The following is a 287496-nucleotide window of genomic DNA, read 5'->3' as shown; positions in this document are numbered from 1 at the left end:
AAAAGACAAACACTGACTTACAAATCACCAACTTAAGAGATTTGTCAGAGTTTGCAAATGCAGCCTGAATTTAAGGTCATCTTCAAAATATTAATGTTGAAGAGCTGTTTTCCATCTGAATAAAATGCGAAGAGTCTAAAGAGATGTTCTGGACACACTTTTATCTTCAGATAGAGCACAAATGAGGCATGAAATGATACCCACCATTTACCTAATTGTTCAGCACAGGCTCATCCCCAGCCTTCCCTGCCCAATGAGTCCGAAGTTCTCTGGATTCATCAACTTTTCTTTCTTACTGTGTTTATGAAAAACAGAGTAAACACAAAAGAATATGTATACTATCTGTTTTGAAAAATCATTACAAAATATATTCCTGTGCTTGCATTGCGGAATTAACTCAAGAAAATGAACATTATTGTTATTTTGTTCCCCTCGTGCCCCACCCCACCCCACCCCACCCCACTGCCTTTCTAAAGGTCTCTCAACCTCAGCACTACTGCTGTTCGGGACTGGATAATTGTTGGCTGTGGGAGGCTGCCCTGTGCATGGCAGAATATCATTATCCCTGGCTTCCACCCACCAGAACGCCAATAGCACCTCCCAGACAAGAAAACGGAAAATGTATCCAGATGCTGCCAACTGTCCCATGGAAGCCAAAAATCACCCCTGGTTGAGAGCCAGGGGTTTATCACCTTTTCTTGCCGTTTTATCACTTACTAGAGGCCCAGTGCACGAATTCGGGCACTGGTGGTTTCTGGCTGGCTGGGAGGAGGGGCTGCAGGAGGTTGGCCCCCCCAGGCCTGCCCCCGATTGGGGGGGGGTGATTGGGAGTGGGGCCGGCTGGAGGAAGGGGCCACGGGAATTTGGCCGGCTAGCCCCACCCTCACGGTGCCGGTTGGCTGGCGGCAGTGTGCATCATAGCCAACAGTCGTTCCAGTTGTTCCGGCCGCTTGGCTTTTATATATAGAGATACTTGCAATGTTATTTCACCTTGCTGCGAAATATTTAAATTTTGCTAAATATTTAAGAATTTAAAAATTCTTATAAATCTAATTGTTAAAAATATATACAAAACTTACAATTCAGGCAAAAGGATGCATTGAATCTATTCATCAATTGGTAGACAACTGATAACTCTGTAAGAGTGAGTTTTGTGGCAGTTTACAATATGTCCCCAAACTCCTTGACGTTCCCTTCAAAAGACAGAAGCTGTTTCTCCTCCCACTGAACATGGGATTGACGTGGTGACTTGTTTCCAGTAAACAGAAAAAAGCAGAAGTGGCAGCAATGACAGCATGATTTCATAGACTCTCTCTGACCTCTCACTGGTGGCTGGCCAACCTTCGGGCTTTCTTCTTTATAAAACATTAGGGAAGCTTTGTTCTATTTCTTGTTTACCAAGATTTTTATAATAAATACTGAATTTTGTTAAAAAGCCTTTTATGCATCTATTGACATGATTATATGATATTTCTCTTCAACCTCTTGATTAATAACATTAGTTGATTTTTCTCTTATTAAAAATATTACATTTCTGAAGTCAACATTTATTTCTAAACGAATTGTCTCAATTTTGGAAGCAGAAATAAGGGTTCAAGCCTTAATTCTCCCCCAAGGCGCTTAACTTATCTAATACGATTGCAACCTTAGCAAGCAGAGAAATGTAACTGATTTTTTGTTTTATATGTACTCATAAAACAATTGTATTTATTTATTTATTTTTAAATATATATTTTATTGATTTTTTACAGAGAGGAAGGAAGAGGGATAGAGAGTTAGAAACATCGATGAGAGAGAAACATCGATTAGCTGCCTCCTGCACACCTCCTACTGGGGATGTGCCCGCAACCAAGTTACGTGCCCTTGACCGGAATCGAACCTGGGACCTTTCAGTCCGCAGGCCGATGCTCTATCCACTGAGCAAACCGGTTTTGGCAAAACAATTGTATTTATTATTGGTGATCCTGAGCGACTTCAAAAGGGAATCTGCTACAAGTATAAGACATTCTGGAAAAGGCAAAACTGTGGAGCAAGCAAAAAGATCAGTGGTTTCGCCCAGCTGGCGTGGCTCAGGGGTTGAGCATCGACCTATGAACCAGGAGGTCACGGTTCGATTCCCGGTCAGGGCACATGCCCGGGTTTCGGGCTCAATCCCCAGTGGGGGCCGTGCAGGAGGCAGCCGATCCATGATTCCCTCTCATCATTGATGTTTCTATCTCCCTCCCCCTTCCTCTCTGAAATCAATAACAAATATATTTTTTAAAAAGACCAGTGGTTTCCGTTGGAGAGAGGGATGAGTAGATGGAGCACAGAGCATTTTTACGGCAGTGAAACTAATCTGTATGTTATTGTAAAGGTGAATACATGTCATTATATGTTTGTCAAAACCATAGGATGTGCAATACCAAGAGTGACCCCCAATGTAAACTATGGACTTCGGGTGATAATGATGTGTCAATATAGATTCATCACTTGTAACCACTCTGGTGGGAGATACGGACATCGGGGGAGGCTGTGCACATTGTGGGAGAAGGCAGTGTATGGGAAATCTCTACACTTACCACTCAATTTTGCGGCAAATCTAAAACTGCTCTAAAAATAATCTATTTTTAAAGAGGTGATTTGTGTGTTTTTTTTTTCATGTTGGAACTGTCTATTGGGGTGGTTAATAGGCTCTGGGTTGAGTCCTAGAATTGATACACACTGAAACATGCTTAAAACATGCTTTTATAGTTTTTCATTTTGCAAAGGATGGAATCGGGGAGAGGGGAAGTGGAGGGAAAGAGAGAGATATAAACAGTTTTGAATATTACATTCCCATGATTTGAGACTTTAACACTACATTATTATTGGAAAATATTTATGTTCGCAAAAGCCTGCTGTGGGTGAGGATTGTTTTGATTTGTATTGCTTTGGTTTTCTAGAAAACAGAAGCAAGTATAAATAACAACCCACTCAGTGTCACAGATGAATTAATGTTACCAGATTTTGTGATACTGTGTACTTGAAATTATATCTTGAGATTACAATCATAATTAGGTCTTTCTGATGTATATATTTGTTATTTACTTTTTCTCTATTCTGCTTCGTGCTCTTAGTGAAAGTGAGATACCTGAACCCACAATTCCCTGCATTCTACTTGTTCATCTGTTGTGCGAGTAATACATGTAAGGCACCATACATAAATGCTATGGTTTGGCCCTTCCAGAAGGAACTAGAAGACCTCCTCAGAGGGTTAACAAGCTATGTTGCCATCTGAACAGTTTCACTCATGTCTCAAGTCAAAAGGGTAGGAGGATGATTCTTGCTAAAGGCAGGCCAAAGACTTACCAGGGGTGGGCAAACTTTTTGACTCAAGGGCCACCATGGGTTCTTAAACTGGACCGGGGGGCCGGAACAAAAGCATGGATGGAGTGTTTGTGTGAACTAATATAAATTCAAAGTAAAGGAGCTGAGGGGAGAGCAAGAGAACCGGATAGAACAGCCGGGTCCGGCCCGCGGGCCGTAGTTTGCCCAAGGCTGACTTAGACATTAAAAGGAGGGCATGAGGAACTTGATTAGATATCAAAGGTGATTGGATATCAAGTCTGGAAAGGATGGGATGGACACAGAAGGCCAAGGCGAGGCCTAGTCAAGAAGAGGTCTCAGAGGAGCCTAGATAAACTCTGGTCAAAGAGAGAACCTTTGTCACCCTCTGCATATCAGTCAAGACTTCTAGCCCCCTGTTCTGGCAACCTCAAGGGCAAACAGTGATCTTTCCTAAGACCTCTGCTTAAAAATGACTGCTTGGTCTGGTATGGCTCCCATGTATATTTTTGAGCCAACCACCATGTCTAGTGTAATGTATCATGATTGACCAAGCCTGGTTTATGATCCCCCCTGTGAATGACAAAGAGCCCACTCGAGGACCATACAGAAGAGAGGAGACAATTCTCAAAAAGAGCAGAAAGAAAGATGGACAAACACGCCAGGCACCCAAAATTGTGACTGCCAGTCCTTTACATTCATAGCATACATTTTCTACAAGACTTTGAATTCCCAATAACCAAAGTAAACAGTGATAATGGGAAGTATCTTAGATGTGGTTCACCCACCCAGAACCCTTGACAGGATATGCTTTGAATTGCCACCTTTATTTTTCTTACCTCCCAGAATACCCCAGTGAAAACCAAGTCTCTCTGCTTGCTTCCCCAGCCAGGTAACTCTTCCAGCCATCTTATCTACAGCTCCAATCACGAAAGCCCCGCCCACCCTCCATGGCCTCAATAAATGCCCTCTCCCCCATTTGCTTTTCGAATTGGCATGGTGCATGGCTCATCGTGCACAAGCCAGCAACCCCTTTAGATTGTGAATTCTTTTGGAACTGTGTCTCCTACAATGTGGCATACACCTTAAACAGATTCAACGTAGTTCTACGATTGAATTTGGAATTCAAATAAAATTTGCTTAATGTGCCCTGATCGGTTTGGCTCAGTGGATAGAGCATCGGCCTGCGGACTGAAGAGTCCCAGGTTTGATTCCGGTCAAGGGCATGTACCTGGGTTGCAGGCACATCCCCAGTGGGAGGTGTGCAGGAGGCAGCTGATCGATGTTTCTCTCTCATCGATGTTTCTAACTATCTATCCTCTCCCTTTCCTCTCTGTAAGAAATCAATAAAATATATTTTTAAAAAATTTGCTTAATGAACTAATATATTGATTCTCATTTCTTAGGAATGGATTCTGAGTGTATAAACTCTTAATTCTTGTCTTTTTCCAAAGCTTTACCTTAAACTGAATGATTATTTATTTAGGGGCTCACTTATATGGCCATCTGCAAACATACTAAGAAGATAGTTTAAAGCACTCTTCGTTAATCCTTTGGAACTCTGTTTTATCACAGAGCAAGCATTCAAATGGGAACCAGAAGACCTGGCTTCCAGAACCAGCACTGTCACCTATGAAGTATTAGACCTGGTCAAATTATTTACTCAATCTTCTTATCTGTAACTTGGGGGATACCTCTAAGGTTCTTTATGGCCCGAAAACAATTCTCTGGTTTCTTATTGTTCCCTATGTACTTGTGGTCATTTGTCATCTTAGGGACTCTCTTTATACCAATTGCTTTTAATGCTGTAGGTCCCCCAAACTGCCCAATTCTTTCCTGACGTAACAATAAATACTTATATCTGTATTGCATTAGATACTTTATCAAGAGCCTTCACAACAATTGCATTTGCTTTTCATAAGAATGCTTCCTGGTAGATATTATTTTCCCCATTGTAATGATGAGAACACTGAGTTTCAGAGAGGTCCCATGACTAATAAGTACAATGTCAAGTGTTGGACCCACATCTTTCAACTCCAAGGCCTGTGCTCTTTTCACTACTCTACAATGTCAGAAAAAGACCTAGGAGGACATGCTTTGTGTTTTTGTACAAGACGAACAAGAATACACCGTAAATTAGTATTTGAGCAGTCATTGTAAGACTGGCCTGATCTTCAGAGATAGGCAAGTGGGACTCAGGTCACGTGGCCTCGGTTCTCATGAACTGGACTAAGAGCTGGTGTCTGACAGTGGAGAGGAGATGATGCATGGACTCTCTTAGCCCACATTTGGTTATATTTTAAATAAAATTAGAGATAAAGTGCAAATATGCAGAAGGTCAAACAAAAGTGCACTTGAAGGAACCCCCAGGCAGGAGGACACTGATGCACAGACACACAAGCCTGTTTATGATAACCTTGGAATGCAGATCCAAAACCTAAGAGCCTTTTCCTTTGAAGGGGAACCCCTGTGTCACCTCTCCTCCTTCCATCTCAAGCCTTTTCCCCTCCTCCCAGGCAGCCTAACTAAACAGAAGGCTGACCATTTTTTTCAGAATGGCTCTCCACGGGCACTCCCCTAGGGATTATCAATTAATTTTCCTGGGTCTTGAAAAGCCACTCAGCCTACAGGACTCTGCCCCTTTTTCCTGCCTATTTTTAAGGCTATTTTATCCTTATCATTATTATCCATGATCCCTGAAATTTTAGTTTAATAAGACCTAAGACCACAAACCCACCCCTGATGCTAACCAGCAGAGCCCCCACACACCACTATTGACTGTCACTCAGCTGATGTCACCTTCAAGCTATTTCTTTCAAATCAATATGTTTAATATGGGCCAGTGGCATGATGTTCACAGAGTGAGAGAGCTGTTCTCAGTAGATTGAAAAGGAAAAGGCAATGAGGGGAGGTTACCACCATCTGTGAGGAAATAAATTTAATAGCAAATTTACACAACAGTAATGGCCATAAAGCAAGCCATTTCAGCTACAAGAACTGAGCCAACTTGAAAACGAATGAAATGAAATGAGAATAAAGAAAGGAGTAATGGCCCTAACCGGTTTGGCTCAGTGAATAGAGCGTCGGCCTGTGGACTGAAAGGTCCCAGGTTCGATTCCGGTCAAGGGCACGTACCTTGGTTGCGGGCACATCCCTAGTAGGGGGTGTGCAGAAGGCAGCTGATCGATGTTTCTCTCTCATCGATGTTTCTAACTCTCTATCCCTCTCCCTTCCTCTCTGTAAAAAATCAATAAAATATATTTTTTAAAAAAAGAAGGGAGTAATGAAGATGAACTATGTTTCAAGTATCTAATGTTCACATGCTTCATATTTTCAAAATTCAACTGGTTAACTCTTTTTCCAATCAATCTTGCACATGCCTCTAAAAAGTGATGGAACTCAAATTTCCCAAACATCTACAAATGTGTCAACCAAATGAAAACACAGAGGAATGTGTGTGTGTGTGTGTGTGTGTGTGTGTGTGTGTGTGTGTGTGTTGGGAATGGGGGGTTCCTCACATTCTCCCCTTGGAAAGAACAGTAAGTACCTCTCTTAAGATTGCAACTAACTAGCTTTTTTGGCCTGTGCAAGTTACTAATTCTTTCTGATCTTCAGTGCCCCACAAGCAAAATCAGTGTAGTTATACTGGTTTCAGAAAGCTCTGGTAATAAATGAGATCTGTGTGGAAAACACCCAGTCCAGTTCCAAGCAGAATGGATGATCAATTATAGAAAGCTGTTGTATTTTTATTGGTGTTATTAAGAATTCTGCATGTCAATATCTAGATATATGTCAATATCTAAAATCAAGTCTAATTCTGTATGGCAATATTTGAATATCTGTATGGAAATATGTAGATATCTACCACCATTTTTCCTTCCAGGCATGTGAACTGAGAAGGATTTCTTAGCTAATAAACGGCAGGTCAAGAAATTAGGAAAGCAGCCGAAACCGGTTTGGCTCAGTGGATAGAGCGTCGGCCTGTGGACTGAAGGGTCCTGGGTTCGATTCCGGTCAAGGGCATGTACCTTGGTTGCGGGCACATCCCCAGTGGGAGGTGTGCAGGAGGCGGCTGATCGATGTTTCTCTCTCATCGATGTTTCTAGCTCTCTATCCCTCTCCCTTCCTCTCTGTAAAATATCAATAAAATATATTTTTTAAAAAAAAGAAATTAGGAAAGCATAGTATATTATAACTTTGTTTTCTGGACTACATGTTATTTGCCTTTCAGCTGGAGAACCAAGGCCCAAATGATATTAAAATCGCTATAATAAGTGCTAAATAAGAGAACATATTTTTGCATCAAATACATGGAATATATATATATATATATATATGGTTTTAATTGGTAAATATGTTCATATACCTTACATTTTAACATGCTTCTCTTACATAAAGACTACATGTGGTAGGCTGAATAATGACCCCAAAGATGTCCACATTATAATTCCTTGAACCTCTATCTTACCTGACCTGGCAAAAGGACTTTGGCAATGTGATGAAGTTAAGAATATTGGCATGGCGATATTATCCCAGATTACTCTAGTGGGCTCAATATAATCACAAGGGTCCTTAGAAGAGGGAGAGGGAGAGGGAGAGAGGGAAGAAGATTGAGGGATAGAGAGAAGGAGGGAGGGAGGGAGGGAGGGAGAATCTATATACGAATGGAAGTAGAGTTCAGAGAGAGGAGAAGATGCTACACTGCCGGTTTAGAAGGTGGAGGAAGGGGCCATGAGCCAAGGAAAATGAGCAGCTTCTAGAAGCTGGAAGAAGTAAAGAAACAGATTCTTCCATACAGCCTTCAGAAGGAATGTAGCCCTGTGGACATGTTTTAGATTTCTGACCTCGAAATCTGTAAGATAATAAATCTGTACTGTACTGAGCCTCTGCGTTTTGGTATTTTGTTGTAGCAGCCATAGGAAACTCATACACTGCAGAAATATGATATGACTCAGCAACTCTCATTGAGAGCCCTAGAGATGTAAATTGCCATGCCTTGCACTTCTCTTTTTGGACAAGGGTAGGAAGTTTATTACCCATTTGTACCTTGACAATTTGGAAGCTGTGATGATGTACTGGAGACATGTCTAGCAAACACCACCACTGTACTATTCCATTGTTACTTTTACCGTAATGTATGCAGATAAAGACATCCTGAAGCAAATGTTCCATGTAAATATGACCTGGAGTTTTAGATGCCTCCTATCATCTGCCAAATCTCTTCTCTGTAACCATTTGATAGAGCAGATTACATCACAATTTTTAAGAAACACAGAGATAATTGGGGTCAGTAGTGATCTATTGCTCCTGGTCCCCAAGGCAATATTGACAACAACAACAACAAATGGACTATTTTCTTTCTCGTGATAGTAGCTTTGTTTTTTGTTTTTTGAACCTCCAGTATTTATAGCCATCAGTTCCCTGTTACTCCCAGTCACTCCGAGTGTTTCCCTCTGCTGAGCTACTTTTCAAGAACTTCATCCACGTCCTTTCCCATTTTCTCTTCATATTAGGTGTTATTTGACAAAAGAATAATCTTCTAGCAAATTAGGGGTCTAGACAAGTGAAGAAAAAAGCTGTGGTACATACATACAATGGAGTATTATTCAGCGTTAAAAAAGAATCAAATCTTACCATTTGTGACAGCTTGGATGGACCTAGAGGGTATTACGTTAAGTGAAATAAGTCTGTCAGAGGGAGACAAATACCATATGATTTCACTGATATGTGGGATATAAAGAACAAAAGAAGTAAACAAAATTGAAACAGACCTATAGATACAGAGAACAGACTGCCAGCTGCCAGAGGGGAGGGGGTATGGGGGCTGGGTGAGAGAGGGGAAGGGATTAAGAAGTACAGATTGGTGGTTACAAAATAGTCATGGGGATGTAAAGTACAGCATAGGGAATAGAGTCAATAATATTGTAATAACTATGTGCGGTGCCAGGGGGATCACTGTGGAAAGTATACGATTGTCTAACCGCTATGCTGAACACCTGAAACCAATACAAAATCATATTGAATGTAAGCTGTATTGAAAAAATAGATAGCATGAATAGCTGTGTAGTCAAAATAATAATAATAATAATAATAAATAAAGTGGTTGGTTAGACAAAAAATTGGGACTCTAGAGGAAATCCCGCCTGGCGCTGTGGATAACACCTTGCTGAGTTCTTTGGGGTAAATGTGATCCTGAAAGAAAATTTCCCAGGCTTTTCTGAAACATTTTCTGGCACTAAGAGAAAACTTATGGATTCCAGGCGTGTGGCACCTTTGATCTAGGACTGTGGCAGAAAGGGCATTCTCTACGCATTCTCCGTTTCCCAACCTGCTGTCCCCTGCTCTGTTGCCTCAAATCCTCAATCAACAAAAACTTTCCTTGGCTCTGCTGATTCACTCTCCTGTCAGCTCCCTCCCTCCGTTCCTTTTTCTCTCCTCTCTCTTTTTCTCTCTTTCATGTTCTCTCTTTTCTGTCTTTCTCCCTTTCTCTCTCCCTCTCTGCTTTGACCCAGGCCATGGAAACCAGGTTTTCCTACCCCTCCGATGCAGGGGGCTTGTTATAAGACCTCACTGGAGCAAGTCCATTTTCCAAGGGCACATAGTTGACCATGAGTGCTGGGAGCTTCGGAAGGCCCTGGGGAATTTCTAACAGACTTTCTGCTTAGAATTAGCCATTTCCATGTTAATGTCAGAATGCAGTAGGGAGACCCGCAGATGGTAATTCAAAGGGATTTACACCCCTATTAACTTCATAGATTAGACTTGAGGGAAGGAAATGCCCTTGTGCACAAGAGAAAATAAATTACTAAATAACATGGCATCAGATGGCTAGGCTAGTTCTTCTGTAATCTTACGTTTATAAGGTCACGTCCTACAAACATACGCAAAAATCAGAAATTGCCGCTGGGCCAGCAGGGGAGTGTGTGGTTACTGACGTGGGTCTGCCTTCTCAGGGCCTGAGTCGAATTCTTGTCTTGCCACTGACAAGCCTTATGACTTGGAACAAGTTAATTCAACTCTCTGAGCCTTAGTGTCCTCGTCTAAAATTATCTGCATAGCATTGCATTGCCTCATCATGCTGTTCTGAGAATTCAATGAGAAAGGGCAATGGAAAACGTGTAACACGGTGTCTGCCCCATAATAAAAGCCCATAATTCATTATTAGCTATTATTAGTTTATCATTGGGAGCTGCTGTAACAAAGTACCACTGACTGGGCGGCTTATAAGCAGCAGAAATGTCTTTCTCACTGTTCTGGAGGCTGGAAGCCTGAGATCAAAGCACCAGAACCATGAGGCTGTGAAGGCCTCTTCCGGGCGAAGGCAGCTGTCTTTTCTCTGCGTCCTCACATGGTGGAAGGAGTGGGGGAGCTCTCTGGGGTCTCTCATAAGAACATTAATCCCATTCATGAGGTCTCTACCTTCATGCCCTAATCACCTCCCAAAGGCCCCGCTTCCTAATGCCATCACATTGGGGGTTAGGATTTCAGCACACGAATGGAGTGAGGTACACAAACATTCAGTCCATAGCAGGGAAGGTAAAGGAATTTTTAGCAGCTCCATTCTTATACGGTGTAAGCTAATACCCATAACAACTCCGCCCAGTACATCATGTTAAGTCAGAAATCCTGCAGAATCGGAGACCTTACCCTGCTTGATCTGGCTGGAGGCACGAGGCTTTCTGGATTAGCGATCAGACCATTTATCACTCAAGGCAAAGCAGCATCTTAGCACCAGTTCCCCCAGCCCTAACCCCATGAGGCGATGGAACGGAGGCCAGATGTTACCTCCACATGCAGCCGAGTTGCCCCCTCTAAGAGGAACCCCCAAATCAGGAGGCCTGAAGCTTCTATAGCCTGCCACACATCTGCCCATCCTCCCCCCACCAAAGAAAGACGGCTCCTGAAGCAAACCTCACCCATCTGGGGAGAGGGCAGGGCTTGGACTTTATTACACTAAATGAAACCAAAGAGCTCTGAACTAGTCCCTAAATCTCTCTGACTTCAGGGAAACGCTATCTCTAGCTTCCAAGGCCTTTGCTCAGAAAACCTGAACCCCACGGAAACATGAAAATAGTCACGGAGAACTGTCTCCCTGCTGGTATCATCCACGCTAGAGAGACACAGCAGCTGTCCCCCTGGGGATCAGGAACAGGAGACACTGAGGCTGGGTCATCATGCCAAGTCCGCTTCTTTAATTTGCCCCCACAACCCCTAAATAATATTATGTGTTGTGTCTGTAAGAGCCAGCTCTTAAAGTACTTAATTCAGCTAGCCTATTTGGGTGTGCTACAGAAAGCAAAAGAGACTACAAATGACTGAAATCAGCCCATGGACTTTTTTCCTGCAACATAGCCCTCTCATTTGGACTTACTACTTCCTTCTCCAACGTTAAAAGTGAACTTTCAGCGGTTCTATTTTTAGGGAGGTATTTTAAAGTAATATGAACAATTTACTTTGAATGTTGGTGGAATCTTCCAAAGAACTTGTATTTCACGTGGAACACTGTTAATAAATATCCCAAACTTGCAAGTCCTGATAAAAGGGAGATATTTTAGTGGGAGGGTAGGTCTCACACAAAACACATCTCCAGTGAACAGCTTCAGGCATATTTATGTACATTGTTTTATTCAATCCATTAAAACGCCCAGGGAAGAGGCGCTTCAGAGGAGGAAATCGAGAGCGCAAGGTGAAATGTGTCTTAGAGGTGAAGTAGAGGTGAGCGGCAACACGGATCCAAGTCTCCACCTGCATATTCCAAACTAGCGATTCTCAACCACAGTGGGTATGTGTTGGGGGGCAGTTCTTTAGGAGGGTCAGTATGTCAGATTTACCTGGATGGGGGTTCAAACCATGACCCCCTTCAGAGCGTTTGCTGTCCTCCTTGAGTGAAAGCCACACTGGTTTGGGGACCCTTGCTACTGATAGGATGGTGACCTAGCCCCGGGGATGTTCAGAGAGAAAAGTCCCTGAGAACTACTGATACAATGTTATAGTTAATCAGCATACTTACAAATGGTTAATAGAAATACTTTCATGTAGCCAAAACCGGTTTGGCTCAGTGGATAGAGCGTCAGCCTGTGGACTGAGAGGTCCCCGGTTCGATTCCGGTCAAGGGCATGTACCTTGGTTGTGGGCACATCCCCAGTGGGAGGTGTGCAGGAGGCAGCTGATTGATGTTTCTCTCTCATCGATGTTTCTAACTCTCTATCCCTCTCCTTTCCTCTCTGTAAAAAATTAATAAAATATATTTAAAAAAAAAAAAAGAAATACTTTCATGTAGTCATAGAGATCTGGTTATAAAATTAATTCAGAAATTTTAGTGCATTCTATTCTGGAACCAATGGTTTCTGCAGCATGCACACAAATACTCATATTACTACCTTTGCATAAATATTTTTCGGTCTTGGTTTTCTTTCACTTAACCAGTAGGATAATAGCTTTACTTCTGTTTATCTTTTTACAATGACAGCTAAAGGTTACATCTCAGAATGTGGACGTCTGACTTAAGTGTGGTACTTAAATTCTAATAATAATGAAAAGTAACTCATCGGTGAGAACCCTTTGGAAAAGAGCACTCAAGGAGAAAATTGTTCTTGACAGTGTTCCGAGCGCTGCTCCGCTCCACCAACAGGCAATCACGGAGCAAAAGAGAAAATCGGCATTAGCATCAGATACCATTCTCCCAGATGCCATCAAAATTCCTCTCGTCCTCCACAAGCACAATACTCTGGTCCTCGCCACCTGTTTCGTTTCAATTAGCTGCCAGAGAGAGGAGAGGGATGGTGTACATTTCACTGCACCGCAATTTCCCGGAAGCCAGACTTTATCATGTGAAATATTTGCGTTTTGTGTATTTCTTGAAGTGGAAACATCAAAGGAAACCCAAGACAAACAACAGCCCTGGGTTGAATTGGCCTTCTGCTGAATTTGAAGGGCAGGCAGGCCTCTGCTATGGAGCGCAAGACTATGAAACTGACGGCGCACGCGCGGAAGAAATGATGGCATGTGAATTACACAATTTATGTCAAAGTATTAAAAACTCTCCTACTGTCAGTACAGGGAAACAAAACATAGCAAAACGAATATTTATTAAGTACACTGTAATTTAAAACATTGGAAACAGTAAGAATCGAAGTGTTTTATTGGTTTGTAAAATACTAAATAACTTACAATGGAGTATCTTTTCCATGCCTTGGGAAATTGTCATACTGCTTTCTAAATGTGCTCACATTTTACCCTTTTTTTAAATATATATCTTCATTGATTACAGAGAGGAAGGGAGAGGGAGAGAGATAGAAACATCAATGATGAGGGAATCATTGACTGGCTGCCTCTTGCACACCCCACACTGGGGATCGAGCCCACAACCGGGGCATGTGCCCTTGACCGGAATCAAACCTGGGAGCCGTCAGTCCGCAGGCTGATGCTCTACCCACTGAGCCACACCGGCTGGGATAAACATTTTACCCTTTGTACCTCCAATATCACCACCTGTCTCTGAGAGTCCTTCAGGGTGAAGATTTTTGCCAGTTTCCCCTGGGACAGCTTCGCTTTCTCTGTCACAGCCACTCTCCTCGTTTATGTTTATTTGGTGGGTCCCCTGCACTAAGTTTCCCTGGCTGCGGTCTCTCAAATGGCAGGAACATCAGTATTTCCCCAGTCAGCTTTGTCTCCTGGAGTCCCATGTTTGATGTGAATTTCACTTCCAATGTTAGCCCCTTTGCTTTCTTTGCTGCTCTTTCGTTTTTGTTGGCCAAATCCCTCTCTCAATTGTCCATTTTGTATAATAGCATGTGAGTTTCTCACTGGGGGACAAGGAGGCAACACCGCCACATGCTCTGCGGTCTGTGTGTGACACGTGACAGATGTACTCATCAATAAAGTTTGGACAACGTGATGGCACCTTATCTAAGTGCCCAATACACCAAATGACCAATTTGCTTAAAGCTAATTAATTGAAGGATCACTTTTCAAAATGATTAATTCACCAAATGACCAACTGATTGAGTTTGCCAAAATTACTCATTGATTAAAAACCTTCCTTTAATGGGTAGTCTTCTAGAATATATTCAATAAAATAAATATTTTATTCTTAGGATCATATTCTTCCTAACTATCCTATATAATAAAGAGGTAATATGCAAATTGACCATCACTCCAACACACAAGATGGCCGCCCCCATGTGGACACAAGATGGCCACCACAAGATGGCCAGCAGGGGAGGGCAGTTGGGAGGGACCAGGCTGGCAGGGGAGGGCAGTGGGGAGGGACAAGGCCTGCAGGGAAGGGCAGTTAGGGAAAAACAGGCTGGCAGGGGAGCAGTTAGGCATCAATCAGGCTGGCAGGGGAGTGGTTAGGGGGTGATCAGGCTGGCTGGCAGGCAGAAGCGGTTAGGGGCAATCAGTCAGGCAAGCAAGCGAGTGGTTGGGATCCAGCAGTCCTGGATTGTGAGAGGGGTGTCTGACTGCCTGTTTAGGCCCGATCCCACTGGGGTCCCAGATTGGAGAGGGTGCAGGCTGGGCTGAGGGACACACACCTCCACCCCCCATGCATGAATTTTGTGCACTGGGCCTCTAGTATTAAATAAAATATTAAATCATTAGGTTTTAGAATATAGTCAAGAATATATTCCACATATTTATAATATTAAAATCTTCATAATTATTAATATATTCAATAAATAAGTCATTAACATAGTTTTCCACAAATATGGACATTAGTGGAAAATACATTCATGAAGTCAAAACTAACCTAAAACCCAGAAGTTTTGACAAGTTAATGTGTCTAGGAAAAATACATTAATTGACTAGACCAGGGGTCCTCAAACTTTTTAAACAGGGGGCCAGTTCACTGTCCCTCAGACCGTTGGAGGGCCGGACTATAGTTTAAAAAAAAAAACTATGAACACATTCCTATGCGCACTGCGGGCCCGGGACGAGTCGGCTGCTAAGCAGGACAGGCAGCGGCACCCGGTGGGCCGGATAAATGTCCTCGGCGGGCCCCATGTGGCCCGCGGGCCGTAGTTTGAGGACGCCTGGACTAGACATAAGAAGAATGTTCTTAAAATAAATGTTTGGGAAACTTTGATGACTCAACCATTGGGCATTAGGTGTTTTGGCCATTAGGAAATTAGGTCTCAGCTCTTGGCCAACTGGTGTTCAGCAAAATGTTGCCCAGCCCACCTCTCTGTCCCCTGCACCATCCCTCCTCTGGGCTGGTTTCGGTGACCCTGCCCCATGCCACCGATGTCCGGTACTCCTCTCTCATGGTTATCGCTGGGCTGCTTTTTAATATTCTGGTATATATATTTGTATTGATTCCAGAGAGGAAGGGAGAGGGACAGAGAGAGAGAAACATCAATGATGCGAGAGAATCATGGGTCGGCTGCCTCCTGCACGCCCCCCCCTGGGGATCGAGCCCACAACCTGGGCCTGTGCCCTTGATTGGAATCGAACCCGGGCTTTTCAGTCCACAGGCCCACACTCTATCCACTGAGCCACACCAGCCGGGGCCATCACTGTGCTGTTTTTGACCTTGCTTAAATGTCTGCCTTCCCCTCTCCACTGCATGCTCCACCGGGCCAGAGACCAAGACTGACATGTTTATCTATATCCTAGCACCGAGCACAAAATAAATACCATTCCTATGGGAAACATATTGACTTCTTCCTCCAAGCAAGGCACCACATTGGTGCTTGGCATGCATCATCTCATTTATCCTTCTTGCAATCCTACGAGGTGGGTGTAATTATTGTTACCATCTTACAAATGAAGAAACAGAGGCTGAAGTTACAGAGTGCATACGAGATAAAATAAATGTCAGAACCTGCTAAGCAACTTCTCGGGATTGGGCGTTTCATGGACATATGTTGAATTAAACACTTACTAGTGCTCACCCAGAGAGCAGCAGCTGGGGAGACACTGTGCGCCAGGAACGTCTGTCTGCATTGTGGCCACAGAGCACAGGCAGGCCTGTGAGAGCGGCTTTGAGCTGAGCCGCCAGAACTCTCTCCGAAATCCCCTGCAGAACCAGCTCCGTGTGAGTGTTGCTACCTCTCTCTTAATCGAGAAGGTGGAGGCCAGGAAGCCGCCTCTGGCGTGGTGGGTCTGCGCCAAAAAGAAAAGAAAACCAGGACGGATGCCCTGCCTGTCAACCTGCACACCGGCGCCTTTGGTACTGCGGCAACAGAACACACTTGACGTACGTGTCCACAGCGGCCTTTGCCAACATCAAGAGCAAAAGCCAGCCCCATCTCGCTCCTGCCTTCTAAGTTTCTATGAGTGCATCTGATTGGAACCCGGGGCACACGGGAACCTGTAAGGTTTAATCAGAGATGTAAGACTTAACCCGACCGAAGCCAATAAGTTGACCAAGACAAGCAGGGTAAAAGCGAAAAATCGCGTTTATTGAAAGCTCTCGGGTGAGATCCCGCAGTCCGAGAGCACAGGCCGGGGGAGTCACCCTTTATTCACCGGTGGGCTTCACTGGTGGGCTTAGAGAAAATGAATTCAAATTCTAAGCAAGGCTACAAGCAGAACTTCCCTTTTTATTAAAGAGCCAGCCCTATGTGCACTTAGTGGTTATCTCGCCGCTGGCCTTGAAAACAACACAGTTCTATCCAATTAAAAAATGCACCTGGCATGGCATTGAAATTATGGGCATATCTAGTCTCTGGCCTACAAGGTCAGACAGCTTAAGTTTATTTTCCTCATTATTCAAGCAGGCTAAAGCAGGCTAGAAAGCAAAGTTTGTAAAGTTCCTGCTTTCCCAGCCCCAGACCTTACAGAACCCTCTGCTGCAAGGGAGGCTGGGAATTGTTCCGACCTAGATGGAGACGAGGATAGACGGTACGTGCCAATTTACTGCCTTTACCATCCACAGTGAATGAATCCTGACGTTGTCACAATGCCACACCTTAGAATGATGCTAGCAGATCTGCACGTCTGATTTCTTTGTGCCGGAGGTGGAAAGAATTGTCCTTGATTCATGTACACTCTCACCCCTGACCTGATGGTTATCGCAAAACGCGTAACTGACGTTGGGAACGCCCAAGTTTGCGAAACAAAATAGAGCAGAGCAATCTGGCTGATTTGGGTCCTAAGCCCACAGTCCTAGCTTTGTCAGTTCGTTGCCCCCATGAGCCAGCCTGGCCCCCAACAGACAGGAACAGCCATTAGGACAGCCATCACGTAACCACGTGCCATTCCAAAAGAAGGCGTGCTCCCAGCCCCGTCCTCAGAGAGACCTCAGAAAGATGACCCGTGGAGCGAAGGGCAACCCTAACAGACAGAGGAGCCCATTTGCCCTGAGGCTGCGAACAGCTTCCCCGGAACCAGATGTGTAAATAGCTCCAGGAAAAGGGGATAAAAGTCATCTACATGGAGTTGTTCAAGGGGTAAGGGGACAGGCTCACGAAAAGCAAGATTTCCTAGAAGACTATGCTGGGGATGCATAAAGAAGGAGATCATCCTGGGATTAGCGCCATGTATGCACAGACAAAGACCCTGTCTGTGTGGCCCAGCACAGCCTCTTCTGCTGTGACCACCAGGACCAGTCAGACCCAGGCGGACCCCCATGAGCCCCATGAGCCCAAGAGAGGTGCGGAGCCTTCTGGCTGTAAACTGGAGGATGTGATACGTGTACCAAACTTTCCCCGGATGTGGCCATCCTGTGAGCTTTTTAAATTTAGATTTTATAAGGTCTAAAATTTTGTATTGCAGGCCATATTCCTATTGATATTCCCCACTAAATTTTCACTCACTTGGGAACAAGTCAAGATGTACATGTACCTGACACCGGAATGTGTTTCTTTAATATCTTTATTGTAAAGGCCAAATGGAATGTCCCTGATATTCTTCTAGCATTTTCATAACATTTCTAGGAGGGCCCAGGAGGCGTGGCTCAGTGGTTGAGCATTGACCTATGATGCAGGAGGTCATGATTCAATTCCCGGTCAGGTCAGGGCACATGCCCGGGTTGTGGGCCCGGTCCCCAGTAGGGGGTGTGCAGGAGGCAGCTGATCAATGATTCTCTCTCATTACTGATGTTTCTGTCTCTCTCCCTCTCTCCCGTCCTCTCTCTGAAATCATTTTTTTTTTAATTTCTAGGAGGCAAATGTGACAATGAAAAGCTACTCTCTAACATAAAGATCAGTAAACATGTATTGCATGCTTCCTCCTTTGCAGGCGTGGAGCAACTGTCGTGCATGGACTGACTCATTTAACACATCAACACTCTGAAGAAGCTCTGTCCTCACCCCCGTTCTCCAGCTGTGGAAGCTGAGACACAGACAAGTAACACACCCAAGGTCACACAGGTAGGGGGCACTGGAACCCGGCAACTGCCCTCTGATTCTGCTCTCCAGACTTAATCACTAACAGTTATTTCATCATTTTATTTCTTCAACAGACATCTACGGAGCCTCTTCTGAGGGAGACCCTATGCTAGGAGGTGAGGGTCCAAAGCTAAGACCCAGCTGCTGGTTTCACAACACATGCCCTCCAGTTGGGGGCTGAGACATAGCAGGCCACCTGGCCCAGGTCTTCACTCTTTTTTTTTTTTTTAAATATATTTTATTGATTTTTTACAGAGAGGAAGGGAGAGGGATAGAGAGCTAGAAACATCGATGAGAGAGAAACATCGATCAGCTGCCTCCTGCACACCTCCCAATGGGGATGTGCCCGCAACCAAGGTACATGCCTTTGACCAGAATCGAACCCGGGACCCTTCAGTCCACAGGCCAACGCTCTATCCACTGAGCCAAACCGGTTTCGGCCAGGTCTTCACTCTTGACTACTCCATACCCGTCCACAAAGCCAACTCATTTGTTTTCATTGCTTTGGCTACTTCCGAGTTGTACTTTTCCATAGGAATGAGTGCTATTTCAAGTTTATTTCTGAAACTTGTTAGCTTGTCTTCCCCTACTGGAAAATGGGTTCCCAGGAAGACTCCAAGTGTTTCAAAGGCATAATCCAGGGGTCCTCACACTTTTTAAACAGGGGGCCAGTTCCCTGTCCCTCAGACCGTGGGAGGGCCGGACTATCGTTTAAAAAAAAAACTATGAACAAATTCCTATGCGCACTGCGGGCCCGGGACGAGTCGGCTGCTAAGCAGGACAGGCAGCGGCACCCGGCGGGCCGGATCAATGTCCTCGACGGGCCGCATGTGGCCCGCGGGCCGTAGTTTGAGGACGCCTGGTACACAGAGCCTAAGGGTGCACAGCAGCTGGTGGCCCAGGGTTCCTTTCGCTTTGCTCTGCGAATGATGAAAGGGACCAAGCAGGCATTTGGAAACAGCTAAAATCCAGGGAAATAAAAATGTATTCACACTAAAACAAATATTTACTAGGGTGGCTTTAAAATCTTACAAATGTTGAAATATCAGAGAAGGAACATGAATTATGGTGACAGAGTATATTTGCTAATCGTCTTTGGTTGCATTTGGCAAAAATCAGCTTGAGCTGGTTTGGGCAGAAAGGGGATTTATTGTAAGTCTGTGGGGTGCCTCATAGAACCAAGGGAAGGGTGAAGTTAGGCCTCAGGGAGGAAATGTAAACAAGAATCAGAAAAGAGCCCCCCCCCCACTAAAAAAGGCTGAGGTGTGTCTGTGTATACATGTACAGACATGCATACTGTTGATTGGCTTGTTCTGCTTCTCTATTTTTGTGGCAGAATATAGCTAACCTAACACACCCTCAAGTTCAATGAGGCCACCCCAAGAACACTGAGTTCAGCTGCCTTTTCGTACCAATTTGAATTCCCTATTGAGTCAGGCGTACAATCCTGATCTGATCAATTTCAGCCAGAGTGGACATGGCCGTCTGTACATCCAGGCTTCCGACAAATATATATTAAGTGCCTACTGGGGAAATCGCAGTGGCCACATGGGTATTTTCATTCCTGTGCATAGTTCTTAAAGGGAGAGGATAGCTTATGACTTCTCCAAACTCCCCCAAAGATTTCTACCATGCAGTCTGTAATTTTTTTAAAAAATGGTTTTAAATCATGAAAACTTACTATATCATGGGGTTTCCCTAGGATCCTAACCTTGATCTTTAGCCTTTATGCGTTTATTCCTTTCTTTCGATGACATTTATTGAGTCGCTTCTGTGTTTTAGATGCCAAGGAGACTAGGGTGCCCTAGTCTTTTTATTTTTTATTAAGGTATTATATGTGTACATATCTTACCATTGCCCCCCCACCCCACTCCCATTCATGCCCTCACCCCCCAATGTTTTGCATCCGTTGGTTACTCTTATATGCATGCATATAAGTCCTTTGGTTGATCTCTTATTTCCCCCACCTCTCCCTAACCTTCCCGCTGTAATTTGACAGTCTGTTTGATGCTTTACTGCCTCTGTATCTATCTTTTTGTTCATCAGTTTATACTGTTTTTCATTATCCCCAAATGAGTGAGATCATGTGGTATTTTTCTTTCATTGACTGGCTTATTTCACTTAGCATAATGTTCTCCAATTCCATCCAGGTTGCTACAAATGGTAAGAATTCCTTCTTTTTTATGGAATGCCCTAGTCTTGAAGGGCTTAAGTCCCTTATGAGGGATTCAGACTTTTGAACAAAATTCAGCAAGACTTTATTAAGGTGCAGTTACAGACATATACATAAGAAATATTGGGGAGCCATGGGGCAATGAGGTGCATTCAACCCAGGGGCCAGGAAGGGATAGAAAGCTGATTTTGTGTTGCTCTACCTTTATAATATTTAGTTATTATACATTACCTAATAGTATTTCATTATTCATGGAGGAATCTTAAGTGCATATTCTCAAGTGAAAGAAGCCAGTATGAAAAGGCTACCTAGTGTATGATTCCAACTCTGTGACGTTCTGGAAAAGAAAGAACTACCGAGACAGTAAGAAGACCAGTGGTTGCCAGAGGTAACAGGGGCGGAGGAGGGAGGTCAACAGGCAGACCTGGGACTCACGGCTGCAGGATGGGGAATTTCCCAGGGACCAGCACGGGAGCAGTGTACAGTTCAGTGGAATAAAATACATTCACATAACCATCACCACCATCCACCTCCAGACCTCTTTTTCAAAAATATACTTTTATTGATTTCAGAGAGGAAGGGAGAGGGAGAGAGAGAGAAAGAGAAACATCAATGATGAGAGAGAATCGTGGATCGGCTGCCTCCTGCCCACCCCCTACTGGGGATCGAGCCCGCAACCCAGGCATGTGCCCTGACGGGGAATCGAACCCTGACCTCCTGGTTCATAGGTTGACGCTCAACCACTGAGCCATGCAGGCCAGGCTGTAGACCCCTTTTCATCTTCTCAAACTGAAACTCTGTATCCATTAAACAACCCACTCTTCCCTTCCCTGGCCCCTGGAACCTACAATTCTACTTTCTGTCTCTATGAATTTGCTAAAGTTTCCTGAAGTGTAAAAGTGGATGAATGCAAACCAATTGAGACTTTAAACGAGCGTGAAGACATACACCCATAAACGACGCGCAGGGGAATAGGAAAGATAATGGATGAGAATGGGACTCATCAAAATTAGTAACACGTGCTGGTGTAAATTTCCTAATAAGTGATGTTGTTACTGAGGAATCTGTCCTGACACCCTATCACCTTCTTCCCACGCTTCACGTCTCATTTCTCACCAGATCCTGAATGATCTTTGCGGCATTCATCCCCTTAGACTAAGAATGCTAATGATCGGGTAAGAGCAGGGAAAAAGCAAAATACTATAATGCCCATTTTCTTCTTTTTCTTTTTTTCTCCTCATCTTGGAAAGCTGATGTTACTGAAGGGTCTGAGCAGAATCATGTCATCAGCATTAGGTGTAGAAAAAAACCCTCCAACAGGGCGAAGCTGGGTGATGGTGCTAGCCAGGTTGGGAGGTCACAGCACAGGAGTGAGCCAGCATTCCTCTGGATGTAGAGTTCAAAGGAAACTCTAGTAAATTCGAGCTTCAGTAAATCCCCAGGCCAAAGGTAGACTTTTCAGTAAATTAATAATCTCTGATTGACATTTGATGAGTTCTTTCAAAGACATTTCCCTTCACACTGCCCTGACCCCTGACCTTACAAAATGAATGGAGTGACTTTTTTATTATGCCTTGGTCTATCTATCTAGCTCCAGAAACCTTGAGAATGCCAGCTCATCAATTTATACTTAGGCCTTTCTGCAAAAGCTCAATGTTTGGTACCTTTGCTTTAACAAAAATTCAAAAAGTAAAAGTTCTGGTGAGAAGGAAAATAATGTTTCATGAATGCATTGGGTATTTACCCGAATAAGCAGCTCTCAAATTATGTTTATAATGCTGTCATTTTTGCCCCTAATAACGTAGAAGATTAATATTGTACAGTCAAAAGTGAAAAACTATGGGTAACTATAAATGCAGACCTCAAAGCTTAGTTCAGGGGTTAAGGTGTGTGTTGCACTGCAATCAAAGAGGAAATCCGAAGCTGGCATTAAGGGAAAGAGAACTGACATTTACTGAGTTCTCCATGAGCCAGGAACTCTGCTAGGCCTTGTGCTTGACCTTCGTACACTGCAAAAGCTACTACTCTGCAGATGAATCATTTGTTTAAGGCCACATAGTTGATAAGTGGCCAAATCATTTCTTCATTGAAATTAGTTCCTGGGCACCGAAGAAGGGCCAAATGTGGAGGGTCCAACATTAATTTTCATGGAAGTCCTAATATGTACCAAGCACCCCTTTACATGAATTATCAAGAGTCCTCACACCTATACCTGAAACTGATACAAAATAACATTGAATGTAAACTATAACTGAAAAAAAAAATTAAAAAGAAGAGTCCTCATATCAATCCCAGCCATCAGATGATATTACTATCTTTGTATTGACTATGGAAGCTAAAGAAGACGAATACTTTTCCCAAGTCACATGGAGAGTAAGTGATGAAGCTAAGTTTTGAATCTAGATCCATCTGATTTAAAACAGCAATCCTTTTATTATTGTGTTTTGATTAACCTTTCTGAGCCTGTTTCTAGCCTATGAAATGGGACTCACAACAGCTCTATTCATAATAGCTGAAAGATGGAAACGATCCGAGTGCCCACCAGGTGGTGAATTCATAAACCAAGTGCGGTCCCTCCATACAGTGGACTATCGCTGAGCCATAAGAAGGAATGAAGTACTAACATACCCTCCGCATGGATGAACCTTAAGAACACTATGCTAAGGGAAAGAAGCTAAGACCACATCTTGTGTAATTTAATTTCCAGGAATGTTTAGAATCATAGAGACAGAGTAGATGAGTGTTAGCCAAGGGCTGGGGATAGGGGGCAACGGGGAGTGACGGCTAACGGGTACCAAGTTCCTTTCAGGGTGATGGAAATATTCTGGAATTAGATAGTGGTGATGGTTTGACAACCTTCGTAAATATACTACAAACACTGAATTTTATACTTCACAATGGTGAATTTTATAGAATATGAATTACCACCTCAAAAAGGAATAACTAACTAAGGTTAACGTGCAGACCTCAAATGCCAGAATCTGGCACGCTAATCACTCAGATTGTTGTGAAGACTGAGTGAAGCAATTCCAGGCGAGTGCTGGGCACTGTGCAGGGCTTGTCAGGCCTGGAAAAGCCCTCACCAACTTGCAACGTTAAAACGCTGTGCGGGGCCCTGACCGGTTTGGCTCAGTGGATAGAGCATCGGCCTGCGGACTGAAGGGTCCCAGGTTCGATTCTGGTCAAGGGCATGTACCTTGGTTGCGGGCACATCCCCAATAGGGGGTGTGCAGGAGGCAGCTGATTGATGTTTCTCTCTCATCAATGTTTCTAACTCTCTATCCCTCTCCCTTCTTCTCTGTAAAAAATTAATAAAATATATTTAAAAAAAAACAAAACGCTGTGCGGGGAATTCTGCTTTGGCCACTTATCAACTATGTGACCTTAAACCAGTTATTCATCCACAAGACTGCGGGCAGCCGCTGTCGCAGTGACAGTGAGGTCCAGCGAGGGGAAGGGCTGGGCAGTGTGGGCGGTCACAGCCCTGCAGTGGGCAGCTTACTCCCTGCCCCTTTCCTTCCTCGGGGACAGCCCTTGGTCTATCCGTCTGTCTGCCCCCGGGACCAGGATCTCCACCCGCCACCAGGTCTCCACAGTCTCTGCCCTCCCTACTGCTTCTCTGCCAGCCCAGTGAGAGGAAAGCAGGAGCAGCGCCAGGACGGTCCTTGTTCAGGAACGTGGCTTCCTGGCCATGGCCTCATATCATGCCAACTGGATGTAAGAACTCAAAGTCTATGCCCAACCAGCGTGGCTCAGGGGTTGAGCATCAACCTAAAAACGAGGAGGTCACGGTTCGATTCCCAGGCAGGGCACATGCCTTGGGTGTGGGCTCGATCCCCAGGAGGTGGCATGCAGGAGGCAGCCGATCCATGATTCTCTCACATCATTGATGTTTCTCTCTCTCTCCCCTCCTTCCTCTCTGATAGCAATAAAAAATCTATTTAAAAAGAACTCCGAGCCTGAAGTAAGAACTCACAGGAAGGGGGTAGTTAGGAAATGCCAGGACATGAGCAGTTCTTAACCAATGAGGAGAGGCAAGGAGAAAGGGAAGAGCTTTCTCTCCAACATCTTCCTTTACGTGTGAAAGAATGGGAATGTGCAAGCTATACTGGAGGAGCAGCGAGGAGGTCGCACGCAGCCAGCTCGAACATCCCCATGAGCGTGAGGGGTCTCCTAGGCCCTGCTATGATGCTTGAACTTCATCCCAAGCATCCTGGGACTCTACTGAAGGGTTGGATGGAAGGAACGCTGTAATCACATTTATATTTTAGAAAAGGCGTTCTTGCAGCATGGAACAAGCAACAAGGCCATCAGCAAAACAGGAAGTTCCAGGGGAGAGAGGGTGCACAATGCTGAGCCCAGTTTGGGCCGTTTTTAGTTGAATATGCCTATGGAAAGTAGACATGGAACTTTCTGGAAGGGGTTGGGTGGTGAGTTTGGAGTATCAGAGGGAGTCCTAGGAGAGAGAATGCGAAGAGCGCCGTGTAGTAGAAGAAGCATGAGTATCCCCAAAGGGAGAGGGACAGAGAGAGACAAAGGGGGCTGCGGAGGGGACCCCAGCAAGTGCTGCCATTGGGCATGGTGAGAAGAGAGCAAGGCCATGGGTCCGGAGCCTGTGGGAAGATAAGAAACATGGCCAGGCCCGGCCTGAACCAGGTCACAGTTCATTTCCTGGTCAGGGCACAGGCCTGGGTTGCGGGCTTCATCCCCAGTAGGGGGCGTGCTGGAGGCAGCCAATCAATGATGTTTCTCTCTCATCGATGCTTCTATCTCTTTATCCCTCTCCCTTCCTCTCTGAAATCAATTGGAATTTACATATATATATATATATATATATATATATATATATATATATATTTTTTTTTTTTTTTTTTTTTTTTTTTTTTTTTAAAGAAACGTTGCCAGAATCTGGCATCCAAATCCTAGCTCTTCTACTTCCCCACCATTTTTCTGGAAAAGTTGTGTTTTCTTTTCACATCTGTATTTCACCCTCAGAGTACTGAGAGCATCACCAATTTTAAAAAGACCACTGCACAAACGTATTTTGTTATTATATGTTTATTTCTAGTCTGCAGAGGCAAGATTTTTTAAAGGAAAGAAAAGGGGGGAAAAATAGATACAGAGGCAAAGAAGCATTGAACAGACTGTCAAACTACAGCGGGAAGGCAGGGGAGGTTGGGGGGGGGGGGCTGTAAGAGATCAACCGAAGGACTTGTACGCATACATATAAGCATAACCAATGGATACAAGACCCCAGGGGGTGGGGGGGCAGGTAAAGGCATGTACTGGGGGGAAGGGGAGGCCGGGGGGAGGTCAATGGGGAAAAAAGAAAAAAAAAGGAGACATATGTACTACTATTGGTAATACTTCAAACAATTAAAAAAATAAATAATAAAAAAATAAAAATAAATTAAAAAAGAAGTAGGGCAAAAGTTGAACAAAATAAAATAAAATAAAATAAAAAGACCACTGCACAATTTTCAACAGGAACAGATGTGGTGGGCAGGTCGGCACAGAGCCAGCACCCACAGGTCACCTGGCTACGGCGTACGCACCATTTGGCTTATCATTTTGCAATGGTGATGGTTTTTACCCTGCTGCAAGGCAAATAAGATAATAACATAGAGTGGCCAGTTTGTATGGCCAACTGCTCATCCTGGTGACTGTCCCCTCGCACTTTAAGGGCAAAGCGTTTTCCCTCATGAAGTGGAGGCAGACAGGGCCCCTTCGGCTGCACGGAGGAGGCTGTCAAGTCACTTGCCTCCCTACTTCCTTCTCACCAGCTCAGCCCGCTCTTTATTTCTATTATTTTTTAAAATATATTTTTTATTGATTTCAGGGAGGAAAGGAGAGGGGGGGTAGAGAGAGAAACATCAGTGATGAGAGAGAACCATGGATCAGCTGCCTCCTGCACGCCCCACACTGGGGATCGAGCCTGTAACCCGGGCCTGTGCCCTGACGGGAAATCCAACTGTGACCTCCTGGTTCATAAGTTGATGCTCAACCACTGAGCCACCGCCGGCCAGGCGCCACTCTTTATTTTTAATTTATCTTAATTGTTGAAAGTATTACAGAACCCCCCCCCCCTATTTCCCCCCACTGACTCCCTCCACCCTGCTCCCGCCCCCTCCCCAGGCCTTCCCTGCACTAATTAGCCCACTCTTTCTTATTGAGCAACATGGCTCTCTGGCAGCCTCGGTAATAAGGGAACAAGAGTTGAAAATTGGCCTTATTTTCAACTGTCTTTCCCAAAGAGTATTTGCTTTTTCTGAAACGTATATATTTCCAAAAGGAAAAGGAGTTTAAAATATTGCTAGTCTCAACATATTCAAATGGAGGCCACGTCAAGGAAGATGTTAAGTCCCATTTTAAAGGCTATTCCCATTCCAGACCCAATGGGACGTGATGGAGCACTTACACTCGTTACGGTAAATGCGAGCCCTCCTTAAACACCACCGATTATCACCTCCGTGGCCTGTCAGTTTCAGCAGCACCAAATAGAGTCCCAGATTCCTTCTTCCTCTCGGCCGGAGAATCCTGCTCTGGGAAACGCGGAGCCATCTGGTTCCCCTTTGGAATTGCCTTGTATTATAACATACACTCACATGTGATAAAAGAAAACGCGGGGAACATATGGTGCGAGGGGCTGAAGGCATTTGAATGATTGCACCGAGGGCCACTTTTAGCTCATTTTGTACATGGCCAACATTTTTTTAAAAACCTTTTTTTTTTTTTTTTTTTTTTTGCAAAGTCATTTGCAACAGCGTATTTGTTTGCCCAGCGTGATTGCATCCTTAATCTGCTCTTTTGATGTTAAATCAGAAAGTGACAGTGAAGTGGAGGGACCATAAATCAACAGATTACGACGGGGTCTCTCTGGCTCAGAATGTCACGTCAGCCAGCACATATTGAGGCAATTCTAGAAATTGGGTTATCTTGAGAAGGGGAAAAGTCAGCGAGAGAAGAAAAGGGATGGGGGGGAAAGAGCACAGCAAGCTCAAAGCGGCTTGGAATTCCTGATTGGAATCAGGATGCTCAGCTTACGTGATGGGCTGAACCCACAGCTTCATCTGCCTGGAGACCACGTGTCTGCGGCCTTTTCGGAAGCTGTCTCCAGTTCAGTGGCCACAGTAACAGCCTGGTAGGACTGCCTTGCCTTGATCACAGGAGAAAATAATGTCTTCTCCCAGTAAAATCTCTTTCTTTCCAACGCAGAATCTTTATTTGCTCTCTCAGCCCAAGACTACTAAACATTATCTTATTTTTTATTTAACCATTACTTAGGGCGACTGGGTGGAAAAGGGGAAGGGACTGAGAAGTACAGATCGGTAGTTACCGAACAGTCTCAGAGATGTAAAGAACAGCAGAGGAAATACAGTCAATAGTGTTGTAATATCTATGCATGGTGCCGGGTGGGTACTCGAAACATTAGAGGGACCGTTTTGTGCAAGTGTGATTGTCTAACCCAGCCGTGGGCAAACTACGACCCGCGGGCCGGATCCGGCTGTTCTATCCGGTTCTCTTGCTCTCCCCTCCGCTCCTTTACTTTGAATTTGTATTAGTTCACACAAACACTCCATCCATGCTTTTGTTCCGGCCCTCCGGTCCAGTTTAAGAACCCATGGTGGCCCTCGAGTCAAAAAGTTTGCCCACCCCTGGCACTCTAACCACTGTGCTGTACATCTGAAACTAATACAAAATACTGAATGTCAACTGTAATTGAAAAAACACTAAATAAAAATGTAAGAAAATAAGAAATGCTAAAAAACAATTACTTACACAGAACTTATTACATGACAGGCATTGTTCCACGGGCTTGCAAGTATATTAACTCTCATGATATAAATATTGTAACACTCAAAGCAGTCCCATGACATGGGCGTCATGTTTTTAATTATTACTTTTAAAAATGTATTTGTATTAATTTCAGACAGAAAGGGAGAGAGACAGGAACATCAGTGATGAGAGAGAATTGTTCATGGGCTGCCTCCTGCACGCCCCGCACCCGGGATGGAGCCCGCACCCCGGCCATGAGTCCTGACTGGGAATCGAACTGTGACCTCCCGGTTCCCAGGCTGACGCTCCAGCACTCAGCCACGCCAGCCAGGCTCCTAATTATTATTCTTATTTGCTGATGGCAAAACTGAGGCCCAGCAGTAACTTGCCCAGGGACACAGAACCAGTAGGGGGCAGTTCTTGGACTCAACCCCATTTCTTGAATCATCTATTGGAAATAAAGGAAAGAGACACCTGCTTATCTCAGGTAAAAGGGGGTCTCATAACGCACGTGGCCTCTTGGAAGAAACCATGGAGCTGAAAGCCTCCAGTCAGCATGAGGGACGAGAACTCTCCCTGCCTCTCCCAGTCACGGTCGTGTCTGCCAGAACCTCCCCTTCTCTCTGCGTGTCTCCGCGCCTCCAGCTTGCCTGTGGTCTCTCACGGTTCCTACTGTTCCTCGCAGATCCTTGCGCTTTAAGCTGCAGCGTATCCCTGCTCCCTCTCTCTGCTTTCCCCTCCAGCGTCTCCAAAAAGTGGCTGGTGACTCTGTTAGGCCAAACCTCAGCACAGTTCCCCGGACAGCCTAGCAATGCCTTCCCTTGAGTCAAGACCACTCCTGCCACTGGACTAATTCCATGAGGGTGACAGTCTCCAGAGGGGCTCCCCAGAGTTCTCTCACCCCCACAGGTACGTGCTGTAAGAAAGGAGTCTGTTTCCCTGCCCTGGAGCCTGGCCTGGCCTGTGGTTTGCTTTGGTCAGTGGTTTGTGGTGGAAGGGGCTGTCTGGCGGGTCTGAGACCAGGTCTTAATGTTACTGACAGCCCCTGTCTCCTTCCTCCTGGAATCGGCCACCATGTCAGGAGTCTGACCACCCTGGTTAGAAAGAAGCCCAAGTCCTTACACCATGTGAGAGGAAGTGAGAAAGAGAAAGAGAGAGAGACACACAGACAGACAGACAGACAGGCCAACTGGCCTGGTGGATAGCATGGAGGTCCCAGACATATAAGCACAATTTCCTTGGATGTTCTGGCCCAGCCTGGCTGTCAGGGGACACCATCAAAGGAATGGTGTTAGCCGACACACGTGGACCAAAGGGATCATCCACCTGAGCCCTGCCCAGACTCCTGACCCACCACATCGCCACGAATAATAAGTCATCGTTGCAAGATCCTAAGTTTGGGACTGCTTTGTTAAACAGCAAGAGATCATGAGATAGCGGGCTAGTTTGTTTTGTTAATCCTCACCGGAGGACATTTTCCCATTGATTTTTAGAGAGGGCAGAAGGGAGAGGGAGAGACAGAGAGAGAAACATCGATGTGAGAAAGACACATTGATTGGTTGCCTCCTGCATGCGCCCCAACCAGGGCCAGGGATGGAGCCTGCAACTGAGGTGCATGCCCTCGACTGAAATCGAACCCCAGGAATCTTCAGCCCACAGACCAGTGCTCTATCCACTGAGCCAAAGCAGCTAGGGCGGGCTAGTTTGCTTGTAATAACATATTTCCTAAGATGGAATAGGGAAAAGGTAACAGGCAGAGAGCCCAGTGGATGTCTAGGAGATGCCTGCCCATGGGGCCAGGGAGAAGCAGCGACCACTGGCTACAACAGGACCTACCTTCCCCGCCTTCCGCCATCCTGGCCTCACGCCAGCCCTGTGAGCCAGTCTTTTGGGGGAAAGAGTGTTGCTGTAACTTCCACAAGGTCACTTATCTGAGATTTCAACCTGGCTTCCACACTCCTGCCCTTTTCTCTGTATGGTGCTTCCCCCCTTTCACTGATAGGACCATAGTCCCAAAGCCACATGACCCAGCTCCCTAGCCCCCGGTGGCCTGCCTGGATGCATGGGCAGAGCTGACGGCAATCCCGTGTCCCTCACTGCCAGGCCATAGCCTCGCCGGGAGCTGCTTCATGGGGACCAAAACCCGAACCCACTCTGATGGCCCCCGAGAGGAGGAAACCGCCTTCCAGGGTTTGCCTGCTGTCTCTATCCCCAACATCCGCTTCAGACACTCACTGACCGCCAGCAAGCTGTGGGGCCTGTGCTAGCGGCCCAGGTACAAAGATGGCAACTCCACGCTTGGCATCGAGGAGGCTGGTGGAGGAGGCAGACGGACACAAACACCAGCAGTGGTAGATGGCAGGCCACGAAGAAGCCCAAAGAACTGCTTGGAGAAACACCAGTCCCAGAACTGGGATAAGACATGGGGGTGAGCGCAGAGACCCTCTTGGAGGGAGAAGAATGGACTAGACTAGGAGCAAGACTCGGATTTGTCTGGTGAGAAGAGGGGGCTTCAGAACCCCAAGGACAAATCTGGTAAAAAATACATATATTTAAATTATTTGAAGCTACTCAAAATGAAAACCGATTTAGGTTTAGATGGATTGAATTGCATGGATAAAATCCCTCCAAATAATCGGAAACTCTCAAAGTTAGCTGCAGGAAGAGCTTAATAAGCAGAATAGTCCATTAACCGTGGCAGGAAGAAGACAGTCAGAGAGAAGGAGAAAATCAGCGCCCCGCACACAGCAAAGGAGTTGCCAGCAGATGGCAAGAGCTGCTGCAGCCCGAGGTGGTCTGGACACGTCTCCTCAGTCCCTTGGTCCCCATCCCGCCTGACTTTGGGTCGTGGTGGTGGCCAGCTGGCGGGCACACCGCTGGCCACCCCATCGCACACCGCGCTGTGTCTCTGCCCTCGGTGTGCTGAGGGAGGGGCGGTTCCCTACAGAGGCCAAGCTCGCTAAACCCACTTGTGCAGGTAGCACCCGAAAGTCCAGGGGTTAATGTGCTTGCGACAACCCTCAGCTAAGGAGAGATGGTGCCCAGCTGGCCAGTGTGGCTCAGTGGTTGAGCATCAACCTAGGAACCAGGAGGTCACGGTTGGATTCCCGGTCACTATGGGCTCCATCCCCAGTCAGGGGCGTGCAGGAGGCAGCCGATCAGTGATTCTCATCATTGATGTTTCTGTCTCTCTCTCGCTCTCCCTTCCTCTCTGGATCAATAATTACTTTTTGAATGAGAGATGGCAGTGAGTGGATAAATGCCTCCACCTCCCCATGCTTCAGTGGCGAGTCTTAGGCACGTGCATGGTTACCAGTACAGGGCTCCCTGGTGGGACTGAGCCCATTGTCCACAGCTGTGACCCACTCATTAACTCACCCTTTATTAGCTTCCCCCCTCCTCCCCCCCTCCCTCCTCCCTCACTCACCCCTGCTTCCTGTGACCACCTCTCAAATTCAAAACCTGCATCTAAGTCAGCCGTGGGCAAACTACGGCCCGCGGGCCGGATCTGGCTGTTCTATCCGGTTCTCTTGCTCTCCCCTCCGCTCCTTTACTTTGAATTTATATTAGTTCACACAAACACTCCATCCATGCTTTTGTTCCGGCCCTCCGGTCCAGTTTAAGAACCCATTGTGGCCCTCAAGTCAAAAAGTGTGCCCACCCCTGATCTAAGTCCTTATCACAGGCGCTCATCTCAGGGACTGAGACCCAGAGACAGCTGGAAGCGAGGGGAAGAAAAGATGAGGTGCCACGGACGATTGCACACTTTGGGTGAAAGGCCAGAGGCTGATTGAAGCCAGAAAGGTCTTCAGAAAGGCAGACCTCCTGCATCCCAGATTGCCCCGTGGCTGACCTGGCCCAAAGACCGCCTCCCGTTCTATCCGGAAGAACTGAGCAACCGTTGGCTGAAATCTGAACAGGGCACGCTTCGGGAAAGCCTCTTTGTAATAAAGGATGCACGAAGTCACGAACTAGTGATACGCCCCACGTGGATGGATCTCCGGGGTATGCTGAGTGATAAAAACAAGTGACAAACGTAGGGTGAGGGCAAACAGATCAGCAGTTGCCAGGAGCTGGGGATGGAGAAAGAGTAGGACTATTAAGGTGTAACATGAGGGGTTTTTTGTGCTGATGGAACAATTCCGCATCCTGATTGTGATGGTTACTTGAATCTACACATGTGCTCAAAGTTCATAGAAATACATACACCAGAATGCTTTAATAGTATTGTATCAGTGTTAATTTCCTGGTCTTGACAACTGCTCTCTTTATGTAAGATATTATCATTGGGGGAAGGTGAGTGAAAGATACACAGGAAATCTACTATTTTTCCAATTTCTCAGTTTTAAACTATATCAGAATAAAAAGTTATCAAACTGGAAAACATTTTTAAAAATCGAATTCCAAAAGCTGGAGAGAGAGAGAGAGAGAGAGAGAGAGAGAGAGAGAGAGAGAGAGAGAGAGAGAGAAAATGTTTCGTCCATATTACAGGCATCCAGGGATGAATTAATGAGGTAATCCATGTCAGGGACCTGCTCCAGTCTGCTCAGAACAAACACTATCAGTTATTATTATTGACAAAGAGTACAAATCGTTATTCCAGCCACCTAATCAGCAACGGGCTAAGCATTTAGTGAAGGCATTCATTGCACTGCTTACGATAAGGCACTGAAGTATCATCTGAACATTTTCTTTATCCTGATTCCCCTTGGCCCCAACTGCTAAAGAGAATTTCAACTTGGCTGAACGTGATTCAAAGTGAAGTTGGGAAATGGGTGGGGGGGCTGATATCAGTGACCAGGAAAGCAGTCTTTGATCGGGGCATCATCCAGTGAACTTTATGCAGCAATGGCATTGAACCTGATCCTGATGAAAAGATCTGCCTGCCATATGTACGGCTTCCACACAGAAGGCTCTGGGTCTGAAACGTAGGTGCACGCATGCGTGTCGGAGAGTCCCGGGGCATAAGCAACCATTTGACTCAAAGCCATATGATGGGATGGAGAGCTGGGGGCAGGTGGTGAGGAAAAGGCTGCAGCCACATGAAGGGAGAATCAGTCACTGGAGCAGATGTTAGAAACCAAAAGTAGGCTATTGGAAGGAAAGCAGAATTCCTAGAGAGCTTGCAACGTTTAAATCATTTCATGCAAGCAATTAAGCAGACCATCAATGGGGAATGTTTAACAATATTTTAAAAATTATTTTAGGGTCCTAAGTGTTAAAGAAACCTTGAATGTTAAAGCTGTCAATTTTTAACTTTAAAAAGCCTCAAAGGTATACATTCCATGGCCAGCTCCCTCAGGCCATTTATCTTTTAACAGATGAACGGCTGAAAGTTCACAAGTCAAGAGAACAGGGAAGAGAGAGAATGGGAACATGAACAGAGGGCAGGAATAATGTTTGCCTGGCTTCAAAATGGAAACCTTTCAACCCAGCTGACAATAGCACCAGTAGGAATTTACTATGAACAGAGAGCTTTCCAAGACAGAAAATCAAGGCCATGCCAAGAGGTATCTAACTACTTCCCCCCACCCAATCAGACCTTACAGCAGAGTTTCCCCACCCAGATTAAGCTCTAGACCTGCCTCGGCATCCTAACTTCTCTAGGCTGAGACCACTATTTCGAAGGGAAGGTTCAAGGGCAGAAGAGTGGTAGCTTTGGAGATGGCAAAAATATGCCAGGCTGGCCCAGGAACCAGAGGATGGAACAAACGGATTGTGCGGGTAAATAGTGGTTTGTGAAGAGACACGTCAGAAGGGGATTCCATTTTCAGAGCTAAGGCTACAGAACAGCTGAGAACCGTGTAACAAGGAGGACCAGCCCAATTTCTGCCACACAGTAGGTGCTCAATGAGTATTGGATGGATGGATGGATGGATGCATGGATGGATGCATGGATGGATGGATGGATGCATGGATGGATGCATGGATGGATGGATGGATAGATGGATGGATGCATGGATGGATGGATGCATGCATGGATGGATGCATGGATGGATGGATGCATGGATGCATGGATGGATGCATGGATGGATGGATGCATGCATGCATGCATGGATGCATGGATGGATGCATGGATGGATGGATGCATGCATGGATGGATGCATGGATGGATGCATGCATGCATGCATGCATGCGTGGATGGATGCATGGATGGATGGATGGATGCATGGATGCATGGATGGATGGATGGATGGATGGATGGATGGATGGATGCATGGATGGATGGATGGATGGATGCATGGATGGATGGATGGATGGATGGATGCATGGATGGATGCATGGATGCATGGATGCATGCATGGATGGATGGATGGATGCATGCATGCATGCATGGATGCATGGATGGATGGATGGATGGATGCATGGATGGATGGATGCATGGATGCATGGATGGATGGATAAACAGATGGAGGAACATAGTAAAGGTAGGAACACTGTGTTTCTGATTTTTGTAGCACTAAAGAATGACCCTAGTGGTGCTCCTCAATTTTTTTTAAAGATCAAATGCTTTTTGTTTCGTTAAAATCAGAAAAAGTGAAATCTCTTCTTCCAGAAACACATGAGAAAGGACAAGGAAGCCCATGTGTCATTTCTCACACCAAAGCATGTCACATACCACCGGATTCTCTGACAGCGGTCATTCCTGCCAAGTCTGAGGCTCCTGGGGGTGGAAATGTCCAGGGGACAGGGTCCTAAGGTTGGGAGTCCAGCCCTCAGGAGAAAGACCTGGGTATGAAGCAACGTTTTCAAGAAGATTTGTAGCTGACAACACAGGAGTGACTGGCTGGCACTTAGTGGGTTAGGTGAAGTGAGAAGAAAACCGAAGGCAGAGCCACGGGGAACGCCGGTGTTCAGGGGATGGTGAGAAACCAAGGGTTGTTGCCAAGGGGATGGAGGAGAACAAAATAAACAGGAGGAACATGCAAGACGGTAGAGAAGCACGTTTCAAGATGGAGGGAATATGCTGAACCAAGAACATTTTTGAGTTTTCTGTAGGCTACAGAAAAGGCATCATGTGGAATGTAGGATGATTAAGAAGAAAAATATTCAACTTACCAACATTATTGATGACTGAAATCTTTAGAAAATCAATGTATTATAGCATCATGTCCTATAAACAGCTGAGATATTTTACATAATTTCGTATGTGGGTACATAATGTACATATAGATCTTTCTCTGCAGGTGGGAAAGACTTTAAAAACAGGGACAGTAAACTTTTCCTATCAAGGGCCAGATAGTAAATACTTCCAGCTCTGCAAGCCAGATAGTCTCTGCCACAACTACTCAACTCTGCCGCTGTAACCCCAACAGCCACAAACGACATGTACTTGTATGAGCAGGGCTGTGTTCCAATAAAACTTTATTTACAAAAATGGGAGATGAGCCAGATTTGGCCTAAGGACCCCATTTTGATGACTCCTCGTCTACTAGTAATATCTTTACAGATCTCCTCCCTGTTCGCAATCAGATGCCAAAAGGAGAAAAGTGAGTAAACCACATTCAGAACACACCTTTCCCTCATAAGTACAGGCTGATGCTGCAAACATGTGGACCTTCAACCATCACAGACACTGGCAGCCATTCACGGCAGCGGAGAGGTGCTTGCTTAGGGCAGGAAGTTCTTCTCTCTGTTAGTGTACTAGTGCTGTGTCTACTTAAAGCACTCAGGATTTTTACTCCAGGCTCCATCTATATGAAAATGCCATTGTTTTGTTTCTTTCAACTACTCGTGTTATAAGTCACTTTTAATAGTCTGTAAAACTAAAAGAATTTTAATGAGATATACACACGTATGTTTTAGTTTTTTCCAAACATGATTTGCATACATAATGTTGAGGAAAAGGGAAGGTGTTGGGAGTCTTAAGAGAGACATTTCTCAGCAAATTCTTAAGTGCATGCAATACAATGCAAGATTGCAACCCGCTTCAAATCTTAGAAACGCTGTATTCCCTTCAGGGGAAAAAAAGTCAGTATTTTGTAAGTGTGTGTGTCTACTTACGGCAGTGAGTCATTCGAGTGTTGACCACTCTGCAATGCATACAGTGGGTTTTGTGAGTGTTGCACATCAAGTATTCCTAGCAAACAGGAGAACTGTACTGTGTGCCTCCCTTAAAGGCACAGCCATCTGATTTGCATTGGCCAATAGAACATGAGCCAATGAGGGTGGCACAGGCAGAAGCTTAAGAGCCATAGATGGCTCTGTGCCTTGGCCACAGTGACCAGCAAATGGCAGTTGGTCCGTGTTCTTTTGGCCGGGGTCCTTGTTTCTAGCATTCAATTCTCCTCCGCCAGGCCCTGGGTTTTCCTGAGCAGACCCTGGCTAGGGTAGACACTGGATTAATTGAATAGCTTTGTCCAATTAATTGGACGGCGGCTCTGCTAAAGCCGGGGTTAGACTGTAGTCCTCACTTAACATCAGCAGTAGGTTCTTGGAAGCTGCGACCTAAAGCTCAACAGCTGATGAAATCAAGTAGATCATAGACCAGGGGTGGGCAAACTTTTTGACTCGAGGGCCACAATGGGTTCTTAAACTGGACCAGAGGGCCGGAACAAAAGCATGGATGGAGTGTTTGTGTGAACTAATATAAATTCAAAGTAAACATCATTACATAAAAGGGTACGGTCTTTTTTTTTTATTTCAATAGTTTTATTCATTTCAAACATTTTAACAAGAAGAATGGAAACACTAATTATTATAATTTGAAACTTCAAAAAATGGAGGAATCATAGCACAATAACATACCTTCTATTGAAGATGCCAAAGGCAAAATAAAATTGCCTAACAAAGGAAAGGTACAAAAGCCTTTCAAATTAAACTTAAATATAATAAAATAATTTAAAACTAAAACAAATAGAGAAGAACAAAATGTGTAAACAGTAAATTAAACATTTTCTTTAGTGCAACTTCCAAATAATGCCCGGGACGTCGATGTAGATGGCAATGTAGACTGGGTTGAAAGGTTTTTGGTCTTTAAAACATCCACTTCAGTGGGAACAGTGTTGTTGGTCTCCTTTTTAGCTAATGCTCTGATCCTGTGCTCTCCAGGGGCGTGTCTCCCTCCATCACCACGATAACGTGTCTCCGCATTCCCAGGGTGATGTCGGGGGCCGCGTCCGCGGGCATTACAAGGAGCCTCTGGAAGATGGAGAGGTTGTTCCCTCTACTGAATGGGGGATATAAATCCACCCACTCAGAAGAAGGAGCTGCGGCCGTGTTTCCCGACGTTGCCATGTTAACACTGCTGCTGGGGAAGGAGCGGAGGGGAGAGCAAGAGAACCCTCTGCTCTTTTGGCTCCGCGGGCCGGATAGAACAGGCGAACGGGCCGGATCCGGCCCGCGGGCCGTAGTTTGCCCACGGCTGTCATAGACTGATACCAACAAGAGGTAAGTTCCTACAGCAGCTCTGGTCACAAAACACCCCCAAACTTCTAAATAAAGACCCCAAACACTCCTAACATCAAACAATGAAGTAAATGTGAGCTACACATACATCTGAGAAAGATGAATTAAACACAAGCAAGTGGATGATTTTCCAACCTGCTGATTCCAGTTCAAGGTTAAGGTGGCTGGAGCCCATCCCAGCAGCTCAGGGGGCCAGCGGGACCCACCTGGACAGGTCACCCCTCCATCCCAGGGCCACTCACACCCTCACCTGCACCCACAAAGACTGGGACAGTGTAGACAAGACCGGTCACCTCACAGGCACATCTTGGGGATGTGGGAGGAAACCGGAGTCCCCGGAGAAAACCCAGGCAGACATGGGGAGACTGCAAACTACACACAGTGGCCCCTGCCTGCGAATTAACTTTTATTCTCACCAACATTATAACAAGGTGATGTTATCCAGGGACCTGCTATACGTATTTTCAGCTTTGCGGGCATCTGCTCTCTGTCACAACCACGCAACTCCACCACTGCAGTGGGGAACAGCGGGGAAGTAGCCACAGGCAATCCGCGAATGAATGGGTGTGGCTGTGTGCCAATAAAACTTTATTTACAAAAACAGGCAGCAGGCAGATTTGACCTGCACACCGTAGTTTTCCAAGGACTCTAGTGTAACTTTGTCTTACAATCTCTGTGTATCTCCTCCTGGTCGGGGAAGGGCTCCTAGCCCAGGGGTGGGCAAACTTTTTGACTCGAGGGCCACCATGGGTTCTTACACTGGACCGGAGGGCCGGAACAAAAGCATGGATGGAGTGTTTGTGTGAACTAATATAAATTCAAAGTAAAGGAGCGGAGGGGAGAGCAAGAGAACCCTCCACTCTTTCGGCTCCGCGGGCCGGATAGAACAGCCGAACGGGCCGGATCCGGCCCGCGGGCCGTAGTTTGCCCACGGCTGGCCTAGACACTCTGAGAAAGGAGATAACCAGAGTTCAGGGGAGAAACCTATTCAAACTTTGTCTCCCAACTACCTGCCTGAAATAAAGGACCAGAAAAACCACCTGGCTCCAAATTTAGCAGAGGCAGAAGGGCAGGAACTGCTATGGAAATAAATGGTTTGGGTAAAAGGAAATTGGTTATACACTTATGTATACTTTGGTATTCATTTAGAATTCCCCATCATAAAATATGAAGGAGGAGGAAAAAATCTCTAATATTTCATGGGAGATTCTTGAAAGATGGTTTCTTGGAATTAGCATAATTCAGGGCTTCATATTTGGCAAAATTCACATAAAAGTACATTATAGCTGGAATCACAGCCAGTATTTTATCTCGGAATAGCATATGCATTTTGTTTTAATGATTTCTCTAGTCCCTGAGAAACTATAAGGGCGCAGCTGGCCCCTTAATCTACATGACATTTTTATGACAATTAAAATATCACCCCAAGGCGAGTCTTTCATTCTATTGTCAGACTTTATTGGGCTAGCACAGTGGTCGGCAAACTCCTTAGTCACCAGAGCCAAATATCAACAGGACAACGATGGAAATTTCTTTGGAGAGCCACATTTTTTAAACTTAAACTTCTTCTAATGCCACTTCTTCAAAATAGACTCGCCCAGGCCGTGGTATTTTGTGCAAGAGCCACACTCAAGGGGCCAAAGAGCCGCATGTGGCTCGCGAGCCGCAGTTTGCCGACCATGGGGCTAGCATAAACTAACAATGCAAAACAAAATTATATAGCTAATATTATATTTAAAACATCAACTTCTTACATTTAAGGCTATCCCCAGAAAATACACTGGCCTTTGGTGTCAACCAAACAAAATGAATCACGCAGATGATTAATGTCTGATTATAATTTCTCCCTCAGAGTTACGTTTCTTTGTCTGGATCACAGTTAACAAGATTCACCCTTCCAAACATAATGAGAATTTTAACAGCAACTAAACGTCACTTTATGGCCTTTTGTCAGTCCCTTACAGTCGTCCCCCTTTATCCTTGTAGGCTACGTTCTGAGACCCCCAGTGTATGCCTAAAACCTCAAACAGTGCCGAACCCCACCTGTACTGTATTTTTTCTAATCATACACACCTTTCCATTAAAGGAAACGCTTTACGGCTTCTCTGTGGCTTATTTGAATTGCCAGCATCACTACTCTTGCACTTTGGGGCCATTTGAACACAAGCACTCCAGCACCACAACAGCCGGTCTGATACCTGAGACAGCTACAGAGTGACTGACAGGTGGGGAGTGTCTGCAGTGTGAGATGCTGGACAAAGGGATGAGGCCCGGCCGGGGCAGGATGGAGCAGGACAGTATATTATTGTTATTCCTAACAAATATTGGAGAATTGCTAGCTTTTTTTCTTTCTCCGGAACCACTGCCTTTTTCCCCAAAATCCACTACCCCCTTGACCTAGAACTAGAAGATCACGTGTCCTTGTGTGGTCTAGTGTTAAATTTAGCTGAGCTGTCCAATCAAGAGGCGAGCTTTCAAAATAAAACTTCCCGGACCTAATGAGTTGCAAGCGCCAAGGACAGTGCTCAGAAATCTACCCTTTTAAGAAGCTCCCCACCCATGCAGCTCTGGGGGCATCCATCCAGCTAGTTTGTGGTCACCACATAACGCTTATAATCAATGTCAACATCCGTTTCCTCAGTCATAATACCTAGGTGTTTCTCAGGCCTCTATACGATGTCCAAACGTCACCTTTTCAGAAGACAAACCCAAGCAATACAAGAAAAAAACACAAGAAATGCACCAAAAAAAGGTTTTGTAATGAACTGCTTCTACGTTATAGTCTTCAAGCTGACGTCACACGTTCTTGGCATCTGTGTTTTCAGATGGAGGGCAGACTTCAGAGTCTATATCAGGGGTGGGCAAACTTTTTGACTCGAGGGCCACAATGGGTTCTTAAACTGGACCGGAGGGCCGGAACAAAAGCATGGATGGAGTGTTTGTGTGAACTAATATAAATTCAAAGTAAAGGAGCGGAGGGGAGAGCAAGAGAACCCTCCGCTCTTTCGGCTCCGCGGGCCGGATAGAACAGCCGAACGGGCTGGATCTGGCCCACGGGCCATAGTTTGCCCACGGCTGGTCTATATAAACTGGAAGGAACAAAGAGCCAAACAGCAGAGCGTCCCAGAATGACCCTGAGGTCAAGGACGGCGGCCGCTGACGTTACAAGGTTCACATTGGATTATTCCTCTTCGACACCAACCTTCTTCTAGCTATTCCTTCGGAGTAAATGCCATCTCTGGGTCCTGATTTTTCAAGCAATGTCAGTTTTCATTTGGCGTTTCATAGAGCCATATGTTCCCAAGCAGACAGACTGGCAATAGAAATCATATCCCCAACGTGAATCAGACAGGCGCATCGCTGAAAGCCTGTGCGCGTGGCCACCAGCAGATGCCGAGCAAACACCAGCAGGCGCCCACAAACACCAGGCCAGCTAGGTACCGTTGGGGGTCAGTTATAATGATAAAATCAAGCCACAGTCCTCTTTGTAGCTCGCCTCTCCCCTAATAGAGTAGTTTTCCCTCTTCGCTCTGTCCTCGCAATGGTTAAGGGTGGTCTTGATTAGAGTTGACCTTAGCCCAGCCGGGGGCAAACTACGGCCCGCGGGCCGGATCCAGCTGTTCTATCCGGTTCTCTTGCTCTCCCCTCCGCTCCTTTACTTTGAATTTATATTAGTTCACACAAACACTCCATCCATGCTTTTGTTCCGGCCCTCCGGTCCAGTGTAAGAACCCATGGTGGCCCTCGAGTCAAAAAGTTTGCCCACCCCTGCCTTAGCCAAACAACAGCAGCCGCTGCAACACCCTTTCGGAAGAATTTCCCTTTTTCCCTGAACTAATTTTTACAACAACCCTAAAAAAGTAATCATTGTATTGTCCCCTTTTAACCAGAAAGGAAAGTGAGGTTAGTAAAAAGCTAAGTGGCTTGTCCAAGGGCAGGGAGCTATGGGTGAGGGGCCAGTACGCCCCCAGGATGTAGAGCTCTCGGCACAGCCCACCTCCTTCCACTTGGCCAGGGGTCAGCAAACTCATTAGTCACCAGAGCCAAAAATCAACAGGACATCGATTGAAATTTCTTTGGAGAGCCACATTTTTTAAACTTACACTACTTCTAATGCTACTTCTTCAAAATAGACTCGCCCAGGCCGTGGTATTTTGTGGAAGAGCCACACTCAAGGGGCCAAAGAGCCGCATGTGGCTCGCGAGCCTCAGTTTGCCGGCCACGGCACTTGGCCATGTTGTAAAAGGGTGAAGTTGGCAACCTTGACTTTGCCTTCCTCTCCACTGGCCCGGTTTCAAAAGTTAACCATTCTAAAATATTTGTACTAAATTGGAGTCAGGGGGTGGTTCTTGGAGACCATAAAATTTAAGGACCCCATTGAATTTTAATGAGAAAGGGGGGAAAAGGGGGTGGGAGAAAGGAGGAGAGAAGGAGGAAAGAAAAGAATCTGTTGCTGATGGTGACAGACCAACCAGAGATAACTCTTGCAGTCGAGCCACCCACATCGGAGCACTCCTGATTTTAAATGGTCACCTCCAACTTGAAGAAATTTGCTCTGATGACTTCAACCAAAGCCAAGCTTATATGCCAAGTTCAGAACCCCTATTTCACTCCCAGCCCACTAACGATCGTCAGGGTTTCTTCTTGTTAAAACAGTGTTTCATAAAGAAAAAATTATGTGTGTGAATATACATAGAGTTTGGTGCCTTGAGCAAGTAAATAACTTACATACATTTTGCTCGTAAGGAATTAATATGGTTGACTCACGCTATCATAATTTTCTTTTTCACGTTGTTAAACCCTGATAATTTTTGGATAGTCAATTCCCTGTTTCCACTGATGGCTAGCACAGTGGAGTTCTCTTCTCATCAAAGAGAGGTGTGTGACGTGGGTGTTTATTGGACTGGGAGGAAGGAGGTTCAATCCTGGTTCCAACTCAGCCGCAAACCTTGGGTAACTCACCCGCGCTCCCTGGGCCCCCATCCACTCTTCTGTGAAATGGGTTGGGAGATCCTCACTCCTTGAACCAACAGCATCAGCATCACCTGGAAACATTCTGGAAATGCAGAACCTCAGGCCCCACCTCAGACCTGCTGACTTCGTATCTGATTTTAACAAGACCCCTGTGACTTGAATGCACAACCAAGTTGGTGAGGCCCTCGGGTAGATGGCTTCTGTGAGCATAAGGATACCTCACCTGAGGCTCTCGGCACGGCCTGGATTCTTGGCACGGGCTGAACATTAGAGTCCTCTGGGGAGCTTTTAAAATTCTGATGCCCAGACCAGTTAGATTCAAATCTCTGGCAGGGCCAACCAAGCCAGAGCGCTGTGCAAACCTCCCCAGGCGATCCCAATAGGCAAGCCTGTTTGAAAGCCGTGGCCTATCTATTTCTCCTCTTCTTGAGCGCCCTGGAGCTCATGTGTTATTTACTGTGCATGCTTTTTCCAGTCTCCAGCAGTGAAACAGAACTTGATCCCTCCTGTCCTGTCCTGTTTGGCACAATTGCAGGGAGATGACAATGAAAGCTGTCAGCCACCAAGCCCAGGAATTTGGCATCCACTTTGGGTATCTGGGATTTTGGTTAGGGCAGTGGTCGGCAAACTCATTAGTCAACAGAGCCAAATATCAACAGTACAACGATTGAAATTTCTTTTGAGAGCCAAGTTTTTTAAACTTAAACTTCTTCTAACGCCACTTCTTCAAAATAGACTCGCCCAGGCCGTGGTATTTTGTGGAAGAGCCACACTCAAGGGGCCAAAGAGCCACATGTAGCTCGCGAGCCGCAGTTTGCCAACCACGGGGTTAGGGGAAGCCAACCAATTTTGCCACAAAACCACTAAGAATGAAACCAGCGCCAATAACAACACCTATTTATTAAACGCCTCTGGGTTGTGAGCACTATAGAATGCCAATAAATGAAATGATCGTGCATCCCTACTTATTTCTACACACACACACTCTTTCTTGAGCACTCAGAAGATCAGAAGTGGAAGAGGGGAGGGAGGGAAGATAGGAGGAGAGGGAGGGAGAGAGGGGGGGAAGAGAAAGAAAATCCAAATATGAACACATTGAAAGCCATTCATGCAGTTGCTTGGTGAAGATCATTGATGAACAGGTGAGATGGGCAACAGGACCTCCCAGAGTAGTTTTTATAGTTGAATCTGTCTGTGCACCACACATGCTTCTTTCATGTTCCTGAGGTCCTGGGTTAATGGACTCCATCATGGATTGCTATGTGCAGACCAGGGTGTGGAAAGCAAAGCAATGGCCCCCAAAGATGTCCATATCCTAATCCCTAAAACCTGAGATGGTGTTACCTTACATGGCAAAAAAGACTTTGCAGATGTGATCTAGTTAAGGGTCTTGAGATGAGACGATTATCCAGGATTATATGGACCCAATGTAATCACAAGGGTCCTTACAACAGGAAAGCAGGAGAGTCTGAGTCAGAGAGAGAGAGAGAGAGAGAGATGTGATGCAGGGAAGAGAGTTCAGAGTGATGCCATCGCTGTCTGGAAGGGAGCCAATGAGCCGAGAAAGTAAGGGATTCTCCTCTGAGCTCCCAGAAGGAACCAACACTGCTAACCTTGATTTTCGTCCCATTTAGACCCATTTTCAGACTTCTAGCCTCCAGAACTATAAGATTGTGTATTTATGTTGTTTCATGCCACTAAGTTTGTGACTATTTGTTACAGCAGCCGTAGGAAACTAATACAGCAAGAATAAGAGCAGCAGCCTTCCTATCATAGCCAAGATTCCCCAGCCCTCAAGGAGCAAAACCAGGTTCCTGGCCACTGTGACAGAGTCCTGTGTTAGGAACATGTTACTCGCTGGGATGTGCTGCAGGTGACACTCAGTCTACTGTACCTGGAGAGGCTCTTCCTAAGAGAACCCTCACCACCAACCACTTCTCCTATTTCTATAAGTAACAACTGCCACTGTCAAAAGAAGTCAGGTTTCCCAATTTGTCTGAACGTTTTCAATATTTTAAAAAAAAGGGGGGGTATCATTTTGACACAGAATGCTCTCTGATAGATTTACATAATCCATACCACCAGGGAAACCTTCCATTTTAATCAGTTGTTGCAACAATTAGTTCATCTGTACAATTAGAAGAATTCATGTTGCCTTCTATGTGAGTACAATTACATAGCTATTCCATCATATGTAACATCCAATGTAACATCATATGGATGCTCCATCAAGATCATTTTAAGCATCCCAATGATCCTGTCAACTACTATGTCGTTTTCCCAACACCAAGCAGCTCTCCCATTCTCCACATTAACTGGGTGGCCTGCAATTTAATTCAGGTGCGACACTAACTCCCCAGAGTTAGCAAAGACCCCACAGGTTAAGGCTCAGTCCCACAAGACTGCTCTTACTTCAGATGCCAGCCCCAAATGGGGTGCCCAGGCTGCCGACACTTCTACCTGGCCAGCTACAAATTTGGGGGTTCCCACAACCCGTCCCTCTCAGGTTGAATAATTCACTAGAATGGCTCACAGAACTCAAGAAAGCACTATACTTACAATTATACTTTACTTGTAGCCCATCGCGTGATATCGTGCAGTAGGCCGCCCGCGCCCACGGGAGCTGGGAGGGACCCGCGCCGATTCCACGGAAGGCGGGCCCGCCATCTCCTCTCCAGGTCTGTGCTTGGCTGCAGAGGCTGCAGGCCAGCCCCCCTGTCCCCCAGAGGCCCCCGGCCGCTCTGCACCCACTGCCCAGAGGCCCTCTGCGGGCTGGGGCGGAACAGTTGCCTCGTCACCACGGCAACAAAGCAAGTATTCTGCCAGGCCGTTCATGCTGCCCACTCTCAGTGGCCGCCCCCCTCCCCCCGGGACTGGCGGACTCCAGTGGGGCTAAGGGGACTGGGCACCGCCATCTTGTGGCTATGGGTGCTGCCATCTTTGTGATGGAGTGATGGTTCATTTGCATATTAGCCTTTTATTAGATAGGATTACAAAATGCAAATGGACAGCCAGATGAAGAAGTATGTAGGGTAAGGTCCGGAAGGATCCTGAGCACAGGACCTCTGTCCCCATGGAGCTGGGGTGTGCCACCCTCCTGGTACATTGATAAGTCCACCAACCAGGAAGCTCCCCCAAACCTCATCATGGAGGGTTTGGGGAGCTGGGAGCCAGGAACCATGGATGAAGACCAAATCTATATTTTTCTTATAAATCACGATATCACAACATCCTACAGAGAGAACGAAGAGAGAATTTCCGACGGTGACTGGCTATGGCCAGCTCAGCTTTGGGAGAGCCCGGCTGGCTGACCTTTTCTATTTTGAGGACTAGCCACCTGTGTCAGGCCACCTACAGCTTATCGTGAGTAAAGGGCGCCCAATACAGAATATATGCCCAGTCCGTGCCTGAGGAAGACATCGGCCTCCACAGCGTTTGGCAGAAGGTGTTACTATTCCTTTCATTGTAGAGGCAGCATCCGAACGGACCGAACACATTCATCAGACGTGGTCAGAGACCAACAGATGCCGACACGTGTAATTTGGCAGCTGTGCATACCGGGAACTAGACCAGGGGTGGGCAAACTTTTTGACTCGAGGGCCACAATGGGTTCTTAAACTGGACCGGAGGGCCGGAACAAAAGCATGGATGGAGTGTTTGTGTGAACTAATATAAATTCAAAGTAAAGGAGCGGAGGGGAGAGCAAGAGAACCGGATAGAACAGCCGGATCCGGCCCGCGGGCCGTAGTTTGCCCAAGGCTGAACTAGAAGGTGCTATTTCCCATAAGCAAAATAATGGGCCTTTAGTCCCTGACAGGTGAAAACCTATTACTCAGAATTTATGAATTGATAATTCTATGTATCACAAGGGTACGATGACTCATTATTTTCCCTCCTGGAAAGAAAGCAAGTTGTCCCTTTCTTGTGGTTTCCACTGAACATGCTTTTGATTGCAAGGTCCGCTGAAGAAGAACTATTGCCCTTTTTATCATCTGCAGGTGTGTCTCACTTTATTCAATAGGTAGGGCCCAGGAAAACCATGACTGCGTTCAATTTCTGAATGAGTCACTTGAAACCCACAGTGAGGACTAACAACTCGAATGAAACTTGTAGTGAACAGATTGTCTGCTTCATTGCTGCGTGCCTGTTCTTTCACACGGGTCGTAATGATGCTCTAGAGACAGTGCCCATTTCTCGCAGGCTGCCTCAAACTCTTCTGTGAGGCAGAAGAACGGGAATGGAATAAGCGCATTCATTCATTCATTTTTGATCTTACACAGAAATGAAGACTCTCTAGCACAAGAACATCTGACAAGTGACAACCTCGCTTTTAGTTTTGCAAGCTTTTGAAATTCGATTTTCTATGGCAAACACCGGGAAAGTAAAAGGGCAAAGGTTGGCAAAGCCTTCCAATTAACTGGGCATTAAAATTCCCTGTGTATACCCCGCAGAACTACGCCTGTCTCCAGAGGACTTCGGGGCCTGGGACAAGTCACCGGGGAAAACTGGGTCCTTAGTACTGAAATATATTTCCTCAGGCACAATCGGGGTGAAATGAACTTCAAAGCCCCCTCGGGTCAGGAGAAACCAGAGCATAAATGTCAGGCTCCACAGAATACGGTGCTGTGATTCAAATGAAAGAAGTCCTCACAAGAGGAAAAGTCACAAAGGGCAGCCTTCAGCCATTTGATTGCAAACGATCACTGTGCCTCCCCTCCCTGAGCGAGGTTGTGCTTCCAGAAGGAAACAGACGCTGCGGCAGATTTCAAAACACTCACAAAATAGCAACGGAAATGCATGCGCATGTGCTATGAGAACAAGTCTCTAATTGGGTGCTAAAAAGCCTGGAGGGCCATAAAGGGCTTCACAGCCGAGAGCATCCAAATCTTTTTTAAAAATATTCATATCCTTAAAAAAAAGCTAAAATAATAAGGTCCGTGTGCATGTTTGTAGATGGACATACACACCCCTGAAGCTGGGAGTTACAAAATCCTTGGAGATACTTGACTTCAGACCTGTTATTCTGCAGCCCAGTTCGGTCATATGCCTTGAATCATGTATTAGCAGCTCCTCTTAAAAATACAATGTACCCACTTTTCCGTCCGTGCTTACACCCCTTCCGGTTCTAAGTGCTGGTGGAGAAAACCAAGCTGAAGGGAACCGTGAGGTTCACAGACATGTCATTAAAACATGGTATTCATAACGTGGTAGGGAAGGATAGCTTTCTCTCTTAAAGGTGCCCACCTTTAACTTGCTAATGAAGTGAAGCTTTCCCTTTTAAAGGCGCCTACCTTTTTAACTTGCTAATGAAGTGTAGCTTTCTCTTTTAAAGGTGCCTACCTTTTTAACTGGGACTGGAGATAGGATGTTAAGCGAGTAGCTTCTTCCAGCTGCATAAGCAGACAATTTCTCTTTTCCTGAAGTAGAATCCTGTGGGTAAGAGAACAGTCCATGGGTGGATTTCAAAGACCGCGAGTGTATTTTCCTAACGAGAAATTCAACTATAAATTCCCCACCGTGATTTCAGTTCGAATGGCTCAATTCTTTACACACGTCTAAGTCACAGATGCCCAAGTACAGAGACTGCTCCTGTCTTGCTAGAAATGTACCACCGGCGCCCTGACCAGTGTCTGATGCTCAATAGATGGTGGGTAGGAGGGGGAGTGGGTAGGGTGCTACCCTGAGTATAACACCCTGGGTTTTCTGGTCAAACAAAGTAAAGGTTCTAATCGGCTCCTTAAATAGTCGTACCTGGAAGTTATAACACAATCTTATAGCATGTTCTTTGGAGTTTGTGGTAAATATGTATTTAACTTAAATTAAAATGGATACAGTTCTCTTCCCATAGCATGGTCCATGTAGTCTCAGCGAATCCTTTTATTATCGTCACAAAGTCCCAGGTTAAGGAATGTCTCCGGCTATGTTATAAATTGATATATGAGTTGAAATCAGGATAACTAGACCCAGAGTGGGAGCAAAACAGGTAAGCAACAGCCCTGGCATACTGTTGTCTCCACCAGGTGTGTTTCTATCCAGATGTGCTCCATTTCACATCAGCTTTGCTAGTGTCAGGCCGTCTCTGCTATTATCTGTTCCTGGAGGTCATCACGCTGTCTATAGTGAGTGTTAAGTCATTTCTCCACAAAGGACACTCTGAGCAAGAAGAGTGCTTCAAATGCAACTTGATTGATCTCTATCCTCAGAGAGTGGTTTCTGGCCTAATAATAAGGAATTTCTTTCTCTTCCCATTGAGTGGCAACTGAATTCCCTTTTGCAACACACAGTGATGTTTTCATTGATTTACTGCAATGTCGAGATGCATCGAAGCTTTCTTCATTTAGCCACATCCTTTGACCTTTGGGTGAAATATTAGGAGTAAGGCTCTTCCTTGTTCTCTCAAAGGATGAGGTTCGCTCTACACCCAGCATTAACTTAGTCAATAAGCCTTTAAAGCCTTCGTGGTACTGAGGATTGTTCTCTGCCCAGGCAGTGTTTGATCACTCCCCTGAAGAGAGCTCATAGCCTAAGATAGGGAACAGGGAGTTAAGTGAATAATTACTTTCATTCAACAAACTTCTGTTACAGAAATATTTGCCAAGGCTCAAGTACAAGCATGGGAAAGCGGCCACAGCAAGCTCCTGAGAACAACAGCTTTTCCCAAATCTCTTTGCAAACCAGGTTTCTACCTTTGTGACTTAGAACACAGCAATGAACAATCCCAAGGGAAGCTGCAAATGGAGCCCAGTGCTTAAAGAGCTAGTGTCAAAAGACAGTTGGTGGGGACGCAGACTGGCGCGGCCACCATGGAAAACAGTATGCAGGTTCCTCAAAAACTTAAAAATAGAACTGCCTTATGACCCAGTAAGCCCACTTCTGGGAATATGTCTGAAGAAAGCCAAAACACTAATTTGAAAGAATGAATGCACCCCTATGCTCACTGCAGTGTTATTTACAGCAGCCAAGCTATGGAAGCAACACAAGTGCCCATCAATAGGTTAATGGGTAAAGAAGAGGTGGTGTGTATATACAACGGTATATTACTTAGCCATCGCAAGAATTCAATTTTAACCATTTGTGACAGCATGGATGGACCTAGAGGGTGCTATGCTAAGTGGAATAAGCCAGTCAGAGAAAGACAAATACCACAGGATTTCACTTACATGTGGAATCTAAAGAACAAAATTAACAAAGTAGAAACAGACTCATAGACTGATGGTTGCCAGAGAGGAGGGGGGTTGGGGGTTTGGCTGGGTGAAAAAGGTGAAGGGATTAAGAAGTGCAAATGGTAGTTACAGAATAGTCACAGAGATGTAAATACAGCGTGGGGCATATAGTCAATAATATTGTAATAATTATGTATGATACCAGGTGGGTACTGGAAATATAGAGAGGAACACTATGTAAAGTATATAATTGTCTAACCACTGTGCTGTATACCTGAAACTAATACAAAGTAATATTGAATGTAAACTATAATTGAAAGATAAAATTTTAAAAATAATAAAATGAAAACATACATGCCGGGAACCAATTCCAGCATGTAATAATTACAAGAGTTCCACCAAAAGGTTGATGGGACTTGGGGGGCTCAACAAGGGTGAGCCACATATGTAAATTGCCTGTTGGAAACGGCTAAGGCACTTCCCCCAAACCTGAATAGGATTGTTAACTGCCAGACAGCTCAGGGCATTTTATTGCCTCCTGTTGGCCAAACATCTGAACAGCTGTAGGCTATTCCCGAAACTGACAATCTCTGTAAACCCTTTGAAACCGTACCCTTTGAAGTGTATATCTCCACCTTGCCTTGGGACAAATTGTGTTGAATAAAAGCACGGGGTCCTGAGACAAGGAAAGAGTCTTTAGCTCCTTTAGCTGAAGCTCCTCTCACCCCCAATGCCTTTCAAAACTATCTTTCGTCCATGGACTCCTTCTTGAATCTACACGCAGCCCCTTCCTCCAGAATGCTGAACCCTTTGTAAGGTTGGGAAAAGAACCCCGGCACATACAAAAAGAAAAAAAACCTGATATTACACCCTTAAGAATGTCAGGTACTAGAATTCATAAATATAGGCTCTAAGTTAGCTATACCCACTCAAAGCTTAGGAGTCTCTCCTCCCTCTCTTTATCTTTGAAGGTCTCTTATCCCCTGAGTGAACATCCGTTACTTCTTCCTCTGCCTGTGTGCCAGCTGAGTCCTCCAGGAAGCAGGCACTGAGATGGAGAATAGCCCCTGAGGAAGCAGGACTGGGCAGAGGAAGCTGCCAGACTTTGATGTTGACCTGACAATCTCTCCATCAACCCACAAGATTGCCCTGAGAGGGTCCTGCATTGGGAAAACTGGGGCCTTTGTAGCATTGCCTTGTTCAGTCCTTGGCCACAGACTTCCCTGTGAAAAGCATGATCTTGACTGTAAAACTGAAGCAGTTGGCCAAACACAGTCCTCGCAACTCAGCGGCAAGCTCTTACTTGAAGGTTGAAAGAGGATCTGAGTGGCACATAGCCAGTCACTTCTCCATTGGGAAAGAGTCCCAACTCCATGTAGTTCTAGCAGGGCAAGGAGTCAAAGCGTTGCTTTCCTGGTCACAGGGCTGAGCACATGCCTCAAGGAGGGGCCATCAGAACCCTTTTGGAGCATCATTGCATAAGGTGCTGAGGGTCTCTTTCTCTGCAGTGATGATCTCTAAGGACCATATAAGCTTGTTGCTTCTTGGGAGCATCTTGTCACCATGGGGATAAGCCTGTCTGAGGATCAGGCAGATGCAAACACAGTCAAGAGATGGAGCAAGAGCGAGGGAGATAGGGACATGCTGATAGTAAGACACCTTTATGAGCCACTTGGAATCCTCTTGGCCTCTCTTCTCACTCCATCCACTGCAACTGAGATCAGCTTCACGCAGGCTTTGACCAGCCTCACGCAGAGGCAACCCGACAGTGTTTGCCACCCTGGAACATCTCTGAGCCTGCAATGAGTTCACGTTCTACCCTGAGGCTTCTCTCTTGTGGGACAGCCATGGGACCTTCCAACACGCATTGTGTAACTCAGAAGTATGGGAAGAGTCAACACCGCGGGGGCCATACTTGATGAATGGGGGACAGAGCCTATGAGTCAATGCTTCCCTTTGCGCGGGGGCCATGCCTGATGAATGGGGGACAGAGCCTATGAGTCAATACTTCCCTTTGCGCAGGGGCCATGCCTGATGAATGGGGGACAGAGCCTATGAGTCAATGCTTCCCTTTGCGTGGGGGCCATGCCTGATGAATGGGGGACAGAGCCTATGAGTCAATGCTTCCCTTTTTGTCTCAGGAAGGACAGTCCTGAGATGCACTCCGTAAGGCTCTCCTGAAGAGCCCGCAGCACCGAGCTCCAGTTCCCATGGTGCAGGCAGCTTGTGCGTGCAGCTTTCACTTACTTCTCCCACGTTCCCTTTTAACGCTGCACCAACTCAACCGCCAGCACACAAGCCTTTGTCTCGGGTTCTTTTACCCAGTCTAAGACAGATAACACTATTTGAACACCTGGATCCACCTGTTCCTAAAGATACTCCCTTGGACTCTCTGGTTTTTTGAGCCAATAAAGTTATAAGATTCTTTTTCTTGGTTGTATGTATGTGTGTTTAAGCTAGTTTGAGTCTTTATGACTTGCAATCAAAACTGAACTCACCTTCACAACCCCATTTTCCTCATTCCTCACCCCATCACACCACCACAACTTCCACCTTCCCAACCCTCTCTACCGGCTCAGTCAGCTCCAGTAAGGTGAGGCATCATTGATGGTTCCTCCCCATCCATTTCCTCCCACCTGCAACCAGTTGCCAAATCTTGTAACCTATCAGAGTTGTGAATGTTGCAACCTATCGGAGTTGTGGATCTAAAGCAGGGGTGGGCAAACTTTTTGACTCGAGGGCCACAATGGGTTCTTAAACTGGACCAGAGGGCCGGAACAAAAGCATGGATGGAGTGTTTGTGTGAACTAATATAAATTCAAAGTAAAGGAGCGGAGGGGAGAGCAAGAGAACCCTCCGCTCTTTCGGCTCTGCGGGCTGGATAGAACAGCCGAACGGGCCGGATCCGGCCCGCGGGCCGTAGTTTGCCCACAGCTGATGAAGTGTCTCCTTTAGACAGCACATTGAATTTGAGATGCCTCGGGCACCTCCAGTTGTATCTGAACAGGAAGTTAGAAAAGCCCACCTGGATTCCCACAGATAGGTCAAGGCCAGGATGGGGGAGAGATGGTCAAAACTGAGAGCCTGGACGAGCTTACACAGACAAGAAGGCCAAGGCTGGAGGCCTGCGAGCCCCATATTTATGGATTGGAGGGGGACAGTGTTCATTTTTGCGTGTCAAACAGGCCTAGGAGAAAGAGCAGCAGCAAAATTTCAGGTGCTTCAGAAGGTGAAGAATCCAGGAGGTCACAGAACCCTTGCTGAGTGCCCTTTTCCTCATGTTGGGGCTCCATCTGTCCGGCCATCAGCAAAGGTCTGAGTGACGGGTGGCAGTGAGCCCCTTGAGCATCTGTAGCCACGTCTCTGAGTATCAAGTCTCCTGCTGGGATATTTCTCCTGTCAGTGCCAATCAGATGACTAAAGACTATTGCCCTGGCCAGTTTGGCTCAATGGATAGAGCGTCGACCCACAGACTGAAGGGTCTCGGGTTTGATTCCCATCAAGGGCACATACCTCAGTTGCAGGTTCAATCCCCACTCCTGATTGGGGCACATGCAGGAGGCAACTAATCCATGTGTCTCTCTCACATCCGTGTTTCCTTCTGTCTCTTCCCCTCCCTCTACTCTCTGAAAATCAATGGAAAAATATCCGTGGGTGAGGGTTAGCAAAACAAAAAAGACTATTGACGGAGGCAGGAGCATGCTTTGGAAGGTCTGAGCCCAAATTTCTGCCCTCTTTCCTAGGCTAAAGTCTCTCGTTTGCGATCTTCCATTTCCCATTTTTCCATTAAAAACCTCTCTGCTTTCCGATGGCTGTTGCCCACCTCCATGGCAGAGCAGCAGGCCTGCAATTTATTTCATTCGGAATGTGTGCACAGTTAGGGACTCAGGAAAGGTCCCCAGGCTTTGCAATCATGTTTGAACTTCACCAGGAGGGATGTGGAAGGCGACGGGGAAGAGCTACCGCCCCACAAATCTGATGGAACTGGGCTCAGAGAGGAGTGGGAAGCACGTCAGAAGCAGGATACAGTGTGAGGTCAGCTGAGTAAAATGGGAGGTGACAGCTGATTTTTGAGAAGGCATTTTAATGACGTTTCTAAGCGAGGAAAGAATAGCTGCTGACAGCGGTCGCTACTGTGATAGAAAACAATTTTCCAGGGCTTTGACTAGGAAGGCATTTTGTCTTAACCAGCGCGTCCACATTGCAAATGCCAGACAGTCAGCGTGCGGCACGCACTTTGTGACATTTGAAACGTCGGATGCTGGCCTTCTCTGCTCTTTTCTTTCCAAACCTACTGCTCCTAATATTAGTCTTAGAGGATTATATCTTAAAAGACAAGATAAATTCATTGCTCACCATTCCCAAAACATTGGTGTGCCCAAACTGAATTATAGATCACAAGAATACGGCGCATCTGAGCCCTAATGCTTGCATGTTTGCAGGATATGTACTCCAATAAGAGGGTTGGGCCCAGCCGGCGTGGCTCAGTGGTTGAGCATTGACCTATGAACCAGGAGGTCACGGTTCGATTCCTGGTCAGGGGCACATGCCCAGGTTGTGGGCTCGATCCCCAGTGCAGGGCGTGCAGGAGGCAGCCGATCCATGATTTTCTCTTATCACTGATGTTTCTATCTCTCTCTCCCTCTCTCTTGCTCTCTGAAATCAATTAAAAATATTTTTTAAGCTCTAACCGGTTTGGCTCAGTGGATGGAGCGTCGGCCTGCGGACTCAAGGGTCCCACGTTCGATTCCGATCAAGGGCATGTACCTTAGTTGCGGGCACATCCCCAGTGGGGGGTGTGCAGGAGGCAGCTGATGGATGTTTCTCTCTCATTGATGTTTCTAACTCTCTATCCCTCTCCCTTCCTCTCTGTAAAAAATCAATAAAATACATATTTAAAAAAAAAATATATATATATATATATATATATATATATATTTTTTTTTTTTTTAAAGAAAAGATGGTTGGGGATGCAGAAGGAGGGGAGAAGCTGAACTTCAAACTGCCAAAGGGGAGAGCATTCCGTTCACCTCCCTGATTCTGGGTGGCTCCTTGGCCCACACACTCACTGGCAAAGAGAAGCTTTACAGCACCCATTTTTCTCAGCCTTGATGGTGTGCTCAGTGGTTAGAGCATCGGCCCAAGCACTGGAGAGTCTTGGGTTGGATTCCTGGTCAAGGGCACATATCTGGGTTGCAGGTGTGTCCCTGGGCCCAGTCGGGATGCATGTGGGAGGCAACCAATCGATGTGTTTCTCTCCTCTCCTCTCCTCTCTCTCTCTCTCTCCCCCCGCCTCTCCCTCCCTTCCTCCCTCCCACTTTTTCTAAAACTCAATGGGAATCAATGGGAAAACACCCTCTGGTGAGGATTAACAACAGAAAACCCACGAGCTAGCGTAGCATGCAATGTCAGAGGGTTCTTACTATGTTTAACACCATCATTTTGCCAATGAGGCGTATGGCTGGTCAAGCCGAAAAGGACTGAGTATCTGCCGTAAGGTCAAGCCAGAGAACGGCAAACCACGGCCCACGGGCCGAATGCAACCCACCGCCTAGCTGTGTGCCCACCGACAAGCTGACACTGGACCCAGGAGGCCGACCAGGGCATCAGCCTCCCCTTTCTTCCTCCTCTGCTCCCAGAAATGGGAGCTGCTTGGGGTCCGTACTGGTTGCCACCTACACATCAGGGCCTCTGCTGTTGGCCGCTGCTGAGCCGTGAGCAGCCGGGAGCCTCCGCCAGCTTCCCGCGATGAGGCCGTTTGGCTCCTCAGGAGGAGGGAGGAGTGGCTGGGACCTGGGGGTCCCTGAGGCAGAGAGCGAAACTGGTCAAGGCCGCGTGCCCCCTTCAAGCCGCCCCACACCCCTGCTCCACTCGCGCCAGCACCAACCCTTGGGCTGCTCACTCTTCCCCTGAAGTCTCCAGCAGATGGCACTGGCCCAAAGCTGCCCACCACTCAAGACCAGCCGCCTAGGCCCGTGGTCGGCAAACTGCGGCTCTGCTGACTATGAGTTTGCCCACCACTGGGCTAGGGGCTTAACCACAAGGAACAACAGCAGGCTGTAATGATTGGAATCGAGAGTCTAGGTCAGAGGTCGGCAAACTCAGTCAACAGAGCGACAAACCGCGGCTCGCGAGCCACAGTTTGCCGACCACTGGGCTAGGGGCTTAACCACAAGGAACAACAGCAGCCTGTAATGATTGGAATCGAGAGTCTAGGTCAGTGGTCGGCAAACTCATTAGTCAACAGAGCGGCAAACCGCGGCTCGCGAGCCACAGTTTGCCGACCACTGGGCTACGGGCTTAATCACAAGGAACAGCAGCAGCCTGTAATGATTGGAATCGAGAGTCTAAGTCAGTGGTCGGCAAACTCAGTCAACAGAGCGACAAACCGTGGCTCGCGAGCCGCAGTTTGCCGACCACTGACCTAGGCAAATGGGGCAGGGCAGGGTTTGTGGTGGAAGGGGCTGTTCAGAGTAAATTTTAATTATTGATCAGCCTCCATTTGCCTCGTAGTTTTCAAAGTCAGGACTGTTTTCTACTAGCCCTTCACGGACAAGGCGTGAGACTTGGTACAAACTTTTCCAAATGTTTTCTCCAAACATTAATCCTGAAGGTGAGGGGGAGCTGAGGAGGGGAAGCCTCGGGAGCCTATGCCGGGCCATCAGGAGCGCTTAAGCATTGGGAAAGGACACGCAGCTGTACATGCTCTAGCCCAGAGGTCGGCAAACTCCTTAGTCACCAGAGCCAAATACCAACCGTACAACGATGGAAATTTCTTTGGAGAGCCACATTTTTTAAACGTAAACTTCTTCTAACGCCACTTCTTCAAAATAGACTCGCCCAGGCCGTGGTATTTTGTGGAAGAGCCACACTCAAGGGGCCAAAGAGCCGCAGTTTGCCGACCACGGCTCTAGCAGAATACACGCACTTCTCAAAGCTGCATTCATTCTTCACCTCCTGCGTCATTTGCACGCCAGCCCCGGTTATACTGGGTATTTGAATGCCACCTACTGGGCACCAATGGCCCCTGCTCATTGGAAAGGATCATTTGGACTTTGTGGGGTTCTTTTAAAATATTTTTATTGATTTCAGAGAGGAAGGGTGAGGGACAGAGAGATAGAAATATGAGTGATGAGAGACAATCATGGATCGGCTGCCTCCTGCACGCCCCCCACTGGGGATCGAGCCTGCAACCCGGGCATGTGCCCCTGGTGGGAATCGAACCCAGGACCCTGCAGTCCACAGGCCGACGCTCTGTCGACTAAGCCACACCAGCCAGGGCTACTTGTACTCTAGAGCAGGGCAGCGACAGCTGGCAGCGGCTGCATTGCTTGTGCTGTGGCACACTGCTTGTGACAGCGGGCTGAGGGTCGTGCAGCCACCGCGGGCATTCTCTGCCACAGCCAGACTTCTCAGTCACGGCCACGCAGGCTTTCCCCGCCTCTCTGTGGAGGGGCTGTCCTGTGCCGTGCAGGGTGGTTCTCGGCATCCCTGGCTTCTACCCACTTAGTGGGTTCAATTGTGCCCCCTTCAAAAAGCATGTCCAAGTCCTAACGCCCAGGACCTGGGAACATGACCTTACTGGGAAACAGAGCCTTTGCAGATGGAATTAAGTGAAGGGACTTGAGATGAGATCACCCTGGATTGAGGGTGGGCCTTGAGTCCAATGGCAGGTGTCCTTCTAAGACAGTGGTCTGCAAACTCTTTAGTCAATGAGCGGCAAAGCAGGGCTCGCGAGCCGCAGTTTGCCGACCACTGTTCTAAGAGAAAGGGAAGGGAGGTTGGAGGCACAGAGACATAGGAGGAAAGGCCACGAAGGTGAAGGCAGAGAGTGGAGCGATGCAGCCCTGAGCCACGGATTCCGTGTCCCCCACCCCATGAGACAATTCCTCTGTCTCCAGAAGGGACCAACTCTGCCCCCATCTTTTGGACTTCTGGGCTCCGGAAATGTGAGAATAACTTCTGCTATTGAAGCCACCCCGGTGTAGTAGCTTGTGACAGCAGCGTCAGGGAACTGATACAACCGCTAGATGCCAGGAGCTCTCCCTCCCCCTGTTGTGAGGAGCAACGATGTCTCCAGATATTGCCAAGGGTCCCCTGAGGAGCAAACCCCCCCCCCACCGTCTGAGAACCGCTGTGTTAGCCATACACGCTCTAAAACCTAACGGGAAGAAATCTTCCCATCTAACAGGATGGTAAATGCTAGCCAGCCATCGCCAACTGAACCCGGGTTAAGACCTTCCACCGGGCCAGGCTGGCGTGGCTCAGCGGCTGAGCGTCGACCCATGAACCAGGAGGTCACGGTTTGATTCCCGGTCAGGGCACTTGCCCAGGTTTAGGGCTCCATCCCCGGTGTGGGGTGTGCAGGGGGCAGCCAATTAATGTCTCTCGTCGTTGATGTTTCTCTCTCTGCCTCTCCCTTCCTCTCTGAAATCAATAAAAATATATTTTTTTAAAAAGACCTTCCACCTGCTAGGCAGACAGAAAAGGCAACTGCATTGAGAGAGTTGAAATGCAGAAACAACCAGAACCTTTCTCTTTGTTCATTAGACATTCCCTCTGAACCACCACCGGACCGGGGCAGGAACCCTTTTTAACACATTTTGATCACTGAACGTTAAGAGCAGGGGTCCTCAAACTTTTAAACAGGGGGCCAGTTCACTGTCCCTCAGACCGTTGGAGGGCCGGACTATAGTTTAAAAAAAAAACTATGAACAAATTCCTATGTGCACTGCGGGCCCGGGACGAGTCGGCTGCTAAGCAGGACAGGCAGCGGCACCCGGCGGGCTGGATCAATGTCCTCGGCAGCCACATGTGGCCCGCGGGCCGTAGTTTGAGGACGCCTGATTAAGAGAATAGTCATCTTGACTCATTTGCGAGGGGGGAGGTCAAGTGCAGCATCCTGGGGCTCGGCACCCATCCCACAGCCAGGGAGTCTCTCCTTCACTAGGCGTGTTTCCAGGAGAAGTGCACGAAGGGGCCACTTCGCATCCCGACTCTGGGCCTCTTCCACTACCAGTTAAATCGAGATGTTCGCTTCAGCTCAGTTTCTGGGGAAATAGTAGGCCATTTCCAAAAAGGTTGGCAGGGTCATTGCTGATTGGAAGTGCGCTTGAGAATCTGGAGCTCTGCTGTGAGCCCCCAAACCTCCCAATCCCACAGTCCTCATATGTACCATGGGGGAGCCGTGGCCTACTGGGTTCAGAATGCGCATTCAAAACCACGATGAATGGAAAAAGTGCTCAGCCTGACCCCGGCTGGTGTGGCTCAGTTGGTTGAGCGTCATCTTATGCACCAAAAGGTTGCTGGTTCGATTCCCAATCAGGGCACATGCCAGGGTTACAGGCTTGATCCCTAGTAGGGGGCGAACAGGAGGCAGCTGATCAATGATTCTCATCATGGATGCTTCTATCTCTCCATCCCTCTCCCTTCCTCTCTGAAACCAATAAAAATATATATTTCTAAAAGTTACTGTGCTTTGAAGGCACGCATAGTGGCATGGAGCTACAAAACCATTTGGCCTTGCCCTAACCGGTTTGGCTCAGTGGATAGAGCGTCGGCCTGCGGACTGAAAGGTCCCAGGTTCGATTCCGGTCAAGGGCATGTACCTTGGTTGCGGGCACATCCCCAGTAGGAGGTGTGCAGGAGGCAGCTGATCGATGTTTCTCTCTCATCGATGTTTCTGACTCTCTATCCCTCTCCCTTCCTCTCTGTAAAAAAGCAATAAAATATATATTTTTTTAAAAAAACCATTTGGCCTCAGCCTCCTTGAGTCAAGTTGCAAACAGTGCCCTGGGATTTGCGCACCAAGCCAGAGTCGCCCTGTGTGAGTTCTGAGCTGGTGAACTCGGCTATCTTGGATGTCACAGCTCTAAAGACTGCCATGCTCGTTCTATCTATGGCTACTTTTATTCCCCTACACCAGGGGTCGGCAAACTGCGGCTCGCGAGCCACATGCGGCTCTTTGGCCCCTTGAGTGTGGCTCTTCCACAAAATACCACGGCCCGGGCGAGTCTATTTTGAAGAAGTGGCGTTAGAAGAAGTTTAAGTGTAAAAAATGTGGCTCTCCAAAGAAATTTCAATCATTGGACTGTTGATATTTGGCTCTGGTGACTAATGAGTTTGCCGACCCCTGCCCTACACCAAGCATGTCAAACTCACGGCCCACAATGATATTTTTGCAACCCAGCCAATATAACGGTATGTAAGAAATGTTTTAATAAAAATTTCCTAACTTAATTTTTACAATATCCTGTTATACATAATTATTAATAACAAACTACAACATTTGCTAATGACTGATGACTATCATCGTGTTGCATTCATTTCCCTTATGCGCCTTACACACAGACCCACCATTTCTCCCCACTAATACCAGCAGCGAATATTCTAGCAGCCGATGGCCACGTCATTAGTCTTGCACTGACTTGTTTGGTCTGAGCAACAGGAAATATTTCGCTTTTGGAGAACAAGAAAAATAGGTTTATTTGCATTACGCTTATTAATTTGTGCAGTTATTCAATGTCTGGTAAGTTAATGTTCAAGAAAAAATATTAACTTTTAGTAAAATGTTCTATTATTTTATGATAATGATGACTCATTTATTTCAGCCCTTTGCATTCAGCAGGTCTCTATGGAAATAAACCTACGTTTCTATGAAAATTGAAGCTTTTGGTTTTTTGCGGCCACATCCACTTCAACCTTGTTTATTTGGCCCGTGTCAGCCTTTGAGTTTGACATGCTTGCCCTACACACTTGGCTATTAGATGCACCTGTTAGATACTCTTCTACTAAATAAACAGAATCACTTTCTTATATTTAAAAGAGGAAATCTATTAACCAAATCCAGAAATACTGAAATTTCATGGCGTTTCCATGCTCTCTCAACACTGACCACGCAAAGCATTTTCCAGTCAGTGGGGCATTCACCCCCTGCGATGTGACATGTTTAGCAAAGTCACGGGCATGGACCTCCTGAGCCGCCAGGCTCTCGGCACGAAGACCTGTCACACTTCTCTGCGGGTTCCGTTTGATCAAAGCGACACCCCGGCTCGGAGAGTCATCTTTCACAGCCTGTCCTCGGACATTCACGATCTCTCAGCTGAGTGGCCCTTCTCAGGCCACGGGACACCAAGCCCTTCACCATTTCCTTTCGGCCTGGGCTGTTTTCCGGGACATTTGACACCGCGGCGGATCTGTCTCTTGTGAGGAAACGCTCTATGTCTCCAGAACTCTGCCAGGATTATTTTCTTGACTTATTCTAAAAAATCACAACGATAGCACAGGTTTCCGGCCCTTATCCATTCTGCAAAAATGCATAATGATGACCATCAATATGCAAAATACTAGAACTGACACCGAAGGAAGACCTCGAGACATAGGCTCCTTGACCTTGAGAAACTCACAGATTTGACCGCCCAATCCCACTTCCCCCTCCGCAATTCCCACTTTAGGAATCAATACTCGCTATTAGCTCTGATCTGAAGACGGACACTAGAACCCCAACTAATCACTTCGCCTCCGGAGACTGGGCTTTGAACTCAGGGTGAGGCTCCCATGTAAAGCGAGGCCTGCTCTTGGGAACGCGGAGGGCCAGGCCTGAACGTCCAAGCGCCGACCTTGAACCCATCCTGAGCTCGCGTGGCCCCACCCACCCTGGAAACAGCATGTGCTTGGCCGTGAGCGTCTGGAGGCCCAGTGATCGCACAAACAGGCCCGGGTCGGATGGCGTTTACATCCTCCACAACAGCCCTTTCCGGGAGTCCGCAGCACTGTTTATCCTTTCCCACGTCAGCCTGCGGGGGGCCCCTCTGCTGTTCTCCCCTCGGCAGCTGGTGCTGTGTACGTTTGCTTGAAACAAACATTCGTTCCCGAAGCGCGCACGGCTGTCCCCTCGCTCTGGGCGATCAGTGCGTGGCCACCCTGAATCAGGCATGTGTTGGTGCGGTTTTCACGCTGGCAATGGCCATGCCTTGGAGGGGAGGCTCGGAGAGGGACGGAGGACGAGGCTGGGTTCTCTCGGCCCCGTGCCACGCCCTGTCCCCTCCCCTTGACGGGCCTTGACGGATGATGCCTCTCCGTGCTCCATCTCGGAGCTCACATTACAGTACGGCTTCTGGGGCCTTTGAAGTTCCAGCTGCAGGGCCTGTAGTGATTAGGGGCCCCGGCGGCGCTGGGAAGGGGATGGCTGCGCAGTGGACTACGAAATGCAATTAAAAGGAGCACCTGGGCTGAGACCGAAGCAAAGAATGGGGCTTTGGCTCCAAGCAGAAGAGGGCTCGTTTAATCACGCAACAATGTTCCTCTCTACAAAGTGTTTCATTCAGAAAAGCCCGAAGCTTTAAAAGACAAAAAGTGAAATGCAACCGGGGGACCCCCGCCCACTTGCCAGCACAGAGAGGGATGCGGGGGGGTCCTTGCTGCCACGTGGGTGCCTGCGGGCGGCGCAAGCAGGTCAGCAGAGGCTCGCCGGCGCTGGGGAGATCTCTTCTTGTGGCCGCTCTGGTGTCTCCCTACCTTGCCAGCCGGCCACGGGCCTTCCCCTTCCCCTTCCCCTTCCCCTTTCCCTTTCCCATCCCCTCCCACTCCTTCTGGCCCTCCCCGCCCAGGGCTCATTTCCCAGGCGCAAGGCCTGTTCCAGGTGTGTTACTCTCGAACGTGAGCTGCATCCCAATCAGCTGTGAACGCTCAGGAGCCGGGGCTCTGGCCCCGGACTTTCCGGCTTCTAGGTCCAGGGTGCGGCAGAAACTGTGCATTTCTAACCAACTGCCCGCTGACCCGATGGTCCAGGGGCCGCCCTTGGAGAACCACGGGGTTAGGCCAGCCAGCTGGACTCAGAGTCTAGTCTGAGCTCAGGTGAGATGCCATGTTGTAGGAAGAAGTCCCTGGACTTAAAGGCACCAAGTGAGTCCCGGAGCCAAGGGTTCTCACAGCTGAGCACGCTTTCTTTATTTAATGTTTTTTAAATTGATTTGAGAGAGAGAGGAAGGGGGGGGGGAGAGATAGAAACATCCATGATGAGAGGAATCATTGACCGGCTGCCTCCTGCACACCCCGCCCCCCACCCCCCCCCCCCCCCCCGCTACTGGGGATTCAACCTGCAACCCAGGCATGTGCCCTGACCGGGAATCAGACCGTGACCCCCTGGTTTCTGGTGGACGCCCAACCACTGAGCCGCACGGCCCAGGCAAGGCTGGGCACACTTCAGAAGCACCTGGCAGGCCTTTGGAAGGTGAGGCCGGAGCCCACGCAGCTGAGTCTGCCCTGCTTCCACCTGCCTGAGCCTCCGCTTCTTCTCTGGGCGGTGGGATTGTTAGCTTCACAGCACCACCGAGAGGAATAAACACAAACAAACAGGAAAACCCCCTTCAGAAAAGACAAAGCGCCGGTCAAAGGCGAGGGATTACTTTCCCTCGCAGAAAACACACTGACATGTTAGCAGAGGTCGCCGATACGTCTGTGACATCGAAGTCAGGACAGAGCTTTCTGGGCCAGGTTCAGCTGTCGGAGAACCTTGGAAGACGGAAAAGCATTTGAACGTGTTCATGCTGTTCCAACCACACACACACCTTTCCTTGCTTCTGTTTGAAAAGCTCCTCCGATTTCCCATCCGGTCTTAGAAAGGAAGTTGAATGACCCCCAGGGGCCAGCCAGTGGCTCGGAGGTCCTGATCCACTCTAAGCCAGGAGTGGCAAACTGGTTCTGTAAAACGCCCAACAGTCTATATCCCAGGCTCTGCGGGCTACGCAGCCTCTGTTGCAACTACGGACGTCTGCCGTCGAATGCAGCTCCGAAGCAGCCAAAGACCATTCGGGAACAAAGGGGCGTGGCCACGTGCCAACACAACTTCATTTACAAAGGCAGGTGGCAGGATGGGTTTGGCCCTCGTGCTCGACTTTGCCAACCACGGCTTCAAACTTGCAATAAAGACACGAAAATATTCAAAGTTGACCCAAGAAGCACCCGGTAATCTTCCCCATGAGATGTCACAAGCCAAGGTCGCTGAGGAAGAAGGCAGGGCAGACCACAGCAGCTGACCCCGAGGGCACTCACTCCCAGTTCCCCAGTTGGTGGGAAACGCGTGCCACAGCAAATGGGCCCCCTCTTCCCTAAATGGTTGCCTTCTGCTTACAGGAGGGGGGCACTTCCCCAGCCACCCACACACACTGAAACCTGTCCCCGGGCCATGGCCTGGCACTCCGTCTTTGGCCAACACCACAGACTTTCAGCAGCTTTCCGAAAACTCACCAAAGCTCCAAGACCCTCACACTCCTGGCCCCATGGCAATGCGACAGAACGTACCAGTCCAGGTAGCCGCACAACCCACTCTTTTCCTGGGGCACCTGGCAGCGTCCTGCAGAAACACTGCCTCCCGGAAGCACTCTGAGCGTGCACCCCACCACGTGCAGACCTGCTGGCCCTCCCCGCCCTTTACTACCCAGCTGAGACCCCTGCCCATGGGGCAGCTGGGCGCTGGGCAATGCACTAAGAAAGTTCCTTGGTGATGTGGGAACCACCCACAGCCATTCCTGGAAGGCTCAGTCTAGCCTTTCTGGGCCGGGCGGAAGTTAGATGCTTGCAAAGGAACCCTGCTGGGGGCGGGGGGGAAGCTGGTGCCCATTTCCGCTTGTTAGGGCGCGGGGAACAGGTGGAAGCGCCGAGCGTGGGTGTGAGTGTGAAACTAACACGGAGCCCGCAGCAGGCAGGGGCGCCCTCCCCCCGCAGCGCCCTCTGCACGCAGCCTGCCAGGCACTCCGCACGCCGGGAAGTGAGGGATGTGCTTTCCCGGCTCGGACCCGATCTGTTTGGATGGCGGGCGGCTGTTTAATCTCTGACATATGTGCTCCACAGCAAACGCCGGAATCACAGAGAAACTGCTCCCTTCGTTCCGGGAGCCAAGGCCTGAGTTTGGGGGGTTTGGAAATCCCCACAAGGTGCTCCTTGCTATTGCTCATTCGGAAAGAAAAACACTGTTTCTTTGATGAAGTGCAATTGTTAAGAAACTGCCAAAAAATTGCTGCTCCCTATCTGCCTTCACAGATGGTAGCTGCGTCCCAGCCAGCTAACTAGCAGTGAACTGGGAGAGCTGGGACAACAGGCCCACCAGGCCCCTGTACTTGGCCGACTGTGTCATCTGGTCCCATCTCAACTCACACAAGAAGCACACCTGATGAGCTGTCACCTTTCGGACAAACCCTGTTGGTTTCTTCTCCCCTTCTCGTTTTTTAAAAATATATTTGTATTGATTTCAGAGAGGGAGAGGGAGAGGGAGAGAGAGAAACATCAATGATGAGAATCATTGATGGGCTGCCTCCTGCACGCCCCCTGCTGGGGATGGAGCCCATAATCCAGGCATCGAACCCTGACCTCCTGGTTCATAGGTCGATGCTCAACCACCGGCCTCCACCAGCCAGGCCTCCCTTTCGGGTTTTAACTACATCGAGTTGAAGGGAGACATCCAAGGCCCACAAAAGGCTCCTGAGTGTTACTAATGCAGCCGTGGGCAAACTACGGCCCGCGGGCCGGATCCGGCCCGTTCGGCTGTTCTATCCGGCCCGCGGAGCCGAAAGAGCGGAGGGTTCTCTTGCTCTCCCCTCCGCTCCTTTACTTTGAATTTATATTAGTTCACACAAACACTCCATCCATGCTTTTGTTCCGGCCCTCCGGTCCAGTTTAAGAACCCATTGTGGCCCTCGAGTCAAAAAGGTTGCCCACCCCTGTTAACTAATGAGACAGTTCTAACCCAGCATGCTGCCGGCGAGCTTTTTCTGTCTGGAAGTGTAATGGGTACTGGGTTGCTGAAAATAAGCAAGTTATACGCAGTCTTGTGTTTCATGAACGGTTGCTCCAAATTTTAAGCGAATCAAGAGTTCAGCATTTACACCTGTTTATGCCTTTCTGTCCTCCAAGCTAGTACAAAGCTACCGAGGAATGGAATTTCCTATCCAGTGGTTTCTTTTCTAATCATTTCCCATTAATTTGCAGTCAGAGAGAAGTTTTGTTTGTGTGTGTGTTTGTTTTTTCACATCCCTTAAGAGATGTGAGTTTGCTTATTTCATTTTGATTTTTTCAAAAATTGCCTCCGAAAGAATTGGAAACAAAAGCAATTGGTCAGTCCAATCTGAGTCTAGTCTCGGGTCTTACAATTACACTAAAGTGTAATGTGTCCTTTAAGAACATAAAATTCACCCTGGCTGGTGTGGCTCAGTGGATAGAGCGTCGGCCTGCGGACTGAAGGGTCCCAGGTTCGATTCCAGTCAGGGCACATGCCCGGGTTGTGGGCTTCATCCCCAGTAGGGGGTGTGCAAGAGGCAACCGATCCATGATTCTCTCTCATCGTTGATGTTTCTCTCTCTCTCCCTCTCCCTTCCTCTCTGAAATCAATAAAAATATTTTTTAAGTAGAACATAAAATTCATTAATTTCCAATGAAAGCTACTGGCAGGGCTTCATAACGTGAGAAGATGATAACATCCACCATGTGCGTGGTCTATTCCAAGCCAAGTGCTTTACAATGATCGCGTCACTTAAGCCTCACAGCCGTGCCCCTGGTCCAGAGCAGTAGCTCAGACAGAGATGGGGAAACGCAGGCTCGAGGAGATTTAGTCCGTTTGACTGACACACCCAAGAGGCAAAGGAGCTGGGATTCAGGTGCAGTCGTCTCGGTCAGTGTCACTCGTCTCCGTCAGTGTCACTCGTCTCGGTCAGTGTCACTCGTCTCCGTCAGTGTCACTCGTCTCGGTCAGTGTCACTCGTCTCGGTCAGTGTCACTCGTCTCGGTCAGTGTCACTCCCTGAAAACGCACTGTTGAGATTCTGTTAAGAGCGTTGGCTCTGCTTGCGCTTGTACGCACAGAAGTCTCCGGGCGTGGCTCTCATCCCACTGATGTGCAACGGCTTGATTTATGTCTCCAGCCCCAGCGATTCCCCTGAAGCATGGACGTGAGTGTCCAATGGATCCCTCCAATGTAGCTCTTCCAAAACGCAGCTGCTCAGCTAGTCTAGCCCCGTGGTCGGCAAACTGCGGCTGGCGAGCCACATGCAGCTCTTTGGCCCCTGGAGTGTGGCTCTTCCACAAAATACCACGGCCTGGGAGAGTCTATGTTGAAGAAGTGGCATTAGAAGAAGTTTAAGTTTGAAAAATGTGGCTCTCCAAAGAAATTTCCATTGTTGTCCTGTTGATATTTGGCTCTGGTGATGAATGAGTTTGCGGACCACTGCCCTAGCCCATCCCAGTACATGGCAACTTAGTTGGACCATTTTATATCCGCTCCACCAACAGATCTGTTGGCTCCATCTTGGAAATATGTCTGGGATCCAGGAACTCTGGGACAAGCCTCCATCATAACTCACCTCTTGGCAATAGCCTCCCAGTGTCTAATCTTGTCATATGACGGCCGGATGGTTCGCGTACAACGCAAATCCAATCAGTCTTTCCTCTGAGTCCTTACCTCGCCCTACGGGGCCTGGAAGCATCTGCTTGTGTCTACCCTTCCCGGTGAGGAAAAAAAAGCGTTTCTTCCCACCGCCTCCTTCCCAAGGACCACACATCCCGCAGCCACTCACCCTTGGCAGCCCCCCCCCGCCCCCCCCCCCCGCCCCAGCAGGCTGGCCTGTTCCCGCCTCAGGCCCTCTGCGCTTGCTGTCCCTCTGCTGAGGATGATCCCCCCCAAGCTGTGCCTAGGGCTGGCTCCCCCCCCTCATTGGAGGGGACTCCTCTCTCTGCCTCCTCTAGGTCAGATGTATGCGGGCATTCTTTGTGCTGTTTTCTTCTTTCAAATTTTCTGTGAAGTCAAAAGTTTTAAATTAAGAAATGAAACTGGTGGGAAAGGACATAATTCAAACCCTATGGTCCCCGAAGGAGTAAGTAATTGTTTTTCTGTTGAAAGAATGAATGTTAGACCATCCAGGCTGTGCTCCCCGGGTTCCGTGCACGGGGCAGGCACAGGCGGCCTGGGACAGGGGTCCCCCCATCCTTGGAAGTGGATAGCCCCCGTCTGAATGTGTACTTGGCCACCACCCGCAGGCTAGGGACACGGGACTTTAAAGCTGACCGAGCTAGTGTCACAATCCTGCGTGACAATGTGAAGACCAGGTCTTTCACTTGGCCAGATACTTCAGCCTGACGTCACCAGGATCGGCTTTCGGGGTCACCAGACGTTCCCGTGGGCGGGAACGCTGGGACATCAGTATCTCCTTCATGTTCATGCTTCTTGGGGACTCGGTGCTTGTTAGATTTTTGTAGAGTTCAAATACTTAATTGTTAATAAGGTGCCAGCGTTTACACAGAGCGCTACAATAAAAACAATGGCTTGGTGGTAGTTCCAGCACCGAACGCGAGTAGACCTCGTAAAAGTCGCACGTAGGCTCATTCCCAGCACACCCAGGGCAGCGCGAACATCGAACATCGCCAGGGCCACACCGGTGAAGCAGAGCCAACTCATGCTCCCCCTCCCGCACATCACCCGCAGGCTCCCCCTCCCGCACATCACCCGCAGGCTCCCCCCCTCCCGCACATCACCCTCAGGCTCCTCCTCCCGCACATCACCCGCAGGCTCCCCCCCTCCCGCACATCACCCGCAGGCTCCCCCCCTCCCGCACATCACCCGCAGGCTCCCCCCCTCCCGCACATCACCCACAGGCTCCCCCCCTCCCGCACATCACCCGCAGGCTCCCCCCCTCCCGCACATCACCCGCAGGCTCCCCCTCCCGCACATCACCCGCAGGCTCCCCTCCCGCACATCACCCGCAGGCTCCCCCCCTCCCGCACATCACCCGCAGGCTCCCCCCCTCCCGCACATCACCCGCAGGCTCCCCCCCTCCCGCACATCACCCGCAGGCTCCCCTCCCGCACATCACCCGCAGGCTCCCCCCCTCCCGCACATCACCCGCAGGCTCCCCCCCTCCCGCACATCACCCGCAGGCTCCCCCCCTCCCGCACATCACCCGCAGGCTCCCCCCCTCCCGCACATCACCCACAGGCTCCCCCCCTCCCGCACATCACCCACAGGCTCCCCCCCTCCCGCACATCACCCGCAGGCTCCCCCCCTCCCGCACATCACCCGCAGGCTCCCCCCCTCCCGCACATCACCCACAGGCTCCCCCCCTCCCGCACATCACCCACAGGCTCCCCCCCTCCCGCACATCACCCGCAGGCTCCCCCCCTCCCGCACATCACCCGCAGGCTCCCCTCCCGCACATCACCCACAGGCTCCCCCTCCCGCACATCACCCGCAGGCTCCCCCTCCCGCACATCACCGCACGGCGGGAGAGGCCCATAAAGGAAGGGCAGGCGTGTCCTGTGACAACGCGGACTCGGTTCTGCATCTCCGTCCTCCTCGCCCAGCTCAGCGCCTGCTGATGAGCGGAGCAGCATTTGCACGTGCTGCTCATGTCGAGGAGCCAGCTCACCTGAGTGGACGAAACTGCTCAACGCTTTTCCGTTCCTGTGGCTCCTCAGGGCCAAACACGTGGCCGGTGACCTGTCTTCTCCGTAAGGTCTTTGGGCAGGACCCGGTGGAGAAATTTGAGATTGCCTGCTATTTTTTTAAATTTCTTTATTGATTAAGGTGTTACATATGTGTCCCCCATTACCCCCCCATCCCCCCCCACTCATGCCCTCACCCCCCTGGTGTCTGTGTCCATTGGTTAGGCTTATATGCATGCATACAAGTCCTTTGGTTGATCTCTCCCCTCCACCCCCACCCTCCCCTGCCTTCCCTCTGAGGTTTGATGGTCTGAGCGATGTTTCTCTCTCTGGATCTGTTTTTGTTCATCAGTTTATGTCGTTCATTATATTCCATAAATGAGTGAGATTGCCTGCTTCTATTTTTTTAATATATTTTTATTGATTTCAGAGAGGAAGGGAGAGGGAGAGTGATAGAAACATCAATGATGAGAGAGAATCGTTTATCGGCTGCCTCCTGCATGCCCCCTACTGGGAATCAAGTCTGCAACGTGGGCATGTGCCCTCAACCAGAATCGAACCCAGGACCCTTCAGTCCGCAGGTCGACGCTCTATCCACTGAGCCAAACCGGCTAGGGCAGTGGTCGGCAAACCGCGGCTCGCGAGCCACATGCGGCTCGTTGGCCCCTTGAGTGTTCTAATGCCACTTCTTCAAAATAGACTCGCCCAGGCCGAAAACCGACTTCTGCGCATGGGCCACGAAGTTCAATCGCACTGTACGTGGGCACCCGCACGTGGCATTTTGTGGAAGAGCCACACTCAAGGGGCCAAAGAGCCGCATGTGGCTCGCGAGCCGCAGTTTGCCGACCACTGGGCTAGCGCTCCCTCCTTCAAAGTAACAGCAAACACCAAACGCTGCTCTGCTTCAGGCACGTCCCCTTTCTCTACGGGCCATGCGCACACCTGCATTCCCGGGGACGCGCTGAATAAACAAGGGCTCCGCGTGTCACTTTGGGGACACTTTATTCGGTGTCTGCCTTCTAGGGCACAGGTCCTTAGTAGCAGAGGGAGAGCAACAGACAGGCCGACATGCCTGGTCAGAGAACACCTGTTCCACTGGGTGTTTAGGGTTATTTACATAAAAACCTGATTCTGAACGAATCCAGTAAGTTGTATAAATGTCTAAAGCCTTTGGTTCTGGGAAAAAAGACACAAAAGCATTCCTCTGGAAAGTGCTGATTCACCTCCACAGCCCAGTCTGCGCACCTTGCTCATCAGATCACCTGGGCCAGTGACGAAGTTCTGCATTTGGTTACAGTAATCGTCTTCCCAATCCCCACACCCGTGCTTTGTCAACCAGGAGTGGCCGGCTCGCTCGGCAGCTTGCTCCCCATGGAGGTTGGCTGGTGGACAGAGTTCAGGCTCCGGGGCAGGAAGGCAACTGGCTCTGGTGGTCCCCACGGCAAACTCCCCCATCCCTGGCCTGCACCTGCCTGTCTGCCCCTGGCCTGTAGTTGAGGACAGCCTGCACTCCACAACTCATTGGACGTTCAACTTTTGAAAGGAAACAAGGTTAGGCTATTGAGGTCAAGAACAAGTCCCAACTGTTCCCCGTGAATCCATAGACATCCCTCCGCTGAGCACTGGGGAGAAAGACACAACTCCCCTTGGTGGCCTTGGCCCAGAGCCAACTAGCCCCTCATCCCAGGGCCTCGGATGGAAGAGGAGGAAATTCTTTGGTGTCACTGGCCTTTGGCTGTCTTCCACTGTCCCGTGGTCCCTGTTGAAGCTCCTTATTTCAGCTAAAAGGGCATCCTGGATTATCTACATCCCGGCTATGACTAATGCTCTGTGGGCAGGCCACGTGGGACTAAAAGGGGAATTATGTGAAGCAATCCTAGAATTTAAAGTCCAGGAAAATCCAGCTTCGCTTGCCTTTGTTCCATGGAAACACAATAATAACACTAATATTTGGCTCTGTTGCTCAATACTTACGTGCTGCGGATGAGACAATAAAGTTCATTCTATTATAAGAAGGAACACTGAATTCTCTACCACAGATGGTATATTTCCACACTGAAGTGGCTATCTGATATTATTTTGGAGGGGCCATTACAGAAACAAATTTTCCATAGTTTGGCAGCATGGTCTGACAAACTTTTTAAACACATCACCTAGAAGTTTTCATAGAAACCCACTTTTAGCTAGGTTTTTATGCGAGATGACCATTTTTATTGGGGCTAAGAAATGATGGATTCTGGTTGGGAATTCTCTGGCACATCTGAGAGAAGAGTGGGAACTCTAAGGTTAGAAGAGAGTCTTCAAAGAGGCTCAGCAAGCCAGGGTACAGGACGGGGAGGACAATGCCAGGGACACAATGATGGCATCCAACACAGCAGACAACACTTCCCTCCCAAGAACCAACCCCCCTTCCTCATTTAGAGAATTTAAATATTGTTTACGCCTTGCTAAACACTGTCCTTCCCAGACTCCCGTGCAGCTGTGGGGGCCACGTGACAGAATTCTAGCCAATGGATGAAAGCTGGGCATCTCTGGGAGAGCTTTGCTTTCTTGATATTAGCATTGCACCTGGTACTGGCCTCTTCCTGCTTAAGAAGCAGGCATGGTACCTGGCAGTTCAGTAACCATCTTGTGACTCTGAGGCAATAAACCAAAGGACCAAGGACGTTAGAAAACATACCAAAGAGTGTAGACCAGCCGTGGGCAAACTTTTTGACTCGAGGGCCACAATGGGTTCTTAAACTGGACCGGAGGGCCGGAACAAAAGCATGGATGCAGTGTTTGTGTGAACTAATATAAATTCAGAGTAAAGGAGCGGAGGGGAGAGCAAGAGAACCGGATAGAACAGCCGGATCCGGCCCGCGGGCCATAGTTTGCCCACGGCTGGTGTAGACCCTCGATGATATGACCAGAGTCCTGAGTGCCCCACCCCAGGTTTCCTATTCAGCTCGTCGCTGTTCATTGGGTTTCCTATGATTTGCAGCCTGGTACCTCAATATCCAATGATGAGATTGAGAAGGGTGAGGAGGGCTCCGTGAAAAGGGAAGAGCAAAGGCTAGAGAGAAAGAGCAAGCAGGGTAACTCGTACTCACACTGATCACAGTGGACCTAAAACACAACGGCTTCATTCCTGCGCCCAGAAAGGACAGGGGTCCTGCCTGAAGGAATCACTGCCTCATTACGAAGATGCCCCGTGCTCAAATTGGCTGTCTAGGGTTTAACTCTGTCCTTCTGCGCTTTGATTGCTGGTATGAACGTGCATGCTTAGACATTAAAGCTGGGCGGTTTGCATCCTACAGAGAAGAGAATGGAACACATTTAGAATCAATTGAGTATTTCTCTTGCAATCCATTTGGAGGAGTTCCCACTGAGAAGTCATATGCCTCCCCCTCTCTGCAGCCGTATTTAATAAGATCGGAGAAGAAAAACAGTCGCACTGGGTAGCCCGTTCTGACTCCTGTCTAGGCTATTTGGAAATTAAAGCACACGTGTGCCAAGCTGGCAGCATGTAGGATGTGTCCCATAGAAACTGCTGGACTGATCAATATTTAAGAATGCACAGGCAACAGCAAGAAAGAAATGAAGCAAATGCACTGGGGATGCCCATCCGTGATCGGGTGAGTACATTCTCACAACAAGGATGAACCCCTTTGCCTGGGAGGGAATACAGTGCAGCACTAAACGTTCCCATGGTCCGTCGGGCTGGCCCAAGGTGCTGGTCTTGCATAGAGAAATGATTTCTTCATACTCATCGTAACAGGTGATCCTGATGGTGGTTCAGAAACTGATGGCTAAGCAAACTAGACTGAGAACAGGAGCCAGAAATGGGATATTCATGCGTGACCCCATACCTGCAGCTTTCACTACATTCAAATTTAATTTCTTTTCCTTTTCCAACAAAGTAAGTGCAAATATATTTAGTCCAATTCAGTAACATAGCAGCAAAACTTCAGGAACCAATGAATAAGGACACTGGCACCCCAATACCCTTCTGCCTTTTGGGCTCAAAGCTTCAGAAACACCAGCCTTGAACAGAAGGGCAAACATTTCTTGATTCGGCATTTGTGTTCCATCATTCACACCCACCCACATGCCCCCACAGCAGTTAGTAAATTCATTAACAAACACGATTTGAAACTCATAAGGAGCTAAAGCTATAAAATGCCTACTCATTGATGTATTTTTTTAACAAAGGTTTCCTCCTCCTTCCCTTCCTTTCAAACAAAGCTTCTGGATCATTCCTTAGGATAATAACACATCACTTGTTTACTTCTTTTAAAATGCCACAGTTGTGTTTTTCTCAAAATAACTGCCATCTTGTTTCTAATTAAACATGATGGATTCAGGGTCCTGGTTTGCCATCTGAGCCATATGTCTCAGAACATCCTTCTTTGTGATGATGCCAAGAAGTCTCCTGGAGAAGAAACAAAATAGAGAAAAGGGGTCAGCCTTGCAATCCTGACTCGTGCCTTTCCCTGACCACCAGTGCCTTTATCACCTGGGCACACAGAGAGACAACATTACCCAGCTTCCCTTGCGGGTGGGCGTGGCCAGCTGAGTGAGCCCTGGCCAATGGAGTAAGGGTAGACATGAGAGGTGCCCCTCCCGGGTTGCCCACACATGTCCTCACACCCTCTCTCCTCAGCCAATCAGAGGCCGAGAAGCCAGTGAAGGACTCTGAGGTCACAAGGGATTGACAAGGAGCCACCAGATTCAAAGACCTGCATCTTGAATGACTGTTGCTGAGCCCACACCCGCTGCAGCTGACACTGGCTATGACTCGGGAGAAAAAATAACCCTGACACATCAGGCCACTGAGATTGCAAACTTGTTTATTACATCAGTAAACCTACGATGCCTGGCACACACTCCTAAATTTTAAGACTATCATCAATAAAATAAAAGGCTTAGGAGAGCCATTGTCAAAACTGGCCCACGCCATGGAAATTCCAACTATAAGGTTTTGGGTTTTTTTAGAGAGAGAGTGAAGGGAGGGGAAGAGAGAGATAAAGAGAGAGAAACATCCATGTATCACCTGTTTGCCTCCCACACGTGCTCGGACTGGGGCCGGGGATCAAACCTGAAACCCAGGTATGTACCCTTGACCTGGAATTGAACTCGAGACCCTTTGGTATTCAGGCCAACACTCTAACAACTTAGCACACTGACCAGGGCCCAAGTATGAGGTATTTTAAGTAGAACAACTGATTCTATTTTAAATCTCTCTTACTAGAAGGGGAAAGTTTGACATTCATCTCTGACCATATATGTAAATGACCTCCTCTTCCAAAATTCCATTGCTTTCAACTTACAAAAACAATACCACCTCCCAGCGTTGCTTGTATGGGGCCACCTAGACAATATATCGCACACTGCAGGGAGCACTGCTCACAAACACTGCAATGCACTAGTGCCCCTAGACCAGGGGTCCTCAAACTACGGCCCGCGGGCCACATGCGGCCCGCCGAGGACATTTATCCGGCCCGCCAGGTGCCGCTGCCTGTCCTGCTTAGCAGCCAACTCGTCCCGGGCCCGCAGTGCGCATAGGAATTTGTTCATAGTTTTTTTTTTAACTATAGTCCGGCCCTCCAACGGTCTGAGGGACAGTGAACTGGCCCCCTGTTTAAAAAGTTTGAGGACCCCTGATCTAAGTAAAGCCAAATTAGTCAAACTCATCTGTTACTAATAGAAAGTAAATATTCAAAGGGAATTCAAGTATGCAGAGCAGTGGCCAAGTCAGTGACAGCTGGTGAGATGCACACTGGTTGGTGAAACTGTCAAGCCAGAATTCTGACTTCTTTGGCCCTGATCACACTGGACCTTAGAAAAGTGACTGATTTATTATGTTAGCTTTCCTTCTATCGCGCTGGGGGAGACAGCAGATACTACCTCTTCCCCTCCCTCTCATAGGAACATCTTCCGGAGAGAGGAAGACAGCAAAAAGGGCCTTTGAAAGCATGCTAAGCAAAAATAATAATGACCGCATGGATGACAAAACACGGAAAGACAGCGTCATGGCTATCATGATAACCAAAAAATGCAGAACAATGCAGAAAGCAGAAGAGAGTCCGAAAACCAGCATTTTGCACCCCCAATGTAATAATGAGTTCAGCCAATAATTATCAACGAATTCCAAAACCGCTGGGGAAGTGGTTGCTGGAAACCAGAAAATTCACATGGTCTCAAAGGATCCGGCCACCGATGACGTACAAAGAGAAAAATGTCCCTTTCCAAGCGAGGTTCCGGCTATCAGCACCCCATCCGAGTGATGGAGCTTATCACCAACAAAGTCGGAAAGGCTGCCATCATGACATCATCGACTTTGAAATGTTGCCAAAAACCACTTAAACCAAATCTAACCATGAGGAAGCAATCAAACAAATTCAAAACGTGAGACTACTGGTCTGGACTCTTAAAAAAAAATATGTGTCACAAATAACAAACAAAAAAAGAGGCAGGGAAGTATTTTAAACAAACGTCCCCAATCGAATATCGTTCGGGCTGCAAAGACATGAGCTATCGAGCCAGGTGAAGCCATAGAAGAACCTCAAAGGCCTCTGAAGAGAAAGAAGCCAATCGGAGACGGCTGTGTGGCTCCAGTGCTGTGACATTCTGGAAAAGACAGAACTAGGCAGACTGAAGGACCCGTATGTGATACCTTAATCAATAAAGAAAGAACAGACACAAGAAGAAGAAAAGAATAAGGAAAAGAAAAAGCTAGGGATACCGTAAAAGATCAGCGGTCGCCAGGGGAAGTGGGAACGGGGGAGGGTTTAGGGCAGTGAAACCCCTCTGGGTGATACCATAATGGTATGCACGTGTCATCCTCCATTTGTCAAAACCCGCAGAATGTACAATACCGAGAGTGAACCCTAATGCAAACTGTGAACCTTAGTTAATAATACCGGATCGATATATCAATGGCAACAAATATAACCCACCAATGGAGATGTTCACAAGAAGGGAACTGAAGGAACAGAGAGGCAGTATGGGAACTCTACACTGTCTGTTCAACTTTTCTGTAACCCTCAAACCACTCTAAAAAATAAAGCCTATTAATTAAAGAAAACGAAACCCTTGGAGGGGGAGGGATTGCCTGAGAGGAGGGGTTAGTGAAGAAGGATAAAGCCAGAAATTGTCGTGGGGTTTTTTGTTGTTGTTTTTTAATATATTTTTATTGATTTCACAGAGGAAGGGAGAGGGAGAGAGAGAGAGAGAGAAACATCAATGATGAGAGAAAATCATGGATCAGCTGCCTCCTGCACACCCCACACTGGGGACTGAACCTGTAATCCAGGCATATGCTCCAACCAGGAATTGAACCTTGACCTCCTGGTTCATAGGTCAACACTCAACCACTAAGCCACGCCAGCTGGGCAATGTTGCTTTTCATTCTAGCTGTTTAGAGCTACTTGACTTTCAACATGTTCATATGGTACTTGAAATGCATTTCTGAAATTTATCAAAATGCAGTGCAACGGATGGTGCCCCAGAAAGCAAGATGCTATTATCCTGACTCTGCCAAGCTGAGTCCGGGTCCTGGCTGAGCTTACTCAAGGCTGCCATGGCAAAGCACCACACTCCGGTAGCTTAGCAACAAAACCTAGTGTCTCTTCTTCTTCTAAGGGCACCAGTCCGATCAGATGAGGGCCCCACTCTTATGACCTCATTTAACCTTAATCACCCCCTGAAAGACCCCATCTCCAAATACAGTCACATTGGGGGCTAGGGCTTCAGCATAAGAATTTGGGGGGTGGGGGAGGACACAATTCAGCATGTTCCTTAGTAGACAATGAGCTTTATTTGTTAAACATGTTTGAGCTTTCTCCAGTTCCCAGTCAAATACATGCTCAGGAAGGTGATTAAAACAATGCTGCTTGGAAAAAAAATGGCTTGTTAGTGTTTGCAAAGAGCTGAGAGCTCTACTACAACACACACCACACACGCACGCACGCACGCACGCACCTCCCACGTCCCTCCCACGTCCCTCCCACGTCTGTAAAGCCTGGGTTGTATTCCCTTATCTCCACCCTGGAGACAGCATCAAAGATCAGGCATCTGCCTAAAGCAGCCCTGACAGCCTCCCCTTCAAGCTCTGGGGCTCCGAGGTCTGAGGGTCACGCCAGGTACGATGGTTCTGGGGAAACACACATGCAGCAGGGTGCCTGGGGTGCCTGGGGGGCCTGGGGTGCAGGCATCAACGGGGCCCGGGCCCGCGACAGTAATGATCGCAGAAGGACACCGCACACCCACCAGGAAGGAGGCGACATCAGGGCTCACCAATGTGGGGAAATGTCCTATTTTGTTTACATCAAGAGTTTATGCCTCGCCCTAACCGGTGTGGCTCAGTGGATAGAGCATCGGCCTGCAGACTGAAGGGTCCCAGGTTCGATTCCGGTCAAGGGCATGTACCTTGGTTGCGGGCACATCCCCAGTAGGGTGTGTGCAGGAGGCAGCTGATCGATGTTTCTCTCTCATCGATGTTTCTAACTCTCTATCCCTCTCCCTTCCTCTCTGTAAAAAATCCATAAAATATATTTTTTTTTAAAAAAAAGAGTTTACGCCTCCAGCCCCTTTGGGTAGCAGTCCAAGTGAATCCGGTGACTGATCAACCACCGATCTATCCGCTTAAGGCACTGAGCTCTTCCGAGGAGGCCACCCAGCGGGCCCTGGGGCAGCTGACTCCACCTCCCGGGCTGAGGGTCCTTCCTAGGTCCCGGGAACGGAACATCCCACCCAGAGTCACTCTGCCCCTGGAGGCTGCCTAGACCCCGCGTTCAGGGGACAAAGACTTCTCCGCTTCCCGGGCTGGCTTCACGAACACCTTGGACCCGGGCCTGGGAAATCCCGCGGATGCTGCTGGTCAATGGGATGAGCTGGGCTCTCTCTCAGCCCCGAGCAAGGAAGCCCACGGCGACAGGATCCTCAGCACCGCGCTGGCGTAAGCCGGCCTGCCCTGGCCGGAGCCGCAGATGAATGCCCCGCACACCAGGCCCCCTTGCCAGCCCTAACGCATCAGCATCTGTGTTTGTTTAAAATATGTAGAGCGAGCGGGGGGCGGGGGAGGGGAGAGAAAGTGCGATTTTGTTTTCTTGCAGGACATTCGGAGCCAATTCCAGCGCCCAGATCTTCACAGGGAAGCCTCGGGGGCTCGGCGAGGTGCGGGCGGGCGTGCGGAGCAGAATCCCCACCCGCGCTGGAAATTCCAAGGATAACTGACTTTGGGTTATTCTTTTAAAGGGAGAGAAACTGCTCTCCACTTGAGACAACACGAGTGATCACGGTGGTATTTACACCGAGCGCTGGAGATTCAAATACATACACGGGCTTCGGTGTTTTGCAAAGTGGGGTCCCGCAACCAGCGGCAGCCTGCGGGGCTGGTGGGAAATAGACGTTCTCCACCCCCCAGGCCTGCGCTGGGGCCTGGCCTCCAGCGGGAGGCTCAGTCCTCGGGGATTCGTGTGCACACTCAGGTCTGAAGACCACTGAGCTCCTTAAAAAGTCACAGCTGAGCCCTAGCTGGTGTGGTCCAGTGGATAGAGCATCAGCCTGTGGACTGAAGGGTCCCAGGTTCGATTCTGGTCAAGGGCACATGCCCGGGGTTGTGGGCTCCATCCCCAGTAGGGGGCGTGGAGGAGGCAGCCGACCAATGACTCTCTCTCATCATGGATGTGTCTAGCTCTCTCTCTCTCTCCCTTCCTCTCTGAAATCAATAAAAATATTTTTAAAAAGTCACAGCTAGCCCTAACTGGTTTGGCTTAGTGGATAGAGCGTCGGCCTGCGGACTGAAAGGTCCCGGGTTCGATTCCGGTCAAGGGCATGTGCCTTGGTGGCAGGCACATCCCCAGTAGGAGGCGTGCAGCAGGCAGCTGATGGATGATTCTCTCTCATCGATGTTTCTAACTCTATCCTTCTCCCTTCCTCTCTGTAAAAAATCAATAAAATATATTTTTTAAAAAGTCACAGCTAAAAGAATCTCCAGCCTCCAACATTTATTCATTTTTTCCCTACTGATTGCCCCTCCCACGTGCAAGACGCCCCGTGGCCGCTGTCAGAGCCGGGAGGACGCTTGAACTGTCGCTAGGAGCTCTCGGGGGCTGGGAGCAAATGCAGCCCCTCGCGGAGCAGGAGTGGGGAGAAAGCCGCATGAGCAAGGCCAGCTCACTCGGCTGTTCTCTGGCGCCCCGTGCAGGGGCACCCAGTTGGAACACTGGTGACATCTCGGGCCGCATGACTCTTTGCTGCTGAGTGGACTGCCCCGGGCATTGTAGGGTGTTGAGCAGCATCCCTGGCCTCCGCCCAGCAGATGCCAGCAGCACCCCCTCCTCCCCGTTGTGACACCCAATCTCTCGGGGGGGGGGGCAGCATCACCTGGGGTGAGAAGTGCTGAATTCAACTTCCAAAGTGTGGCCCGGGAAACGTAAACTACCATAGAGAGTGCAGCCTCTGGAGCAGGCGTCCTCAAACCACGGCCCGCGGGCCACAGGCGGCCCGCCGAGGACATGGATCCGGCCCGCCGGGGGCCGCTGCCTGTCCTGCTTAGCGGCCAACTCGTCCCGGGCCCGCAGTGCACATAGGAATTTGTTCATAGTTTTTTTTTTAAACTATAGTCCGGTCCTCCAACGGCCTGAGGGACAGTGACCTGGCCCCCTGTTTAAAAAGTTTGAGGACCCCTGCTCTGGAGTCTATAGGGGCCTGAGCTATATTCAGGGAACCAACATCTCCACAACCCATACCCCACCCCCACAGCCCCAGCCCATAAAGCAGGGGTGGGGAACCTTTTGCTGCCAAGGGCCATGGGGAGATTTGTAACATCATTCGGGGGCCCTACAAAACGATCACCTTCAACATGAGCCTGCTCCGGTTGGTCAGACATTGAATGAGCTCACCCCGAATGCCTTGGAGGGCCAGGCCCAATGATTTCGCGGGCCTTGTATGGCCCGAGGGCCGGACGTTCCCTACTGCTGCCCATAAAGGAATGAGCTGGGCAGACGACCCTAGGTTCCAGGCAACCCTGACTGAGCTGACCTCTTCCTCCTACCAAGCTTCTGAGGCTGTGGAATTTGGGGTGCGCCTCTGAGCCCAAAGATTGGCCCTCAGGGCATGGCACCTCCCACACCATCATGACCCTCCGATCTTCTCAGCACCGCCTGCCCAGCTGGCATAACGGAAAGCGGAGGAATTTGCTGGCAGAGACAATGCCACGGGCCACCACATCTCAGCTCTCCGATCACGCTGGTGGTGAAAGCATGAACTTGCGGGAACACGCTGACAAATTAGGGAACAGGCTGAGCATAATGCGAACTTCCCATGTGCTTCTGGGGATTTCATCCACGAGAGGGTACAGGTGAGAGCTGCATGCTGCACCCGCTGGGCCCGGGCACGGGGGTACCCAGATGCCCGTGAGCCATGGCCGTTGAGATGCCCACGTCCACGAGCCAACCTCAGGCATTCTCAAGGCCAAGTGACATATTTATTGTCAACTGACACTAGAGGCCCGGTACACGAAATTTGTGCACAGGGGGAGGGTGTCTCTCAGCCCAGCCTGCACCCTCTCCAATCTGGGACCCCTCGAGGGATGTCCGACTGCCCGTGTAGGCCCAATGGATCGGGCCTACACGGGCAGTCAGACATCCCTCTCACAATCCAGGACTGCTGGCTCCCAACTGCTCGCCTGCCTGCCTTCCTGATTGCCCCTAACCCAGCCGTTGGCAAACTACGGCCTGCGGGCCGGATCCGGCCCGTTCGGCTGTTCTATCCGGCCCGCGGAGCCGGAAGAGCAGAGGGTTCTCTTGCTCTCCCCTCCGCTCCTTTACTTTGAATTTATATTAGTTCACACAAACACTCCATCCATGCTTTTGTTCCGGCCCTCCGGTCCAGTTTAAGAACCCATTGTGGCCCTCGAGTCAAAAAGTTTGCCCACCCCTGCCCTAACCGCTTCTGACTGCCAGCCTGATCACCCCCTAACCACTCCCCTGCCAGCCCGAGTGATGCCTAACTGCTCCCCTGCCAGCCTGTTTGCCCCTAACTGCCCTCCCCTACAGGCCTGGTCACCCCCAACTGCCCTCCCCTGCAGGCCCGGTCGCCCCCAACTGCCCTCCCTTGCAGGCTTGATCACCCCCAACTGCCCTCCCTTGCAGGCCTGGTCCCTCACAACTGCCCTCCCTGATGGCCATCTTGTGGTGGCCATCTTGTGTCCACATGGGGGCAGCCATCTTTGACCACATGGGGGCAGCCATCTGGTGTGTCGGAGTGACAGTCAATTTGCATATTACTCTTTTATTAGATAGGATGTTTCTTAACCACTTACTGTGTCTAAAATGGTACTACCGTCTTCACTACCTTCCATCTCTTTTTCTTTAACGTGTCACTGACAAAGCTTTTAGTGTTGTGCCCCTAACCCAGGGGTGGGCAAACTTTCTGACTCGAGGGCCACAACGGGTTCTTAAACTGGACTGGAGGGCCGGAACAAAAGCATGGATGGAGTGTTTGTGTGAACTAATATAAATTCAAATTAAAGGAGCGGAGGGGAGAGCAAGAGAACCCTCCACTCTTCCGGCTCCGCGGGCCGGATAGAACAGCCGAACGGGCCGGATCCGGCCCGCGGGCCGTAGTTTGCCCACAGCTGCCCTAACCCTACCTTTCCCACGAGCCCTGTGGTTGTCGCTCTCACTGTGGCATATGATCAGCACCATGACTCTGAGGAATGCATATGTCACATGACAGCAGGACAGGCTGCACCTTCTCCCTGAGCAGAGTGTCAACGGGGCGGGAGAAAAGCAACCCCAATGGCCAGTGTGGGGCATCGGCCCAGGAACCAGGAGGTCAGGGTTCGATTCCCGGTCAGGGCACAGGCCCGGGCTGCGGGCTCGATCCCCAGTGGGGGGCGGGCAGGAGGCCGCCGGTCCATGATTCTCTCTCCTCATTGATGTCTCTCTCTCTCTCTCCCTTTCTCTCTCTCTCCCTTTCTCTCTCTGAAACCAATAAAAACATATTTTTTTAAAAAAGAAAGAGAAAAGTAGCGCCAAGCCCCCTTCTTTGGCCCCTCCCCTTTGTGGCTCAGCCTGCAGCCTCAGGCCAGACAGCAGCCCCCCTGGAAGCGTTTCCCACATTCGGCCGCTCAGCATTCTCGCCAGGACTTCTGCCTCCTCTACCACGAGTCCCCTGAGGCCTGAGACCGTGTCCCCTTCACCTTGTTCTCCCCAGTCGGGGCACAGCCGCAGAACGCATCCCCGGGCACCAGCCCGGCCACTCACCCGCTCCGCGTCACCAGGCACTGGCGGAGCCCCAGCTTGCGGAAGATGTCCACCACCGTCTCCATGGGGGTGTGGTCCGTGACCGTGAACGGGCTGAGGTTCAGGACCCGGCGCAGCTTCAGGGGTTGCGGGCTGTTGGCCGGCAGCTCGGGGGGGTCCTCCGTGAAGTACATGATGGAGTTGCTCACGATGCCCTCCTGCCTCTGCCTGGCATTCTCTGGAATGGGCGACAGGAGCAGAAATCACAGCCAAATCCCTCGCTTAGCAACCGGCCCCACCGCAGACCTGCAGGTACACATCTTCCCTCCTCCCGCACCCTAGAATCCCACAGAAAAGGGGCTCAGGGGGCCAAGTCCACATTCTTAATGGGGGGCTTCAGCCAAACATCTGTGAAATCGGGTCCTGCTGGGCAAGGGTCCCCCTGCTGTGGCCCGCCTGTTCACTGCCAAGGTCTTGAAAGACAGGCCTGAGCGGATGCTCCTTTGTGGAGATGCATTGCTTCCCCTGGACTCCAGGCACCCAGAAGGCCCAGCGCCCTCCGCCCTCCGCCCTCCACCCTCGCCTTCCTAACACTTGTTTTTTTTAAATATATTTTATTGATTTTTTACAGAGAGGAAGGGAGAGGGATAGAGAGTTAGAAACATCGATAAGAGAGAAACATCGATCAGCTGCCTCCTGCACACTCCCCACTGGGGATGTGCCCGCAACCAAGGTACATGCCCTTGACCGGAATCGAACCTGGGACCCTTCAGTCCGCAGGCCGATGACGCTCTATCCACTGAGCCACACCGGTTAGGGCCCTAACACTTCCTTACCTCATCATGGGTGAAGTCTGACATAACAAAAAAACCACACTTGCCCGGCTGGTGTGGCTCAGTGGTTGAGCATCAACCTATGAACCAGGAGGTCAAGGGTTCGATTCCTAGTCAGGGCACATGCCCGGGTTGCAGGCTCCATCCCCAGGAGGGGGTGTGCAGGAGGGAGCCGATCCATGATTCTCTCTCCTCACTGATGTTCCTATCTCTCTCTCCTTCTCCCTTCCTCTCTGAAATCAATACAAGTGTATTTTTGAAAAGGAAAAAGAAACCACACTTAGCTGCCTCGTGACCTTTATACATTGTTTTTTTACAAACTACAGTTGGCCCAAATGGCATTGTGAGTCCTGAAGGAACAGAAATGTAATAGGACCATCCCAGGCTCACAGCCCAGAAATTGAGCTCAATCCCAAATATGACCCTTGGGACCAAGGAAATACCCTTGGAAAAGTCGCATCGCCCACCCCTTGGACCTCCTCTCTTTAAAATGGGCCGTTCTGAAGATACCACGAAGAAAGCCAGTAAAACTGTTATGGTAACAATTAGCCTATTTCTATCTATAGGCAAGGCCGTGTGACAGGGCTGAAGCAGGGGACAGGAACTCATTAGAATACAGCTCCATGCCGCCTGAGAAACCCGGGCTATTTTAAGTCACACGTGAAACAAACCCCTCGGTCTGAAGATATTGCTCCGAGGCCATTTTCCTTCTGTCGGAATTGTAATCTTTCTTTTGGTTCATGGAAAAGTGTATGGCGGGACTTGCCTTCAAATGAATCCCAGTCTCTGTGATACAGTTCTCCTTTCTCAAAGACCGCAACTCACCAGTATTGTTCTCTGAGAAATAAAACCCCAGCCGCCCGCTCCAAGGCCATTTACTGCAGCAGAGCGCTCGGTCAGGCCATTTGGAAAAGGGCCTCTGTTTAAAAGGGGAGCACCGGGCCCGCTGGGCAGGTGCCTGCCCATTATGTGGGTCAGGCTGAATCTAGCTGCATCAATGGGGTATGCTGCAACCGCAGATGCAGGGTGACATGGAGGCGCGACACGTTTGCAAATGGAGATGCTATGCGACGCGCACCGCGCACTTCTCCCCTAAGTCAAGGCGGTTCTGTCCTGCAGCTCTGAGGTGGAGGCAACAGTCAACACATACGTATTTGCTCACGTTCATGCACCAGCTGATTTTCTAGAAGTCCCACGCAGCAGGACAGGAATCCCATCTCTTTTTTTTTTTTAATATTTTATTGATTTTTTACAGAGAGGAAGGGAGAGGGAGAGAGAGTTAGAAACATCGATAAGAGAGAAACATCAACCAGCTGCCTCCTGCACACCCCCCACTGGGGATGTGCCCGCAACCAAGGTACATGCCCTTGACCGGAATCGAACCTGGGACCCTTCAGTCCGCAGGCTGACGCTCTATCCACTGAGCCAAACCGGTCAGGGCGAATCCCATCTCTTTCAATTACCAATTTGAACATTGGGAATGGATCAAGCCACACACCTCAATTAAGAACTGATCACATGACCTGGCTGGTGGGGCTCAGTTGACCTATGAACCAAGAGGTCAAGGTTCAATTCCCGGTCAGGGCACATGCCTGGGTTGCAGGCTCGATCCCCAGTGTGGGGTGTGCAGGAGGCAGCCGATCCATGATTCCCTCTCATCATTGATGTTTCTCTCTCTCTCTCTCTCCCTCTCCCTTCCTCTCTGAAATCAATAAAAATTTTTTTAAAGCTTCCATAAAAATAGATGTAATTTACAAGAAGGTTAATGTGTAAAATTGGGAGATCTGACACTTACCTTCAATATGTTTTTATTGATTTCAGAGAGGAAGGGAGAGAGAAAGAGAGAGAGAGAGAGAGAGAGAGAGAGAGAGAGAGAGAACCATCAATGATGAGAGAGAATCATAGATCAGCTGCCTCCTGCACGCCCCACACTAGGGATTAAGCCCGCAACCCGGGCATGGAATCAACCATGACCTCCCGGTTCATAGGTCTACCCTCAACCACTGAGCCACACCAGCCGGGCTAACACTTACCTTCTTCTTAGGCCCTGGACGTCAGTCCCTTTCTGCAAGTAAGCATCTCCCACATCCTGGAGAATCATCATTACATCATCCACCAGACAAGAAAAATTCGAGCTCCCTTAACTCTTGCCCGAAACTCTGACTTTCCATCCCTTTAATCATCGCTGCGGCTTCCCACTGAGCCCTCTCAGCCGTCCCTGCTTAATTGCGGAACTCAAGCCTGCAAGAGCCTGAAGCCCTGCGGAGCGCAGAAAAGCCTCGGCTTGCAAATGGCACCAGGAGGCACAGCCCCCTTTACCGGGAGGCTGAACGGGGGTCACAGACGGCCCCGCGCTATGTGGGTGCAGAGCAGCCGTGGGCAAACTACGGCCCGCGGGCCGGATCCGGCCCGTTCGGCTGTTCTATCCGGCCCTCGGAGCCAAAAGAGCAGAGGGTTCTCTTGCTCTCCCCTCCGCTCCTTTCCTTTGAAGTTATATTAGTTCACACAAACACTCCATCCATGCTTTTGTTCCGGCCCTCCGGTCCAGTTTAAGAACCCATTGTGGCCCTCGAGTCAAAAAGTTTGCCCACCCCTGCTGCAGAGGCCGCGCCTCCCAGGCGGCGCCAAGCACTTGCTCTCTAACGAAGAGACAGCCGTGGTCTGCGGCCCAGGGAGGGACCACGTCACAGCTCACTGTCAGAGTCACGTGAGCAGCTGCGACAACTGTTAACATGACCCCAGTCCATTCTTTTCTCATCCAAACTATCTCGGATCTAGCAGGCGTCCTGAAACTCCGGCCCGCGGGCCACATGCGGCCCACCGAGGACATGGATCCGGCCCGCCGGGTGCCGCTGCCTGTCCTGCTTAGCAGCCGACGCGTCCCGGGCCCGCAGTACGCATAGGAATTTGTTCATAGTTTTTTTTTTAAACTATAGTCCGACCCTCCAACGGTCTGAGGGACAGGGAACTGGCCCCCTGTTTAGAAAGTGTGAGGACCCCTGATTTACAGTCTTTGCGCCTCGTTCCCCTGCGAGTGGGCTCGGCCTGCGGTCATTGCCAGCTAAGCGCTGACGCCCCGTGTCCATAGCCACCGAAGGGCACGTTCATTCTGCAAACGCAGCCCGCGACTTTGTCCCCCGCAAGACAGGGAGCCTTGGGTTTCCGAGGCCCGGGACACAGCTCCCCTGATTACTCAGAGCGAAGCGGCCCCTGCCTGGCCACACGCCCTGCAAACAGCAGCTTCTCTGCGGGGCCCGGCCGGCTGGAAGCAGATAGGGGTGATTTCCACCGCGTGTTGCCTCTTCAGACATTTCAAACAGCTTCCCGGGGGCGCTGGGCCGCAAGCTCCGCTTCTGCAGCCGCGGGGACAACTGCTGTGTCCCCCTTGATTACGGTAACGGGGGCAGCAGGATCCGCAACCTGTCTCCTGGCTGCTGCACAACAGGTAATGGATCCTGTGACATTTCTTACCCCAGGTTTTTAATTTCAGCCTTTGCTTAAAAGGTTTTCGTGATTGCATACATTGCTTAAAGGCTGCTAATCACATTACTTTAAAACAAACCCAGCCCTACTTACACAGCGTGGTTTGTTTGTTTGTTGGTTTGTTTTTTTTAAGCCTCACCCAAGGATACTTTTTCCATTGATCTTTAGAGGAAGAGTGGAAGGGAGGAGGCGGGGAGAGACGGAGAGGGAAGCAGAGGGAGAGAGAGAGACATCCACTGGTTGTCTCCCACAAGCCCCCGGACCCAGGCCAGGGACCGACCCTGCAACTGAGGTACAGGCTGCGTTCTCTAAAAGTCCGCAGCCTCTTGCCTCCTAGCAGCACAAGGAATCGAACCAGTGATCCTTCGGTCTGCGGGCTGACACTCTAACCCAGGGGCCCTCAAACCTTTTACACAGGGGGCCAGTTCCCTGTCCCTCAGACCGCTGGAGGGCCGGACTATAGTTTAAAGAAAAAACTATGAACAAATTCCTATGCGCACTGCGGGCCCGGGACGCGTCGGCTGCTGAGCAGGACAGGCAGCGGCACCCAGCGGGCTGGATCCATGTCCTCGGCGGGCCGCATGTGGCCCGCGGGCTGTAGTTTGAGGACGCCTGCTCTAACCACTGAAGCAAACCGGCCTGGGCTTATACAGCTTTTCTAAACAACCCCATTTTCTAGAAGGCAATATTGATGTCTAAAGGCTAAGTGACAGGGCCTACAAGAAAGAGAAGTATCACTGAGCACTTAGCACAAATGCGCTATCGTGTCCAAACTATAAAGTCAGCTGTTGCTTTGGGAGGTAAACCTGTTTGAGCAACAAACATTAGAGGATAGAGCTTATCCAAGGTTATTTGTATAAAGCCTTTGATGGGGATACTTGAAAGATATTCTCAGAGCTGTTTAACATGTGAAGAGATCTGGGACTTCAAAGGGAGAGCTGAGAGACTGTTAACAAAGGGCAGGGCGAGGCAAAGGGTTGCCAGGTGAAGGTGCATTGGCATCAGGGCGTTCTGCCACCACACCCAGGCGAGTCCCACTGGCAAACTTCACAAATGCTCTGGCAGATGAGCTCTTTAGTAAAGTCCTCAATGCACATCTGAGCCCCATCATGGGCCCAGCCTGCAGTGAGGCGCTGGGAGGGTGTGCAGATCACGGGCAGGCATGTGAGCGGAATTGCATTCGTGTCTGCCGGGCACCACAGATGCACTCCCTGCTCCCTGCCCCGCTGCACTGGAGGTCTGCTGGGACTCCACCCCGCCCCCTCCCCAGGGAGCTCCCCGCAGGCTTTGCTCTTTGGATCCTCCTCCTCTCGCTCCCCTTCCAATGCAGCCTCAGCGGCTAGGCCGATGGGCCCACAGGCCTGCTTTTCTGAGCCGCTTCTCTTCGGGACACCTCACCTGGGCATCGTCCCCTCTCCTCCCCCAACTCAACAGCCTGGCCCTCGGCCCAGCTGATTTCTGTTCGCACACGAGGAGGAAAAGCATCGCACAGAACTGACGTGACTTCTGCTCCTTAACCCACGTGGCCCTCGAACAAGCGGGATGGGACATCATGTCACAACGGGAAGCGAAAGGCTTGGGTGGAGCCGAGAGGCATTTGCGGCAAAGAACTCCCCGTCTCAGTAGTTCGCCTGCCTGAGAGTCTGTCTCTGAGAGCAGCTCGGCCCGGGCCAGCTCAGGCTCTCCCATCCCTTCCTCCTCGGCCTGGAGTTCTCTAGAAGGCTGCAGCCACATGCCTCCTGGCAGGCCTGGAGCCCAGGCAGCTGCTTGCAAAGGGGGCGCTCATCTTCCACCAAGAACGGCCTGCTCCTCACAGGACGTGGGCCCAGCAGCATCACCTTAGCAGGGAGCTTGGGAGAAATGCAGCACCGGGGGCTGCACCCCAGACCAGCGGAACCCAAATCTGACCTTCAACCAGACCCCCATGGGACACAAGTGTACATTCCCATGTGGGATCCGCCCGGCCCGCATGGCTCCGGGGTTGCACATCGACCTAGGAGCCAGGAGGTCACGGTTCAATTCCCGGTCAGGGCACAGGCCCGGGTTGTGGGCTCGATCCCCAGTGGAGGGCGTGCAGGAGGCATGGATGTTTCTATCTCGCTCTCCCTCTCCCTTCCTCTCTATTAAAAAAAAAAAAAAAAAAAAAAAAAAAAGCCCTGGCTAGAGCATTGGCCTGGGGACTGAAGGGTCCCAGGTTCAATTCCAGCCAAGGGCACATGCCCAGGTTGCGGGCTCCATCCCCAGTAGTGGGCGTGCAGGAGGCAGCTGATCCATGATTCTCCCTCATCATTCCTGTTTCTCTCTCTCTCTCTCCCTCTCCTTTCCTCTCTGAAATCAATAAAAATATTTTTAAAAAAAAAAAAAAAAAACCTTGCGATCCCCTGGCTTAAAGCCTTCTGACTGTGTAGGCTCTCTGTACCCCTTGGAGAATGTGGGGGGTACAAAGGCTGCCATTCACCTTAGTAGCCCACGAGCGCCCCCCCCTCTACTCACTTATTGCAAGAATCAGTTCCCTCCTCTGGGCGAATCCAATGAGGCGCTCGGAGTCCCTGGACACCACGACGGGGAAGCCATTGTAGTCGGTCTCCTTGATGAGCGTCTCCACGTCCTCCACCGTCATGCTGTCCTGGGTGAGCACCGACAGAGGCGGCTCTCCCCGCCGCGGCCGCATGACGTCGGTGGCCAGGGTGCGGTGCGTGAACTCGTCCTTCACGTCCAGGAACGGGTACCCGTTCAGGTGGATGTGGGCCTCGTAGATGCCTTCCTTCCCAAAGGCGTCGGCCACCCACTTGCTGGTCACGGCTGCCGCCATCAAGGGGACAATGTACTCCAGACCCCCCGTTAACTCAAACATGATGACCACCAATGACACCGTCATCCTGGTCACTCCACCTGCGAGTCAAGAGAGGGGAATTCCCAACTCAACCCCGACCCTCGGGGGGCATGGGTTGTGGGAACTGACAAGCCAGCTGTAAACTCTCCGAGCTGACAGGAGTTTCTAAGGAGACAGTCCCACACGCTGCCCGTGCTCAGACGGCTGGGGCTGAGGCCACGCTCTGTCACCTGCATCAGGGAGCCGTGAGCCACCTCTGCCTGGGGGCTCTTCTGCACCGAGGGACAACTCGGATGTCCATTCACCTAGGACAGCCGTGGGCAAACTACGGCCCGCGGGCCGGATCTGGCCCGTTCGGCTGTTCTATCCGGCCCGCGGAGCCGAAAGAGTGGAGGGTTCTCTTGCTCTCCCCTCCGCTCCTTCACCAGCAGCAGTGTTAACATGGCAACGTCGGGAAACACGGCCGCAGCTCCTTCTTCTGAGTGGGCGGATTTATATCCCCATTCAGTAGAAGGAACAACCTCTCCATCTTCCAGAGGCTCCTTGGAATGCCCGCGGACCGTCCCCCAACATCACCCCGGGAATGCGGAGACACGGTATCGTGGTGAGGTAGGGAGACACGCCCCTGGAGAGCATAGGATCTGAGCATTAGCTCAAAAGGAGACCAACAACACTGTTCCCACTGAAGTTGATGTTTTAAAGACCAAAAACCTTTCAACCCTGTCTACATGGCCATCTACATCGACGTCCCGGGCATAATTTGGAAGTTGCACTAAAGAAAATGTTTAATTTACTGTTTACACATTTTGTTCTTTTCTATTTGTTTTAGTTTTAAATTATTTTATTATATTTAAGTTTAATTGGAAAGGCTTTTGTACCTTTCCTTTGTTAGGCAATTTTATTTTGCCTTTGCCATCTTCACTATAAGGTATGTTATTGTGCTACGATTCCTCCATTTTTTGAAGTTTCAAATTATAATAATTAGTGTTTACATTCTTCTTGTTAAAATGTTTGAAATGAATAAAACTACTGAAATAAAAAAAAAGACCGTACCCTTTTATGTAATGATGTTTACTTTGAATTTATATTAGTTCACACAAACACTCCATCCATGCTTTTGTTCCGGCCCTCTGGTCCAGTGTAAGAACCCATGGTGGCCCTCGAGTCAAAAAGTTTGCCCACCCCTGACCTAGGACCACACGCCTTGCTTTCTGGTGAGTGGGTCCTATACGGGCTATGGTTTCTCACTCAGCAAGCGGGGCTCCCTTCCAGAACCCCATAAGCTGGAAAACTGCAGAGACTCTTGGGGGCTAGAGACAGGAGAGGACCCCCCCCCCCTTGTGTGGCATTCAACAGGAGAAACCATACCAACTCCTAATCTTCCAATGAGCTTGAATGGGGTTCCTTGATCTCAGCATTAGGAACATTTGGGATGGGTAATCCCTTGCTTGGGGCCGTCCTGTGCACGGTAGGATGTTTAGCAGCATCCACGGCCCCCACCCTGTAGGTGCTACTAGCACCGCCACCCCCGGGTGTGGCAGCCAAACATGTCTCCCCTCTTGTCTACTGTCCCTGAGAGACACAATCGCCCCCAGTTCAAAACCACTATCCTGGAAGGCACAGCTGCGAGATGGTAGAGACTCCATCAGCCTGGGTCCCTGAATGACCATGTGGAGAGAACCTTCCGCTAACTCCACACACACACACACACACACACACACACACACACACACACACACAAGTGGATTCTCATTATGCACAGTAGTTATGATCGACAAAGTCACCCAAACGCCTAATTAGCAAATTCTTAATCACTGCCCTAGGGGAGACCTAGATTAGGTTTCTGTGAGCCTGTAGTCACAAGATTTTTGTCAAAATCCATTTTATGTGTGTTTCTGGTCAGAGACACCTTATTTAATAGATGTAGTTGACTCAGTCACGTTGAACTCAGCCTGAAGGGAGCTTCTGAATGTGTGTTTTCTCCCTGAGGCACATCCCAGGCTCCTCACATAAGAAACTCCAGACAGCCCTGGCTGGTTTGGCTCAGTGGATAGAGCGTCGGCCTGCGGACTGAAGGGTCCCAGGTTCGATTCCGGTCAAGGGCATGTACCTTGGTTGCGGGCACATCCCCAGTATGAGGTGTGCAGCGGGCAGCTGATCGATGTCTCTCTCTCATTGATGTTTCTAACTCTCTATCCCTCTCCCTTCCTCTGTATAAAAAATCAATAAAATATATTTTTAAAAAAGAAACTCCAGACAGCACCTCAGCACTACGCCTGAGGGCCATTTTAAACCGCAAAATCATTCGCAAAAAGCACAAAAATGCAAATCACGTGGCACTAGATAGACCACGAGAAGGACATCTGTGTCCCGTGTGAGAGCCGAACCAAGAAGGCAGACCTTCGCCTTGGTCAGTCCAGCTGGGAACATAAACGTGTGGCAGATCACTCCAGCGTCCACCGCTCTGTGAGGGCCTGCAGAAGCCCTACAAGCATTGCTTTAGAGCAGGGGTCCTCAAACTTTTTAAACAGGGGCCAGTTCCCTGTCCCTCAGACCGTGGGAGGGCCAGACTATAGTTTAAAAAAAAAAACTATGAACACATTCCTATGCGCACTGCGGGCCCGGGACGAGTCGGCTGCTAAGCAGGACAGGCAGCGGCACCCGGCGGGCCGGATAAATGTCCTCAGCGGGCCGCATGTGGCCCACGGGCCATAGTTTGAGGACACCTGCTTTAGAGGTTACAAACCCATGTTAGCAAGTAGCCACATGTCCAGTTATGGAATCCACGGATTATGAGGATCGACCGCCATCAGGGGCCAGAGAGAAGCCTGGGTGTGCTAAGCCAGTGAGATCAGGGGATTGCTTATCACAGCGGCACACCCTCTCCCATCCTGAGAACGCAAGTGCTCCTGGCTTCCTCTGGCCAGTCCTCTCACCCAGACCGGCCCTTGGGCTCCGTCTGTCTTCCTTTCCTCGCACCTCCCACCCCACCCCACCCCACCCCGCCCCACCCCATCCCACCCCATCCCACCCCGCCCCACCCCGCCCCACCCCGCCTCGGGCTGTACCTAGGCAGGCTGCTGCTCCCACCATCGCGTAGAGTCCCGGGGTGACGCAGTCTGCTCCGGGCCTGCACCAGTTCCTGAAGATGATCCAGTCGTGGTGATGGTACGCCAGCTGCTCCACGCCGATGCCCACCATCCTGCCCGCCATGGCCCCCACAGCCATGCTGGGGATGAAGAGGCCCGACGGGATCTCCAGGGAGCGCACACGGAAAAGAAGCATGAGGGGAGGAGTCCGAGTCCCCAAATCCCCACCTCCCACCCCGGTACGCACTGACCCCCTCGACAAGCTTGCATTTTGCTTCAGTCTTCAAAGGAGCTGCAACCTTGCCCTAGCCGGTGTGGCTCAGTGGACAGAGTGTCAGCCTGCGGACCGAAGGGTCCTGGGTTCCATCCTGGCCAAGGCCATGTAGTACCTCGGTTGCAGGCTCCTCCCTGGCCCGGGCCCTGACCAGGGTTCGTGCAGGAGGCAACCGATCGATGTGTTTCTCTCACATCGATGTTTCTCTCCGTCTCTCCCTCTCTCTTCCACCCTCCCTAAGAATCAATGGGAAAATATCCTCGGCTGAGAAGTAACATCAATCAATCAATCAATAATTTTTCCGCCCCCATGGCCGGCAGCGCCCTCCTCCCGAGCGCCCCTTTTCCGAAAAGCACTCAGAACGGTCTCAGCCCGGGGCCAGCGGCACAGAAATAGACCGCGTGAACAGAGAGGTCTCGGGAACGGCGTGCCTCCCGTCCTGGTGTGAAGACACATTTGATCTATCTAGTGACCAGGCTGCACGGGACGGTGATCCTGAGCGGGAGCCGCATCCAGGCCCGACCCGGACTGTCACCAACCTCAGGATGGAAGGGGCTCTTGGAGCAGATTCCAGGTTAAGTTCAGATCCTTGAGTGTGACTGCGAGGGTGCGGGACATTCCTGAGGAAATCGCTCCTTTCTGAGCTGCCCCTCATCCCACTGCCACTTCATCCCCTGGAACTTCAAAGTCGGCTCTCCCAGCAGGCACCAGAGGGTGCGCCAGGGCCTTCCTCAGACAGGAAGCTCAATGCCTTTGCTGGGAGCGGACGGAGCAGTCAGCTGTTTAATCAAGTCCACCCATCCTGTTCTCAGGGCAAAAATTCAGGTTTGTGCTTGACCATCACACACCCAAGTGTAAACTCTCTACAGGGTTTCTTCGACTTAAAAAACAGAAATTGTAAAAATCACACACAGACCCAGTAGGCGTGGCTCAGGGGTTGAGCAGCGACCTATGAACCAGGAGGTCAGGGTTCGATTCCCGGTCAGGGCACATGCCCGGGTTGTGGGCTCGATGCCCAGTGTGGGGCGTGCAGGAGGCAGCCGATCCATGATTCTCTCTCATCATGGATGTTCCTATCACTTTCTCCCTCTCCGTTCTTCTCTGAAATCAATATAAATATATTTTTTAAAAATCGCACACAGAAGTAATTGTAACGGAAAACAACGCGTGTTCTGGCGGACTCTCAACATTCTGCTTGTGGTCCTGGGTGCTGGTGACACAAATGTGTGTGTTTCATGAAAGTTCGCCAAGCTTTCCATGTCTCTGTATGAACGACATACGCTGAGCCATGGCTTCCTCACTTCTAAAATGGGATTAAAAGCCATTTCAGAGGCTTGCTGTTATTAAAAGCATAGTTTCTTGGTGACTGAAAGAATGTCAAGGGTCCAGCACAGAGAAAACATGCAATACAGTCCACCCCCTTCCCTCCCAGCACGATTCCATGGGGTCCCAGGAGGCCACGGGTGGCCCACCCCCTCCTTCCCCTCCACTCACCTTCATGCCGAAGGTAAATATGGTGATGATGATTTTGAAGATCAGCGCCAGGGCCAGCTGCCACATGGCCGTGTACACCCCGCGCCCGGCCGGCCGGTCGGGAATGTCATCCACGGGCCGGGTCATGTTGGGGTCGTTGATGTAGTCGCAGAGCTGGGAGGACTCGAGGGCCCCGCAGTCATTGAACAGCTCGGAAATGAGCTCGCTCGTGCTCTGGCGCGTGTAGGGGTTGGGGTAGGCCACGATGGCCGTGATGGCCGTCACCACAATGACCTCCAGCACCGGGTACTTCCCCAGCCTGGTGGTCTTGCGCCTCCTGCACCAGGCGATGTTGCAGCGGATAAAGAGGGTGCCCCACAAGCCCCCGAAGACCCCCAGCAGGATGAAGGGGAACAGCTCGGCCATGTACCAGGGCGTGTGATACTCCACATAAAAGAGAACGAGGCGGCTGTTTCCAAAGGGGTTGATGGATCGCAGCGTGAAGGCCGCCACCAGGGCCGCGAAGAAGGAGCGCCACAAGGTCTTCAGAGGAAAGTAGTAACTGACCTGGGACCAACAAGGAGGACATGAGCGACTGGCCAAAGGCCGCGGCACGCACGCCCGCAGCCTGCGTTTCATTCTGACCCAAAGGCGAGGACCCTGAACGCATTCTAACTGCGCCTGACAGCAGAATGGAGACTGGTCGAGGTGTTTTTGAGCTATTTTTTTTTAAGAGAAATAAAAACATTTAATCATAATTCTGTTTATGGCACGAAGACACCCCCCCCCCAAAAAAAAAAGCAAAGAAACCTCTGAATTTGATTCTACAGACAACAGAGCAGATCGACGGTCGGAACACCCTGGTCCAGCAAATGTATCTGAACGGCACAGGAGTCAAGAATAAATGTTTTATTTTTAAGTGGTTAGGAACGCCCTAGCTCAGTGGTCGGCAAACTCCTTAGTCACCAGAGCCAAATATCAACAGGACAACGATGGAAATTTCTTTGGAGAGCCACATGTTTTAAACTTAAATTTCTTCTAACGCCACTTCTTCAACATAGACTCGCCCAGGCCGTGGTATTTTGTGGAAGAGCCACACTCCAGGGGCCGAAGAGCCGCATGTGGCTCGCGAGCCGCAGTTTGCCGACCACGGCCCTAGCTGGTTTGGCTCAGTGGATAGAGCGTCGGCCTACAGACAGAAGGGTCCTGGGTGTGATTCCGGTCAAGGGCACAGGCCCGGGTTGCGGGATTGATCCCTAGTGGGGGGCGTGCAGGCGGCAGGTGACAAAAGATTCTCTCTCATCGTTGATGTTTCTCTCTCTCTCTCCCTCTCCCTTCCTCTCTGAAATCAATAAAAAAATTTAAAATAAATAAATGGTTAGGAAGGACTATTTTGTGACATGTGAAATATTCAAAGGAACGCTACTTTTGCGACACGAGAAAATTATATAAAACAGCTTCAGCTCATAAGGCGAGTGGTGTCGGGATGCAGCCACACGCGACCACGGGCGCGTGCTCTGTGGCAGCTTTCCTGCGCCATGCGGGGCTGAGTGGCTGGGACCCGGACCGGGAGACCCGCAGAGCCTCCAATAGTGACTCTCTGGCCCTTTACAGACAACGTTTGCTGACCCCTGGCATAGATCTCCCCACGCTGCCAAAACCAAAAATGCTTCATTAATTTGGTAATGAGGAAGGGAGGGCACTGCAAGTCTCCCCAAACATTTATGTGGGCATCTTCCAAAGAATGCCGCAACACACTGACCAGCACCGGTCACAGCTCCTTGATGAGTGGCAGGAATCGTGCCCGCACCCCTCAGAGGGCATAGGCAGAGGCCTGCTGCTGAGCTCCCCACAGACGCAGCCCGCAGCCCGCAGCCCGCAGCCCGCAGCCCGCAGCCCGCAGCCCGCAGCCGCAGCAGCACATCCCCGCGCCCTGCTCACCTCCTCCAGGCTGAAAAGCACGCCGCCAATCGGAGCGCCAAACGCAACAGAGACTCCGGCGGCAGCCGCCGCTGAAAGTACCTGCAAGGCAAAGCGATCCGGGTAGCCCGAGGCCTCTCATGAAAACAAACGTGTGCAGGGGAGGCCGGCGTGGCTCAGGGGTTACGCGTTGACCTGTGAACCTGGAGGTCAGGGTTTGATTCCCGGTCGGGGCACATGCCCGGGTTGTGGGGTCCATCCCCAGTGTGGGGCGTGCAGGAGGCAGCCGATGCATGATTCTCTCTCATCATGGATGTTTCTATCTCTCTCTCCCACTCCCTGCCTCTCTGACATCAATAAAAACATTTAGGAGAAGGAAGAGGAGGAGGAGGAGGAGGAGGAGGAGGAGGAGGAGGAGGAGGAGGAGGAGAAAGAGGAGGAGGAGGAGGAGGAGGAGGAGGAGGAGGAGGAGGAGGAGGAGGAGAAGGAGGAGGAGGAGAAAGAGGAGGAGAAGGAGAAGGAGGAGGAGGAGGAGGAGGAGGAGGAGGAGGAGAAAGAGGAGGAGGAGAAGGAGGAGGAGGAGGAGGAGGAGGAGGAGGAGGAGGAGGAAGAGAACGAGGAGGAGGAGGAGGAGGAGGAGAAGGAGGAGGAGGAGGAGGAGAAGGAGGAGGAGGAGGAGGAGGAGGAGGAGGAGGAGGAGGAGGAGGAGGAGGAGAAGGAGGAGGAGGAGAACGAGGAGGAGGAGGAAGAGAAGGAGGAGGAGGAGAACGAGGAGGAGGAGAACGAGGAGGAGGAGGAGGAGGAGGAGGAGGAGGAGAAGGAGGAGGAGGAGGAGGAGAACGAGGAGGAGGAGAAGGAGGAGGAGGAGAACGAGGAGGAGGAGGAGAAGGAGGAGGAGGAGGAGGAGGAAACAAGCACATGGAGAGAAGACAGGAAGGGCCCCGTCCAGAAGATGGAAGCTGAGCCTGCTCACCTCGCGCCTCTTGCCCTCGTTCTTGCTGTACTTGGAGAAGAGGCTGCTGAAGAAGTTGCCACAGCAACAAGCCACGTGCACCAGTGGCCCTTCCTTCCCGAGGCTCAGGCCCGAGGACACCACCAGCACCAGGGTGACGGTCTTGATCAGCAGGGTCCACTTGCCCAGGTAGCCCCTGATGATGAAGCCGCTCAGAATGGTCTTGATCTGCAACAGAGGACGGAGAGCGGGGAGGCTGAGGCATCACCTGCAAGAGGCTGCTTCCGGGTCTGGTTACCTATAACTTCACATGAACAGCATTTACATTAACATATAATTTTCACCCGAAGAGATAAGCCTAAGAGCTTCTCTCTTCCACTCTCCCTCAAAATCAGTGGAAAAATACCCTTGGGTGAGGATTTACAAATAATAATCAACCTAATAAAAGAGTAACATGCTAATTGACCGTACCTTTGTGACGCCCACCAGCCAATGAGGAGTGAGTATGCAAATTAACCCAACAAAGATGGTGGGTTAATTTGCATACACAGATGCAGGCTTTCCTTACCACCCCAGCCACTCTGGGCTTCTAGGCAGCGTGGGAAGGCGAAAAGGCGGCTTCGGGCCAGAGCAGAAAGGCAGCTCTGGCCAGAGCGAAGGCCCATTCTTACACGAATCTTTGTGCATCGGGCCTCTAGTAGTAATAATAATAATAATAATAATAATAATAATAATAATAAATGCAGCCCCAGTAGAGAACCAGTCACTGCTCCATTCCTGGCAAGAGTAGTATGGGAATTCCTGATTTCCCAATAGTTAAGGGATCGTCTTGAAACCCTCTTTGGCATCATGTCACCTTTTCCAATTTGGGGAGGGTCATGAAGTGAGCCAATCCTTGAAATTTTAAAGGGATATGAATGGACCATTTTCATCTCAGAATTACTGATGGAGATCTGTTTCTTAATTGCAGGAGAAAGATCGAGAGCAAGTGTGCGGGCACGCATGTGCGTGAGGAACTCAGGCACCCTTTCCCAGAGAACGCGAGGAAGGTCTTCTAGCTACACAAACAGATAGTATTTCTTGCACTAGCCTCTAACTAACGCCAGACAAACTAGTGGTGGTTAAACCGGCCTTTAACTAGTAGTACTTGGCCTACTTGAGCCTGCCTGGGCATCTCAGATCCGCTGATTTGAGGGATGTTTTATTATGCCTGCCACAATCCTGCACTTTTGTGTTGCCTTGAATAAAATTATCTCTAATTCTCTGTCAGTTACATAATGTGGACTTGGACCCGAGGGTAGAGTTTAAGAGCATCATGCCATTTAGAAAATTACAAACATCTCAATTACCTGAGCCTCCGCCAGCCATGACACGCAGTGAATTGAACAATGTCATAGGTATTTTGTAATTCTCTAAAATGATTTTATAAAATTGTCATGATCAAATTAGGGACTAAAGAAAGCGAACCCATTCCCAGTACATGCGACAATCCAATCACTTGCTTTCATGTGAATGAACAGAGACCGAATCAAGCAGGACTTTCATGAGATGAAGTGAAGCGGGTTTGTGACTCAGTGGGGTTAACTTTAAATCTTTCCAGTAAAGGAAGATCCATGAGAGTGTTCAGGTTTTATAATGAAACATCAGCTCAGGGTAAGTTCTAAGAGGACATGCTGTCTCACATAGTCACTAGCGGTTCTGATAATGAAGCAAACAGAATAGAAAGAGGGCTTCCTGGCCCGCTTCTCTCTAAACCCCCAAGTCCAAGAGCAAGTGTTCACATGTAAATGTGCTCTGGAGAGCTTAGACAAGAGCATTTCTTACACAGAAAAATGTTCTCTAAATTTGCATTTAAAAAGGTTTCCAGCTGGGCCGGTGTGGCTCAGGGGTTGAGGTCACGGTTCGATTCCGGGTCAGGGCACATGCCCGGGTGGCGGGCTCCATCCCCAGTAGGGGGCATGCAGGATCCATGATTCTCTCTCATCACTGATGTCTCTCTCTCTCCCCCTCTTCCTTCCTCTCTGAAATCAATAAAAATATATTTGATTTAAAAGTCAGCATGGCCCTAGCTGGTTTGGCTCAGTGGATAGAGCATCGGCCTGCGGACTGAAGGGTCCCGGGTTCGATTCCGGTCAAGGACACATGTCTGGGTTGTGGGCTCCATCCCCAGTAGGGGGCGTGCAGGAGGCAGCCGATCCATGATTCTCTCTCATCACTGATGTTTCTCTCTCTCTCCCTCTCCCTTCCTCTCGGTAATCAATACAAACATATTTGACTTAAAAGTCAGCATGACATAGTCAGGCTTTTTCTTTCTGTCGTTCCTGGCAGGGACCAGCGTGCGTCGTCGCCCGTCTGTCACCATAATCGCTCACAGCTTGCAACTCGCCATCTCCACTGCCTGTGGGCACGGCTGAAGCCCCGACCCGAAAGAGAACTGCACTGCTCTGCTTGGATGAGCACACGAGAACTCGCAGAATCCCTCCTGGCTGAAGTGTTCACTCTCCGGGCTTCTCGGGACTTAGCTCGGTTATTGTTGCTCCGCCCAGCAGACCGCCCTGGTTTGAAGGCTAGTCTCAGGGTCCCTCTGGTGGCCGAGGTCACCCCCCTCCGCCCAGCAGGCCGCCCTGGTTTGAAGGCTAGTCTCGGGGTCCCTCTGGGCTGCATGCAAGTGCTGAAGAACGGTGGCACTCTGACGGCCAGGGCGCGCTCACGGCGCAGGCCCTTTGGTGGAATTCGGTTTTGTGACAACTGCAATGACCTTGTCACCTCAAGAGCAAATGGCAGCCAGGGAGTTCACTCAGCAGCAAACCTTCTGAGCAGCAAACCTCCGCTGCCGTCCCTTCCCACACGGCATCAGGCCAAGGGCCACACGCACATGTGTGGGTCACGCAGCCTGCTTCCACGGGCTTTGAGGGTTGTGCATGCTTTGCAAACACAAGACTTCAGCCATCTGAGAAGCAATGGAGCGTGAATCCTGAACACAGAGCATGAACCCTGAGTCCAACTCCCAGCGTAGCTGCTGGGTGACCTAGGACAAGTCACTGAACCTCTCTGTGCTTCAGCTCCTCGCCTGCGACGTGAAGGGCAACAGCACCTACCTCACAGCACCGTTGTGGGGACTGAAGGAGTTCATTCATGTCCAGTGCTTGGGCCCGTGCTTGGCCCTATCAGGCGTCCTCAAACTACGGCCCGCGGGCCACATGTGACCCGCCGAGGACATTGATCCGGCACGTCGGGGGCCGCTGCCTGTCCTGCTTAGCAGCCGACTCGTCCCGGGCCCGCATTGCGCATAGGAATTTGTTCATAGTTTTTTTTTAAACTATAGTCCGGCCCTCCAACGGTCTGAGGGACAGTGAACTGACCCCCTGTTTAAAAAGTTTGAGGACCCCTGCCAAGTGCTCCGGACGTGTCTGCTGTCCCACTCGGCACCAAGGAAACGTGGCCCCTACTCACCTCGGGGATGCCGGAGCCACAGGCGTAGGGTGCAAACACGCGCACCAGCGACACGGCCAAGAAGGCGAAGAGCAAGGCCCACAGGACGTAGAGCAGGTAGTTCAGGATGTAGGCGCTGGCCCCCTGCACCGGACACAGAGCGAGACGGCGTGAGCCAGACAGACAGGGACACAGAACGGGACGGCGTGAGCCAGGCGGACACGGACACGGACACAGAGCGGGACGGCGTGAGCCAGGCGGACAGGGACACGGACACAGAGCGGGACGGCGTGAGCCAGGCGGACAGGGACACGGACACAGAGCAAGACGGCGTGAGCCAGGTAGACACGGACACGGACACAGAGCGGGACAGCGTGAGCCAGGCAGACACGGACACGGACACAGAGCGAGACGGTGTGAGCCAGGCGGACACGGACACAGAGCGGGACGGTGTGAGCCAGGCGGACAGGGACACGGAGCGGGATGGTGTGAGCCAGGCAGACAGGGACACAGAGTGGTACGGCGTGAGCCAGGCGGACACAGACACAGACACAGAGCGGGACGGCGTGAGCCAGGCGGACAGGGACACAGAGCGGGACGGCATGAGCCAGGCGGACAGGTACATGGACACAGAGCAGGACGGTGTGAGCCAGGCGGACACAGACACAGACACAGAGCAGGACGGCGTGAGCCAGGCGGACAGGGACACGGACACAGAGCAGGACGGCGTGAGCCAGGCGGACAGGTACACGGACACAGAGCGGGACGGTGTGAGCCAGGCGGACGCAGACACAGACACAGAGCGGGACGGCGTGAGCCAGGCGGACAGGGACACAGAGCGGGACGGCATGAGCCAGGCGGACAGGTACATGGACACAGAGCGGGACGGCGTGAGCCAGGCGGACAGGGACACGGACACAGAGCAGGACGGCGTGAGCCAGGCGGACAGGGACACGGACACAGAGCGGGACGGCGTGAGCCAGGCGGACAGGGACACGGACACAGAGCGGGACGGCGTGAGCCAGGCGGACAGGGACACGGACACAGAGCGGGACGGCGTGAGCCAGGCGGACAGGTACACGGACACAGAGCAGGACGGCGTGAGCCAGGCGGACAGGGACACGGACACAGAGCAGGACGGCGTGAGCCAGGCGGACAGGTACACGGACACAGAGCGGGACGGTGTGAGCCAGGCGGACAGGGACACGGACACAGAGCAGGACGGCGTGAGCCAGGCGGACAGGTACACGGACACAGAGCGGGACGGTGTGAGCCAGGCGGACGCAGACACAGACACAGAGCGGGACGGCGTGAGCCAGGCGGACAGGGACACGGACACAGAGCGGGACGGCGTGAGCCAGGCGGACAGGGACACGGACACAGAGCGGGACGGCGTGAGCCAGGCGGACAGGGACACGGACACAGAGCGGGACGGCGTGAGCCAGGCGGACAGGGACACGGACACAGAGCGGGACGGCGTGAGCCTGGCGGACACGGACACGGACACAGAGCGAGACGGTGTGAGCCAGGCGGACATGGACACAGAGCGGGACGGTGTGAGCCAGGCAGACAGGTACATGGACACAGAGCGGGACGGCGTGAGCCAGGCGGACAGGTACATGGACACAGAGCGGGACGGCGTGAGCCAGGCGGACAGGTACACGGACACAGAGCGGGACGGCGTGAGCCAGGCGGACAGGGACACGGACACCGAGCGGGACGGCGTGAGCCAGGCGGACAGGTACACGGACACAGAGCGGGACGGCGTGAGCCAGGCGGACAGGGACACGGACACCGAGCAGGACGGCGTGAGCCAGGCGGACAGGGACACGGACACAGAGCGGGACGGCGTGAGCCAGACGACCCAGCACCCCACCCTCTGCGGTGACAGCAGCTGCGGGTCCCGGTCAACGAAGGGGCGCCGCTTGCATTGGTGACTGCTGCTGCTGCCCGACCCGCACACTGCCGGGCGTCTCCACACACCTGCAGCCCGGCCGGCTGGCTCAGCGGTTAGCGTCGCCTCATGCACCCAAAGGTCACCGGTTCGGTTCCCCATCAGGACACGTGCCTGCCCAGTTGGGGGCTCAGTCCCCAGGGGGCATGCAGGAGGCAGCCGATGGATGTTTCTCTCATACATCCATGTCTCTCTCTCTCTCTCTCTCTCTTCCTCTCTCCCTAAAAACCAATGAAAGCATAGAAGCCGTTCTAAACCATACACATCTGCGCACTGAAACCGTGGGGGAGGGGTTCCCAACAGCCGTTTGAACACTAGCGCTGGGACAGCCAAGTCTCAGCAGCGCGAAACCCGGAGGGTGCTCAGCCACCTAAGCGCAAACCACAGCAGCCCCCCGCCCCCCCCCCCGGGCCCAGCAGCAGGCCCCCCGCCACCCCCCCGTGCCCAGCGGCAGCCTCCCCTGCCCCCCCATGCCCAGCGGCAGCCTCCCCCGCCTCCCCATGCCCAGCGGCAGCCCCACCCCGTGCCCAGCGACAGCCCCACCCCGTGCCCAGCGGCAGCCTCCCCCGCCCCCCCCCCCGTGCCCAGGGGCAGCCTCCCCCGCCCCCCCCCGTGCCCAGCAGCAGCCCCCCCCCGCCCCCCCCTCCGTGCCCAGCGGCAGCCCCCCCCCGGCCCCCCCCATGCCCAGTGGCGGCCTCGCCCCCCCACCCCCACCCCGAAACCCACCTCCGAGCGATTCACCAGCAACTCCGACCACTTCTGCCAGAGCGGGCACTTGTCCCTGTCCTCAAACGTGGTCTCGGAGGAGGTCCAGCAGCACTGCTCGTGGCTGTACCAGAAGGCGGACAGGCAGATGCCCTCCTTCAGGTCGGTCATCCAGTCCACCGCCAGGTCGATGACCCCGGCCAAGGTGCCTGCGGGAGACAGACAGACAGAGGGCGACAGCGCTCAGCGGCGGCTCTCAGCCTGGGGGTCGCCCGAGGCCATCGGAAAACAGATACTTACATGACGATTCATAACGGGAGCAAAACGACAGTTAGGAAGCAGCAACGAAAATCATGTTAGGGTTGGGGGTCCCCCAACATGAGACACTGTGTTAAAGGGTCGCGGCATCAGGAAGGTCGGGGACGCTGTGGGCACACAGCGCGGGGCAGGGCCCGAGGCGGACAGGACCATGCCCCCCTCCCCGGGGGCCACACGCACAGGAAGTCCCCTGAGCACTGGGGTGCGTGCAGGCCAGCCCAGCCCAAGGAGACACACAGGCCGTGATCGGGTCCACATGCCGGACAGAGGCACGCACGTCTCCACCCAGCACCAGCCCATCCCCCCCACCCCGGGTTCCAGAAACAGGGTGCGCACCCCACACAGGACTCCCCGCACAGCGGCCTCGGGGGCGGGGCGCTGGGGCCACACATTCACATTTCTCAGGGAAGCGGGACAATCCCTAATGGGGGCATGAGGACTGACCGCCTCGTTGCTTAAGTCAGGTTTGGCCACGCATAGGAACCGGACTTGGGAAAATCTCACTTAGAGAACTTGCTGGATTTTTTAAATTGTTGTGTAAGGGACTGCGGGTCTACGTAAATAAATAACTGCTCCAAAGGCCGGTGGAAGTGGGGTAATCGGAGTGTGCGCTGGGCCACAGAGACCTCTTTCTAGAATAAGCCAGTCCGGTCTTCTATGAAGGCGGGGACACTCTCAGGCTCCTGCATTTTTCCAACTTTTACTGGATCCTTATTATACTCTCACTGCCCACCCGTATCGACACCAGGGGCATCCACACACCTGCCTGGGGCTCACCCCCCCGCCTCCCCCTGTTACACGGAAGCTCCCCACTGTTCTCGAGAGAATGCGTGGATCCCCAACAGGTCGCAGACTCCAGCAGCTGCCCCTCACCCCGCTCCAGCCTCATCGCTTCCCATCACGAGCCCCCACCCCTGCCTGCTCCCTCCTCGTGGCCCCACCAGGCTCTGCCCTCTGCAGCCTCTCGGGAAGCACTGCCCGCCCCCACCCGGCCATCTCCTCTTTCTCTTCCAGATCCTGGCACTTCCATCACCTCCTGCAGGAAGCCTTCCCTGATTTCCTAAGTTTGGGCTCAGCATGCTTCCCAGGCATTTACCCATCAGCATACCTGTCACATCCTGATACCATGATGTGTTGGCATGACATCTATGTAATACATATGTTATCCCGATCGTATCTGTGGGGCACGTGACAGTGGTGTAAAGGCTTTGGAAAATAGTCTGAAGTTGCTCACCAGGTTAAACAGTTACCATCCTTCCAAGCAATTCCAAACCCTGAACACCTCATGCTGAGTAAAAAGAGGTGATCACAGCACACTACATGTTGTATGATGCCATTTCTATGTAACGTCCAGAGCGGGCAGAGACAGACAGGGGCCGGGAGGAGGCTGCGGGCCCTGGAGCTTGACAGCTAAAGGACATGGAGGGTCTCTGGGTGCCGATGAAAATGTTCTAAAATTGATTGTGGCCATGGCTGCACACGTCCGTGAGTACACTGAAAACCACCGAAGGATATACTTTAACTGGATAGATTGTATGGTATGTAAGTTACACCACAATGAGGCTGTTACATATGTACATACACACACACACACACACACACATACAGCGGGTGGGGGTGATGCAGCTCAGAGAAGGAGAAGTGGACTTTTAGAAAAGGTGGTCAGAAAACACCTCAAGCAAAAGATGATGTTTGAACAAAGACCTAAAGAAGGTGAGTGTAAAAAAAAAAATGGAAGGTGAGGGAGGGGTCCTGCAGATAGCCAGGGGTGAGACCCAGTGATCACCCCAAATCCCAGCACCATTCACTCATTCATAATCACATTATCCCACACCCAGGCTTCCTGGCTGGCTGCTTCTGACAGTGCTGGCCGGTTCAGCTTCCTTCCATGAATGGAGTATCTGTGACACCCAGTGGCGAGTCCCCATAAACGTCTTGTTAATGTTTGTTCCGTGGAGCAACAGTGACACCCGGTGGTGATTCATAATAAATGTTTTGTGAATGTTTCGTTCCGTGGAGCAACAGTGACATCTGGTGGTGATTCATAGTAAATGCAGCGCTAATATTTTCTTAATATTTCCATTTGTGGTGCAACAGCGACATCTACTGATGAATCCTTATAACTGCACTGCAGAGGAGACCCTGGACCAGGGGTGGGCAAACTTTTTGACTCGAGGGCCACAATGGGTTCTTAAACTGGACCGGAGGGCCGGAACAAAAGCATGGATGGAGTGTTTGTGTGAACTAATATAAATTCAAAGTAAAGGAGCGGAGGGGAGAGCAAGAGAACCCTCCGCTCTTTCGGCTCCGCGGGCCGGATAGAACAGCCGAACGGGCCGGATCCGGCCCGCGGGCCATAGTTAGCCCACGGCTGCGCCTGGACCTCTCCATCTCAGCATTCAGAATGTAATGTCCAGGATGCCACTAAGGAGATGACAGGCCAGGCAGTGGGACACCTGAGTCCTCTCCACCAGCTGGACAACAGGGAAGTGAATGGGACACAATTTTCTGGCTTTCCTTCCAAGATAAAAAGCACTTCGGCACTGGCATCATCCTCTCTCTTACCTTCCTCCTATATTCACTCGCTGGTGTGTCCAGGGGCTCACCCTTCTCCTGCGGCTCTCACCCTGGCTGCACGTTAGTATCACAGGAGGGGCAGGAGGAAGTGGAGGGGTCAATGCTAAGGCATCATCTCCAAATACTCTATTAGATCGAAGCCCAAGCAGTATTTTGTTTAACTCCCCAAATGATTGTCCTTAAAAGAACTGGCAGAAATCGGATTGATAGTGAAGCCAACTGGTCAATATCAGGTTAAGGACAGCCCGATCACAGCCTGATCAGGCTCTCAGATGAATCAATACATCTCCACTGCGCTGTGCACTCCAAGATGCCAGGACGTCTCCTCTGCATTTCTTCATTTCTCTACCCATTTCTCCTTCCTAGGCGCCAAGGGTAATGACGCAGCGAATGGTTTTAAAACTCGATTCTAAACAAAGACATCGGAATTCACAGACAGCTCCCACCCGCCCACCTTCAAAGGTCAAACAAGTTGGTGGCCGTGCGCCGTATATCCGTAAGTTCAAGTTCACTGGGAACGCCGGTGGGAGACAGGGATTGGCCGGGAGCAATGGATGAACAGCTGCTGTGGCTACAAGGGAAGGAGACCCCCTGAGCACTCCTCTTGGCGGAGCCCCCCTACAGCTGTCTGTGGAACCAATGCAGACGCACCGGCAGCTGAAATCCTCAGGATCCCCAACCTACATCTATCTGCGCCCCTCAGTGCTCCGTCTCTCTCTCAGCGTCTGCTGTGTCCCGCCCGTGTTACAGTCCTTGTCTGGTCAGTGCCCTAACCATAGCTCTGTGTCATGACAGGCAGGGGGGTTGTTAAGGGGGTCTCTTCAGCACGCCCGGGCTCTATCCCAGACATGACCCTGCCCAGCCTCCTGAAAGGGAGGCAGTGGCAGGAAGCAGCGCCCTGGATAGTGAGAGTGGGTTTCTCCCCCGCAGTCCTCCGCTCGCTCCGGGAACCGGTGCTGGGATTATCCAAGGACGGGCGCAGAGGCCCTGAGGGTCTGAACAGTGTGTGTGGTGTGTGTGTGGGGGGGTATCTCCAGCTAGCTCCGGGGGTGTCTCACTTTTTTTTTTTAAGGAAATGGAGCCTTTTGTGAGAGGCCAGTTTAATATGTTTTTGCTGACTTTTAGAGAGAGAGGAAGGGGGCGGGAGAGAGCGATAGAAACATGGATGAGAGAGAACATCATCAGATCGGCTGCCTCCTGGGGATGGAGCCCACAACCCAGGCACGGGCCCTGACTGGGAATCGAACCGTGATCTCCTAGGTCCTGGTTCCACGCTCAACCACTGGGCCACACCCGCTGGACATGTGTCGCGCATTATTTTCAGTGTCTTGGGGTGTTTGCAGTTCACCCCAGGGCCTCCCAGGATTAGCAAAGGCCGGTTTCACGTGGTGCTTTATTATTAGAGACCAAAACCTCTCCATACTTTTCTGCCTTCTCCACAAGCAAGCGGCACAGAACGTAGAGTGTGTGTTTTCATGCAAGCCCGTGGCCACACGCCCCAATCACAGCTCTGCCATGCCCACCGGGGCCCCGCCCTCGGCCTTGCCTCACGGTGACAGCCTTTGCGTGAACTGGCTGCTCGTGCCTTGCACTCCCGGATGGCTCAGGCACCGATTCCCTCCCGGGGGCTAGCGGAGAAGCACTCCCTTTCCAGAATGCCACCCCAGCAGCTGCGCTGGGCCGGGCGCCCGCCTCGCCCGGGGTGCCGTCCACGTACCCGCCAGCAGTCCGATGAGCAGCATGACCACCCATCCCGACCAGGCGTCCAGCAGGCCCTTGATGAACTCCCACGCGGACTCCTTGCTTCTGCTGGTTATCTGGAACGACACGCGACAAAGTGGGCTTCCCACTTCAAAAAACCCACTTCGTTCAGCCCGGCCGGCCTGGCTCAGAGGTTGAGCATCAACCTATGAACCAGGAGGTCACGGTTCGATTCCTGATCAGAGCACATGCCTGGGTGGCGGGTTCAATCCCCAGTGGGGGCGTGCAGGGGGCGTGCAGGAGGCAGCCGATCAATGATTCTCTGTCATCATTGATGTTTCTCTCTCTCTCTCTCTCTCTCTCTCTCTCTCTCTCTCCCCCTCTCCCTTCCTCTCTAAAGTCAATAAAATATATTTTTAAAATCCACTTGATTAAACAAACTCACCAGGTGCCATTTGAGCTCTGATGATGCGCAAGCCATTCTGAAGGGAGACGTGGAGTCAGCGCCACTGCGGACCATGAGGTGGCCCCGTGGCTGTCCCTCCTCACCCTGCTCTGAAGCGCTGTCCCTGGGACTGGCGGCAGCCCCCACACAGTAGGTCCGCCTTGGAGGAGAGAGACCTGGCTCGGCCCGTCCTCGCCACCGGGTCCTCCTCTCACTGGGACCACCTTGGCTGCTTCCCCTCCTTCACTTCCACCTGCTGCTTCTAAGGGTCCGGCGCTGGCTCCCATCTCCCCCAGCTGTTCCCACAGAATGGCCCTGCCTGGCTCCTGGCTGCCTCCTGCCTCCTCCCTCTACGGAGCCAGCCCGCCTGGGCCTCCTGCCACAGCACCTGGTATTTTTCTTAATGTACACGGAGTGGCCAGATGATTGTGATCTCTGAACGCATAATAACCTGGCCACTCAGTGTGTGTGTGTGTGTGTGTATTAGAGGCCCGGTGCATGAATTCGTGCATGGGTGGGGTCCGGCCAGCCTGGCCAGGGGGAGGGGACATGGGCGGTTGGCCGGCCTGCCTGCTGGTCGAATTCCTGGTTGAGGGGAAAATTTGCATATTAGCCTTTTATTATATAGGATATACATTGAGTGGCCAGATTATTATGCATTCAGAGATCATAATAATCAGGCCACTCAGTGTATTTTATTGATTTCAGAGAGGAAGGGAGAGGGAGAGAGAAACATCCATGATGAGAGAGAAGCATGGATCGGCTGCCTCCTGCACGCCCCACACTGGGGATCGAATCTGCAACCTGGGCATGTGCCCTGACTGGGAATCAAACCGTGACCTCCTGGTTCATAGGTCGATGCTCTACCACTGAGCCACACGGGCCAGGCGAGCACCTGGTATTCTATGACCTGTCCACAGCTCTGCCTCTCCCGCAGCCTTCCCTTCCTTAGCGCCCAGCCCACCCAGGACACGTGGGCATGAGCGTGAGCGTGCTCCCTGGGCAATGAGAACGCGGCCTGGCCGCGTGAAGGAACCCCCTCCCACATGACTGTCACGACGCCACCTACCTTTCTGTGCCTGTCGGTGTCCCGCGACTTCTCCCTCAGCCAGTCGATGGTGTGGAAGTCCTCGTACGTCCCCACATCGGGGAAGGGCTCATCGAGAAAGTCCATGAGGTTGCCGGAGCCGCTCATCGCTCCTGCACGTGACCATGCTACTCACACCTGGGGAGAGAGCCCAGTTCAAACGCAGGCAGGCGGCCCGCACACCCCCGGACGACCCCCTCGCGCTACTTTCTTATATAAGAAAGAATCGCGTTAGCATCTGCTGCAATGATGTATACACACGGAGGGGCCAGATTATGATGATCGCTGAACGCATAACAACCTGGCCACTCAGTGTATTTGTATCTCAAATGGGTCCCAAAAGTATTCCAGACTTTTGCTGGAGATCAACCACCTATTTGCCCTGAGCGTTCTATCAGCCAGTGCAAAGGGGAAAACTGATCAGGTGCACGATTGATAGTATCTTTCATATCAAATCAATGAGGTGCTCACGAGAAGTACACGGAGTGGCCAGATGATTATGCGTTCAGAGATCATCATCATCTGGCCACTCAGTGTATATGCAGGCACACACAGTCTGTCTCAGGCAACAGCAGCTGCTATAACAAACATACCCTGGACTGGGCCGCTCCTGAGAAATAAATGTCTCTCTCACAGTTCTGGAAACCAGGAAATCCACTCACAATTGAATCACTGTCACCCAACCACTCATTGCTCTCCTGGGAGCTGAAGCGGGTCACTCGGGCAGGCAGCCTGTGTGGCCGTCACCCTGGACATCCAAGATGCGCAGCGACGGGAGAGCAGAAGCGCTGGCGACACTTGAACTAGCTGCGGGAGCGAGGTAACGCGCAGAGGGCACTGGCCCTCCGCACCAGGGGCTGCCCTGGGGGTGGACAAGGAGACGGAGGACAGGGCCTCGTGCCACACGAGCCAGCTCTGGTCTTGATGTCCTACCACCCCCCCAAAAAAAAATTCACAGGCTGAACCCTACCCCCCCCCCATGTGAGGGAGTTAGGAAGAGGGCCTCTGGGAGGTGGTGAGGGCATGAGGGCCGCGCCATGGACAGGCTCGGTGTCCTTATAAGAGAGCCCCGTGTCCCTTCCACCACGTGGGGCACAGCGAGAGGCCTGGGACTGGGAAGAGGGTCCCCACCCGACCAGCTGGCACCTTGACCTCAGACTGTGAGAAAGCAATGTCTGCTGTCTTTTTTAATATTTGTATTGATTTCAGAGAGGAAGGGAGAGGGAGAGAAACATCCATGATGAGAGAGAATCATGGATCAGCTGCCTCCTGCACGCCCGCTCCTGGGGATCCAGCCCACACCCCGGGCCTGTGCCCTTGGCTGGGAATCGAACCCTCACACCGGACGGGCTGGGTATTTCGTTCTGGAGACCTGAGCGAACGAAGCCAAGCCAAGCACCACGCAGGCGGGCGGGGGGCGGGGGAGGGGGGGGGCGCAGCCCTGGGCCAGCAGCTCGGGGTGCAGGTGCTGATTTCTCCTTCAAGTACAGGCGAAGGGGCTGTGCTGCCGGGGCGGGAGGCAGCGGAGGGCTCCCTCCTTTCCTGGGGAGCAGGCCAGCCAGGCCCTCCCTCTCCCCTCCTGGAAAACAGCCGCGAGCAAACCAAGCCGCTGCAGAGCCACACAGCCACACAGCCACGCTGCTCACAGCCTCACAGCCACACAGCCACACAGCCACACAGCCACGCTGCTCACAGCCTCACAGCCACACAGCCACACAGCCACACTGCTCACAGCCTCACAGCCACACAGCCACGCCGCTCACAGCCACACAGCCTCACAGCCACACAGCCACGCCGCTCACAGCCACACAGCCACACTGCTCACAGCCATGCTGCTCACAGCCACACAGCCACACAGCCACGCTGCTCACAGCCTCACAGCCACACAGCCACGCCGCTCACAGCCACACAGCCTCACAGCCACACAGCCACGTCGCTCACAGCCACACAGCCACACCGCTCACAGCCACACAGCCACACAGCCACGCTGCTCACAGCCACACAGCCTCACAGCCACACAGCCACACTGCTCACAGCCACACAGCCACACAGCCACGCCGCTCACAGCCACACAGCCACGCCGCTCACAGCTACACAGCCTCACAGCCACACAGCTCACAGCCCCACAGCCACGCCGCTCACAGCCACACAGCCTCACAGCCACACAGTCATGCTGCTCACAGCCACACAGCCACACAGCCACACAGCTCACAGCCACACAGCCACACCGCTCACAGCCACACAGCCACACAGCCACACAGCTCACAGCCACACAGCCACACAGCCACACAGCCACGCCGCACACAGCCACACAGCCACGGCAGGACGGCGGAGTGAGAGGTGCTTTGGTGAGGAGCATAGACATCTGGATGGCGGGACGCGAAGCACAGAGCGTGGGTGAGAGGGGGGCAGCTGGGCGATGCTCTGCACCGGCCCCTCTGGCGGAGGCTCGGCGACGCCCGGGCAAAGTGCATGCAATCCGACGGCCTCACCGGCAGTAAAGGGGCCGTAGCCACTGATCCACTGACCCGCTGCGCGCTCGGCCGCGTTAAGGTGACGAGTTTGAGGCCTGGGTCGTGCCAAGCTGCCAGCTCCACGGGCGGGTGAGCGCCCAGCGGAATCAGACCTGAGCCCCTTCTCGCTCTTGCAGAAAGGAGACGGGGAGGGCCTCGCCGTGTGTGTGTGTGTGTGTGTGTGTGTGTGTGTGTGTGTGTGTGTCTGTGTGTGTGCGTGTCTGTGTGTGTGTGTGTGTGTGTGTGTGTGTGTGTGTGTGTGTGGTGAGACCCTCCGCTGGGAGAGGCAGGTGGCGGCTGCTGGGCGCTGGGGAGCCCCCAGCCAGGCCTGGCGGCACACAGGAGAGCCTGAGACCTGGACATCCTGTTAACGACCTCATGTGGCCCCGGCCGGTGTGGCTCCGTGGATAGAGTGTCGGCCGTGGACTGAAGGGTCCCGGGTTCGATCCCCGTCAAGGGCACACATCTGGGTTGCAGGGTCCCTGGCCCTGGCCGGGGTGCGTGCGGGAGGCAACCAATTGATGTCTCTCTCTCTCTCTCTTTCTCTCTCTCTCTCTCTCTCTCTCTCTCTCTCCCCCTCCTTCTTTCTCTCCCCTTTCCACTCTCTCTAAAAGTCAATGGGAAAAACACCCTGGGTGAGGATTAACAGGAAACAATGGTTTCTAGAAGGTGGCAGCAAGCATGCCATCGCCCAGACCAGGGGTCGGCAAACTCATTAGTCACCAGAGCCAAATATCAACAGTACAACAATTGAAATTTCTTTGGAGAGCCAAGTTTTTTAAACTTAAACTTCTTCTAACGCCACTTCTTCAACATAGACTCGCCCAGGCCGCGGTATTTTGTGGAAGAGCCACACTCAAGGGGCCAGAGAGCCGCCTGTGGCTCGCGAGCCGCAGTTTGCCGACCACTGGCCCAGACCACGATGCAGAACAGGTTCCGAGGAGGCTTGGCTGAGCATAAGGGCGCTCCCTCCGGGCCAGTGAGAGGGACCGGTTTCTGGGCAACAGGGCCGCCCAGGCCCATGCCTTCAAGAGCACGTTTCCTCCACCTGAAGGCTTCCCTGTCCTCTCTGGAAGGTTCCTGTCCGCCCCACCCGCCTGTGCCGTGGCCCCGCAGGAGCCGGGCTCCCTCCCTGGCGACCTGGAAGCAGCCACACACGCGCTCTGCCCGCGAGCATCTTCCCTGAGCGCCCCGCGGTGTCTCTGAGAGGCCAGCGCCCCTCCTCCGGACCAAACGCAGCTCTTCAGAGTGGGAAGCGCTAAGGCACGGGTCCTCAGACTTTTTAAACAGGGGGCCAGTTCACTGTCCCTCAGACCGTTGGAGGGCCAGACTATAGTTTAAAAAAAAAAACTATGAACAAATTCCTATGCGCACTGCGGGCCCGGGACGAGTCGGCTGCTAAGCAGGACAGGCAGCGGCACCCGGCGGGCCGGATCCATGTCCTCGGCGGGCCGCATGTGGCCCGCGGGCCGTAGTTTGAGGACGCCTGCTAGAGGGATGTGTGCGACTCCCGTCTTGCTGGCGACCTCAGCCGCCCCTCGCCGGCCCACAGCGCCCTGGGCTCCAGCACCGAGTCCTGGGACGGACCCCAAGGCCATGACCCAGGGACCCAAACTGAGTACCAGCCCGTCACTCCCTCCGGGTCCAGCAAACGTTTGCTAATTAAGCAAAATGATTTGTCTTTGCCCAGATACTGGGCAAGCCCGTGGGACTTTCCAGAAATTTCAGAGCTACCTTCCCTGCCAGCTTTTTTTAAAAAATATATGTTTTTTTTATTGATTTCAATGAGGGAGAGAGAGATAGAAGCATCAATGATGAGAGAGAATCATGGATCGGCTGCCTCCTGCACACCCCCTACTGGGGATCGAGCACACAACCCAGGCATGTGCCCTTGGCTGGAATTGAACCCAGGACCCTTCAGTCCACAGGCCGACGCTCTATCCACTGAGCCACACCGGCCAGGGCCCTGCCAACTCTTTATGCCAGTCATTGCAATGCAGAAAATCATAAAAAAAATAGTCCACTGTTGGTGAGATGAAAACTTCAGATACCCCGTGTGGCAATCTCTCACCTTCAAAAGCTATCCTAGGCCGGCCGGTGTGGCTCAGTGGTTGAACATCAACCTATGAACCAGGAGGTTCGATTCCAAGTCAGGGCACATGCCTGGGTTGTGGGCTCGATCCCCAGTAGGGGGTGTGCAGGAGGCAGCCGATCCATGATTCTCTCTCATCATGGATGCTTCTCTCTCCCTCCCTTCCTCTCTGAAACCAATAAAAATATTTTTTTTTTTACAAAAGCTACCCTAGTATCTGTGACCAGTACTGCCCTTAACCCTTAGAAGTGGGGACGGAAACGTGTGATTGGGAAGAGACCCCTCAATATATACAAAGAGCGAGCTGCAGGCAATGGGATCCGGCGTAACAGCCCCAGGCCGCAGCCAGGCCTGCCAGTGGGAATTTCCCCCCCTCAGACCAAAGGAAAGCAGACGCGGGAAACGGGGATTAAGCTGGCGTAAGCACAGGCCCGGTCCGGGTTATCTCTAATCTCTCAGCCTGTCCTGTTCTTTGTAGAAGAGCAGTTTTAGTAAACAGAAGTCGTAAATCTAACATGCCTGTTTTTGCTACATTCCAGAAACAGCTCTGACCTACGCAGCCAGCCTGGGTCTGGGGGAAGGTCTGGACTACCTGGTGGTTAGCATTTCAAGCATTTTTTCGCAAAAGGAATGCGCCCACATAACCAGCACCCAGATCAAAGGCCAGAGGCGGCCAGCCCCCACCGGCTCTTTCTGGCCCCTTCCAGGCCCTACCCCACCCCTACACAGAGCCACGATCCTGCCCCTCACACCACGGCCTCAGTGTGCCTGGTTTTGAACTTTATAGAAATGGGGTGTTGTGTTCCCCAGTTCTTTCGTTCTACATTATGTTGGAGCGTCCGGCCATGCTGTTGAGTGAAGTTCTCATTGATTCATTCTCTCTGCTCCTCTAACCGCAAACTGTCCCTTTTAAAGGGCCAGATGACAAATACTGGAAGGTTTGTGGGCCATGCAGCTTCCGTCGGGAGGACCCAACTCTGCCATTGTCGCATAGAAGCAGCCAGAACAATACACAAATCAGTGACTGGGGCTGGGTGTCGCTCGCGCTTGATGTACGGACACTGATCTGAATTTCATGGCATCCTCATCTGTCACAAAACATTCCTCTTCCAGTTGTTTAGCAATCATTAAAAAATGTGAAAACCGCCCTGGCCAGGGCGGCTCATGCACTGAAACGTCACTGGCTCGATTCCTGGTCAGGGCACATGCCCGGGTGACGGCTCCATCCGCAGTGGGGGGCGTGCAGGAGGCAGCGGATCGATGTTCCACTCTTACACCCATGCAGGGAGGACGGGGCCCGGGAACATCAAGCTCAGAGCCAGACCTCGGTTAGGTGGCAGCTAAAAATAATAGCCCCCAAAGCTTCATTTCTTCCAGACTTGCCAGAAGCTCCAACAACAAATCACAAGCCGCATTTACAGAGCCCCCTTTCTTGCCACCTGCGTGGCTCACACGTGGCACTGAGCTCAGGGGCTGACATCTGCTGGTGCCCTTGGTCTCAGAGGGGGTGTCATTGCACCACGTGGCCACCAGAGGGCGCCTTGCAATTGCAAGCAGCCCTTCCGCCTGGAGCACCTTGGAGCGGCTGAGAAACAGGCAGGGAATGCACCTTTCTCCCTCTGCCCAACGTGGAACCCCGCCGCCCCTCCAGAGCAGGCCCGACAAGCTGGGCACCTTCGGTGGCTTCTCTTCTCCTGCCCACCCTCTGGCTCAAGTGCTTCCCCAAATGCGCTGGCAACAGGCGAGCCTTCAACACAGCATGTTGGCCAAGTCAGGTGCATCCGAATACACAGGGCGTGATCCCATCTCTATGGGGTCATACAAATGATTGCCCGTGCCGGGTGGCAACACGGATGTTCCCCTTACAATCCATGAGGCCACACATTTAGGGGCGACGCACTTTTGGGCGCATTTGTGATACTTTGCAATTTTAAGAAGCTTCAAAGAACGGCCTGGCCGTCAGTAGAAGCAGCTTCGCAGGCAGTTTTCATGAGCGGTTCCTGCCCGGGGGCATCCATTCTGCTGGCGCCGGTACTGTCCTCTGTCCTCGTTCTTTAGAGCACACGCCCGCCCACCTCCTGATGTCCCCGAGGTTCCCGTGGAGGCGGCTGTGCCGGAGAGAAAGCCTCTGGTCACATGGGAAGAGCTGTCTGAAATGCTCCTGGCCCTGGCTGGTGTGGCTCAGTGGCTAGAGCAGGGGTGGGCAAACTTTTTGACTCGAGGGCCACAATGGGTTCTTAAACTGGACCGGAGGGCCGGAACAAAAGCATGGATGGAGTGTTTGTGTGAACTAATATAAATTCAAAGTAAAGGAGCGGAGGGGAGAGCAAGAGAACCGGATAGAACAGCCAGATCCGGCCCGCGGGCCGTAGTTTGCCCACGGCTGGGCTAGAGCATCGGCCTGCGGACTGAAGGGTCCTGGGTTCGATTCCGGTCAGGGCATATGCCCGGGTTGCGGTCCCAATCCCCAGTGGGGGGCGTGCAGGAGGCAGCCGATCAGTGATTCTCTCTCATCACGGATGTTGCTCTCTCCCTCTCCCTTCCGCTCCAAGATGAATAAAAAGAGGCATTAAACATGTTTGCGTGTTTGGGGCACAGTGCCGCTGCGTGCTGTTTGTTTCCAGCGTGGGGTGCTGTGGAAGAGGCCCAGGTGGCAGCGTGCAGAGTGGCCTGAGAGGGCAAACTGGAAGGGGACAGGAAGGGGACCCTAAGGCTGACAGCGGGGCACGGTGGGGGGGGGGGCACCTGGACCTCCAAGTCAGGTGCGGGTGCAGCATCAGCCCATTTCACAGCGGAGCGCACGGCAGCTCCCACCGCCGGGAACTGCCTGCCTCTGGGGTGGCGTGGGACCCACGCGAGGCTGCGCGAGCACAGAGAGAAAGAGGAGGGTCCTCCAGGGCGGTGACCCGGCCGCCACCAGCCCTAGCCGGGAGCCGGGGAGCAGGGACCAAAGAGAAACACCCCAGTGGCTCCCCCAGAGGCCGTTCGGCCCCAGGGACACGGCGTGATGTCACAGCTGGCAGGCGCGCTAGTGGCATCGAGGGGGTGGAGGCCAGGGACGCTGCTCAACATCCCACGGCACACAGGACGGCGCCACGACCGCGCCCCAAATGTCACCCGTGGCAACGGGGAACCGAAGGAACAAGGAAGCGCTGGAGAAAGCGCCGCGGCCCGGCCCACCTGCCTGGTGTTCGTGTCCAAGTGCGGACGCGAGAGGGAAGCTGGTGGAAAACGGACTCTCTCACGAAGTTTCTCTGAAATCAACCTGGGTGAGCCGGGTCACAACGTTTACTACAGGCAACCCGTGCCACACAGGGCCAAGCTGTTAGGCTACCCCCCACCGGAGCAGGCAGCGCACCGAACCCCCCCACCGGAGCAGGCAGCGCACCGAACCCCCCCACCGGAGCAGGCAGCGCACCGAACCCCCGCACACAAACACGCCGGAGCGCGCTGGTGAGCCAGCGCCACGGAGGATGGCTTGAAACAGGAGGAGGAGAAAGACACGCGCGCAGGAAAATCACGCCGCGGAAGTGCCCGTGAGATTCTCTCTCTTGTAAATGCCCGTGCCATCGTCTCTGACAGCCGGGACCCCCAACTGCAATCATTCAGGTCAAAAGCTGGAGCCCCCGACGAAGCCAAGTGGGCAGAGGACGTGGGCCCCCCGCGGCACTACAGGCCAGGGCACGTCCACGGGGGAGGGGGCAGCAGGAAAGGGGAGACGCCCACATAGAGAACCACCCCACCCCCTACACGTGCAAATGCCAGGGGCTGAAGTGACGGGCAGACATCCAAGCCCCACTGGCATTGGGGGACTACTGGACCGAAGTCTCCAGGCCATGAAGATGGACGTGAGACATACATTTTCATGAGACATAGGCAGCTGTACGCTTACTTAAAGCCAACGCACTCAGCCCTGACCGGTGTGGCTCAGTGGATAGAGCGTCGGCCTGTGGACTGAAAGGTCCCAGGTTCTATCCCGGTCAAGGGCATGTACCTTGGTTGTAGGCACATCCCCAGTGGGAGGTGTGCAGGAGGCAGCTGATCGATGTTTCTCTCTCATCAATGTTTCTAACTCTCTCTCCCTCTCCCTTCCTCTCTGTAAAAAATCAATAAAATATATTTTTTTAAAAAATAATAATAATAAATAAAATAAAAAATAAAACCAACGCACTCAGCCTGGCTGGCGTGGCGCCGCAGTGGAGTGTCGACCTATGAACCAGGAGGTCACGGTTGTGGGCTCAATCCCCAGTAGGAGGCGCGTAGGAGGCAGCCGACCCATGATTCTCTCTCATCATTATGTCTCTCTCTCTCTCTCTCCCTTTCTCTTCCTCTCTGAAATCAATAAAAATACCTTTTCTGAAAAATCAATGCACTCAGAGGCATCATCAATATGCCCTGACTTCCAATCAATGTACCTAACCCTTGCACGCAATGTACCTAAATCTCTCTCCTCCCCACGCCGGGAAGATACACACCACGAACAAATGTGGGGCCATCAGAGATTGAGGGTGCCTCAGAGGGGGCAAGCGGACGGCAGCCACAGCCTACGGCAGTCGCGACCCACAGGTTGAGAACCGCTAGCAGGGTCGCCTAAGACCATCGGAAAACACAGATACTTACATGACGATTCATAACAGTAGCAAAATTACAGTGATGAAGTAGCAACGAAAATAATGTTATGATTGGGGGTCCCCATAACATGAGGAATTGTATTAAAGGGCCGCGGCATTAGGAAGGTTGAGAACCAAGGGCTTACGGAGCTGACCTCCCCTCTCAGAAAACCCCGGGCTCTTCCCCGCTTATTCGCTACCGATGCTGCGTAACAAGCTGCACCAGAACTCAGCAGCTACGCCTGGACATATGTGACCTTACAGTTTCTGTGGGTCAGGACGTGGGAAGCACTTGTTTGGGTCTTCCTGGCTCGAGGTCTCTCAGGAGGTCATGGTCAAACCATGGGCCCTGGCTACTGCCATCTGAAGGCTCGACGGGGGCAGGAGGCCCCACTTCCCAGGTGTCTCCCAGACGTGCTGGCTCTTGGCGGGAGGCCTCGGTTCTGCTCACCTGCATCTCCGCAGGATGGCCCGGTGACCTCGGGACAAGGCACCCGGCTTCCTGGAGAGCAGCAACCCGAGGGACAAGTGGAAGCAGTAGGGTCTCTTGTGACCCAGCCTCGGAAGCCATACACCTTCGCTCCCACAGTGTCCTATCGGTGGCACAGGCCAGGCCTGGGTGCCAGGGTGGGAGGGGACTACACGCGGCATGAACTCCAGGAGGCAGGTCATCGGGGCCCACCTTGCCTGCGACCTCACCAACTTCACATTCATCTGAGATCAGGGAAGTCTCGCCTTTGTCAACGCAGACACCTTCAGGGTATGAGGGGCCACGATCCATTCACCCCGCCCAGTTCCTCCTCCAGACCCAAGCGGGGGTCCCCGGAGGACACTGACCAGAGGTGTTGACAGTGAGAGGGGCCCCTGGTGGCTATAGGGTGAAGGCCAAGGGCCACAGCACCGAGGACAGTCACAAGTCCCAACAGGAGGAAAGCTCAGAGGCACAAGACGTGCAGAAAGACATGTGAGAATTAAAATGTGCCTGGAGCCAGCAGAGCCAGGAGGGCCACTTCCTGCTCCTGCTGCTTCCTCCCTGGCGCACCTCCCCCCCCTCCACCTGGGCTGCAGGACTGGGGAGCTGGTTCCTCCGGCCCCGGGCCTCGCGGCTGCCTGTCCCACTGTTGGAACACAGCCTTCGAATTGGAAAGGGACTCAGGTGAGACAATGGACTTGGTGTCCTCACATCCCCCGCCCAGGGGCAGGGAGAGGGCAGGAGGTTGCCATGCGCCCTGAGCCAAGGTCAAGGATGGAGAACTTCCCAGAGGCTCCTGTCACAGTAACAGACTGGGTGGCGGGGAGAAGGGGACATCTGCAATAGCCTAAACGAAGATGATGATGATGATGATGATGATGATGATGATGATGATGATAGCCCTGGCCGGTGTGGCTCACTGGACAGAGCATCGGCCTGTGGACTGAAGTGTCCCGGGTTCGATTCCGGTCAAGGGCACGAACCTCGGTTGCAGGCTCCTCCCTGGCCTGGGCCCTGGTCGGGGCTCGTGCAGGAGGCAACCAGTTGATGTGTCTCTCTCACATCGATGTTTCTCTCTGTCTCTCCCTCTCTCCTCCACTCTCCCTAACAATCCATGGAAAAATATCCTCGGGTGAGGATTAAAAAATAAATAATAATCATAATAACAGCTCCATTGGGGCACATGCTAGGCACAGCTAGTGGGTGCGGTTGTCAGGGCTCTGACCCACCCCCCTCAGGCCCATGGTAAGCAAACCGAGGCGGGGAAGGTTAGGCGACAGGCCCAAGTGTCACAGATGGGAGCCCGGGCCCGAGGCCCTTCTTCCACGACAGCCCAGCAGGCCGAGGGCCGCCAGCTCCCTGCTTCCCTGGGAGACGACTGGCCGCCCTTCCCCGAAACTGCCACGGCCTAAGTCAGGCGCCAGGTTACCTCTGAGCTCCCGGCTGGGCAAGGCTCCGCTTCCCCGGGAACACTGTGGGAGGAGCTGGCACTGCCAACACAGGACAGGCCTGCGGCTCTGCCAACAGATGGCCGCCGCGTTCCGAGCCCAGAAGCCTGAGGTCGCCATGGTGACAGCAGGCTGCTTCCATCTGCCCCCGACTCTCTCCCTGGCGTGTCCCTTCACCCTGTCCTCTCTGTGCCTGTGGAGAAACCCCCTCTTATTTTTTTAAGTATTTTTTTTATTGATTTCAGAGAAGAAGGGAGAGGGAGAGAGAGAGAGAAGCATCAATGATGAGAGGGAGTCATGGATCGGCTGCCTCCTGCACGCCCCACACTGGGGATGGAGCCCACAACCCAGGCATGTGCCCTGACCGGGAATCGAACTCTAACCTCTTGGTCCATAGGTCGGCACTCAACCACTGAGCCACACCGCCGGGCCAAAATCCCTCTTCTTATAAGGACACCAGTCAGACTGGGTGGGGGCCCCCTAATGACCTCATTTGAACCGGATGACCTCTGTAAAGCCACTGTCTCCAAATCTGGGCACCTTCACATGAGTTTTGAGGGGCACAATTCAGCCCATGACAGCTGCTCCATGTCCCTTCCTCTCTGGGACCTCCTCAGACCTCCCCTTTGACCACAGCCTTCCACAGCACTCTGCTGTGCTGGTGTGGGACACGCCCTCACGGGAAAATGAAATTCAACAGGTACGGCCCTGCTGGCCAGCCGGCGTGGCTCAGGAGTTGAGCGTCAGCCTATGAACCGGGAGGTCACGGGTCCATTCCCGGTCAGGGCACAGGCCCGGGTTACGGGCTGGATCCCCAGTGGGGGGCATGTAGGAGGCAGCTGGTGGCAATGATTCTCTCTCATCACTGATGTTTCTCTCTCTCCCTCTCCCTTCCTCTCTGAAATCAATAAAAATATGTTTTTTAAAAAAGTTAACAGCCCTAGCCGGTTTGGCTCAGTGAATAGAGTGTCGGCCTGCGGACTGAAGGGTCCCGGGTTCGATTCCAGCCAAGGGCACATGCCTGGGTTGTGACCTCGATCCTCAGTAGGGGGCGTGCAGGAGGCAGCCGATCAACGATTCTCTGTCATCATTGATGTTTCTATCTCTCTATCCCGCTCCCTTCCTCTCTGAAATCAATACAAATATATATTTTTTAAAAAGTTAACCAATGCCTGTGACCAGCAGCTTTGTAAAGGTCACATGCAGGGGCCACCAAGTACAGCCCTGGGGCGTCCCTCCGGGTGTCCTCAGGGCGAGGCCGCAGGGAGCTGGCCGTGGGCTGGGTTGCCAGGGTGAGGGCTGCAATGGCAGTGGATCGTAATCAGGGGCCAAGGAGGCGCTGGTGGAGGCGTGACTCAGCTGGAGGAAAAATGACTCGCCTGTCCCCGGCGGGCGGCCTCCTAACGACTAACCACAGGGCCCTTGGCAGCGGCCAGCACCTGCGAGGTTACAGCGCAGGGAAAATTCCGTCCACGCTCAGCGGCCACAGCCAGGACGGAGAGCCGGGAGGCGGGCAAGTGCAGTCAGCCCACAGCCGTCCTGCGGGGCAGGCTCAAGGGGAGCCACCAGGGCGGGGAGCAGGACGCAGCCTCTGTGTGTGGTCTCCCTCCCGCACGCCCCACACCTGCCTTGGGCATCGGGCCTGCCGCTTTTGGCAATTCAGCCAGCAGCCTGCTGGTCCCGGGAACCACGCAAAGAGCAGCAGGCAGTGAGCAAGTGCCCTGAGCGGAGCTGCAGAAGGAAATGAGTGGGGAGGCGGGGGGTTGGGGGGATATAAGAGATGAGGGCCCTGGCTGGTGTGGCTCAGTGGATAGAGCATCGGCCTGCCGACTGAAGGGTCCCGGGTTCGATTCCCGGTCAAGGACACATGCCTGGGTTGCAGTCTCCATCCCCAGTAGGGGGCGTGCAGGAGGCAGCCGGTCCATGATTCTCTCTCATCATGGATGTTCCTCTCTCTCCCCCTCTCCCTTCCTCTCTGAAATCAATAAAAGTATATTTATAAACAATTTGTTTAAATGCAAGATGATGAGAGACTGTGCTCAGCAGGCGCAGGGAGAGCGAGCAAAGGGCCTGGGGTCTCGGCCCTCAGGCACCGACGCGGGCCAGCTCACACACCCAGGGACAGAATGTGCTGGGCGCCCGGGGCAGCGAGAAAGCTGCGCACAGGCGTGGCCCTGACGCCAAGGGACGCGGCCACCAGCCAGTGGCCTGAGGACTCAGGTGACTTCATCCACAGCAGGACAGCCAGCGGCCTTTCCAGCATCACATGCGGAGCGCACCTGCGGCTCCTCTGCTGGCCCCGTGCCACCGCGCGCCGGGCTGCGCTGCCCTGATGGGGGCGAGAGGGCCACGGGGAAGCGTGGCGATCACATGGGCAGAACGCAACCCTCTGGCAGGCAAGGCCCGCCCGGTGCCCTAGAATAACCCGGTGGGTGGGCCTCCTGCCAAGCCCCGCGTGCTCCGCCGCGCTACCCTTTGGAGCGAGCGGTTCCCCACGGATTGTTCTCCGAGGCCCTCTCCTCTGGGGCACGGCACCGGCCTCTGTGCGGCTCCTGAAATGCGCCGGGTCTGCCTCGCCTCGGCTGCCCCCTCAGGCCTGAGCGCTCAGCCCCAGGGTGCTCAGCCCCCCACGACGCCCTCAAAGCTCTCCCTCACTTCCTTTCGTGTCCCTGTCCTGGCCCGCAGAGGGGCCGTCGTGACCGCCCCGTCTAACTAGCATGCTCTACCCATCGCTGTCCATCGCGGCCTCCCGCGTAAACCTTGTCCATCTGGTTCCGGAATATCCCATCGCCTAGAGCGGCAGGTCTCACCCGGGGCAATGTCTGGAGTTTGGTTGTCCCAACTGGGGGTGGGGGGGGGAGGGGTGAGGCAGGGGTGACGACTGGCATCAAGTGGGTGGACGTCCCCGCCATAGAATGTCCAGTCCAAATGCCCGGAGTGTCAACGTTAAGGAAGCCTGGCCTGAATACAGAGCAGGGGCCCAACAGATACTTGCTACTCGAGGGAATAAAGAATGACTATTGAGGCTCCCGCCCATGGAAATGCCTTTGCGGTTCTCGTGATACTGATGTCTTTTCTCGGGATACAATATTTCACGTCTCTCGTCATTCAGCACACATTTAGTGAGCACCTACTATGCCATGTGCTCTGTGCTGTTTGCAGCGGTGAGCTGGCCACGCATAGTCCCTGATCTCAGAGCCTCGAGGGAGAAAAGCAGATTCTGTAGAAGCGACCAGAGACCTGGGCGCCTCCCCAGCTGTCACTACCAGTCACGTGACCTTGGGCAAGTCCCCTGACTTCCCTGGACATCTCTTCCTCGTGTGTAAAATGCAAGGATTGCTCTAATTTTTTAAAATAGATTTTTTTTTTTAATTTCTGAGAGGAAGGGAGAGGGAAAGAGAGAGAGAAACATCCATGATGAGAGAGAAGCATAGATCAGCTGCCTCCTGCACGACCCACACTGGGGATGGAGCCCACAACCCGGGCCTGTGCCCTGACCGGGAATCGAACCCTGACCTCCTGGTTCATAGGTCGACGCTCAGCCACTGAGGCGCCGTGGCTGGGCAGGGTTGCTTAGATTTTGAAGCTAGCTTCCAACATGTAAGTTCTATGCATTTACAGTGGAACCTCGGTTCTCGAACTTAATTTGTTCTAGAAGGCTGTTCGAGAAGCGATTTGTTCAAACGATCATTTTTCCCCCTTAGAAATAATGTACATTGAATTAATCCGTCCCGGACCCCCGAATGATTCCCTGTTTTAACCTTTCTTATAGACCAGTGGTCGGCAAACTCATTCGTCAGCAGAGCCAAATATCAACAGTACAATGATTAAAATTTCTTTTGAGAGCCAACTTTTTTAAATTTAAACTTCTTCTAACGCCACTTCTTCAAAATAGACTCGCCCAGGCCGCGGTATTTTGTGGACGAGCCACACTCAACGGGCCAAAGAGCCGCATGTGGCTCGCGAGCCGCAGTGTGCCGACCACTGTTATAGACAGTGCCTGTCCAGTGGACTGTCCCATCTATAGACAAACACTTCCTTTCTTAAATGTACCGAACTACTGGCCTTAAATGAGGCCCTTTCAGGCCTGGTTCCAGGGGTGCCCGTCAGGCCAGCAGGCAGCACCTTGGCTTGCCCACGTGCTGCTGCCTCCGGAATGCTGGCCCGGGCCCCTTGCTCTGCCTTTGTCCAAACCCACAGCATGCCCTGCCCCTCAGCTGCCTGTGCTCCTTGTCCCTTTCAGACCCTTAACGACACCGGCTCTCTCTCGGCGGCCTCTTTGTGTTTGAAAATCCTGCTAATTGTCCACTTCGCCGGCAATTTCCCTCCTTTGTTGCCTGAGAGACGCTTTTTGCCCTGCTGAGGCCGCAGCATGAGAGAGTTGTCAGGTGGGAGACTGAAGTTTGGTTCCACAACCGAGACATATTTTCTGCGAACAACGTGGTAACAGCTTGGTCGAGAACCAAACTGCTTGAGATGAGAGAGGTTCGAGAAACGAGGTCTGACTGTACTTGATCGCAGAGGATCAGTTCCTCGTTAGCATTTTTACTCATACAATACCATCAGCACTGATGACCAAAGCTTCGGTGATGCGCACGTCCCTCCGCAGGGGGCTGGTTCAATAAGGGACCCCAGGAGGGGCCACACTGTGAGCGTGCTGATGGGGAACATCTGGAGATAAGGGCCCCTGGGGCTCTGGTGGGAACGATCCTCACCGCAGGACCTCAATCAAACCCCCCCATGTCCAAAGGGCCCACATTTCCTTTCTATCTTTCATTTTTATATATATTTTTATTGATTTCAGAGAGGGAAGGAGAGGGAGAGAGAGACAGAAACATCAATGATGAGAGAGAATCATGGATCGGCTGCCTCCTGCACGCCCCCCTACTGGGGATCAAGCCCACAACCCGGGCATGTGCCCTTGACCAGAATCAAACGCGGGACCCTTCAGTCCACAGGCCAACGCTCTATCCACTGAGCCACACCGGCTAGGGCTCCTTTCTATCTTTTAAAAAAACTTTTTATTCTGAACATTCCCGAGTACACAGAACATTCTCCAGAGGAGCCCAATGAAGAACGCCACCCACTGAGCAACACCAGCCAGGGCTCCTTTCTATCTTTTAAAAAAACTTTTTATTCTGAACATTCCCGAGTACACAGAACATTCTCCAGAGGAGCCCAATGAAGAACGCCGATCGGCTCAACAAGTGTTCTATTGGGCCATCTTTGCCTCATCTCGTTCTCTTTCCATTCACTGGAACCATCGAAACGTCTGGCGGTTCTCAGAGTGTGATCCGGGAACTTTGAGGGGGGCCTCAAGCCTCTTTAGGGGGTTCTACGCTGTCAAAGTATTTTATCACAATCTCAGATTATTTACCTTTTCCATTCTGATTCTCCCGTGAGTGTACAGTAGAATTTTCCAGATGCTACATGACATGGGCTATTGCAACAGACTGAATGTAGACACAGGTATGAGAATTCGTGTCTTTTATTTAGCCATTCAGGAATGAGATCTCCAAAAACGGCTTTTTAAATGTAAGAGTAACTTATCCCCTCATGACACTGCGTCCTGCCCACTTCAGCATGCGTCTCCAAGCACAAGGCCACAGGCGCAGCGCGCAGCCCCCGCTATGACGTGCCCCAAAGGGGCCTGCATCTCAGCTCGCTGCTGTTTGCGATCCAGGAGGGCTTAGCCGGGTGCCTGCCACATCTCAGGAAATGCCCAGCAGTTTCCTCCTATCAGCCAATGGCAGCCACAGAAACAAGCCAATCACAATGCCAGTACAGGTGTCTGTTCAGGCCAGGAGCCAATCAAGAGCTACAAGTCATGCCCAGCTGGTGTGGCTCAGTGGATTGAGCGTCGTCCCACGCACCACAGAGGTCGCTGGTTCGATTCCCAGTCGGGCACATGCCTGAGTTGGGGGCTCCATCCCCACTAGGGGGGCCTGCAGGAGGCAGCCGATCTATGTTTCTCTATCATCGATGTTTCTATCTTCTCTCCCTCTCCCTTCCTCTCTAAGAAACGAATAAAACTTTAAAAAAAAAAAAAAGAGCTACGAGTTATATTTGGTTATTGCCAAGGACTGGATGTGTCTCCTCCCAATTCATATATTGCAATCCTAACCCTCACTAGGCTGGTGCTGGGAGGCGGGGCCTTTGAGGGGTGATCCGGTCATGAGGGGGGGATGCCCCTGAATGGACTAGCGCCCTTGTAGGAAGAGGCCAGAGGCCCAGCTGGCTCTCCTCCGCCATGAGGACACAGGAGAAGGCGCCTCTGCAGCCGGGAGAGGGCTCTCTCCAGAACCGACCTCGCCGCCACCCTGGCCCAGGCTCCGGAGCTGGCCCGCCCCGTAAGTCTCGTCGGATGGAGAAGCCCCCTTCTCGTTCTCTTGCCCGAGGGTGACCTGTAGCAGAGACAGGGCCCGATGGCCCCCTGGGTGCCAGCCTTCCGACGCACACGAGGCGGGGAGGGCCCACTCTGGGCTGTGGGATCCAGAGGAGCCGCCTGGACGGCCCCGATGCCACCTGTGAGGACAGTGGCTGCGAGAGGACGAAGGTGGCAGCTGCGCCCAGCCCTCCCCACGGTGGCTCTTTCGCAGGGAACACCAGCGCTCCCTGAGACACCACGTCTCATGGGCCAGGAGCGTCCGAGAGAGCTGATGGCCAGGGACCGGCAGAGGGACACACTGCAGTCCCGGACAGACAAGGACAACCGTCCGGCTATTCTGAGTGCACACACACAATGCCGCTGCCATCGCCTCTTCCTGTCCGGGGACCTGCCCAGCCTGCAGGCCCTCTTACATCTATCTGATCCCCGAAAAGCCAGGGAGCAGGACCAGCGAGCGCAGTTGGCCCCATTGTATGGATTCGGCAGCCCCTCCGAGGGGGGGGCTGCGGCCAAAGCCACCCTGCCAGTGGCAGCGCCAGGCTGGAGCCGCAAGTTCCGCACTGAAGCCTGAAGCATGTGATCACCGCTGCCATTTCTTTGTTGTTGTGAATCCTCATCGGAGGATATTTTCCCATCGGAGTGGAAAGGAGGGGGAGACAGAGAGAGAGAAACATCGATGAGAGTGAGACACATCGATGGCTTGTCTCCCCCCGTGCTCCCCAACCAGGGCCAGGGATCGTGCCTTGGACCGGAATCGAACCCGGGACCCTTCAGTCCTCAGGCTGACGCTCTATCCACTGAGCCACACCGGCTAGGGCTTGACAGCTGTTTCTCAAAGAGGCCTCCCATTGTATTTCCAGCATATACAGCCACATGGAAGGGAGTCCGGTCTCCAACCAGAGGCTCAGCATCAAACAAACCACAGGAAGGTGAATTCTAGAACACAGGAGCCAGAGGGACCTGTAGGGACCTCCGAAATCAGTGGTTCTCAGCTCATCAGTGGAGCCCCCCCCACCCCCTACCCCCCCCCCCCCCACACACACACACAGGGGACAATGTCTGGTGACTTTTTGGTTGTCACGACTTGGACACTTGGAGAGAAGGGAGGGTTTGTTACTAGAATATGGTGGGTGGCGGCACAGCACCCCCACCACGACAGAATGATCCCGCCCCAAGTGTCCCCAGTGCCGAGATGGAGAAACCCTGGTCTAATTCCCGGGGTTACTTCAAGTACAAAGAAACTGAGGCTCGCCCAGCCGGAATGGCTCAGAAATGAGCATCCACCTAGGAACCAGGAGGTCAGGGTTCGATTCCCGGTCAAGGGCACATGCCCAGGTTGCGGGCGCCTTCCCCAGTGGGGGGCGTGCAGGAGGCAGCCGATCCATGATTCTCTCTCCTCATGGATGTTTCTATCTCTCTCTCCCTCTCCCTTCCTCTCTGAAATCAATAAAAATTTATTTTCTCTAAAAAAAGAAACTGAGGCCAAAGACACAAAGTGACTTCCAGGATTACACAGCTCCAAAGCCAGACGTGGAATCCAGAACTCAAGCGCACCCCTCTCTCCTCAGCTCTGCTCTGCTGGGGCTGGGCCCGGCCGGGCCAGGCTGGGCAGAAGTGAGGGTGGGACCCGAATGAGCAACAGAGAAATCAGCAGTGCACAGGGCCTGTGCCCTGGGGGGCGGGGGGAAAGCCCCCTGAATTACCAACCAAACCGGCATTGCTGGCCAGGTCCCCGTAGCTGCTGGCCGGTCCCCTCTTCCTGTGTAAGCTCCAGCACAGCCCCTGCCGCCGCAGCTCCCAGGGGGCTCCGGGCCTCCGGGGAAGAAGGCCCCGGTTTCCTCCTAAGGATGCCCACACCTGTCCTGGCCTCGGGTTGTTTCTGAACCAGAGAAAGGAATCTAAACACAGGCCCGGCCCACTTAAGAGTCCATACAAATCCCACCACACCTGCCCCCTCCATCTGCCGCTGAGTCACCATGGCCCCTTCTCCCTGCGAGCTAATTACTCAGCAAGGGAACCCAAAAGAACGCTGGGAACCCTTGGGTTTGGGTGTTCCTCTCCACCCCCACCCCCTCCCAAAGACCATTTTGTTCTTAAGAGATGTGTTCTTAAAGGAGCTGATCCCCTCTCTCTTACCCTCGCATGCTAACCTTATAGGCTGCATTGCATAATTGTATTGTATTGTAGTTTATTTGATTGGATACTGCTATTTTTAAATCTACTCAAAACACCTGGGGGCGGAATACATTTATGAGAGATCCCCTCGAAATGCCGGCACCTTGCAAACCAATGCAAAACGCTTTCGATTGCATATCTAGCTCTTTAAATTGCTGACCAAGAACTTTCCATTCCATTCCGAGCAAAGCAGCTTTTGCTTTAAGGAAACCGGGCTCAGTACTGAGGACAAGTCCCGTCCGGAGAACGGTAAATGGGCCATTATTTGCGCAGCACAATGACAGCTGCAGACAGCTGTGGCTAGCGGGGCCAAGCCCGCCTCTCCTTATTATGCACGCGCTGGCGCCCATTCCAGGCTCTCCCCCCTGAGCAAGAGGCCAGGTCTTCCTGTCTGGCCCCCGCCCACTTTCTCGGGGGGCGGGGGGGCATGCAAAGATCCAAGTCACGCGTGGCGGGCAACGGCCCCTCTCCCGCCCCGCCCCCACACACCCCTCGCACCGGGGTGCATGCAAAAGCGCTGCGGCCCGGAGACCCCACTTTGGCTTTCTGGGGCGCCGCTGGCTGAGGCCCGCGGCCAGGGCTCGGGGACGCGCGCCCCTTACCTGCGGTGCCGCCCGCGCAGCCCGGCCACCCACCTGCACAGCATCCTAGACCTAGAGCATCCTTTCTTCCCGCAGCGCCTGCGAGCGCGGTGACGTCACCGGAGGCGGGTCCCACGCCGCCACGTGACCCCCTCGGGGCCGGCGCCGGGGAGCGGGTCCTGGCGGGTGGGCGGGGCGAGACCCTGGAAGTCCCAGGAGGTGAGGAGCCGGTGGCCCAGGGGCCGGGAAGCCCCGCTCCAGCCGCCGGGCTCTCCACCAACCCTGGGAACAACGGGCACAGAGCGGGAAAGGCACATGATTGCGGGCTCCGCGCACTAATAGGATTGCAAGAGAGCCAGCAAGAAGGGCATTAGTAGCGCGAGGAAAGCATTCCGCTTTATTTTTCAAGTCTTTAGCAAATGCAATGGAGAAGTAAACAGGTGTTCTGCAAACCGAGCTGAGCGCATGGACATACTTTGCAGGGAGGGTCGATGTTTCAAATCATACGTGACACATGATCGCAGATCCATTCGTGTGAAGCATGTGCATTAGGGAACATTGTGCTAATTGCGCTGATGAATAATGCTTTTGATCACTCTCAACAGCGACTTTCCAATCTTAACCTGGATTTGCCAGCGACAAAGGTAGTGACAACATACTGATACCACTTACTTGAGCATCTGATTAGTTAAAATCAAGCCCTGTTGCGTGCCCATGGTTGTACACATGTCTTGTTTTCTGAAATCTTCTGGCCAGGAATCTGATCTGCCTGACATGACAGAGTTAATTCCCAGTCGCTCATTATTTCACGTTTTCTCATTTTTATCACGCTCTGCAGACGTGAGTCATCTTACTATTCCAGAGAGTCTGCACAGTCAACATTCCCCATGCTCCACTGACAACAGCCTTGCCTAGAAAGCCCCAGACAACTCCAACCGGGGTCATTTCGGAGATTTGAAAACTCAAGCAGCGACTATGTCAGCTTTCCTTGCCAACCCACACAAGCGTTTCTGAGCTGGGCGAGGACCAACGCCGGAGCTGTGCGTGTTCCAGTTTCACATCAGCTGGTTCACTTGCACTGGAGTCTGAATCACCATTTTCACACTCCCTGGCTCCCGCCCCTGAGGGATGTGAAATGTGAAATAGATTGTCTTACCAGCAGGCCGGGGCCGGCTGCCTGGCTGTTCGGTCCCTCAGCTTTCCTAGTTCTAGATTTCACGCCCGCATTTGACCACCGTTCCCTCCAGAGGAGCAAAATCGCTGCTCAGAGGCCAGTCTCCCATGTGAGGCTAAACAGGCCCTCCCTCGGCCATCGATTCTTTTCAGCACCAGATGTGACAAATCAACAAAGTGTGGTTTTCTAGGTCACGCGTCTCCAGTTTGTTTTTTCTGAGTGATAAGCAACTTACCTTGCGCTTCAGGTTCCTGAGATAAGGGGTCACACGCCACAGAAATCTGCTCCTGTGGGTCCGGGGTCGGAGGGAGAGGGAAAGCGGCAGGCTCACTCTCCTGCCAGGGGTGACTGTCAATTTCAGCCTCACACTCCCAGGCCTGGCCACCCCGCCCCCCGCCAGCCTGGGGCGTCACGTGCTCGGCCCAGCCACTCAGCCCAGCCGCTCAGCCCAGCCTCTCAGCCTGCCCAGCCGGCTCTGTCACCCCTTTGCCTCTGGAGGCCGGGCAGGCCGATCTCCTTCGCCTACACCCGGTGCGGTGGTGCGTTCATGCCCAGAGAGAACCAGGAGTCCCTACCCAGGACACCCTGCCGGGCTGCACGACTTCTGCGACTGGGGTTCCCAGAACCAATGGGGCGCGGGGGACCCTATAATGCCCTCCTGCGGTCTGAGGCGGCTGGCTCTGTGTTCCGGCTTGGCAGGAGCGCCTACGGTTTGGCCCGCAGGTTGGTTTCACCTTCTGTTTACAAGGTGATCGCTCAAGTGCAAAAAGCATCGCAGCAAACAGGCGCCTCTTCTGGACGCTTGTCATTCGGGCAAAGATTTTTTTAATTAAAAGGAAAAAAAGATGCCTCCCATGAGAATGCAAATTGAACAATCTTCCTGGTGGGCCGTTTAGCAATGCTTACCAAAAGCCGTCCTAGTATGTGTGCATCTGTGTGCATCGCTGAAAACCACTGCGGCCGCAGCTGGCCGTGTCATTTGCTCCGGGAATTCGACCTGGGGGCCGGGGGGGGGGGGGGGGGGAGTGCGAAGAATTACCTGGGAGAGTTCGCTGCGCTATTATTTATGATGTCCAAGCGCCGGAAGCAAGTTAATCTCCCCAAACAGAGGGGGTGGCATGGTAAGACATCTGCTCAGTGGAAGACGTAGAATGAACATGGTAGGACCAAGACCTTGTATGCACATCTGCATAACCTATGGACCCAGACAGTGGGGTGGTGAGGGCTTGGGATGGGGGGAGGCTGGAGGGGGCCCATGGGGGGGGAGGGGACATGTAATACTTTCAACAATGAAGATTTTTTTTAAAATTCACATGGTAGTAGATACTCTTTGACATGGAAATACCTTCGCAATTGTTTAATGAAAAAGCGCAAACTCCAAAGGATGGTGTGGGGATCGAATTGACGTAAGTATCCAGTGTAGTAGCTCCCTGCTTAGTGGGCTGAGGGATGTTTCCTCTCAGCTTAGCTGCATTTTCTAGTTTTTCTGTGATTAACATGTAGATTAACATGCATTGCTTTTGTAAGAAGAAACAGTTACCGTTGCTTGTTTTATTAAAAGCACCATAGCAGCCCAGCTGGTGTGGCTCAGTGGTTAAGCATCGACCTATGAACCAGGAGGTCACGGTTCGATTCCCGGTGGGGGTACACGCCCGGGTTGTGGGCTCCATCCCCAGTGTGGGGCGTGCAGGAGGCAGCCGATCCATGATTCTCTCTCATCATGGATGTTTCTCTCTCTGTCTCTTTCTCTAAAAAAAAAATAATAAAGAAATGAAAACTTACTTTTCAAAGAAAAGGTTGGACTACATCAGTGTCCCATTAGTCATCTTCTCCTTCATCTTCCTCTCCTTCACCCCCCCTCATCACCATCTTCACCTTCACCTTCATCCTCATCTCCTTCTTCATCAATATCTTCCCACCCTTCCTCTTCATCACCATCTTTTTCTTCTCTCCCTCCCCTTCTTCGTCATCCATGTCAGGAACCCGGTGGCTGCAATGGGTTGGGCCAGACGTCACCTCTGATTGTCTCCTAACCACCTGCCCCCGCGCCAGAGTGGTCACTAAAGCAGGTAAGCAGCGCCTCTTCCTCGTGCGGCCTCTTCCTGTGGCTTTGGGCCGAGGCTGGCTTGGTCAGGTCCTTCCGACTTCCGCTTCATTTCCGTGGACTTCGAAGCTGGATCGCCACTCCCATTCAGATGAAATTCTCTGGAGAGAACTTTATGTTTGAAGTAAGGATTTTCATCCAAATAAAAATCTATGCTGGCCCTAACAGGTGTGGCTCAGTGGATAGAGCGTCGGCCTGCGGACTGAAAGGTCCCAAGTTCGATTCCGGTCAAGGGCATGTACCTTGGTTGCGGGCACATCCCCAGTAGGAGGTGTGCGGGAGGCAGCTGATCGATGTTTGTCTCTCATCGATGTTTCTGACTCTCTATCCCTCTCCCTTCCTCTCTGTAAAAAAATCAATAAAATATATTTTTTAAAAATCTATTCTGTACCCTGATTTAATATCTTCAAAATCTGTCACTTGAACTCTTAGTTGTTGTTTTTTTATCTATTTTTATTGATCTCAAAGAGGAAGGGGGAGGGAGAGAGGGAGAGAAACATCCATGATGAGAGAGAATCATAGGTCGGCTGCCTCCTGCACGCCCCACACTAGGGGTGAAGCCTGCAACCCGGGCCTGTGCCCTGACCGGGAATCGAACCGTGACCTCCTGGTTCCTAGGTGGATGCTCACCCACTGAGCCACACCAGCCGGGCTGTCACTTGAACTCTTGCCAAATAGTGCAGCGCCTCTTGCTCCTTCCCCGGGCAGTGCAGACACTGTGATGGTTGACAAAGGTTACCCCCCAAGATGGGGATTTGGGCGATCAATTCTGACCTCTTCTGCAAAGGCGGTCGCAGAGTCTGCTCTAGTCCTGCTCGGCCTCCAAACCGCCTCCCTGGCCTCCTGCGCCTTGTCTGCTTCATGCTGCCCCTTTCTCCCTTGGCGGGTACTGAGAGGACGGGTCTTCCTGGCTGGGGGGGGGGGGGCAGGGAGCTGTAGGGCTCCCCCCAAGTGGGAGACTGGCGCTTGGGGAGCACACTGGGAGGAAGGGCCGAGACCCAGACCACAGGGGAGCTACAGGGACAGGCCCGAGAACTGCTGCTCAGAAAAACCTGGAGGAAACCAGACGCCAGCCAGGCACTGGGTTAATGTTTAATGGTCTGGAGGCGGGCTCAGCTTCTCTTCCATCTAAATTCTCGTCCTGTTCGCCCCGTGGAGCTGGCAGGTTCCTGTACCGTCTTGCATGAAATGGTTCTTCAAACATTACGCTCCCACCTCTGCGGTTCCCTTCCTGCACACGGGCGCCTCTGGCTCCTCAGATTTCTGCTTTTCTCCCTTTGAATCCCTTTCCTCTTGATGATCTGCTGCTGGGACATTTGGCGACGGATGAGGACCATTCTGGCCGTCACACTGGGAGGGAGGCGCTGCTGGCACCCAGTGGGTCGCCAACGTTCCAGGCCAGGACAGCAACAGGCAGAGGTGGAGGAAAAGAAACCCTGGTCTGCAACTACGTACACAGTAGCATTTGGTGCCCCAAATGTTTCCTCTCCCAGCCATTTTTAAGAGTGCACCCTGTCGACCAATGTCACCCCAACAAATTTAATTTAAAGAAAACAACAGTGCACCATTGTATAATGCGCTGGGAGTTCTGTTCCTATATTGCCTGCGTGTCCCTATGCTGTTGCCACGTGTCCCTACGCTGCTTCGTAATCGCTGTGTGGACACTGCCAAGGGTGGTCATTTCTGGGGCCGAGATCCGGTGGCTGGGGCACAGAGGTGGAAAGGAAGTTGTCACAGGCGCGGACACACATTACATGGTCCAAACCCCTAAACATGCTTATCAAAACATCATCCCATATTGTGAGCCAAGTGGATGAAGTTAATACAGGCTACAGTCAGCCCTGGCCAGGGTGCTCAGGGGTTACCACATCGGCACACGGACTGAAGGTCTCAGGTTCGATTCTCAGTCAAGGGCACATACTTGGGTTGCAGGTTCTAGGCCAGCCTTGGGCAAACTACGGCCCGCGGGCCGGATCCGGCTGTTCTATCAGGTTCTCTCGCTCTCCCCTCCGCTCCTTTACTTTGAATTTATATTAGTTCACACAAACACTCCATCCATGCTTTTGTTCCGGCCCTCCAGTCCAGTTTAAGAACCCACTGTGGCCCTCGAGTCAAAAAGTTTGCCCACCCCTGTATCTAGGCCCAGCCCCAAGGTCAGGGAGCAGGTGGGAGGCAACCAATCAATGTATGTCTCACATTGATGTCTCTCTCTCTCTCTCTCTCTCTCTCTCTCTCTCTCTCTGTCTTCCCCCCTCCCTTCCACTCTCTATAAAAATCAATGGGAAAAATACCCTCTGGTGAGGATTAACAACAACAACAAAAGACTACAATCACACCCACAGCTGTAAGAAAGGCCCGGGTGCACCAATTTATTTGCATGCCATTGTCAACTGCATAAGCCCACTGCGGGGACCTGCAGGGCACATAACCGCGGGCTGCTTGGAAATGACTGTTTCTCTTGCCCGACTCTGCAGTCGTCAAACAACAGCCTGTTTTTATTTTAAAACTAGAGGCCCGGTGCATGAATTCGTGCACAGGTGGGGTCCCTTGGCCTGGCCAGCGATCGGGCTGATCAGGGGCCAATGGGGGCCGGCTGGCCGGAGAGGGACCGCCGGAGGGCTCCAGGGCGTGTCCGGCCCTCTCACCCAGTCCCGATCAGCGGAACCCCAGCAGCAGGCTAACATACTGGAGCATCTGCCCCTTGGTGATCAGTGCGTGTCATAGCAACCACTCAGTCAGACACTTCGCATATTACACTTCTATTATATAGGATGTGACATTTTGCTCATTGTGAATTTTTGCACTACATTTGGTTTTTCTAAATACTACCTTGATTACTGATGTTTTTGGTGCCCACATACATTTGCACCGAAGGCGCCTTCCTCACCTCCTTCAAACTCGAGCCTGCGTATCTGGAAAACTCTCTGTAAACGGCGGGTCGGCCAGAACCTGCAGGTGCGGACCGTCTATCATCTCTTATGTTCTGAGCTCCTGCGCATCTGAGCACATTCTCGGAATGAATGAATGGATGAATGAATGAATGAATGAATGCCTTCCCCCCCACCCCGTTTGACCACTGCCATAAAAGATGTGAGGAACAGCCCTAGTTGGTCTGGCCCAGCCTTGGGCAAACTACGGCCCGCGGGCCGGATCCGGCTGTTCTATCCGGTTCTCTTGCTCTCCCCTCCGCTCCTTTACTTTGAATTTATATGAGTTCACACAAACACTCCATCCATGCTTTTGTTCCGGCCCTCCAGTCCAGTTTAAGAACCCATGGTGGCCCTCGAGTCAAAAAGTTTGCCTACCCCTGGTCTGGCCTGTGGACCAAAGGGTCCTGGGTTCGATTCTGTACCTCGGTTGCAGGCTCCTCCCAGACCCACGAAGGTCGATGTTTCTCTCTGCCTTTCCCTCCCTCTTCCACTCTCCCTGAAAATCAATGGGACGAGTATCCTCGGGTGAGGATGAACAACAACAAATTCACTGAAATGAACAAAATGTAAAATTCAGTTCCTCGGTCACATTAGCCACATGTCAAGCGCTCCGTAGCGCCCCGTGGCCAGCAGCCACTAAACGTAAGGCCGACACACCACAATTCCGTCGCTGCAGAGTCCCACCGGAATGCGCTGTAAGCATTTCTTTGCAATTAATTCTATTGCAATTAAACAATCGCTGTTTATTACCCAGGGGACCCGGCCTGTAAGTGCAGGACGGGAAGCGCGATCTGGCCGGAGTGTGTGCTGGCGGGAGGGGCAGGAAGCGCGCACGGAGCCCAGGGCCCGCAGGTCCCGGGCAGATGGTCCCACCCCACGGACCGTGCGGCCTTGGGCTTCCCCGGGGGCCGGCACATCTTGTTCCAGAGTGAGAGGGGGCAGCCGACCATCCGTTTCAAAGCAACATTGAGACACAGGATAAGAGCACACGCAGCCGAAACCGGTTTGGCTCGGTGGATGGAGCGTCGGCCTGCGGACTGAGGGGTCCCGGGTTCGATTCCGGTCAAGGGCATGTACCTTGGTTGCGGGCACATCCCCAGTAGGAGGTGTGCAGGAGGCAGCTGATCGATATCTCTCTCTCATCGATGTTTCTAGCTCTCTGTCCCTCTCCCTTCCTCTCTGTGGAAAATCAATAAAAGATATTTTAAAAAAAAAGCGCACACGCATTGGAATGAAAGAGCCGGCCCTCCAAAGGTGGGGGCTTCTGGGACAGCTGAGCAATGACCCCCCCCCAAGCTGTTTGCACCCGAACTCCTGGACCTGTACAGATGTTACCTTAGGCCAGTGGTCGGCAAACTCATTAGTCACCAGAGCCAAATAGCAACAGGACGACGATTGAAATTTCTTTGGAGAGCCACATTTTTTAAACTTCAACTTCTTCTAATGCCACTTCTTCAACATAGACTCGCCCAGGCCGTGGTATTTTGTGGAAGAGCCACACTCCAGGGGCCAAAGAGCCGCCTGTGGCTCGCGAGCCGTGGTTTGCCGACCACTGCCTTGGGTGATCGCTCCTGAGACGGGGAGGCGATCCTGGGAGATGTCATCACAGGGTCCTTACGAGAGGGAGGCAGGAGGTCAGGGTGACAGAGAGGTGACAACAGCAGCAGAGGACAGACAGACCTCTGAAGATGCCACTCTGCCGGCCTGGAAGACAGAGCGAGGGGCCAGCGCCAACCATCACCCTGATTTCAGCCCAGCGAGACCCATCGTGGACTTCTGACCCCCCGAAATAGGAGAATGAATCTGTGTCGCTTTATGTCACCAAGTCCGAGGTCGTTTTTACAGCCGCCGTAGTCACCTAGCAGAGCGCTGACCACGGATTCACTGGTCCGTGTTGATGGAGCGCCCAGGGCCAGGCTCTGGAGTGACCCGGTGCCCAGCCCCCGAGCTCACCGTCCACGGGGACAGCCGGGAAACGGGACCTTCGCGTGGATGCAGGCGGCTCTAAGGAGAGAAGCACCGAGCTCTCAAAGCGGGAATGCCAGTGATGGAAGGAAGATACACACACAGCCCGGCCGGCGCGGCTCTGTGGCTGAGCATCGACCTATGAACCAGGAGGTCACAGTTCGATTCCCGGTTGGGGCACAGGCCCGGGTTGTGGGCTCGATCCCCCAGTAGGGAGCGTGCAGGAGGCAGCCGATCCATGATTCCCTCTCATCATTGATGTTTCTCTCTCTCTCTCTCTCTCTCTTCCTCTCTGGAATCAATAAAAAATATTTTTTTAAAGGAGAGAGAGATTTAGAGCAGGGAGACACAGAGAAGGCCATGTGTAGACAGAGGTGGAACTCGGGGCCCCCGGAAGCTGGAAGAAGCTTTGCGGGGGGGCAGCCTGCCAACACCTTGATCCCAGGCTTCTGACCTCCAGACCTGAGCGAGAATAACATTTCTGTTGTCTTAAGCCACCTGGTTTGTGATAATTTATTATGACAATCCCAGGAAACGAGTATGCATGTATGTATGCACGCATGCATGCATATATGTATGTATGCATGTGTGTATGCATGCATGTATGTATCAACCAATCCATTTCTGAGCCCTAATCATGCACAGTGTGCCTGCTTGTCATGGAACCTTCACAAGAACTGGCTGTATCATAGGCCACAAAGAAAACCTCAACAGATTCCCAAGAACAAAAGTAACACAAACAGGATGTTCTGACTATTTTGCAATAAAAGTAGAAATGAATAACCAAAATTTGTAAAGACCTTTACCTCTGTAAAAAATTTTCAAAGGCATGTCAATAAACACCTCCTGGATCAGAGGGGAAGCACACAGTGAAAGTATAGGGTTTCTGGGGAATAATCAAAACGAAAACTCAACGTATTCGTTGGCCGAGAAAAGGTGATAGCACTCAGCTGGCTTAAAAGAAAAATAAACAGCCGAAACCGGTTTGGCTCAGTGGATAGAGCGTCAGCCTGCGGACTGAAGGGTCCCGGGTTCGATTCCAGTCAAGGGCATGTACCTTGGTTGCGGGCACATCCCCAGTGGGGGGTGTGCAGGAGGCAGCGGATCGATGTTTCTCTCTCATCGATGTTTCTAGCTCTTTATCCCTCTCCCTTCCTCTCTGTAAAAATCAATAAAATATATTTTTAAAAAAAAAGAAAAATAAACACCCAACTCAACTACAAAAAGGCAACTAAGAAACAAAAACAGGAAAAAAATTAACAAAAATAAAACAGCATTTCATGAGGTATAAGATAAAAAACTAACAACGCCAAAGCCAGTTCTCTTTGAAAAAGAAAAAGTTAAAAAACAACAACAAAAAAAAACAGTAACTAACCCAATCGAGGCAAAACCAGGGGGAAAACACCCCTACAAAAGGTTGGAAATGAAAAGGGGAGGAGACCCAGCAAATGAAGGAAATTGCCCAACGTTCCTCTGTACAGCTCTCTGCAAATGAATTGGAAAACAGAGACGAAATGAATAATTTTTAAGAAAAATACAGCTTCCCAACGTTGACCTCAAGAGACAAGTCCAAAAAGCTCAAGTTCCATAGAAGAGGTAGCGAAATGGTTTAAGGAGCCCCCTGTGGCATTCTCCCAAACTCATCCGCTCTGAGCCAGGAGCCAGGGAGGCGAGAGACCCGCGTCTGTTTCATGGGCTAACACTGATCCCCGCCCTCATGGGCTAACACTGATCCCCGCCCTCATGGGCTAACACTGATCCCCGCCCTCCCTCGCAGGAACAGTGCGTCGATGCAAAACTCAGAAAGAAATCCCCAGCAACCACTCCGAAGCACACGCAGGGCTATAGACCATGGCCAGAGGCAGTTTGTTTTACAAAAAGCAAGGGTAGTTCCCTGTTGGGAAATCCATTAATACAATCAATCAGGTTTTCAAAGTTAACGAGGAGGATCATCTGAGCATCTCAGTGGACGGAGACAAGGAATTTGAAAAAATCCAACATCCATTCATGTTAAAAGCACTCAAGAAAATTGAAATTGATGAAGATATATCTTTAACATTGCTAGTGTGTGTGTGTGTGTGTGTGTGTGTGTGTGTGTGTGTGTGTGTGAGAGAGAGAGAGAGAGAGAGAGAGAGAGAGAGAGAGAGAGATTCATCCCCCTAAGCCAGCCGTGGGCAAACTGCGGCCTGTGGGCCGGATCCGGCTGTTCTATCCGGTTCTCTTGCTCTCCCCTCCGCTCCTTTACTTTGAATTTATATTAGTTCACACAAACACTCCATCCATGCTTTTGTTCCGGCCCTCCGGTCCAGTTTAAGAACCCATTGTGGCCCTCGAGTCAAAAAGTTTGCCCACCCCTGCCCTAAGCCAATGTTTTGCTAAATGGGGAAACACCGCCTTTTTCACTGGAGTCTGGAAAAAGATATATGTAACCTTGTGTATGATTGTATCTATCTTACCGCTGTTTCCCATCATTCTGTTGATAAAGACAGACAATAAAATAGCCAAAAACCTGTCAAGAAACACCCCAAGTCAACGAGTAGGACTTAAAGCATTCCTGACAGACACCCATGAGCCTGGGCCCAATGGGAGGAGATCCGTGCGTGGTTAAGAGGATTCACATCGCAGGATGTCAGTTCTCCCAGACTGTAAACTGGATGCAATTCCAGGAACAACGTCCTCGTTCCTCCCCGGAGCCGGACAAGTGGGTCATAAAATCCATTTCAAGGAGCAAATAAGCAAAATAGCCAAGAAAGCGCTTCAAGAGAAGAAAGGGGGGGCCAGCCCTTCGAGGCACGAGCGCGTGCCAGGGACACCTGTCACCCAGAGTCGCGCTCAGGGAAGGGCACGCGTTCCGACTGCAAGGGGCAAAGCCTCACTAGTGTGCCTGTGTACCGGTGACATGGTGGGGAAACTGTTGCGTGCGTGGCTGGTGAGAAGGCGCAGTGGTACCCGCCCCCGCAGGAGGGAAAGGTGGTGATGCCCAGCTGAATGCCACATGCCTTTACCCTTTCACCGCGAGACCCCACTAGAGGGGATCGGTCCCACAGAAACGCTGGCAAAAATATGAAGAGATGTCTGCAGCAGGCTCTGCATCGCTGAATTATCTATCTATGCATAAAAGCTAAGCGACCGTTCGACCGTTCGACCGGTAGCCATGACGTGCACTGACCACCAGGGGGCAGACGCTCAATGCACAGGCAGGGAAACATGGAACAGCCTGATGAATCTCAGAGGGAAGGGAGGAGGGGGGAGGGTGGCAAGAGATTAACCAAAGATCTTATATGCAGACTAGAGGCCCGGTGCATGGTTTCATGTGCCGGTGGGGTCCCTCAGACTGGCCTGCGGGGATCGGGCCGAAACCAGCAGTCCGACATCCCCCGAGGGGTCCTGGATTGCGAGAGGGCACAAGCCAGGCTGAGGGACCCCACCACACCGGTGCACGAATCCGTGCACTGGGCCTCTAGTATATATATATATATATATATATATATATATAATTGATTTCAGAGAGGAAGGGAGAGGGAGAGAGAGAGAGAAACATGAATGATGAGAGAGAATCATGGATCGGCTGCCTCCTGCACGCCCCACACTGGGGATCGAGCCCGCAACCCGGGCATGTGCCCTGACCGGGAATCAAACCGTGACCTCCTGGTTCATAGGTCCACACTCAACCACTGAGCCATGCTGGCCGGGCTGAATTCTTTTTATTTTATTTTTATTTTTTGTTAATTTTCACCTGAGGATATCTTTCTCATTGAATTTGAGAGAGAGTGGAAGGGAGAAGGGAGGGGGGGGGAGGAGGAGGAGGAGGAGGGGAGAGAGAGAAGGTAGAGAGAAATATACATGTGAGAGAGATGAAACACGTGGATTGGTTGCCTCCCGCATGAACCCAGGAATCGAACCTGCGACCCTTCAGTGCACGGGCTGACGCTCTACCCACTGAGTGGCCGGCCAGGACTGAATTCTTAATAGCAGAAGACTATTAACACCAGGCGATGGTGGAATAAATTATGGTAGCTCCACTAACGCGGAGGTCAAAGGTGAAGAGAAACGGAGCCTGGGGGGCGGTGGGAGCGGTTGAGTGGAATTTGCACGTGGGATGGGCGAGGCAGCGAGAGGGCGCATGGTAGTGGGTTGGATGATGACCCTCCAAAAGCATGTCCAGCTGGAATGCGTGAACGTGACCGTTTTGGAAAACAGTCTTTGCAGAGGAAAAGGTCTTCAGATGAGATCATCCTGGATTAACTGGTGGCCCCACGTCCGATGACACGGGTTCTCCTAACAGACGGGGGAGCAAGAGACAGAGGAGGGGGCAGTTGAAGATGGGGGCTGAGTTTGGAGTGATGGCTCTACAAGCCAGAGACCTCTAAAGATGGGGTGGGGCCCGGGCAGTGTGGCTCAGTGGTTGAGCATCAACCTATGAACCAGGAGGTCACAGTTCGATTCCTGGTCAGGGCACATGCTCGAGTTGCGGGCTTGGTCCCCAGTAGGGAACGTACAGGAGGCAGCCGATCCATGATTCTCTCTCATCATTGATGTTTCTCTCTCACCATTGATGTTTCTCTCTCTCTCCCTCTCCCTTCCTCTCTGAAATCAATACAAATATATATATATTTTTAAAGACAGGGTGGGGATGCAGCCCTGGCAGCCGGAGGAAGCAGGAAGGAGCCCCCCGCAAGCCTTCAGGGGAGCACAGCGCTGCCGTTGCCTTGATTTTTGACACTTCTGGCCTCTAGGACTGTTGACAAGAAGTTTCTGTCGTTTTAAGCCAAGTTTGTGGGACACTGTTACAGTGGCCAATCCAGGCTTTGGTGGTCTCTTGAGATAGATCTTTGCCAAAAGGCAGGGGGAGAAAAGTGTGGGTGGTGTGCTGCCACTTACCAGAGGGAGGGGAGCACATTCAAACATAGATGTGTACCTATGTGTGTATGTATATTCACCTGCACTGTGTGTCCACTTCTGTGGACATGCATTATATGTGCATATATACTTGTCTATCTGCTTATATTAAAAATAATGCAGGGAGTCCGGCTGGCGTGGCTCAGGGGTTGAGCTTCAACCTATGAACCAGGAGGTCAGGGTTTGATTCCCGGTCAAGGGCACATGGCCAGGTCGCGGGCTCGATCCCCAGTGTGGGGCGTGCAGGAGGCAGCCGGTCCATGATTCTCTCTCATTGTTGACATTTCTCTCTCTCTCTCTCCCTCTCTGAAATCAATAAAAATATTTTTAAATAATTTTAAAAATTGATAGAATTATAATTGCTATCATTTTGCAACCCACAGTGAATTCATGGATCTAGGCATTGATGGACGTTGCGAACTTACAAAAAGAAACATTATAAGCCGCCTGGTGGGTGAACATATGAATGTCTTGCCACCCACTTCCCCGCAAAGGAAGGGGCCACATGAGCCGGACTCTGATCATGCTGCGGGATTCAGCAGCTCTTCCCAGGAGTTATTTCTAGGAGAGCTCAGAGGCGCAGGGATACAATCAGCGAAGCCCAGAAAGTGGGGGACTAGGAGGACATGCGCCCTTGTTTCTTCAACAAATGACTCAGTGTGTTGAGCGGGGGTGGGGGGGGGATCCTGTAGATTAAAAACAGACACAACTAGAGTGAGACACCACTTCGCACCTGCTGGGACGGCTGCGATCAACATGACCGAACAAGCAGTGGCCACAACGTGGAGCAACTGGAACCCCGTGCCCCACTGCCAGCCTGGCAGGTCCTCCTACCGCCCAACATGGAGTTACGGCGGGACCCGGCAGCCCACTGTCAGACACAGGAGAGATGAAAACATCCGTCCAAAACTCCAACGTGAATGGTCACAGCAGCATCGTTCCTAACAGCTCACAACAGCCGTCTGGGAGCTGGGTAAACTAAGTGGGGCCGTCCACACGATGCGCTATCATGCCGCAACCGAGAGGCGTGGAGTTCTGACACACGCAGCAGGGGTGACCCTGGATAGCATGATGCCGAGTGAAAGAAGCCAGACACACAAGGCCACACAGTGTGACTCCATCGATATGAAATGTCCGGAACAGGCACAGCCACAGACAGAAAGCAGATCAGCCGTCGCCGGGGACCGGGGGAGAATCGGGGTGACTGTTAATGGGTACAGGGTTCCTTTTGGGGATGATGGAAAATTTCCAGAATTAATAGTGATATTTGCACAGCTCTGCGTATACTAAAAACTGCTGAATTATATGCTTTAAAAGGGTGAGATGTCCGGCAAGTGGATTCTACTAGTACAGTGGTCGGCAAACTCATTAGTCAACAGAGCCAAATATCAATAGTACAACGATTGAAATTTCTTTTGAGAGCCAAATTTTTTAAACTTCAACTATATAGGTAGGTACATTGTTATTAACTTAATTAGGGTACTCCTAAGCTGGCCTTTGCTAAAAACTCAAGGGGCCAAAGAGCCGCATGTGGCTCGCGAGCCGCAGTTTGCCGACCACTGTACTAGTATCTCAAACAAGCTGTTACCAAGAAAACCAGATTGATGGTTGCCAGCGGTGGGAGGTAAGGGGGTGCGAGAAATGGGTGAAGGGTTTAAAAAATATATAAAGATTTTAAAATCCCAATAAACAGATCATATTTGGATTCCGTTCAGTTTAAAAGAGAATGATCACCCTGGCCAGTGTGGTTCAGTGGTTGAATGTTGACCTATGAACCAGGAGGTCACAGTTCAATTCCTGGTTGGGGTACATGCCTGGATTATGGGCTCGATCCCCAGTGGGGGGCATGCAGGAGGCAGCCGGTCCATGATTCTCTCTCATCATGGATGTTTCTCTCTCTCCTTCTCCCTTCCTCTCTATAAAATAAAGTTTTAAAAAACTCTTTAAAAAAAGAATAACCTGAGAGACGACTGGGAAGATGAACCCTGGTTAATGACATTAAGGACGTAGCTAATGTCATTTAGGGGAAGGACAGGGGAGGCAGATGGAGGGTAGACGGAACGAGAGCAGCCAGGGCCGATCCGTGTGGAAGGAGGGATGGCTGTGTGTGTTCATTTCACTCTCTTTATGCCTCTATTTGTATGTTGAAAAATGATATACATCTTTATATATCTAAGTCTCCGTAATTACAGGATTTTAAAAAATCACACATTTCCACTTTGTTCTTAAGGCAGATTAGTTTAATTTTTATAGAAGAAATACTTTCAAGCAATACAAATGACACAATTAGAACAGAGATGACTACTGATTAGAACTTATTCCCACAACAGGAGGTGACAATTTCATGATCAGATGCAGTGAAGATCAAGTTCCCTTTTCCCGTGTCTGGATTCGAACTGCTGAACGTGGCCCAGGGCTCTGTACCCAGGGCGCGCACAGACCAAGTGAAACAGAAGATGAAAATACCCCTTAAGACGACAGGACTTCGCTTTCTGACGCGGGGGTGGCGTCGGACGAAGCGTCCCTGAATGAATGCGGAGTCCGCCTGCCTCCTGACCCCGGCTGGGCTGTGGCTGGCTTTGTGCCCTTTGGGGCCAGGACAGTGGGGGCTGGGGAGGGCCCCAGGTGCTCCTCAGACAGACACCGGCGCAGGCCTGCGCTTGCTTCTGGGGTTTCTGTTAAGCCCTGGGGTGGGGAGGCACCCGCGTGTAAATCTGTATGCGCTGGGTGGTGAGATCTGTTGCCAACACCACGTGAGAGCTTTACGCCCGGTGCAGCGGGCTCTCCTGGCGGGGTGGGGGGAGGGTAGCAGACAAGTGGCCTCAATGCACCGGCCCGCGGGGAGCCACGGCCAGGGGACTCTCCCGCGTGAGGGAGCCGTGCACCCGGAGGCCAGGGCAGACAGTGGTTGGTGAGAGTTTCAGCAGCGCATGGAGGGGGCCGGCCACTGTCCTCCCGGCTCCGCAATGCCGTCTGCGGGGCAGCGACGCTTTGCGCGTCTCTCTCTCTCTGTTGTGGGCATGAACACAGGGCAATCAGCCAAAAAACGAAACGCAACAAAAAACCAGCGAGCGTCGAGGCACGAATACATAGCAAGAGAGGACAAGGGTGAAAAGCGTAAAGTTTTCAGTCTTACCACCACTGACAACTTCCATTGCCCGTGACAGGTCGCGTGTCAATGAAATGCTTTTACAAAATTCACTTTTAATAAATGCAAAAGGGGGGGTGGGCTCTACAAGGGGGCGATCACAGACTAACGAGAAGAGACATCGATTAAAGGGGCGCTTCCGGGGAGGGGCAGGCAACCTAGGCGGAGAGTTCCTCTTTCTTCTCCAATTCGTGTGACCACCTCACGCACTTCTCTGCGGCTCAGAAGGGAGAGTGCATTCCGTATACAATAAATACGCATTAGGCAAAATATTTATATCATTTGGCATTTCAAAAGAATAATGGGATTTTTATTACACAAAAAAATTTTCTCATGAACTACTTCTAAGATTTCTTAAGAAATATTGGGGAGATTCCAGTATTGGGGGGGGGGAAGGATTCTGATCTCAATCCGATTTCTCACATCCTCTCCTGTGAATGACTCGCTGGGTGACAGCAGTCACCCGCATGCGCATGCGCTTCCTTCCCCAGAAAAGCGCCTTCAGAGATCAAGCCTAAGTCAGAGGTCAGACGGCTGTCGCCTAGGCCGGAGTCACTGACTGGTGACAGTGCGTTCCTAGGTCTCTTTCACTTTCCTTCATGACAGAGCAGTAGAACGGGAGCCCCACACCGCCTTCCTGGTGGTCAAGGTCAGGGTCGGCTGGGGTGCACCAGAGGGGCGGGCTGCCCGGGTTGGTGCAGGGCAGTGTGGGCAGCCGCTGGGGACAGGCAGGCCCCAGCCAGGGCTGCTTCCAAAGCTTCAAACTCGGGGGGGGGAGCACAGAACAGTGCGCTGACACAACACAGAAATGGGGGCTCTGGGCGCCCAGTCCCTGCGGGGGACCGGGCTCTGCGACTGAGCCCCAGGTGGGATCTCAACAGGACACAGTGAGTGTGACAGTGGACAATATACACAATCAAGGCGCACAGGAGAAACTGGTACGAGTGACGAGTTTAGCACGAAGTGTTTGCATGTCCGTGTCAGAAACAAAACCGGCCCCAAGGTCCCATTCTACTGCGTGACAAATACTGAAGAACACAGTTTCAGCCTTAAAATACATCTTAAAGTCAGTGTTTTCCTTCAAGGAAAAAAAGTACTATAAATAAGTTACAATACAGTGAATTTGCCTGAACTCACTTCGTTTCTGTCTTCAGCCTTTAAATCAAATAAAACAGCGTAAAAACTGTACACTCTTAACATGACAGTTGATCTTTTATAAAATAACTTGTCTTCAGAGATGTCAGGTTCACAACAAGGAAAAACCACGCCCTGTTGCCGTCACTATTATAAAATATATATGTATAGATATATGTGTGTTTTTTTTACAAAATGTGTATATTAATAGCTTTGCACAAATATTTTAAGGACAACTTTAGCTAGTCTAAGAACTTCATGAAAATAAAACAGGAAGATAAATACTTCGTGTGTACAAAGCACTACATCAAACATCATCGGCGGGCAGAGGAGGTATGTTAATCCTTGGTCTTGTGAAGAACGCTATCTTCTCCCTGCGCCGGGAAAGAATTCCAGGTTAGACACCCATATAAACGCAAGCAGACCTGCCAGGAGGCTGCAATACCAATGAAAGCTTTTCTTAGTCACAGAACAAACTGAATTGAAATCCCAACTACAAATCTGTTTGTATATAGAGTCTCTACTTAAAAAAATTTTTTTGATTTTATTTTGAGAAAGAGAGGAAGGGAGAGGGAGACAGAAACATCAATGATGAGAGAGAATCATTGATCAGCTGCCTCCTGCACGCCCCCTACTGGAGATCAAGCACACACCCCGGGCATGTGCCCTGACTGGGGATTGAACCAGTGACCTCTGGGTTCATGGGTTGATGCTCAACCACTGAGCCCCGCCGGCCGGGCTAGAGCCTCTACATTTTAATAGAAGTTGCAAAGGACTGTGAGGGCAAGGGTTTGTCTCTAGAGCCTAGAACAGTGCCTGCTACGTGGCAGGTACTCAGCAAATATTTGCTTTATTAAAAAATGAATAGCTGAAACCGGTTTGGCTCAGTGGATAGAGCGTCGGCCTGCGAACTGAAAGGTCCCAGGTTCGATTCCGGTCAAGGGCACGTACCTTGGTTGCGGGCACATCCCCAGTGGGGGGTGTGCAGGAGGCAGCTGATCGATGTTTCTCTCTCATCGATGTTTCTGACTCTCTATCCCTCTCCCTTCCTCTCTGTAAAAATCAATAAAATATATTTTAAAAAAATGAATAAATAATATCTACAAATGAAGGTGTTCTAAGTCAGAATTGAAGGAAGGTAGCTATAGTGCTTTATGTTCTTTTATGATGGGAATGTGAAAATTCAGGGTATGAAAAAATTCAGGGTAAAAGTCAGGCACATATTACTCAGCCATAAAAAGGAATGAAGTGCCCTGGACTGTTTTGCTCAGTGGTTGGTGCATCGGCCTGCAGACCGAAGGGTCCCGGGTTCAATTCCAGTCAAGGGCACGTACCTTGGTTGCAGGCTCAGTCCCCGGCCCTGGTCAGGGCACACATGGGAGGCAGCCAATGGATGTGTCTCTCTCACATTGATGTCTCTCTCTCTCTCTCTCTCTCTGTCTCTCTCCCTCCCTTCCATTCTCTTTAAAATGATCAATGGAAAGAATATCCTTGGGTGAAGATTAAGAGAACAAAACAAAAAAGAGGAATGAAATTCTGACACACGCTGTAATGTAGACGAACCTCAAGAAAACATTATCCGAAGAAGCCAAGCAGAAAAGACTATGTACTGTATGGCTCCGCTGATGGAAATGTCCAGAACAGGCACATCCATAGAGACGGGGGTAGGCTGCTGGTTGCCAGGGGCCGGGGGAGGGGTGACTACTAATGGACTTCCTTCGGGGGTGATGGAAGCGTTTGGGAACTAGACAGATGGAGTGGTTGCAAAACACTCTGGCTGTATTAAGTGCCATGGAGTTGTTCACTTGAAATGGTTCGTTTTAAGCTAGGTGAAGAGCTGAGGGAACACTCATCTACGGAATTCAAATTCAAGGCAGCGGTCCCTCCGGTGTGGGAAGTCTGAGGCTGCTGATGTTTGATTCTGGCCATGTGGAGTCTGTGACTATTCCCTGAACTATTTCACACCTAGGACACGCACACTTCCTGTATGTGCGTTATGCTTCCATCAGAAAAGGCCACGGTGAAACATATATGTATATATGTAAATCACTGTTAATAACAGCAAACATTTGGAAAGAAACAGGTTATAAATGGGGTTTTCAGGCAAATGATACCTATGAGATGAGCCCCTGGAGCCAACACAGGGACGGACTGCATGGCAACATGGGATATTTTCATTTAAACAAAGCTAAATGCAAATGGAGCCATGCCCGGCTGGCGTGGCTCAGTGGGTGAGCGTAGAACTATGGAACCAGGAGGTCACGGTTCGATTCCCGGTCAGGGCACAGGCCCGGGTTGCAGGCTCCATCCCCAGTGGGGGGCATGCAGGAGGCAGCCGATCAGTGATTCTCTCTCATCATGGATGTTTCTCTCTCTCTCTCCCTCTCCCTTCCTCTCTGAAATCAATAAAAATACATTTTTTAAAAAAGAATAAGAGCCCTAGCCGGTTTGGCTCAGTGGATAGAGTGCCGGCCTGTGGACTGAAGGGTCCCGGGTTCGATTCCAGTCAAGGGCACATGTCCAGATTGTGGGCTCGATCCCCAGTAGGGGGAGTGAAGGAGGCAGCCAATCACTGATTCTCTCTCATCATTGATGTTTCTATCTCTCTCTCTCCCTCTTCCTTCCTCTCTGTGATTTCAGAGAGGATATAAAAAATATAAAAAAATATTTTTAAAAAAGAAAACGAAAAAAAAGAGAGATTAACCAAAAAAGAATAAGAAATTTTTAAAAACTGGAACCCACATTATTACTATAAGTAGCATGACCAAAGTGTCTAGAATAAAACGAGCAGAAGAAAACCTGGAAATGCTAACAGCACGGGGAACCCTGTCTTGGGGGGTTTCGGGACTTCCGGCAGCTGATGACCACAGAGGCCGGACAGTGAGGAGCCGGAAGCGGCTGCGCCCCTACCTGAAGGTCTGCACCTGCACGGGCTCCTTGTGGTTCTGCCCCCGCAGCTGGCAGACCCCTTTGGAGGCCTTCTTCAGCATCTTCTCAGCTGCCTGTTCCTGGTGGAAGTCAAGCTTGGTCTGTCTGGTCTGGAGTGGCAACATGGGAGGAACAAGGCGGTTTACTTCCAGTTTTAAGGACGAATGAATGAAGCCACTTCCAGCTCTGGGGGCGCAAAGGGGAGAAAGGCCCGCCGCACCCACTTCCCCAGGGAACCTTCACAGCAGCTCCTCAGGGTCACACCTCACAGACGTGGGACCCAGAACCCCACTGGACAGAGAGGCCCAGCCGGCTGCCATGAGGGTTTGACCACCTGAAAGGCTTCCTCCCGAGCTCTGCAGCGGCTGCGCCCGGGCCCGGCTGCTCACCTGCCGCTCCGCTTCCTTCAGCAGGCTCCGGAATCGCTCGTCCCGCAGCACCCAGTGCGGGAGGTCGGTCTGGCCTCGGAGCTGCGCGTCCTCCAGGCGCTGCCTCAGCTCGCGGAGGGTGCAGATCTCCTCGTTCAGCTGCCTCTGCCGAGTCTTCGACGCCTGGAGGTCCAGCTCCAGGTCCAGGGACGTGCGGGCCATGAGCTCGGCCAGGGATGACCTACAGGACTGCAGGAGACCACAGCCGTGAGCGCGCACTCGGACCAGACACGCGGGCACCATGCGGCCAGCACGCTCGGGCCTTCGAGAAGGTTCTTCCCCCAATACAGGAGACAATGGAGTAGAATTATCAGGGAGGTATTTGTCTTCGCATGGCCCAGTGTTTAAAAACCAAACACAACATAGATTTGGGAGAGATTAATTTACATCTTGGTTCAATATCCAGTTAGTGACAGCAAATTTTTTTCTGTAATGATGATGGATGTATAGGCAAAGGTGTGCAGAAACAGACCCTCCCCTATGGGGCTGGCAGGATAAAAAATGGGCATAATCATTCTAAAGTGCTATTTCACAATATATATCAAAAGCCAAAACATGTGCATTTTCTTTCGTTCCGAAATTTCATTTTCACTTGCATTTGAAAGGTACAACTGATGATGTGTAAAAGTGATCCAATTAAGGTGCAGGACAAAAAAACACTAAATATATATAACATGAGGAAACGTATTAAGTAAATTACAAGGTCAGCACAGAATGCAGCCATGGGAAAAAGTTAAAAAACCACTGACGTGGAATATTAACCATGCACTGCATAGGGGGAAGCATGTCACAAACCATACAAGGGCTTTTGTTTAAAATCCCAGAACCCAGCTGGCGTGGCTCAGTGGTTGAGCGTTGACCTATGAACTGGTTCGATTCCCAGTCAGGGCACATGCCCGGGTTGTAGGCTGATCCCCAGTGGGGGGCATGTAGGAAGCAGCTGATCCATGATTCTCTCATCGTTGATGTTTCTATCTCCTTCTCCCTCTCCCTTCCTCTCTGAAGTCAATAAAAAAAAATTTTTAAAAATGTAAAGAACGCCCGAAACCGGTTTGGCTCAGTGGATAGAGCGTCGGCCTGCGGACTGAAGGGTCCCGGGTTCAATTCCGGTCAAGGGCATGTACCTTGGTTGCGGGCACACCCCCATTGGGAGGTGTGCACGAGGCAGCTGATCGATGTTTCTCTCTCATCGATGTTTCTAGCTCTCTATCCCTCTCCCTTCCTCTCTGTAAAATATCAATAAAATATATTTTTAAAAAAAATGTAAAGAACATGAATTACCTTACATCTTAGATCATGATATATATTATCTTAGGAAATGAAGAAACATGGGTAACATTTTGACATCGTTACGCTTTTAACATTTTTACCTAAGTAAACAAGGAAATAAATAAATGACCTTCTAATGAACATGACCTAAAAGGCTGCCTCTAGGAAGGTTTGTGAGAATAACTCCTGGGAAGTGTAGATGCCACATTAGCCTACGTGCACACACCTGCTTATAGCGGAGGGTCCGTCTTTCCAAAGTGTTGCGGACGAAGGGGGACTTCCGGGGCAGCGTGGAACTGTCGCTGTCGCTGCGATAAAGCTGCACCAAAAACAATGCGGTTCAGAAAGGCTCTCTCCGCAAGTCCACGGCCCCCTCCCCGCGCTCGGATCTGGCCTATTTCCTTTCTCCTCACAGGTACTCAAAGGCATGGATCACTGTACAGCTTTACCAAGACTCCCGGTTTCAGTAAAAACAAAACCTAGCCGAAACCGGTCTGGCTCAGTGGATAGAGCGTCGGCCTGCAGACTGAAGGGTCCCGGGTTCGATTCCGGTCAAGGGCATGTACCTTGGTTGCGGGCACATCCCCAGTAGGGGGTGTGCAGGAGGGAGCTGATCGATGTTTCTCTCTCATCGATGTGTCTAGCTCTCTATCCCTCTCCCTTCCTCTCTGTGAAATATCAATAAAATATATTAAAAAAAAAAACAAAAAAAACCTACACAAGACTTTTTTAAGTAAAACGAACGACCAAAAAACCCCACAGAAAACAAATGAGCAAACCACCCCCACCTCCACCCAGCCCTCCCTCGAGGCCATCAACTGCACCTCCCGAGGTTCCCCCCCCCCCCCCCACCGCTGATTGAGTCAACAACACTGTCCCGCCAGCAGCAGGGAGCCTGGGGGATGAGGTGTGAGGCCGGGAAAGCGGGCACTGTCCCCAGCGCTTTTCACTCTTCATCGCTGTCACAGGCTTGCTGCTGGTTTGGGCCGGATCTGGGAAAAGAGGCTTCCCAGCAAAGCAGCTCGTTCCTGGAGGACAGGCGGCTTCCCTCAGGGCACCCCGGGGCCCCGGGAAGGCTGCGTTCGAACAGAAAGGGAAGAACGCCTCCTTTAGGGCGCCAAGACGCTGTGCGTTTCATCTGGCGGCAGGTCCTGCTTCGGGATCCATGAGTGACTGTGTGGGAGCCGGAGTCCTTGCCTTCTGGCCTGACTTCCCACGCCCAGCAACGCCACATACTCAGGCAGCGCGTGCCGTGCCTCCCGACCACCGGAAACACGTATGAGAACCGAGAGGCCTCTGAACGCATCGAGGGGAAACGCGCGCTCCCAGGCAGGGCGCAGAGCAGGCTGCTCCGTCACCTCCCAATGAGCAGGCTGGCATCTGCCCCCCAGTGTCCACAAGAGCCTAGAATAAGGAGGGGATGTGAGGGCGGCCTTCCATCTAGCCAGCAGGGGTCCTCAAACTACGGCCCGTGGGCCACATGCGGCCCGCCGAGGACATTGATCCGGCCTGCCGGGTGCCGCTGCCTGTCCTGCTTAGCAGCCGACGCGTCCCGGGCCCGCAGTGCGCATAGGAATTTGTTCATAGTTTTTTTTTTTAAACTATAGTCCGGCCCTCCCACGGTCTGAGGGACAGGGAACTGGCCCGCTGTTTAAAAAGTTTGAGGACCCCTGATCTAGCGCCTCCAGCCGCCTGATGCAGCGTGGGCCCCCTCGGGGCTGAATCCTGCCGGGGTAGGAATGCCCGGGCCAACCCTGTGCTGCCCAGGGCTGCCGTGGCCCACAGCCGTCGCTGCTGGCAAAGGAGAGAAGCAGGTGTCGCCAACGTGGCCACAGGGCAGCTCGGGCCCCCTGGCACCAAGCCCTGCTGCTCACTCTGCGGTGAAGGGTTCAGCTGGCCCCAAGGAAGGTCCTGGGCCAGCTCCTGGGAGGTGACCTGCAAGGCCTGGAACGTCCGAAGTGTCTTTGGGGACCTTGGACCAGGCCACGTAGTCTCTGCGTGTGATTTATGGGCCACCAGCTTGACCTCTGCAGGGGCTGCACCCCAGTCAGCCATGAGGCAATCCACTGTGCAATGCCCCACGCCCGCAGACACCGGGGCTGAGGCTCCAGGAGCTTCCCCGCCTGGCAATGCGCTGCGCGCTGTCGCCTGTCGCTGCTGGGAGAGATGCGGCGGCCTGCACGGCTCTGCTGGGATCACCCAGAAGCTGGTGCCTGGTCTCTCCCGAACTCGGCCCAGGCGCCTCTTCCTTCTGCTGACTTTGGTCTATTTGGCAAACCACCTCCATCACCAACAGAATCATGGCCCGTTGAGTCCCACGAGTCCTAGCCAATCACCGGCCCTGAGGGTGGCGTGGGGAGCCCTGAACCGCAGTGCCCGTGTGACCCGCACAGGTAGGAGGGCTTTTTATGTTGTGTGATCGACTGGCTTTGACCTGATGGGCCAGCTGCTAGGCAGTCCCTTCAACAAGTCCAATTCAGGGGAGCAGGAGGGTCAAAGTTCTCCCCAATCCAATGTCCCCCCCCCCCGGACACTGTATCAACACCATGCATGCTTAAAAGCCCTTCTCCTTCCTAGCCTGCGCGTGGCTGTCACACTGCCACTGTCTGCCAACCTCCGCCACGCTGTCCCTTCTTCAAGGACCATGGTGAGCTGGGTCTCCCCTCGGCCTGTTCACAGCTCTCAGCCCTGCGTGCACACCAACTGCCAATCGGGAAGCATCCCAGAGCTGATGGCCAGGCCCCTGGGGGTGGAACCAGGCACTAGCCCAGTGGTCGGCAAACTGCAGCTCGCGAGCCGCGGTTTGCCGCTCTGTTGACTAACGAGTTTGCTGACCACTGGGCTAGGGGCTTAATCACAAGGAACAACAACAGCCTGTAATTATTGGACTCGAGAGTCTAGATCAGTGGTCGGCAAACTCATTAGTCAACAGAGCGACCAACCACGGCTCGCGAGCTGCATGTGGCTCGCGAGCCGCAGTTTGCTGACCACTGCACTAGCCTATGTGAGGCCCCAATTTAGCAGCGAGGCTTAAGAACCACTCAGCGCCTCCCGCCATCACCCATGGGTGTGTATCTACATGTGGGGAGTCGGGACCCTGTGCCTCAGTGCCCTTGTGTGCAAGGCCCGAGCCCCCTGGGGACTCCGACACAGCCACTTCAGGACTCCCCCCCTCGGCAACGCGACTTCCTGATCTCAACCCCGCTCGGGGTAGTCCCTATATCCATTTGTTATCCCTTAGAGCAAGGGTGGGAACCCTTCCCCCCTCAAAGGGCCATGGCGTATTTATAACATCATTCGGGGGCCCTACAAAATCACCAACTTAAACATGAGCCTGTTCTATGTGGCCAGACATTTCATTAACTCACCCCTAATTGCCTTGGCAGGGCCAGACCACGTGATTTTGCGGGCCTCATACGGCCCGAGGGCCGGACGTTCCCCACCCCTGGCTTAGACTGTAGAAATGAGTTACCCTGCCTCCTGACCATGCATCGGTGCGTATACAACCCTGGGAGGCCGGTGGGAAATGTATTAGAATTCAGAAGAAATGCAGTTAGATACGCACGGGCAAGGCGGGGAAATGAGACCAGCAAGGATTCGCATGCGCGCAAGCATGCTGTTCACTCCTGGGATTAGCTGTGAGAACGCTTATGTCTTTTAGCATAAAAAGTAAAAATGAAAACACAACTGGCGGGGGGGGGGGGGGAGGGGGAGGGGGGGAGAAAACCTTTGGTGGCAAAGGAATGCCAACTTACTCTGCACACATACTGGCTCCGTGCCCCCGGCGAGAAAGTCTGGGAGCGGACAATCGTGCCACTGCGGACGAAAGGCGAGGCGCGGGCCCTGCGGCTGGGCCTCTCCTTCGGCAGGCTCACCAGTTCTTCCGGGAACAGGTCTTCTGTGTTGGTTTCCTTATCCACCTAGACAGTAATTCGTTCATTACCACGACTTTTCTAGAACACAGCCATCACGGGCATTTTACGCTTCACACATCCAACCCGGAATGTCTGCTATCTGCCGGCCCCTCCTCCTCTGATAAGGATCCCTATTTGCCCTTTTCCATGCAAAAAAAAGTATCTGCGTCACCCGGCCGGTGTGGCTCTGCGGTTGAACACTGACCTATGAACCAGGAGGTCACAGTTCCATTCCTGGTCAGGGCAGGGCACATGCCCGAGTTGCGGGCTTGATCACCAGTGTGGGGCGTGCAGGAGACAGCCAATCAATGGTTCTCTCTCATCAATGATGTTTCTATTTCTCTCTCTCTCTCTCCCTTCCTCTCTGAAATCAATCTATATATATAAAAGCCTAGGCAACTGTTTGACCATTTGACCGGCAGCTATAACGTGCACTGACCACCAGGGGGCAGACACTCAACACACAGGCTTGGAAACATGGGACAGACTGATGAATCTCAGAGGGAAGGGGGAGGGGGGAGGGCGGGAAGAGATTAACCAAAGATCTAATATGCATACTAGAGGCCCGGTGCACATGCACTGGTGGGGTCTCTCGGCCTGGTCTGCAGGGACTGGGCCGAAACTGGCACTCCGACATCCCCTGGGGGGTCCCAGATTGCGAGAGGGCGCAGGCCAGGCCGAGGGACCCCACTGGTGCATGAATCCGTGCACCAGGCCTCTAGTAAAAACATAATAAAAAATTTAAAATTTTTAGAAAGTCCCCTGTCCTCCTGGGCCCTGCTCTCTCTCACATACCCTGTATCAGATCCAGGATCAAATCCTCTTGGCTCCATATTCAAGATTACGCATGTTCTGACCACCTGTCACCACCCATCCACCTGGGGCACAGTGGTCTTGTGCCCGATTAGTGCGGGAGGCGTCTCACCCACCTCCCTGATTCCATGCCCGCCCCCCTTGAATCTCCTCTCAACACCCAGGGGATCCCGCTGCAACTGAAGCCACACGCAGCCACTCCTCTCCCAAGAGTGTACCCGAGAGGCCTGAAAACGGGAGTTCGCTGCTGAGAAAGGAGAGGGCGGCTAAGCTGCCCCAACCTGATCCGTAACCAAGGGAACGCGGCAAATTCCTGAGCCAGGCCTTCCGTGGAGCTGGTCACGTACACTCCCTAACAGTCCCAATTACAGAGATAAATGAGTATGGAAGGCAGGCCCTGTTCTTTCTACATCCTGATAAAGGTTTCAAAATAATTGCTTCCAGACCCATTCCCATGACTCCCTGATGCCCTGAGTCCAGATACGTGATGACCCTCCCTTATCTGTGCATTCCCTCCCGGCTGCGCTGTTTCCTTGAACGCATGGAACTCATGAAGCTGCTGACGCACCGCCGTTGCTCTGCGTCCTCCGACCTATAAAAGCCCCCCACTCACTCGCCTACAGCCGGACACGGGCTTCTTGGACTGTGCTCGCGGGCATGTCCTCAGCTGGGCCCACATAAAGACGTCTTTCCTGAAATCTACAAAGGTTCACGTCTTCTTTTCACTGACACAACAAGTACTTGCGCACGAACGTTCGCAGCAGCGTTGCTGAAATAGCCGCGAGGTGGGAACAGGAGGGGGAGGTGAAGGAAACGTGGCGTCCGTGCAAGGGACACCCCGCAGCCACGGGAAGGGCTGACGGCCGACGGACACCGTAACGCGGATGAACCCTGAAGGCACGGGGCTGAGTGGGAGAAGCCAAACCCAATGGACACATGTCGTCTGCCTCCATTCACACGAACCGTCCAGAACCGGCAGACCCACGGAGACGGGAAGCTCGCCGGTGCTGCCAGGGGCTGGGGGAGGGAGTGGGGAGTGATGCCCAGGGGTACGGGGTTCACTTTGGGCTGACAAGTGTGTTAGAACCAGACAGAGATGGTGGCCGTACAACACAGTGAACATACTCAATGCCAGTGAACTATTCATTTCACCTTATGTGAATTTCATGTCAATAAATGACTTTAAAAAAAAATCAACAAAAAAACCTCAAGTCAGATCATGTCGTCCCTGGGCTCAAACCATCCATCAGTTTCCCCCCCTCAGAAAAAAAGGGAATGTGCTGAGCGGGCCCTATATGACCTGTCCCCTTCACTTCCTGTCCTCAGCTCAGGTCCCCTCTTCAATCTGCCAGGCCAGGCCGGCGCCTGCACTTCCTCTACCCGACACCCTTCCCCAGCCCTACGCCAGGCTGCTCAAAGATCGCCTTCTCCAGGAGTCCTCCACGGCCTTTCTTTCTCCTTCATTGGAAGAAACACGTACCATTTCTCAGTGTACAGTTGAGTGGTGTCAAATACACGGAGTGGCCAGATTATGATGATCTCTGAACGCATAATAATCTGGCCACTCAGTGTGTGTCCTATATAATACAAGGCTAATATGCAAATTGTCCCCTCGACCAGGAGTTCAACCAGCAGGCAGGCCAGCCAACCACCCATGTCCCCTCCCCCTGGCCAGGCTGGCCGGACCTCACCCATGCACGAATTCATGCACCGGACCTCCAATTATACACACACACACACACACACACACACACACACACACACACTGAGTGGCCAGATTATTATGCGTTCAGAGATCATAATAATCTGGCCACTCAGTGTGTATTCACATTGCTGTGAAACTGATCTCTAGAACTTTCCATCTTCCCAAACAGAAACGCTGCCCCCACTGAACACCAACTCCCCCCTCCCCTTCCCCGGCCCCTGGCCCCCACCACCTACTTCCCCTCTCTATGAATCTACACTCGGCCCCTCAGGTTAGCGTGGTCATACAGTCAGCATGTGTCCTCTTGTGACTGGCTTATTTCACTTAGCACAGTGTCTTTGAGAGTCATCCATGTGTAGCAGGTGGCGTGCTTTCCTTTGTAAGGCTAATGTTTTATTGTACACATACGCCACGTCTTCCTTATCCATCCGCCCATCAGTGCACACGTGGGTTGGTTCCACCTCTTGGCTACTGCACATAACGCTGCTATGAACACAGGTGTGCAAATATCTCGTGGAGACCTGCTTTCAACTGTTTGGATGTATATCCAAGAGCGGGATCGCTCGGTCATGTGCAGTTCTGTTTAATTTTCTGAGGAACCTCCACACTGTTTTCCATAGTGGCTACGCCATTTTACAATCCTGACCTTTCTAGAATGCAAATGCAGATTTGCATTTCTAAGTGGGGGTCCTTCCTAAGATGGTAAATCTCTCAGAAATGTAAAGCCCGCTTCTCTACCATCTCCTCATGCAGTAGCTCCTTTGACCCTCAAACAGCGATGTCACTGGTTGCCCTGTGTGGTGCCTGTCTCCCCCAGGGCAGCGCTTCCGTTTTCTGCGCTGCTGCCCCTGTGATGGAGGCATACACGTGGAAGCAGAGAACGCAAACGCGGTGAGGACCTCACTATCAGGGCATCGAGGTGAAGGCATGTGGGTCTTCGTTGTATTAGTCTAGCAACTTCTCCATAGATTGGAAGTGTTTTAAAATGATAAGTTGACTCGGCTGGCGTGGCTCAGTGGTTGAGCATCGAGCAGTGAACCAGGAGGTCACAGCTCGATTCCCGGTCAGGGCACATGCCCGGGTTGTGGGCTCGATCCCCAGAAGGGGTCGTGCAGGAGGCAGCCAGTCAATGATTCTCTCTCACCGTGGATGTTGCTATCTCTCTCTCCCTCTCCCTTCCTCTCTGAAATCAATAAAAATCTATTAAAAGGAAAAAAAAGAGAAGCTGGAGGAGTGGGACACACCTACTAGCCTCCCACAGCCGCTCCCTGGGATCTGGGCCAATGCTTGCGAAGGGGTTCCGAACTCAGCTGAGCCCTGATCTCCCTGGAGGTGGCGGCGCGTGCGCTGTGGCCTGGGAAGCTGCCGAGGGGGCGGGCTTCGCTTCTCTAGGTATTTGTGTTGGGAGTAAGGTCAGGGTGCACGGTGATAAGATGTTCTGATGAGCTGAACAGTTTGGGAACAAAGTTTCCATAGAACCTTGATACGGTATCTCCCAAGTGCACTAGCTTGCCTTAGACATTTGTCCCCGCAAGCCTGAAAGGTGGCCTCCCTGAGGATGTGGCGATGGCCACAACTAAGGTCAGGTGAACAGAGGGGGCAAACGGACGCTCCGCTGTTCCTAACATCCCGAAGGGAGAAGAGCAAGTGTCCAAAACCGTGAGTCCCTCCCCCCGCCCCCCCAACAGCCTGCACTGTGGGTGGCCCTGGAGATGGGACGGGGTCATCCCCAGATGGCAGGTGAAGGAGTGGAAGTCAATCCTTTTTATATTCTTTTTCTTTTGAATTTCACACACATTCCTAAGGTCCCGTTCACGGATCTGAAGCCAGTCCCGGCTTTTCCTTGGCTCCCAGTGAAACAGCGCCTTCACTATCGCCCCTAATCCAGCAGCACATTCCCCACAGTCACGGTCACTAGGGCTGTCTGTCGGTCAGTCGCATCTGTCATTCTGCTGCGTCTGAGCCTGTCAACTTCGGTTGCCTTGGCCCTCTCCCCACCCATTCCCTCTGTTTCACCTGGAGGCTGCGGGGCGCACCCGCTGTCCACTGTTTGGCGAAGCCTCGGGGGGTCCCTGAAAAAACCTTGTCCCTTTTGCTTACCTTCAGAGGAGGGGGCTGGCGCTTCTCGGGGTTGTAAGGATCTGCCTGGCCCGCAATCGGGTGTCCGTGGATGGCGTCCACGCCGCCGCAGCAGGGCTCCGGGTGCGGGGGGCTGGTCTGGGTGTAGCTGCTGCAGCCACTGTCCACCGAGTCGGCCTGCCAGCTCCTAGAGGCGGACATGGCAAAAGCCGGTGGAACGCTCACCCCAGGGCGCGTCCCTGCTGCCTTCGGGGCGCAGTAGCAGAGACGCCAGGATTGGCTTCTAATCACTGCAGTTGCTTCCCTTGTAAAAGTGCACTCACGTCCTCCAGGGGAGATAATGCCACAAGGCCTTTCGTTCAGAGGCTCTGTCTGCCTTTATTACCCAACTGCACCCCGCGAACATGCCAGAATCCCGGAGCCCCTCCCCGGGCCCCTCCCCGCTTCCTGCCTGGCCCCACACATAGTACGCTCCCCTCAGCCACGCACCGCCCTCCGTAAAAGAAGCGCCTCTCAAATACATCCAGGGAGAGCTGCAGGAAGAAGCGGGAAGCTCTGGAAATAGGATGCTCTTTATGGAAAACCCTGGAAGGGAAGGATTGGACAGAAGCCAATTCACTGGAGCTGCTGGGCATCTGAATGGCTCCTCTGTGCAGGGGGCACTGTACCGCACCGAGGGCTCCCCGGCAGGGAAGAGCCAGCACGAGGTTCCACTTGGATGAAAAGCCCAGACCAGGCAAACCCGCAGAGCCAGCCGGCGCATCAGCGGCCGCAGGGGCTGGGGAGGGAGGGACGGCTGACTGCTAATGGGTGTGGGGTTTCTTTCTGGCCTGATGCAAACTGATTGTGGTGATGGTGGCACAACTCTGCGACTGTACTCAAAACCACCGGATTGTCCACTTTAAATGGCCGAATTGTACGGGAGGTAGATTTTATCTCAATACAGCTGTTAAAAAACTTCAAGGGACCGTATTGTGTTCACTGCTGGCAGAGCAGCGTCATTCAATAGCCGCGCCCTTAAGAGAAATCCCGGAACAGAAGGGGAAGGGGAAAAGCCTTCACGGGGAGCAGGGGGCAGAGGTCACAGTCCTGCCCGCAGCTCAGCATTCAGTTCCCCCTGAGGATCAGCTTCTCCGAGGAAGCGCCCAGCACTTGCTCCGGAGTGTGGATGAGCAAAGCCACTTGCTCCAGAGCCGCAGCCCACGGACACAGCCACGCCGCGTCCCCTCCCTGCCACTTCCCAGGAGCCTCACCGCTCGGACCGGGCCTCGGTCTGCTCCTCCTTCCGTTCCATCTCCTCCGTGTACTCCAGCCTCACACGCTCCTCGGCCAGCTCTCTCTCCACGGCCTGCAGCTGGGCCGTGGTTCTGGCCAGCAGCACCGTCACCGCGTCCTGGGGGAGGACAGGGACATGTCTGAGAACCAGCTCAGACCGACAGGCATGGCGCCCCCCCCCCCCCCCCCGCGCCCAGGGAGGCCCTTCCTCGCGGCTGGGAGCCGCCCTCGGCTGCTCTCCCCTGGCAAGAAGCCCACCCCAGTGTTAGCAGCAGGCTTCCTGTAGCTGAAGGTTCACGTTTAACAACAACCCATGTGCCATTCGCAACCATGAACATGTTCGTGTTAAAAAACACGATCCTGCCCGGCCAGTGTGGCTCATTGGTTGAGCGTCAACCCATGAACCAGAAGTTTACGGGTTCGATTCCCGGTCAGGTCACAGGGCCAGGTTGCGGGCTCCACCCCCAGTAGGGGGCGTGCAGGTGGCAGCCGATCCATGATTCTCTCTCCTCATTGGTGTTCCACTCTCTCTCTCCCTCTTCCTTCCTCTCTCTAAAAATCAATTAAAAATATTTTTTAAAAAGGCGCTATCATGAATAGCCGTGCACATGCAGATGTTCCATTTCTATGACTTCCCTTGAAACTGCGGCTTCTGAGGGGCCCTCCCCCAATAACCGCCCGTCTCCAGCCAGGAAGCCGAGCGAGCTGCTCCGCAGCCGGGCACACGCACCGTCTTCCCGGCGGCGGCGGCCGCGGCAGTAGCGGCGGCGGCGGCGGCGGCGGCGGTGTGCACGGGGTCCCGGGCCCCGCTCTTCTCGGCTCGCTGGCTCTCCTTCAGCCTGGGCGGCTCGGGGCTGGTGAACACCTGCACCGCGTACCAGCGCAGCTGCATTTCGCTCGGGCCGCTGCAGTTGGCCAAGTTAATCTGAGCGATGCCCTGCGCGGCGTGAAAAAGAAACGGAACAGGCAGTGAGTGATTTCACCTAAAACGCCAACACGAACCTTCTAGAACATCAGGGTCACCCCAATCCTGACCAGAGAGGAGGTAAAATGTTTCACTCCATTCAGAGGGCTGCAACCAAATGAAAGGGGTTAGAGCAGGGGTCCTCACACTTTTTAAACAGGGGGCCAGTTAGTTCACTGTCCCTCAGACCGTTGGAGGGCCGGACTATAGTTTAAAAAAAAAACTATGAACAAATTCCTATGCGCACTGCGGGCCCGGGACGCGTCGGCTGCTAAGCAGGACAGGCAGCGGCACCCGGCGGGCCGGATCAATGTCCTCGGCGGGCCGCATGTGGCCCGCGGGCCGTCGTTTGAGGACACCTGGTTAGAGGAACCTAATGGGGACAGGGACGGCTCCTCCACTGCTTTTTCAGCCCAATCAGAAAGCACCAGAGGCCTGGCCAGTGTGGCTCAGTGGTTGAGCATCAACCTATGAACCAGGAGGTCATGGTTCCAGGACACATGCCCGGGTTGTGGGCTCGATCCCCAGCAGGGGACGTGCAGGAGGCAGCTGACCCATGATTCTCTCTCATCATTGATGTTTCTATCTCTCTTTCTTCCTTCCTCTCTGAAATCAATAGATTTTTTTTTAAGAAAGCTAGAAGGGGAACAGGGGCTGAGAATGGCACCCTGGAGTGCTGGGTGGGGCTCAGGGTCCGCTGCTTGTGAAGCAGCTGATGACCTCAGGGATCTCGGAAACCAGAGAGGCCTGGCTGACCTCTACAATCACTAATTCTGCTGCCGAGGGGCCAGGGACAAAGGGCAATATTCCAGCCTTGGACAGAAAGCACTCTGGCCGCAAGCCCCGGGCGGGCAGTGGCTGGCCCGGGCCTGACGGCAGACTGCCCGGTAAAATATAGGGCATCCAGGTGAACTTGGATTCCAAATAAGCACCAGTTTTTTACAATATCAGCGTGTCCCAAATCCTGTACGGAACACCTCTGTGCTCAAAAGGTAGCTATAGTTCATTTGAAATCCAAATGTAACGGACCTTCCTATGTCCTTATTTGCCAACCCTACTTAGCTCCCTCCACTGAAAATGGGGATAATTTAAAAGCTGTCAAATGGGAGCTGTGCAAGTGTTATCTGAGAGAATGTTTAGAGTACAAAGCATGTGACAGCACAGCTGGTTTGTCGTCCCCTTCTGTCCTCCCAGTTACAGAGACCCTTAACAGGACAATTTCTAAGCAACCCATCACAGGCCACCAGGAGGAGGAGACAGAGAGGAAAGGAGGGAGGGAGACGGGGGCAGGAATGAAGGGAGGGAGAGGGGGTGACAAAGACAAAGAAAGCAGAGAGAGAGAAAAGCAGAGACAAAGGAAGATAGACAAAGACTAAGGAAGGAAGAGAGAGAGTAACAAAAGGCGAGGGATGAAGAAAGAATGGCAGACGAAGAAACAAAGCGTGATGGACAAACAAAGGAAGGAGGGCGGCAGGGAAGGGAGAAGACAGGATGTGGGGGGGGGGGGGGAGGGGAGCTTGCACATGCGCAGGCCATACCAGCAGTTCTTCCTGCAGCTGCGGATTCACTGAACACACATATAATTGAAGGGACTTCAACGTCAACATGCTTGAGTGCACAGGGATTCTGAAAACGTCATTAAATACCAGGGGGGCCTGGAATTCCACAGTCTTGGAGCAGTAGGTGTCTGGTGTGCCCGAGTCCAGTGACGGCAAGTAGACACGGACGTGTCTGGAAGCAGGAGAGAGAAGCACCGAGTCAGGATACTCAGGGTCCCACGATTCACGCACAGACACGTGTTGCACTCTTTGGACGCCCGTGGGTGGAAATGCCAGGTGTTCCAGACACAGTCCTTTTCTCAGCTAAGAGGAAGCCCGGGGAACTTACACGCCCGGGAGGTTAGGGGAAAGCCACACACGAAGAGAAAGACTTTAGCTGGGCCCGTGTGACTCAGTGGTTGAGTGTCGACCAATGAACCAGGAGGTCACAGTTGGATTCCTGGTCAGGGCACATGCCCGGGCTTCGGGCTCGATCTCCAGTGGGGGGCGTGCAGGAGGCAGCTGATCCATGATTCTCTCTCATCATGGATGTTCCTCTCTCTCTCTCTCTCCCTCCCTCTCTGAAATCAATAGAATTATATTTTTAAAAAAGAGACAGAGAAAGCCGAAACCGGTTTGGCTCAATGGATAGAGCGTCGGCCTGCGGACTGAAGGGTCCCGGGTTCGATTCCGGTCAAGGGCATGTACCTTGGTTGTGGGCACATCCCCAGTGGGAGGTGTGCAGGAGGCAGCTGATCGATGTTTCTCTCTCATCGATGTTTCTAGCTCTCTATCCCTCTCCCTTCCTCTCTGTAAAAAATCAATAAAATATATTTTTAAAAAAATTAAAAAAAAAAAAAAGAGACAGAGAAAGACTTCCGAGCCAGTAGCCAGGACTTGAGTCAGTGGAGGCTCCGCCCACCTGGCCTGGGGGTGGGGTGTCCTGCCGTGTCCACCCCAGCACAGCAGCCAGCACCCAGGGGAGGCTCCAACACTGGTGACCACGCCAAGTCACCATGGGGTGAGCAAGTCCCAGGGCGCCCTCAGCCCCCTCCACGGGGCACCTCATCAGCTCACGGAGCCGAGTGTGGCTTCGTCACCCCCCCGCCCAGGGACCCCGATGGGCATTTGAGGCCCAGGCGCGGCCAGTGAGGGGCACTTGGCCCTTTGCTAGTGTCGCTGCAGCACAACGAGCCCGGCTCCGTGACCTCCATCTGCCGGGGACAGCAAAGCAGGCTCTTTCCAGAACAGACCGCCTGCCTTTCCACACAGACGCCCCGCTTTCACTGTCGTCCGGGTTCTTACATCTTGCAGTCCTCCTTCACGGCCAGCCCCGCGAGGTTCCTCAGCTGGAGCACTTTCACCAGGAGACATTCGCTGCCGCTGTCGTGCCTGGAAAACAACACAGCGATGCATGAGCCACACACCCCACGGGGTACACACGCTTCTGAGTGAACTGCAGCAGCGGCCCCGAAGTGAGGGCGATCCTGCTGCACCCCACCCTGGGGGACGCGTGCCATGTCTACAGGGAGTTTCTACTGTCCTGACCGGGGAGGGCTGCCCCGGCATCCACGGCGCACAGCACAGCCCCCATAACAAAGGATCCGGTCCCCAATGTCGCTGGTGCCAACGCTGAGAAATACTCAACTAAAATGACAAGAGCGAGCAAAAGGAAACGTGGGGCCTGCACCCCGCCTTGCCGGTCTGAGCGCTATTGAAACGAGAAACCGAAAAGCCACGTTTGCAAACCAGCTGGGCCCTCGCTCTGGGCAGCAGGGGCAGGCCTGCTGTGTGCCGCACGGAACCAACTCGGCGCCAAAACGCGCGAGAACTCTCCCAAGAGCCCACCTTGCCAGGGGCTTCTGGTGCCCCTGCGTGATGGCCCCGAAGCCCCGGCTGCATAAGGTGACAGCTCCAGCTGTGACTCTCAGTGCTGGAGGGCAGCAATGGAGCTGCTCTTCCCCGTCTCTCCTTCCCGCCACCCGTGTCCCTCCCGGGACCGCTGCAGCAGGCTCGGGGTATCCAGGCGGGTGAGAAGCCCCCGGAGAGATCGTGAGGGTCCCTCCATCCTCCTGGCCTGAGCGTGGGGTGTGAGGGGCCAGGCGACCCCAATCTACAGAGCATCGCTCCAGCACCAGGAAGGAGGCGGCTGTACTCACCAATACCCCACGTGGATCTGCGGCCCTTCCATGGCGCGCGCGTCTCCCTGTGCGGGCTCGTCGGCATCTTCGGTCCTGAGCACAAGCGGGAAGCCACAGGGTCACCGCCCAGGCCCTGCCGAGCAGCCTGCGTGCAAGCTCTCTGGCCAGGGGTGCTTGGGACCGAGAGCAGCTTTTAGTCAACTGCGACCTAAGCCCTGGCCGGTGTGGCTCTGGGGATAGAGCACCAGTCCATGGACTGAGAGGTCCCGGGTTCGATTCCGGCCAAGGGCAGGTGCCTCGGTTGCAGGCTCAATCCCCAGCCCTGGTCAGGGCCCATGCGGGACGCAACCCATGGCTGTGTCTCTCTCACATCGATGTTCCTCTCTCTGCCTCTCCTCTTCCCTTCCACTCTCTCCCAAAATCAATGGGAAAATACCCTCAGGGGAGCAGGAACAGCCACCAAAATGACGACCTAAGTAGATGAATTCTTCAGCGACCACGGGGCGCAGCAGCCCCGGGCCCACGCGCACCTCCCTGGGCACCTGCCTGTGAACTGCTGTCTCGGGATGGAACTCTGCACACCCTTCAAAGCCACACGTGACATTCGGGGCAAAGGGGAAACGTGAGCTTCGGGAACGTTAACGGTGAGATGAGACCATGGCGGGAAGGGCACCAAGGAAAAACAGCCCCCCAAGTCCCGAAAGGTGCTTGGCCATCGCAAAGCGCCTCCCCTCGCTGAGGGGGGCGGGGGGACTCCTCCCTCATGCCGTCCTTTCTGGCTAAGCAGGTCAGCAGGTCCGGGCAGGGATCCTCCTTTTCCAGCTCCCACGGGGCTGAAGCCTGGAAGCCGCAGGGCCAGGGAGAACATCGCCCTAACCCAGGGGTCTGCAAACTCATTAGTCCAGTGGTCGGCAAACTGCGGCTCGCGAGCCACATGAGGCTCTTTGGCCCCTTGAGTGTGGCCCTTCCACAAAATACCACGGCCTGGGCGAGTCTATGTTGAAGAAGTGGCGTTAGAAGAAGTTGAAGTTTAAAAAATGTGGCTCTCCAAAGAGATGTCAATCGTTGTACTGTTGCTATTTGGCTCTGTAGACTGATGAGTTTGCCGACCACTGCATTAGTCACCAGAGCCAAATAGCAACAGGACAACGATTGACATTTCTTTGGAGAGCCACATTTTTTAAACTTCAACTTCTTCTAACGCCACTTCTTCAACATAGACTCGCCCAGGCCGTGGTATTTTGTGCAAGAGCCACACTCAAGGGGCCAAAGGGCCGCATGTGGCTCGCGAGCCGCAGTTTGCCGACCACTGCCCTAGACCCACAGGACGAGGCCCGGCCTCCAAACGCCCCTGAAGCCAGACTTTCCCATGCAGGCTGCTCAGGCCCGCCTCCCACCTTGGAGAGAAGCCAGAAAAAAGCAGCCCCCCTCGCCCTGCCCTCGCCCTGGCCGGTGTTCTCAGTGGTTAGAGCAGCGGCCCGGGCACGGAAAGGTGGCGGGTTCAATTCGGGTCAAGGGCACGTACCTCGGTTGCAGACTCAATCTCGGGCCACAGTCAGGGTGCGTGGGAGAAGCAACCAATCGATGCCTCTCTCTCGTTTATATGTCTCTCTCTCGCTACCACTCCCTCCCTCCCTCCCTTCCCCTCTCTCTTAAAAGGAAATCAGCGGGGAAAATATCTTCGGGTGAGGATGAACAACACAAACACCAAGGCTCAGGATGCGGGAGGCTCCATATGGGGCCCTGGCGCGGGACGGCTGCAGAGGGAGCAGGGGGTGAGGTCAGCTTCTAACCTTTTGGCTGGAGGTTCAAACACGCCGCTGTCGGTGGCCAGGGAGTAGTCGGACAGGCACGCGGAGACGCGGCGCCCCCTCCTCTCCAGCCGCCTGGCGCCGTCTTCTCGAAGAGTCACTGCTACAAATGAGAGCCATCCGGGGTCAGGAGACAGCGCGGGGTGCGGGGGGGGGGGGGGCATGGTGTCAAGGAACGCACCCTGAGTGCCAGCTCAGACACCGTTACTGCGTCCCAGAGACACGCCGCCGCTACTCGCTACGGGCACGTGTTCAAATACGCTGCACGCGATTTGTTTTTAAATGAAAAAGCGAAGCAATCGACTTCTGGCTACTTCTGTGAAAGCTCCCTAAACTGTTGTAAGTCTCCTGTCACCTCCTAAGTGAGGGCAGAGGACATGCAATGGCAGTGGAGCCCCTCTGCATCGCACTTGAGAGACTGTCACGCTCAAGGAGGATGTGTCACCCCGAACGCGGACAGCGGCTGCCCTGGCCGACCGGGTGCGCATTTTCACTTCCTTCTTTATGCCGTTGGGTATTTTCCATATTTTATACAACAAGCAGATGCTAGCGTTTCATAACGAGAAAACAACCTTTTTAAAAAGTACCCAAATAAACGCTAACAAGAGGTAGTGACTTTCGAGTCAGAGGACACTGTAGGATGCGGACTCAGCCTTAGAAAACATGCCCTTGAACCCTGTCCATCAAGCCACAGTGGCCTCCTCCCTCCCCGGCAGCCCAGCTCTGCGTCCAGAATCGCGGTCCTGGGGTTAGGACGCTCCCGTTCCTGGGCAGCCTGCTTTTGTCTCCTATTTTAATCAGGACCACGGGCATCCTCCCTTTCACCATTTCCTCAACTGGTTCGTCCCTCCCTCTTAGCACCAAATGCCTTTTAGCAAAACCAATTAGCCCGGCCGGCATGGCTCAGTGGTTGAGCGTCGACCTGTGAACCAGGAGGTCAGGGTTCAATTTCCGGTCAGGGCACATGCCCAGGTGGCAGGCCTGATCCCCAGTGTGGGGCGTGCAGGAGGCAGCTGATCCATGATTCTCTCTCATCACTGATGTCTCCATTACTGTCTCCCTTCCTCTCTGAAATCAACAAAAATATGTTTAAAAAATAAATAAATAAAAATAGGCCCATCATGTTCCTGCCGCATGGGTGAATATGGCCCAGGCCCCCACTGGGCCTCGCTCTGCCATGGGGACGCCTCCTGCTAACAGCGCCGGCCCTCTGCACCCCTGTGCTTTTCTTCAGCCATCTAAGCCCTGGAAACTAAAAATCCAGGCAGCTGTCCACCTCCAACTTGAGGGAAATGACGGTTCACCTATCACCATCTCCCTTTTCAACCAAATTACGGTTCACACACCAGTGAAATCCAAACATGGCCAACAACACACAGAACGGGGGGCCGCGGTCCTTGGTCTCAGTCTCAACTGCAGACGGGAGCTGGCCTTCCAACGGCTCCTCCCGGGCCATGCCAGAAGCCGGCCCCGAGCTGGGGTGGCTGGAGCCACTGGCTCACACTGTAGATCAGGGTTCCCAAGTCTAGCTCTTGTCGTCACCCCTGCCATCTGGAAGGACACGAAGTCCCCAGCTCCGAATTGCAGATGGAACCCTCCGGTTTAATGCAAGGGTCCCAGCAAAGGAAAACTGCTATTTCCACTCGCAGCCCTGACACTCGGCAGGGCTCCGACATGGCCTTCCGTTCCTTTGAGGCAGGGGTGGGGAACCTTTCGCTGCCAAGGGCCATGGGGAGATTTGTAACATCATTCGGGGGCCCTACAAAATGATCACCTTCAACATGAGCCTGCTCCGGTTGGTCAGACATTGAATGAGCTCACCCCGAATGCCTTGGAGGGCCAGACCCAATGATTTCGCGGGCCTTATACGGCCCGAGGGCCGGACGTTCCCACCCTGCTTTAAGGGAGTGACCCTACGCAATAAGCACTTCCGGTAACGCTGATGGCGCGACTTGGACAAGTTTCTCTCTCGTTGCAAGGGGGTGAAGAAGCAAAGGAAATGAAGGAATTACTACTCCTCCGTGACCCCAGGCTCAGCCACTGAACATGGAGCAACTGGGAGCAGAGCTGGCGGAAGGAAGTGTGGTGAGCAGTTGCCCTGGGTGAGAAAAGAGCGCACAGCAGACCCCTCCTGCCGGACCAGCAGCCCGCTGTCAGGCTGCAAGGCAACAGATGCGCAGCGAGATGGGCCATGGGAGCAATGGCCGTGAGGTCAGGGATAAACAATCTTCCAAACAGCCGTTTTCCAGATCTCACCTTTTCATCATTAAAGACAGACAGACAGACAGACAGACACTGAGACCTAGGGACATCAACAGTGCTTGACAAAAAGAAAATATAATGAAAATCACGCTGTGAGCAAAGCTGCCACTTACCATATTAAAATAATGAAAGCCATTAAAAACCTGGGCGAGCCCAGCCGGTGTGGCTCAGTGGTTGATCATCGACCCATGAACCAGGAGGTCAGGGTTCAATTCCTGGTCAGGGCACAGGCCCAGGTTGTGGGCTCGGTCCCGTGGGGGGCATGCAGGAGGCAGCCGATCAATGATTCTCTCTCATCACTGATGTTTCTCTGTTTCTCTCTCTCTCTCTCTCTGAAATCAATTTAAAAAAACATTAAAATGTTTATATATATATATGAATTATATTTTTAAAAAATCTGGGGGGAAATTACAGACGAATAAAGACTTCAAGCTTTTAGAAAAGTTCTTCCTTACACAACTTCAGTAGGCATGGATATCAATGCTGAAATAATAATCATGGCAATTGCTGAACCTCATGGAAGTACAACTGTGAGCTGTGCCCCTTGGCCACCCCCCGAGCATCCTGAATAGATGGATTCCCTGGATGAAGATGTGCCACAGCCTGACCAACAAGTTGAAGGAGAATCCAAGGTCACTTACAGGGAGCGCTTCTGTCGAGTCGCATGAGAAAGAGAGATAAAAAAGAGCACAAAGTGAAAAAACGGCAGAATTCGGGCCAACCATTTTAAACAAAGTCTGAATATAATAAAAACATCAAGGAACAGATAAGCAAAGTCAAGGAGTTCAGGGATTTAGATTAGCAAATGCCAATGGGAAAGAAAAAATGGAAAGTATTTCAAAATGATGACACACTGGACTTCTGAAATTCAGGGAAGATAAAACGGCAGCAAAAAATGTGAAAAATGTTACAGATCACAATCTGTGGCGGTACTTCTCTGTACCACCTTGTTCCTCCAAACTAGTTTGAAACCCAACAGAAGGAATGATAGCCCCCGGCTTGGCTTGCCTTGGAGACTTGGGCAATTTTGAATTTCATCTTCGTAAAATTTCATCTAACTAAAACTTGCTTGAGGTCAAACTTAGACTGTACCTAGCGAGACTGGAACGGAAAGTCAGAGGGAACTATGTGACCTCGGGCTTCAGAAATGCAGGGCAGGGTAACGAGTGCTAAGGTCCTCGCCCACTTCGTGAAGCGACAATGACTCTGGGATCGGGCATGTCCACGAGCACCAAGGGAAGCAAGGAGTCACCCCGTGTCCTTGCCTGAAGCTGGTTACCCAGCCCAGGCCTCTGGGGGCACCCACCAGGACCCATTCACTGGGTCGTTTCTAGTTTGTAAGGATCTGTCAACTGAGTGTCATGCAGGAATACACCACCAGGTGGCAGTATCTGACCACAGCAGGCACAAAAACCTCTCAGTCTAAGCTGGAAGCATTGTAACGTAGGCCACAAAGGGGAAAGGAAGAACTCAGAAATCAGAATCAGAAATTAAGTCAGCTCTTCTCTTCCCCACCCTGGCGTTCCTCTGACCCAGAAGGACCCTCGGGCCTTGTGTGGATCCCTGCAGAATGAGACTGATGCTGTCGTAGCTCAGCCTTTAAGGGGGAGTTGGCGTGGGGGCAGGGGCACTGAGAAAGTAAGCTTCAGCAGCAACAGATGTGCACGTCAGTCCTTGTTGTGAATTCTCTTTTGGAAATGAAAGGAGTAAACACGGAGCCCTAAACCTGTGATTATAAAGAACAACAAAGCGAATGGGATCACCTGTTTATGTAAATTACAGAAACCGTGCATCTGGGGATAGGAGAGGTGTGTTTGAAAACACAGAGGGGAAGACAAAATGATAGATGCCAAAAAGCCCCGGGGCTGCCTCAGAACAGAATGGGTCCCTGGTGAAATATGTAAGAGTTAACAGAGGCTAATATTTTATACTAGAGGCCTGGTGCACGGATTCGTGCACATGGAAAGGAAATTAATTAGAAGGTGGCTGGCAGGGCGGGACTGGGTGAGAAGGGCCGGACACGCCCTGGAGCCAACCTCCCATGGTCCCTCCCCGGCCGGCGCACCTGGGGTGGTGCCAGGGCTGGAAGGGCGTCTGCAGAGTGAGCACGGTCCCCTCTGGCAAGTGGGGTCCCTCGGCCTGGCCTGCAGAGATCGGGCCAAAACCAGCAGTCCAACATCCCCCAAGGGGTCCCGGAGTGCAAGAGGGCACTCTGCAAAGTTGCTGTCGCTCGGCAGCTCCTGCGCCGAGCGTCTGCCCCCTGGTGGTCAGCGCGCATCATAGCTACCAGCCGGTCGGCCGGTTGCTTAGGCTTTTATATATATAGATGTATATATAGTAACCAGCATGGTTATGTGCAAAAAAACGCATGGGTAGAATGGTGGTGAACGGAAGAGCCCATAAAGATCACCTCATTCAAAGGCGGGGAAGCTAAGACTCAGCCCCGTCCAGGCATGTGCTCAAAGTCACCCCTCTGGCAAGTCCACAAGGCAGGGCTCCAAAGCCGGGTCTCTGAGCTGCCAGTCCGAGGCTGTTCCCACGACACAGCCTGGTTCGTTCTTCACATTTGACTTCTACCCTTTGCTGCTCAACTACTCAACATGTGGCCAGGACCTCAGCCTCAGCACCACGCCGTTGGGGCTGGATCACTCTCTCTCCGTGGTGGGGCGCTCTGCACCGGCGTGCTGAGCAGCATCCTGGTCTCTGCCCACTGGCTGCCAGCAGCATCTCCCGCCGGAAGCTGAATTACCAGCAACTGAATGGCTGAAGCTCCCTGTGGCTACGTTTCTCGGTTTGAATGCCACCAGAGAGATGGATCTGGTGGGAATGACTGATGCTCACCGGCACAGCTTTAGAAATTATGCCCGTTATTTTCACCTGCACTCTCGACCGAACTATAGCCTGGAAAACCACAAGGACGCAGGATGAGGGGATGAAGTCATGAAGACAAGGGGTGTAGAGATTGCCCTGAGCAGCACGCGGGGATTGTCCCACCTGGACCCGCCCTGGACGGCTGGCTGGGCCCCGGCACCTATCTGCCTCTGAATGTAGAACACTGTGGGGCTCTTCTCGTCTTCAACGATTAAGCGCATCCTGACAACAAGCCGAACACCTGGGCGAGACTCCTTTGCCAATTTCAACGGCCTTGCCAGGACAGAGCGGGAAGGCCCCACGTGACAATGGCCTGCGGCCCCCCGCGTCCTCTCAATGGCCCCGAGTTTAAAGCTCGCTGTCCTCATGCCCTTACACACGACTTCTTCCCTGGATCAGAAGCCTTCCTCCCAGGGCCGGGGAACCCACAGGGCTTGTCCGTACTTACTTGTACCAGTGGCGATGGCTGCCACTTGGGGTCCCCGCTCGCGAGGTCCTTCCCCATCCCCAGGGAATGCATTCGGTGGCAGGGACGCTGCGCCCTGCAAATCTTCCTCTCCCAGAGCCGAGGCCTGGGCCCGTAGTCTGTCTAGGGTGCCCAGGCCTGGCACCTCCAAATTGTCCCCCAGTGGGGCCAGGGGTGAGTCCCGAGAGGGTGGGAGGAAGGGGGTGTCTAGGGGGGAGCTCGGGGGAGACAGGGAGGACAGGGAGGAGCGGGAGGACAGGGATGCCAGGGACTGGGGCGTGTCCAGGGAGCGCCTCTGCTTGTGGAAGCCCGGGGGAACCTGGGGTTCGGAGAAGGGGGCGTCCCGTCCCAGGGAGTCGAAGGGAATCAGATCGAAGCGCAAAAGCTGGCTGCACTCCGCGGCGTCGGGCTTGTCATACTGGGGCAGGCCGTAGATGTCGGTGAAGCTGATGGAGCTCAAGGAGCCCCGGCTGGAGGCCAGCGAGCCCCGGCTGGAGGCCAGGGACCCCCGGCTGCTCCCCGAAGACACCGTCAGGGTGCTGGCAGACAGGCTGAAACGAGAGCGCCTGCGCCCTTAGGAAAGCCGCCCAGGGCGCAGCGAGCAGCCAGTCTGTTCCCGAGGGAACAGGGCCGGCCTCGTCCTGCCGTGAACCGCAGCGTGACTGTCAACCGCTGCACGCGCCGGGGGCACCTGCGGTGACAGGCCGTGTCTCCCCGGGGGTCAGCGGGAGAGTAGCTAACGTCAGGAGTCAAGCCTGGGTTCCGGGTCCACGTGGCCAGCTCAATGCCCTTTCCAGCTGCCCACGCGCTCCCGGGGGCTGTGACGAACAGTTCCTACCTCCTGGCATTCTTTGGAGGAATAACGGGGAAGTACACACAGAAAGCCTTACCATCGTCTTCCCCATATCGTGAGGACTTGGAAACCAGACCCTATGATTGAGCATCCAAGTCGTATTTTAAAATACCCATAACCAAAAAAATATCCATAACCATTTTTAAAAAAAAAAAAAAGCTAAAATAACAAGGACCGTGTGCATGTTTGTAGATGGACATACACACCCCTAAAGCTGGAAGTTACAAAATCCTTGGAGATACTTGACTTCAGACCTGTTATTCTGCAGCCCAGTTCGGTCATATGCCTTGAATCATGTATTAGCAGCTCCTCTTAAAGATACAATGTACCCACTTTTCCGTCCGTGCTTACACCCCTTCCGGTTCTAAGTTCTGGTGGAGAAAACCAAGCTGAAGGGAACCGTGAGGTTCACAGACATGTCATTAAAACATGGTATTCATAACGTGGTAGCGAAGGATAGCTTTCTCTTTTAAAGGTGCCCACCTTTAACTTGCTAATGAAGTGTAGCTTTCCCTTTTAAAGGCGCCTACCTTTTTAACTTGCTAATGAAGTGTAGCTTTCTCTTTTAAAGGTGCCTACCTTTTTAACTGGGACTGGAGATAGGATGTTAAGCGAGTAGCTTCTTCCAGCTGCATAAGCAGACAATTTCTTTTTTCCTGAAGTAGAATCCTGTGGGTAAGAGAACAGTCCATGGGTGGATTTCAAAGACCGCGAGTGTATTTTCCTAACGAGAAATTCAACTATAAATTCCCCACAGTGATTTCAGTTCGAATGGCTCAATTCTTTACACACGTCTAAGTCATAGATGCCCAAGTACAGAGACTGCTCCTGCCTTGCGAGAAAATGTACCACCGGCGCCCTGACCAGTGTCTGATGCCCTGCAGAAGCTCCATAGCTGGCGGGCGGTGGACAGGTGGGTGGACAGAGGGGAGGCACACATTCCCTCCACCTTCTCTGCTTGGGGAGGAAGCAGGCCAGGCAGCGGCTGCCCTAACCAAGAGCCTCGCTTTGCGAGTTGGTTCTTTACTGGCAGCCGGGCCAGCGCCTGGGCGGTGAGGCCAGCCCACCTCTCCGTGGCGCCCTGCACGGAGGTGGCCCGCGCGCGCTGGATCTCCTCCTCCAGGCGCCTCCGCTCCTCCTCCAGGCGGGCCGCGTCCTCCGCCGGCCGGCTCTGCTGGACGATGAGCTGCAGCTCCTGCAGCAGGGCTTCCTTCTCCTTGATGAGCTGCAGCCGGTCCCGGTCGGCCTCGGCCATGCCCGGCCACGACTCGTTCTCGAGCTGCGCCAGCTGCTGCTGGATATTTGAGACTCTGCAAGAAACGGAAACAGAGAAATTCACGAACTTACAAACTGTCTTCACACGTTCTCGGCACCAGGCACTGATGTGAAAAACTCACTCAGCTAAGTAAACACTGGACGGTCGCACAGAGTGACCCGGAAGTCACAGAAATGAGAAATCTGGGAGCGATGTGTAAAAAAGTGACGTGCGAGTCCTTTGCATAATCTCCCCTGGTCTGGCACATCGGGCTTGTGTCAAAGAACTGACACGAGGCTGCAGTCCTCCACACACCCGTGTGCTCTGTGGTTTCGGACTCGTGGTTTCCTGCGCGGTCCTGTCCCAGAGCGGGAGGCAGCTGGCTCTTTTCTCCCCACCTCCCGTCACCACCCGCTAAAACCACTGGACACAGGGGCGGGCCTCCCAGCTCCCGCCTGCGCAGCACTGCCTAACTGCCGACACCTGCCTTGAGAAAGCACAGGAGACGTGTACCCATCACAGCGCGCCTGAGGGAAGAGCCCGGTGCTCTGTGGGCTGGCTCCTGCCCCGGGGACCTTGACCCTGTGTGAACTTCCAAACGCCATGCAGACAGCAGAAAGTCACCAAATGCTGACTGCATGGAGCAGTGGATGCACGCGCCAGCAGATGCAGGGGGTGGGGGGCAGGAGGCGGCCCCGGGGAGCGTGGGCATGAGCATGGCATGAGCTAATCAGCCGCACTGAATGTGTCAGCCCCATCGGCCTCAAGGTGCAAAATACAGACTCTGTTGTCCCTTTCCACGCGCCTAAATGTCCACGTTTGCCCAGCAAACAGACTGCACCATTTTTGTGTCCTGGGGTTGTTGGCGAATGCAGATTAAGTGAAATAGATGTGGCTTGTATTTTCAGAGTATCCTTTCAGAGCAGGAATAGAGTTTTTTTTATATTTTTACTAGAGGCCCGGTGCACGAAATTCATGCACTCAGGGAGGGGGTCTATGTCGGCAGTCGGACATCCTGAGCGCTGCTGCGGAGGTGGGAGAGGCTCCCGCCACCGCTGCTGTGCTTGCCAACCGGGAGCTGGGCTTCTGGCTGACGGGTGCTCCCCCTGTGGGAGCGCACTGACCACCAGGGGGCAGCTCTTGTGTTGAGCGTCTGCTCCCTGGTGGTCAGTGTGCATCATAGCGACCGGTCGTTCCGCCATTCGATTTGCATATTAGCCTTTAATTATATAGGATGGTCTTTGGCTGATTACCTCCCACCCAACAACCCATGATCGGGTCCAGGAGGGACGCAGGATGTTGGCCAGCTGGGGAGGGACCACATCGCAACATCACCTGGGAGCCGTCACAAATGCAAACCTCAAGCCCCACCCAGCCCAGCTGACGGACACTCTGGGGACAGGGCGGGGCAATCTGCGTTTTAACAAGCCCTCCGGGTGCTTGCGATGCGCACTTACGTTTGATACCCTCCGCTTTCTGGCAGCCTGGCTGGTCTGGAGGATGTTCACTGGCCCTGGGGCTCGCAGGGGCTTGCATTACGCACCGATGTGACGATCCTCACCAAAATGGGAATGGCGGGCATGCTCCTGAGACTCCCAGTTCCCGGGCCCGGGCCTGTGTCACTATTCAAGGCTGGCATCCTGACTGCAGGATCCAGACTTCAGAATCCTTCTCAACACTGTGCTCCCTGCAGGTACCGCCCATCGACGTGCTGGCCAGCCCCGCACCAAGGAGGGCTCCTCCTGAACTAGACATGCGCACGGGGACCGTCACCCGGCCACTGAACCAGGCAAGACTCCTTCAAGCACCAAACCAATGGGAAAACTCACAGTAGACAAGTTACAGCTTAAATGTACACATTTCACTCTCATCCAGCTGCCCGATATGGTGAAGAAAATCGCTGAATGTCAGTAGCTTTATTAGACACGTTCTTTTCTAACTTCAAACTCATTTCCTGCGAATGTGTTGGAAAATGGCACCAGATCATGTCACTGAAAAACTACTGACAGAGGTGGCTGAACAGAGCTAGCAATCTAACTGGGGTTAGGCGTCCACCGTCTAATTAGTGTAATTAACATTGATGGCAGTCATACAGCTGATGCCCAAGGAAATTATACTCCAGGCAGACCCACAAATAAACGAGTGCCAAATTAGACAGCATACCCAGTGAAATTTCTCGAACATTCTACTGTAGATCAAGACAAGTCAAAGGTAAGGAATAAATATAAAAGAGATGAAGAACAATGAGCAAATCCATTGTGTCCTCATAACTGTCCATTTCAATTTAGTGTTATCCACAGGAAGCCTGGCTGAGCCCAGCTAAAGTCAGCATCGCCTTGTAATATGTACTAATTCTTAGACACACACTGAAAGCAGGCGTTTTAGAAGCAGGCCTTCTGAGATTTCTGAGGTTTATACATGGGATCAAGATTCCATTTGAGCCTGGCTGGCGTGGCTCAGTGGTTGAGCATCGACCTATGAACCAGGAGGTCACGGTTCGATTCCTGGCCAGGGCACAGGCCCGGGTTGCGGGCTCGATCCCCAGTGTGGGGCGTGCAGGAGGCGGCCGATCAATGATTCTCTCTCATCATGGATGTTTCTGTCGCCCTCTCCCTCTCCCTTCCTCTCTGAAATCAATAAAGATATATATTTTTTTGCCCTAACCGGTTTGGCTCAGTGGGTAGAGTGTCGGCCTGCCGACTGAAGGGTCCCAGGTTCGATTCCAGTCAAGGGCATGTACCTTGGTTGCGGGCACATCCCCCAGTAGGGGTTGTGCAGGAGGCAGCTGATCGATGTTTCTCTCTCATCGATGTTTCTAACTCTCTATCCCTCTCCCTTCCTCTCTGTAAAAAATCAATAAAATATATTTTAAAAAAAGATATATTTAAAAAAAAAAAAAATATTCCATTTGAGTCAGCTCCAGGTTAGCGGCGATGCTTACAAGGATTCGCGTTGCTGAGAGTGGCAGAAGCAAGCCAAGATAACCCTACTTTTCCCCAGAAAACCTCACCGAACACCACTATCAGAAAAGAGAGCGAGGCAGAAGGGGGATTATATGAGGGAGGAGAGGCAAAGGGCACATTTCAGAAGTTCTGCCCACGGTGGGCGTCACACAAGTAGTCCCGTGGCCCAACTTCAACACGGTCCCCTACGTTTCCACAGCTGGCGAGGAAGACACGCAAAGACCCACGCTGAGGGACGACCTCAGGAGCAGAAACAAAATCTGGACGGCGCTGACTTCCTGCGGCACATCTGGAAAAGCTGTTTGGGCTGTGCCGAACACTAGGCCAGCATGTCTGCGCTGAAGAATCGTGCTTTTGAAAAACGAATTCCATTTCACAGCGATGCGAATGACTGCATGTCCAGTTCAGAGCCGTACGTGAGTCTAGAAACAGCCGTGGGCAAACTACGGCCCGCGGGCCGGATCCGGCTATTCTATCCGGTTCTCTTGCTCTCCCCTCCGCTCCTTTACTTTGAATTTATATTAGTTCACACAAACACTCCATCCATGCTTTTGTTCCGGCCCTCCGGTCCAGTTTAAGAACCCATTGTGGCCCTCGAGTCAAAAAGTTTGCCCACCCCTGGGCTAGAAGAATACTGGCATCTGTTGCATCATGCAATTTCTTTCCCTGTAGCCACACTCTGGACGCAGCCACCTGGGACCTGCTCTCAGCCAGGTCGGGAGGCACATGTGTATGTCTGTCTGCCCTGAAAGCCAAAAGCTCTAGAAGGATTCCTTCGATGATCCCTTGTACGTTCGCCAAGAGACGGACAAGAGGCTTTGCCCTGAAAACAATACGCCTTGTCTACCGCGCTGCTGGCCTGGAATCGGGCCACCCCCGCGGGCAGCCGAGTGTGGCGGGGTGACTGGAGGGAACAGACCTGCCTGAGGCCGAGCACGGCTGCGCAGTCCGATGCCCCTGCACAGCCACGCCCAGCAGCTGACCCAGGGTCGGAACCCTCCTGCGAGCGCATCATGCAATTCTGGGTAACACAGCAAGAACTTTCCAGAAAGCCTCTTTTCTGAAAATCACTTCAGTGAAATTAAATACATGGAAGCAAAGTGAGGTCATGATGAAAGTTTACAAAAAAGAAACCTTTCCAAGTTCATTTTTAAAGAGAACTGAGAGCAACTTAAAATTGGCGAGGATTTTTTTTCTCTCTCCCTGCAAGTCACCTGTGTTCTTTATTGACTCCCACTGTGGATAGGTAATGCATCTTATGGCCTATGTATAACCTCTCACAAACGCCTCTGAAAGCTTTAAAATCTGTGTCCCTTGCTCGCGGCAGAGAAGACAGGAGGCAACCCTCAGTCAAACATTCCCGTTTCCTATTGATTCTGCGACTCCAAGTTCGATTCCCTGAACCAGTCTAACGTGGACAGAAGTGAAATAGGACTCACTTTTCCTTTCCTAATTTTGGCCCGAATGCCTTTTCGGTTACAACCCCGGCACCAGGAAACCATTTATGCTGCAGATGCTGCTTCAGACCCTCACCATTCACAGGAAAATCTTAAATGGGATTTGCATTTTGCCAAGAAAAAAAAAATGCACTTTCTGTATTACACAGCTTTGAGGCATTTTAACCCGTCCAGAGTAACCTCTAACCATTCGGCGCGTTCCTGAAATACTGCTGCTTTTAGAACAGAAGTGGCTGTCCAGGCAAGCCTCGGTCCCACGCGACCGTGATGTGACCGTGATGCGACATGATGGAGCAGCATCAGCCTGGCCTCAGCCATCAGATGTCAATCACAGCCCCGGATCTGAGGCTCCTTAAGTTCACCCTCCTCCGTTTCCTTTTGGTAAATATCCATTTAAATGAAAAGCAAGCGATCAAGAAAACCTCAGCTGAGCTCTAAGATGAACGATGAGATCACTTCAGCCGATTGAACTAAGTATCGATAAGCCAAGTGTCCACTCGGCTCAACTCTTTAGTCTACATTGGAAATTCGAGAAGTCTGATGTAGAATGTGTGGCGTAAGGGTCTTCTGATAGCCCAGATTCCTCCCTGCCCTCTCCTCTTTGCCCGCTTGAATTACAGATCCTCAGAGCCACATCTTTAAATGAGAAGCAGGCCATCTGCAGGCCTCCTCCGCGGCCTGAATGGAGAGGAGGGAGCTACAACGTGAGGGACGCCCGCCTTTGTTTCTCACAGCCAAGCTCCACCCCCAAATCCCAGAGACACAGTCACTTGAGAAATGAAGAAAAATCCAAGCGACTGATCAAATTCCACTGGAATCCTAACACCACACTCATTCCTGACAACGGATGAACAGCAGGACCCATCCTGGCAACAAACACTAAGACACAGCGAAGCTGGATGGGCCGAATGTTTTGTTCCTATCTGGACTGCGCATGTTTCTATGGAAACAGCTACAGTTTGTGCACAGTTCTGGAACAAGTGCTCTTAGGTTAAAAATAAGGAGCCATCTGCGTCATCGACATTGCTTCCAGAAGACCTGCTCTTCCAAACTGGCCTTGAAAAATTCCAAAATTTCTAACCAATAAATTTTAACCAATATCCCTACCGTAAGGCCCAAGGCGGCGCTCCTGAAGGGGAAGGAAGAGGCACTTGTTTGGACACATCTCACGTGACCGGAGTTGAAAACACAAAACTAGTCATGACAGGGGTGGTTTGGTCTGGAGAAGTCTCTGGAAATCATACTACCATTTGCAATTATAAGTTCCACTTCCACCAACATCCTTTCAATTCAAATACATACGAAACCCCTTGTTGTCCACAACACCACAAATTTAAAACATATATTTGTATTGATTTCAGAGAGGAAGGGAGAGGGAGAGAGAGAGAACCATCAGTGATGAGAGAGAATCATGGATGGGCTGCCTCCTGCATGCCCCACTCCGGGGATCGAGCCCGCGACCACTGAGCCACGCCGGCCGGGCCACAACACTGCATTCTGGGGATTTCCCAACTCTGGAAAAAAATCTCACCTCTACATACACAAGCAAAGACGAACACACATGCAGATACTTCTCCCGGTTTAGAAATGGCAGAGCCCAGGAGGATTTGCAGAGGGTGGAATGATTTCCATGACACTGAGCCCATCTACATAATCCAGGAGCACCTCACCTGCCGAGTTCCTCCTGCATGGAGAGCAACACAGTCCAGGTTCTGGGGATTAGGACATGGGCGTCTCGGGGCGCCGCTATTCCGCCTGCTCCAGGCACTATGTGAGCAGTCTGCCTGGCAGCGTTGAGGCCGGCATGTCCGGGAACGGGGAGGGGGCCCGCGCGGCTGGAGCGAGGCGAGTGAGCAGGACGGGGCAGTGGGCTAATGCCCCGAGTCAGCAGACCACCTGCTCCTCCGGGCCCGTGTTGGCCACAAACAGGAGGGATTTAGGAGTAAGACAAGAGGAAGGTTTTACGGCTGCGGCGCTAGTGATGCCTGGGCCACCTAAGTCTTCGCTCTGGGGCCGCCTTGCACCCTGGGAGTTGTCTAGCAGCATCCCTGGGCCCCACCCACTTGGTGCCCCCAGCCACAACCAACGAAAGTGTCCTCTGGGGGCAAAAATCACGCGTGGGTGGTTGAGAGCCTCTGCGAACCGAGGAATGATGGGCTCACGCATGCTCTGAAAGGATCACGTATCTGGAAAAATATTCAGACGGCAATTTCAACAAGCCAAGGCCACACAAAACGATGCTGAGCTGCACCGCCAGTGCAAAACCGCACCGTTGTCGCCATGACAACGGAGGGACTGTCTCCGCCCATTGCGCTAGGAAGATTTATAGAATGATGGTATTTCATGGTGCCAACGAGGTACAGAAACCAGGACTCTGGGTCCCGTCGGTGCCAGTGTAGGCGGGTAAGTCGTTTCGGAAGGCCATTTGGTGACATCTCTTCAAACTTTCAATACACATGTCTCTAGATCAGGGGTGGGCAAACTTTTTGACTCGAGGGCCACAATGGGTTCTTAAACTGGACCGGAGGGCCGGAACAAAAGCATGGATGGAGTGTTTGTGTGAACTAATATAAATTCAAAGTAAAGAAGCGGAGGGGAGAGCAAGAGAACCCTCCGCTCTTTCGGCTCCGCGGGCCGGATAGAACAGCCGAACGGGCCGAATCCGGCCCGCGGGCCATAGTTTGCCCACGGCTGGTCTAGACCCAGACATTCATCGCAAGGCTGGCCTGTTAACAGACAGGCTCTGCTTGTGAAAAGGGAAAACAGCAACCATCTAGCTGTCCATCCAGGGAGGGGTGCTTATGACACTTCAGAAGCTGTGCGCACGCTCAACTACACCGGCCTTAGCTTATTCCCATGTTTACGTGGAAGACTGCGAGGCTCCGGGCTCAGCCATTAACAGTGGGAGGCGGGGGGAAACAGGGGCAAGGTGGATGGTCTCTATTGATTGTGCCTTTGACAAAAACAGTGCATGCATGTACGATGTATGCAATAAAAACAAGAAAAATGCATGTGCATATGTGCATGTATACATGTAAACATGAATGCGTTGTGTGTTCAAGCATGCATATATACCCTGGTGTGTGTACGTGTGTGTGCACATGCATGTGTTTGTGTGCACACACCCATACGCAACCAGGGTATCCCTGCTCCATATTTCCATTAGTTGTGAAGGAGTTCATCTCCCCAACAGGTTAAAGACCTCATGTGATCGCACCCCACAAAGAACACAATTTCTTTAAAACGCCTGGAGCAGGGCAGGTGCTGAGCGGAAGTGCAGTCTCCCAGCTTCCCAGCAGTGTCTCTATGGGGGGGAAGCTACGGGGGTCACCCACACAGACCAGCTGCTGGAAATCACACAGGGATGGCCCCGCTAAGATGTCGCCATCCTGCAGCTCAGAGCAGGGGTCCTCAGCCTGGGCACTGGTGCCATCTGGGGGAGACCATCCTTGGTGTGGGGGCATCCCGTGCAGCGTAGGGTGGGGAACAGCGTCCCTGGTGGCCGCCCACCACAGCCAAAATGCACCTCCCCCGGACGCCTGTGCTACGCATCCCCGCTTTTTCAATATTGCCCGTGCAGCCCCGAAGGGCCTTTCTGAGGAGCCCCTGCTGCCCCAAAGGTGGAAATGCTGCTGGGGACGAGCCCGGCCGGTGCGGCTCAGTCCTACGAACCAGGAGGTCAGGGTTCAATTCCTGGTCAGGGCACATGCCCGGGTTGAGGGCTCCCTCCCCAGTAGGGGGCGTGCAGGGGGCATCCATGATTCGCTCTCATCGCGGATGTCTCTCTCTCTCTCTCTCCCTCTCCTTCCTCTCTGACATCAATAAAAATACACATTTTAGAGAAAAGAATGGCTGGGACAGGACCCCGCTCCAGTGCAGTGTTTTGCCACGGTCCCTGCGATCCTGAAACACTGCTCTCGGCGGACAGACACTGAGGAAGGGCGGTGTCCTCCCGAGTTATTTTCTCAAATACTCAACTTCTTACCCGAATGCGCTATCTCCGCATACCATCTCTAGAAAACAAAGATGTCACTTGCTATGTTTGGTAAATGTCACAGCAAAACACGTAACGATTATGCTCCGAAGCGCGGCAACCACCGAGTTTCTGCGTTTGGGACGGCACAGCGCATTCCAGCACCCACATGGTGCAGCTCCAGTGGGAGCGGGTGCCGACAAGCGGGCGCTCCGCAGGGCCAGTCCCCTGACCGAGCCCACAGCTCGGAGGAGGAACGAGCCACCACGGGGAATCTGAGCTCCCAGATAAGCGTGCGGCTGCCCGGCGTGGCCACGCTCTACGTAGGAATGGGAAGCCCCCCACCAGTACCTCGGGGAAAGCCCGAAAGATGGGGAGAGCGGGGAGAGCGCCCGGGGAAGGCGAACAAAGGTCCGTGTCAGCCCAAGCCGGCCCTCCAGCGGGGAGTCAGATGATCTGCTTTTGTTGCTATTTTTACATTTTGTAAAAAGGCAACAAAGCGCATTTGCAGACATCATGAATGATACAGTATACTGAGCAGGCCCAAGCCCAACGCTGAGCTTCCGGAGCGGACCCCGCACCCCACGGGGCATGCCGCTCCTCTCCCACCCCCCAAGGTAACAGTTCTTATGCAACAAAAAGAAACTTTGAAAAGATACGCTTTATAGCTTTTCTGAAGCACATAGTTCGAAAATATTTGGTTTTGAGACTCTTTCCAGAATGAAGAGAGAGAGAGAGAGAGAGAGAGAGAGAGAGAGAGAGAGAGAGAGAGAGATTCTAAAAAGAGGGCATGCAAGCTAGGGCAGGGTCAGCATTGGAAGCAGGGACCCTGCAGGGGGGTGAGGTGACACCCTAAATCCCGTGCCAAAGGCGACTACACACAGCCTCTCCATTCTGCCCATCCCCCCCGCCCCCCGCCCCCCGCCCCCGTGGTCAAGGCTGGGAGGGAAGACAACCTTGGACATGCACGGACAAGGTCAAGTCTCGCTGTTCAGGAGGCAGGCGATTTACAACACAGGTTAACAGGAACGCCGGCCCGTCCCTTCTCTCCCTCCGAATGAACTGGGTTGGGTCCTGCTATCACCTGTGGACCTAACACTTACTGAACCGTCTTTCAACCCCAAATGTGTGACTTTTCCCATGAACCTACAGGGCCAGAAGCCACATATGAAGAGAGAAAACCATTTTGCTTAACCTGGTCTGAGGGGCTGCTGCTCAGATGAAAGGGGGAGGAGGGGGGAGAAGGAAAAGGAGGGTGGGAGGGTGGGAAGGAGGAAGGGGAGGGTGGGATGGAGGTAGAAAGTTCTGAACCACCCAAGAGGATAAGGAAAGCTGCAAAAGTCTGTGTTTTTATCAAATCATGTCTTTATACCTATTGGCAATGTTGAGAATTTCACCATTTCAAATGCACGTGAGCTCTGGTCCGTGTGTTCAGAAGCTACACATAAATGGAGGTATTTTACTTTTTATTCCGTCAGACTCTGCTTTCCAAATAAGTGGGCGGTCACCCACGGGAATGCTCCCTGCGGGGAAGGAGGGCAGCGGGCGGGATGGCAGAGGGGCGCCCTACCTCTTCCTGGCTTCCTCGTACTGCCAGTTCAGCCGGACGCGGTCCACAAGTCTTGTTTTATCGTCGAAGACAAACTTCCAAGGCAGAGGGGGGGAAGGAAAGCATATTAGAAGCATATTTTTAAAACAGACAATTCATTTCAACTTTCAGCGACCATGAAGGATATCTTGATTCATCTTTCAGCTCCCATTTTCCAGAGGCCTGGGAGGAAACACCCCAAATCCTAGCCAGCAGCCACCACGGACAGTGGCGCTGGGAGGGGGCTGGGAAGACTTTCGCTTTCCGGACGTGGGTGAACGTTTTTTAAACAGTGAAAGCATATTCATTCGTTGTGTGATTCCAAAGAACAACTTGCGTTTTCAGAGAAATATTGGACGACTTGATAAAAACTGATACAAAGGCAAAAAATTCAGCTCATTTTGGGCAATATATTCTCTCATTTCCTTTATTGGAATTCTTTCTTGTCTAACATATTACATATGTCTCCTTCCCCCCCATTATTCTCTCATTTCTTAACAAATACGAATGATGTTCTCCTAGGAAGTCGCCAGATCTAAGATGACAGACCAGCTGTGTGACGCAGGGACCAGGACCGAATGTTCCATGGCTGGAGACTGGTGCGTTGCCTTAGGAGTTAGACCTGAAATGCTAAGGTCTGCCGTGACCACTAGCTGCGCCTAAGTATTCCCCCACGGATCGCACTGAAGTGAGCAAATCCCTAAACCAGGGGTCCTCAAACTACGGCCCGCGGGCCACATGCGGCCCACCGAGGACATTTATCTGGCCCGCCGGGTGCCGCTGCCTGTCCTGCTTAGCAGCCGACTCGTCCCGGGCCCGCAGTGCGCATAGGAATTTGTTCATAGTTGTTTTTTTAAACTATAGTCTGGCCCTCCAACGGTCTGAGGGACAGTGAACTGGCCCCCTGTTTAAAAAGTTTGAGGACCCCTGCCCTAAACGGAAGGAAAGAAACGCCTGGCTGGGAGGTGACTCTAGCTCTCCTTGGTGACTTCTCCTTCGTTCCCAGAAACACATTACTTTGTTTCCATAAATCGCCTCCATCTGTAGACCTGACCTACTAACTAGACCATATAATATGGCCATTACGCTTTTTTTTTAATAACCTCATGTCAACAAATACTTGAAACTATTCTACGTGAGTGATTAGTGATGAAGTTATCGATACACATCATGTAAGTGCAGTTCAAACCCGCATTGTTCAAGGGTGAACTGTAGTTTTCTGTAACGACATGATGTAGTAGAAAGCACAGGGGTTTAGGGATCAGAGATGGTGATGCAAACTCATGCCCGCCTCTCCCTGACTACATGACCTTGGGTAACCTGGCACCTCGATCCCCTCTCCCGGCACGAGGGGATGGAAACAACCACCTACATGGAGATAAGAGCCAGGAAGCTGCCAACCCAGGCTGCCAGTCTCCGCCCTCCGTGGCTGCGCCGGGGCCAGCGCAGCAGCATGGCCAGCCTCTCCCCGACCCCTGAGCACCACCAGAGAGCCTTCCATCTGTCCTGCTCTCTCAGACCAGCTCAGAGTCTCCCCGACCCTGGAGCACCATCAGAGAGCCTTCCATCTGTCCTGCTCTCTCAGACCAGCTCCGAGTCTCCCTGACCCTGGAGCACCATCAGAGAGCCTTCCATCTGTCCTGCTCTCTCAGACCAGCTCAGAGTCTCCCCGACCCCGGAGCACCATCAGAGAGCCTTCCATCTGTCCTGCTCTCTCAGACCAGCTCAGAGTCTCCCCGACCCCTGAGCACCACCAGAGAGCCTTCCATCTGTCCTGCTCTCTCAGACCAGCTCCGAGTCTCCCCGACCCCGGAGCACCATCAGAGAGCCTTCCATCTGCCCTGCTCTCTCAGACCAGCTCCGAGTCTCCCCGACCCCAGAGCACCATCAGAGAGCCTTCCATCTGTCCTGCTCTCTCAGACCAGCTCAGAGTCTCCCCGACCCCAGAGCACCATCAGAGAGCCTTCCATCTGTCCTGCTCTCTCAGACCAGCTCAGAGTCTCCCCGATCCCTGAGCACCATCAGAGAGCCTTCCATCTGCCCTGCTCTCTCAGACCAGCTCAGAGTCTCCCCGATCCCTGAGCACCATCAGAGAGCCTTCCATCTGTCCTGCTCTCTCAGACCAGCTCAGAGTCTCCCCGATCCCTGAGCACCATCAGAGAGCCTTCCATCTGCCCTGCTCTCTCAGACCAGCTCAGAGTCTCCCCGATCCCTGAGCACCATCAGAGAGCCTTCCATCTGTCCTGCTCTCTCAGACCAGCTCAGAGTCTCCCCGACCCCTGAGCACCATCAGAGAGCCTTCCATCTGTCCTGCTCTCTCAGACCAGCTCAGAGTCTCCCCGACCCCTGAGCACCATCAGAGAGCCTTCCATCTGCCCTGCTCTCTCAGACCAGCTCAGAGTCTCCCCGACCCCTGAGCACCATCAGAGGGCCTTCCATCTGTCCTGCTCTCTCAGACCAGCTCAGAGTCTCTCACTTCTAATTCCAACCTTATGATAAGCAGCACTGAATTATTCACGGAATTCAGCCTTGTACTTCTTTCCCTCCCTCCTGCCAAAATCTTTAGGCAAAACATGCCAGACATTTCTGACTTACAGGTTCTTCTCATGGCGACCATATTCCTTAAACCAAAGGTGCCCGCCCAGCCTTGAACGTCTGATCCTACTTTTAAGAATAATAAAATATGGCTATTCCAGGACACCCAAGGCATGAGAAGTCACTATTTACTGATAGTACAGTCCCCTCAAAGAAGCACTACCCGCTAAAATTTCAAAATATTAGCCAATCATTTAAAACCCAGAGGTTTTTGTCAATGGCTCTTCCCTTCCTTTTTTCTCCTTTTATTCAATATGGCGGGGGGCAATCTGTATTCTATTGATATTTCATCGTCAAGCCCAAAGGAACAGAACAGTTTATCCATTTGTACCAAATGACACACTTTGCTCAATGACATTCAGCAGCAATGTCTTCAAGCAGTGGCTTCGAATGTGACTGTCAACTTACTGGTGTGGCTAACTCAAGGTTTCACTGATCATCACAAAGGGGTGTTATGAAATTCTTTCAGGTCCCCAACAAAATAAATTTTAATTCAACTTCATTTCCTGACATTCTTTGAGAATGAGAAATAGCACCAAAATAGGACCCAAGGCGACACAGCCACAAAGCCTTTGAGACGCACTGGTCCAAGCCAGAGATCGGCAAACTAAGGCCCGAAGGCCCATCCGGCCTGCCACCTGTTTGGGTAAATGAAGTTTTATTGGAACACAGCCCCGCCCATTAGTTCACACATTACCTATGGGTGCTTTTGCTTAACAACACCACCGAGTAGGTGTGACAGAGACCATGTGGCCTGCAAGGCCTCAAATGTTTACTATCGGGACCTTTATACAGAAAAAGCTGGCTGATCCATACTCTAAAAAGTCACATGTCTGTCTAAGAGACATCTAAACTCAACTCTCAAAAGGATTCTGCCATTTTTAAGAATCCGAATCACAGCCGAAACTGGTTTGGCTCAGTGGATAGAGTGTCGGCCTGCGGACTGAAAGGTCCCAGGTTCGATTCCGGTCAAGGGCATGTACCTTGGTTGCGGGCACGTCCCCAGTAGGGGGTGTGCAGGAGGCAGCTGATCCATGTTTCTCTCTCATCGATGTTTCTAACTCTCTATCCCTCTCCCTTCCTGTCTGTAAAAAATCAATAAAATATATTTTTTTTTAAAAAAAGAATCCGAATCACAAAGATATAGGTAATAAGCAATTTCATTGTATCCCAGCCACTGAACCTTCACAGCTGGATGTGAGAAACAATGTTTTTTCTTCAAATCGAAGGGCACAAAAGCCAGAACACTTCCGAAGAAGAAGTGGAAAAGGAAAGCAAATGACAGATGATCACACAAAAGCAGCCCTTCCTGCTCGATTCTTCCCTGGTGACTTACCTCTCCGATGATGTCGGTCTGAGACCCGGCGTCGCAGAACTGGTGCGCGTCGCCAAGCGCGCCCGGGTGGTGAGGGACCTCCTGCAGCGGGTCGGTCAGAGAGAAGTTATTCCTGAAGCCGTCGGTGAGCTTGGCCAGGCTCTGCAACAGAATGAACAAGCCACCTGAACAGAGCTGGGCGTGCGCCTCTGCCTCTGAGAGCAGGCATTTCGCTCCGGGTGCAGGGGGCGGCCTCCCCACTGGCGGGCTGGCCCCCCAACCCCCTTCTCATCGGATTTCAAGGAAATGTCCAGCACATGCACCTGTAATACAACTCTCAGTGACGGAAACCAGACCGCGCTCGAGTCCTCCTGGTAGCGCGTGAACGATACAGAGAACAACTGTGGTACCATTTTCACTGGTTTTCAAAACTGTGTTTCCTTTTAAAAAAAAAAATTCCCTCCCAAAACGCTCAGTCATAGAACCAGAAAGTAGAATAGAGGTTGCCAGGGGTGGGGGGGAGGGGAAATGGGGAGGTGTCAGTCAAAGAGTACAAACTTCCGGTTATAACATGCGTAATGTACAGCAAGGTGACTTAGTATACAAAACTGTGCTGTATGCCTGCATGTGGCTAAGAGAATTGACCTTAAATGCCCTCACCACGCACACACACACGCACACACGCACACAGTTAACTATGTGAGGTGGTGCAGGTGTTATAACTTTATGGCGGTAATCATTTCACAATATGTATGTGTATCAAACCTTCACATTGCACACCTGAAATTCAGACAATTTTGTTTGCGAGCTATACGCCAGTGAAGGGGGGGGGGGGAGCATTCACATCTCCCATGTCCTAGCAGTAAAGGAGCCTGAGATGGATGCTACCTTGGGATCTTCCTAAGCCACGCAGGGGGCGCAAACAGCTCCCAGGTGATATTGACACGTTTTCGTAACCTGACTTTTCAGTCATGCTTCTACATGGTCAAAGGCCCCCTCACACATGCGCTCGTTTGCCAAAGCTCAGAGGAAGTGTGTATTCTGGCACACGGAAGCCCTTTGGGTGAACGTTCAGGAGAAATGGGATTTTCTACAATTTTTTAAAAGGCCGTTTCTGCAGACACCGGGGCGGGCGCCCAGGGGCCGTCGAACGCAGCGGGCGCTGGATCTAGACCGCGGCGTCCTGCAAGGGACCGACGTCGTTAAGCTCGTACAAGACAGACAAAGCCGCTCAGATCCGCGGTCGCCCACCATGCGGTCCAAAAGGTTGGCGACCACCGGTTTAAGGCAACCGCTGGAGCAGTGGTCGCCCCCGGGTGCATGCCAGTGTGGAGCAGAAAGACCGACGTGCATCTGGTTGCAACAAGTCAGCTTTTTCTAAAAGTTACAGGAACTACAAGAACTGAAGTTGCAAGAGCAACAGGAAGCGACAATGACCCCAGCCTTATGGCTGAATCTCTGCCCACGGGAGGGCACCGACGCGGGGGAAGGGACGGGGCACGATGCTGGGAGGGAGCCGTGCGGAGCAGCTGGCACAGTCCCAGCTGTCCGTGAGGGTCGCTGAGCACGTGCTGGGCCTGTCACCTGTCCTCAGACACACGCCGAGGGTCCGCGCGCTAATAAGGGTAGTAACGGGCAGTGAGAGAAGGGAGAGACAGCAAGACTTATCGGAGACTTTGAGTTATTGTGATTACTGGACAATGTGAAGGTGTCACCCACTGTGGCTTTGTGTCCTCCAAAAGCTGTGTTCCAGTCCTCCCCCGGGGCCCGCGAACTTGAGCCCATGCAGTCTTCACAGACGGAGTCAAGGTAAGACGAGGTCACACTGGATTAGAGCATGCTCTAACCCAGGGACTGGCGTCCTCATGAGAAGAGAAAATTTAGACAGAGACACATGGAGAGCACCAGGTGACAGCAAAGCCACCCCCCCAGGAATGCCAAGGGTTGCCAGTGGCCACCGGAAGCTGGAAGGGACAGGAAGGGGCCTCCCAGAGCCTTCAGAGGACGTGGCCCTGCGAACCCCTTGATTTCAGGCTGTGGCCTCTAGATTCTGAGAGAATCCATTTCTTTGGTTCTAAGCCACCTGGTTGGCGGTCCTCTGTGATGGCAGTCCTGGGAAACGAGCACGCATTGTTTTAAATACGTATGTGTACACACACATAACAGATATATATGCGTAAGTGCGACTATGTATACATGTATGTCTTAGAATATACATGAACTGTGCGTAGAATAAGTATAATATTTTAAAAATTCTAAATAAAGAAAAGCTGGACGAGTGGGCGAAGGGGCGCGCGCCTCCCACCTGCATCAGGTCCCGCCTCTCCTTCTCGCCTGTGCAGATGGCTTTCTTGATGGTCCGGAGCTCGTTCATGATAGCCTGGGCCTCATCCAGCTTGTAGTTGGTGTGAGTATTGGACATCTTACGGTCAATCCTGGTTAAAAGGGAAAGCTATTGTCACTCCATGCGAGATGGCCCCATCCCGTTAAACAACATGAAAAACTCAAAAGCTTCACAGAAAGGTGGAGAAGAGTTCAAATGAGTCCCGGCAAAGGAAGAGAAAGATCCCGGGCGAGCCCCTGTGGGACACAACCTGCGCCGTGGGGAGCCTCTAATGATCAGGCAACGAGAGCATCAGCTGAGCACCTGCCTGAGGCTCTCAAACCTCCTCTGAGAGGAGGGCCGTGTCTTCCTCGCTTATCCCCAGCGCCTGGTCAAAAGCGTGCACTCAATACCATAGCGCTGAGCTCTGTGTGCGGGGAGAAGATGTGGGCAACAGCAGAGAGCAGTGAACTGTCATTGACGGCACCGCGTGCAAAAGCTGGAACCTCTGTGTCTTCCCTATGCACCTCCTTCTTTTATGTCCTCTTGGTTCTAATTTATCACTCTCCCTCTCGCTACTGCGCACCTCGATTCTTGCCTTTAATCCAAACACCCTTCACCCTTCCTTCCTCCCATGCATTCACTCTTCCTCCCATGCATTCACACTTCCTTCCATGCATTCACATTTCCTTCCATGCATTCACACTTCCTTCCTTCTTCCTTCTCATCCATCCTTCCTTCCCACTTGTCCTTCCTTCCTTTCTTCTCACCCATCTTTCCTTCCTTCTCATCCATCCTTCTTCCTTCCCTTCCTTCCTTCCTTCCTTCTTCCTTCTCACCCATCCTTCCTTCCCACTTGTCCTTCCTTCCTTCTTCCTTCTCACCCATCCTTCCTTCTTCCTTCTCACCCATCCTTCCTTCCCTCTCATCCATCCTTCCTTCCTTCCTTCTCACTTGTCCTTCCTTCCTTCTTCCTTCTCACCCATCCTTCCTTCTTCCTTCTCACCCATCCTTCCTTCCCTCTCATCCATCCTTTCTTCCTTCCCACTTGTCCTTCCTTCCTTCTTCCTTCTCACCCATCCTTCCTTCTTCCTTCTCATCCATCCTTCCTTCCCACTTGTCCTTCCTTCCTTCTTCCTTCTCACCCATCTTTCCTTCCTTCTCATCCATCCTTCTTCCTTCCTTCCTTCCTTCCTTCTTTCCTTCCTTCTCATCCATCCTTCTTCCTTCCCTCCCTCCCTCCCTTCCTTCCTTCCTTCTTTCCTTCCTTCTCATCCTTCTTCCTTCCCTCCCTCCCTCCCTTCCTTCCTTCTCATCCATCCTTCTTCCTTCCCTCCCTCCCTCCCTTCCTTCTTTCCTTCCTTCTCATCCTTCTTCCTTCCCTCCCTCCCTCCCTTCCTTCCTTCTCATCCATCCTTCTTCCTTCCCTCCCTCCCTCCCTCCCTTCCTTCTCATCCATCCTTCTTCCTTCCCTCCCTCCTTTCCTTCCTTCCTTCTCATCCTTCTTCCTTCCCTCCCTCCCTCCCTCCCTTCCTTCCTTCTCATCCATCCTTCTTCTTTCCCTCCCTCCCTCCCTCCCTTCCTTCCTTCCTTCTCACCCACCTTTCCTTCCTTCTCTCCATCCTTCTTTCCTTCCTTCTCATCCATCCTTCTTCCTTCCCTCCCTCCCTTCCTTCTTTCCTTCCTTCTCATCCATCCTTCTTCCCTCCCTCCCTCCCTCCCTCCCTTCCTTCCTTCTCACCCACCTTTCCTTCCTTCTCTCCATCCTTCCTTCCTTCTCACCCATCCTTCTTTCCTTCCCGCCCTTCCTGCCTTCTGGCCACCCTCCCGCCCGCGTGCACGAGGCGGGCAGCAGTCCTCTGTCACGTCCTCCATACCTAAGTCTCAAGTCGGAGGAGCCCTCAGGCTAAAGCAGTTGGGATACTTGGATCCAGAAATGGGATGCGCCCCTCTGGAAGGCCGTTAGCTGTGTGTGCTGCGGTTCCGGCCCCACCACCGCACAGCTCTGCTTCTGAGTTGTCGCCCCACGTCGACTGAAAACCTGGACCCTAACAGCCAGCCCAGACTCCCTAACTTGGCCCTCGGGGAGGAGAAGCGACACTCCAGCTCTCCAGTGGGACCCTGGGCAGGTCACTTCGCCTCTTTAACCCGCGTCTCGCATAGGACACGAACGATGCTTCTCCCCCTTCCCGGGCCGAGGCCTGGCGTGTCATGTTTGTGTGGTCACTGCTACTCTGAGGACGATGCTGGATCTCCTTACTCATGGGAGAAAAAGTCAATAATTCACCAACCCCGGTACTTTATTATCATTAACAAATTCCTGGCCACATGCGTCACAACTCACAGCAGAACTCAGCACCGGGGCTGAGCTGAGCTGTCAGCGCCCTTGGAATCAGAGAAGGACAAATGGCGCGAGCAGGAACCCTTCCTCCCCCTGGAAGCCGCTCGGCCCGGCAGCAGCGCCGGCTGCCATCCGTTACAAATCACACACGCACCAAGCCTGCTCCCAAGGCCTCTTCCACGCAGAGCGGATGCAGGCGCACCAGGGGACCCCACACATTAAACGGTGACACCCCTAAATCCCAACATGGCCCGGCATGTGTTTTTCCACTTGGGCTATTCTATGGAGACCCGAGAGTCTAAGGCGAGACAGCAGCAGAAGGCCATCCATCTCACATCTGCGAGGAAGTGGCCTGACTTTTCTTGCGGGGGGGGGGGGGGGGGGGGGCGCCCTGGAATCTAGACTCATTTACATAATAATGTCTCCTTGTATTCATCTTCTGATCAAAGGCTTCCCAATGCGGCTCATTGATGTCACAAACCACAGCCCACATAGGCTGATGGAGTCTGGAGAAAAGGGTTACAGCATTTCCAGACAAAAAAGCCCCAAGGCCAGAAAAGTCTGACTTCTCCGCGAGGCAATGACCGCAGCCCCTGGTAAGCAGGTCTGCCGACCCCTCCGCAATGAAGACAGCAAATGGGTCACGCCGGCACTAACACCCGGGCAGAGAAATGAAAACTCGACCGCCTTAAACAAAACTGTTTCAAATGCTTGAAAATCAATGCCAGTCCAACCGCCACAGACACGCCGCGCGGTCCAGGCTGCAATGGGGGGCTACGCTGGTCAGCCCAGCTTCGTACTGTGCTGTGGTTTCCCGCTGGCTCGGGCGGCTACAGAGCCAGGGATGGAGCCAGCAGTCTCCCGAGGCACCAGGTTCTACGCTGGGAGCGGCTGCGGTTCCCATAAGGGAGAGGGGTCCGCAGGCCTGCACTTCACCCCACCGGCAGACTTGCACAGTGCCTACAAGTTCAACTTCAAGGCCACAGGCGTGGGCTCTGGCCTTAGCTCTACGCAAGCGCTCTGAGACCTTGAGGAAGAATGAAGACCGGCCCAGAGCAGCTGTTTTCAATCAGTTCCGAGCGTGTCCCCACGTGGTGAGCAGGAGGAGCTGGAGGGGGAGGCTGCGAGGGCCCGGGACCCTCAGCCCTGCCTCGGCAGCACCTCCCCCCTTCCAGGCTCAGCTACTCTGCTTCGACAGAAGACGATGTGGGGGGGGGGAGGCAGGAAAGGGAAAGAGAGTCCCCTGTTAAAAAGTGGGCAAGCGCCCTAGCTGATTTGGCTCAGTGGATAGAGCATCGGCCTACAGACTGAAGAGTCCCAGGTTTAATTCCGGTCAGGGCACGTGCCTGGGTGGCGGGCTCGATCCCCAGTAGGGGGCGTGCAGGAGGCAGCCGATCCATGATTCCCTCTCATTGTCAATGTTTCTGACTCCCTCTCTTCTAAAATCAATAAAAATACAGCAGGAAGGCAGGGGAGGTTGGGGGGGTGGGGGGCGGCAAGAGATCAACCGAAGGACTTGTACACATGCATATAAGCATAACCAATGGATACAAGACACAGGGGGGTGGGCAGGTAAAGGCATGTACTGGGGGAAGTGGAGGCCGGGGGGAGGTCCATGGGGAAAAAAAAAAAAAGAGACATATGTACTACTATTTGTAATACTTCAAACAATTTTAAAAAATCAATAAAAATATTTTTTTAAAAAAAGTGGGCAAGCTATTAGAGAATATGATCTCGATGTTCTAGGAACCTCTGAAATACTATCATTTCAAAAGAGTTCTATTGTTGTAGAACATATCCTTACATAATAAAAGATTATATATCATATAAGTACGTATAACCTTATATAAACAGCATATATAGCATACATTATTTAAATTATATTATGGGAATAGTATATGGCCATGGTCGGCAAACTGCGGCTCGCGAGCCACATGCGGCTCTTTGGCCCCTTGAATATGGCTCTTCCACAAAATACCACGGCCTGGGCGAGTCTATGTTGAAGAAGTGGCGTTAGAAGAAGTTTAAGTTTAAAACATTTGGCTCTCCAAAGAAATTTCAATCGTTGTCCTGTTGACATTTGGCTCTGGTGACTAAGGAGTTTGCCGACCACTGGTCTATGGAAATAGTTCAATGGATCAAGGATCCACTAGGTGTTAGGGTCTTGCTGTGTGCTTCCCGGATGTCACCTCCTCTAATCCCCTCAGTGGCTTTACAGAATAAGCATAATGTCAGATTTTATAATGAAAAAATGGAGGCTCAGAGAGAGCACCTAAGTGGCCCAAGATGACACGCTAAGATGTGGCAGAGCCGGGGTTCAAACCCCCATCTCCCGATTCTCAAGTCTGCATTGGACGCCCCCCGAAGCCACGGGCGGAACCCTACTCAGAGCGGCCCAGGGCGGTCCACAGGCTTAGACGTGGGCAAGAGATGCTCCATAGAGTTCAAGCCACTCCCGCTGCCCCACGGGATCCACCTGCATCACCCAGCGCCTCAGAGGCCAGCAGAGTGCTCCCTTCACGTCTGCAAGGTTCATCTGGGAATTTTCTCCCTTTTTTCAATTCCTTCTAGAACTTTGGCTGAAATCAAAGAATGGGCTCAATGATTCAATATTTTCTAAAATAACAATATATTCCAGCTCATAAAGAAAATCATAACATCTGTGACTGCCAAAGAACTGTCTTTTTCTTTGTAGAATTTTCATTAAGAGTCCAAGACAGTTGCTTATACATGTCAAATAAAATGACAGAGCGCTGATAACTGCTCAACAGAAGGTGGCACTGCCCGGCCGCCACGGCTCAGGGGTTGAGCATCAACCTATGAACCAGGAGGTCAGGGTTCGATTCCCAGTCAAGGGCACATGCCCGGGTTGCAGGCTCCATCCCCAGTAGGGGGCGTGCAGGAGGCAGCCGATCCATGATTCTCTCTCATCATTGATGTTTCTAGCTCTCTCTGCCTCTCCCTTCCTCTCTGAAATCAATAAAAAACACACACAGCCGAAACCGGTTTGGCTCAGTGGATAGAGCAACAGCCTGCGGACTGAAGGGTCCCGGGTTCGATTCCGGTCAAGGGCATGTACCTTGGTTGCGGGCACATCCCCAGTGGGGGGTGTGCAGGAGGCAGCTGATCGATGTTTCTCTCTCATCAATGTTTCTAGCTCTCTGTCCCTCTCCCTTCCTGTCTGTAAAATATCAATAAAATATATTTAAAACACACACACACACACACACATTTAAAAGGTGGCACTAGAGGACATACATTATTATGCAGTGTGCTCTGCTCTGAATGTTATGCCGCCCCCACCCCGCCCCAAAATTCAACGCCCAGGGTGAGGTATTAGGGGGTAGGGCCTCTGGGGGGTGATCAGGTCATGAGGGAGAAATTCAGCAGCTTCGGGCAGGTTAAGTGACTTGCTCAAGGTCACACAGCCTGTAAGAGGCACAGCGAGGTTCGTGCTGAGGCCCCTCACACCAGCACGCATCCCTTTCATCGCCAGCTTAGCAATCCGCTCCAAGTCGAGGCCTGCAAACTCGTACTGTGTCAAACCTGCAGGCCACCCACACAGCCAGTCCCATGTCCCAAACGAAACCGGGGCTCCTGCTCTGCCCTTGAGAGCAATGCTGAGAGAAGGGGAGAAGGCGCAGCCTCAGAGGGTGACCCCAGCACCCCCGAGCAGGCATTTCGGCGATGTTTATCATCACCCCCTCCCTCCCGCTGCCCTCAAGCTCCCAGACTCGTGGTTCCATTTCAGATGTCGAGAGCACTGTGCTGGCAGCAGTAAAACCGAACGACTTCTTAAACCCACGTCTTGAAGAACGGGGCTGCCAGGCCTCCAAAGATATTCCATGTTAATACCACACATTACAACCCGAAAGAATGAGAAGTTTTGTTACAGTCCACCTTTAACATCACAGCGCTGGCAGGGGGCCTGCGCGAGCCTCAGAGAGCTTCCGGCAGCTTTCTATCAACAGCAGGTCCTGTGTGGAGCCAGACCTGTCCCCCCGGCTCCAACAATGCGCCCTTTGTTCCCGCCCGGGGCTGTATGTTTTGCTGTTATCTGAGCGGTGCGGGCCTTTTCGCACGGGCTGTGCCTTATGTGCTATGTTAATGGGATTTTGTTGGTCTAAGGCGCTCTGACTGCGAACAAGCTTACCCTTCTCTGCAAGCACTGAATCCCCTCCGACAGAAAACGCTAAGTCCAACATCTCATGCTGCCTCGTTCCGGTGCTGAGCGCTCAGAAGAGAGCAGGGGCTCTGCGTTAAGGGGACGCGGGTTTAACTTCACTCCCAGCACCCCGCTAGGAAAGGAGTTCATCAGGCAGTTAAGAGGCTGGAAGAAAGAGGCGAGCTGGCTGAGAAAGCAGCTCGTGGAAACTGGGTATTTGGAACACTGCGTTTACGGCCGTTTTCTGTGGCTTGAAGGGCAGTCACAAGGAATGGGGGTTCTTGAAACAGTCTGTAGCAGAGACAGAAATGCTGGAGGGCAGTTAATAAGAAGGTGAGTGGCCATTTACAGAGACCTCCCCGAGACCCTCGCCCAGGCCCTCACCCTGAGGGTCCCAGAGGCCAAGAATGAAGTGACTTATGGGACTGCTCAGGGGGCAGGAGCAGGGACATCAGCCGAGCGCTGCCCTGCGCCTGGAGCTGTCTGGGCCGAGGTGCGGCAGGGACCAAGGCTGCATCTTTGTCATCCTATAGCTTTTCACCTCATGCTGCGCACATGTAGATACGAAAGATTTCAGCGTAAGTTCCCGAAAATGGGTTTGCTGGGTCAAAGCGTAAGTGCATTGGTGGTATTTTCCTTTTTATATTTTCATAGTTTTTTGAAATATAGTTTATTGATTTCAGAGAGGAAGGGAGAGGGAGAGAGAGACAGAAACATCGATGATGAGAGAGAATCATGGATGGGCTGCCTCCTGCACGCCCCCTACTGGGGATCGTGCCCACAACCCGGGCACGCGGCCTGACCGGGAATCGAACCCTGACCTCCAGGTTCATAGGTCGATGCGCAACCCCTGAGCCACGCCGGCCCAGCGCATTGGTGCTATTTTTAGATATTGCCATTACCCTGTCTAGGGGTCACACCATTTTGCATTCCCAGCAACAAGCAGGTGAGTGTGGGTCAAAGAGACAGACAACACAAAAACACATCTCTGTCAGGCAGCCATTCGTGTTTCAAGAACAGCAGAGCTGGGTTGGGACAAGAATGGGGCGGGGGTGCTTTTAGGTCCGGCGGGCAAGCCAGGGTCCCGCTGGGATGTCATTTGTCCAGAGGACTGTGGAGGGGGAGGGGGGGAACAGGCGTGCGGAAATCGGGGGGAGTGCTCCAGGCACAGGGAGGGGCCAGCTCCAGCCGGAGACCAGCAGGGTGGCCGGGGATGAGCGCAGGTGAGTGAGGGTGAGAATGGAGGGAAATGAGGTCAGGAGAGGGGCCAGCGTGGAAGCCCGGGGCTGGAGTGTGAGAACGGTGAGCCCTTGCAGGCTCGGCTGCAGGTCACGGCGGAAAGCTGTGAGCATGAATGGGTGCCAGGCCTGGAAACAGCACCCCACAGAAGGCAGACAGCAAGAAGGCAGTCGGGACAGTGCCCCCCCCCCCCCCCCCCCCCGCCAGCACGTCCTGGGCCACCGTGCCAGCACGCAGGGACGTTACAGGTGTCATGGCGGAAAAGGGCTTCAATGGGCCACGAGTGTGGGAAAGCCGGGGTGAAGCAATGCTAAGTGAGCTCCTGGCTGCGGGACAACTGGGAATCCAACACGAGGCGCATTCCAGATCTGCAGGAGATCTAGAATAACGAGAGGGAAATCTCCCCCGCCCGTTGGCACGCTGCACGCTCTTGCGCATCACCCATCTGGGAACTGCACACGGACTAGTCCCGAGCCCTGCCCTTGGCCCCGGGACCTGGTAGAGGCGCAGGGAGATCGCTCCTCCAGACGAGCGCGGAGCCCAGCCGCGCTTTGACCGGAAAAGCCCCATGTTGCTGACGACTTTCGTTAATCAAAAATGTTGCCGCTCTTTGCTGGAGACGTTTACACGGGACCACGAGAGAAATGCAAATGACAACTCCACTGCGATACTATCTCTCACCTGCCAGGCTGGCACGGGCGCAAAAAGCGTGGCAGCACCTTCGGCTGGCAGAGCCCTGGGAACCGGAGCGCTCACCTATCAGGGCTGGGAATGCAAGATGGGGCGCCCCCTGGAGAGGGGGATGGCGCTATCTAAAAATACCACGGGTGCATCTGCCCTTTGACCCAGCAAACCCAGTTTCGGGAACTTAGGCTGAAACCTTACGTATCTGCACGTGCACAGCATTAGGTGAAAAGCTGATGGGCAACATTATAAGTGGATGTACCAGGCAGATAACGCCAGAACCCACCAATCATCTTCACCCACAATAACCGTGTTCTGGCCGGTTCTCAGTGGCTAGCAGGGTGGGCAAACTTTTTGACTCGAGGGCCACAATGGGTTCTTAAACTGGACCGGAGGCCCGGAACAAAAGCATGGATGGAGTGTTTGTGTGAACTAATATAAATTCAAAGTAAAGGAGCGGAGGGGAGAGCAAGAGAACCCTCTGCTCTTTCGGCTCCGCGGGCCGGATAGAACAGCCGAACGGGCCGGATCCGGCCCACGGGCCGTAGTTTGCCCACGGCTGGGTTAGAGTGTCGGCCCAGGGGACCGAAGGGTCGCAGGTTCGATTCTCGGTCAAGGGCACGTACCTCAGTTGCAGGTTCCCCAGCCCCAGTGGGGGCCCCGTGCAGGAGGCAACCAATCTATGTGTCTCTCACGTTGATGTTTTTTTCTCTCTCTCCCCCTCCTACCTCCCTTCTGCTCTCTCTCTAGAAATCAATGGGGAAAAAAATCCTCGGGTGAGGATGAACAAAAAGAGAGGCAGACAGACAGACAAACAGCTGGAGAGTGTGCGCCTCTGCGTGGAAGTAACACCACCACCACCTACAAAACATACGTACCCCTCAAAAAGGGAAGAAAAAGAAACGGAACTTGAATCAGATGAAGGCCCTTATACGAATGACAGCCGTTTGCATATACAGCAGGAGCATGTTAAATGACACATGCGCAGTCAAGCAGCAAAACCCACTGTCAGGGAAACTCGACTAGAAAAGCAAATAGCTTCTTCAACAAAGCTGTCAGAAGGAAAACCGCAGGAGCGGGGGCAGAGATTAAGACGCACCAGCCAAACGCACTGTGTGGGCCCCGCCTGAACACGGACCCCGACAAACCAGAGAAACGGGCAAACTCGCTGGAGAAGGGACAATATTAAGAGGTTACTGCTCAGTGGGGGGTAGGCATTATAGTTACGTCTCCAAAGGAGTCCGCACGTTCAGGAGAGATATTGGTGGATTATATGGTTCTGGGATTTGCTGCCACGAGGCAGGAAGAGTTTGGGGGATGAGGCGGTGTGCGAGCTAACAAGGTGAGCCGTTGTGTGTTAGCCGTTGAAGTGGGCCGAGGGGTACTGGAGGGGGTCCATTACACTGCTTTTTCTCTCCTTTTGTATATGTTTGACATTTTCCATCATTAAAAGTTTATATATGTTACACACACACACACACACACACACACACACACACATATTCTATCATTAACCCAGAGACTGTGTTCATGGCCAGCTCCCATCTACAAAAATTAACAACATACACAGACTCGAAAAAAAAAAAAAATACAAAAGGTTCTTTTTTTCTCCCTTGGACCCAAGCGTAATGATGGATTTTCTCGCTAGCCAGGAAAGTTCACCAAGATAAACAAGCCGAGTTGAAAACGTTCCGAGCGGCCAAACGCCCGGTGAGGTGCTCTGGAAAAGAATACACGGGTATTCTGGGAAGCAGGAGCAGCACAACGTTTCTGGGGGGCAACCCTGGGCTCCCTGCCTCCAGTCAGGGCTGGCACTCATACCCGAGGAGCCCCGTTGTGGGCACAGCGCGTGGGCCTTAACAGCTGACGCCAGGGGCGTGCTAATCACCTTACCGATGTCCACCAAAAGGTTTTCAGAATTCCTCGGCAACCAGTCCCAAGCTGCAGGCCTCGCTCCAAACATGAGCCACGTTCAGTGCCGGAAAGAGAACGGGGCGCCCCCGTCCCGTGCACAGCCTGTGCCGCTCACAGGAAGGGGCCGGATGACTTGTACTCGCGAAGAACGTCAAGCAAGGCTTGAGCGCCCACGTTTCCTCTGCTTCCTGCGAGTTGGTCACGGAACAGGGAAAACACGTACAGTGACATCGCAACATCTGATCCGACGCTGCCTTTCGGGGCAGCTCCTCCGCACAGCTGGGCTGGCGGTCCCAGGACCAGGGCCGGGTCCAGCATGTTCCCCCCGGCCCTCCTCGGCCTCCGCCAGGCTCTGGCGGGGGGTGAGGACGGTCCCCTTGGCGGGGCCTATTTACCATGGCTGCTCCCAAACAAGGGATCCTGCCGCGGGGAGGAGAAAGGAAAGGCGCACACTCCGAGCAGAGCTGCCTGCAGGTGTAAAGTTACAGCCCCCCCCCCCCCCCCCCGCTTCCTGTCCAAGGATCCCAGAGAAAGCAGGGCTGCCTTTTCCTAGTCTTAAAGCGCCCGGCTGCAAGCGCTGAAGCGACTTCCCGGCAATGCCGAGGGGAAGGGCTTTCTCGGCACCTAAGCCCTGGCACTTTCCATTTTCCAGAGCAGCGGTTTTCATCCTTTTTCGGCGCATGGCACCGAAACGGATTGCTGAAATTCTGTGGCACGCCAAAAAGACAGTGTGCCTTTTGTCCATCTGACAAAAAGCAACAGGTATCGTTTTGATTCATTCACACTGGGCTGTGATTGCTGTGTTGGCTGTGGTCATTTTTCTTTTTTTTTTCTTTTTTAAAATATATTTATTGATTTGTTACAGAGAGGAAGGGAGAGGGATAGAGAGTTAGAAACATCGATGAGAGAGAAACATCGATCAGCTGCCTCCTGCACACCCGCTACTGGGGATGTGCCCGCAACCAAGGTACATGCCCTTGACCGGAATCGAACCTGGGACCCTTCAGTCCGCAGGCCAACGCCCTATCCCAGGGGTGGGCAAACTTTTTGACTCGAGGGCCACCATGGGTTCTTAAACTGGACCGGAGGGCCGGAACAAAAGCATGGATGGCGTGTTTGTGTGAACTAATATAAATTCAAAGTAAAGGAGCGGAGGGGAGAGCAAGAGAACCCTCCGCTCTTTCGGCTCCGCGGGCCGGATAGAACAGCCGAACGGGCCGGATCCGGCCCGCGGGCCGTAGTTTGCCCACGGCTGCTCTATCCACTGAGCCAAACTGGCTAGGGCAGCTGTGGTCATTTTTCATTTGACGACCTAAGGGGAAGAGGTGGGTGTCCCTGCCTAACTGGTCAGGTACTGCACGATTTGGGAATTCCTGCGGCACACCGGCTGAAAATCGGTGTTCTAGAGTCTTCAGTCTGAGGCTGAGGTGGCAATATAAGGTTTGTCGTCAAATAAGGGAAATGGAGGCGGCCAGAGTGATGGCGACCAGGCAAAGGCACAGGCGCCGGGCCTGGCGATTCGGCTGTGGGAGGCAGAGCCGGCAGGGAAAGGTGCCGGGCGGACTCCCTTCTGAAGCTCAGGGGTCCTGTGCCACCTGACCCCGGTCACCTCCACAGCCGCACAGGCCTAGCGTGAGAAGCTGGAGGGTCTGGGGACACTGTGAAGTGGTGAGTGTCCCTGGTAATGACAGAAAGCAACAGTGTGGCGCAGTGACAGAAGGAAAGCAGCCTCCAATTCACCAGGTCAGTCCCGGCACCTTCTGAGGCCCCACCCACTTCGATGATGCGCTCTGCTGACTTCTCTTTCATTTTTATTTTTGTAATCCCCACCGGAGGGTATTTTTGCCAATGATCTTTAGAGAGAGAGGAGAGGAGAGGGAGAGAGAGAGAAAAAACAAATCAATGGAGAGAGACACATCGACTGGCTGCCTCCCGCACGTGCCTGGAGGCAGGCGAGCGAACCTACAACCCAGGTATGTGCCCTGGACCAGGAATTGAACCCATGACCCTTCAGTCCCCAGCCAGCGCTCTAATTGCTGAGCAAAACCGGCCGGGGTTCTGCTTATTTCTGATCCGGCGCCCTCCTCTTTTTAAAAAAATCCTCACCTGAAGATAAGTTTTCCGTTGATTTTTAGAGAGAGTGGAAGGGAAGGAGGAGGGAAAGGGAAGGAGAGAGAGAGAAACATTGATGTGAGAGAGAAACATCGACTGGTTGCCTCTGGCACATACCTGACTGGGGTTGGGGATCAAACCAGCAACCGAGGTACTTGCCCCTGACTGGGACTCAAACCCGCGACCATTCGGTGCGCAGGCCAGTGCTCTAACCAGTGAGCAACCATCCAGGCCTCTGCTTATTTCTTATCTTGCCCCTTAGCCGCAGTGACCAGGCGGGCGCAGCCACCACGCACAGAAGCACCCAGCGGGCATCTGTGCTCTGGAGGCCGCTGGGATGTGCGGGCTAACATCACGGAGCCCGCGGCCATGTGCGGGGAACACGGCTGCGAATGCACGCACGAAGGGAGCAGCCAAGCCAGCGGCCGAGACTGAAAAAGCAGCTTGACTGGCTTAAGAACCCCTTTTTGAAAAGCTACAGTGACGAGGGCTCATTACAGGAAGCCCCACGGCGGGCCGAAGCGCCGGAGAACGAGCACACACACGCTGCTGGGTAATGGTACGGAAAGCCAAGGGCTGGCCGGAAGGGTAAGACTCCAGCTCACGCTAAGCAGGCACCAAAAACACCAAAATTCACCGCCGGGAGCGGCCTGCAGGGGGCAGGGCTGGGTCGGAGCGCCACAGAGAGCAAGCCCTCTAGGCAGGACCCCAGCTCACCTTGCCACTGTGTCTCCCCAGGTGCCTGTCATACGCCCTTAATAAAGAAATGGACAGGTGCCTCCACCAAACCGTTCCCGGCTGCTTAAAACCCTGGGGCTCAAGCTAGTGCTAAACCACGCGGTTGACATGCCGGCGGACCACCCTTCACGTGAGGCGGAGAGAGTTCCATCCGTCACACGCTCACATGCTCTAGCGCCTCCCTATGAAGAGCAATACTGCCGTCACACGTGCCACCGTCGCTGCACCTGCCACCTCGCTGAGAACAGTGCCAGCCGCTTCCTGCCGTCTGCTGAAGGCTGACTGTGTGCTGGCGCTGCCTCCTGGCCAGTTCAGCCTGATGAACGTTGCTGTGGACTGAATCGTGTGCTCCCCCCGCCCGCCCAGGATGGTATTTGGAGATGGGGCCTGTGTACGGAGATCAGATTGAGATGAGGTCGTGAGAGTGGAGCCCCATAATGGGGTCAGTGTCCTTATAAGAAAAGGAAGACACACCAGAGACCAGAGCTCCCTCGGAACCCCCACCACGTGAAGACACAGCAAGAGGCAGGTCCTCACCAGATACCGAATTTGCCCGTTCCATTGCTCTTGGACTTCCAGCCTCCAGAACTGTGCGAGGGAAATGTCTGCCGTTTAGGCCGCCCAGTCCGCGGTGTTTCGTGGCAGCAGCCAAGCTGGCTGAAACAATCCCCATTGACAGTGAGAACAGCAGGCACAGCAGGCATAAAGCGCATGCCTCCGTGCAGCAAGCGGAGCCAGGCTCTGGAGCGAGAGAGAATGACTCTTGACCGACAAGCATACCCTTTCTTACGAAAACGAATTCTTCCAGACCAGCGACATCCCCCTTTATAAAATAACTTTGGTTCATTCCATTTGCTGACTCGATACAGCTCACAAATAAGAAATTCATCCCCGAACTCTTGGTGGGGATAAAGGTTTCATTGTCAAGATGCCAACACGAGGAAGACCTATAGACCAGACTGCCCAATGGAAGGGTCTGTGATGACGGAAATATGCTACCAGCTGTGCTGTCCAAGGCCATGGCCACCAGCCCAGTGGTTCTCAACTGGGGGCAAATGGGCCCTCCGGGGAACCCCTGGCCAAGTCTGGAGACGGTTTTGGCTGCAACAAGTGGGTGCGAGGGTGCTAGCAGCACTAGGGGACCAAGGCCCGGGATGCCGCTAAGCATCCTCTGGTCCTCAGGACAGCCCCACCACAGAGAGTTCTCTGGTCCAAAATGTCTCCTGCGCCGAGGTGGGGAAATCTACACTAGCCACATGTGATTGCTGAGCATTTCAGATGTGGCTACTGGGGCTGCGGGATCAATTATTCTAGTTCAATTTAATGAATCGGATTTGAACTTTTAGAATAAAAAAAAAAAATGAAGAGATCGACACTGACAAAATGGGAATTCCAATTTAAACAGCCATGTGTGTCTTGGCGAGTGCAGCAGCTATGGAGAATGTAGACAAATATAAAATAAAGGTCTGGTTTCCAAAGGGTTCCACTCCACTTCAAGGAACAAAGTGTCTTGAAGGCAGGGACCCTTATGCTCGGGGTCGGGAAATAACGAGCGTGAACACAATCCCAGAAGCAGGCGCCCAGGAAGCGTGAGGACTCATGCCCAGGCACCAAGGGGTCAGCACAAAAGGAAACCACGGGCTCTGCTCCCTTCACCGCGGGCAACTCACTCTTGCAGGGTCTCCACCCCCTTCTCTTTGTACTGCAGCTCCTGCTTCATCTGCGCCAGCTCTCGTTTTAACCTGGAAAGCTAAAGACAAACAACAGTTTTTGCAAAAATGGCTGTGAAAAACGACTTCCACCGTTGTTACCACTGTCACTGAAGTTTCTACTTAGCTTGCCATTCATGGGATCATCTACTCTCTCCATGAGCTTCCATTCACATGCATGAAACAGCCACCCTGGCCCGGCCAGCGGGCTCAGTGGTTGAGCATCGACCTGTGAACCAGGAGGTCACGGCTCGATTCCCTATCAGGGCACGTGCCTGGTCGCGGGCTCAATCCCTAGTGTAGGCAGGGTGTACGGGAGGCAGCCGATCAATGTTTCTCTCTCATCATTGGTGTTTCTCTCTCTCTCCCTCTCCCTTCCTCTCTGAAATCAATAAAAATATTTTTTCACCTAAAAATAAAATAGCCCTAGCCGGTTTGGCTCAGTGGATAGAGCGTCGGCCTGCGGACTAAAAGGTCCCGGGTTCGATTCCGGTCAGGGGCATGTACCTTGGTTGCCGGCACATCCCCAGTGGGGGGTGTGCAGGAGGCAGCTGATCGATGTTTCTCTCTCATTGATGTTTCTAGCTCTCTATCCCTCTCCCTTCCTCTCTGTGAAATATCAATAAAATATATTTTTAAAAAAATAAATAAATAAAAAATAAAATAGCCCTAGCCGGTTTGGCTCAGTGGATAGAGCGTCAGCCTGTGAACCAAAAGGTCCGGGGTTCGATTCCGGTCAAGGGCATGTACCTCAATTGCAGGCTCCTCCCTGGCCCGGGCCCTGGTCAGGGCTCATGCAGGAGGCAGCCCATTGATGTGTTTCTCTCACATCGATATTTCTCTCTGTCTTTCCCTCTCTTCCACTCTCTAAAAATCAATGGGAAAAATATCCTCAGGTGAGGATAAAATAAAATAAAATAAAATAAAATAAAATAAAATAAAATAAAATAATAAAATAATAAAATAAAATAATATAAAATAAAATAAATAAAATAAAATAATAAAATAAAAATAAATAAAACAGCCGCACTGGAAGAACTGCCTTGCTTACATCCCAAAGTCCCAGCACTTCCTGCCCACGTGGAAGTGCACCGACTTTCTCTCTCACGGCACTGATTTGTTCATTACAGTCAGCGAACTGTGTAACACTCTGCCCATCTTCCCTTGTACTTGCTCCGCACAGAGCCACGGAGGAGGCCCCGCAGCTGCGAGCGCCGTCTCCTCCCATCACCTGGTGCTTATTCAACAGATTCTGGGACCCGCTCCAGGCCTGCGTTAAAGCTGGGGTGGGGGCCGGGGGGCTCACACGGTTAACCAACTCCCCAGGGGTGTTTCTGAGGTGCACTAGAACCTGAGACACACCGCTTCGGGGACCCAGACACCACAGCAGGAGGCTTCATTTCCAAGGTGTCTCCCATGTTTTGATGCAAATGCAACAAAACGGAGCCCTCCCCAGACCAGCAGGACAAGGGGCTGAAGTGGTGAGAGGAGGGAGCACGGGTGACTTTTTGTTAGACGGGCTACAGTTTTAATGAAACAGTTGCCCTCCTATTGGAAAGGAGTGGAGAGTACAAACACATATAATAATAATCCATGGAAGGAAAATCTTATTAAAATGTGAGTGCTAGCCCTAACCGGTTTGGCTCAGTGGATAGAGCGTCGGCCTGCGGACTCAAGGGTCCCAGGTTCGATTCCGGTCAAGGGCATGTACCTGGGTTGCGGGCACATCCCCAGTAGGGGGCGTGCAGGAGGCAGCTGATCGATGTCTCTCTCTCATCGATGTTTCTAACTCTCTATCCCTCTCTCTTCCTCTCTGTAAAAAAATCAATAAAAATATATTTTAAATAAATAAATAAATAAATAAATAAATAAATAAAATGTGAGTGCTAGACACGCCGACCGCCCGAAAATGAACCATGATCAGCGATGGCACACAGAAGTACATACGGGCACCGTGTCACTCACCCGATCCCGGCGACTGGCTATTTCCGCTTTAATCTGGTGTGGGTCGTACTTCGTATTCGTTGAATATCCAGAGAAGGCTAAACAGAAGGAAAACACTGCATTTTACAAAGGGTCCTTGAAAATAAGTAAACGCACACCGACAGGCACTTCTGATTCTCCCCGTTAAACGATGAAGTCTCAGCTTTCCAGGTTGGTCCGGGCGCCTAAAGAATCAGCGCCCCACAGCCTCGCATCTGGGTGTGTGGTCTCTGCCTGAGGCCCGCCTGCAGGACCCCGCATCGGAAACGGGACTGCGCTGGCCTCCGCTGCAAGCCGCGGCTTCAACAGCACATGCGCGCCAGGACGGAAAGGTACGATTATGGGAAAGTGCTCTTGCTGTGCAAATAGTACACGCACCAGGGTCACTTTTACTTTCTCTTAAAACGCCCACACAGCCCGGCCGGTGTGGCTCAGTGGTTGAGCGTTGACCTATGAACCAGGAGGTCAAGGGTTCGATTCCTGATCAGGGCACAGGCCCGGGTTGCGGGCTCGATACTCAGTGTGGGGCGTGCAGGAGGCAGCCGATCAGTGATTCTCTCTCATCACCGATGTTTCTCTCTCTCTCTCTCCCTCTCCCTTCCTCTCTGAAATCAATAAAAAATATTTTTTATAAATAAATAAATAAATAAATAAATAAATAAATAAATAAAAAATGCGCACACACGGGAGTGCGCATTTTTATTTATTTCCTTATTTATTTATTTATCTCGGGAAGGATAGAGCCCAAAAGTCAACTGTGGTCGTTTTCAATACAAGAGATTTTATTTTTATTTTCGTCCTGTCTACAGTCCCCAGATGAACAATTTTTGACGTGAGAGAGAACATACACTCAAGATCTAGAAAATGAGAAAGACAGCTTCCTAGCAGTGCGCCTGCACCCGCCAGGCTGAGGAAAAGCTACGCTTCCAGGCTGTCTGCTGCACAGAACTCCAGAGAAGCGCCCCCCGCCCCGCCCCCCCCCCCCCGCCCCGCACTCCAGCAGCCCGTTGCTGATGGCTGTCTGGCTAAAGTGCATCGCAGGGCCCTGACCGGTGTGGTTCAGTGGATAGAGCGTCAGCCTGCGGACTGAAGGGTCCCAGGTTCGATTCCAGTCAAGGGCATGTACCTTGGTTGCGGGCACATCCCCAGTGGGAGGTGTGCAGGAGGCAGCTGATCGATGTTTCTCTCTCATCGATGTTTCTAGCTCTCTATCCCTCTCCCTTCCTCTCTGTAAAAAATCAATAAAATATATTTTTAAAAAAGTAAAAATAAAGTGCATCGCAGGGACATGGGTTCTTAAATGGAGCAGGCCCCGAGCTCTAACCTCCTGCTACGACCCGGCGTCACTGCAGGCAGCCGGTCCCTGAGGGGGAGCGAGGCTCGCAGAGGCGGTCACCTGTGCGTGTGGCGCAGCAAGCCCGGTCCCTGCGCAGGGGACGGCAGCCCCTCCGCCCTTTCCGCAGCGGGAGCAGCTAGCGGCTGCTGCCCACGCCCCTGCGCATGGCTATTTCCTCCTGCTTCCGTGTCCTTGCTCTGAGGCTTCTGAAGCCATCAGCTTTGGGGGTGCAGTGACTTGGTTTCCATGCCTCCCTGAGCGTGGCTTCCTGTTGGTGGCTCCAGGATGTCGTGTTGCCTCAGGCTCCGCTCTGCTTCCGAGACCCAGTTACGCCCGGGTCTCCTGGGGGAGAGGGGGGCCCCTGACAGTGTCAGGGTGCTGGGAGTCATCTGCCTCTGGGTCATTCTCATTACCGTCACCTGCTCAGAAGGCCCATCTGCAGGCGGGTGACCCTTCTTTCACTCCTTCGATCTGGGGTCCGAAGGCTGTCACTGAGATCAGTAGGTGCTCATATCCGGAAACTAGTTCAAAACCATGTCCTGACTTTCTATTGGAAAGGATGGCTCAAGGCCGAGTGGCTTCCACTTGAAGGTTATTTAACCCCCAACAATACTCTCAAAGTTACTTTGATCAGTTAACATCTCCTTTAAAAACACACACACACAGTTCTGTCGAGCCGGTGTGGCTCAGTGGTTGAGCGTCAACCTATGAACCAGGAGGTCACGGTTCGATTCTGAGTCAGGGCACGTGCCAGTAGGGGGCATGCAGGAGGCAGCCTATCCATGATTCTCTCTCATCACTGAGGTTTCTCTCTCTCCCTCTCCCGTCCTCTCTGAAATCAATAAAATATATATTTTTTTAAAAAAACAGTTCTATGGCAAATCTCCTATGTAAGCCCCCATCAGTCAGAACGCTGAACCACTGGAATCCACTGGAAATAAATATCAGGAGGAGCTAAGTGTTTGCCAACTTTATGTTCTTATATTTCCAATCGTAATCTCTCCAGACACGGAGTAAAATGTTTTTGAAATGGAATTCTTTCTCAGACGAAGAATGTCTATTTCCAAATCCTGCAACTTCTATCTTGTCTGACTCTGGTTTCACTGAAGATCAGTAAGGAATCATTCCTATAAAATCTCCACATTCAACTTCTGGGACTTGGTTCGCAGACCTGAGCTGAAAGGGCTTCCACTTGGGACCCAGATAACATGCACACGGGCCGAGGCTTTGCTGACTCCTCACTTCCACTGTGTCAACTTGTCACCTTCTGAGTGAGGGAGAACGTGCGGACAGGCACCACCCGGGATCGTTCCCATTTGGGGAGAAGTAAGCCCCCCCCCCGCCGCAAGTCCAGGGAAGTTAACCATGTTCACCTCAGTGCCAATGGCCTCAGACTGTGGCCACCAAACTTGAAGTGCACTTGGGAGGTGGAGCAGGTACAACTGGACAAATACATGGCAGCCTGCCCCCCTCTCCTTCCTAACTCCCAGCACCCTGACACTGTCAGGTGCCCCCCTCTCCCCCAGGAGACCCGGGCGTAACTGGGTCTCGGAAGCAGAGCAGAGCCCGAGGCAACACGACATCCTGGAGCCACCAGAGGCACCAACAGGGAGCCACCCACCTGGAGGACTGCTTTGGACCAACGCACTTCCCTGCTGCGCAGGCCCATGGCGTTCATCTTTCCTGTGCGTTACAGCTGACACTACCCTGAATGACACGCTAGGGCAGGGGTGGGCAAACTTTTTGACTCGAGGGCCACCATGGGTTCTTAAACTGGACCGGAGGGCCGGAACAAAAGCATGGATGGAGTGTTTGTGTGAACTAATATAAATTCAAAGTAAAGGAGCGGAGGGGAGAGCAAGAGTACCCTCCACTCTTTCGGCTCCGCGGGCCGGATAGAACAGCCGAACGGGCCGGATCCGGCCCGTGGGCCGTAGTTTGCCCACGGCTGCGCTAGGTTTTCCTTATACTGATATCCTTCGTGTTACCTTTGCTACAGCCTCTGAAATTGTAAAATCCCAGGACAGAGATGAGGGAAAAGTCCACTCAGGTACCTAAGGCGGTGAGTACATCTTATCTTCAAATGCTAAGGGGAGTTGTGAACACTGGCGTAGCTTTTAATAATATAATTCAATTTCTACAAATTCTCAGTTCCTCGTGTCTGCCAGTAAGTCTAATGGAATCCATTTCTGGAGTCCAAGAAATAGCTCAGGACTCCAGCCCCCATTTGTAACAGCATGGGCTGTACATCATTTAGAAAGAGAACTACCTTCCTCTGTTAAGACATGTCTGCAATCTCGGGTTTTACGATAAATGCCAGACTTTCACCTCTGAAGCTTTCTTCTCTCTTGCAGAGCTGAGTGGGCAGAGCTATTAAATAGCTTAAGGAGTCCACTCAGGTATACACATTGTTTTGGATGATATAACCACAAGGTTTTCATTTGGTTGGACCACAACAATGTAAATTATTGTACCTTGCTATTACAGGGTGCCTTCCACACTTATTTCACCTATTCTCATAAAAATCTTTGTGAGCGATGGTGATTATGCCCCCCACTTTAGAGATTAAAGACCGAGTCTGCAGTGACTTGATCTGCATTATGCCATGAAGTCACAGAGGACTTGTGTCTGGAACTTGGGCTGCTACGGGTCAGCTGTCCAACATCCTTTAATCAGATTAGCTTTTCCAATGTAGGAAGGAATGGCCCTTCGGCTCCCCTAAACCAGACCTGTGTTTTTAACACTCAAAATGCTGCAGACCGCGGTACTTATGGTGGATTTCCATTCCCGGGGTACTGAAAGGGGGAGCTGTGTGTCTGTCTCTCTGTCTCTCTCTTCCCCACAGGCCTCCTCTGTGCTGTGAGAAGCGAAGGTCACACCCCAGGGGGATGAAACGCTTTCAAAGAACAGTAGCCCTTCTTCAAAGACATCCTCTGGACAGACAGCTCCTCAAGACCAGGTGCGCCTCCAGGCTCAGACTGGAGGGGTTGCTCCGGGGAGCCAGGGCAGACTGGTGGAAGGGAGGCAGGCCCCGACAGACTCCACGCTGACAGGTACTAATTACCAGAGCAGCGATAACCAGGCCAACACGGGAGGGCACAGCATTTTTCAAAAGGCACCACAAGCACGGGATCCAAAAACTCCAGCCCACTCGAGACCCACAGAAGCAAGCACGAAGCCACCGGATCGCAATCAGGAATCCCGTCCCGAGCAGACGAGGGGATTATCTCTCGGTAAACATGTGTGCTCTGCCACAGCCTTCTTGCCAGCTAATACCTGTGAAAAATGCTGTGTGATCCATTTTTCTCCTGCCTGCTCCAACAAGCTCGCAGGAGGGAAAACAAAAGGCTAAATGGATGGACTTTGGCCCTCATCCTAATCTAGATAGCAGATGATGAGAAGCCCTTTAGCAGGGAACCAAAGGAAGATAGTCTCTGTGGGAGGGCCCTGGAGCTTCAGAAAGAATGTTGGCAGGACTGATGGCTGATAAGGTCAAGCTTCACCACCACCTAACTCAGGAATTCAGGGTGGATCAGCACTTTCCCAACAGAGATAAGGCCGGCTCTTTCCCAGCCACCCAAAGAGACTTGGTGTAGGCTTCTGGGAGCTTCTAGGAGCCAGGGTAGCACAGAAAGCCAGCCATGTTCCTGCTGCTGAAAGAGTCCGCCTAGACTGGTGGGTCTCGATTCTCAGAATCACTGGGGGAGCTTTGTAAAAAGTGGCTGGCCGCGCTCACGGCCAATTCAGTCCAAATCTGTACCCAGGTGGCAGCAGTTTTTACAAGCCTCTGGGAGACTGTGCGCAGCCGGGCGGCGTGGAGAACCACGGGTGTAGCCCAGGGCCTGCGGCACGTTCTCTGCGAAGGGCCAGATGGTATTTTTGGCTTTGGGGGCCATACAGTCTCTGTCTCACCTCAACGCTCCCCTTGTAGCTGCCATAGACAACAGGTAAGTGAATGGATGTGGCTGTGTTCCAATAAAACTTTATTAGCAAATACCCTGAGTGGACAGTACTTAGCCTGTGGGCCATCCGTAATTTGTTGGCCTGTGGTTCAGACTATAATTTACCCCATGCAAGAATCCCCTCCAAAAGATGCTGCAAATGGTCATATACTTCATCTCAACACATCCGGAGTTTCTCAGGAAGAATGAATGAAAACGTTAACTCCAGAAAAAAAAAAGTTTCTGAAATAACCAATGTATTCAGCATTAAAAAGAAGGCAAATAGAAGAACATATTAGCATGAAGACAGTAGGAGAAAACTCTACAGAATGGAGTTGCAGAAAACGTACTGGGACTGGGTACCAAACTGCTAGCTCACCGGTTCACACAAATCGAGTTGGGTTTTTTTTTTTTTTTTTTCTTTTTTTTTTAAATATATTTTATTGATATTTCACAGAGAGGAAGGGAGAGGGACAGAGAGCCAGAAACATCGATGAGAGAGAAGCATCGATCAGCTGCCTCCTGCACGCCTCCCACTGGAGATGTGCCCGCAACCAAGGTACATGCCCTTGACCGGAATCGAACCCGGGACCCTTTAGTCCGCAGGCCGACGCTCTATCCACTGAGCCAAACCGGTTTCGGCTCGAGTTGGGTTCTTTTAACCGTATGGGGACATGCACGCTCAAATCTTTGTTCCAGCAAAGCACCTAAGTCTCCTTTGGTCAGGGGCAAAAATGACCTAGATATTCTTAGATACCAGATGGTACAGTATTAACACGAGATCTTTTCTCTCCAACGAATGGGGTTTTGCTCTGGTGATTCCCGTAACTCAGGGAAATCTGCGAAGAGTGTGGGCAAGATGCACTTCCCCCGCTCCCACCCTCCTCTCTCCCCTTCTGCGCCAATACTAGAAATGGCTGTTCTAGTTCATTCTTCCGTTCACCATCATGGCCTCATTCCCCCTATAATCAGCCGTAAGGGATAAACCAGGTCCCCACCATTTAGCAGGGGTCCTCAAACTTTTTAAACAGGGCCAGTTCCCTGTCCCTCAGACCGTTGGACTATCGTTTTAAAAAAAACTATGAACAAATTCCTATGCGCACTGCGGGCCCGGGACGAGTCGGCTGCTAAGCAGGACAGGCAGCGGCACCCGGCGGGCCGGATCCATGTCCTCGGCGGGCCGCATGTGGCCCGCGGGCCGGAGTTTGAGGACGCCTGATTTAGTGTATACCAACACCAGGTGCTATCTTTAGTTTAGCAATCCTACCGTGGGCCATGAGAAAGTCACAAAGCAGAAAGTGCTCTGCCTTCCACTTGCCCCATGTAGTGTTGCAAAACAGTCCGGTGACTTGTCAACTTCCAACCAGTCTTTATTTGCAGATCCCTTGAACAATGGGAGGGGCAAGGGGTTCCAAAAACCCCATCAGCTCTTTGAGCGGCCTCTGCCCTGTCTAGGAAAGAGCACAGAGCACTGAAGGCTACTTGCACAACCAGGTCTGGGTTCAAATCCAAGTTCTACCATTGACTGGGCATGTAACCTTGGAAAAGTAATTCGGCCTCTCCAACGTTCAGTTCCTCGTACACCCAACGGAGGTAACACCACACGCTTCACAACGCTGCTATCATAACCATGCCCAGAACACTCCAGTTCGCTAAATACTGCTTCTCTTAGCTTCGAGGTATCAACAATGAAGGAATCATGGGAAATGAGCCCGAGTGTTATTCTGATTCCTCTGAAATCACCAGAGCAAGGGCGCGCCTCCCCGCTTTAAATGACTAGCGCTGAGGGCGAGCTGGGCTGTGAGGCCTGTGCGGCCGGCTGCAGCCCAGCAATGCTACAGATCCTACCACCAGCAGCTCCCGACGTGGGCCCAGACCTCTGTAGGTGACATCTGTTAGGTTATGACGATTCAAGGCAATAGGACCACCGTCTTGAACTTGATCCCGTGGCCAAAAGTAATTCATTTGAGTCCCATCTAGGAGTTTTTCTCATTGTAACTGGCAGTCCAGATTAAATGGCAAATAGAAAGGGCTTGGGTCAAGGCGCCAGGGACAGCAGCAGCCTGCTGAACCGCCTGGGTCCATTCTAGACTCCATTCGTGGTCTTTGGCACGGGACCTGGCAAGACCCACTGGCCTCTCCGGCCCATCAGCAGACAGGCCCGAGCTGGTCTGCGGAGGTGGCGTCTAGACAGGGGCTTGTGGGGGTCGGGAGATGGGGTCTGAGGGGCATGTTAGAATTTCAAGTCGACACCACAGTCATCTGCTTCCTCTACTGAAGGTTTCTTCAGACGCCACGTCGAAGACAGCATCATCGGAGCTGCTTTTCTCCCGGGCACGCGTCAAATCCCGTGGAGCCCGGGGAGGGAGGGAAGCCAGTGCGACTCCCCACTGGCCCCGTGTGACGGGAGTGCACGGCCTGGAAACCGAAAACTGGCTGCTGCCCGGACCGGTGTGGCTCAGTGGCTAGAGCGTCGGCCTGCGGACTGAAGGGTCCCGGGTTCGATTCCGGTTAAGGGCATGTACCTTGGTTGCAGGCACATCCCCACGAGGGGGTGGGCAGGAGGCAGCTGATCGATGTTTCTCTCTCATCGATGTTTCTAACTCTCTATCCCTCTCCCTTCCTCTCTGTAAAGAATCAATAAAATATATAAATAAATGAATGAATGAATGAATGAATGAATGAAAACTGGCTGCTGAGGGATGTCCCAGCTCCACAGGACCACAGGCTCTGAACCAGGCCCTAATCCTCTCGAGGCTGGGGGCGGGGGGCTCCTCCCTCGCTCCCCCCGCTGGGTGTGCAATCTGCGGGCTGCAACAGCTCCTCCTCCCTTTGCACTCGCAAGGGCTCCCGTCCCGAGTCCCCAAGCTCCCTGGCGGCACTGGCATAGGAGCCCATAGGTAAGACACCCCTTCTTCCCCAGGCAAGTGTTCCTCTCAATCAGCGGCCAGGAACGTCCCCCCAAGTTGTTCCGCTCCCTCCTCCTCTCCCGCGGCATTCTTGGAAACACTGGCTAGAGAGCGTCTTTGGAGACCCGACCAAAAGGGACCGCGGGGCAGGTAAGGTGCTACTGGAGGAAACGCTATGGGCTTGAATCGCAGGAAATGACCGATATTCGGCCCTTTGGAAGCCACAGAAACGACCATTCTAGACGGTTCAACCTCGCGTCTACCAAGCAACTTTCTGAAAGGTTGAATCGCTAACTCCGTGTTCTCAGAAACAGTGAGAAGCCAGTACTTCCAGCACATGTGACTTCGAGGCACCAAGGCCGCGGGCTGCCCATCCTGTGAGATCACTTCAAGGGGACCACGTGCTGGGCCATAAAAGTCATCTTACAAGATTTCAAAAACCTGAAATCTTACAGTGTCGTCTCTGACCTCAATGGAATTAAATTAGAAATCAACAACGTGACTGCCAAAGCCGGTTTGGCTCAGTGGATAGAGCGTCGGCCTGTAGACTGAAGGGTCCCGGGTTCGATTCCGGTCAAGGGCATGTACCTTGGTTGCGGGCACATCCCCAGTAGGAGGTGTGCAGGAGGCAGCTGATCGATGTTTCTCTCTCATCGATGTTTCTAGCTCTCTATCCCTCTCCCTTCCTCTCTGTAAAATACCAATAAAATATATTTTAAAAAACAAAAACAAAAAACGTGACATCTTTAAAAAGCCCCAGCAACTTACTTACTTTCACAGAACCCAGAGGTCAAAACCTAAATCACAAAGGCAATGAGAAAATACCCTGAACTGACTGAAAAGGAAAGCACCAGACTTTGAGGGGTGCGGTTAAAGTGACACTTACAGGAGAATTTCCACCTCTAGAGGCTATGTGAGAAAATCAGAAAGGTCTGAAATCAAGGATCTAAGTTTTCACTTTAGGAAGCTAGAAAAAGGAAGAATAAGTTAAAGCCAAACTAAGTAGAAGGAAGAAAATAAGAAAAGAGAGCAATAAAATAGAAAATAGACAAGAAATGGGGGGCGGGGGGGGGGGCGGTAAACCAAAAGCCAGTTCATCGCAAAGATAAATATAGTCGATAAAAGCATAGCTACACTGACTGAGAGAAAAAAGAAGGCACGAATGATAAATATCAGGAATGAAAGAGAGAGGACCCCACCGCGGGGCCTCCAGGAATTAGAAGAATTGTAAGGGAGCTTTGCGGAAACTTGACAAACTTGACTAATTCCCTGGGGGCTCATTCCAGCTCCTTACCTGTTTTCTATGCTTTTATCAGAACAAGCCACACACATGGTCTCTGGCTGCTCCTGCAGTGAAACCACAGGGCTGAGCAGTTGCCACTGAGACCATGCGGCCCACAGAGCTGAAAATATTTACTCTCTGACCCTTCACAGAAACGTTACTGATGGTCAGATTAGATAAACAGACAGATCCCTTGAAGCGCACAAATACTGGAACTGCTTCAAGAAGAAACAGAAACTCCGAACAGACCTGTACCTGCTAAAGGTTCCGATTTTGTGCTCGCGACATTCTCACCAAGGATTCCAGGCCCCAGTGGCTTTTCTGGTGAGTTCTAGCACGTGGCTAAGGTAGCACTAACACCAGCCCCACACAAGCTCCTTCTGGAGAGCGAGGCGGGGGGAACGCTTCCCGATTCATTCTGTGAGGACAGTGTTATCCTGATACCAAAATGGGAGAAAGACATTACAAGAAAAGAAAGACCATGGAGATTTACAAAAAAAAAAAACAAAAAAAAACACACAACCCAGCCTCTGAAGGCTGGCATGAAGCTGACTCACTGCATTCTGATGGGCAGTTAAACAAAACCAAAAAAACACATCTAGGACATACCAATATCTGAAGAATGAGAGAGAACCACCTGGAAAGCCACATGCCATTAGACCTGAGGCCCTGCATTCTCGCACGTGGCAGGAGACCACGTTGGATTCCTGGTCCAGGTGGGGGAGAAGCCCCGCCTCTCTCTTCCTCGGGCGGCTTACTCACCTCCACAGCAGCTGCAGGAAGGAAGACCCTGGGCCCTTTGCCCTAGCTCCGCTCTGGACAGAAGCTTTGATCAGGTCCTAAGGTTCAGAGCTGGGCCACCAGAGCCAAATGCCTGTCACTGTGGCCGGCATGTCACAGGCAGGTCTTTCCATGTGGCAGCTAGCCTCCGGTGTTCAGACAGGTAACGCTGCTGCTACCAACTCTAACATTCTCCCCGAGCTCACTGGCACCCAGGCCAGCCACGGCCGTGCGCGCCTGTGGCGGCTGTGAAGGGTGGCAGCTCTCCGGGAAGGGTCTGCCTGGGTCAGCATCAGAATGCCTTGACTTCGAGGCTGGGCCTGGTCCCTCCAGCACCCAAGGATCTACTGAGCACAATGAAACGGGGCCGCCTCCACAGCCTCCCAAACGGAGAGGGTTTCCCTCCACGGACACCAGAGTGTGTCCATCTGGCTTCAGGGGCAGAGAGAGTTCCCCGATTCCCTGCGTTATACTGAGTTCCTCCACCCTCGGCGGCGGCCCAGGAAAGGACCCTACACAGAGACAGGTACTCGACATGTGGGAAGGTTCCTGATCTTTCCATCCGGGATCAACAGAACCAGGGGTGGCTTTCCCGAGGCTCAGCGACACAGCACTAACGCCCAGGTCTCCGTGAAGGCCTTTCCCACGCCGCCGAACACGAGGCTGCTTCGTGTCACTCCCTGCAATTGGTTTATTCCCCTCTCGCCCACCTGCATGTAAGTGCCATGAGGGCAGGGGCCTTTCCTCTGTTAGGCGCCACTGTATGCAGTGCCTGGGCACAAGGGAGGCACTTGGTAAGTGTTTGCTACAGGAGAGGCTAGCGCAGGGGTGGGCAAACTTTTTGACTCGAGGGCCACAGTGGGTTCTTAAACTGGACCGGAGGGCCGCAACAAAAGCATGGATGGAGTGTTTGTGTGAACTAATATAAATTCAAAGTAAAGGAGCGGAGGGGAGAGCAAGAGAACCCTCCGCTCTTTCGGCTCCGCGGGCCGGATAGAACAGCCGAACGGGCCGGATCCGGCCCGCGGGCCGTAGTTTGCCCACGGCTGGGCTAGCGGATGACCCTCTGATTCCAGGGCAGCAGCCTGGTGACCTACAGACACGAATAGGAAAGTCTGAAGCTGCCTTGCCCGAGTGAAGTCTGGTGTTTGCAGATAACGCAGCAGAGCAATGGCTTTGAAAGTCGCATGTGCTAAGCGGACGCGTCGGCGAACTCACAGCTGGCGTACGAGCGGCTGTCGTCCTCACACATTTTGTGCAGATGCTGGAACTCCTCCTGTGCCAGCTCGAACCGCTGCTGCTTAATCTGGTAGATTTCTTTCTTGGCATTGAGAGCCTCCTGGGCTACCACTAAGTATTCTTTCAACATCCGTTCCTGCTCTCGCCTCCACTGCTCTCTGGGGTCCTCGATCTGGGTGAGCTCTGAAATGCAAAGCAGAAGACGTGAGTGAAATAAAACAGACACACACACAAGGAATGTAAGGGACTTCAAAGTCAGAGCTTTAGGCTGACCAGCAGTCAGGCGGCTATGGCTCTAGTGAGTACGAGAATGAATGGCCAGGCCCTAGCGGGTGTGGCTCAGTGGATAGAGCGTCGGCCTGTGGACTGAAGGGTCCTGGGTTCGATTCCAGTCAAGGGCACATGCCCGGGTTGTGGGCTCAATCCCCAGTAGGGGGGGTGCAGGAGGCAGCTAATTAATAATTCTCTCTCATCACTGATGTTTCAATCTCTCTCTCCCTCTCCCTTCCTCTCTCTGAAATCAAAAAAATATATTTAAAAAAAGAAAGGAAATGAATGACCAGGACGCACGCTATGAAGTCTACATAACAACCTTCCTACAGTGTGGAACGTCTTCTATTTTTATTTTTTAATATATATTTTTAATTTATTTCAGAGAGGAAGGGAGAGGAAGAGATAGAAACATCAATGAGAGAGAATCATGGATCTGCTGCCTCCTGCACGCCCCCTACTGGGGATCGAGCCCGAAACCCAGGCCTGTGCTCTGACCGGGAATCGAACCCTGACTTCCTAGTTCATGTGTCGATGCTCAATCAGTGAGCCACGCCGGGTGGGCGAACACCTTCTATTTTTACATGCACAGTTAAAATGAGGAGAAAACTACGCAGACATGAAGCTGCTCATTGGACAGGGGAAGACAATACCAGACCATTTTGCACACTGTAATGAAATGTGGGCAGAGATGAACCAAATGAGCCCATGACGGTCAAGCTCACAGATTTCCAGCCCTCCACTCACCGACCTCAACTAGGGTGCCTCGGCTCTGCTGCCCTGGCCTGGCCTGCCCCCCTCCCGCTCCCGCACCAGACCGCACAGCCCTGCATTCCCCATGGACTTGCTGTCTCCTCCCGCCCACCAACTCCCCACTTCCCACTCTGCTTTCTCTCCCTGCAAGCTCCCTCGGCTCCCCCTCTCTCCTCAGCTCCCATCTTTGCTTCTCCGCCAGGACAGCGCCAAAGTAACTCTGAGTCCTTCGCCCAAAGCAGAGCTCATTCTCAGGTAGCGACTCTTGTTCCCCAAACAGAAACCCAACCACACCATGACACCTTTGCATCTGTTCGTGCGGCCCCTGCTCTGCCCACCAGGGAACCCTGTCCCCTTCCAAGTCCCTTTGCAGGGACACCTTTTTCTGAAGCCTGCCCTGCCTCTCAGAGCAGTGGCTCTATGCAGTGGCTAGGACGGAAGGCCATCAGTTGTTGAATGAGGAACAGAAGGGGCAGTCTGCTCCGAGGACAGAGGGCCACTGTCCCGACGTCAGACCCTTAGACTAAGCGGGCAGACTGAGCAAATGGACAAGACACCCAGACCCGGGAAAGGCGGACTCTCTTCATGTGACGACTCTCCTAGTGGAGGTTTCAACAGAAGTAAGAAGTGGGAAACAGTGTCCAAATCCCCAGTTCCCAGACTCTGGCGGCTCTGTTACAAGGCTGACATATTGATAAACATATGCAGGCTGCTAACAGGCAAAAGAAAATGGGAGCGCGTTCATAGGAGAGAAAGGCTGATCGAATCCTCCACCCAAATCCTAAATAAATATGCAGAACCCCAGCCGGCGTGGCTGGGGGGTTGAGCATGGACCTAGGAACCAGGAGGTCACGGTTCGATTCCCGGTCTGGGCACATGCCCGGGTTGCGGGCTCGATCCCCAGTGTGGGGCATGCAGGAGGCAGCCGATCCATGATTCTCTCTCATCATGGATGTTTCAACCTCTCCTTCTCCCTTCCTCTCTGAAATCAATAAAAATAAATACATTTTAAAGGAAGAGTTGTGTTCTCAGAAGCAAGCTTTCTGAATGGGGTCTTTGGCCCCTTATGTACAAATTATTACAACAACAATAACCTTTCTTGTTCCTGGGGGGAAAGGTGGGTTCTCTGAAGGCCCCAGAGGGAAGAGGTGGGTGACCCGCGTGCCCCAGGTGCTGGCTCATCCCAGCTGTGCTCAAGGAGGCATTCAGAAAGTCCTAATGTCTAGCGCAGGGGTGGGCAAACTTTTTGACTCGAGGGCCACAATGGGTTCTTACACTGGACCGGAGGGCCGCAACAAAAGCATGGATGGAGTGTTTGTGTGAACTAATAGAAATTCAAAGTAAAGGAGCGGAGGGGAGAGCAAGAGAACCGGATAGAACAGCCGGATCCGGCCCGCGGGCCGTAGTTTGCCCACGGCTGGTCTAGAGTGTCCTGTGGAGTCCTTGAGGGGGGAGACTGGGTCTCACTTTCCCGTCCCCAGGGCCTGAAGAGTGGCCAGCACAGAGACGCGCTCTCTAACACCTGCTGTGACTCAGCACGCAGACCAGCCGCGCGGAGCCGGGGGGCACGGAGGAATGAGCAGGCTGAGTTTACAAGAGACGAGCCAGAACAGGTCCCGGCCTCAGCGGCAGGCAGGCAGGCTTTCCAGAAAGATTGTGTAAGGCAGATGCCTATGCTGTTCAGTCATACCGCCGGGCCCCAGGAGGCCAGGGCCTGCGGGTGAGGCCTGGTGTGCGCAGGCCCAGAGCACAGAGGCCTGGCCGGGCAGCCCTCGCCTCTGGGAGTGGCCTTCCCCTGTGGGAACTGCCCTCCCCCGTGGGAGTGGCCCTCCCCTGTGGGCGTGGCTCTCCCCTGTGGGAACTGCCCTCACCTGTGGGCGTGGCCCTCCCCTGTGGGCGTGGCTCTCCCCTGTGGGAACTGCCCTCACCTGTGGGAACTGCCCTCACCTGTGGGAGCTGCCTTCACCTGTGGGAGGGGCCCTCCCCTGTGGGAACTGCCCTCCCCTGTGGGAGCTCCCAGCAGCACCTGGAAAAGCAAGCTCAGACACCCCAAACACACACAGACTCGAGGTACCGGGTCAGCCGAGGTGATGGATCCACCTAGAAGCCCTCTTGCCACCCAGATGCCTGCCTGGGGGCCGGGCCGGGCCTCTCCCGGTGCCCGATCTTTGGGTCAGAGCCACACTGGAGAGCAAGGCCGAGCGCCTCGGAAACTCCGCTGCCCCGGGACTGACACGGGAAGCCTGGCCAGCCAGATTTCTTTTTTCTTTTTAGTTCCAATTTGTTATTATCTGACTCCATGAACGTAAAATTAAATTTCAATAAATAGAATTAGAACGAACATAAAAGGAAAAGAGAAAATAACGATTAAAAAAACTGTTTGTTGAAAATGTGCATTTCAGATTAATGTAACTTCTAGAACTCATTTTCTTCCATTGCAATTGAAGGGACTGAGGTGAATAGTAATTCTCAGGTCAGACCATCTCTGCACACTCTGAATCCGGGGTCCTCAAACTTTTTACACAGGGGGCCAGTTCACTGACCCTCAGACCGTTGGAGAGCCGGACTATAGTTTAAAAAAAAAAAACTATGAACAAATTCCTATGCTCACTGCGGGCCCGGGGCGCGTCGGCTGCTGAGCAGGACAGGCAGCGGCACCCGGTGGGCCGGATGAATGTCCTCGGCGGGCCGCATGTGGCCCGCGGGCCGTAGTTTGAGGACGCCTGCTAGTCTGAATAAACAGCATGCATAGGGGCGCTCTGAAGCGTCTGAGGTGCTAACAGCTTGCTTCTTTCTTGTTTAACCAGCTGACCCGGAGTGCACTGACAACAGTGATGTGTATCTAAACTGCTTCTGTGTTTTGTTTCTCATTTTTCAATTACAGTTGACATTCAGATGAAATATCTGGGTGGGGGACCACTCTTTGAACTACATGGCTGCCAACCAGGTTGGCCCTTCAGGAGGTGAGTGGGCAAGGAAGCAATCCTGAAGGCACTGCCGTGGGCCGATCACACTAAGGGGACATGCGGAGCCAGGGCACCAGAGTGAGGAACGAGCTTCAGAGGCTCCTGGGGTGGCATGCTGCACCCTCGGGCGCTCCCAGCCTGCCCCGCAGTTAACAAACCAGAGGACAGAAACGCACGTAGGGGAAGCCATGTCCCCCGGCAATAAAAAATGACAATGACAGAAACACTAGAATGAGAAAGGGTGGACGTAAGAGGGACCTGGGTCCCCAGATGACTCCCCATCGAGGGAGGCTGATGAAGAGGCAGAAAGGGTGGAGAAGGTCTAGAACCGTGGTCAGCAAACTGCGGCTCGCGAGCCACATGCGGCTCTTTGGCCCCTTGAGTGTGGCCCTTCCACAAAATACCACGGCCTGGGCGAGTCTATGTGGAAGAAGTGGCATTAGAAGAAGTTTAAGTTTAAAAAATGTGGCTCTCCAAAGAAATTTCCATCGTTGTCCTGTTGCTATTTGGCTCTGGTGACTAAGGAGTTTGCCGACCACTGGGCTAGAATGAAATGGGGCCCATGAAGCAGGGTGTGCTGCCCTTGGCACTCCTGACATTTGGGGGTGGCTCATTCTCTCGTGGGGCCGTTCTGTGCGCTGGAGGGGGTTTAGCAGTGCGCCGGCCTCTGCCCACCTGTGTTATGTGTGACAATCCAGTGTTACCAGATAATGACCAAGTGTCCCTGGGAGGCAAAATCAGCCCCGGTGAGAACCACTGCTCTGAACAGTTCTATATGAAAGGCTGATGTGGCCAAGGCCCACCATGTTAGCCGGAGTCTTTACACAGAGACCAAAAAGGGTTGGTGTGTTCAAATTAAACATATAAGCCAAAATGAAGTGAAGGTAACCAGGTGGGCAGTTAACTGTACTAATAACATGGAAGCTGTAAGCTCCACTTGGCAATAACCAACCTTCTCGTGGTGAGAGATAGTCTGGTTCCAAACTGCCTGGGAAATGTATGCCTTATATTAGAAATTAAAACCCTCCATTAGACGTGCGCACGCAGTCCCGAGCAGCATACAGGCACGGTAGCTATGTAACTGCTTCATTTTTTTAAGAACTAAGAACTTGACGAATGAAAACTTCAGCCTCCATGTCTCAAACCCAGCTGAATGTTGTTGCACTGGACAGAAAAGGTCGTTTTGCTCTACAAAAAGGGTTTAGCGTCCTTGAGGTCACCATGGAAACTCCTTCACACATAATGCGCTCCAACGTGGCGCTCTACTTACTGTTTATGTGGTCCATGTAGTAAATTCCAATTTGTTTATCATAGACTGTTTCCCATCCTAAAGGGAGCTCATCCCCAACACAGTCGGCAAAGGTCAGGGGCTTTGTTATCCTGCAAGACAAAAGGAGAAGAGCAAATTTCAGAAGCAGGTCAATTCCATGTGAGTTTGCCGAATCAACTCTAGAATCAGGTTTTAATGCATAATATGATCTAACTGACTGGTTTTGCCCCAACTTTGGGTTGGAAAATCAAATCACCACTTTGCCTAAGCAATAATCAGTGACAACATCAGTACACTCATGGTTAAAAGCATTATTATCTCAAAGTGCAACTCTAAGTACCAGGGAAACAGATATTGAAAGTTACAGAACAGGTAAGACAAGCATCTTCTCCCAAGCAGCGTGTTTAATGAGGTGATGACAGCGGAATGCGGCTCGTCCACAGCAGGCCGGCAGCGGCAGCTCCGCTTTGTTCTCGTTCCCTGCGAACTGCCTCCCCCCCTCCCACCGCGCCCCCCACCCCCCGCCCCGGGCTGTCCATCCATTTCAGCTTCCATCTACCCCAAATGGACTCTTCCTATGACCAGTGGTCCTAAGCTAAGGAGTTAAATATTAACTACTGACCAAATGCAAAAATCTACACGGGCATGGTAACCATCGGAGGAGATGCCTGCTGAATACTGCCCGGGCGCCCGATACAGTAGGAATCAAGATGGCAAAGGGTCCTTTGGTTTTCTTGAGGAAAACAACAAAAGCACACTGCCTGCAGACCTCTCTCCTTGAAGTGAAGCTGATTAAAAACCACGGTTTGACACAGATAGATGAAGGAAGGGTTTCCAGATGGGCTTCTTGATAAGGAGAACGACCCCCCCACCCCCCCCCCCCGCGCCGTCCCACACCCCGTGATCACACTGATTGACAAGACAGCTCTTGTAGAAAACGGGCCACACCTATAATTGTCTGAGTCGGGGCAGCTATCTACTCGGCAGTCTGTGTAAACGCACACTGACTGGCACGCATGGGAAGCCGATAACCTAAATTTCACTAACTCGAGTCCTCCCACATGCTCTGCTCAAGTCCCTGCCCGAGGACAGGGACGGCCAAAGCCCCCAAGACCGCGGTAAGTTTTGAACATGTTATTCCCCCAAACTGGTTCGACGACGAGGCTTCGTCTCTCCCAGTAACATTTAGAAATGATGACCACCATCAGAATGGCCCTGATCCCCGAAAGGGCTTTTTAAACACAGGGTTTTAAGAAATTAAGAGTCGTTATCAAGACAAATACACAGAAGTTACAATGTGCCACGGACATCCTCCCAAATGCGATGTACTCGAGACGCCATTACAAGATGTAATGCATGCGGGTCCCATCCCACAACACAGCTGTCCACAGCGCGACTCCTGCACGGGTCGGCAACGGTGTCAGTGGCTGGTTCCAAGTCAAGCAGGTAACAGCAGGGTTCTGTGTGTGATTCCAGCCCTGAATGGGACCAAGCTGCACCAGAAACAAGGCTACTTTAAGATCACTGAGTTCCGAGCACATCTCTGCTATGCCAGACTCACATATAAGCCTAGAGGAAGATGTCCAGGCGCAGGCGCATTCTAAGCACGTTTACATACAGGATCTCACTCAGGATCTCTCATTTACATACAGGATCTCACATTTACATAGAGGGTCTCCTCAATCAGCAAGCAGGTGGGAGACCCGACCTCACAGCACTGCTCAGCCGAGTTCACTCGCTTTATAGTTCAGAATTGTTATAAAACTATTATAAGCTCATATTTTTCCATTGTCCAATAACCAACGCGGGTAATTATAATAACACTTCTATACTCCTTGCTCCAAAAACAAACGGATCCCTCCACCATTTTGGTGAATTTTATCCTGAATTTGGTGAATTGCTATACAACCCACATCTCTGATTCCACTTCCCTTCTAAGCAAAGCAAGGAGCTGACATGCGCACCCACCGAATTGGTGCCTCAGAGCGAGCCACCGGCCTGTGCACCCACAGAAAACGACCAAGTCCCTGCTGTTGGTCTCATCAGTCCTCAGGGCCCACATCTGGGGCCCGTTTCCTCTCTCCTGACAGCAGCGTGGACAGTGCTGGGTGCGCCTGGCTCTCTAGACCAGCCATGGGCAAACTACGGCCCGCGGGCCGGATCCGACCCGTTCGGCTGTTCTATCCGGCCCGTGGAGCCGAAAGAGCGGAGGGTTCTCTTGCTCTCCCCTCCGCTCCTTTACTTTGAATTTATATTAGTTCACACAAACGCTCCATCCATGCTTTTGTTCCGGCCCTCCGGTCCAGTTTAAGAACCCACTGTGGCCCTCGAGTCAAAAAGTTTGCCCACCCCTGCTCTAGACAGAAGGGGTGAGCTAGAAGGCGAGGGGCGCACGCGGCACAGGGGGCAGCCGACAGCAGGGAGGAGCACAAAGCCCGCTCCGGGGACGCAGCCACCACCCCGGGCAGCACACTCGCCCGCAGCAGCGTGCAGGCAGCCGGCCGCTAAGGTGGCTCCCCACGCCCTGTGCCTCCTGGTGTCCGTGTCCTGGGGGCCCCCTCCCTCACTGAACAGAGCTGACCTGTGCAACGGAAAGGACAGTGTGTGGCCTCCGGGGTAAAGTCATAAAACACCTTGCTGCCCCTGGGTCTCCAGGATCGCTGGCTCTGGGGGAACCAGCACCGGGCTGTGAGGGCGCACGTGGCGAAGAACCGAGGCCTCCTGCCAACAGCCAGCACCGACAGCCATAGGAGTGAGCCACCTCGGCAGTGGAAACCCCGCCCCAGGGAAGGCTAGGAGTCAAGGCTAGGAATAGAGATAACTTCTGTTTTCACCAACAGTCCGCTGCGGGGACAACACGATTTAGCTAAGCACCGTCCTGTAACTGTCGGCGATGCTACTTCCTCATTCCCACTGGGGTACAGATTCGCTGTGCAAGTCAATTGGGCGATTTCTTATTTTTTTTTTAATATATTTTATTGATATTTTACAGAGAGGAAGAGAGAGGGATAGAGAGCTAGAAACATCGATGAGAGAGAGACATCGATCAGCTGCCTCCTGCACACCCCCCACTGGGGATGTGCCCGCAACCAAGGTACATGCCCTTGTCCGGAATCGAACCCGGGACCCTTCAGTCCGCAGGCCGATGCTCTATCCACTGAGCCAAACCGGTTTTGGCTGGGCGATTTCTTAAACGGGTAAACGAAGAGTTTCCATATGGCCCAGCGATGCCATGCCTAGTGTCCACCCGAGAGAAACGGAAACGCGTCCACACAAAAGCATGTCCGTGCCAGCACGACTCACCGCGGCCACAGGTGAAAGCAGCTACCAGTCAGGGCCACCAGCTGCTGAACAGACACATAAGACGCGGCCTATCTACGCAGTGGGGTATTATTTAGCCATGAAAAGAACGAAGTGCTGACACAAGGAAGTGGGGACGGACCTTGCAGTCACTGTGTGAGTTCAAGAAGCCACGTGCTGTGTGCTTCCATCTAGGAGAAATGTCTGAAATATGCAAATCCATAGTCAGAGAGGAAAGCAGTGGTTGCCAGGGGCTGGGCACAGGGGGAATGGGAGTGAGTGCCAGTGGGTAGGGGGCTTTCTTTGGGGGTGATAAAAAAGTTCTGCAACCAGATAGTGGTGATGGTGGCACAACTCTGTGAGTATGCCAAAAACAAACTGTATGCTTTAAACCAGGGGTCCTCAGACTTTTTAAACAGGGGGCCAGTTCCCTGTCCCTCAGACCGTTGGAGGGCCGGACTATAGTTTAAAAAAAAAACTATGAACAAATTCCTATGCGCACTGCGGGCCCGGGACGCGTCGGCTGCTAAGCAGGACAGGCAGCAGCACCCGGCGGGCCGGATAAATGTCCTCGGCGGGCCGCATGTGGCCCGCGGGCCGTAGTTTGAGGACGCCTGCTTTAAACGGTGAATTTTATGGTATATGCAAATTATATCAATTTGTAAAACTACGAGCAAAGGAACAGCTCTGCGTATAAAGCTCGTAATCTGTATTTATAATTGCTTCTCTCAAAAGATTCCCAGAAGTAACTCTACAGGGTCCCGGATGTGAAGCTCCCTTCTCCACATCCTAAATTTAATGTAAAGGATCCAGACAGAGAAGGGCCACGGGAAGGAGATGGAGTCTCCTATGGTCCCGAAGCCCCGGATTCCAACTTTCGCTTCTTTTCTCTCCTGTTTCCTGCATGTGTCCCCAGCTGATGTCATACCACATACACTTTCACACACTGGTTTCCTTCATCTGTGTACTTCTCCAGGCCTTGCACTCTTTGTCAGCAGCACTTTCTGTCATGTTGGCATCTTCCATTGTGTGCAGCAAACCATCCTTCATTGACCAGGCCCCTCAAGCCATCTATGAGAGCGGGCTCCTATTCGCTGCTCGATGGTAAAGAGCGAGCGAGCTGACAGCAAACACTGACCGGCACTGCCCGGGTGCGTGGCCATCAGCATGCACACCCGTGAAACAGGGATGGTCTTCATCGCGCTCTGGGGACATCTTTCACGCATTTGTTCAGGGGCTCAGGATACACACATATGGCGCAAGCGTGCTTTACTTTCAAGGAACAAGTCGGCGGGAGTACAGTGTAGCTTGAAGAGCATTTGCAGAATGTGGGGGAGTTGGAAAAACATGTAAGCAATGAACTGATAAGCAGGGGACCCACTGTCCCCACACTTCAAAGCATGCTCTAATTCTGTGTCTTACAAAGATCCTGCGATTACACCGGGCCCACCGAAATAATTCGGAATAATCTCCCCATGACAAGATCCTTCAGTCACATCTGCAAAGCCCCTTTGGCCACGTACGGTAACATATTTACCAGTTCCAGTCCTCGTAGGACATGGACATCGTGGGAGGCCAGCATTCTGCCAACTACAGACAGCCGCTGGGGGCTGCAGGCCGGACCGCGAATCCATGCCCTCCTTCACGCCAGCCTCAGCCCCCCGCGCCCCCCGCCCCCCGGACGCCGGAATGCCTGCCATCAGCTGTACCGAACTGCAGAAAATGAGAGGTGGGCAGCAGATGGGGAGAGCAGAGAGGAAAGTATAAACGCTGATTCTGAACACACTTTCTTCAGCTAAACAAGTCCAGGACAAGCCGATGGCACGTGTGCAGTTACACTCGCCAGTCTCCTGGAACAAGGTGGCCTCCGTATTTCCAGTTCCTGCTGGTTTTCGGTAAGCTACTCAGAGAGGATACTGTGCACCCCAATTCCAGCTCCAAACCAGTCCCCAGGAAATTATACCGACTTTCTTCGCCTTTTCTCACATACCTGCTCAGTGGGTTTCAGAGTCCGTGGAACATGGACACCGGTCTGTCTGTAGCTCCTTACACGGTGGATTGGGCCCTGTTTGCTGTGCTAGCTGCTCCCCAACTTCAATGGCGTAACACGGACACCCGAGAGCGGGTTCTCACTGAGCACTGAGCTCCCTGAACTTGCACTAAAACCCGATAAGCACAGCCCGGGACTTTTGGCAGATCCCCGGAAGTGGTTATCACCCCCAAAACACAAAGTTGAGAAGCTCTTTTAGAAAGATGCCTCATTTCTCTGACAAGTTTAAATGACCAGTCCATGTACCACGAACCGGTCACCTTCCTGAAAAGTCACTCAAATAATCACATTTATATTTTTGTTGTTGTTGTTAATCCTCACCCGAGAATATTTTTCCATTGATCTTTAGAGAGAGTGGAAGGGGGAGGGAGAGACAGAGAGAAACACTGATGTGAGAGAGACACATCGATTGGCATCCAGCCTGCAACCGAGGTACGTGCCCTTGACCGGAATCGAACCCGGGACCCCTCAGTCCACCGGCCGATGCTCCATCCACTGAGCCAAACCAGCTAGGGTTCAACATTGACACGTGAACTCCAGATACTTATTCGGAATAACACATGTGCACTGACTTGGCGATTGTCATCGAGTCCCAATTCAACAATTTAGGGTAAAGAGTAATCACACTTAGAACTCAATCTAAATATTGCAATTGACATTTCAGTACATTAACATAGCACAAGGGACCCGATTTTAATGATAAGCATCTTAGAATCGTGCTTGAATTACATTCATGATTTCCATGTGAAAAGATTAGGTCTTCTTGAGAATAAAAAAAAAAAAATCTACATTCTCAGCTTTTCATCGACTCCAACAGAAAGCCAGCGGTTACGGTTCACAGACAAATTCCCAGACTAATCTGAAGAGCAAATGGCTCCTCAAAGACACCTCAGGAAAGAGAAGACACGGGGGTTTGTGAATGGCAGTGCAGCCACGAGACAAATGGCCACAGAGAATGGGGTGCGGGAGAATCCGTTTCCCCGAGTGGCCCCCAACTGCACTGTGGGAGACCTCCGGTCTCCAAGGCTTCGGTGCAAACAACAAAAGGTGCCACGTCTTACCACTGTCCCTTTACGCCGCGACCACGGACATCTTACTCCGGTCCCCTAAGCATCATTCCCAGGAACAAGGTAGGGATGCATTTGTCCCCCTGAACCTCCACGGGCAAAGCCGGGGGCCAGCACGTTCCGAGGGGCACACTTCTGACCGGGGCGAAACGGCTGGCTAACTGAAGGCAGATGGATGGCGGAATCTGCTCCCAGTCAACTCACCGAGTTCGAAGGTCAATGTTGCTGATATTTCAATGGGGACATTAATCAGATCACGAACCCCCACTTCAGATCACGGCAGATGCATTTTTTAATAGTCACAATCAAGTGCTCATGCCCGATCAGTGCAGCCAATATTTAAAGGCTGCCTCGGGCCGAAACCGGTTTGGCTCAGTGGATAGAGCGTCGGCCTGCGGACTGAAGGGTCCCGGGTTCGATTCCGGTCAAGGGCATGTACCTTGGTTGCGGGCACATCCCCAGTGGGGGGTGTGCAGGAGGCAGCTGATCGATGTTTCTCTCTCATCGATGTTTCTAGCTCTCTCTCCCTCTCCCTTCCTCTCTGAAATCAATAAAGATATATTAAAAAAAAATAAATAAATAAAAAAAATAAAGGCTGCCTCGGGTAAGTTAGCGTTCGTTACCCCAAGCAATGGAGGAGCAACCATTTGCTAACGCTTCCCCCAAACCTTCGCTCCATTTTCCTCTTGAGCACAGAAATACCACATGGCCCAGCTTCCTGGGTGGCTGGGTGGAGCCACGTGACCAGGCTCCAGCCAATGGGCTTTGGGACAGAGGTAATGTACCCCCGTTCCAGGCTTGTCCCCTATGCTTTTTGCAGGACCCTTCCTGCCATCGCTCTAACCTTTGCCTGTCAGTCAAGCCAGCAGAGGACGGCTGCTAGGGGCTGAATGTTTGTGTGCCCCCACATTCACAGGGTGAGATACCAATGCCCAATATGATCGTATTGGAAAAAAATGTCACCCAGCAGGTCCCACGGTCACAAAAATAACAGAAAAGGAATTTCTCACCAGGCCCATCAAATACACAGTCCTGAGAACCCTTGGTTCACTTCCACACGTAAGCTCTAGCAACATGCTTCTGCCCAGGTGGTAAAGAGGATTTTCTAGGGCAGCGCTATCCAATAGAGATACAGTGAGAGTCACACACTTATTTCGAAACTTCTAGTAGCCACATTGAAGAAACAGGTGAAGTTAAGTTTAATGATATATCTTATTAAAAGTGCTATCAACTTAACATGTAATGTATAAACAGGATGTTCTGCACCCTGTACAACGTCTTTAAAAGCCGGTGTGTGTCTTGCACTTAGAGCCCATCTCATTTGGGGCTCACCACAACTCGGGCGTTCAAGCGCCCATGTGGCTACGTCCACGGAGCCGGACAGCGCAGCTCTAGGGTCTCACCTGCTTTTAGAACTGTCTGGCTCCACGAAGGATCACAGCAAAACGCACCAGCTGAGACTGAGACCACTTAAGAAATATCTGGCCCCAGAAGCATCTTCACAGGCCCCCAGGGCGGACCTTACCAGTAAAGAGCCAAGCTTCTAAGACCATAAAACCTCATGCGGGGAAGTCTTTGCTCTGCGCCCCCCCCCCCCCCGCCCCCCGCCTTGGTCCCTCTGCATTCCCAGCAGCCCACGAAACCGCTGTGGCCCAGCGAGACTGTTCTTTCCCTTCGCCGTGCTTCCCTCCCCCAATTCCTGTTCAAATGCTCAGGCCTCTTCCCAGATGGGGCCCAGACTCCTCCTGCCCGGCCCAGCCCACCCCAGTGGGGGGTAAGCTGTCCTTTCTTTTTTAAATATATTTTTACTGATTTCAGAGAAGAAGGGAGAGGGACAGACAGAAACATCAATGATGAGAATGACTGATCAGCTGCCTCCTGCACGCCCCCTACTGGGGATCAAGCCTGCAACCCAGGCATGTGCCCTTGACTGGAATTGAACCCGGGACCCTTCGGTCTGCAGGCCAACGCTCTATCTACTGAGCCAAACCAGCTAGGGCACACTGTCCTTTCTTTATATATATTTTTTAATTGATTTCAGAGAAGAGAGAGGGAGAGAGAGAGAGAAATATCAATGATGAGAATCACAGATCGGCTGCCTCCTGCATGCCCCCACACTGGGGATGGAGCCTGCAACCCGGGCATGTGCCTTGACTGGAAACAGAACCGTGACTTCCTGGTTCATAGGTCGACACTTAACCACTGAGCCACACCAGCCGCACAAGCTGTCCTTCCTTTGGCCGCCCCAGCAGTTTCTCTCTGCTGAGAACTAGAAGGAGAACTACAAGTGGTTACCTGTCCACGTCGCATCTCCCCTAGTGTTCGGTACTTCTGGGCAAGAACGGCACCTCCTCCAGCTCTGACCTACCCCAGCAGGTACTCCACTATACACAGGGTGAGCTGCAGACTTGACCTGACCCATGGCGAGTGGAGCCTGCCCCCAAATCTAGGTCTCCGGCAGCTCTGGGGCTGTTTTGGGGTGGTGCTGTCTTAAAAGAATAAATGCTCATGCCCTAGCCTGTTTGGCTCTGTGGTTAGAGCACTGGCCTGCGGACCGAAGGGTCCCGGGTTCTATTCCAGCCAAGGGCACATGCCTGGGTTGCGGGCTTGATCCCCAGTAGGGGGTGTGCAGGAGGCAGCCAATCAGTGATTCTCTCTCATCATTGATGTTTCTCTCTCTCTCTCCCTCTCCCTTCCTCTTTGAAATAATAATAATAAAAAAAAAGAATAGGAGCGATGAGCACATGTGCAGATGTGAGGCTGGGGGGACTGGACCTGAGAGGGGGGCTGCAGCGTGACAGATGCATGGCTTCCTCCTTGGGGATGGGAGGAACAGGTGCTCGGGGTCTGTTTACCGGCGCGATAGGAAGCGCGGGCTTGTGGAGTCAGCAATGGCACCCTGGACGCACGGTGCTGATGGAGAAGCGCCTGCGCAGCTGCAGGGCCCTCGACAAGACCCCCAAGTCAGCTCTGGGCCTTCCGATGTTCCGCGGCTACGCACCCCATGCACGGACCAGCCTCCGGGAGCCAGTCTCCCCCAGACGGACCCGGGTGAGGCCTGCTCCCCGGGCTCCAGGCTGCGGGAAGCTGGCCACAGGGAGAAGCCAGCCGCTGCACTGCATCCAGCAGGGAGAGTGGAGGAGTGATGGCTGCCAGGAGAGTCTGCCTTCTGGAAGCTGCCTTTATACGGACGAACCACAGAAGCCAGCACTCCAAATACACACCCCGGCAGAAAGCGGTCCCGTGGCTCCTGGGGAGATCGGGGGTGAGTGGAGCAGGAAAGGGGAATGGGGGGATGATGGGCGAGGGGAATGTTCCAAAACCAAATCATGGTGACGGTCGACCAGCTATATACACGGAGTGGACAGACGAGGATGATCTCTGAACGCATCATCATCTGGCCACTCGGTGTCTATCCCATATAATAAAAGGCTAATATGCAAATGGTCCCCTCGACCTGGAGTTCGACCAGCAGGCAGGCCGGCCAACTGCCCATGTCCCCTCCCCCTGGCCAGGCTGGCCGGAACCCACCCATGCACGAATTCATGCACCGGGCCTCTAACATACACACACACACACACACACACACACTGAGTGGCCAGATTATTATGCGTTCAGAGATCGTAATAATCTGGCCACTCAGTGTACATTTACTAAAACTCGCCAAACTACGCAAAAATGGGTGAGTTTTGTGGTATGTGACTAACACTTCACTAAGCTGTGTTGAGGATACACACGCACACTGAGGTCGCCAGTAAGTGCTCTATTTACAGTTGAAAGAGGCAATTTCAGGACTCCGCAGCCTGTGAAACTCTGGAGAAGAAAACAATCAGAAAACGTGGGCGTTATCGCTCGCTTCGCTGCCACCCCACTCACGCTGAACTGCCACATGCCACTGGCGATTTTGATGCACAAATTCTAAGCCACCCTGTCGGGAAACTGCTCTGGGCTGCGTGTGGCACGAAATGGTCTCCCCCTTTCGGAAGAGTCAGCAGCACTTGGAAAGGCCGAGCTCCCGGATACGCCTGTAGCTGGAGGTGCCCGGCCCCACGGCACTGAAGTGGTGCCCAGCCCTGGGCAAGGACCGCATCGCACTCAGCCGGGCAAGGACCGCATCGCACGCAGCCAGACAAGGACCGCATCGCACGCAGCCAGACAAGGACCGCATCGCACGCAGCCAGACAAGGCCCGCATCGCACGCAGCCGGGCAAGGAGTTTTCTGCCATCAGCACCACAATTTTAAGAGGTGCGTCCATTACTGCCACCCCGCTTTACCGAGGAGGAAACGGCTCAGGGACATGCACCTGAGGTGGCGAGCCCTGGCCACAGAGTGGGCAGCAGACTCGGAAGAAGCCTGCTGGCTACCCAGCGGCTCTCGGCACCCCTACTGACCTCGGGGAGGAAATTAGTTGGTTCCAAGAGCCAGTCAGGCAGGAACCACTGCCCTGAGGAAAACACTAGAAATAAAGATGCTACGTGACTGCTGTAGGAATATGCAGAGCCCTAGCTGCTGTGGTCCAGTGGGTAGAGCAGGGGTCCTCAAACTTTTTAAACAGGGGGCCAGTTCACTGTCCCTCAGACCGTTGGAGGGCCGGACTATAGTTTAAAAAAAAAAACTATGAACAAATTTCTATGCGCACTAGGGCCCGGGACGCGTCGGCTGCTAAGCAGGACAGGCAGCGGCCCCCGGCGGGCCGGATCCATGTCCTCGGCGGGCCGCATGTGGCCCGCGGGCCGTAGTTTGAGGACCCCTGAGAGCATCAGCCTGTGGACTGAAGGGTCCTGGGTTCGATTCTGGTCAAGGGCAAGTACCTCGGTTGCAGGCTTGATCCTGGGCCCCAGTTGGGGCACGTGCAGAAGGCAACCAATCAATGTGTCTCTCTCGCATCGATGTTTCTCTCTCTCTGTCTCTCCCACTCCCTTCCACTCTCTCTAAAACTCAAGAGAACAATATCCTCAGTGAGTTAATAAAACAAACAACAAGAATAAGCAGATACGCGCCATTTTCCGCTTTTTAATCATGTTTCATATTCCTCGCCCTCCTGACAAATGTCTAATGCTCACTCCGATGAGAGTACAGGTAGGGACGTGAGTGACCAGCACCTTCACTTCGAATATGGCCAGAGTGCTAGGTGAGGGTCTCAGCAGTCCTCTAAAAGAAAACGCATTATTAGTCAAGTTTGGTTCGTGGACAGGAAGGGACATTTAAAAATTAAAAGGGAGGTTTTAAGGAAGGATTTGGGGGGAAAAGAAACAAATAGTAACAATTGCCGGAAGAAGTAAATTCGGCTGAAATGGGAGAGGGAAACAGGCCTGGCCAAGGGGAGTGAAGAGGCCCAACAATCACATTCTTTAGAAACGGCATGGGGGGGGGGGGGCGGGGGGGGGGCCAGTCCTGGCCATCTGTTCAGGCGAGTGGCACATGGCCGCGGCGACGTCACAGTCCTCGGGGCGCTGTGATCTCAGTGTCGCCTTTGCTAACAGCGCTGAGACCAGCTCTCCCCTGGGCGCTGTACCCACTTGCAGAAAGTCCCCCGCCCCCCCCCCCCAGGCTTCTCAGAGGAAGAGCGAAAGATTTTTCTCCCCACCCTTTTCGGCATTCATGAACCCCCCCCCACCCTACCCCACCCCTCCAAAACCACTTTCAGCAGTCACTTAATCTGTTTTCTTTCTGGCATGAGAATTCCACTCTTTATAGATGCATCGCTGTGTACATCGCCAGCTGAATCCGTGAACAAAGGCGCGGGGGGAAATGCCTGAACATCTAAGACACTCAGTCATCCATCACGCTCTCGGGGAGTAGCATGTGCCAGGAGAGGAGAGCTTGCAGGGACAGCGGTTCCTTTAGGTCTTGGATCTCTCTGGAAACCTGAGCTAAGCCGTCAATCTCCTCCCTAGAAAAATGTGCCTCCGCATACACCCAAGCGCTGCCCTCATCTATGTGCGAAATGCGGCCCGGCTGGCAAGTCCAGTTTCGGGGTGCCTGTTCCCGGCTCCCGCCCAGGGGAAGAGGCACCAGGCAGGGAGCACGGCTCCTGGGGGAGGGGCAGGTTTCACCAGTGGTGGGGTCAGGGTCTCAACCCACCCGAGAGGAGACCAAAGCCACTTCTGACCTGCCCCGGAGGACAGAGGGCGACGCTGATGGATTGGGGACCTGCCTTGGGCCGGTGCAGGTGGAGAGGGTGGGCGAGGCGAAAGCAAGCCTGCCTCCTTCCTCCCCCGCCCTCCCCCCCCCCCCCAAGGCATGGGCTGTCCTGACAAAAAGCAGGCATGGGAGGCAGGGCGCTCTCTGGCATCTGCTTTGTAGAAAGACCCTTTGGGCTGCAGGGAAAGCGCGCGGCAGGGCGAGGGGCTGGAGGTGCGGGCAGGAAACGAGGCCTGGAGCGCTGGGCCAGGGACGCAGCGGCAGGGCAGCGCTGGGAAGCCATTCACCAGGCCCTTGGGCGAGGCAGGCGAGGTGCGTCATGGCATCATGGGTGCATCGCAGGTGTATGCCCCGAAGGGTGACGGGAACACGAGTGGTACTTTGTAACCATTTCTTTCTTTTTTAAAAAATATATTTTATTGATTTTTTACAGAGAGGAAGGGAGAGGGAATAGAGAGTTAGAAACATCGATCAGCTGCCTCCTGCACACCTCCTACTGGGGATGTGCCCGCAACCAAGGTACATGCCCTTGACCGGAATCGAACCTGGGACCCTTGAGTCCTTAGGCCGACGCTCTACCCACTGAGCCAAACGGGTCAGGGCGTAACCATTTCTATGTCCTTCATGACTTTAATGGTTTCCCTTCCCAGGGCCATCACGAGGCCCAGCCGGTGTGACTCAAGTGGTTGAGCATCAACCTAGGATCCAGGAGGTCATAGTTCAATTCCCGGTCAGGGCACATGTCCAGGTTGCGGACTCGATCTCCAGTAGGGGGCGTGCAGGAGGCAGCCCATCCATGATCCTCTCTCACCATGGATGTTTCTCTCTCCCTCTCCCTTCCTCTTTGAAATCAATAAAAATATATTTTTAAAAATATTTTTAAAAATAGGAAGCCAGGGCCATCCCGGAGGCACTGAGTCAGGCCTTCTGCGGGGTGTCTGCTCTAATGCCTGCCGGCCCGAGGGCTAACCCGTTAGGGGCGTAGCCCTATCTGCAACACCAGCTCCCCTGAGACCCTCCAAGGAGCGGGAGCAGGGTCTGGCCTTCCTCGCCGCATCCCCAGCAGGGCCAGGCCCGCGGCCGGGAACAGATGAATGAGCGAGGCAGCCCAGGTGCGACCAGGCTGCACTCAGGACGTCCTGGAGCGCCAGAAGCTGCCCCCCGGGGAGCAGGCACTGGTGCAGGGACTCTGTCCTTTCGCCTAAGATGGAGCCACGAGAACTGTAAACACATCCGCAGGGCAGGACTGAGGGCAGCGACACTCGAGCGGCCCCGTACAGAGGCTGAATAGCCAGCTCCAAAGTCCTGGAGCTGAAAGGGTGCCAAAGCCGCCCTCCTGGAGGAACACAGCAAGCACACTGCATGACAACAGCTACTTGACACGACAGTGCGGGGACCCGGGCCAGGGCGCGTCACCATAGGAGCGCAGGCTCCACTTCTTCCTCCCGTCCCCTCCACTCCGGCTGAACTTCTGCATCCATTCCTGTCCACACCGAGCCTCTCCAGTACTAACACTGCAATATGCGTGCAGGCCTCGAGCCGAGCAGGCTAGCCTGGTCCACGTGCCCCAGGCCGAGCCCCTCAGGCTGAGCCGGCAGCTCCCTGGAGGACTCATGCCGGGCCCCTCCAAAGTTTCCTCTCACCTTTATTATTATTATTATTATTATTATTATTATTACTGATTTCAGAGAGGAAGGGAGAGGGAGAGAGAGAGAAACATCAATGATGAGAGGGAATCATGGATCGGCTGCCTCCTGCATGCCCCCTACTGGCGATCGAGCCCGCAACCCAGGCATGTGCCCTGACCAGGAATGGAACTGTGACCTCCTGGTTCACAGGTCGACGCTCAGCCACTGAGCCACGCTCCTCCCGTCTTTAAAACCCCCACTAGGAAGCTCTGGAATCATCCCTCGGACCCTGCAGAGCCGCCTGTGGCTGTGCCCTGGGGTCCCCTGGCCGCTGAGCTCACCGCTACCTGAAGCCCTGCCCCGGATGTCCAGCTTGGTAGGACTTCCCGCTGTTAAAACAAAAGCACAGCTCACAGCCCTCTCCCACACAGAGAGCAGCACCTAGAACCACAACCCGCTAGTTTTCTGAAATGCATCTGTCCTGTCAGCGTTGTCAATGCGCATCCCCGAGACCGAGCCACTTGGAGCCTGGGCCATTGGAGCAGAGTCCAGGACTGTCACGAAAGAACACGATCAGGTGAGTGGGACCTGCTTAATTCCCCGGGCAGAACTGTCTGGAACACTATCAGGACTCCATAGTGAGTTCTTTCACTGAGGCAAACCCCGTGTGCCAGAGGTCTGCTTCGGGATGGCAGAGGGACAGGAGAGAAGGAAGGAGCTATTCTCAGGACCAGAAACCCGGGAAGACCAAAGGGTCACCCCTTCCCGGCCGTTAGACATCGTGGCCAGGCAAGCCAACTGCAGAGAAGGAAGCCGCAAGGACGCTGGCCTCTGTGTATGTCTCTTCTCCAACAAACCAGCACAACGCTCTAAATCCAGAGGTGACCTTAACCCACCTTCAGGCTCCAAGTGCCCACAGCTCCCTGTCCCTGGAGAGGTTACCTCCCCACAAGCCAGGGCCACCCTGCTCTCCAAATCTGCTCTGCTCTGAATCTTCACTGAAGGGCAAGTGTCTTCAGATGCCCCCGCTAGACTTTGCACCAAGTCAAGGATCACAGAGGTCTTGCCCTCTCCCCTCCCGTGGCACCTAGCATAGGCCCTGACCCCGCAGCAGGGATGAACTAGGCTCAAATGGACAGAAGGATGGCATGATGGATGGATGGATGGAGGTAAAGAGTGGTGGCAGACAGAGAGAAGGATGGACAAAGAATAGATGGAAGGATGAATAAAACAGGGGTGGGGAACATTTTCTCTGCCAAGGGCCATTGGGATATTGATAACATCATTCACGGCCATACAAAATTACCAACTTAAAAATTAGCCTGCTACGTTTGGTCAAACACTTAATGAAGTTACCCCTAATGGCCTTGGCAGGGCCAAGCCAAATGATTTCATGGGCCTTATACGGCCCAGGGCCGGACGTTCCCCACCCCTGGAATAAAAGAAGAGAGGGATGAACTAAAGGAGGGAAAAGGGATGGATGGAGGGATACATAGGTAAAAGGTTGGGTCAGTGGGTGGGTCAACGGAAGGGTGGACGGATGGAAAGAAAAAGGGATGCATGGACAGACAGAGGGATAGATGAACAGAGGATGAACAGAAGGATAAATGGGTGGGTGAACAGAAGGATGGATAGAAGAATGGCAGGAGAAAAGGAGGGAGGGACAGATGGATGGGGGGCAGGTGGACAGATGGACAGATGAAAAACCCATCTACATAGACCAGTGGGGAGGAAACGTCTTGAAAAGGAGGAAGCGAATGTCGTGAGTTAAGAGAAACTGCCCCCTCCTGTTGGGCCTCTCCTGTGAGCCAGAATTCCCAAGTCAGGTCCCTCAGGGTTTACAGACAAACACATTCCAGGCAGGCTCAGGGGCCAGAGGGCAGCGGTTCCTCCCCATCTCAGTCCTGCTCTCTGTCCGTGGATAGCTTTCCTAACCAGGACGCTGGAAGGCAACAATAGAAGGGGCCAACCCAATAGTAACCACACACCAACCACTGAGAAGTTGCCCCAAAACTTGCTAGTGATTTGATTTTCAGCGGGGCCACTTTGAAAAGGGGGTGGGTCATGTTGGGGTGCCACAGAGAGAGACTCCCCTGCACTGCCCACTGTGGCAGCCACTGGCTACATGTGGCTACTTGCAGTTAAATTAATTAAAGGAAGGAAAGGTGCAGGTTTACCCTCTAGCTCAGGGGTGGGCAAACTTTTTGACTCGAGGGCCACAATGGGTTCTTACACTGGACCGGAGGGCCGGAACAAAAGCATGGATGGAGTGTTTGTGTGAACTAATATAAATTCAAAGTAAAGGAGCGGAGGGGAGAGCAAGAGAACCGGATAGAACAGCCGGATCTGGCCCGCGGGCCATAGTTTGCCCACGGCTGCTCTAGCTGCTTTAGGCACTGCTCAAGCCCTCGAGAAGCGTGTGGCCAGTGGCTGCCCCACTGAACAGCCAGCCAGAGGGCAGCGAGGGACATTGGTCTCTCATGGGAAGGAGGGTGGGTGACACAGGGGACTAGAGAGAGGCAGCAAACACAGCTCTCTAAAATATTTTCTCCGAGCGACATATATTTTAAGGTTCAAAATCTTAAAATACATTGGCATCCTTCAGTTCAGCGAGCACACCAGCAGCGTGGTTCCCAGCCGGGCGCCATTTGCCTCCTGGGGACACTTGGCAATGTCTGAAGACCTTCTGGGTTGGCACAGTTGCTGAGGGGAGGTGCTGCTGGCATCTAGTGGGTGGAGACCAGGGATGCTGCTGAACATCCTACAGCGTGCAGGACGGCCCCACCACCAAAGTTATGCAGCCTAGACTGTCAATAGTACCACCTATGAATATGACCTAACATACGTAAAGACTTCATGTACTGAAGAGGTGCATCATAATACTGTGTGCGATAACGAGAAAAAGGACACAGGTCAAATGAGCAACACGAAGGATGGGATTTAATACAGAACAGCAAACCCACACTCGTCCGATAGTGACTGAGGACCTACTGCACGCCGGCCTCTGCGCAGGCGCTGTGGACAGGGGGAGCAAAAACTAAACCCCACTCCCGCCCCTGGGAGGCTGACCTGGGATGATTTTTTTTTTTTAAATTATGCATTTTTTTTTAAAGTTTTCTGTTGTGATTTCTCTCTCTTTTTTTTTTTAAATATATTTTATTGATTTTTTACAGAGAGGAAGAGAGAGGGATAGAAAGTCAGAAACACCGATGAGAGAGAAACATCGACCAGCTGCCTCCCGCACACCTCCCACCGGGGATGTGCCCGCAACCCAGGTACATGCCCCTGACCGGAATCGAACCCGGGACCCTGCAGTCCGCAGGCCGACGCTCTATCCACTGAGCCAAACCGGCTTCGGCTGACCTGGGATGATTTTTAAAGTGTGATTAATAACGCACTGTAACAACCGGTAAATGCTTTGGTTATTGGTCGCGGAGAAAGGGTGGCTATAAAATTATTCACTATATCATCAAGTTTGGGTTCTTTTTGGTTACAAGAACAAAAAAGACTAGAGACGACACCCAACACAGCAGAAAGTGTAGGCAGAGGAGGGCTGGATGGGACTGTTTCTGTAAAGAAAATAAGTCGTTTTTTAAAAGGCGTTTACCCAGAATCCAACATGGCCTCTTCTCTTCCCCTCTTCCCCTCTTCCCATGAGCCTCAAGGACAAGCCAGGCAGCGAGAGCTGGAAGCACATGACTCCAAGCCGCCCGGGGCCATCTCGGCCTACGGGACTTGTTCGGTCTGGTTTGCGGTGCCGGCCCTCGGAATGTTCTAAAACCCCAACAGGTTGCCAAGATTTCAACTCCGGAGATTTCATTACGAACACCTGGATTTCTAACTCCCGAAAACCGGGAGGGTGGAATACAGGGGTTGCAGTCCACAGAGGCAGAGACTGGCTCAAGCTGATCAGGGCCACTGGCTTAGCTGGCCCAGGCTAGCTGCTCCGTGACCTCTGAAGTCTGGCCATTTGGTTGGGGGCCCAGCCCCGGTGGGCTTTCAGTCTGTAACCCCCACGCCGAGGTGAGGCGCAGCGGTGGGAAAACCCTTCCCGGGGAATGGCCTGCCTGCCAAGCGGAGGGAGGCAGGGATGAAGCCTGGTACAAATGATGCTCACCGTCTCGGGCATGCGGTCTTGGCTGAGGATGAGAGAGCCTGGGGACCCCACCGTAGGAGCAGCACTATGAAAACTGTCAAGTGCTACTCGTGTGTTTAAAAATTCACTGCAGGAAAGCTATTTGAGATGCAAGGTGCCAGGAGTTAACCTCAAGGAATTCAGCTCAGCCCGGGAGTAAATAAACAACAAACCCCCACTCCTCGATAAATTCCCTGAATGGCAGTGGACAGAGGGCTGTGGAAGCTCACAGGAGGAAACAGTTCAACGTTAATATGAATTCTGTTCACGGCCAGCAAAATATCCAACCCACAGCCCCGTCTCATGCTCCAAAACAACAGCATTTGGAGCGATTTGACCTTTCTTTCCCCTTTGCCAACTTCAATGTTTCTAGTTTCCAAGGTCAAGGCTTATCTGCCCAAGTTTCATGAAGGGGTTGAAACCATCGACAAATATTCATTCATTACTGTGAACAAGATGGAGTCCATAAAGACAGTGGGTTCCACCCCGGGCAGTGGGGATCCCCGGGACATGTGGGGCGGCCCAGGAAGTCGGACTTCATTGATTTGGGGTGGAGCTTGAGCAACAGTGGTTTCAAGTGGTCTTCGGATCACTGTAAGCTGAAGTCCGGGCTGATGCTCAAAAGTCAACAGTCATCTGTCTCCTGCCCACGTGGCACCTCCATGGGGAGGGATGCTGGCAGGTGAGTGGAGTCAGGATCCATAATGGGGAACACGTATCAGTTATTTTAATCAGCCTCTGCTTTGCAAACTGGGAATGCTACCTCGAATACTTAAAATATCTGTAGAACTGTAATCAGGTAAATCCATTCACCCACCCGGGCTGAGCGATGGCACTGCCACTCGCCAAGGGCAGGGAAAGCTCTGGGAAACGAGAGAGACGAGGACAAGCCCTACCAGGGGTCCTCAAACTGCGGCCCGCGGGCCACATGCGGCCGCCGAGGACATGGATCCGGCCGGCCGGGTGCCGCTGCCTGTCCTGCTCAGCAGCCGACTCGTCCCGGGCCCGCAGTGCACATAGGAATTTGTTCATAGTTTTTTTTTTAAACGATAGTCCGGCCCTCCAACGGTCTGAGGGACAGTGAACTGGCCCCCTGTTGAAAAAGTTTGAGGACCCCTGCTAGACGGTCTGACCAGGTGGGGAGAGAGGAAAAGCGCCAGTGAAACCCGTGGCCAAAAGATGGGTCACGGCGGTATGCTTCCTCGTGGCGAAATGCAACACCCACCCCAGGGCCGGCTCCTCCTTGCCCGGAGGGAGACGTGCTCCTAAAATAGTAACCGATTTCTAACACTGGCGCCGGGAGCACGTGCTACGCATGCAATGTACGGCTGACCAGGGGATTATTCAAGACAGGTCCGTGTGCCTTCTTTCTCTAAGGGTGGACATGATTCGGCACGTATGTGAAATGATCCTATAAAAACTGCCCAGGCAAAAATACCCTTCGCCCCGACTTGGAATTTCAGAAAACACGTGCATGTCTATGGAACTGAATCCCTGTGCGGTATCTTTTATTCTCCCTTCCCGCCCATCAAAATCTGTTCTGCAGTCCTAGATGGTTCGGCTCAGTAGCTAGCAGGGGTCCTCAAACTACGGCCCGCAGGCCACATGCGGCCCGCCGAGGACATTGATCCGACCCGCCGGGTGCCGCTGCCTGTCCTGCTTAGCAGCCGACTCGTCCCGGGCCCGCAGTGCGCATAGGAATTTGTTCATAGTTTTTTTTTTTTAAAACTATAGTCCGGTCCTCCAACGGTCTGAGGGACAGTGAACTGGCCCCCTGTTGAAAAAGTTTGAGGACCCCTGAGAGCATCGGCCTGTGGACTGGAGGGTCCCAGGTTCGATTCCGGTCAGGGGCACGTACCTGGGCTGCAGGCCCCGCCCGGGCCTGGGCCCTGGTCAGGGCGCATGAAGGAGGCAGCCAGTCAATGTGTTTCTCTCACACAGGTATTCCTCTCTCTTTCCCTCTCTCTTCCACTCTCTCTAAAAATCAATGGGAAAATACCCTCGGGTGAAGATTTTTAAAAATTTATAGATGTTTTCTGCAGAGTCCCTGTGTTGTTCCCGAAGTCTGTGTGCAAGGAAGGCCTTTAGTCCAGCGGGAGGCAGGGGAGGGGTCCAGGTGGCAGACTTGCAGGGCACGAGGCAGGCCCGCAGCCCCTAGGAGCGCAGGCGCCAGGGAAGGGCCTGCGGGTGATAAAGGACACCCGCAGGGTGCGCTGCCAGATCCGCGGCGGTGTTTCCTCTTAAGAGATTCCTACCCCCATGGCCAGCTTCCTACCACGAGACCTTCTTTCACTACAAAGCTCCCCGCCAGCCCCAGAGCCATCCCACCCTCCCAGCCATCCTTTGGAGCTACGGGTACACGCAGTAGGGGAAGGAGTCTGATGGTATCTTTCTTCAGAGGCGAAGACCGCAACATTCCACATTCCCGTGATTAAAGTGATGTTTCAAGCAAGCACCAACAGCGCTCTCTCCATCAGAAGAAACCAAAAAGAAATACGTGCGCAGCTCAGCGTCCTGCATGCCACGGGGCCCTTCCCAGGACAAACAAGTGGTCAAAATGTCACGTCCTGCCCTAGCCGGTTTGTTCAGTGTTGGAACCACATACCGAGGGATTGCGGGTTCGATTCCGGTCAAGGGCATGTACCTTGGTTGCAGGCTCGATCCCCAGCCCGGGTCAGGGTGTGTGTGGAAGGCAACCAATCGATGTGGCTCTCTCGCATCAATGTTTCTCTCTCTCTCCCTCTCCCCCTCTTCCCTCCCTTCCACTCCCTCTAAAACTCAATGGGACAAATATCCTCAGGGGAGGATTTTAAAAATCCCAGTGTTGCCAGTGTGGCTCAATGATTGAGCATCAACCTATAAACCAAGGGTTCCTGGTTTGATTCCCAGTCAGGGCATATGCCCAGGTTGCAGGAGGCAGGCGATCAATTGGTGATTCTCTCTCATCATTGATGTTTCTCTCTCTCTCTCTCTCTTTCTCTCTCTCTTCCTCTCTGAAATCAATAAAAAATATATCTTTTTAAAGTCACATCCTGAGAGGCCTGCCAACGTGCCAAGTCTTGGTGGTACTTCCGGGAGCTGGGCCACCCTGGAAGGCACGCACACGCAGTCTTGGTGAGGGGCAGCGTCGCCACAGTTAGCAAACGCGTGGCACAGGCCTCTCCGGGGAAGGGCTCGCGGGCAGCTGCTGCCGCTGACCCTCTGCGGAGCCCCCGGAGTCTGTTGCAATGCCCACCCAGTTCCACCATCGGTCACCTCAGTTAAACTACTGCTCTGCCATGGTGCTCCTCGTTCTGGGTAGCTTGAAGATAAGGGGCAGCATTTGGGGGGTTTTTTGTACATTTGTTTTTTATGAAAGCTTCTCGGGCGTTTTGTAGGCAACCCCAAGAATCACTGGTCCAGATCAGTGGTTCTTAAGGCTGGTTGCTAATCGAACCCACCAGAAGAACATTGTAAAAATGGACTCCAGTTGTCAATCAAGTATCTGATAAGGGTCCAGTAACCAGAATATACACTGAGTGGCCAGATTATTATGATCTCTGAACACATAATAATCTGGCCACTCAGTGTGTATGTGTGTGTATACACACACACACACACACACACACACACACACACATATTAGAGGTCCGGTGCATGAATTCATGCATGGATGGGGTCCGGCCAGCCTGGCCAGGGGGAGGGGACATGGGCAGTTGGCCGGCCTGCCTTCTGGTCAAACTCCTGGTCGATGGGACAATTTGCATATTAGCCTTTTATTCTATAGGATAGACACCGAGTGGCCAGATTATTATGCGTTCAGAGATCATCATCATCTGGCCACTCAGTGTATAAACAACTCCTAAAACTCAACAACGTAAAAGGCCAACAAGCCAAAGTAAAAATGGGCAAAGACCTTGAATAGATGTTTGTCCTAGATACACACGTGGCCACCACGCACAAGAAGATGCCCACCACTGCTAGTCCTCAAAACCACAATGAGATGCCACCTAGCACCCATGCGGACGGCCGCTTTTTAAAAGCAAAAACGAAACACACAAAAATAGATGCTATAATAAAATGGTGTCTGGCCATGAAAAGGGATGAATCCTGAGCATGGACGAACCCGGAAAACATTATGCTAGACCAGCCATGGGCAAACTACGGCCCGCGGGCCGGATCCGGCCCCTTCGGCTGTTCTACCCGGCCCGCGGAGCCGAAAGAGCGGAGGGTTCTCTTGCTCTCCCCTCCGCTCCTTTACTTTGAATTTATATTAGTTCACACAAACACGCCATCCATGCTTTTGTTCCGGCCCTCCGGTCCAGTTTAAGAACCCATTGTGGCCCTCGAGTCAAAAAGTTTGCCCACCCCTGTGCTAGACTCAAAAGGCCGCATATGCTAGGATTCTATTTGTAGGAAATGTCCGGAGTTAGCAAACCATAGACGCACAGCACAGACTGGTCGTTGGCAGACCTGGGAGGAGGGAGCAATGGGGAGTGACTGCTTAATGGGTACAAGGTTTTCTTTTCGGTGGTGAAACTATTTTGGAACTAGATAGAGGTGCTGGTTGCACAACACTGTGAATGTACCAAATGCCGCTCAATTAACCATTTCATATGGTTAGTGGTTAAATTTCTGTTACTGAATTTCACCCCAATCTTTAAAAGTGAGGGCAATGGATATCAGGGAGCTTCGTGGGCCCGGCTGGTCAGAATCTCCTAGGGTGTGTGTGTGTGTGTGTGTGTGTGTGTGTGTGTATACAAATGCTCCCCACGTGCATCTTACATGCATCTAGATTGAAAGCGTGCGACCTGAAATTGATATAAAAATGAAAGCACTGCTCGATCCCCAGTGTGGGGTGTGCAGGGGGCAGATGATCAATGATTCTCTCTCGTCACTGATGTTTCTCTCTCTCTCTCTCTCTCTCTCTCTCTCTCTCTCTCTCTCTCTCTCTCCCCCTCCCTCCCTCTCCCTTCCTCTCTGAAATCAATAAAAATGTATTTTTTAATTTTTTTAAATCAGAGCACTTCTATGGCTGAGACCTCAGAAGCTTACCTGATGCAACAGCACGGGTGAGGAGGGTAAAGGGTATGGCATGCTGCCCCATCCTCCCTCTGAAAAAAAACAGGCATTTTCCAACAACAGAAAGAGACGCTCAGGAAACGGCGGCCATCACAGCTGGGAGGCCCTTGGGAGCAACCTCACAATCCTGCCCCCAGAACGAGGGAAGGACCCGGAGTTTTGTCTGCACAATTGAGCACAAAACCACCGGAGAGGTGTCTTCAACATCAACGCACCGTGCTGTGCTCCTTACAAACACCCAGGAAGGGCAAATGTTACAGACCAGTGGTCGGCAAACTCATTAGTCAACAGAGCCAAATATCAACAGTACGACGATGGAAATTTCTTTGGAGACCACATTTTTTAAACTTAAACTTCTTCTAACGCCACTTCTTCAAAATAGACTCACCCAGGCCGTGGTATTTTGTGCAAGAGCCACACTCAAGGGGCCAAAGAGCCGCATGTGGCTCGCGAGCCGCAGTTTGCCGACCATGGTTATAGACCAGGGGTGGGCAAACTTTTTGACTCAAGGGCCACAATGGGTTCTTAAACTGGACCGGAGGGCCGGGACAAAAGCATGGATGGAGTGTTTGTGTGAACTAATATAAATTCAAAGTAAAGGAGCGGAGGGGAGAGCAAGAGAACCCTCCGCTCTTTCAGCTCCGCGGGCCGGATAGAATAGCGGAACGGGCCGGATCCGGCCCGCGGGCCGTAGTTTGCCCACGGCTGTTATAGACTCTTATGAGAACCAACAAGGACCAAAGGGGCAGGCGAAGCTGCGGCCAAGGCCAGCTCAACAAAAGAAAGAATGAGCAGTCTCGGAGCTGGCTAACAACCCGTGGTGGGAGTTGCCATCAGGCAGGAAGGCCCCGGCCAGCTGACCGCTGCTGGCCACCATTTAGGGCCAGGGGTCTTCAAACTTATTAAACAGGGGGCCAGTTCCCTGTCCCTCAGACCGTTGGAGGGCCGGACTATCGTTTAAAAAAAAACTATGAACAAATTCCTATGCGCACTGCGGGCCCGGGACGCGTCGGCTGCTAAGCAGGACAGGCAGCGGCACCCGGCTAGCCGGATCCATGTCCTCGGCGGGCCGCATGTGGCCCGCGGGCCGTAGTTTGAGGACGCCTGGTTTAGGCTGTGACTCCTGCGGCAATCTACGAGCGAGACCGACCCAGAGACAGAAACGATGCCAGTGGCTTCCAGCCGGTGCTGCTCCGATCACGTTCACTGAGGGTGTTTCAGGAATCGGGCTTCACAGATGCTGACCAGCACCTTCCTCCTCTGGCTTGTGGAGGGCTGCCTTGGATCCTGTCCTTCCGATAAACGTGGGGCCTTTTATTCAAAAAGAACCGTGGTCTGCAGGCCGCACTTCCGCCTCACCTTCGCTTCCACGGCACGGACAAAGAACTTCCGTTTCTTCGAAACCCACTTATTACTACAAGAACGAGAACTGGAATGTAGGACTGCCTTTGGGGGGAGGAATAAAACCCCAACCACTTGCCGAAACCGGTTTGGCTCAGTGGATAGAGCGTCGGCCTGCGGACTGAAGGGTCCCGAGTTCGATTCCGGTCAAGGGCATGTATCTTGGTTGCGGGCACATCCCCAGTGGGAGGTGTGCAGGAGGCAGCTGATCGATGTTTCTCTCTCATCGATGTTTCTAGCTCTCTATCCCTCTCCCTTCCTCTCTGTAAAATATCAATAAAATATATTTAAAAAAAAAACCCAACCACTTCTTAACACCTCGCAGCTCTGCAAACATCCCCAGCCAACGGCTGCCCCAACCAATTCCAGTAACTCCTACGCTAGTGGTGCCATTATGTCACTGGTTTGCTTCACGGAAGCTTTCCCAGCTTTCCTTCCCCTGAGCACTCGGGAGCACGCGGGGCCTTCTCTCCCTCCAGGTGGAGAGGCGCAGCCATGAAGCATCAGCGACCCCGGCAGAGAGGCGAGCCAGAGGCGTCGCGTTGCTTCTCTCACACAATCGCCGTCTGTCCGCCGACACCGACCACCTCCTGTGGCATCCAGGGTTGGCTCTTGCTCCTACCCCGCCCCCTGGGTGGCATGAATACGCATGGTTTTATAACTCCCCAAATGAGAAAAGGAGCATCCGCCCCCAAAGTGACAAGCGAGGGGACTGTTGTCAATGGCGCGCAAAGGGTTGACATCCGCTCCACCCCATGGGAGCGCGGCCGCTGACCACCCGAAACAGATGAAAAAACCAGGGATATATGTCTCTCCCCTTTGCATAACAAGATAAAAATTAGCCCATCTGAAGGAAATGAGACTTTGGACTCCAAATATTTACTGAGCTGGCACTCGATTTAAAACTGAGCTGCTGACAATGACTCAGGAAAAACAAGTATTTTATTTGCTACATGTTTATCTAAAACTGTATAGTGAGTCCTCTTCTTAAAGGAGTTGGGTGATAAGTGGCATAAGAGAAAGGATTCTCTCTATTAATAATTTTAAAGGCATGGTAAGTACACGCGTTCTTATTTAAAAATTAAAACTATGCCTAACGCCCCGAGATAGAGCCGGGGATCGGGAGCTGCTCCAACAGGAATTATTGGTTCTGGCCATGACGGTGGCACTTAAAATGCAAATGCTCCTCTGTTCTTCTCCCCTGAGCGCATGTGAACTCAAGAAGCTATTTTTGGTAATCCTTGACATTTTTGTCAATATGCCATCTGCGTGGTGACATTTTGGAGGTTTATGATATTGGAGGGGGGAGGGTTTGATTTCTGGCGTCTTGGCTTTTAAGAGTGAGACTAACGAGACGACAGTTTTGGAGTGACCTGAGCCGCGTGGAGCACCGCAGGGTCTACGTGAGATGCCGGGGGAAGCCTGCAGACGGTGTCGCGGAGCCTCGGCAGAGAGTCCCGGCGGGAGGAAGTCAAGGCCATTTAAAGAGGCACCGTGTGCAAACGCTCGCAGAGCCGGCGGCCGTGCCCTGGAGCGTGTCATCGTAGATCCCACGCCGCCCACTGTTAAGAGAGCAACTACCCACCACCTTTCCTTGAAATAAGAATAAAAGAAACACATCGGTTTCTAAACGCTGAAATTGGCAAGATTATATGGGCATTCCAAAAGCATATCTAAATCTTCTCTAAGGACATCCCCTGAGGGTACACAGCTCGACGACTAACAGCAAGAACCGCATACAGCCGCCACACACTTCCTGTTCCCCGGAATTCCTATGCCCCAACCCCCACCCCCCACCCCCAGCAACTAAAACACTGGGTAGCATTAAGCATTCGCTTTTGAAGTGTGTGAGTACTTTTTCCAGCGTTATTCACGTACAATTATACAATGGACATACACCAGGGTGTAAGTTCAAGGGCTAGAATGTGTGGACTTGGTACACGTATTTGTTGCAATAGGGTTCCTGCTGTAGTGAACTAACACCTGCATCACATCACATGATTATCGTTTCTTTTTCTGCAGTAGAACGTTTAAGATCTACTCGCTTAACAACTCCCAAGTATACAATACGTTACCAATAACCACAATTAGATCCCCGGAACTCACTGTATTTTAATGAAAATCTTTCCCAAAGTGGTTATTTTCCTGCCTTGTTAATAGAGTAGTCTTAATTTGCCTATTGTTTAAGTGATCGAACTCCCCCTGGTTGTCTTATGACAGAGGCACGATCCTTTTTTTGCGGGGAGAGGGGAGAGAAGTTCTACTGTGGGGTCCTTGACTAAAAAGTCCCCATCTGCTCTGAGCCCCTTCTCTCTAGTTCAGCCTTGGGCAAACTACGGCCCGCGGGCCGGATCCGGCTGTTCTATCCGGTTCTCTTGCTCTCCCCTCCGCTCCTTTACTTTGAATTTATATTAGTTCACACAAACACTCCATCCATGCTTTTGTTCCTGCCCTCCGGTCCAGTTTAAGAACCCATTGTGGCCCTCGAGTCAAAAAGTTTGCCCACCCCTGCTCTAGGATCTTCTATCCTGCACCCCTCACCTCATCCACCCCCCACCTCCACTGGCCAATGGTTACCTTGATTAGACCCCATATGCTCCTAAGATCGGGGGTCAGCTGTTTTGCTTTGTTTTGAATATATTTTTATCGATTTGAGAGAGGAAGGGAGAGGGAGAGGGAGAGAGAGAAACATCAATGATGAGAGAGAATCATTGGTCAGCTGCCTCCTGCACACCCCCCACTGTGGATCGAGCCTGAAACCCAGGCATGTGCCCTGACCAGGAATCGAACCGTGACCTCCTGGTTCATAGGTTGACACTCAACCACTGAGCCATGCCGGCCGGGCTGGAGGTCAGCTGTTCTGTGTAAAGAGAGTAAATATTTTCAGCTTGCGGCCACAGGGCCTCTGTTCAGTGACTCAACTTAGTCCTTGCAGCCCAGAAGCAGCCCCAGACAATACGCGTGAGCATGGCTGCGCTCCAATAAAACTTTATTTACTGACACTGAAGCTGGAGTTTACACAACTTTCACAAAATACTACTCTTCATTCTTATTCAACCATTTCAAAAGGGAAAACCCACTGTTATCTTGCAGGCTGTACATAAACAGATGTGGACTGGATTCAGCCCACAGGCTGCTATTTGAAAAACACTGTGCTAAGATTCCCCCAGGGCCAGACATCACATTTGGGAAAGAGTTTCCACTCAATAAACATTGGTTCGGCCCCGCCGGCGTGGCTCAGAGGTTGGATATCGACCTGTGAACCAGGAGGTCACAGTTCGATTCCCGGCCTGGGCACATGCCCCGGGTTGTGGCAGGTTGTGGGCTGGGGCGATCCCTAGTGGGGTGTGCAGGAGGCAGCCGATCAATGGATCTCTCTCTCTCTCTCTCTCCCGCTTCCTCTCTGAAATCTATAAAAATATTTTTAAATAAATAAATAAAATATTGGTTCGTCAACTGATAATAAGCATTGTCACTCTCGTACATGTAAGAAAATCTAGCCACGAAGAAATCCAGGTAAGGGACGCGTGGTGGCACAGTGCAGGTGGCAGGCGCTGGCCCGCCCCAGCGCTGGGCTACTATTTCACATGGGCCTTCTCATCTCGTGGAGCAAAGGGGCTGGGGGTGATCTTTTTTTTTTTAAGGTATTATATGTGTACATATCTTACCATTGCCCCCCCCACTCGCATACATGCCCTTACCCCCCAATGTTTTGCATCCGTTGGTTACTCTTATATGCATGCGGGGGTGATCTTAATGGTTCGTTATGCTCCGTGGCACCAGGTGCAGAGGTAGCATCTAGGTTATTAATGTCTTACCCCGTATTAGATTTTTGGCTTCCTGGCCCCAACTTTAGAAAAAATGTGAAATATTTTACACTTCTCTCTGTCTCAAAGCAATAACCTAAAAGCTAGATGAAGTTGATCTCCAGTCTTTGATCTTCAGTTCATTTTTCTTAAAGGGTGCCGGCTGCTCCCATGGGCAAAGTTCGCACAGCTGCCCTCGGTGACAATCACAAGACAGTGTGTCCCCTGCATTAAACCAAAAGCAGGAGCAAAACACGAGATGCCTACGACATGGGGGGACCTCGAAAACATGATGCTGAGCGAAAGAAGCCCGACAGCAAAGGCCACACATCTCGGGATCCCACTGATAGAAACGTCCAGAACAGACAAATCCACAGAGACAGGGGCAGACTGCTGGTTGCCAGGGGCTAGGGGAGGGGGTGACTACTAATGGGCACGGGGCTTCCTTTTGGAGTGAAGAAAATGTTTTGGAACTAGACGAGGGGGGGTGGTGGTGGCAAAACATTGTCACTGTATTAAATGCCACAGAATTGTTCATGCTAAAATGAGCTATTATGATGTGAATTTTACCTCAAAAAATACACTTTTAAAAAGAATAGTGGTAGATCTGTGTATTCTTTTTTCTTTTTTAAAGTTGACACATAGCACTGTATTAGTGTCAGGTGTACAACATGATTTGATATATGCATATATTGCCAAACGATCACCCCATGTAAGTTCATTAACATCCATCGCCACAGAGGAACAAAAATGTTTTTCTTGTGACGAGAACTTTAAAATTCTACTTTATTAGAATCTTTCAAATACACTGAGTGGCCAGATTATCATGATCTCTGAACGCATAATAATCTGGCCACTCCGTGTATATCCTATAGAATAAAAGGCTAATATACAAATTGTCCCCTCGACCAGGAGTTCGACCAGCAGGCAGGCCTGCCAACCGCCTATGTCCCCTCCCCCTGGCCAGGCTGGCCGGACCCCACCCATGCACGAATTCATGCACCGGGCCTCTAAGTGTATACACTGCAGCCCTGTTAACTGTAGTCACCACGCTGCTGCTCGGTGTATCCTGATGGCGGGAATGGCACCTAGGCATATTGTTAAGTGAAAGTGGCAAGTCGCAGGGAAAAAAATTGATAGTATGATCCCATTCAGGCAAAATCCCCAAGGAAAAGTCTGGGTGTCTGCACATACAGTTAGGGAGAGGTGGAGAGAAGGGACTAGGACACAAAGCCATCGGCATGTGTGGTGTCATTCGCATATGGCAAGAATGCCTCCGTGGGTCCTGGGGTAACAGAAACAACACCCCGGGTCCCTGCAGGGAGCATTTTCGAGGCCACCCACAGTCATTGCTACGCACATCTGTGCAGCACCAACCGAGGACTGAGTGGGGTCAGCGGGAGACGAACACAGCTGGCTGCAAAGGAAGACTCAACCAAGCAGCAGGCTGGTAGCCATGATGCCAAACAATTCGTTTTCACTAGGTTTGGGGCTGCATCTACTGGTTGACTGGGCACGTGAAGTTACATTAAACTTCATAAATGAGGACAGCACGCTTCATAAGGGTCCACTATTAGGACAGCATCGCCCCCTCTTTAAAAACCTCATTTTCGCCTGGCCACGGTGGGTCAGTGGCTGAGCATCGACCTATGAACCAGGTCACGGTTCGATTCCCAGTCAGGGCGCATGCCCAGGTTGTGGTCTCGATCCCCAGTGTGGGGCGTGCAAGAGGCAGCTGATCAATGGTTCTCTCCCATCATGGATGTTTCCGTCCCTTTCTCCCTCTCCCTTCCTCTCTGAAATCAATACAAATATTTGAAAACAAAAAGAAATGTCCATTTTCTCTTAGAAGTAGGCCCGTGTGCGCCAAGGGTATTTCGGGACAGAAGGAAAGTGGGAGGGAGGGTGTGAATCCGAGCTCTGCGGCCAGGCCAGCCCTGAGCTGGTTTCCGAATGCCCGGCCCCTCCTGGAGATGGAAGGCCGGCAGGCCAGCCGGACAGGACCCCAGCCTGGCCCCTGACCACACGCAGGGTCTGCCGGCCCTCCTGGGCCATAACGCCCCCCTCCCCAACTCCAAACCCTCCCGGCTTCGCTCACACATGCCCACCTGTCCCAATGTAGCTGCCGCTTCAGAAAATTAGCCAAGACCCAGGGGGGAAGGGGCAAGAGACATTTTTCAAAAAAGACAGGATAAGCAATTCTCATGCAGCATGCAATAGGAGATATTTGTTACAGCTCTGAAATTCCAAATGCACAAAATGACCCCCTAAGATCAACATTGTTAACTGTATTGGGCTGTGACATCAGCATTAGAAACACAGTGTACTCAAGGCTCAAGTTAGGGAATAGAAACTTGCCAGAGAAATTTACACAAAAGTATCAGTTAGATGAAGGAAGGAGGGGGCAGGGGGAGGAGGAGGAGGAAGGAGAGGAGGAGGAGGGGGAGGAGGAGGGGAAGGAGGAGCAGGGGGAGGAGGAGAGGGGGGAAGGAGAAGGAGAGGGGGGAGAGGGAGGAGGGGGAGGAGGAAGGGCTCTTAAATTCTCACGTATACCACCACCCTGTTCGCCTATGCCGATTTTCTTCATTCAATTCTTTGAAAAGTTCATACGTTCATATGATTCAAAAAAAAAACAAAAAGAAAAGAAAATCTATTGCCCCCCCTGACCCCATCTCCACCATTCCCACAACCATCGCCCCCAAGCAGGTACACAAACCATCAAATCTGAATACAGACACTTATTCCTCCCCCTGAAGGCTCCTCTGCACCTGCAGATGCCGGGGACTTCCCCGTCTGGCCTCCAGACGAGCGACTTTCCAACCTGGCTGCAAGGCAGCCCTGCGTGCGAACATTCGAGCTGCCTTGTGCGCGGGGCTGCCGGTGCGTGGGACCCGGGTTCTGCACGTGGCCCCCGCGCTCACGGACCTGCACCACGGCCCACACTGGCCCCAGTTTACATGGGAAGAAAGCGAAGCTGCAAGAGGAGGAGGCCCAGTTCGATCCATGACAGCCACGACCCGAAGGCAGGTCTGCCCAGCTGCTCCACAGAACAAGGGTGCCTTCTCCTTGAAAAATAACCAAATGACCGTCTTTGGCCAATTTGCAGAGAAAAATTAATAAACTCATAGTCTCCCAATTTCAAGATTTCCAACTCCAATCCTGTTAAGCACCAGCACCTCCGATATCACTTCTCCACCAGCCCTGGCACAAAATGGCTGTGGCTCTTGGCTCCGCTGCAATCCCCCGGGAGCCGGAGCTCTCTGGCCAGGCCCACCGCGCACCGCCCGGCGGGGAGGCCCGCTCCCGGCGATCAAGGAGCCGAAGCCGGCAGCCTGGGCGCGGGGCAGACACCAGCTGATCTCGGCCAGCCCAGACCTCGTTTTTTCCACCGAGTACACGAGGTCATGTTTATATTCTGACATTGTAAACATATGAATGGTCATTTCTCTGTGAGTAAAACAGTTGGGAGTTGACATAATGGAATCCAAGACATAGCTATTTCCTGTATTCTGCAGGGAACGCCCCGACCGGGAGGGCACCTCGGGGCGCCGCACGGTGGAGCAGTGTTTGGCAATGGAGAGAAATGGAGCAGGATCCGGGCTGCGGCGCAGATAAACCTTGAAGACATCATGCTCAGTGGGATAAGCAGACAGCAGGCCGCAGGTTGAGTGACCCCGTTTATACAGAACACCCCGAGTAGGCGCACCAAGAGGGACAGAGAACCGATTACTGGCTGCCAGGGGAGGAGGGAGATGGGCAGTTCCTGGTCCTGGGCACAGAGCTTCTTCGGGGGATGATACAAATGTTCTAGAATGAGAGAGTGGGGATGGTTGCACAACCCAGGGAATATACTGAAAACCAGTAAATTGTATACTTGAAAATGGTACATTTTGTGATACATGAGTTATATCTCAATTGTTGTAACCGGGGGTAATGTTCAGGGCAAATCCAGTCTGCCCACACACTCGGGGCTCCCCCACACTGGAGTCAGGCGCCTTCCCACAGCCTTCCCAAGACAGAGCTCCGAGCGGCAGGAAGAATCCGTGTCCTACAATGGCTGCCTGGTGTCCTGCCTGAGCCGCACGTGGCCTGGAGACACTCTCGCCTGGGCCGGCCCTACCTCCTGGTCGCACGGAGGCCAGCGCACAGGAGTCGCGGAGAAGATCTCTGGCCCCGGCTCAAGGCCCACCCGGCCAACTGCAGGGCTTTGTGCCCTTGGGGTTGGCCCAGCCGGCTCCCTGCCTCCTCCCCTCTCCCGCCACTCCCTGAGCTTTACAGAAATAAAAGAAGAAAAAGGGCCCTTTGCCCGGCCCCCGGCCTGCATGGCTCGGTGGTTGAGCGGCGACCTATGAGCCAGGAGGTGGCTGGTTCGATTCCTGGTCAGGGCACATGCCCGGGTGGTGCGTGCAGGAGACAGCCTATCAAAGATTCTCTCTCTCTCTCTCTCTCTCTCTCTCTCTCTCTCTCTCTCTCAAAGAGGGCCCTCTAGATGGAAAACTGGCGATTGCACTGCTCCCCAAGCAGCCTTTCACACACCCCTGCCCTGTCCTCGCCGAGCTTCTGAGCAAAAGCAGAGGCGAGCCTCTCACTGCTGCTCCGTCCACAGAGAATCGGAATGTCTGGGGGCGTCTCAGGCAGACGGACACCCCCGCCCGCCCGCCCACACACTCAGAAGGCCAGGCCAGCTCTCTCGGTTGCTGCAGAACACAGAAGTGTTCATGGGCTCATTTTCTTCTGTTGCACCGTGGATGTGTATACACTTGACATTCAGAAACTACCTATCAATTGAGGATAAACTAAAAATGGAAGAATACACTCGTACTAAAATATATCCCCCAAGTTTCATATGCTGTGATTACTATTTGTTATGGTATAGTAAATCCAGGGTTGGTCATATAACTATGTTTAACATCCTTTTATTTTTTATTGAATTCAGAGAGGAAGGGGGAGGGAGAGATAGAAACATCAATGATAATAATCATTGATCAGCTATCTCCTGCACACCCCTCACTGGGGATAGAGCAGCCTTGGGCAAACTACGGCCCGCGGGCTGGATCCGGCTGTTCTATCCGGTTCTCTTGCTCTCCCCTCCGCTCCTTTACTTTGAATTTATATTAGTTCACACAAACACTCCATCCATGCTTTTGTTCCGGCCCTCCGGTCCAGTTTAAGAACCCATTGTGGCCCTCGAGTCAAAAAGTTTGCCCACCCCTGGGATAGAGTCTGAAACCCAGGCATGACCAGGAATGGAACCGTGACCTCCCGGTTCATAGGTCCACAAACAACCACTGAGCCACACGGGCCAGGCTAACATCCATTCTTCATGGAAACACAGAAATCAGGCCTCTGTGGTCTTCCCCTCTGTATATAACAGCTCAGTAACTGTCAATCTGCTTGAAACCGATTCAGCTCCTAAGCATGAATTATTGTAACCAATTAGACAAAAGCAGTTCCAGGTTCTCAGCCAGGCCATATTGCCCTGCCGGCGCCCCGCACCCCCACCCCAGGGGCCACGTCGCAATGTCTGAAGACACTTTCGGTTGCAGTGACTTGCAGGTGTGCTACTGGCATCTGTGAATAGAGACCCCTGGTGTTGCTAACCATCGGACACTCCACAGAACAGCCCTACAACAAAGAACTAGCCAGCCCCGCTCTAGCAGCGGTCGGCAAACTCCTTAGTCACCAGAGCCAAATAGCAACAGGACAACGATTGACATCTCTTTGGAGAGCCACATTTTTTAAACTTACACTTCTTCTAACGCCACTTCTTCAACATAGACTCACCCAAGCCGTGGTATTTTGTGCAAGAGCCACACTCAAGGGGCCAAAGAAGCAGCATGTGGCTCGCGAGCCGCAGTTTGCCGACCACGGCTCTAGAGGAACACCTGCCCCTGCTGGCTACGCGAGGACACTGCCCATCAGCAACACAGTAAAGTGAGCAAGTCAACACGCTTCTCTAAGGAACCAAGTCACTGCGCACCCCCCATCACCAGCAGCAGCCGGAACAGCGAGGGCGTGTGAGTGGGGTTCATGGGAGGCTTTCGGGTGGACCCCTGGTGAGTCTCAGGCCTCCTAAGGTGTCAGCCAGATTCCTTCGGTCCCCTCCCGATCTCACCTGCCTTAATCCAAGCATCGGCTAACTCCTGGCACTTCTCGCTCCCTTCACCATTCCTCTGACATAATCCCTGCCTCGTCTAGGCCTAGGGCCCCGGGTCGCTCTAGCTCGGGCCCATCACTGTGTGTGAAACCCGCTGATGGTTCCCAACTGGCCTCTTCTCGAGGAAATCCACCCCACCCACCATCCCCTATTTGGCGAGCTCATCACATCCGACTTGGTGCCCAATGTGAGCAAGACTCCAGGCTCAGTCCACAGCAATAAGGACCGCGAGGGGGGCGGTGAGGAGAAAATGGACATCAAATGCTTAGTGCAGTACCGCCTTAGCCTGCAATAAACGTCAGCTACTGGGCTGTTATCGAGGACACCACGCTCATCAGATGCCTCCACGCTCACCCGGAACAAAACGCACGCGGTGCCTTAGTTTCCTGCTGCTGCTGTGGACAAACTGCCTCAAACCAAGTGGCTCAAAACCACACAAAGGCGCCCTGGCCAGTGAGGCGAAGTGGCGAGAGCACTGGCCCAGGTACTGAAGGGTCTCGGGTTCAATTCCTGGCCAAGGGTTTCAGGTTCGCTCCACGCCCCCGGTTGGGCGCATGGAGACAACCAGTCCATATGTCTCTCTCACATAGATATTTGTCTCTCTCTCTCTCTCTCTCTCTCTCTCTCTCTCTCTCTCTCGCTCCCCCCTCCCTTCTTCCTCTCCCGCTTCTACTCTCTCTGGAAAGCAATGGAAAAAATATCCTCAGGTGAGGATTAACAAAACAAAACATAGAAAAACACACCAATGCATTGTCTCACAGCTCGGGAGGTCAGAAGTGCACGATCAGTTTCATTCGGCCAGAATGGAGGTGTCAGCAGGGCTGTGTGCCATCTCCCGGCCGTACGGAAAACCTAGCTCCTGGCCTCTTCCGGCTGCTGGAGCAGGGGTGGGGAACCTTGTTTGTGCCCAGAGCCATTGGGATATTTATAACACCATTGGAGGGTCTTATACAATCATCAACTTAAAAATGAGCCTGCTCTATTTGGTCAAACATTCAATTAACTCGCCCCTAATACCTTGGCAGGGCCAGACCACATGATTTCTCAGGCCTTATACGGGCTGCGGGCCGCACGTTCCCCACCCGTTCTAGAAGCTGCCTGCATTATGGGCTCGTGACCACATGACTCGCAACATCTGCTTCTGCTGCCACGTCTCCCTTCCTGACTGAGCCTCCCGTTTCCCTCTTGTAAAGATCCTTGTTATTACACTGGGCCCACCAGCTAATCCGGGATAATCACCTCATCTCAAAATTCGTAATTTAACCCCACCTGCAAATGTCATTTGCCACAGAAGGCAACTTACCAGTAGGTTTCAGAGGCGAGGACATGGACATCTTCGGAGGGTCATTATTCGACCTACCCCCGGGAGGGGTTCAATACCAGACAGCAAAGGGTGCCCGATAGAAATAACCAGTGGGTACACCACAGTGCAAGGGGAACCGACCCAGCCACGAGAGGGCTGAGCTCTGGACTTGGGCAGACGCTCCCCTCACTGGTTCTGGGAAGGAAGGTTACCAAGTCACCCACCCGTGGCCTAGTTTCATCACCTGCCCACCTACACCTGTGCAGCCTTTGTGGGCTTTCAGTAAACGCATCCACGCAAATGCCTAGAGCACTTGGCTCATGGTAAGCGCTCCACACACATCTGCCATAACCACAGACCCAAGGGATTTCAGCGGGGAGAGCCAGTCGGCAGCGGCAGCAGCATGGTGCGGCCGGAGGGGGACGGAGAGGAGGACACGAGCGCACTGTGAGCCCCATGGAGGCAGGGACCAGGCAGACCCTGGAAGAGTGCCCGAGACTAGGAGGCTGTGCACAGTGGACAGATGGGTACACGGATGGACGGATGGATGGACGGATGGATGGACGGATGGACGGACGGACGGACGGATGGGTGGATGGATGGATGGATGGATGGAGTAGGGATTGGGCAGGTGGGTGGCACAGTGGAAAGAGCACTGGCTCCTGGTCAGAAGTTCGAGTCCCTATCCCTCCAACTCCCAGAAGGACGCACACCTTGACTGTGGCCCTCAAGTGCGAAATGAGAAGTTTGAACAGGACAGTCCTAGCTCTTCCAACCCCGACGCTGTGGGATTCTAAGTTATGTGTGGTCTTGCCTGCGTCTTCCCGCCCCTACAAAGACTCTGGGTCGAACGGTCCAATTCCCTCATTTTTTCTGAACACGTCCAGCACTTCCTCATCTCCAGTACTTTCCTCGCGTTCCCACTTTTCTTCCCCAGCGCTGAGGAAGCCCCCAAAACCCTCAATCCAGAAGCTAAATGGGTGAGAATAAAGACCACCCCGGGCTCAAGTGAGTCCTCCCTCCTTTCCCTGGAAGCCATCACCAGCTGCTAATAGTACCTGGTAACCACCACTGTCTTCATTTCACATGTCTGTCTCTCTCTCCCAGACCAACGTCCCCATCTACCGACCTAGCACACAGGCGGCCAGGAATCTCCGCAAACAGTTCTTCACTGCACGGGATTTAAAGGGGAATAACTGAACGCAGTAGAAGGCAGCGCCGCTTTTATTCCATCGGATTAATTATCTCATTTCTTGGAAAGGCAGCCAACATGAGCAAAAGGACCTGGGCTGAAGCGGCTCCCCAGGCTCCCCAAGTGACCTTTCACTCGTCACTTGGCCCAAGGGCTCCCGAAGTAGCAGCCACGGAGACGGTGAAGCGCACTGCTTCCACTTCCAAAATCAGAGTGAAAGGGACGAAAAGGAAACTTAAGAGATTTCCAAACATCCGGGAGTTATTTTTGAAAATGAATGACTTTTCCATTCACTTAAAAAAAAAAAAAAAAAAAGGAAGGAAAGAAAAAGAAAGATATTAGACCAAGAATAGACCAAGAAGTAGTTGTTGATCATCTAAATGGAAGAACATTCTTGCAGGAGTCCACCCCTTATGTCCTTAAAATCAAGACACTCCCACACATTCATACCAACACCACCTATACATGAAAAATGGAGGAATCATTACTTGTTTATCAGAAAGTTTATAGAATACCAAAATAGCCTCTGTGGGATAAATATAGTAAGCGTCCTATTAATTAATACTAAGTACGTGTTCCAAGAAGGTAGCAATCAGTGACGTCATCTGGCTCTGTTCTGTGGGGCTCCAACCTGGCAAATCCCCGAACCATGGACTGTTTTCTGCTTAAAGCGATAGCCTGCCCACAGGACTTTCACTATAACCACAGAATTCTTCCATGTGGCGCAGGCCACACCCGTCTCGTGAACAAAGGGTCCCTACAGGCGTTTGTTAGGGTATCATCTGGGCCTTCCACCAGCGTCGTGATCATTTACACTCTGTTTTGATCTCCAGTGTGCCACGGCTCACCAATCCTCAGCTGCTCAAGGCTGGCGTTTCCCAGAGTGTACAACGAAACTGCGCCGGAGCACACAGACCCTGAAGGGGCACCCGCCCAGCCCACCTACAGGACAGGACCAACACAGCCCTCGGCAAGCACACGTATGGATGTACAGCCGTCGAAGGCACCGGGTTTTTCCAACGGAAGCAGAAATGCTCTTCCCACGTTTCCCACCTAAATGGGAGATACCTTTTTATAAAGTGGGGACTGAACTCTGAGCTCATGTATGTAGAATACCACAAAGGACTCGCCCACGGAAACTACCGGCCACAGAAATGGTGAATTAACTCTATGTTGTTAAAGGAAGTTTTGTGATAGGATTCCAGAAACTCTGAAAATTATACTCCCAGTACTGACCTGCAGGGATAGTGCGTTTAAACCCAAGGCAGGTTCAGAATCAAACTAAAGAATTCTGCTTGGAAAATGCAGCGATGTTTCCAGCCACATCTGTAAAGATGTCCCCTTAGGCCAGCGGTCGGCACACTGCGGCTCGCGAGCCACATGCGGCTCTTTGGCCCCTGGAGTGTGGCTCTTCCACAAAATACCACGGCCTGGGCGAGTCTATGTTGAAGAAGTGGCGTTAGAAGAAGTTTAAGTTTAAAAAATGTGGCTCTCCAAAGAAATTTCAATCGTTGTACTGTTGATATTTGGCTCTGGTGACTAATGAGTTTGCCGACCACTGCCTTAGGCTGCAACCTCTTTGTTGTGACTTGAAAAAGAAAGCAGAGCCACAGTAATTCACCAACATGCCCTGAGCCCGCAATAGCAAATGCTGTTAAACACAACAATAAGTGGAATGAACAGAAAACTCTAGAAGGGATTGTTTACCACCCTTGGCCCTCGGTTACTTCACTTACAACAGTTTTTTTTTTTTTAATATATTTTATTGATTTTTTACAGAGAGGAAGGGAGAGGGATAGAGAGTTAGAAACATCGATCAGCTGCCTCCTGCACACCTCCTACTGGGGATGTGCCCGCAACCAAGGTACATGCCCTTGACCGGAATCGAACCCGGGACCCTTCAGTCCGCAGGCCGACGCTCTATCCACTGAGCCACACCGGTTAGGGCCAACAGTATATTTGATACTATTACAGTTTGTGCTAAATTACTTCACATATGAAATGTTTTAAGTCAGCAACAATGTGCACCTCACCTACTACATCGAAATTCCTCCATAATTTCAATTTCATTTTTCATTTTCTTTAAAAACCTATCAACTTGCCTCTCCCCTGCCAGTTCTGTCTTTGGAAGCTGTTTGGGGGAAGTCCTCATTTCTTGAACACCGTTTTCTGATCACATGAATCAAAGGCCACTCAAACGGGGTTTTAACTGTCAGATGCATATGGAGAAAATGTGCTCCGACACAGTTTTTTCCGTATAATAAAACAAGTCCAACTTTAAAGGACAACCGGTCACCTATAAAAATCGGCAGGGCTCTGTTTTGAAAGAAGAAGAATGACTATTACACCATTTACACCCTTCAGAGACTCCCCTTCAATGTTTGTGGCTTGCCGAACATTCCATACATATTTCGGGCAAGGTATTATGGGAGCTGCAGTGCAAGCTGTCCCCTGCTGAATTTTCACTCACTATAAAAACAATGTCTCATAAACGTATACACATGTTTTTACTTTACAAAAAAATGTAAAATATCCACTTTTGTTCACTCAGACGACACTTTCAGCATTAGGAGCAAGGCTTTTTAAAAATGTCTGCAGAGGGGGGGGGGGGATTCATTGAGGAACACAGGTTTCTGGAGGGGAGAGCAGGCGGCGTGCATGAAGTGCACGCAGAGCTGGCTCCTGGAGGGTCTGCTCACCTATGTCCTGGGTCATTCCACAAACAAGGAAATTCTTGCATTTATACTTCTCATCCTGAACCCCCACTCCAATGGAACCACCACTGTTTTATATTACCCTCATAAAATGCGCCTTAGCCTTTTCTAAGCAAAACGCTATTCTTAATTGGTTCATTTTCCAGTTGTTTGGGTTTGTAACACACACACACAGCATAAAAGGGCACCACATTCCAAGCAGTTCTAGCAATTCCAGAACCATCCAAGGCTTGATCAGACAGCTGTGGCTCCGGCCTCTGGTTAAAATTATAATATGATCTCACCTGATTTTCAAAATAACTAAGCATCCTTTTAACCCACAGAGCTGTGCTAGGGCTACCTACGTTTCTGAGTCCAGGGTTTGCAATGTTCAGAGCGAATGTGAGGGCACCGCGACGCTTTTGCTTTATGGGGCTTTGTTTTCCCTGGCTGAACCCAGAAACACGCTTCCAACAATAATTCAAGCAGCTTCCCTCCGGCAAGTGTCTCTTCCAGCACCAGTGCCATGCACGCTGCCTCTCCTGGGCAGGTAGACGGAAGCAGGCGCGATGTCACACCACACTTGGCCTTTTCAAGTCTTAAAATCACTGGGAAGCCCAGGGTGTTTCCTTTCTGGCACTCGGGCCGTGGACAAAATTTGCTCCAGACAGGACAAGATATCAGATAACCGCGGGAAACACTCGGTTTCACCAGAATTCCCAAGCCCATGAAAACTGCATCTCAGCAAAAGCAGCTGAGCCATTGAAAAGGTTCAAGAAAAGCACCATTCCGTGGACTTAATTAAATGCAAGAATTCGTGTTTGACTCCATACGGCCTATTTGCATGAATAATAAGACAACCTAGTGCCCTATTCATTGCTTGCACAAAGGGGAACCCTAAAATTCAACTCTTGTTTTTTCGTTTCTTCCAAAAGCATCTGGGTCTAATCATACTCCCTTCTGGCCGCAGTACACAAGGCTGTTTCCATCAGGATTTTAACTCAATGTTTAAGGCGCTAGAGAGTAACTAACCATCACAGCTGGGAAGAGGCTCGCCCAACTCCCAGAGATCTGGGAACCCCTGAGGTGTCCCGCCTGGCAGCGGTCCCTGGATGGAAACTAGGCTGAGCCCGCCAGACAGGGAGCCCGCACCAGCAAGCTGGGCGCAAGTCTGTGCTCCAAGGTGACAGCTCCTCTGGCCACCGCGGGGCCGGGGTGCTTGCGGGGCCAAAGCCGGGGGCGGTGGGCCGCAGAGGCCCGGCGGGGATGGGCGAGGCCGCGGCGGAAAAAGGAAAAGAGGGCCATCCGTCAGCCCCGGGAGAGGAAATTCCAGGCGCCCAGCTCCCAGGCGCCGGTCACCGGGTGACGTGAGGGAACCCAGTCAGTTTGTCCGCCGCGGCGGGGGCCGGGAGGAGGCCGAAGCTCCGCGCTCCGGGGCTCGAAGCCGGGAGAGGAGGTGCCTCGATCCTCAGCCAGGGCCCCAGCGATGGGGACGTGGGGGCGCCCTGCTCGTCGCCCGATCCGGAGACCTCCCGGTGTCCCCGAGCCTGTCCCAGAGCCCAAGGGATGGGGCGTCCGGGTGCTGGCCCTGGCCCCGCGCCGGCGCCCTTACCGGTCTCGGGGGTCGATCCACGACGTCTGGCGCGTGTTGTGGTCGATGTAGAAGACGCGGCCGTCGTAGTCGCGTGCCTCCTCCCAGCCGGCGGGCAGCGGCAGCTCGGAGCTCTCGCGGGCCCGCAGCGGCGCGGAGGGCGCGGGGGGCGCGGGCGCGGCGGGCGGCGCGGGCTGCGGCGGCTCCCGGGGGGTCTGCACGGACGGCGGCTCCCGCGGGGCCTCGCGCGCCTGTCCCCGCCGCCGCCGGCGGCCGCCGCTCAGCCACGGCATGACGGCGCGGGCCCCGCCGCTGCCCGGCCGCCCCGCGCGCGACGCCTCCTCAGCCAGCACTAAGGCCCGGGGCCCGAGGAGCGGGGGCGGCCGCGGGGAGCCGCCCGCCGCGCCCGGTGCATCCTCCGCCGGGCGCCCGTGCCCCGGCGCCCGCCCGCCGCCCGCTGGTCCGGCGCGTGGCCGTGCGCGCAGCCAGCCGGCTCTGTCCGGGTCGTGCGAGTCGCTGTCGCGCGTAGAGTCACAGTCCCGGAGCGGCGGCCACCGCTGCTGCGGGTGACTCCTCAATTCCCGCGGCGCGCCCGGCCATCTTCGTTCCTCGGCGCGGCCCGGCCGGGAGGGGCGGGGCGCCGGCATGCCACGCCCCCTTCCCACCCTCGGCCCCGCCCCCTCCTGCCCCGTTCCCAGGCCCGCTGCAGCGCCTTCCATCTCCGCCGGCTGCTCCGCCTCCGGTCTCCCTCGGGGCTGCTCTGCGATCCGCTCCGCTCCTCTACCCTCAGCCCCCACCCGGTGCGCAGCTTCTCCTCCTCCGACCCGGCCGGCGGCTCTTTTTCCCCCCATCCATAACACTCCTCCCCCCATGCCTCGCGCTCCTCCCTCTCCCCTCCCGCTCTCCTCCCGCTCCACCACCTCCTCCAGCCTCCCCGGGAAACCGCACGGGGGCCAGGATGGGCGCCACCGCGTCCGTCCGCCTCCGGGCCACCGCGGAGGGGAAGGGGGGCCGCAAGGACGGCGCCCCACCCGGGCTGCAGGCGCGGCCTGTCTAGGCTGACTCCTTGGGGCCCAAACCATTCCCAGGGGGTCAGGGCGGTCACCTCACTTCACCCAGTCCCCGGGGCCTGGGGCCTCCCCTCTGCCTTTTTGGGGTACGGGGGAGCTGTGCCCTGGGTCTCCCTAATAGCAAGATGGTCTCGCGAATGAGGGAGCTAGTAGCTGGAGGAGGAACCCGAGGCCCGGTCCTCCTGGGTGGCAGGGAGCTGGACAGGTGGCCACTTGGTGGCCCCGGAGAGCCCCAGAGCGCTTGTCCGGAATCTCTGCTCTGGGCCAGGCCCCCTGAACTGCCCTGAATGTTTCTGTTTTTCCTGCTGGAGGATCCCATAGTCTGAGCGCAGAACCAAGGAGGCTGGGGAGCAAGCCATTCCACTCCTAAAACACGAAACCTCGCTGATAATTTATGTTCCACTCACAGCTCATAGCGGGGAAAACTGAAGTCCAAAGTTGGGGTTCTCTCTGACTCCAAAGCCCCTCAGCCACTTAGTACTGCAGAGCCCTGGCCGCAAGACTTAATGTCAGGAAAATACCAGCGAGGTTCTAAAACACTCAGGGGCTGAGTGTCCACCCAGGAACCAGGAGGTCACAGTTCGATTCCCGGTCAGGGCATACGCCTGGGTTGTGGGCTCGACCCCAGCAGGGCACGTGCAAGAGGCACCCGGTCCATGATTCCCTGTCATCATCGATGTTTCTCTCTCCCTCTCCCTTCCTCTCTGAAATCAATACAAACATATTTTTTAAAACCCTAGGAGGGATTCAAATGGAGATACACAGGAGAAGAGACTAGGGGAACTGGTCCAAAATGCTCACGGTCATTTGCATTCCTTTAGGGGGAGGATTTTTAAAAAATCACTTACCTTCCAAATTGTTTGTAAAATGATCATATCACTCTTAGAAGGGGAAAGCTGTTTTTAAAAAGAAGAACGCGAAGGCATGGAAACTGCTCATGGGGACACATCCAGGGAAGGCCTCTCCTCCCCCCCTCCCACCACGCCTCAGAAGCTCCCCTGCTGCCCACGTAGCTGGCCCGCCCGCATGCTTAACGCAGGAAATGCTATAACCCGAGTCCTTTAGGTGAAACCTGCGCGCTGATGCACTGGCCACGGGGAAGTAGGGAGAGCATCAAAAAAGCAAGTACTTGGTGATTTTCAGTTGCAGGGAATGCCCACTGCAGAGCGCCCTGCTCTGACACCTTCCCTGCCGATGGGCATGATTTATGGCCAAACCGACTGCCACTGCCTTCTTTGCCCCTCTCTCCCTACCCCGCCCCCCCCACCACACACACCTCACCACCCTACATGGCCTGGCTGAAGCTGCATCCTGGCATCCTATCATCTCACAATGTCACAAAGCTGGGCGCTCTCGCTGGAAATGGCCCTGAATGGGGCCGGAGCGTGTTGGAGGACAGCCAGCCTCTGCAGGGGGAGGTGGAGAGAAAGAATCCCGCTCAGAGGGACGGAAGGAAGGGCAAGAGAAAAAGTATCAATAAAAAGGAAGGGGGTGGGGGAAGCTCCATCCATTAGGAGCTGAGGCCTTTCCCCGAGGGGGACAGGTGTGAGGTAGTCGTTCAGCCTGGCAGCGAGGATGCACTGCAGACCTACTACGTGCAGGCATCGTGCTGGTGTTGGGGTGCTGTAGAGAACAGGACAGTCTGTGCCCGCCCCACCGCCTGAGTCTGCCACTAGACAAAGAAATAGGCACTGGGGGACTGCGACTTGTCTACAAATTGGGGGCTCTGGAGGCCTTGCGAGACCAAAAGGAAGCCTTCTTGGATGAGGAAACTGAGGCTCTGGTCTTCGGGATTCCCGAGTTCGTAGCCCTGATTTCTGGCACGTGGAGCTGCTGTCATCAAACGCTCGCTGATTTGCATAACAGATGCGGCGCCCCACCCAGCTCGCCTTGGCTGGGCCGCAGCCTTTCAGGGGATTAGCCTGGCCTGACAGACGTCTCAGGCGACCGCCCACCCCCCAGGGACCTGGTCTGCACTTTGACAGCCCAGCCCCCCTGGCCTCAGTGGGACACCCCCCCGCTAATGCACCTCACACTCTAGAGCTGCCCTGGCCGCCCTGGCTTTGCTAGCTCCTCCCTGCCCCAGCCTGCCTCCCCTGCCTCCATCAGCTGGCACCCCATTCACTCACTCACTCACTCACTCACAGGAGAACCCCCGCCGCAGGCACAGCTTCGCTTGGAGGAGGCCTGACCTGAGAGAGCAGGCTGCGCGCACTGGCTCCCTCCCAGGCACTTAGCAAATATGAATGGTTTGATCATCATAACAACATCTACCGTAGCTCTGGCGGCATTTGCACACAAATAGAGAACCCAGCGGTGGGACACGCCTGCCGGAGGGGAGCGGTGGGAGACCCTCGCTGCAGAAGCTTTCTCCACAGCCCTGGGTCGCTGGGACTCAGATGCGTGAAGGAGGCCCATTGCGTTCATCTTCCTAAAGTGAGCCGACTTGGAATAGGCCAGAACTTGGGGTGACCGAGGCCTGTCTATTGCACCATTCATCCTTTTGACTTGGAATGTTTGCCCAGGCAGCGGCTGATGGCCCCTAAAGACCTGTGCAGGGGGGCGGGGTGGAAGAGAAGTTGGTTGGGGGTGAAGGGACTCGACTCCCCAGCTCTGCCGAAAGTTAGGGAGTCGCGTGTGCGTGTGTTAATTGTTAGGGAGAATAAGGCCCGTCTTTCTTACAGGCAAGTGGGGCTTTCCACGTTGCACAGAAAGCACATGCGCACACAAAGCACTGTGGCGAAGGAATCTTCGGTCTTAGCCGAGCGCACAAGCATGCATTCTTCATGGCCCCCGTGTTAGAACCTCAGCCTCGCCAACAACAAAGGCACAAACATTGCAGAGACCTCTCCTCCCACCAAGATTGCTGATGGAAAAAGGGCGCAGGAAAACCCACATGGGCCCTCGGTAATCGAGACGCAAATACTTGTCCTTCGCTCGGACCCTCTGGGAAATCCCCTCGCAGAATATTTTCTTTAAGATGCTTGTTAAGGAGTAGATCCAACACACTCCTCGCATGCCAGACCAGCGAGCGCAGAGTCTGAAGAATTTTACTCTCAATTAGATTCGGCCTTCGCTCCCCGCCCCTCTTCCCAAAGGGGAGCCTTTGTTTCCAGAAGGAAGGTAGAAGCTGCAGGCACGCACATTCGCACGTTCGGTGCTTGAGAGGCTGCTGGGAGCGGGGGCGCCGCGGCGGTGGCAATCAGCGTCTGAAATGGCATCAGCGCGCCTGCAAGGAGAGAAATAAATAGCGCGGAGAAGTCGCGCTAACTTGTGTAAACAGTCGAGTGTTCTAGGAAGTGACACATTGGGTGATTCTGTACAATGTGCTAAGAGGGAAACGGAAATGGGCCGATTGGGTCCGAAGAAGAAATGGCTCATTGTTTGGCATTCTTCAAATGCTGGAATAATTCCTCGGTTCTGGGCGCTTCGCGTACAGTATTTGAATAATGCAAATCCGCGCACTTGGGAGGAGCTTAGATGCGATTCTGGCTCATGCCCGCCTGGCGGGCTTAGGGACTGCGAAGGAAGAGGGGAACCCCGAGACCCCCAAGCCCACACCTCGCCCCGGTCAGGGGTTGGCTGCGGAAGGAGCGCGGTTGCTCCTGGAGCCTTGGCTTCACGCCTTTCCCTCTTGAACTTAGCCGCTGATTGGCTTGTGATGGGAAAAGGCTTTGTTTAGATCTGGTGTGTGGATGGGGGGACTGGGAGCGCTTCTCTCAAATGGGACTTCCTTGATTTGTGTGTCTGTGGGCCATCCTGCGGGGAAGTGTTTTTCTCCTTTGCGAATGGTCCGCTGGGCAGAGACGCAGGGCACTGGGGCAGGGTCCTCGGCTGAGCCGGACAGCCTGCACTTGGTCCATGTCCGTGCCCTAGCCTGCGCTGTGTCGGCTTCTCAGAGCAAAGCGATGTCCTTGGAGCCGGGTCAAGGCCATCGTGTTGTAGGCGGACTCCGTTTGCACCTGGGTTACTCCAATTCAAGTTTTAAAAAATGTTAGAGCAATTTCCCACCCAAACTTAGAATACTCGTAGTCACCCACTTCCTTCCTCTCCAGTCTGCACTCCCACAGCTACATTTTTACTCCTTCCCCTTCCCACCCCACGGGTTACAGTCCACACAACGCGCCGAGCCAATTGGAAATGGATTCCAGGCCAAGCAGCATTTCGGGAAGACGCAGCTGCCATGAGCCAGCCTACTCCAACACGCTTCCTCCTGGCTGGATCCTCTCCGGTGTGGGATTCTGACTCTGGTCCCCTGTGTATTTGCAAAAACAGATTCTTAAACTGCAGACCTCTGCTTTGCGAGCCAAGCGGAGCAGCTTGGAAGTCTCGGGCCTACAGAGACAAGCAGGAGGATTCAGCAGACACAGAGCTGAGCGGTCTCTGGGTCATTAACTTTTTTTTTTTTTTCATTTGATGACACTCGCGTTATAAATGAGTCTCTTCTGTAGCATGAATGGAACCGTTCTGGAACACGTGTAACCTCACTAGATCCGAGAGCAACAACCCGGGACGGAGGTCATATATCAGCGCTTGTGGAGCGGAGCGGCTGTGGCCCCCAGGGAACATCTGGCAGGGTCTGGAGACGTTTGCAGTCGTCAGAGCCGGACAGAGGGGTCTGCTGGCATCCACTACTCGGCTCTCCCATCGGACCTCCGTAGTGATTAGGGTTCTCTGGAGAAACAGAGGCAACAGGGCGTGTGTGTGTGCGCGTGTGTGTGTGTGCACGCACGTATGTGTATTCATCATAAGGAATTTGCCCACGTGATCCTGGAGGCTGACAAGTCCCAAGACCTGCAGTCAGCAAACTGGAGACTCAGGACAGCCAATGGCGAAGTTCCAGGCCAAGGCCAGGAGGGTCGAGGCCGGGAAGAGAGGATGCCTCAGGTCAAGTCCAAAGGCGGGAGCAGCCATGACCGGTTTGGCTCAGCGGATGGAGCGTCGGCCTGCGGACTGAAGGGTCCCAGGTTCGATTCCGGTCGGGGGCATCCCCAGTAGGGGGTGTGCAGGAGGCAGCTGGTCGATGTGTCTCTCTCATTGATGTTTCTGGCTCTCTGTCCCTCTCCCTTCCTCTCTGTAAAAAAATCAGTAAAATATATTTAAAAAAAAAAAAATGAAGGCGGGAGCAAACAGACACCCGGCCGCCAGTGGCCACGCAGTGGAAGCTCGCCCTCAGCAGTGGGCGAGGGGATGTTTCTGCTTTAATCAGACCTTCCACTGATCAGACGAGGCCCACCCACCTCTGCTGTCCTTAGGCTACTGATCCGAAGGCCCAGCCCACCCAGGAACGCCCCTGCAGATGCGCCCAGAGTCGCCTTTGGCGCAATGTCTGGGCCCTCCGCAGCCGGGTCAGGGTGACACCGGAATTACCCGTCACACCTCCGACTCCATCACCAGCTGCTCCGTTTCTAGACCTCATCCTGCTCACAGCATGGTGCGCGGACCAGCAGCAGGGGTATGGGGGGGGGGGCGCTCACTGCAAGGCCCAGCCCAGCCCCATGCCTTTGCGAAGCGCTGTCTTCCACGTGGAGGGGGTGGGGGGCACATAACAAAAGAGGTTTGACAAGATTGATCCAAAGAGCCATCTGGGTAGAGTTCTCGCTGCTCAACCTCATAATCAGTGGGGCATATTTTTCAGCTAACAGGTGCCAAGCCCTGCCCCCGACACAGCAAACGCCCACACTCGCTCCACATAAGCACATTAAGAGCCTAGATCTGGCCCTGGCCAGCCGGGCTCAGTCGCTTGGGCATCATCCCGTTGCTGGTTCGATTTCCAGTCGGGGCACATGCCCGGGGTTTGGAGCCGGATGCCCGGTGGGAGGCGTCAGGAAGCGGCCGATCGATGTTTCCCTCTTCCCTCAATGTTTCTCTCTCTCCCTCTCCCCCCTCCTCTCTCTGAAAATCAATAAAAACAAAGACATAAAGAAAAGAAAACGAGGAAGCTAACAGCTAACTGCCGCCTTAAAAAGAGAGAGAGAGAGAGAGAGAGAGAGAGAGGGCCTGAATCTGTTTGCCACTCGGCTTTAGGCCACGTGTCCATGAGGCTCAGCCAGGCTCACCTGGCACAGAAGCAGAAACGGGCCAAGAGCCAGCCCCAGGCCAAGCACGCTGGAAGCAACACTTGATTTTTGCCTGACTTTCCTGGTGTCCCCACTCGGGACCAGCTGCCCACGTTGGGGTCTACGTTTTGCCGTGCACACGAGCACATGGGGCCCTGTCTTAGTCCGTCCGGGTTGCTTGCACAACATACCACACACGTGGGGTGGCTTATCAACAACGAATTTATTTCTCGTAGTCCTGGAGGCGGCAAGTCCCAGACCAAGGCGCCAGCATGGCTGGCTGAGGACCCTCTTCCGGATCGCATGGTGGAAGGGGCCAGGGAGCCCTGGGAGGTCCCTTTAAAAGAACATTGATTGGCCCTGGCTGGTGTTGCTCAGTGGATAGAGCACCGGCCTGCGGACTGAAGGGTCCCAGGTTTGATTGCGGTCAAGGGCACTTGCCTGGGTTGTGGGCTCGATCCCCAGTGGGGGGAAGTGCAGGAGGCAGCCGGTCCATGATTCTCTCTCCTCATGGATGTTTGTCTCTCTCCCCCCGCCTCTCCCTTCCTCTCGGAAATCAATAAAAATATATTTTTACAAAATAAAAGAACATTGATCGCATTCACGAGGCCCCATCAGCAGAACCTAAGCACCTGCCAAAGGTCCCTTCTCAGAGCGAAACCAGGGATGGGGGTGGGGGCAGGGACTAGTGTGGAATTTGGAACATCCCGAAGTGTACCTGATCCTTATCCCCAAACGTACGTGCTGCTGCTGCACTCGCCAGAAGCAAGACAAGCCGACACGAAGTCCCTCTAAGGAAGAAAACAGCACTGGCTATGAGGCAACTCTGCCCTAAGACCCAAACCCAATCTCATCAAAGCATCTAGAAAGATTCCATGGATTCCAAAGGTCTTATTCGCAGATAAAAGGGTATCTTGGATTCTTGGAGTGCAAAGGTCTTTAGAGCTAGAGGGAAAGGACATAGTTTGAGAAGCACAGAAATACAAAAATCCCATCGAGGGGCCGGGCTGCCGGTCCTGCTATGTGCCTGGGTACACAGAAGGATCGATAATGCGTGCAGCTTAAACCTGAGGGTCAGGGCCCCGAGCCCACCTCCTGGGAAGCAGAGCGCCGTGGACACAGCAATCATTAATAGGCCTCAAGTGGTCCATTAGGGTCACGGACGAAGAATCTAGCCAGGGGCCAGCCCAGTCCCGGATGCGTGTGCAGGCCAGTCACGGGATGGTGCCCGCCTTCCACTGGGGGACCCTCAGCTGCAGGGGGTGTAGGAAAAGTACAGGAGCTGTCAGGCGATCAAACTGGAGGGTTGCCGTCTGAGGTGGAGAAGGGATGTGGGCCTATCTGACTGTGTGTGTTTGTAAGTTTCAAAGACTTTCTGAGCTACGGGAGCCACTGCAAATGTCTAATTGGGTAATGAGCATAAACTCGTGATTTTTAAAAAGCTATATTTGTATTAATTTCAGAGAGGAAGGGAGAGGGAGAGAGAAGCACTGGTCAGCTGCCTCCTGCACACCCCCCACCGGGGATCGAGCCTGCAACCTGAGCATGTGCCCCGACCTGGAATCAAACCCTGACCGGGAATTGAACCTTAACCTCCTGGTTCATAGGTCAACGCTCAACCACTGAGCCATACCAGCTGGGCTACACGTGATTTTAATTGAAAACGAATTTTATGTACAATAGTGGCACATTTGAAGAGAACTAAGTTGCACTATATAAATTTAATTTATTAGGTTTAGAAGTGATTTTGCATACTTGGGAGTGTATTTGTGAATTGGGACCATGGAAGTGATTAAGAAGAGAAACGCGTGCCGTACACCAAGAGTTTGCAATTTAAAATTCATGGAAGTGGCCCGGCCAGTGTGGCTCAGTGATTGAGCGACGACGTATGAACCAGGGGGTAGAGGTTTGAATCCCGATCAGGGCACATGCCTGGGTTGCGGGCTCGATCCCCTGTGGAGGGCGTGCAGGAGGCAGCCGATCAGTGATTCTCTCTCATCATGGATGTTTCTTATCTCTCTCTCCCTCTCCTTACTTCTCTGAAATCAATAAAAAAAAACATTTTTAAAAATAAAATAAAATTCATGGAAGTGTTTAATTACCAAAGTTTGCAACTGGGATCAAGTTTTTTCCAAAGGCCCCTTAAAAGTGCCCCTGATATTTGCTAGACTTAAAAGCAACAAGAATAATAATAAAGTTTCTAGGCTGAACTTAAACGTTTAAAGAGAAACTCGGCATTTGAATGTGTAACTTAAATAAGTTGGCTATCAAATTTGTAAGAGTGAATAAATCATTTTTTGTGCACACACACACACACACACACACACCACTTTGGAGAGGTGTGGTCGCCACTTCTGAAGGGCTGTACCATGTCCAGATTATGGTGCTTACTTTTTAAAAGAAATCACAAGTCCATCTTTGCAACCCTGTGTCAATAACATGATCAAATACCAATATTGTTTATCAAATAAATTCCACCTAAACTCAGAGACCGTGCTGGGCCCTCCAGAGCCTGCTCGGAGCTGATAAGGTCTGATATGATTCAACTTGCATTCCTGCTAAAGTGCTTGCCTTTCTGGCTTCGTGCACGAACCTGAATCTAATTTTCTGCCCTTGTCACGTTCTCATCCATTTACAGTGTGTGTGTGCGTGCGTGTGTGTGTGTGTGTGTGTGTGGTTGTCATCCGAATACATTATTGCATCCCTACCTGGCTGATTTATGTGCCTTATAAAGGATCAGCTTAACTCGGAGCCAATTTACCCAGCGGGCCTTTGCACCAGTGTGTGCTTTGCAAGGGGCTGAGCTCCGAGCGACTGAATTACAATGTGTTCTGATTGTGCCCAACGTGGGGAGCGTCACACTCCGTGGCCCACGGAGCGGCGCAGCCGGGCCTCACCCCACACCTCCAGAATCAGAATGTGCTTTTTAAGCGGAGCCCCGGGTGATTCCCAGGCACATTAAGGCTGAGGGAGCATCGGGCCGGGCCGAGCTCAGGTAACAGCCGGTGCTCATGGTAATGTTGTGTTGCTTAAGTTTCATGCTCGGCAGACTACATCGCAGCATTTATTTATTTTAAATGAAAAGCTGACAGGTTCCAGTTCAATTAGTTCCATAAACTGTCCCTACAAAGTATTGAATGATGTGTGTATCTGTTGCTGAGTTCATGCAAATGGCACTTGGGTGATTGGAACATAAACTCAGCACGTTAAGGGGCCCATGGAAATCTCCCGTAACGTGGGGAGGGGGAGAGGCATCTATTGTAACCAGTTGCGGGCCCAGCGCCCAGGAAATGGAAGCTCCAGCAGATACAGTCCGGGGTGGGTTACAGGAGGTCACAGAGGCATTTCTGTGCTCTTATCCAGGAAGGGAGTCTGTTTCCCTCCCGTTGAAAGAGCACACGTTGCGCCTGGCTTGCCCGATCCAACGTGGAGGAGGTGATGTTCCAGGACTCCCATCCCAGACTTAAGAGAACTGGCACGTTCACATTCTTTTTCTTTTGTTTTCAGTCCTCACCCGAGGGTATTTTTCCACTGATTTTTAGAGAGAGTGGAAGAGAGAGGGAGAGACAGACAGAAACATCGATGTGAAAGAAACACATCGATTGGTTGCCTCCTGCACGAGCCCCGACCAGGGCCTGGGCCAGGGAGGAGCCTGCAACTGAGGTACGTGCCCTTGACCGGAATCGAAGCCTGGACCGTTCAGTCCACAGGCCGACGCTCTATCCACTGAGCCACACCCGCTAGGGCCTGGCACTGTCACGCTCTTACTCCAGGAAGACAACCGCCATGGAAGGAGCCGGATTACTCTGAGACCCCCGTGCTCAAGGCCGCCAAGGGGCCACATGGGAGGGAGCGCCGAGGAGCCAAACGCTGGCTTCTTGCACCTTCCATCCTGGACGGCCGTGCGGCCCAGTGCATGGCTGCAGCGGATTCCACATGGAGCAGAAGCCTCACTTAGCTGAGCCCTGCCTGACCCACAGAGTCACAGGCAAACAATAAAATTCTGTTGTTTAGCCCGGCCGGTGTGGCTCAGTGGTTGAGCACCGACCGATGAACCAGGAGGACAGGGTTCAATTCCTGGTCAGGGCACAGGCACGGGTTGCGGGCTCAGTCCCTGGTGTGGGGCGTGCAGGAGGCAGCCAATCAATGATTCTCTTTCATCATTTATGTTTTTATCTCTCCCTTCCTCTCTGAAATCAATAAAAATATGTATTTTTTAAATCCTGTTCTTTAAGCCATTGAGTTGGGAGGTGACTTGTTACACAGCATGAATATCTGTGACAAATGCATAGCCCTGTATCTGGCCAGCCTGCTTCCTGGCCATCACAGAATAGGTCTGCCGACACCCAGAGGAGTTCCTAGGGGGTTCCTCCCCTAACGCGGGGCAGGTGGTGGTGGGGGGGGGGCCTGGGGGGCGGGGGGAGGAAAGGAAAGCAATGGAAGCTGAGGTACAGAAAAACTAAGAAACAGAAAGTGAGGAAAGACAGAAGAGATTGTGGCTGGCTTTGCTGTGGCCAAGGGGCGCCCCCCACCCCATCACTGTTTCCTTTCTGTAAGTTTGGTTGAAGCGTGTCTTACCTACAGGTAAATGCACAGAGATAAGTGTGGGCCTCAGTGAATTTTCACCAGGTGAGCCCACCCATCTCGGGGTGCCCAGATCAGCATTCGCAATGCCCCCTCAAGGCCTCTCCCAGTCACTGACTGTCTCCCACAGGGTCCCACCCTCTCGACCTCTCTCAGCATCGGTCAGTCATGCCTGTTTTGAAATGTTCCATCAACAGGATGCATGCGACCCGTATTTTTTGTATCTAGCTTCTTTTTTCTTTCTTCTTGTTTAAACTCAATTATTTTCTTTTTTAAATCCTCACTGGAGGATATTTTCCACTGATGTTTAGTCAGAGTGGAAGGGAGGGGAAAGACAGAGAGAGAGAGACATCAATGTGAGAGAGACACATCGATTGGTTGCCTTTTGCACGCCCCCTGACCAGGGCCAGGGATCGAGCCCGCAACCAAAGTACATGCCCTTGACCGGAATTGAACCCGGGGCTCTTCAGTCCGCAGGCCGACGCTCTAACCACTGAGCACCACCGGCCAGGGCCTGGCCTCTTCTTCCAACTTGGTGCTTGTGAGATTCATTTGCTGTGTGTAGTTTCGTTCAGTTGGCCCCAGCCATGGAGAGGACCATGGTCTGACTGCATCACAACGTACCTGGGCGTGGGCTGAGTTGATCTAAAACCACGGTGAGCAAACCTTTCCTGAAAACGGTCGGATCGGGGATATCTTAGGTGCGGCGGCCACAGGCCTCTGCAGAAGCTACTCATCGGCCACCGCCGCTTGAAAACAGCCACAGACAATGTACAAGGGGATGGAAGCGTGTGGGCGCCAGTCAAACCGGCTTTATTGACACTGAAATGCGAATGTCATGTCATTTGCACGCGTCACACAATTTCATTCTTCGTTTGATTTTTTCCTGACCAGCTCAAATGTAAAAAGTAGTTTTCACACTTGGCTTTCTTCCCAACTAAATAGGATCTTTTGTAAAAGTTCCCGAATGTCAGCGAGGGTGCAAGGGAACGGGAATTCGCAGGAATGTAAAGCGGGCATTCTTTGGGGTTGGCAATGGGACGGGATATATATCAAACACCTTAAAAAATGCTCATGCTCTGAGCATTTCTAGGCTTCGATCCAAGGAAAATAACCAGAGATGTGCCTAAAGATGAATGGGCAAGGATATTCATCGCAGCATTATTTATAATATTAAATAATTGGAAACAGACTGCAGCGTTCAGTTCTGGCAATTGGGCGGGCCGAGTAATGCGTCCCATGCCCTCGAATTTCCACAAATACACAGACATGTTGAATAAAATACAACACGAATATGAAATACACCAACTAGCCAGAGAGAAGCGTCACTTTCCTGGGTCAGAAGGGAACTGCATCCAAATATAGCCCCTCGCTATTGAGGGCTGGTTGTTGTGTTTTTATAATTTTATTGATTTCAGAGAGGAAGGGAGAGAGAGAGAGAGAAACATCAATGATGGGAGAGAATCATGGATCAGCTGCTTCCTGCACACCCCACACCGGAGATCGAGCCCACAACCCGGGCATGAGCTCTGACCGGGAATCGAACTGTGACCTCCTGGTTCATAGGTCGATGCACAACCACTGAGCCACACTGGCCGGGCTGAGGGCTGGGGTTTCAATACCACCATAAGAATAGAAGATATGACATTGACCCGCCAAGACGGGAGTGGTCGTACCGTTTTACATTTCACTACTCATGTGTGAATGGTCTGGTTTCCCCCACATGCTCGTCAGCGTTTGCTGTTGTCACTGTTTTTTCTGTATTTTAGCTTTCTGCTCCGTGGGCAGGGATCTCTCATTGTACTCTGAATTTGCTTCCCAAATGGCTGATGATGTTGAACATCTCTTCATGTGTTCGCCACCTGTTTCTCCCCTTCAGGGAAATGTCGCCTCGTGTCTGCTGCCTGCTTTCCAATTGGCTGGTTGGGCTGCCGACCCAGCATCCACGCCTTCACCTTCCTCCCTACAGGAGTCCAGTGTTGCTCTGGTAGCCACCGCCGCACTGCACAGCGTGTTTCTGGAAAAGAAATCCCCCCCCTTTTTTTTAAATCTTCACCCCGGGATATTTTTTCCATTGATTTGTAAAGAGAATGGAAGGGCCCTAGCTGGTTTGGCTCAGTGGATAGAGCGTTGGCCTGCGGATTTAAAGGTCCCGGGTTCGATTCCGGTCAAGGGCACATGCTCAGGTTGCGGGCTCGATCCCCAGTGTGGGGCGTGCAGGAGGCAGCTGATCCATGATTCTCTCTCATCACTGATGTTTCGATCTTCCCCTCGCCCTTCCTCTCTGAGATCCATAAAAATATATATTAATAATAAAAAATAAAGAGAGTGGAAGGGAGGGAGGGGGAGGAGAGGGAAGAGGAGGAGAGAAACACTGACATGAGACAGACACATCGATGGGTTGCCTCCTACACATGCCCTGACTCCCGCTGAGATTGAACCCCGAAACCCAGGTACGTGACCCTGACTGGGAATTGAACCCGAGACCCTTTGGTGCAAGGGCCAACACTCTAACCACTGAGCACCACTGGCCAGAGCAGTTTCTTCTCTTTTTAGGAGAGTCACCCAACGATAATATTTATCTCTTCCCCTTAACATTGTCAAGGTTGGGAGCGGCACTGAAGGACAGCAGAGAAGAGAAATGGCCAAGTTCAGGTCCACAGTGCCATCATGAAGCTCATGCTTCACCCACCTTGCAGACAGCGCATCTGCACTTCCTGTGAGCAGAGACCTACGCATCCTCACTGTTTGCCCCCCAGAAGCCGTGGTTTCTCACACTTGCAGCCGCAGACACTGTAACCCCTGCATGTTGTACTGTAGAGTGTTTTTCTTCTCTTTTTCTTTGTTAATCCTCACCCGAGGACACTTTTCCCATTGAGTTTTAGAGAGAGTGGAAGGGAGGGGGAGAGACACAGAGAGAGAAGCATGGATGTGAGAGAGACACATCAATTGGTTGCCTTCGCACACGCCCCAACCAGAGTTTGGGGATCAAGCCTGCAACCGCTGTATGTGCCCTTGACCGGAATCCAACCCGGGCGCCTCCAGTCCCCCGGCGGACGCTCTATCCACTGAGCAACACGGGCTAGGGCTCCTCTGTTTTTCTCAACCACCCCCCACGCGCACCCTGCTCCTCCTGGAGCTGCTGTCTGTCTGGAGGTGCACAGAAGCCAGCGTGCAGCCATCAGGCAATGCACACATGGACACTGACCCGCGGCGACCAGGGCCAGTGCTGCTGCGCGTCTGAACACACAGCAGCAAGGCCGAGGGCTGCCCACGCCGCGCCGCGCTCACGGGGGGGTTGGGGGGGGAGGAGACAAGCCGCGTGCAAGAGGGGGGTGTGCAAAGCACCGAGCCGCTCCCTGTGCCCATGGCTTTCCTGCGCCCTGGCCGCCCTCCCCTGCCCCCTTCGCTCTGCACCTGCGGGGGGGGGGGGCCTGTGACCGGAGTCAGGTGCTGGCGGGGGGAGGGGAAGGGGGGGGCTCTGGTTTCCGGGTGTGTTAGTGCCCCGGCTCCCGCCCCAGGGACAGAGCTGTCCAGCCACACTTCGCTCCTGGGGGAACAGTTCCGTTCCCCGGGCTCGGCTCACTCCGCAAGTCGCACCCCCAAGCCACCCATCAGCCGGCCCCCGGGTCAGGGCCGCCTCGGACCCCGGGCAGAGACACAGTGCGACCCGCACGGCCAAAGGCAGCGCGGTATCTCGACTTGGTACCCGGCCCCCCGGTTCCCACAGGGCGACGTGACGAGGGCCCCGTGTTCCTCCCGGTGGGAGGAGGCGCCAGGGAGAGGAGTCCCCAGTTAGGAAGCGGGGCTGTTATCAGGCAGCGGCCGGCCTGCCCATCCTCCCCGCAGACGGATGCCGCCATCCGGAATGCAGGCCCCCCCCCCCCCCCCGCGCCCCGGGGCCGGGGAGGCTCCGCCTGCCTCCCTGCAAGGTGAGCAAAGGTCTCGGATGGGAAGGAGGAGGCTGGAGGACCCCGCGGGGTCTCCCCGAGGGCCGCGTTCCTGCGGCTCTTTATCTTTATTGCGTCCACTATCGCCAGCTATCGGGGCTGGCTGCTCCCCAGTCATCTCGGAACAAAGCTTCTCCGCGCCCTTTGCTCACAGGAGCCTGACCAGGCGGAGACGCCCAGAAACCCTGGGAAAAGCGTTGCCCAACACTCGCACGGCCCCTCCGGGCCCGCGGTGGTGAGCACTGCCGCCTGCTGCCCACCTGGGGTACTGCACCCCGCCGCGCCCCACCTGCCCCCGCCTGCCCCGGCTTGTGAAACCCGTCCCCCTAGAAGCTCACCTTCCATGGCTGGCGTGCTTCCCGTGGGCCCTACAAACCGCTAAGGAAAACACAGGCCACCCGAGCGGATAATAGGCAGAGGCCACGGATGGGAAACGCACAAAAGACAAGGCTGGCTGGCTAATGAGCATGAACAGATGCTGCACCTCGAAAAGACTGAACGCCGCGCCGCACCCCACACGGAGGAGGTGAGGAAATGGGACTGGCTTCTCGAATGGCTGAACTATAAACTGCAGTCGTTCGGGGCTGCGACTCAGCGGTGTGCAGCCGCCGGGCCGGAGGAGGCGCGCCCTCCCGAACGGACGGTTCATTCTCCTCCAGGCACCGGCGCTAGACGAACCGCGACACTGCCCATCGCAAGAGCAGGGACTCCGAATATTAGAAACGACCTCGGTGCTTAGCAATAGGAGAGTGATAATAAGTTATTTGTAAGTGAGGTAAGAGCGGGTGAAGTTAACTAGGTCTACACGGAGTGGCCAGATGAGGATGATCTCTGAACGCATAATTATCTGGCCACTCAGTGTCTATCCTATATAATAAAAGGCTAATATGCAAATTGTCCTCTCTACCTGGAGTTCGACCAGCAGGCAGGCCGGCCAACCACCCATGTCCCCTCCCCCTGGCCAGGCTGGCCGGACCCCACCCATGCACGAATTCATGCACCGGGCCTCTAATACACACACACACACACACACACACACACACACACACCACGCACACACACACTCACACACACACACTCACACACGCACACTGAGTGGCCAGATTATTTTTTTAAATATATTTTTATTGATTTCAAAGAGGAAGGGAGAGGGAGAGAGAGATAGAAATATCAATGATGAGAGAGAATCATTGATTGGCTGCCTCCTGCACACCCTCCACTGTGGATCGAGCCCACAACCTGGGCATATGCCCCGACCGGGAATCGAACCGGTGACCTCTTGGTTCCTGGGTCGATGCTCAACCGCTGAGCCACACCCGGCCGGGCTGGCCAGATTATTATGCGTTCAGAGATCATAATAATCTGGCCGCTCAGTGTATATCAACACGACAAACCTTGAAATCATAATGTTAAGCGAATACAGAAATGCACTCGGGATTACATGTATGTGTGGCATTTAAAAACTCACACAATACTACATTGTTTATGGAGCAAACTTTTGCATTAAAGCCTGAGATCAAGAATAGGAAAAATAAACACCAACTTCAGATTGGAGGGGACTTTGGGATGGGAGGAGAGAAAGTAGTTGGATAGAGGAACCGGAAAATCTACCTGTAAACTTTTCCTTCTTCAGAATATCTGAGGCAAAGACAGTACAAATTAAAATGCATCAATTACATAGTGATGAATTGGGCAACCATTATACTAGTATTTTTCTTTTTTTAAAAAGTATATTTTATTGATTTTTTTACAGAGAGGAAGGGAGAGGGAGAGAGAGTTAGAAACATTGATGAGAAACATCAACCAGCTGCCCCCTGCACACCTCCCACTGGGGATGTGCCCGCAACCAAGGTACATGCCCTTGACCGGAATCGAACCCGGGACCCTTGAGTCCACAGGCGGACGCTCTATCCACTGAGCCAAACCGGTTAGGGCTATACTAGTATTTTTCCATGCGTATTTTGTGCATGGGAAAGCTTTTATCATTTACAGCCAGTTAAAACGGCCTAACTGGCCGATTTAAATCTGTTAAACAAATTACAATGTGTTCACGGGGCAACCTTTAAGAATCACCAGCTCTAAGAAGCCAGGTGACCAGGGAAGTGCTTGGGATATTCCGGGTGAGAGGGTAGGTTAGAACACAGTTATATAGGGGGCATGCGCAGCTTCCTCTCTCCAGCACCTGTCTATCAACTTTTGTTTTTTAATATATTTTTATCGTTGATAGTATTACAGATATCTCCCATTTCCCCCCTCAATAAACCTTTAGTTACCAGATTGACACCAGTGGCTACGTCTGAGTAACGGGACTACAGGCGACTTGTGCTGTCTCCTCTAGATCAATTTTTACAATGAATGTGTATAGTCATTTGATCAGAAATATAAGCAATTTAATGAATAATTGGCTTGTGCAAATAACATGTCAAAATCACTGATCTATACATACAACGCCCGTGTTCAATTTCAGGCCAAGTACCTTGAAACCATTTTTGCTATTTATTTGATGGGCTTATGCTGCCACCCAGTGGAGAAATAGAAGAATGCTTTATGAATGTAAAATAATTCATAAAATCCAGATGTGCTCTTTATTTTACATCTTGATAAAGAAACTACATGTAACTTATTGTTAAAAATACTACATGCGCATTCTAGAAAATTTGGAGTAAGCAGAAAAGCACGAAGAAATAAGAATTCACCCATCACCTCCCTTTGCCGTTGGCTCAGGATTCTGAGTTCCTGGGCAGGGGAGAGAGATCAAGGCTTAGTTGTTCTCTCCGTATAAAGTCAACTTTTCTGCTGTTTGGTGGCTAACCTTGAACTTGGTTTTGATACTTGATTTTTAAATATATATATATTTTTTATTTCAGAGAGGAAGGGAGTGGAAGAGATAGAAACATCAATGATAGAGAGAATCATTGATCCGTTGCCTCCTGCACACCCCACTCTGGGGATCGAGCCTGCAACTTGGGCATGTGCCCTGACCAGGAATCGAACCAGTGACCTCCTGGTTCATAGATCAACACTCAACCACTGAGCCACACCGGTCGGGCTTGATACTGATTTTTTATTTGCTCACCTAACATCAAGCCTCTTAAAAAAAATAAATTGACCCTGTTCAGGTACTATGGGTGCTTGGAGCTCTGTCTCTTGTTTATAATTTTTGCAGGGTTTTTGCTACAATAAAAATGTTGGGCCCTGGCCAGTTTTCACAGTGGTTAGAGTGTCAGCCGTGAACGGAGAGTCTCGAGTTCGATTCCCAGACAAGGGCACATACCTGGGATGCAGATTTGATCCCTGGCCTGGTTGGGAGGCAACCAAATGATGTTTCTCTTTCACATCAATTGCTTTCTCTCTCTCCTTCCCTTCCTCTCGCTCTCTCTAAAAAAAAATCAATGGAAAAATATCCTCGGCTGAGGATTTAAAAACTTACTGTTAAAAAAATGTTAGAATGAACACCTTACATATAGCATATGAACATATATATATCCTATATAATAAAAGCCTAATATGCTACGTGTCCGACCGTTTGTTCAACTGTTCGACCAGTCGCCATGACTCGCACTGACGACCAGGGGGTTAGCTTGCTGCTGGGGTCCGGCCGATCGGGACTGGGCGAGATGGGCCAGACACGCCCTGGAGCCCTCCCGCGGTCCCTCCCCCGTCCTAATTGTGCACCAGTGGGGTCCTTCGGCCTGGCCTGCGGGGTTCGGGCCGAAACCAGCTCTCTGACATCCCCCAGAGGGGTCCCAGATTGCAAGAGGGCGCAGGCCAGGCCGAAGGACCCCACCGGTGCACAGATTTGTGCACCAGGCCTCTAGTATATATATATTCTGATGAAATTACATAACTCCTTCTATAGCGTAAATTCCAAACAGGGACTTGATGAACAGTTACATGCATTTATAAATTGAATTGATATTGACCTGGCCAGGTAGCTGAGTTGGTTAGACCAGTGGTCGGCAAACTCATTAGTCAACAGAGCCAAATATCAACAGTACAATGATTGAAATTTCTTTAGAGAGCCAAATTTTTTAAACTTAAACTTCTTCTAATGCCACTTCTTCAAAATAGACTCACCCAGGCCTTGGTATTTTGTGGAAGAGCCGCACTCAAGGGGCCAAAGAGCCGCATGTGGCTCGCGAGCCGCGGTTTGCCGACCACTGGGTTAGACTTCAATTCCCCACACGCCAAGGCTGTGGGTTCAATCCCTCGTCAGGGCACATATGAGATTCAACCAATTGATCTCTCTCTCTCTCTCTCTCTCTCTCTCTCTCTCTCTCTCTCTCTCTCTCCCCCCCACCCTGCCCTTCCGCTCTCTCCAAAATCAATCAATTAAAAAAATTCTAAAAATATCAGTGAATTGTATAACAGCCACGTTCAGTGA

The 287496-nt window shown here is 52.2% G+C and overlaps 2 protein-coding genes across 4 annotated transcripts; both read right to left on the bottom strand.

Moving 5' to 3' along the window:
• Window positions 1–73411: 73411 nt before the first annotated feature.
• On the bottom strand, window positions 73412–131718 carry CLCN4 (chloride voltage-gated channel 4). 3 transcript variants are annotated; one of them, XM_080653028.1, is made up of 12 exons: window positions 131559–131718; window positions 109853–110008; window positions 108355–108454; window positions 103764–103951; window positions 101105–101227; window positions 97673–97879; window positions 96721–96801; window positions 94801–95346; window positions 93012–93198; window positions 89604–90002; window positions 82816–83032; window positions 73412–73973 (listed from the first exon to the last, which is right to left on the bottom strand). In XM_080653028.1, the coding sequence occupies exons 2-12, from the start codon at window positions 109976–109978 to the stop codon at window positions 73883–73885; spliced, it is 2265 nt and encodes a 754-aa protein (XP_080509154.1). In that variant the 5' UTR covers window positions 109979–110008; window positions 131559–131718; the 3' UTR covers window positions 73412–73882. The 3 variants fall into 3 exon arrangements, with proteins under 3 accessions (XP_080509154.1, XP_080509156.1, XP_080509155.1); XM_080653030.1 differs by lacking the exon at window positions 131559–131718 and adding an exon at window positions 130204–130265; XM_080653029.1 differs by lacking the exon at window positions 131559–131718 and adding an exon at window positions 130171–130258.
• A 13735-nt stretch (window positions 131719–145453) lies between these two features.
• On the bottom strand, window positions 145454–268068 carry WWC3 (WWC family member 3). The gene is made up of 23 exons (XM_080652841.1): window positions 267471–268068; window positions 225921–226030; window positions 220641–220844; window positions 209157–209233; window positions 207153–207232; window positions 192272–192401; window positions 189988–190128; window positions 186039–186112; window positions 175888–176130; window positions 175400–175489; window positions 173950–174518; window positions 168351–168471; window positions 166576–166650; window positions 165722–165808; window positions 164417–164609; window positions 162645–162851; window positions 161893–162032; window positions 160661–160826; window positions 155884–156048; window positions 152355–152447; window positions 150821–151048; window positions 150414–150541; window positions 145454–147877 (listed from the first exon to the last, which is right to left on the bottom strand). Exons 1-23 carry the CDS (start codon window positions 267740–267742, stop codon window positions 147811–147813), a joined length of 3660 nt encoding a protein of 1219 aa, XP_080508967.1. The 5' UTR covers window positions 267743–268068; the 3' UTR covers window positions 145454–147810.
• Window positions 268069–287496: the final 19428 nt, after the last annotated feature.

Source organism: Plecotus auritus (genome assembly GCF_963455305.1).
Source record: "Plecotus auritus genome assembly, chromosome: X".
Lineage (NCBI taxonomy): Eukaryota > Metazoa > Chordata > Mammalia > Chiroptera > Vespertilionidae > Plecotus > Plecotus auritus.
This window is presented reverse-complemented; position numbering and strand designations above follow the sequence as displayed.

Excerpts from the sequence above, each read along its gene's own strand:
- CLCN4 (XM_080653028.1), bottom strand. The coding sequence starts at position 109,978 with ATGAGCGGCTCCGGCAACCTCATGGACTTTCTCGATGAGCCCTTCCCC. Across the intron at positions 96,802-97,672 it reads ACGAGGGCAAGAGGCGCGAG|GTACTTTCAGCGGCGGCTGC; the intron begins GTGAGCAGGCTC and ends TTTGCCTTGCAG. Across the intron at positions 95,347-96,720 it reads TGCTTTTCAGCCTGGAGGAG|GTCAGTTACTACTTTCCTCT; the intron begins GTGAGCAGGGCG and ends TGTTGGTCCCAG.
- WWC3 (XM_080652841.1), bottom strand. The coding sequence starts at position 267,742 with ATGCCGTGGCTGAGCGGCGGCCGCCGGCGGCGGCGGGGACAGGCGCGC. Across the intron at positions 175,490-175,887 it reads GTGCAGGGCGCCACGGAGAG|GATTCTACTTCAGGAAAAAA; the intron begins GTGGGCTGGCCT and ends TCTTACCCACAG. Across the intron at positions 165,809-166,575 it reads CAGATCCACGTGGGGTATTG|GCACGACAGCGGCAGCGAAT; the intron begins GTGAGTACAGCC and ends GTTGTTTTCCAG.